General features: G+C 38.1%; 1 protein-coding gene, 1 long non-coding RNA gene, 3 other non-coding genes and 1 pseudogene across 6 annotated transcripts; 2 read left to right on the top strand and 4 right to left on the bottom strand.

Moving 5' to 3' along the window:
- Positions 1-56,583: 56,583 nt before the first annotated feature.
- Positions 56,584-279,215, top strand: Epb41l4a (erythrocyte membrane protein band 4.1 like 4A). 2 transcript variants are annotated; one of them, XM_026401242.2, is made up of 23 exons: positions 56,584-56,996; positions 148,566-148,670; positions 171,035-171,086; positions 175,167-175,245; positions 183,419-183,516; positions 184,655-184,775; positions 186,771-186,858; positions 189,196-189,284; positions 190,189-190,252; positions 204,412-204,503; positions 205,889-205,966; positions 211,562-211,683; positions 238,989-239,079; positions 242,354-242,437; positions 243,009-243,122; positions 248,554-248,601; positions 249,619-249,696; positions 262,224-262,343; positions 270,687-270,734; positions 271,296-271,364; positions 273,358-273,468; positions 273,640-273,721; positions 277,582-279,215. In XM_026401242.2, the coding sequence occupies exons 1-23, from the start codon at positions 56,898-56,900 to the stop codon at positions 277,708-277,710; spliced, it is 2,061 nt and encodes a 686-aa protein (XP_026257027.2). In that variant the 5' UTR covers positions 56,584-56,897; the 3' UTR covers positions 277,711-279,215. The 2 variants fall into 2 exon arrangements, with proteins under 2 accessions (XP_026257027.2, XP_077656792.1); XM_077800666.1 differs by lacking the exon at positions 262,224-262,343 and having other exon boundaries at positions 56,895-56,996.
- On the bottom strand, positions 88,242-88,590 carry LOC113191483 (transcription elongation factor A protein-like 8; annotated as a pseudogene).
- On the bottom strand, positions 94,100-94,171 carry Trnaa-ugc (transfer RNA alanine (anticodon UGC)). The gene has a single exon. It is a non-coding gene; the product is annotated as a tRNA-Ala (tRNA).
- Positions 137,608-137,683, top strand: Trnav-cac (transfer RNA valine (anticodon CAC)). Its single transcript has one exon. It is a non-coding gene; the product is annotated as a tRNA-Val (tRNA).
- Positions 279,216-279,515: 300 nt separating the features above from the next.
- On the bottom strand, positions 279,516-281,098 carry LOC113191485 (uncharacterized). Its single transcript, XR_003301887.2, has 3 exons — positions 280,620-281,098; positions 280,147-280,211; positions 279,516-279,865 (listed from the first exon to the last, which is right to left on the bottom strand). It is a non-coding gene; the product is annotated as an uncharacterized LOC113191485 (long non-coding RNA).
- On the bottom strand, positions 280,300-280,432 carry LOC113191519 (small nucleolar RNA SNORA13). The gene has a single exon (XR_003301894.1). It is a non-coding gene; the product is annotated as a small nucleolar RNA SNORA13 (small nucleolar RNA).
- Positions 281,099-288,358: the final 7,260 nt, after the last annotated feature.

The following is a 288,358-nucleotide window of genomic DNA, read 5'->3' as shown; positions in this document are numbered from 1 at the left end:
GGCCTCTAAGACAATTCAAACTTACAGGGTTTGATTCATGATACCTAATGACCATTTGGTTGGGGTGGGGGAGGGAAGGCTGCATATAGTGAGAACTTTCCAGGAAGAAACTTCTCCTTACTGTTCATTTCAGATGTGGCCACAGAGGCAGTTCACACAGAATGTTCCCCTTCACAATGTATAACCAGGAGACAAAGGAAAATGAACAAAGAGCATGTCCCTGAAGGGCAGAGCCAGGGTCTAAAGAGCCTGAGCAGAGAAGCTTCATTCTTACTGTTCAGCAGGAGGTATTATGGGCTGTTTTGGGGAGTTTTTATGGCAATCCTCTACCTCCTTCCCCCATTATTGTATACTGAGTGTACTTAGAGAAAATATCTTTTAAACTTAAATTTGCAAGGTCACATGGACTAGAAATCTGGCCTGTGATTTGAAGGTAGTAAGTAGATGAGAGTTTGGGGTTGTATTCTTTGGAAGAAGGAAGGAATGAGTGTGTTGTATATGAAATGAAAATAAGGAAATGTGTGATTCGGGGATGGGGGAGGGCTGAGGGGCACACATGGATGGCCATGCACAAATCCTTCACATACCCTTTCCTTTGCCTTTCTCTACTCAAGAGTCAGAAAAGCTAAAGCACGCCTTCCCAGATTCTGTGTTATTCCCATATAACACAGTTGTGGATATTCAAATGTGGGAAGAGGACTCTAAGGATAGGCACACTATTTCCTCCTTTCTCCCTATAATATAAATATGATGTCTAAAGTTGAGCAGCCATCTCCTGACCATGATAAATAATTCTGCATATAAAGAAAATTAAGAAAAAGAAGATGAAACCTGCTTTTCTGATTGTTATATAGCAAGATTTTCAGCCAATGTAATCATAATTTATACAGATTCATGATACCTAATGACCATTTGGTTGGCAACTTTTGTCATAATAGCTCTTTAAAACTTATACCACTTCTTGGACACTGGATTCCTTCTGCTGGTTTGTTGTCTTCGTGACTTTTTCATCCCAAAACACACTAAGTAGATGTAACATGAGAAGTGACATTTTGACATTACACTTCTAGGCAAAGACACACTCAGAAAAATCCTGACCAAAAGTTGTTAGAGAATAACATATAGGCCAAATATGAATTGCACACCATGTTGAAAAGGTTCTGTGCTGGGTTTAATGTTCTACTGTACCATCTTGAAATTCTTAATAGTTTTATCTTTGAATTTTGTGTTTTTATATTATTTATAATTAAAAGTTTTAGAAATGTTTTAGTAGGGAATGTGCCTGATTTCCATTTGAAGCCTAGGTTATTTCAGGTAAGAACTATTTATTTTTTGACGTGCTGGGATATGAACTCAGGGCTTCCATATGCCAGGTAAGTGCTCTACCACTGAGCTACATTTTCAGTCCAGAATTGGTGTATTTTAAATAGACTCTGATGGAACAATAGAGCATGCATGTGAGTGGAGATACATGCAATGTGTGTGTGTGCTGTTTCTTTTTGTCTTGTTTGCATGCAGCATCTGCTGTGCCCCATGAGCACAGAGTTCTAGTGAAGGGGTCGAGCAAGAGTCAAAGCCAGAACAAGGTAAGCATGTTATGAAAACAACTGAGTAAATGGTGATATAGATAAGGGGCCATGCTTTCTGTTTTAACCAAAGTTACTTTGATTGCAGAAAGAAGGTAATGACATTCTAAGAAATAAGAACAACTGGAACAGTAGCTCAGAGCTATCTGAATCTGTGTCTCTCAAATACCAATCCCTAACACCCCAAATAAAGTCCTTTTTGCTTTTTAGAAAGAAAGAAACGAAAGATGAACAACCAAGAAACCCTATCATATCTCTTTTATTTGTGTACACTTAAATTGAAGGTGGGAAAACAGTTTTTTTCCTTCATAAATAAGGCAGAAGTAGAGAATGTTGATGGAACATGCATATATAAAAAGCAAAAGAAAAATAGTTGAGTTAGTTTTGTGCAGTATTTCTACTGTTTTAGTAAAAACAAAATACATATGCATATATGAATTATGAAATACAAATTGTGTAGGATCAGTGAGATTACACACAAATTAAATATTCATCTATTTGCATTTCAAACTGACATTGCACAATATAAGAATGAATGGTAAATGTTGGGCCTGGTGGATCACACCTATAGTTCCTTTACTCAGAAGTCTGAGGCAGGAGGATCCCTTGAGCCCAGGAGTTTGAGACCAGCTTAGGCAGCCTAGGCATCTCAAAACAAAACAAACACAAAAATAAATTGATGATTCAGGCGGGGGTTGTGGCTCAGTGGTAGAGTGCTTGCCTAACAAGTGTGAGGCACTGGGTTTGATCCCTGGCACCACATAAAAAAATAAACAAATAAAATAAAAGTATTGTGTCCATATACAACTAAAAAAAGTATTTTAGAAAAAATGATGACTCATGTTAATAGTTTAAATTTTTCATTTTTATTTGCCTAGAATGATATTAAACAGAAAATTTAAAACACAGAACAAGTTGGGAGAGATACCATAGCAGAAAGCAAGAAAGCTTCATATTTTAGTATCTTTTATATTTTTAAATATTTTATTTGTTGTTGATGGACCTTTATTTATTTATATGTGTTGCTGAGAATTGAACCCAATGCCTCACACATGCTAGGCAAGCGCTCCACTGAGCCACAACCCCAGCCCCCATATTTTAGTATCTTTAACAGCATTTATTTCTTTTCTTTGAACAAGGAGCCCTGAGTTTTGCACTGGACTCTATAAATAATGTAGTTGGCCCTGAGCATGATGTGTATTTATACATAGCACATAAATTATAACTATAAACTACTTATGATAATACTAATTAGACATCTAACTAACAATAATGCCCCAATAAACAGTCCTTTATTGAGAGGAGAAGAAAATACAACTTTGCTAAGAGAGCTTATTCTGGGTACAGTGCATAGTTAATCAAAGATTCAGATTCTGTAATATCTGGAGAAAAAAAATTCTCCTAATCTAATGTTGGTGCAAGTAAAAGCAGTGGTAAGAGCCATAATTGGAGATATTATGGGACCTGGGAGGAACTTGGTTCCCTGAGCCTTCCTTAGGAACCTCCACCCAGTCCTCCTGTCCTGTTGTTCTTTCTGAGCAGCAGAATTATGAATGTCAGCTTGGCTGTGGCTGCAGAGAAAGAGCAGATTAAGGGATGCTGGCTTATAGTAGTCTATTGTTTAAGGTTGCCCTGAGGCAGGGGGCAAGCAAGTACCAGGCACCCAGGCCTGCTGGTAGGATAAAGAAGGCAAGACTCTATGCACAAAGTCTATGACTTGAGTGAATTTAAGGCATTAATTCAGAGACCATAAAATTGAAGCCTACTAAATTTGTTAGGGAATTATGCTTTCAAAGAATCCCTAAGCATGTATCTCAACAGTCTCCATGGCTCAACCTCATTAAGGCCCTAGAATTCATATCAGCAGAGAGTGGTCTCAGAGACACTACCACCATTAAAACAGCCCCAATCTCTACTGTGGTTACAGGTATCAAAGGAGACCTTCAGAAAGCAGAATCAGTAATCATGGAAATCAGTGTGCAAAGAAAGTTCCTCCCCCACCCAAAGGGCAGAAGCTGGAGCAGCTGGCACATAGACCAAGGACTGCCAAAGCACAGAGTCCTTGCTATTTCTGTCCTGTGGGAGAGAATATATGTATGGTCAGGGACTACTGTGTTTCTCTTTTCCTAAATGGGAGTTGGTATTGAAGCTGTTCTGCCATCTCTCCACTGTTTATACAGAGTTCTTGGACTTGGTTAAACATGAATAGCTGTATTTGGAGAGGGCTTGGCAAAAGTGGACTGAGAGCTGCTTGAAACACAGAAAAGATACTTGAATGAACTTCCTCTGGGGCGTTTGCTGGGAACCAGCTTGTTGATATCCTCTGCCACAATCATGGAGGACGTCTGAGATTCTCCTGATGTCCTGGCCACAGGTGCTGCCCTCTTAGCCCCTAAAGCTGCAATGATCAGCTGTGCTACTTTTTTCTTTTCTTTTTGAGTTCTTAACATCCTGAAGACACACTGTACCCTGTGCTTAGCTGGGGAGGAGTCCCCTTCTCCTTACATGGGCACAGAGCAGTACTACCTATGTCCTTATGTCTCACAGTGCCACAGAGTCACCTGTGAAAACAGCTCTTTTGGTGTGTGCCCGCAGCCACTAACTCCATAGGACTCTCTAACCCAAGACCTGGGGCTGGCCAAGGGGACCATCTCTGAGCTCTGCCATGTTCCCTCATAACATACCTTTCCCTCCAGGATGTGGGCACCCTGCCTCTTTTTCTTTGTCAACCACCAAAACAAAGTAAACCCTCCTGGCAGGCCAGCCCTACCAGTTTAGCAGACAAGCCTGGTCCTGTCTAAATCTCAGCTGTGAATCATTGCAGAAATAGATTGATGTGAGCATTCCTGTAGTCTATTAAAAAAAAAAAAAAAAAACAACCTCTATGATCTCAGACTGATTGAGTGGAAAATCAAAAGTGCTTAAAACTGACTTGTAATTTGATTTTTAGGTTAGCCCATTGGAACTGGGCAGAGGTGATGGAGGCAAACTATTTTATTAATGTGAAAGGGGTAACATGAATAACAGGAAAAGAGGATTTTTCTTAATCTTGGTGGATCCAAAAAGTTGAGAATAATAGGTGGCAAGTACCCCCACATTCTAAAGAGAGATCCTAAGCCATCTCAATAGGACTTGCTAAGAGATGACTCCCAACTAGCTGTTGTTATGTCTTCTAGGTTTAGTGAAGAACTGAGCATAAAGATTTTGGAAATCTGGTGGGCACTACGTTCTGTGTCATGGTCCTTATTTTCCCAGTGGGAGAGGAAGGAGGGTGTTGCCTTCTTTCACCTGAAGCCCAGTGAGGACGTGGGGAAGCAGTGGCACTGGAGTGGAGGCTGGTAAGAGCTCGATGGAGATTTTGACTCGTGATTCCCAGAGTTTGGAGGATGTGGGGCTTGACTGTTGCTTACAGACTTCTAAGGTGTGACGCAAGGCAATGAGGGAGTGTAGTGGAGGCTGTGCTGGCTGTACTTTCCTTGAGGGGGTGGGGAGCAAATTGCCCACATCAAAGTACATACAGTGATGGATGGATCTTAGGGTACAGTCCCCAAAGAACCACAAAGATAAAGCTAGCTTCAATGCATCGGCCACGCAGTGGGTCAGACCTATTTGTTTCCTTACCTAACTTGCTCAGGGTATACAGTGAGTGGGAGAGGAAATGTGGAGGAGCCGAATCAGGGAGCTGTGGAGATGTAGAGAACAGTACTCCCCTTCCTCACTGACGGGCTGTGGCTGGTGGCAGCGAAAGCTGGAGAGATCAAAGTCTTCACTTTTATCACACAGGACTCATTAATATTGTGCCTGAAAATAAGACCTTTTAATATCTGAAAGGGACTGGAAATCTATGGGATTTGCTGAGACTATCATCCAGGGGCAGAGAAGGGAGATCTGACAAAAGATATCTGAAGATCAAAGTGGGAGAAAAATGAAGGTGCTTTGTGCATGTATCCCACCGAGCCCAGCTCATTCAACAAAGCTGTCCTATCTAGGATCTGGGGAGAAACTGGAAGGAGAAGTAGTTAACACTGATTTCAAGTAAATGCCTCAATGGAGAAAATTTAAATTCTGTTTACAATGTTTACAATGCTATATTATTTTCACTATTAAAATTACAGCATTATACAGGAGGCATCAAATGTGGGTCTTTCTTGAAGTTTCCATCAAATGTAATCAAAATTGTTTCCCAGATTGAAAATGTAGCTCAGTGGTAGAGAACTTAAGTCTTTGGGTTCAATCCCCAGCACTACAAAAAAACAAACAAAAAATTGCTATCCCACCTCCATGAGTCATTCCTTTGGGAGAAAAACAACTAATGACTTGCCTTTTTATTTAACATTCTATCATAACTATTTTCCATCTTATTTCATATTCTTTTGAGTTCAGTGTTTAATGACTTTATAATCATACCCTATAAAATGGTAGATTGTAACAGTTTTTCCTTCACTTATAAGTAATAAAATATGTAGATGGAAACTTGAAAAGTGTTTTAAAGCTTGTTTTAGTTATATTCCAAGAACTAGTTGAAATTACTAAGGACTCATGATTATTTCATTTTGAATTTGTGATAATTTGAGGTACAGTAGATTTTTATTAATGACAACTTAAAGTAATTTTTTGCTCTATTAATTTCCAAGTTGTAGTGGTTAGAAAAAATAATAGTCTAAATCAGATCACTTAAAAAAAAAGCTCATCAATTAATAATTTAGTCTATGAGGAACAACTTCTGGATTGAGCAATAAATTAATTTGCATTAAATATGATAATTGTTCATTTTACTCCTTATTTCTGTACATACTATATTAATAGTGAATTGCATTTAAAATTATTTTAAATTAAGAATCCTCATGTAGAATAGTCATTTCATTATTGTTTTTGCTTTGTTATATTTTATCATAACACGCTTGTATTATCTGACTCAGAGTTATTTTAAGAATTCATAGTAATTTTAATCCATTGGCTAGATAGTTCTATGGAACTAAATTAGTTTATAAACATAGGAGAAAGTTTGAGTGACAAAATTTCATTTTTATTAAAAGTTCTCAAATACTAACTAATGAATTAGTATTAAATAAATTATATGAGCAGAATGAAGCATGTTCCAAAATGTTTTGCTTATACATGTAGCTTTATAGAACAAAGCAAGTTTCAATTGCCAGAGAAGAGAGACAGCAGAAATAATAAATAATGCCTGATCTAACTTAATGATGTATAAATATTGAATAATATTCAAGCATAAGGCTGGACTTTAAGGACTTGTTTTGGCACTGTTGTTTTTAATATGTACAGGATAACATGGAGAAAGGTATCATAATTTTAAAATTTAATTTGAATTTTTGGCAATATGTCTTTGAGCAAAGAAACCTGGACTGGCTTCTCAGTTGCCTTTGGTAATAAACCTCATAGTGACTGATCTTCATGACCTCATCCTGGAATTTGGCTTGAGTGACCAGTTTTAATCAACCTGAAAATAATGCCTCTTTGTCTATTGGAAAACAAATGGCGACAGATTGGCTCATTCTGCTATAACCATAGCTCATCTGACTAGCTTTGCTCGTGAAAGTCTTAGAAAAGTATGAAATACAATTTGAGGAGTTAGTTGTGTGTGAAAATCTTAATAAACTCAGTCACCTTGTAATTTAATGGCCAACAAGCAGCTGTCTGAACAGATTAGCCATGAAATCTCAGATGTGGGGTTGTTTGACCTCAATTTGCATATTTTAAAAACCAAATTCTGTTAGAAGGGCTTTCTGAGTGGAGGAAAGAACTGGCTTGGTTCTGTCTGGTTACAAAGCTACAGAGCAGGAGCTGAGCCAGTCAACACAGAAAGCCACTGCTTTCCTTTGTCTTTTAATAGTTTTATTAAATTAAAACTGCTTTAGATGATTAGTTTTAGCTCACTGGTCACTTTTGTTCTCTGAGAAGCTAAATCAATATTCACTTATATATACTTGGAAGGCCTGTGGTGGACCACGAAATGAATCATTTATGTTCCTTTTTATAATTATTTCTGAATACAGAGATGATGGTGGTGCTGGGATCTAGAAAACTGTAAATGAAATAATGATGACACTAAAACAGTTTTGCCAAAGGAAGAAGGGGACAGGTAAAAAGTTGGAGGACATGACTAATGGAATTTGCATAGTAATAGAATCCTGCTCTGAATGTACATTATGCTCCCCAGGCTTCTTTGCAATTAGGAGAGGCAATGTTCTAGCCAATGAAATATTTGCAGAAATGACGTGTGTAAGTTCTGGGTTGTGCCATTAAGGGAATGCACATACCTTCCCCTACGGTCTCTCTCATCAGCTGCAATCTGTTTGTGGTGGAAGTGAGCTATCCTGGACCACTCAGATGAGGACAATGTCTTAGAGATAGTTAAGCGACAACATAGAAAGGGCCTGAATCCCTCCCACCATGGACTTATACTCAGATGGTTACATAACAGAACACAAGCTTCTCTTTTATTTAAGTCATAGTTACTTTGGGTCTTTGTCTTAATAGCACAATCTACTTCTCAACGAACACAATGTATAATAATAATAATGAGTGGTGAGTAGAGTCCTAAAAGCAATCAAATCCAAACTTTAGAAAACAATGTGTGGGCAAAACAAAAGTAAACCAATAATATATCTCAAGGATGAATTCATTTGTGATTTGTGGCCTCCAACTATCAGCCTCTTTTCTAAAGCCAGGACTCAAGAATTATTGGAATATGTCAAATTACATTCTACTGTCATGTATTACTAAAAAAATAAATAAATAAAAATTAAAAAAATAAATAAACTTGCATAATGGATAAAAAGAATTATTGGAAAGCTGCCACATGCTACATATTCCTTCTTCTGTGTTCCAGTTTGTTAAAGCACCCCTCTCACATAGTCCAATAAAGGTAACCCTGCCTGCCAGACCTTTATCAGGCCTAGACCTGGAATGGGGGGAGGGGGAGGACATAGTTCAGGTTCTTTGTTATCAAATGGGTGATGAACTGTGAAAACAGGAAGCCATGGGTTCATGAGGTGTCAAAAGAGAAGCAATTTAAGGATGGAATGGAAAGTAAGTGCCTTTGGAAGGGGTGGGCATGGGGCCATTCCTTGTCATTTTGTAGGCTGTGTATTGTACAACTCCCAGGAAATCCATTCTTGACAGAGTTGGAGATGTGTATATGTTAACTCTCCCAGCCACTGTTAGTGGAGAGTCAAGAGATCCTTCTCCTAAACTGTACACAATGTTGGTATGGGCCAATATTAGTGCTACACTGGTGGAAAACTCTGGCTAGGGCTCAAAACCAAGAATGGGAGGCATCCTTGGGCAAAATTCAGGAAAAGGAAAGAGTTATTTTCTCTTTATAAAAATTATTGAGGATTTGCAGTGCTAGATTGACCTGAGTTTTAGATTAAGTAAAGGGACAACATCTAGGTCTAGCACAGTCCTGCCAACAACAATAATAAAAAGAACAATGAGAGCTGGAGATAAAGCTAAGTGATAGAGCATTTGTCCAGCATACAGAAGAAGACCTAGGATTCCATCTCCAGCTTGGGGGGGGGGGGCGTGGGTGGGAGAGATTGATATGTAGTTAGTAAGAGCACATGATCAGAAAGATTCTTAAAATTTCAGTCATTGCTTAGGAAATCTTAGACACTTGAAATGGTGGTGGGGGAATGGGGAGGGAGAGATTTCCAGTATTATATTTCAACCCTTTTAAAAAGCTTTTATTATAGCAAATATATTTTAAGAGTAACTATCCAATATTTCAGATATTTCCAAAAATTGAGTGGAGAAAGGAAGGGAAATGCAGATACTATGAAATTCATTAAACACTGTGTAATGTTCTATGCCAGAGATTATAAACTGCTGTTCAGGTCAAATTTGATCTTGCAGTCATGTTTTGCTTTGCTGATATAGTATTATTTAAAAATTGACATTGGTTGTTAGTGTTTAAAAAGAAGTAATTTCATGATGTAATTGGGATTGAAGCCTCATTTTTGGAAACTAGAAAATGCTCTCTACTGAGCTTGCTACGTTCTCTATGGAAATAGAGTAGCACCTCTTTGCTGTGGTTTTATTTTCTGAGATTTTAGTTACCTACAGTCAATGGAGCTCTGAAAGTATTAAAAATTCCCAAAGTTAATAATTCGTTTTAAATTGTGCAATGTTCTGAGTAGTATGATGAAATCTTGCACCATTCTTTTCTGTCCTCTCTAGGATATGAATCATTCCTTTGTCCAAAGTATCCACATGGTATATGCTATCTGCCTATCCACATGGTAGCTCCTCAGTTATCAGATCAATGCTCATTGTATGGCAATACTTGTGCTCAAGCAACCTTTATTTTACTTAATAATGGCCCCAAAGTGCAAGAGCAGTGATTCTGGCAATTTGGATTTGCCAAAGAGAATCCATAAAGTACTTCCTTTAAGTGAAAAGATTAAAGTACTACAAAATATTTTGGGAGAGAGAGAAAAAGAGAAAGTCTTTATTCACATAATTTATTATGGTATATTTAAAAAATTATTTCATTTTAGTATTTTTTGTTGTTAATCTCTTACTTACCTAATTTATAAGTTAAACTTTATCACAGATATGTATATACAACATGGGAAAAATCGTATGCATATGATTTGATACTAATCTTGATTTGGGGCATCCATGAGGGGTCTTGTAACATACCCCCTCCTTGGATAAGGGGGAATACTGTAGTCAGTGGTTCTGAATAAAGTCAGCATTGCTTAGATGGCGCCTCTACTCTTCAGTACACCACAGTTCCCAGTTCCCACCTGTCCTGCCACCTTTGTGTTACCTACCTCGTAGATATTTGAGTCTGCTACTGCAGCTAGATTTGGAACAGGTACTATTTTCCCTCACAAGGACCTAGTGTTTGCTGGTAAAGTATAAACATCATAAATATTTATTGAAGAATGAATGAATGAATAAGAACCGTTCCTGCCTAAGTTTCACCAAAGCTGATGTCCATGATCACCCTTAGGCTAAAGTAAGTTAAGGCCATTGGTTTGATCATCTTCCTTGTAGTTCTGCTTACAGCCAGGGGACAGGCAAACTGTCTAAGCCAGATATTGTGACTCCGTCTCTAGGGGTACAACTTTTGCAGTTATTCCTGATGAATTTGCTAAACTTGGTCATGCTCTTTATTTTTTATTAGAAATCTTTCTTTTCCCATTGCCCACAGTCTGGTATTTCATGCTCAACTGAGGTGATTTCTGGGACTCTGCCCACCTTTCTTTGTGAAGCCTGCGTTAGATGCTTTGTTCAAGAAAAGATGACGTTTTTCTGGTGACCTGATTTTGCTTATCAGCTTTTTCAACAATTTTGTGATTTCAGTCATTTCCTCAGGAAACTGTGCTTGATTCCAAATGAAACGCTTAAGTGTTTATCTGCAAGTAACATATGAAGTGTCCCAAATGCATTGACTTTATGAGTCATTTAAGAGAAAGGATGATTAAAGGAAAATGGAGAATGAGAGTGAGAAACAGCTACCAAGAAAGGAAAGATTGTTTTGTGGCCTCAGCAGAAGGAATAGGGTAGGGATCTTAATCTAATCTTGAATGAATAATCTAATCTTGAATTACACTGGCATAGTATAGTATAACGCCAAATGTAAAGCTCTTCTAAATTAAAAGTAAATCATCCAACCCATGTTTTGGGGAAGAGACCTCTGTAATTCTGGTTTAATATGTTTCTACTATTTTCTTTGCCCTGTTGTGATTCTGCTCTTTTATTGTGGAAGCTGGAACAGCCAAGAATATCTCCTTAGGTTTCTGCAGGTTATTTGGTGTTTTGTAACTAAGCCAGAAAGGATTTTAAAGCCCTCTCAGAAGGATACAGTATATTAAAAAAAATAGTACTAAATTTTTAGTTGCCTCATTACCAAGATCTTTAAGTCCCTGGTGCTACCAATATTGTTTTAAGGTAACTAATAACTGTTCCCCTAAGACAATTCATGAAAACATTTCGTGATTTCATCTTAGTGCTTTCTGAGCCCTCTTTCCAAAGCCTAACACTTGAGGGAGACAGAGGCAACCTCCTCTTTCTGGAACATCTATTTTTTTTAAAATAATACACAAATATATTTACTTAATTACATTACAAAATAAAGAAAAATTTACATGTTAATAAAGTCCATGTGGAAAGATTACCTCCCCCCCATGATTAATGTATTTATTTTTATAAGGAATATTGATAAACAGTTTTTCTTTTTTTAAAAAAATTAAAATTTTAATTTGTTATATATGACAACAGAATGAATTATAATTCATATTACATATATAGAGCACATTTTTTCATATCTCTGGTTGTACACAAAGTAGAGTCACATCCTTTGTGTCTCCATACATGTACTTAGGGTAATAATGACCATCAAATTCCACTGTCTTTCCTACTCCTATGCATCCTCCCTTCCCCTTCTTCTCTTTTGCCCTACTAGAGTTCATTTAATCCTCCCATTCTCCCCCAACACAGCATATTATGAATCAGCATCCTTAAATCAGAGAAATCATTTGGCATTTGTTTTTTTTGGAATTGCCTAATTTTGCTTAGCATTATATTCTCCAGCTCCATCCATTTACCTGCAAATTCCATGATTTTATTCTTTTAATTTTTTTTATTCCATTGTGTATATATACACCACATTTTCTTTATCCATTCATTTATTGGAGGGCATTTAGGTTGGTTCCACGGTTTAGCTATTGTGAATTGTGCTGCTATAAACATTGATGTGCCTGTGTCCCTTTAGTAGTGTGCTGTTTTTAAGACCTTTGGGTATACTGAGGAGTGGGATAGCTGGATCAAATAGTGGTTCCATTCCCAGTTTTCCACGGATTCTCCATACTGCTTTCCATATTGGCTGCACCAATTTTCAGTCACACCAGCAATGTATGAGTGTACCTTTACCCCCACATCCTTGCCAACACTTATTGTTGTCTGTATTCATAATAGCTGCCATTCTGACTGGCATGAGATGAAATCTTAGAGTAGTTTTGATTTGCATTTCTCTAATTGCTAGATATGTTGAACATTTTTTCATATATTTGTTGATTGATTGTATATCTTCTTCTGAGAAGTGTCTTTTCAGTTCCTTGGGCCATTTATTGATGGGTTATTTGTTTTTTTGGTGTTAAGATTTTTGAATTCTTTATATATCCTAGAGATTAGTGTTCTATCTGATGTGTGGTTGGTAAAAATTTGTTCCCAATTAGTAGGCTCTCTATTCACCTCACTGATTGTTTCTTTTGCTGAGAAGAAGCTTTTTAGTTTGAATCCATTCCATTTATTGATTCTTGATATTAATTCTTGCACTATAAGAGTCTTTTTAAAGGAAGTTAGGGCCTAATCTGACATGATGAAGATTTGTGCCTACTTTTTCTTCTAATAGATGCAGTGTCTCTGGTTTAATTTCTAGGTCCTTGATTTGAGTTTTGTGCACGGTAAGAGATAGGGGTTTAATTTCATTTTGTTGCATGTGGATTTCCAGTTTTCCCAGCAACATTTGTTGAAGAGGCTATCTTTTTTCCAATGTATATTTTTGGTGCCTTTGTCAAATATAAGATAACTGTAATTATGTGGGTTAGTCTCTGTGTCCTGTATTCTGTCCCATTGGTCTACAAATCTATTTTGGTGCCAATACCATGCTGTTTTTTGTTACTATTGCTCTGAAGTATACTTTAAGTTCTGATATAGTGATGCCACCTGCTTTACTTTTCTTGCTAAGGATTGTTTTAGCTATTCTGGGTTTCTTATTTTTCCAGATTAATTTCATGGCTGCTTTTTCTTTTTAAAAATATTTTTAGTTTTAGATGGACACAATACCTTTATTTTGTTTATTTAGTTTTATGTGGTGCTGGGGATAGAACCCAGAGTCTCACACATGCTAGGCAAGCACTCTACCACTAAGCTACAACCCCAGCCCCTGCTTTTTCTATTTCTATGAGGAATGTCATTGGGATTTTGATTGGAATTACATGAAATCTGTATAGTGCATAGTATATTGGTAGTATGGTCATTTTGACAATATTAATTCTGCCTATCCAAGAACAAGGTAGATGGTTCCATCTTCTAAGGTCGTCTTTAATTTCTTTCTTTAGCATTACAAAAGAGGTGAAAGACCTCTACAACACAAACTACAGAACGCTAAAGAAAGAAATTAAAGAAGACCTTAGAAGATGGAACATCTATTAAATGTGCCTGACATACTCTACCTTGCCAAACAAGAGGTAGAGAGTGGTGGCTGGAAGGAGTATTCTAAACACCTTGGAGATAAAGTGGTACAAGAGAATAGAGATAATTCATATGATGAAATAGCCCCTGATCAAATAGTCAGTCATTGAAGGAGATAAATTTACATAGTTCATCTATTCAGTTCATTTCCTCTTTCATTTATCCATTAATTCATAAAGCATGTATTAATTTATATTTAGAAAAATATAACATGAAAAAATCAAAAGGCTAGAGAAAAGAGTATGTAAGATGTAAAAGCACTCAATGTTTGATAATTATGTTTATTAGAAAATAAAATACTATCACAAAGAACACCTATGAATTAATAAGAAAGAAAAAACTGATAGAAGATTATGAACAGGCAATCTTATAGAAGAGACATCCTAATTTCAATAAACATGTAAAAAATTATGTTCATCCTCACTAGAAGTCAGGAAAAAACATCATTTAAATGATGAGATACTATGTTTCACACATTGGGTTGGCAGAACTAAAAAGAGCTAGTGAGGAGTGAGAGAAATAGTTGCCATAACTTTGGGGAAAGAAATCTGGTCAACATATTAAAAATAAAATCATACCTATTCTCTTTGGGCATGTGGTACCTTTTGGCTAGAACTCACAGGGACTCTGCAGCTCTGGAAAAGGCATGTGACTATTCAAAGTCTCTGTCTGCTTGCTGCATGATGAGAGAGGGAAGGTAGAAGTAGAGAAAAAACTTCATTGCAAAAAACCTGCAGATCAGATGATGGCCAGGATTCTTGTCCTAAACAGCCATCTTGCCCAAAAGCCACTTAGGAACAGTTTCCATAGGCGATGGGAGCCTTCTTAGGTGGAGGTTTGTGACCAAATGACATGTATTTGATCCTAATTGCCTGGTCTGGAGATGCTTTAAAGTTCTGTAAATCTCAAGAACAAAGGTTATTATTTCACTGGGCCATTCTTGTCACTGAGTGGTTTGCTCACATGCAGTTCCTAGCATATTGCACAATGGACAGGTTAGAGGGACCCCTTTGCTGATCACCAAACTCACAGTAATGAAAGAAAACATACTTCACCTGATTGTTGTGAAAGACAGGGTCAACTCAGTGTCTAGCTTCAGGTACCCAGGGTATATGCTGGGAAGATTTTATGTGCACGGGAAAGCTGGTAGGGTTTTAGTCAATCAGAATTAGGTGCCAAAGATCAGATTTAATGTTTGAGAAGGATGCTCTGGCTGCAGTGTTGAGAAGGTGGTGGATAGTCACAGGGCTGGAGGCATGAAGATGAGGTCATTTTTATGTGGCTGTGAAGAGAAGACCAGATGCAAGGAGATGAGGATATGTTGTTGGGGCAACAGGCCTGAGAGGAGAGGATACTATTAAAACACTCGAAAGGGCAAATTAACAGGACACCTAAGTGAATACTCAAGATTGGGATGGTATAGTGCCAATGTCTTAGGAAACAGGTATGATTCCAAACCTCTTAAAAGTCCAGGAAACAAGGCTACCCTGCATCAAATTTTGAAATAGTTAAATTCACATTAAGCTCTTCCTTTTACCATTTTGTTCATTAAATACCAAGGCGCTCATGCCCTCCTAGATTTGCCAGAACTCTCTGCCACAGAGCCCCAGCAAATCATCTCCCACCAGTAATGCTGCAGCCTTATGAAGTTTCATCCTTCCCAGGCAGTAAGTAAACTGTGAGCCACTGGAGGGCAGGGATTGTCCTGTTCATTACTGTTTAGTCCCAACCTCCAGCCTGTGTTTGTTACACAATACCTGCTAAATGAATATTTGCTGATTCTGTACTTTCATCTCATTGTTAAGATAATTAACTAGATTGCACCAAAATATACAATGTGTGTCTTTCCAGAAGTCACTTGTTAACCCAAAGGAATGTATTAATGATGGAGAATCCTCTGGGAGATGAAGAGCTTTTAGAAAACTGTCTTCTAGGCCTGTCAAATCCTACAATGCATGCAGCCATCTAGCCAAACTGTATTAAACTGGCTTGACAAAACAAAATAAAACAAACAAAAAAAGAAGTCCTGAGTGCTATGTTTGGTTATGAGAATCTGATGAAATAAATAAAACTCTACATGAAGCATTTAGAAGAGTATAAATAAAATCAGTCACTCAAGTTCTGTGACAATCCTATTCCTGTCCTACAAAAAAAAAAAAAAAAAGTCATTGTATGGAGCCCAGAACCTATACGCATCAGAGGGCTTTATTTAATGATATTAATTAATGGTATGCAAACATGTGAAATTTACATTAAGAGTTCTTTAGCCTAGTCCACAATCTCAGTCTTTCATACTGTATCTATTCTGGACTTTCCACCACCCAAATTTGCTCACCTCATTTTGCTGATTGATACTTCTCCTCACCCTTTTTGTGTTCCCAGGCCTACCAGGGCCAACAATGACCTCCTTTGCAATATGCACTGTGTGTGTGTGTGTGTGTGTGTGTGTGTGTGTGTGTGTGTTGATAATAAGGGACTCCTTTCCTTTCAAGAACTAGAACCAAACTCTAGAGGGCAAAGGCCTGGCCTTCTCTTTACTCTGTCCTCTATGAGTCTCTGTATTTGGTGCATAGTGGGGTCTCAGTGAATATCTATTGAGTTGAATTAGAATAAATCATAGAAAAAGGAAAGACTCTCAGGGTTCTCTGACTGGGACAAAAAGAAGCTGTGTCTAGAGGTGGAAAGCAGATTCTGAAAATAACAAATGTATTACTGGTCCCCAGAAAGGCCAGGCTATTGCCTGCAAGGCATTCTACTCTTTCAGCCCTCATTTATATCATGGGCTCAGAAACAAGGGATTCTTTGCTGGTCAGTAATTATAACAATCTCAGAAAGGCAACAATTATTTACTATTTATTTTTCAGGCAATGTTTTTCATATTTTAATTCTTTTTATATTTCTTTTCTATATTTTGTTCTAAAATGCAGAAATGCTTCCTATATTTTAATTCTCCTCTTAACAACCTACAAAGAGAAATTATTCTTGTTTGATCATTGACATAAAACCAGAGAGTCAACAGGCTTGCCCAAGGTCATTGGGCTAATAAGTGACGGAGTCTTCTGGTCTCTGAACTTGCATCACTTCCTCCTACCTCATCCCCTTTTATGGATTTTTGTGGCAGGTACTTCCTCACCTCCCCTACTGCAAATGTAAGGAAGACTAAGAGAGCCATTTATAGTAAAGAGGAGTAAGTGTTCTGATAAGGGTTAGTAGAAAGGACTACAGAAAACACAGGGAGAGATATTAAGTCAGACTGGGCTCCAGAGTAAGCCAGTCTTCTCAAAGGAAGGGATCCATGGATATAGTTTTGAAAATAGCAGGGGTGTCATAGGCAGAGAAGGGAGAAAATTTGTCTGGGGAGTTGAACTGCTAAAGCACTTGGGTTTAAATCCTGGTTTATCTGTGCAGTAGCTGGATGGTCATGGTTACTTAACCTCTTTGAGCTTCGGCTTACTCATCTTAAAATGAGTAATGATTTGTATTATTCAGGGCTCTGATGAAAAGCAGATGGGATAATGTAGGGAAAGCCTTAAGCTCATTGCCTGGTGTGAAGAAGGGGTTGGTAAACGGCAGTGGTGGTGGATGGTGGCTGTGGGGTGGTGGTTCTTATCACGATTGAAAGTGGTGGCTTGGGTAGAGCCCCTGGAACAGGCAAGACTGGTGAGGAGGCCACTGAGTAAACTGAGGAAAGAAGAATGGAAAAGCCCAAACTCAGGCAATAGCAGTGGGAGTGGAGAGAAGGAGAAGATATGGGAGAGATTTCAAAGGTTATAGATGAAGGAGAATCTGGCGTTTGGGTAGATTTGGATAGATTATGAATTAAAGTGAGGTGGTGGGAACTTTCCTTCAGGTTTCTGGCTCAGGTGCCATTGCTGGAGTAGGGAGGAGGGAAGAAGAACATATGTTAGCACATGTGCTGTCTAGAGTCTGAAAACTATCTTTGGCTCCTGTAGTGTCAGGAGAAACTTAAATCCTGTCTCTTGGAACTGACATAATGGGTATGGAGGGTTCAGTCTGACAATAAAGATGAGGAGGAAAATGGTCAGCATATCTTTAACCCAACTTCATGTGCTCATTAATATTTTTGGTCTTGATGAATGCCGGAACAGTGATCCCCAAAATATTTAGGATGACATTTTTGGTACTGGGGACTGAATCCAGGGACACTTAACCACTAAGCCAAATCCTCAGCCCTTTTTATATTTTGAGACAGGATCTTGCTAAATTGTGTAGGGCCATGCTAAGTTGCTGAGGCTGGTTTTGAACTTGCAGTACTACTGCCTCAGCCTCCTGAGCCAGTGGGATTACAGGCATGCACCACTGCACCTGGCTTCGTTTCCCTAGTTTTTAAACATTTTTCATCTCAGGAAGATTTTGAGTTAAGGAATAGAAACAAACCCAGGGAACCCAATAGTTTTTGTTTTAAGGGACCTGTGAACATTTGGTACTTTAAGTATTTTAAAATATTTTTTTATTTTTAATATTTAAGGAAATTAAGCCTATTAGAATAAACAAGTAATCTGTTCTCAATATAGATTTAGAATTTAATAATTAAATTAAGCTTGTGATTATAAATCAGAAAATATAAAAATATTTTACTAGGTTTAAAAAAAGGATTAGAAAGTTTAAAAAAATGAAAAAAATATCCTTAGATGTTTAACATCTGTATAAATTTATTTTTTCTTAAGGTTTTTAGAATAATTTTAAACTGAAAAAGAAATTGCATATATTTATCATGTAACAGGAAGACTTTGTGTCCCTTTAGATAACTGAAATATTTAAGAAGGAAATTAAATATAAAAATGAAGTTTAAAATGCTTAAAGTTATATTATTATGTAAGACTATTAATTTAATACATCAATCAAATCTTAAAATCATTTGTTAAACCCAATGACTCAAGAAGTTGAAGCAGGAAGATCACAGGTTTGGGGCCAGCCTCAGCAATTCAGCAAGGCCCTGTTTCAAAAAACAAAACAAAACAGTATTAGGGATGTAGCTCTGTGGTAGAGTATCTCTGGGTTCAATCCTCAGTACCAAAAAACAAAGCAATTGTTAAAATTTGTTAGTTTAGAGATTAACATATGATATATAAGTGAACCAAAAGTTCAAGAAAGACCTAAAGTTTTTGTTTTAACATATAACTTATTTAAAACACACACACACACACACACACACACACATCTGAATAGTTTCTGTTCCCAAAAGTCACTCAAAGGCATAAAAACATCACTTTGATATAGGTATGTAAATTAAAAAGAATACTGTTTCCTAAATAATATACATATATACTTTAATAATGTATTCTCATATAAACATATCATATGTTGCATGTTATTTATAATAACAATACATTCTCAGTGTTCATATGTGCATATTCCAGTTTCCTTGCATAGGAGAAGTGACTGTAGGCAAACACTGCACACTAAGGGTTGGATAGGCTGTCTGAAAGCTGTTTTCATGGCTTTGATATTCAGTAACCCATGTAGAGAACAAAGGGATTTTACTCCACAAAGCCTAATTGCCTGCTGAATAAATAAATAAATAAATAGATGAAGTACTGCATGCATTAAAGGAAGGTAAATATTGATCCTGACACCATATGTTTGCTGGATGCCAGCTGAAGTGAGCTAGCAGGTTCCATCAGTCAGGGGGCCACTAGCCCAGCAAACCTGAGTCTCTACCATCCAGGCACACATTCTGGGGAGAGACAAAAATGTCAATAAGGGCCTCCTGCTTGTGCCTTAATCTCTCTCAAGTCCCCCTCCCTACCAAAGTCTTCCACTAGAGGCAGCTTACAAAATAAAAAAAAAAATCCCAAAAGGGAAGAAAAGGTTGGATATTGATTGTCTAGAAAAAGATGTTCCTGAGAGAGCCTTTGTTAACTCAGACTGAGGAGGATATGCAGAGCTGGGTGTCACATGCCTATAATTCCAGCAGTTTGAGAGGCTGAGGCAGAAGGATTCCATGTTCAAAGCCAGCCTTAGCACCTTAGTGAGACCCTGTCTTGAGTTAAAAAAAAAAAACAAGAAAAAGAAATTATATTGGGTCAAACCAGAATGTACAGGCCCTGCTGTATGCCCTAGTCGGGGAATGCACCCACTCTCAACCCTCACCTCTCCGAGCCTGGATTTACCGATCCTTATGGTGAGGGTGACAATACTGGCCCTGCCTTGGTCACAGATTTCAGAAGTTCATGAGAGGTTTATTATAGAATACAGGCCTGGAGAAAAGGACTGTGGATATAATAAATTAACTATGACAACTTCTGAGTAGCATCAAGTTACTCTGGAATATCCCCTCACTCCTCCTTTGCTTTCTGCCCTGCCCTATTTTGCAAGCCCAAAGCAAGTTCAAGCAAGAAATTCCTTCTTTCCTCCTTGTTCAAGTTCCCAGTGCAGCATCCAAAGCACCCTGGAAACGTTTACCCTGATTTTCATTACTTTTAAAATTTCTTTAAAAAGACTAATCCAAGAAGATTGAGAAAGACTTGTGTAATCATTCTAGAAGTTTGTAATACTGGAGTATTATTATTATTATTATTTGTATTTCTATTCTGTTTTATGTGATAGTTGCAATGATTTCAGATTTGTTCCATAAGTGTTCACTTCTGCATTTGTTTTTGATAAACAGACCTAAAATAATGTCTTTAAAAATATCTTTTAGTTACTGACTCCTATGGATGTAAAAGTAATATAAATCTATAAAAGACTTTCATGGGAAAAATAGAAAAGCAGACACAAGATGTTAAAGGTATCACCTATTACATTATCATATGTATTACATTAAAAGATAATTTATTGAGGTTAAATTCACATAACATATAATTAACCATTTTAAAGTGAATGATTCAGTCACATTTAGTACATGCCCAGTTTTATGCCATCACCACCTCTATCTGACTTCAAAATACTTCCATTACTGCAAAGTATTCTTATTCATTAAACAATTTCTCATTTCTCTCCATCACCCACTCCTCACCCTCCCTCCCCAACTTCACTTCTGGCAATCACCAATATATGTTCTGTCTCTTCGGATTTATTTACTTGGGATATTTCATATGAATGGAATCATATGACAGGTGACATTTTATATTTGACTTCCTTTATGTAGCAATATTTTGGAGATTCATTTATGTATATAATATATATGAAGACTTCATCTTTTATGGCCCAATTATACTCCATTGTATATATAGTTCACAATTTGTTTATCCAGTCATCCTTTAAGAAGCATGTGAGTCGTTTCTATCTTTTAGTTATTGTGAATAAGTGCTGCTGTGAATGTGAGATTATTGTACTTGTTTGGTAACTGTTTTAAATTCTTTGGGGTATATACTTAGCAGTGGAATTGCAAGACCATATGGTTACTCTATGTTTAAATTTTTGAGGCATCATTAATTATTTCCCATAGCAGCTGAATGATTTTAAAATTCTCACCAAGTGTAGGAAGATTCCATTTTAATGGATCCTCATCAACATATAATGTCTTTTTTTTTTTTTTGGTCTCTCAAAACAGTTTTTGACTTACAGTCTATTTGGTCTGATGTTAGGATAGCCTCCCCTGCTCTCTGTTGGTTACCTTTTGCATGGAATATGGTTTCCATCCTCTTTTGTGTTTTTGGATCTAAAGAGAATCTCTTGTAGATAGCATATAGCCAGATCATGCTATTCATCCATTCTGCCAAACTCTGCCTTTTGAGAGCAGTTGAATATACATACATACATACATACATATATATAATATATATATATATATAATATATGTAATATAATTGTAATTCCAATAGTGAAGGGCTTACTGCTACTAAGTTATTGCTTGTTTTCTGTATGTCTTATACAGTTTTGACCCTCAGTTCCTTCTATTACTGCCCGATTTCATGTTTATATTTTTATATTGTTCTACTTTGAGCACATTCTCATTACAGTTGTGTATATTTCAGATATTCCTCAGTTAACTTGGGGATTATAATTAACATCCTCAATTTACATTGGATTAATAACAACAACTTCAATAGCATATAAAAGCTCTGCTCCTACACTGCTCTATCCCACCTTTATGTTATTGTCACAGTTCATTTTTATATATCTTGTACCCTATAACAGATTTAAAATTATTTTTAATGCATATGTCTTTAAAATCACATAGGGAAGAAAAAGTGGAGTATAAACCAAAAATACAGTAATACTTGCTTCTGTATTTGCCCACAATTACATTGAGTAGAGATCTTTATTTCTTCATTAAGTTTCCATTTATCATTGAGCATCCTTTCATTTCAAACTGAAGGGCTCCCTTTTGCATTTCTTTGTAGGGCAAAACTGATGAGATATAACACTTATCTGGTAATATCCTCATTTCTCCATTTTTGAAAGATAGTTTTGCCTGATCTACAATTATTGTTTAACAGTTTTTTTTCCTTCAGCATTTAAAAGTCAGCTTTTAAGCTGGTTAAAGATCACTTGCCTGTGAGAACTCACTTCTTTCTTTCTTTCTTTCTTTCTTTCTTTCTTTCTTTCTTTCTTTCTTTCTTTCTTTCTTTCTTTCTTTCTTTTTTTTTTCAGGCAGTGCTTGGATTGAACCCAGGACCTTGTGCATGCAAGGCAAGCACTTTACCAACTAAGCTATATCTCCTGCCCCTTACTTCTTTCTTGATACCTTAAAGATTCTCCCTTTTTGACAGTTTGATGATAATGTGTTTCAGTGTGGAAGTTTGTCATAGTTATAGTTCACTGAGTTTGTTGGATGTGAAAATTCATGTCTTTCATCAAACTTGGAAAGTTTGGGGCCATTACTTTTCTTTTTCCAGATAAAATATTATAGGCTTATTTTAAAATTATTCTCACCTTGAGTATACAAAATGAGAACTCCACAAAATGTGCATTTTTTTACTTTGCAGCTAATAAATATATAAAATAGAAGTTTGATTAAATTTATAGTATTTATGTATTAAAGAAAGATGTTATATTAGAAAAAAACACATTAGTTTTGCTTACATTATACCATTGTACAAATCATTGAATACTGAAGCCACAATGCATAACAGACTGTTTGCATAAAATTGTTAAAGAAATAAATTAGGTGTATTTACCTGACTTAGGTCTTCAATGTAGTTTATAAATCAAAAATAGATTTTCCTTGGCAAAGTATGTAACAGCTTGAGAACTTTGGCTTCCTCATTTGGTATCTTTAGAACCAAGATTCACCAAGCATCATCATGTAAGCTATCAAAACACATTTTCTGTATCTGAACTTCTTCCTCTTCTTCTAACAGCATAACATATCTCTTAGAAGATAAAGAAAATACAAGATGACCTTTATACCTATATTGGCTCAAAACAAAATTCAAAGGAGGAGACAGGGGAAGAATAGAAGTTTAGTAGATTAGACAAAGGGAAATGAAGGGAAGGGCAGGGGGATAGGAAAAGGAAAAACAGTGGAATGAATTTGACATAATTTTCCTATGTACCTATATGAATACACCACAGTGAATCTCACCACCACATACATCCACAAGAACAGGATCCTAATTAGAGTAAGATATATTCCATGCCTGTACAATTATATCAAAATGGATTCTAGGGCTGGGGCTATAGCTTAGTGGCAGAGCGGTTGCCTAGCATGCATGAGGCACTGGGTTCAATCCTTAGCAAAACATAAAAATTAACAAATAAAATAAAGGCATTCTGTCCATCCACAACTACAAAAAAAATTTTTTTAAATGAATTCTATTGTCATTTATAACTAAAAAGAACCAATTAAAAAAATTCAAGGGAATTCTGATATTCCCTCCCCTCCAACTCTCCCCTTGGTGTTTTCTAAGTCCATGTTCAAGTTCGATTTAGAATTGGAATGACTGGTCAAGTAACAAACGACACCTGTTCTTTGCTCTTTTCCTTTGGATTCCTTCTTTCCTTTGCTTATCCATTCACAAGCTGACTGGATGGGAACCTGACCGTGATTGTAATGCTGTGCTCTTCCCCACAGGAAGACTGTGAAAGGTAAAGAAATATGGAATTCTCTTCTGGTGGGGTGGGTCATAGGCACTGTTTGGGATTTATTTATTTATTTATTTATTTTTTATTGGTTGTTCACAACATTACAAAGCTCTTGACATATCATATTTCATACATTAGATTCAAGTGGTTTATGAACTCCCAATTTTTACCCCAAATACAGATTGCAGAATCATATCGGTTACACACCCACAATTTTACATAATGCCCTATTAGTAACTCTTGTATTCTGCTACCTTTCCTATCCTCTACTATCCCCCCTCCCCTCCCTTTCCATCTTCTCTCTCTACCCCATCGACTGTAATTCATTTCTCTCCTTGTTTATTTTCCCATTCCCCTCACAACCTCTTATATGTAATTTTGTATAGCAATGAGGGTCTCCCTCCATTTACATGCAATTTCCCTTTTCTCTCCCTTTCCCTCCCACCTCATGTCTCTGTTTAATGTTAATCTTTTCTTCCTGCTCTTCCTCCCTGCTCTGTTCTTAGTTGCTCTCATTATATCAAAGAAGATATTTGGTATTTGTTTTTTAGGGATTGGCTAGCTTCACTAAGCATAATCTGCTCTAGTGCCATCCATTTCCCTGCAAATTCCATGATTTTGTCATTTTTTAGTGCTGCATAATACTCCATGGTGTATAAATGCCACATTTTTTTATCCATTCATCTATTGAAGGGTATCTGGGTTGGTTCCACAGTCTAGCTATTGTGAATTGTGCTGCTATGAACATCGATGTGGCAGTATCCCTGTAGTACGCTCTTTTAAGGTCTTCGGGGAATAGTCTGAGAAGGGCAATAGCTGGGTCAAATGGTGGTTCCATTCCCAGCTTTCCCAGGAATCTCCATACTGCTTTCCAAATTGGCCGCACCAATTTGCAGTCCCACCAGCAATGTACAAGAGTACCCTTTTCCCCACATCCTCACCAGCATTTGTTGTTGTTTGACTTCATAGTGGCTGCCAATCTTACTGGAGTGAGATGGTATCTTAGGGTGGTTTTGATTTGCATTTCTCTGACTGCTAGAGATGGTGACCATTTTTTCATGTACTTGTTGATTGATTGTATGTCCTCCTCTGAGAAGTGTCTGTTCAGGTCCTTGGCCCATTTGTTTATTGGGTTATTTGTTATCTTATTATCTAATTTTTTGAGTTCTTTGTATACTCTGGATATTAGGGCTCTATCTGAAGTGTGAGGAGTAAAAATTTGTTCCCAGGATGTAGGCTCCCTATTTACCTCTCTTATTGTTTCTCTTGCTGAGAAAAAACTTTTTAGTTTAAGTAAGTCCCATTTGTTGATTCTTGTTATTAACTCTTGTGCTATGGGTGTCCTATTAAGGAATTTGGAGCCCGACTCCACAATATGTAGATCGGAGCCAACTTTTTCTTCTATCAGATGCAGAGTCTCTGATTTGATATCAAGCTCCTTGATCCATTTTGAGTTAACTTTTGTGCATGGCGAGAGGAGGGGATTCAGTTTCATTTTGTTGCATATGATTTCCAGTTTTCCCAACACCATTTGTTGAAGATGCTATCCTTCCTCCATTGCATGCTTTTAGCCCCTTTATCAAATATAAGATAGTTGTAACTTTGTGGATTAGTCTCTGTGTCCTCTATTCTATACCTTTGGTCCACCTGCCTGTTTTGGTATCAGTACCATGCTGTTTTTGTTATTATTGCTCTGTAATATAGTTTGATATCTGTATCCCTATACCACCTGATTCACACTTCCTGCTTAGAATTGCTTTTGTTATTCTGGGTCTTTTATTTTTCCATATGAATTTCATGATTGCTTTATCTATTTCTACAATAAATGCCGTTGGGATTTTGATTGGCATTGCATTAAACCTATAGAGAACTTTTGGTAATATCGCCATTTTGATGATGTTAGTTCTGCCTATCCGTGAACAGGGTATATTTTTCCATCTTCTAAGATCTTCTTCTACTTCTCTCTTTAGGGTTCTGTAGTTTTCATTGTATAAATCTTTCACCTCTTTTGTTAGGTTGATTCCCAAGTATTTTATTTTTTTTGAGGATATTGTGAATGGAGTGTTTTTCCTCTTTTCCATTTCAAGAAGTTTTGTCGCTGATATACAGAAATGCCTTTGATTTATGTGTGTTGATTTTATATCCTGCCACTTTGCTGAATTCATTTATTAGTTCTAGTAGTTTCTTTGTAGACACTTTTGGGTCTTCTAGGTATAGAATCATGACATCCGCAAATAGTGATAATTTAAGTTCTTCTTTTCCTATTTTTATGCCTTTAATTTCTTTCGTCTGTCTAATTGCTCTGGCCAGTGTTTCAAGAACTATATTGAATAGAAGTGATGATAGAGGGCATCCTGTCTTGTTCCAGATTTCAGAGGGAATGCCTTCAATTTTTCTCCATTCAGAATGATGCTAGCCTAAGGCTTAGCATAGATAGCTTTTTCAATGTCGAGGTAAGTTCCTGTTATCCCTAGTTTTTCTAATGTTTTGAAGATAAAGCGATGCTGTACTTTGTCAAATGCTTTTTCTGCATCTATCGAGATGATCATATGGTTCTTATCTTTAAGTTTATTGATGTGGTGAATAACATTTATTGATTTCCATATATTGAACCATCCTTGCATCCCAGGGATAAATCCCACTTGATCATGGTGCACAATTTTTTTGATGTGCCTTTGTATCCGATTCACCAGAATTTTATTCAGGATTTTTGCATCTAGGTTCATCAGAGATATTGGTCTGTAGTTTTCTTTCTTCGAGGTGTCTTTGTCTGGTTTCGGAATCAGGGTGATGTTGGCCTCATAGAATGAATTTGGAAGAGCTCCCTCTTTTTCTATTTCCTGAAATAACTTGAAAAGTATTGGTATTAATTCTTCTTTAAAGATTTTGTAAAACTCTGCTGTATACCCATCCGGTCCTGGGCTTTTCTTGGTTGGTAGTCTTTTGATTGCTTCTTCTATTTCATCCATTGATATTGGTCTGTTCAAATTGTGTGTATCCTCCTGACTCAGTCTGGGCAAATCATATGACTTAAGAAATTTATCTATGTCTTTACTAACTTCTATTTTATTGGAATATAGGTTTTCAAAATAATTTCTAATTGTCTTCTGTATTTCTGTAGCATCTGTTGTGATATTGCCTTTTTCATCCCCTATGTTAGTAATTTGAGTTCTCTCTCGTCTTCTCTTCATTAGCATGGCTAAGGGTCTGTCGATTTTATTTATTTTTTCGAAGAACCAACTTTTAGTTTTGTTAATTTTTTCAATAGTTTCTTTTGTTTCAATTTCATTGATTTCCGCTCTGATTTTAATTATTTCTTGCCTTCTGCTACATTTGCCATTGTTTTGCTCTTCCTTTTCTAGGGCTTTGAGATGAAGTGTGAGCTCATTTATTTGTTGGTTTTTCCTTTTTTTGAGGAATGACCTCCAGGCGATGAATTTTCCTCTTAAAACTACTTTCATTGTGTCCCATAGATTCCGATATGTTGTGTCTGTATTTTCATTTATCTCTAAGAATTTTTTTATTTCCTCCTTTATGTCTTCTGTAACCCATTGATCATTCAGTAACATATTGTTCATTTTCCATGTGATGTAGGATTTTTCCTTCCTTCTTTTATCATTGATTTCCAGTTTCATTCCATTATGATCAGATAAAATGCATGGTATTATCTCCACCCCTTTATATTTACTGAGGGTTGCCCTATGGCATAATATATGGTCTATTTTTGAGAAGGATCCATGTGCTGCTGGGAAAAAAGTATATCCACTTGATGATGGTTGATATATTCTATATATGTCAGTTAAGTCTAGGTTATTGATTGTGATATTGAGTTCTATAATTTCTTTATTCAACTTTTGTTTGGAGGATCTGTCCAATGGTGAGAGAGGTGTGTTGAAGTCACCCATAATTATTGTGTTGTGGTCTATTTGATTCTTGAACTTGAGGAGAATTTGTTTTATGTACGTCTCAGCACCATTATTTGGTGCATAAATATTGATAATTGTTATGTCTTGTTGGTGAATGGTTTCTTTTAACAGTATATAATGTCCTTCCTTATCCCTTTGGATTAACTTAGTCTTGAAGTTGATTTTATTCGATATGAGGATGGCCACCCCTGCTTGCTTATGAGGACCGTGTGCGTGGCATATTTTTTCCCAACCTTTCACCTTCAGCTTGTGTATGTCTTTTCCAATCAGATGTGTCTCCTGGAGGCAGCATATTGTTGGATTTTTTTTTTAATCCATGTTACCAGCCTATGTTGCTTCATTGGAGAGTTTAAGCCATTAACGTTTAGAGTTACTATTGATATATGGTTTGTACTTCCTGCCATGTTTGATTATTTATCTTTTTTTTTCTAATTTAGTTTGTTTCTTCATGATTATCTTTCCCCCCACCCTCTGTCTTTACCAAGGCACTTCCCACTGATGGTTTGGTTATTGTTTTTCATTTCTTCCTCATGTAGTGTTTTGCTCAAGACGCTTTGCAATGCTGGTTTTCTGGCTGCAAATTCTTTTAGCTTTTGTTTATCATGAAAGATTTTTATGTCGTTGTCTTGCCTGAAGCTTAATTTTGCTGGATACAGAATTCTTGGTTGGCATACATTGTCTTTCAGTGTTTGAAATACGTTGTTCTAGGATCTTCTTGCTTTCAGCGTCTGTGATGAAAAATCTGCTGTTAACCTTATTGGTTTACCTCTGAATGTAATCTGCCTCCTTTCTCTTGTAACTTTTAATATTCTCTCTTTGTTCTGTATATTGGCTATCTTCATAACAATGTGTCTTGGAATTGGTCTACTGTTATTTTGTGTGCTCGGTGTCCTGTATGCATCTACAATTTGTATATTCGTTTCCTTTTTTATTTCTGGAAAGTTTTCTGTAATTATTTCATTCAGCAGGTTACTCATTCCCTTGGTTTGAATCTCTATACCTTCCTCTATCCCAATGACTCTTAAATTTGCTTTTTTTTTATGTTATCCCATATCTCTTGGATGTTTTTCTCATGATTTTTAACCAGCCTTTCTGAGTTGGCTAAACTCTTTTCAAGATGATATATTTTGTCTTCATTATCTGATGTTCTGGCTTCTACTTGCTCCACTCTGTTAGTGATACTCTCATTTGAGTTTTTAATTTGGTTTATAGTTTCTTTCATTTCTAGAATTATTGTTTGATTTTTTTATAATCTCTATCTCCTGATAAAGATGCTTAACTTCTTCTTTTATCTGTTTATGTAATTCATTCTCAATGTGTTCTTTCACTGTTTGAATTTGCTGTCTCGTATCCTCTTTAAGGTTCCATTCCATCTGTCTAAGGTATTCCTTGAGTTCCTTATATGACCATTTTTCTGATGGCTCTAGGTCCTCCTGAATATTTAGGCTGTCCTGCATTTTTTGTACTCCTTTTCTTCCTTGCTTTTTCATGCTGCTCATGTTACTTCTTGTTCTGTTTGACTGCTGAGTTACTGTTTACTCCTATAAATTTATTTGATGCTTGGGAGGAAAGGTATTAGAAGGGAAGGGAAGAAGTCACTAAAGAGAATGAGAGTAAGCAGGTAGAATTCAAGGAAGGGGGAATAAGAGAATTGAGAAGAAATGAAAAGACAAAAGAAAAAAATAGAAAATAAAAAAAGAAAAAAATTAAAAAAATAATAAGAATAATAAATTTTAAAAAATGAAAATTTAAAAAAAATTAAAAAACTTAAAAAAATTTTTTAAAAAATAACAACAAAAAATGAAAATGAAAACAAAAAAACCAAAAAACCCAAAATTAAAAAAAAATTAATAAATGCAGTCTTAGAGTTTGATTAACTTCTCTTCCAGTAGGTGGATCTGTGCCCACCAGGCCAAGCTTCTCCTCTCAATAGGCGGGAACCAATCACTGTGCAGCAGCTCTTCCTCCCAGACTGGGCGGGTCTCCAATCCTGGGTGCCTAGGGCCTTCTCTTGTGTCTAGTCACTTTCTCACTTTTCCTCAAGCCAGGCCCCGCTCACTGGTGACGCTCATCACAATACTAGCTACACGCCAGGTCTGCTGCTCCTGGGAGCTCTGTTTTCATGAAGGCCTGGGCACACTCTCCCTCTTTGCCATTCCCTCAGACCCTAAGTTTGTAGAGCTTGGGGCTGAGAACCCCCAGCGAATTTGCATGCCCTCCAGTAGCCACGCCCCCGGTAGCTGGTGCAAGAGACCTCAGTTGTCAGCACTGGTGGGAGCGGTAGCCGGGAGTTCCAAGCCGTTAGTCCTGCGCCACTCCTGATTCCCTCCATCTGGCTATCGCGCTCACGGGAGAGCTGGGAGGGGCCCTTATAGGAGAGCTGGGAGGGGCCCTTAAGGTTTCCCTGTTGTGTGGAGAGGGATGGCTAAGGGATTATGTTGAGAGCCACAGCCAAAGGGGCCCCAGCAAACTTCCAGCTGCCAGCAAGCTTCCAGCTGCCAGCTGATGATTGGCTCACAGTGGCCCCAGCAACATCTAGCTGATTGGCTCCTCTGCGGTGATGTTCATTGGGCTGTTTCCCTGCCCTTCAAGCTGCCAGCTGATGATTGGCTCACAGTGGCCCCAGCAACATCTAGCTGATTGGCTCCTCTGCGGTGATGTTCATTGGGCTGTTTCCCTGCCCTTCAAGCTGCCAGCTGATGATTGGCTCACAGTGGCCCCAGCAACATCTAGCTGATTGGCTCCTCTGCAGTCATGTTCATTGGGCTGTTTCCCTGCCCTTCAAGCTGCCAGCTGATGATTGGCTCACAGTGGCCCCAGCAACATCTAGCTGATTGGCTCCTCTGCGGTCATGTTCATTGGGCTGTTTCCCTGCCCTTCAGACTACGGAACTGCTCATTGGGGGACTTCTTTGGCTCCGCCCACGCGACCTAGCCAATCAGCCTCAAGAGCAGGAGGATTGTGGGAGGTGGTGGTTGGTGTGTGGAGAGGCTTGTGGAAGCCGGTGGTGGCAGTTGGGCTCTGAGGGTTTTTCCTGAGGAGCTGTTTTGTTTGGCGTTTGTAGTTTTAAAAATAAAGTTTGTTTCTTTTGACAAGTAGCTCCTGAATTGTGCCCAGCCAGAATGGCATTTGGTGGCTCGCACGGGGAGCGACTGAGGGTAAGTAAACTGCTCGCCCCTGAGGGCAGGGCGAGAGGATGGGTAGCCATTCTAAGTTTACTCTTTTGTTTTGCTTCATTTTTGTTTTAAGTTGCCTGTCCCTGGAGATGAGTGAGACGGAAGAAAAACCGCTCACATCTGAGGAAAAACTATTTGCGTCTGAGGAACAGATAGGGAGAAAGGAAGGATGGACATTTCAGTCCCTGGAGATGAGTGAGACGGAAGAAAAACCGCTCACATCTGAGGAAAAACTATTTGCGTCTGAGGAACAGATAGGGAGAAGGGACGGATGCACACGTCAGGAGGATAGAAAGGCTGATATAATGATTTTGTGTGGTTCCAACTTTATTTCATTCTGTCTCGGTTTGGTTTGGTGTTATCTTGCTGGGTTGTATTATAGTAGAAATACGGGATCAGCAATTAGTAAAAAACAAACCGAAAGAGTGTTAAGTAAATTGTTAGACGAAGGAGGCATCTCAGTAAAATCAAGAATACTCAGGGCATACGTTGATACAATACAAAAATATAGCCCATGGCTTTTTAAGGAGGAGTTGTTAGATATATCACAATGGAACCATCATGGTGAAGATTTAAAAAGAATAGAAAAGTACAACCCAGGGACTCTGCCAGTTGGCACATTGACATTGTGGGCGAACGTATCTGGTTTGCTTAGTCCAAAGCCTTCAGTTCAGACAAAGTTAGAGGAAGGAAGTTTAGAGCAGCAAAAGCCATCAGGGGAAAAGTTACAACAGGAGACTGTTAATAACATCTTTCTATTAGAGAGTGAAAGTCTCCAACCAACAGCACCACCTCCATATGCTAGGAGGCTCCCAACCCCCGCAGTTGATAGTTGGGATCCTGAGACAGGATCTCAAGTATGCCCTGTATTTGAGGTAGGAGGGCAGCGAATTCACCAGGGTTTATTTTACAAAACAGTGAAGGAGCTAAAAGAGGCTGTAACAACCTATGGTCCTCAAGCACCCTTCACTGTAAGCTTGATCGAATCCATTACCAACTTAAACATGACGCCAGCAGATTGGGCTAATATGTGTAAAGCTGTGCTAACTGGAGGACAATACCTGTTATGGAAGGTTGCTAATGAGGAATTTTGCAAGGAGACGGCTCTGGGAAATGCAGCAGCTGGTTATCCTCAGAGAAATCTAGATATGTTGTTAGGAAAGGGACCTTATGAGGATCGGCAGCAACAACTTGCATATGATCCTGGTGTATACGCACAAATTGCTGTAGATGCACTTAAGGCATGGAAGACTTTACAAGGACATGGAGGTTTACAAGGTCAATTATCTAAGATAATACAAGGAGCTAATGAACCTTATGCTGAATTTGTAGATAGGCTTATTCAAACAGCTATCAGAGTTTTTGGGAATACAGAACAAGCAATGCCATTAATAAAACAACTGGCTTATGACCAAGCGTATCGTTGGTGCAGAGATATCATTAGACCATGGAAACAGGAAGATTTAAACAAATATATTAAATTGTGTAGAGACATTAATGAACAAGAGCAAGTCATGGCAGCTGCAGTAAAACAGGCTTTAGATGCCAGAGACATTAATGAACAAGGGCAAATTGTGGCAGCTGCAGTAAAACAGGCTTTAGATGCCAGAGACATTAATGAACAAGGGCAAATTGTGGCAGCTGCAGTAAAACAGGCTTTAGATGCCAGAGACATTAATGAACAAGGGCAAATTGTGGCAGCTGCAGTAAAACAGGCTTTAGATGCCGGGCCAAGAACATGCTACAATTGTCAACAAGCAGGACATTTTAAAAGGAATTGCCCCATAGGAGGAGGGTTTAACAATACTAGGTATCAAAGGAATAGAATACCGGGTATTTGCCCACGATGCCGTAGAGGGAGACATTGGGCTAATGAATGCCGTTCTCAAACCACCATAGAGGGTACTCCATTATCAAAAAACGAGCAAGGACAAGGTTTTTATCCACAATATCGTGGACAAAGGCATCGGGCTCCGTTGCCAAAAAACGGACAGGGGGCCCCAATGCTCCGGGGCCCCAAACCACAAATATACGGAGCTCTGGAGGAACCCAGCAACCCCAGCAACCCCATCAGGGTAGTGCCCAGGGCATCAGATCCCTCGTCAGACAGACTAGAGGGAGCGCAGGGTTGGACATCTGCGCCTCCGCCAAATCAGTACTAACTCCAGAGATGGGAGTTCAAATCATTCCCACAGGGGTGAAAGGACCTCTTCCCAAAGGAACAGTAGGCTTATTATTGGGACGCAGCTCTTCTACTCTAAAAGGACTTTTGATAAGTCCTGGGGTAATTGATCCCGATTATGAAGGTGAAATAAAAATTATAGCCAGTTCTCCAAAAGGTATATCAGTAATTTCACCAGGAGATAGAATAGCACAGTTACTAATAATACCATGCCTACATGATAAATTTTCCAGTCATGCTGTAGAAAGAGGTTCCAAGGGATTAGGCTCCACAGGTGTAGATTGGGCTATGCTTTCTTTAAATTTAGATTCTCGCCCCATGCTAAAACTAAATATTCAAGGACATGAATTTAATGGGTTAATGGATACAGGTGCAGACCTTAGCATTATCTCTCGTCAAGAATGGCCAAAACATTGGCCATTACAACAAGCCACTCAAACACTTCGAGGCCTAGGAGTGGCGAATAATCCCGATAAAAGTGCAATGGTATTAGATTGGAAGGATCCTGAAGGATGTGAAGGAACTATACAGCCATATGTATTGGATCATCTTCCTGTAAATTTATGGGGACGAGATGTCTTAGATCAATTAGGTTTAACATTAACAAATAATATCAATCAAAATGCACCCACTATTATGGCTAGACAAGGTTTTAGGAAAGGAAAAAGATTAGAAAAACAAGAACAAGGTATAGCAGCACCAATACAAATAAATCAAGGAACAGACAGACATGGGTTGAATTTTCACAAAGGGCCACTGAGACAATAAAAATTACCTGGAAATCAGAAAGACCAGTATGGGTTCCTCAGTGGCCCTTGACTAAAGAAAAGATACAAGTAGCCCATGATCTGGTCAAACAACAATTAGTGGAAGGACATATGCAACCTTCTGTATCTCCCCATAATACTCCCATTTTTGTCATCAAAAAGAAATCTGGTAAATGGAGATTATTGCAAGATTTAAGAGCCATTAATAATGAAATGGTCATTATGGGACCTGCTCAATCGGGGATTCCTCAATTGTCTGCTTTGCCAAAAACTTGGTATGTTTTAGTTATAGATATTAAAGATTGTTTTTTTTCAATTCCAATTCATCCTGAGGATAGTCCACGTTTTGCATTTACTATCCCTGCACTAAATCATGAAGGTCCTGATCAGAGATATGAATGGAAAGTACTCCCTCAAGGGATGGCTAACAGCCCAACTATGTGTCAAATTTATGTTAACAAAGTAATCCAGCCACTTAGAAATCAAAATCCTGAGCTACAAATATTTCACTATATGGATGACATATTATTAGCACACAAAGCTAAAAACACATTGCTAGAATGTTATGCCACACTTACAAACTTATTAAAAAATTATAATCTGGAGATAGCAATAGATAAAGTACAATTAAATTTTCCAATTAATTATTTGGGAGTTCTATTATCCTCAACCATGGTCCGTCCACCAAAAATTCAAATACGAGTAGATCAACTCAAATCACTTAATGACTTTCAAAAGTTATTAGGAGACATAAATTGGATAAGGCCTTATCTAGGTATTCCAACAGGAGAATTGGGACCTTTATTTGATATCCTAAAAGGTCCATCAGATCCAAATTCACCCCGAATGTTGACGCCTGAAGCAAGAAAGGCATTAAAAATCATTGAAACATATATGGAAAATATGCATTTGGATAGAATTGATATAAGTTTGCCTTTATTATTTATTGTACTATCAACAAAAAATATTCCTACAGGAGTATTTTGGCAAGAAGGTCCATTATTATGGATACATTTATCTTATTCTCCTAACACTATTCTTACTAGGTATCCTGAGGCTGTAAGACAATTAATACTCAAAGGAATAAAAACAGCAAAGGCAGTGTTTGGAATTTCTCCTAATAAAATTATTACTCCATATACTATGAATCAAATTGATGAATTAGCTAATGAGTTAAATACTTGGGCAATAATCATGTGCAAATCTAATGTTTCATTTGATAACCACTTACCATCTAATCCTTTATTGTCTTTTTGGTCATTGCATCCTGTAATTTTTCCAAAAATGACAAGAAAAACACCTATCATGAATGCTCCAAATATATTCACTGATGGGTCAAATAATGGTATAGCAGCAATAGTTACACCTGATCGAACTTTTACATTTTTAGTACCCAAACAATCAGCTCAAAAGGTAGAGCTTAATGCAGTATTACAAACTTTTGTGATGTTTAAAGATTCTGTATTTAATTTATTTTCTGATAGTCAGTATATAGTTAATGCTATAGTATCCCTTGAAGATGCTGGTAGGATTTCCCCTTTTTCTACTGTTTTTTCTTTGTTTTCCACTATACAAAGTTTAATCTGGGACAGAAAAGATCCATTCTTTATAGGACATATCAGGGCACATACAGGATTGCCTGGAGCCCTTAGTTTGGGCAATGATTTAGCAGATAAAACTACACATGACGTACATATTTTCTCTATACTAGAAGAAGCTATAAATTTTCATAAAAGGTTCCATGTCAATGCTAATACTTTACAAAAGCGTTTTAAAATAACTAAGGAACAAGCTAGACAAATAATAAAACAATGTCAAAATTGTGTGACCTTTTTACCACAAGTTAATCTTGGAATCAATCCTAGAGGATTGATACCTAACCATATTTGGCAGATGGACGTCACACACTTGCCAGAATTTGGAAAATTAAAATATTTGCATGTTACAGTTGATACTTCTTCTGGATTTTTGATGGGCTCCCTTCATGCTGGAGAAAAAACTAAAGATGTTATAGCTCATTGCTTACAAAATTTTGCCACTGTGGGCATTCCAAAACAGTTAAAAACAGATAATGCCCCTGGTTATACGTCTACTTCTTTTAAACAATTTTGTTCATCATTTGGCATTACTCATATAACAGGAATCCCATACAATCCACAGGGACAAGGCATAGTTGAAAGAGCTCATCAAACTATTAAAATGTACTTATTAAAGCAAAAAGACGGAATTGGGAAGGGGTATATATTCCCCAAAGATAAACTTAAAATAACCCTTTTTACTCTAAACTTTTAAAATTTGGATTCATCAGGACTTAGTGCTGCAGAAAGGCATATGTGTCCAAAAAATGTACATAAGCCCAAGGTACTTTGGAAAGATATTCTAACAGGACAATGGAAAAGTCCTGACCCAGTAATTGTCTGGAGTCGGGGGTCTGTTTGTGTGTTTCCACAGGAAGAACAGCAGCCGATTTGGATTCCAGAGAGATTAACCAAGGTCCTGACCCAGTGATTGTCTGGAGTCGGGGGCCTGTTTATATGTTTCCACAGGAAGAACAGCATCCGATTTGGATTCCGGAGAGATTAACTAAAATCCTGACCCAGTGATTGTCTGGAGTCGGGGGTCTGTTTGTGTGTTTCCACAGGGAGAACAGCAGCCAATTTGGATTCCAGAGAGATTAACTAAAGCGAATTCTACAGACCAAAAAGAAGATGATTTGGCTCAAATCAATAATAGCTGATATCCAAAACTCCAATTTGGCTATCCTTACATCTGCGACAGAACCAGGATGCTTTTTTCAATATCTGTTTTATTATTGCCCTTTCCCATATCATGAAGTTCTATTTTGTTTTTTGAGCTCATACAGACCTAGGTTAATGTTTTGCTGATCAGTTCTATTTGTTTTCTTTTTTGACTATTGAGTTTTTAAACATTGCAATGGAGATTTCACCTGTAAAAAGTTATAAGGCCTTTACTATTATGTTATGTGTTGTATGTATTATATTATGTGTGCACACTTGTGTTTTGTGTTATATGTTTGAATGTACATATGTCCATATATCATATATGATTGAGCGCTCATAAAAAAAAAATGGATCCAAAAATTTTTTTTTATTCACGTGATTTAAATGGTTTAATTTAAATTGGGTAAATAACTGTTAAGAAGGTTAACAGATCTGTTTGTTTACTTTCACCTATTCTTTTCATTATATTTAATAATTCTTTTCAAAATAATGTAAATTGTTAAGAAAATTGTTTTCTTTTAGTGCCTTCTAGAATGTTACACAATTATTAATATTAACCATTATTGCCAAAATTCCTATCTTCATCCCAGTGCCAGTGAAGATAATGTAAATTGTTAAGAAAATTGTTTTCTTTTAGTGCCTTCTGGAATGTTACACAATGTTTTCTTTAGCCATTATTGCCAGAATTTCTATCTTCATCCCAGTGCCAGTGAAGAATTGTTAAGAAAATTGTTTTCTTTTAGTACCTTCTAGAATGTTATATAATTTTTTCTTTAGCCATTATTGCCAGAATTCCTATCTTCATCCCTGTGCCGGTGAAGACAAAGATAAAACTAATCTACAGTTTCTGCAATAGCCATCACTGAACCGCTTACAGAACTTGCCTAAACTATGTGTCACTTGTATGCATTGTAAACTCACTTGTATGCATTGTGAACTATCTGTTGGTGCAGCGACTTGTGGTAGTGTTGGAGTATTGATTTGGTATATCTTCCTCCCTTCTGCTTGTAATGATCGTTCAGCTATTTGGGGGCCAACAGAGGTGAGGCAAAGAACCTCACCCCCCCGCTGGTACCTCTCCACAGGTGTGGCTGTATACTGGACCGGTAGTCAATGACGGGTAAGATCCAATTACAATGGTACCAACCTAAGACAGGAGGCTGACGCCCTGAGGTCAGCTCATCCGAAGACGGGTAAGGACCATATGTAGTATTGGACAACCTAAGGCAGGCACGGTCCCTAAGCCACATGCTTGTTGTTTAAACAGAGAGGGGGAGATGTTGAGAGCCACAGCCAAAGGGGCCCCAGCAAACTTCCAGCTGCCAGCAAACTTCCAGCTGCCGGCTGATGATTGGCTCACAGTGGCCCCAGCAACATCTAGCTGATTGGCTCCTCTGCGGTGATGTTCATTGGGCTGTTTCCCTGCCCTTCAAGCTGCCAGCTGATGATTGGCTCACAGTGGCCCCAGCAACATCTAGCTGATTGGCTCCTCTGCGGTGATGTTCATTGGGCTGTTTCCCTGCCCTTCAAGCTGCCAGCTGATGATTGGCTCACAGTGGCCCCAGCAACATCTAGCTGATTGGCTCCTCTGCAGTCATGTTCATTGGGCTGTTTCCCTGCCCTTCAAGCTGCCAGCTGATGATTGGCTCACAGTGGCCCCAGCAACATCTAGCTGATTGGCTCCTCTGCGGTCATGTTCATTGGGCTGTTTCCCTGCCCTTCAGACTACGGAACTGCTCATTGGGGGACTTCTTTGGCTCCGCCCACGCGACCTAGCCAATCGGCCTCAAGAGCAGGAGGATTGTGGGAGGTGGTGGTTGGTGTGTGGAGAGGCTTGTGGAAGCCGGTGGTGGCAGTTGGGCTCTGAGGGTTTTTCCTGAGGAGCTGTTTTGTTTGGCGTTTGTAGTTTTAAAAATAAAGTTTGTTTCTTTTGACAAGTAGCTCCTGAATTGTGCCCAGCCAGACTGCGGCAGGATTACACACCTGTCACTGCTGGTTTCAATGAATTTATCTCCTCCGCCTCGTTTTGGTGACGTCAGTTCTCAGCCATGGTGGTATCCCACGCAAATGGTGACGAAAATGGTGATTGGTCCCTTTGCCGGGTGACCAATTCAATGGGTGGGTCCTGACTGTCTCTCCCAAGCCACGTTTCAACTCTGTGGCCACTTCCTATGAGGGCTTGGTTGGCATTTTCACTGTTTGGGATTTAAAAGAGCCTTTTCATGTGTAAGCTGAGGTGTCCAACCTGGAAAGTTGGCCATTATCTTTTCAAGTTCAGTTTCTGTTTCTTTTTTTTTGTCTCTTTTGAAGCTTTTACATTGTTTCTATTGGTCCACTTGATGGTATTCCACAAGATTTTTAGGCTCTGTTCACTTCTCTTCATTTACTTTCTGTCCCTTGGACTTGATAATGTCCATTGTCCTCTGAGTTTCCCCATCCTTACTTCTGCCTGTTCAAATCTGCTGTTGGACTCCTTTAGCGAATTTTTTATTTCCTATAGTTACTATACTTTTTAGCTCCAGAATTTCCATGTGGTTCCTTTTTAAAATCCCTATGCCTTTATTGATAGACTTGTTTTGTCATTATCATTCGTCATTGTTTTGTCATACATCATTTTTCTAGTTTCTTTTAGTTCTTTGCCAATGTTATCCTTTTGCATTTTGAATATACTTAAGACAACTGATTTAAGGTTTTTGCTTCATAAGCCAAATGTCTAGGTTTCTTTGGGGATAGTTTTTTTTTCTTTTCAATAGGTTGTATTTCTCTGTTACTTTTTTAAAAAAAATATTTTTTAGTTATAGAGGAACACGATATCTTTATTTTGTTAATTTATTTTTTATGTGGTGCTGAGAATTGAACCCAGTGCCTGAGGATTGAACATGTGCAAAGGCAGGCACTCTGCCACTGTCTCAGCCCCAGCCTCTTTTTCTTTTCTTTTTTTTTTTTTTAACTTATGAAATTGTGATCCTCCTGCTTCAGCCTCCTGAGTAGCTGGGATTACAGGTGTGTAACGCCATACCCCATTATATTTCCTGTATCTTTGTAAATTTTTTGTTGAAAAAAAAATTAAGTGACTTTTTATCAAAAACTGGACATTTTACTATTATAATGTGTAACTCCAAAAAGTGGATTCTCTCCTTCCCCCAGAATCTGTTGTTCTTTATTGTAGAAGGTACAAGCTATTTTTTTTTTTGCAAAGACTGAATTTCTTGAGATATGTTATATCTGAAATATCTGTTCCTTTCCTTGTATTCAGCTAGAGTTTTTTTTTAAGAGAGAGAGAGAGAGAGAGAGAATTTTTTAATATTTATTTTTTTAGTTTTCGGCGGACACAACATCTTTGTTTGTATGTGGTGCTGAGGATCAAACCCAGGCTGCATGCATGCCAGGCGAGTGCACTACCGCTTGAGCCACATCCTCAGCCCTCAGCTAGAGTTTCGACAGGGATTTCTTTGAATGCCAGGAGCTGAAAATAAAATCAACAAAATAAAAGCTACCTCTCTCAGTCTTTGTGGATTGGCCCTATGTTGAGGGTAAGACACTCCTTCAACATTTTACCAGACTATTTACAACTCTGCCTTGGGCTTCACTTCTTGCTGGCACTGGGTTGGGGATTAGCCAAAGGCAAAAGCCGAGGACCTTCCCTTATTAGTTATAATCAGTTATACATGAGAGTAGAAAATTCTTCGATTCATTGTACACAAATGGAGCAGAAATTTTCACTTCTCTGGTTGTGCATGAAGTACAGTCACACCATTTGTGCGATCATACGTGTACATAGGGTAATGATGTGTGTCTCATTCCCCTGTCTTTCCCACCCTTTTGTCTCCTCCCCACCTCCTCTTTGCCCCATCCAAAATTCCTCCACTTATCCCATCACCTGCCCCATTATGGATTAGTATCCATTTATCAGAGAAAACATTCAGCCCCTGGTTTTTTGAGATTGGCTTATTTCACTTAGCGTGATATTCTCCAATTCCATCCATTTACCTGAAAATGCCATAATTCTCTTTTAATGCTGAGTAATATTCCATTGTGTATAGGTACCACAGTTTCTTTATCCATTTGGTTGCTTCCACAGTTTAGCTATTGTGAATCATGCTGCTATAAACCTTGAAGTGGCTGCATTAAGGTAGTATAATGTTTTTAAGTCTTTAGGGTATAGACCAAGGAGTGGGATAGCTGGGTCAAATGGTGGTTCCATTCCATGTTTTCTAAGGAATCTGCATACTGCTTTCCATATTGAATTGCACCAGTTTGTAGTCCCACCAGCAATGTGTGAGTGTGTCTTTTCCTCCACATCCTCGTCAACACCTATTGTTGTTTATATTCATGATAACTGCCTTCTGACGGGCATGAGATGAAATCTTAAAGAGTAGTTTTCATTTGCATTTCTCTAATTACTAGAGATGTTGAACATTTTTTAATATATTTGTTGATTGATTGTGTTTCTTCTTCTGATAAGTGTCTGTTCAGCTCCTTAGCCCATTTATTGATTGGGTTGGTTGTTTTTGGTGTTATGTTTTTTGAGTTCTTTATATATCCTTCCCCAGCTCACTTCTGAGCATGTATCCTGTTCTGATATGCATGTGGTTTTCTAAAGTTTCCATTACATGAGTTTAAAAAGAATATTTTTTTAGTTGTAGATAGAAACAATACCTTTAATTAATTAATTAATTTATTATGTAGTGCTGAGGCTTGAACCCAGTGTCTCACATGTGCTAGTCAAGTGCTTTACCACTTAGCCACAATCCCAGCCCCCACATGAGGTTTTTTAAATTCCCTTACTTCCCAAAGAGACTTCCAGTTTTGCTTCCCAGATTTTAGGTTGTCTACTGTAAGTCTTAACTACAACATTTTGCCCCAAGTGTCTGCAGGTTTTTCCATTCACCTTACAATGTTTTAAATCAATATCTGTTGCTTTTATGTCCTGAATGTATTCTGAGGTAGGTGGAACAGGGACAGGTGCCTTGTATTAGTCCTTCAGATAGCATAGACAGGTTAGAACAGCCAAACAGTATAATTTGTGATAAACTTTGCCCTGTTTTCTCTGGGCTCCATCTTTAAGATGGGAACATGGGCTGCCATCTTTAAGACCACCTGAACTTCCCTTCCTGTTTTCATGTCTCTCTTCATCCTTCTTCTCTCCCCTTAATTATTAAACATTTTGAGAGTGCATAGTATGTCTGAGAGCCTGTGCTTAAAATATTATTATTATTATTATTATTATTATTATTATTACTAGTAGTAGTAGTAGTAGTTGTAATAGTAGTAATGTTCCTGGACTCACCTACCTGAAGACAAGTAAGGTAAAAGTTTCAGCTGAGTAAATCAAGTGATGTGATAGTGGTGCCAGCAGGACACTATGCCCTTTAGGAGCAGGAACTGGGCAACAAATAAACTGAACCATTAGGTGATAGAGCCTGCTGAAACCAAGTTTAATGACATTTATTCAGTATTTTTGATGTTTTTCTACATATGCTCACCTATCTTGCATGAGGCACTGGATTTGATCCTCAGCACCACATAAAAATAAAAAATAAAGGTATTGTGTCCACCTAAAACTAAAACATAAGTTTTAAAAAAGCAAATTTTTTACAAATTTATTCCCAAGATCACCCAGTATATTGCAGGGCCCTACAAATCTGATAAAAATACTCATGGAACACAAATACATTATTGGTCATGAAAAGCAGGATTAAATATTCAAAGACAAACGTTTTACATAAAAATAATGCAATATATTTCAAAGTTAAAGAAAAGTTAATTTTGTAACCCCTTCAATATTTTGAATTAAACTTTAATTATTATATATAATATAGAATTGACTCCTCTTACAAACAATATAGCAAGTATCTTATTGTCACACAATATGAGAAGTGTTGTTCTGACTTGATATGTATTGAAGTTTCTTCAAATGGTCTTTCTTACTTAAAAAGAGAAACATGACTTTTTGCTTTCAAAGAATCAAATCAAAATATAGCAACCAATTAATAGAAAAAAAACAATAAAAAGAAATGATTAATTGAAATATTAAGCTGATTTGACAGAATCTCAGTCTTTCGGCCCATTGAGTTTTGGCCAAAATCCATGTTTTAAAATGTTTTAGTCTGAAGATTGATGTAAGCATTGTGTTTCATTCTATTGTTTTTGTTATGTGAAGCAGAGTGTGGTTTAAGATCATAAATATTAAATGATTAGTTATTTGGAATACTGGATGAGAAAAACTCATTTAAAATTCAAGTTTCTGGCACTCACTACAAATAATCTCTGTAACTTTCTCTTTTTCTTCCATAAAAATAGAAATCCCCAAGCTAAAATAATAACAATTATTTAGAAGTATTCGAGATTATAAAATTATTTCATAACCATGGAGTCGTAACCTATAAAACTTAAGATCCAATCAAGAATAGATTCTTTAAGGGCTGGGGATATGGCTTAGTGGTGGGATACTTGACAAGCATAATAGATTCTTTAAATGTGAAGGAAAAGATAAATCAATAAAATGAAAAACCTGAGGATTTTTGAAAATTCAATTTATTTCACTATTTTTTCAATAGCCTTTGAATCCAACATATAATCAAACCAAGTGGCTATAAATCTGGATAGATAAAAAACACAATTTATAAAATAAAATATATGATAAGTACATTAAGATGGTGAACTATTATTCTGTGCTAAAAAGAAATGAGTTATTAAGCCATGAAAACACATGGAAAAAACTTAAATGCTAGCTACTGAATGAAGGAAGCCAGACTGAAAGGGCTACAATACTATATGATTCTAACTGTATGACATTCTGGAAAAGCCAAAGCTATGGAGGTAGTAAAAAGATAAGCAGTTGCCAGGAGTTGGGGGAAGTGAGGGATGAACATGCAGTGCACAGAGAATTTAAGGGTAATGAGACTACTTTGTATGGTTCTACAATGACATGTCGATGCCATTATACATTTGTCCAAACCCATAATGTACCACACCAAGAGTGAATTCTAATTCCTTCATTTTGAGGATTTTTGCTTGATTTTATTTTCAGAATCTCTCTCTCTTTATTGAAGTGATCTTTTACTTCCTATATTTTCTCTCTGATTGAGAGTGAACCCTAATTTAAACTATGAACTTGGGATGATAATGATTTGCCAGTGTAGGTTCATCAATGCTTTGGTGGGGCATATTGATAAGGGGAGAGGCTGTGCCTATGGGGCAGGAGTATATGGAAAGTCTCTGTGCCTTCTACTCAATTTTGCTGTGAAATTAAACTGCTCTGAAAACTAAGGTCTATTTAAAAATACCATACCTATAACAAGCATATTAAATTTAATGAATGCACTTATATTATTTTTAAATTAACAATGATAATAATTTTGAATATGTAAAATTAACATTAATTTTAATTTGATTAAAATAAAGCCATTAAAATAAAAAAACTATTAAATTCATTAAAATTTTTAAAGTGAAAAGTATTAGTACATTATATGCAATAGTATTACTATAAATATTAAATAAAGTAAAAGACCTTGATTTAACTCAGGTCTTTTTTTTTTTTTTTTTTTTTGAGCAAGGTGTTCAGTATCTTGCTATATTTTACAGGAATGTCACCTCAAACTCCTGGGCTTAAGCAATCCTCCTGCCTCAACCTCTGGAGTGGCTGGCATACAGGTACACATTTCCAGGCCTGGTTCTGACTCTGCTTTTGTAAACAGCAGCACTAAAAATGTTTTGAACCAAGCTGAGCACTGTAGTATGTTTAGCAGCATTCCTGACATCTAACCATTTGTTATAAGTAGGACATCCTTGTTTGTTACAACCCCAAATTTCTCCAGACATTTTCAAAGGTACGCTGGGGCACAGGGCGTAGGATCACTGCTTTAATTGAAGCAGCAGAAATATCAAGTGATTACATTAACAAAATTATTTTCTTTCACATTTTACTTCGTTATGTTACCAGAGTGAAAGGCCCCATACCAGATAAATTGTGCCATAAGCAACAACAGTGATGTCATAAGGTTTGTGGTGGCTAGAAAAGCAGCCAACTCAAAATATAAATATGCAAATCTAAAATTGAGTGCAGCTGTGAAGGGCAATGATCACTTTTCTTCATTCTGCCCTCTCTTCTCTCTGCACATAGTCAAGGAAAGGACCTTCTTTTTGAACACTAGTTTTCACCAGCATAATCATTCCATGCCATGTACTGCCTAGCCATGTCAACAATATGCTAATGAAGAAATGCAGTGGAGTGGTTTGAAACTCTGCAATTTCCATGTTGTTGCATGATGGCAGATTACCCGGGAAGAGTAGGTGGTAAGTCCACACCACTTAGTGGCCTTTGTCCATCCTTGAAGATAGTCTGGCTCTGATTTCTTTGAGCAGAATACAAAAAGCCTCAGAGGAATAGTTTTAGCTTAAAACACTTGCCCAAATTCCCTATAAAATTTGTCCAGTCATACAACCAAAAAAAAAAAAAAATCTTACAGCATAGAAAACTGAGAGTGATGGCCAACTTCAATTACAACATATGGAGTGAATTTCCATTGAGAATAAGATCTGGGAAGTTGGCCTCTGTATGATGCCATGGAGACAGGGAGCATGGTGTGGAGGTCTCCTTCCACGAGTGATGTTCTGATGGCAACCCTTGGTGTCAAGTTGCTGAAAATCAAACGTAGGCATGCATTAGTGGAAAAGAATGTACCTGGACTTTTTCAACTGGTTATGAGGGTTACCTCAGCTAAGAGACATGCATTAAACTTTTTCAGTGGCTTGCCTTCACCTACATATTTATATCTGAAGGATTAAGCTTGCTGCTTAAATCCCAATACAATTGAGTTTCAGCTTAGGCTATAGTTAAACTGACTAGGGACATTCTGACACTTATTGTGATAGGCGGATGTGTCCAGTTTGACCCTTGAAATAGGCTTACTTGTGTGGATGTAGCCGTCAAAGATGTAAGACAGTGGCTCCTCAATTGGTGTTCATGTCTTTTCATGTGGAATTTCCATACAGATACAAGAAAGGAACATTTCTCACAGCAGTAAATCTTCAAAGAGAGAAAACAATGTGGTTATGAAAAGCCCTCCCCTCAACAGTGACTTTATAGTGGCTCATCTCCTAAACTTTTTCCAATCTGCTTGCATGGGTATAGCCTCCTGGCTTGTTCTCCTGCCCTTGTCTTAGGTGACCATTTGCATTCCAGTCATCACACACAAATTCCAGCTGCTGGGAAGGAGGACAGAGATTCTCGTCTCTTCTTTTTTGTAGAGACTCTCAGAAAGATGTTTAAAAGATTCTCAGGAAGTACCATTTAATATTTAACATTTAAATCGCTTTGGCCAGGTTGGATCATAGGGCTGTAGCTTCCTGCAAGGGAAACTGAGAAATATGCCCAGCTAACACATTAGGCTTTAGTTGCAGGGGTGGATTATTTGACACATTTTGCTTTAATGTGTAGATATTGAGAAAGTAAACTTGAATCTCAAGTTCTCATAAATTGATCTTTCAGATAATTATTCAGGCACTCTCTCACCTCATTCTTAATCAACTTTGCCATGCATGGTACATTTTGGAGTTTGGAGTAAATTAACTAGTTAAAAGCTGTGCCATGCATTATCATTAGTCATTAGTCGTTGTCATTAGACATTAGTTGTTGCAGAGGGGCTTCCTCTGCACTCAAGCAGCTTGTAATCTTGTCTGGAGACAGACACATAAAACGCACTTAGTAATACAATACTATAGGCAGGAAACAATCAATTCAACAAGAAAAAAAATGTGGTGGTTTCCTAGGCTCCTGTTTTGCACTTTGATTTTATATAACAGTGATCAGTTGAAGTAAGATTAATACTTGCTAAGAACTATAGTTCTATAAGACTGCACACTATGAAAGCACAAACAGTGTTTGTCTGACACACAGTGAATCACCAATGAGTGCTGATTGAGTAGTAAAGTGAATGGAAGTAGGTGAGTGAAAGAAAAGTCTGAGTAGCATTTGTAAAATGTATAATTCATACATGAAAATTTGTTATCTGAAAATATATAGTTGTGAAAGATACCAGGCATAGAATGATTATTTTCCATGAACATGTGATCTTCATTTTGAACTATGACTTATCAAACAATCCTGTACATTTAAACTGTGATTTGTGTAGAAGACATTTGTTGGTTGACCCTGCCTACATTCTATGCTTCAATTGCCTAGTTATTTCTTCTGGCTTGTATTTGGAGGCTCACATGGTTCCGGAGACACCAGTTATGTCTATTGCTCTGGAAGCATGTTTTGATCTAGGCTAAGTCATTCATTCAGCACAGTCTCCTTTTAGCCATGGTGACCATTCCTGAAATCAATGTTGATCATTCCTGAAATAAAATCTCCTATCACCAACACTTTCATAGCTTTTACTAATTTACTAGGTGCATGGTTCTAAATGCTGCATTAACCCATGTAGTTCCTTACATCAACTCCATAAGATAGGTGCTATTTCAGTCCCCTCTGTGCTGCTCTGAGGCACAGAGAGGGTAAACAGTGTGTTGGGATGAATTCTGAACTTAGGCTTTGGAATCTGTGCTCCTAATGACTTCATTGTATTGCTTGTGACTCAAACTGGTCCATGAGAATGAACCTCAGGCTTCAGCTAAGAAAGTCAGGATGGGTGGCTCACTGCACTGTGTGTGGTGGGGTAAGCAGATGTGAGTCCTGGAACTGCTCCAGCATCTGATTGCTTTAGGGGAGGTGAGGCTCAGTTCAAGGCTAACTCATGGAAGGGAGAGAGGTGAAAGGACACAGAAAAGTGGAATCGGTGCCTGGATGATACTGTGAACTATATAATCGGTGAGGCAATAAACTCTATTTAAAAGGTTGGTTTGAATTGGGTTTCCAAAGGCATTTTGACATCTCTTGATTTATAAACCAATGATAAACATGTACTCTTTCTTATATACATCTGCTTTCTTATATACAAAAATACATGAAAATATTTGTATCTGTGTCCCTTCTTACATTTACTGATGAACATAGTATAAATACAGACATTAGTAACATTAAATAAGCCGTTTCAGAAGAGAAGAATAACATAAACATGAGCCTACTTCATACCATATTTCTTCAATTATCAAAGTGATTATTTTCACATTTTAACATTTCTGAAGTTAGGGTATATCCTATAATTGATGGGGTCTTTAATTAATTGACAGTGTTTTTATTTCTTTCCCAGTGGTAAATAAAAGAATAGTTGTGAATATAATTGATGGAAGCTTAGGTTCAATGAGATACAGTAATTTGATTATAATTAGATGTATTCCCCCTCCTAAGTATTGTTTTATCCTATCTACAACCTGGAGTAAGTGTATTTAGATAGACACTCCAAATCAAGTTATGTCAAGATGCTCTTGGAAACCCAATTAAGCCTATTACTAAGGGCAGGAGTCTCATGGTCAAAGCCTATTCTGCCAAAAATGAGATACTTTATCTTTTTGTGTCTCAATAACTTCATCTGTAATATCATTAAGAAATGAGATTAGGTTTTATTAACTTTCTTCTAGCTATTAGATGCTATGGGTCCCCTGAAATTGTATTACTTATAACTGTTCTACAATATCACCAGCACTACCAACTACAGTCATAATATCAATAAAGCATGCTCTAAACAAAGGCTAAATTAATTATTAAACATAACTTCTCACTTTGGGCAACTTAACCAACACTTCTAAAGAACCTCTTTTTGGTATTATCTTGGACATCTCTTTAAGTGCTATATCTAATAGCAAACAACTTTTATTTAATACCTCTTGAGTGTGAATTCTGGTCTGTCAGTTTGCACAAGGAAGGTCTGAATTGTTTACCATTGCCCTGGTTGCTTGTCTGAGTTAATTTTTAAAGAAAATAAGTGAACATCTCATAAAACTTATGAGATTCAAGGGCAAATCACAGAATCCACTATTACTTAGGACCAAGAGAATTTTCAAGAGAAAAGTGCAGATTTCAATACACAGCCATGGTTTCTCCAACTCTTTATTACTACAGCAAATGAAATTGCTTTTCTTGTTTTTTTTTTTTTCTGGTTGTATTGGGGATCACAACCAAGGCCTCTTCATGCTAGGCAAACATTCTACCACTGTATTCATATCCTCCAAAGTTGCTTTAAAAGATAGATAGCTGAAAAAGTAAGAGTTTGTTAGAGGGGAATGAAGCTAGAGTCTAGTTGAGGATGCGCAAAGGAAATTTGCATGTATCATGATGGAGAAAAGGCTTGTACGAATCATCTCATTCATCACGTGAATCTCTCCAGCCTACTATCATCCATCAAGCTCTGTGCCAGGCTCGTGGAATACAACAGTGGATGGACATGGCCCTAACTTTATGGAACTACAGTCTAGTGAGGGGGTAACTATACAGATTGATTACACATGTGACCCCACCTAGAGCTGGGAGTCAGAAGAGTTTCCTGGAAAAGGGAGAATAAAGCAGATACCCAAGTAGCCAGTGGGATCCACCGAGATGCAAATGGGACAGTAGGTGGAGGTTTGGGGAAGAGAAGTGTTTCAGCTGAGAAAATAGCTCATAAAATGAGAGGATATAAGGATTCAGGGACTAAATTCAGTCATTCGTAGACCAACCACTGAGCACCAGGTGACAATGTTTTCAGAAGAGGTTTTATAGACAATACCCCCCTTTCCTATGTTTACCTGCTCATTTTTCTTTTTAATGTTCTTTATTTTCATTTTTTTATTTTATAAGATTAATGCTTGAGCTGGGCACGGTGATGCATGCCTATAATCCCAGCTGCTCTGGAGGCTGAGGCAGGAGGATCACGAGTTCAACAACAGCGAAGTGCTAAGCAACTCAGTGAGACCCTATCTCTAAATAAAATACAAAATAGGGATGAGGATGTGGCTCAGTGGTTGAGTACCCCTGAGTTCAGTCCCCGGACCCCTCCCCACCAAAAGATTAATGCTTAAAATTAAAAATATTTATCTGGCCACAGGAATGATAGTCAAGGAAGAAAATTTATAAAAATAAATAAAATCAAATGCTTTTTCTGCAGGCACTGAGATAATCATATGATTCTTGTCTTTATTGATGTGATGAATTACTACCAAGTATAACTAATAAGAACAAATTAAAAGAAAAAAAGTAAATAAAATCACAGAAAACAGAGTTCACTCACTAGGCACAGTGGTACATGCCTGTAATCCCAGTGGCATGGAAGGCTGAGGCAGGAGGAATGCAAGTTCAAAACCAGCTTCAGCAATTTAGCAAGGCCCTAAGCAACTTAGTCAGACCCTGTCTCAAAAAAGGGTGGGGGAGGGGGATTTAGGGGATGTAGCACAGTAGAAAAGTGTCTCTGGGTTCAATCCTCAGTACCATAATAAATAAACAAATGAATAATAAAATGAAATTCACTCACAGTTCTGCTATAGAGATAATCACTGTTGATATTTTCCCATATATAATTCCAGCATGCATTCCCATTTAAAATGATGATATCATAAATTAAACTTCATCTTTTTCAAGATGATTTTAAATATGTAGTACATGTATGAATAACAGGTTACAAAATTCTGTAAAAGAATACAGTAAATGTCTCCAATCCAGCTTGTCCACCAATAATTCAAATACCATCTCTAAACAATCATTTTAGTTTTTCTTGTCAACTTCTTAATTAGAAAGCTAGATATGAGTTCAGATGTTTCCTTGCCAGATGTTACACTGGGTTGCTCCTTTCCTGGACACCGCCTTTAAGGAAGAGCCATGTGTTGTTACCAGAAGACAGACATGGAAAATCAGCAGGTTGGATAAGAGAGTCCAGAGAGCATGGTGAGGCAGAAAGAAGATGGGGCTACTGCAAGGTTTCTGGTAGAACTTAAAATAAAAATGATTGCAAGATAACTAAAAGCTAATTTTCCTATCCTTTCTCTCAAACTTTTATGAAGAGACTAATACCCATATCACCAACCTGTTGTTATATTAAGTTGATAAACCTTATGTAGGGAGAAAATCAGAACATATTGAAGAAGTAAAATAGTTAATATGTTAGGATTTAGGTTTCAGCCTACTAAAGGAATCCCATTCTAAATGGAGGCCAGTTTCATTAACTAGCAATTTGACAACATTCTTTTTTTTTAATATAAGAATCTATTTTCAGTTTAAGTTATTCAATGTGCCTTTTTTTTGTGTGTGTGTTACTAGGGATTGGACCCAGGGGTATAGGTACTTTACCTCTGAACTACATCCTCACTCCTTTTTATTTTTCAGTTTGATATAGTGGCTTGCTAAGTTGTCCAGGCTGGCCTTGAATTTGCAATCCTTCTGCCTCAGGCTCCTGAGTTACTAGGATTACAGTTGTGTGCCATTGCACCCAGCTTAGTCAAGGCTCTTTGTAAAACATTCAAATTTTCTTTTAAAAACAAAGAAAATTGGACCTTCCTATTTTGCATTATTATGTAAGCTACTGTTTTTCACCTTTTCTTTTTTTAACCTTAAGACTTACCTCAGCTAATTTTCCATGTCCATGAATCTATTTAATCTTTTGGGGGTATTCTATTATATGCATACACTATAACTAATTTAATAATTCCCTAGTATTGGGCTGTTAGATTGTTCAAAAAGTTCTAATATTACAAATATGCTATAGTTAGTATCTTTTTACATATATCCATTCTCATTATTTGATAAAGATAAATTCCTTGGTGTTGAATTTCTGGATCAAAGTGTATGCATATTTCAATTATTGAATTTATGACAGATTACATTCCAGAAAACCTGAATCAATTTACAGTTGTACCAACAATGTTTCAAAGTACCCATTTCACCATACTCTTGTCAATCTTTGAAATCTCTTTTAATTGAATAGAAAAAAGATTTGAATCTGTTGTTTAAGGAACTTAAAAAATGCCCCTAAAAGACTAGACTTATCAACGAGTGCCTCCCACGCCTGTGTTTTGCTAGCTTGCATTTGAACAGAGAAGGGAGACTAGGGTTTTTCAATGTCAAAATTCTAAACCACTTATGTTGAATGTAAATAATTTTAATGCATTCATCAACAAAGGTTAATAACTGTGTCAATTAAGAATATCAGTAACCCCAAAAAACATTTATCTGGAGATCACCTGGATGAAGAAATAGCTTAGATGGCAGGGAAGTCTTGGGAGATGATTTCCCTTGCAACGTGGGTAATACCTTGAGGCATTTTAATAAATGGGTTCTTCTAAATACTTAGTTCTTAGAAGAGAAAATAGCTGGTTAATGACATGTATATGAAGTGAGTCAGAAGGTAGAATGGTCTTAAAAACTGGATGTGCCTGGGCACATACTATATTAGAAATAAAAGTGAGTATTTTCAATTAGACTAGGCAGCAGTATGATGAGACCAAAATGGGGATAGATCCTTTCCCCAAAAACTGTTCTTTCTGATATTATCTACTTGATAGGGTCTTCAATACTTTTCTGTGACAGGCATTAATTTGATGGATGAGATAGAAATAGCAGGGAGGCAACTGGTTAAGAATGAACCATCCCTCAAATTACTCATAGGTAATTAGAAATAATTTTTATTATTATTTTTAAAGCTAACCTCGAGAGCATTGGTTTTCAAAGTGTCCTTGCCAACCAGCAGAATAAAGATCACCTGAGAATGTACTAGAAATGCACATTCCCAGGCCCCACTCCAGAACATGAGTCAGAAATTCTGAGGGTGGACCAGAAATCTGGGGATGCCCTAAAAATAACAAGTCTTTCAACAAGTCTTCCTGGTGATTATGCTATATTGCCCTCAGATTTTAAGTAATTATTTTCTTATATCATCAATATTTTCAAGATTTTTTTTCTTTTTCAACTAATGTTTGAAAGTTCAGAAAACATAAAATGACGAAAAGGTGACAGGAGACCATGGGTTGTTTAAATATTTCTTCCTAAGAGTGCTTTAAGAAGAATTCTGTGTTTGGCATTTTGAAGTGGGGGCTGTAAGTGAAATCTCTTCTTCCAGGATGAGGATTCCTAAATCCTTTCACAAATGGCTGCCATATTTCCAAAGAAATATATTTATTCTGAATTTTTGTGTCATTTGGTTCATCTATATTAGCCTTATTGTGACAAAATATCATCTTGACCAAAGGAAATATTATTTTTAAAAAGTCTCTGAAAAGAGATCAAAGTCTTTGACACAAAGCTTTTTAAAAAATAAGTTTATAAAATTTTCTTTCTACCTTTTTTATCTGTGCATCATAGTTGTAGATACAATGTTTTAAATAGAGTGTATTAAGTTGTGCACATGTTGAAAAACTGTGATTTTCCTGGAAAACAGTTTGAATAGTATCTTGTTTTTCTGGATAGGCAGAGAAAGTCTCCCTAGGAAATCATGTGGAAGGTGTATGTTCACCTTTAAGGAAACCGCCAAATTGTTATCCAAAGTTGTTGTACCATCCTACATGCATACCCGTAGTGTATGAGAATTCAAATTGCTCCATGACCTCAGTGACCTGTGGAATTGTAGTAGGTAGCTTGGTATGACAGACATTTCATTACATATGTAGTTATATCTTATAGTGATTTTCATTTGCATTTCATTGATGACTAATGATGGTAAATATCTTTCTATGTGCTTATTTGCCATTTGAAGATATTCTGATCCAGCCATTACATTTTTAACCTAAAAATAAAAGCATAAATCCATATAAAAACATGGATTCTTACTGTTGATTCAGTTGTGTCTCCTCAAAATTCTTATTGAAGCCCTAATCCAATAAATTTATGTAGAAATGAGGCTATAAAGGAGAAATTAAGATTAAATGAGATCATAAGGGTGGTGCCCTAATGCTAAAGAATTAGTGTCATTATAAGAATAGAACTTAGATTGTTTGCTCTAGGAGAGAGCTCTGTCATTCTTTCTTTCTCTTTTTGGCTAGGTGAACACACAAAGAAGAGGTCATGTGAGTACAGGAAAAGGTCATGCTGGAGCAATGATCTTGACTTCCAGCCTCTAGAACTGTGAGAAGATAAAGGTCCATTGTTTAAGTCTGAGTCTATGGTGTTTTGTTATGGTAGCTGGAACTGACTAATATGATCTACATAGAAACTTTATTTGTAATAGTCAAAAACTGGAACCCACCCATATGAATGGGAAAACAATTTGTTGTACATACAATTGAATATCACTAAGCAATAAAATTGAATAAACAATTTATAAACATGGATAAATCTCAAAAAGATCGTGTTAAGTGAAACAACTAGACAATAGTGATACTGTGTGACTCTACCTATGTAAACTCTAGAAAGAGTAGATAATCTATAGTGACAGGATACAGATCTTTGGTTGCCTGGGGGCAGAGACGTGGTGAAGAATGGAAGGGAAGGATTATAAAGGTACAGGAAGAAACTTTAGGGGGTGATAGATATCACTAGCTTTACTGTGGTGATGATTTTATGGGTATCTTCATATATCAAAACTTAGTAAATTAGCTGGGTGCACATGCCTATAATCCCAGTGACTCAAGAGGATAAGGCAGGAGGATTTAGAGTTTGGGGCCAGGCTGGTCAATTTATTGAGAACTTATCTCAAAATAAAAAGGGTTGGGGATGTAGCTCAGTGGTGGAGGCGCCTCCATTCAATCTCCAGTATTGTAAACAAAACAAACAAAAACAAAAAATATTATTTTTAAAAGATATATACAGTTTATTGGCAATTGTACTTGATAATATTGTTTTTTAAAAAAACCTGTGGTCTTCTTATCTCTAGGAAGCCCTAATTTTGTGTTAAACAGACTTTTAATTTTACTTTCTTTAGATATTGACAAAGAAATGGAAAAGAAGATGTCTGAATCAGAAAAGGCTATTATATGTATGGCATGTCATGGCTTTGTACCTTCTCCTATGAGGAGCCTGGAACAGAATTTCTGCTCCACTCCAAACCTTGCCATTACCATTGAAGGTCAAAACCAAATCAGGACAGATCAAAGGGCTGAGGTTTTGGCTTAGAAGTAGAGAGCTCGCCTGGCATGTGTGGGGCACTGGGTTCAATCCTCAGCAACACATAGTAATATAATAAAGGTATTGTGTCCAAGTACAACATATATATACAGATCAAAGGACCATAAAAGAGGTAGAAGCAAAACTCAAACCTGGAATACAAAAGATTAAATGTAGACCTTTTTGATTTTTGTAAGGTTACAAAATTGGATACCATAAAGAGTGAAAATTCATTAATCTTTCAATTACTTTTAGTAGTTGGTATTTAAAAAAACCCCTATATTACAAAACAAAATCAAAACCAAAACACCCTCCTCAAGTAGTGAGGCTAAAATCCAGAGGTGTCAGCAACTGTGCAAAATTTTGACATTAAATCCCAAAGTTGAAACAAAATTTTATTAGAAGTTCAAGACCTGCATCACTTTCACAGGAAGCTTGGAAGGTAAGTAGGCTTTTATTCATCCGTTATGTAAAGTTCACCCCAAATATAACTATCGTATTTTGAGGGGGTGTGCTGATACACTATTTATACTAAACTGTAATAACATGGAAGGACAAAATTTTCGTGGCATATCAGTATGGAAGGAAACCCCTCAACGCTGGAAATTGTTTATTTTTACTGTGCTGTTGCGATAATCGGGTTTTTTTTTTTTTTTTTTTTTTTTTTTTTTTTTTTTTTTTTTTAGCTCTAACGTCCTAGGTTTTAAGCAAATTCTTTGAGCTTTGGCTACCCAAGCTCAAGTGGTAGAGAGGGAATTCAAGACTATATGAAAAGAGAAGTTGTCTGGAGAGCCTCCTATCCACACAGCTCCGCCGTTCCCCTCCACGACTTGCATTAACTTGCTGCTGCTTCCCAGCTGGGGAACACAGATTGCACCTGCTCCGAAGGCCAACGGGGTCCTGCGGGGTCCGCAACTCAGCCTCCGTTGCTGGTGCACAGACGCGAGGACCCACCAGGGGTCACTGTAGCCTCAGAGCTATTGTGCCCGCCAATCCTGGACGCGGCCAGCCGCGCGGAGGGCGTGGGACTAAGATCGCTGAACGCTAGGGTCGAAGCAGAACTGCGCCTTGTCCTCCCGAGCCAGCCTCCCGGTCTCCTAGGGAAACCGAAACAGCGAGTCCCCAGACAGCAGCTCGGCTTGGGTGCAGCGCACAGCTTTCTCGTGCCCACCTGCCGGCACCTAGCCATTTGGACCACCTCCACTCCGCCCTCCGCACCCAGCGAGATCCCGCCCAGAAGGGGCGCCCCTGCCACGGTCTAGGGGATCAAGCTAGGGCTTTTCGAAGGCATCTGGGCTGGGCCCAGCTGCACCTGGACTGCTTCCGCCCGGGACGCCACCCCCAGCAACGCCCAAATAACTTTCCCCGGAGCCCCCGCGGCCTGGCGCGCCCGGGGCACACCCCCACCCTCCCACCACTTTTCCAGCCAGGGCGCCGGCTTCTCAGCGCCATCGCCCGCGGATCCTCGACTCCCGGCTTTTCTAGCTGTCCTGCAAAAGCAGGACTCCCCCGCGGCTGCAGGACGTTCCCCGAAGGAGAGCTTGAACTTGGCCACACACGAACCCCGGTAATGAGTTCGGGAGCCCCCAGACCGGACCCTTGTCCCGCGACGAGCTGACGCCCCCTCGCTGGTCTCGGTAAGGAGCCCACTGTCCTTCATCGGGTCTCTGGATGCCCACGGGATGGAGTGTTGTGGGTAGCGGTCTGAGTGACGACTCTCGCCACTGCCTGTGAGCCCTTGGTTGAGATGTCGTGGGTACCCCTGACACAAAAGAGAAGCCGAGAGCTCCCCTTTTGGCCGACCGGTCGGGCGTGTGGGGCGGGGTCGGTGGTGCAAGTCCGCTCCTGCTGGGGACTCCACAGGCTGACGAGCCGCGGGTGCGTCGCGGCCACGCTGGAATTGGTGCTGCTGGAGGGAGCTGTAGAGCTTCAAGGGGGCCCTTCCTAGTCCGAGGAGGGCCTCGGGCAGCCGTATCTCCTTTTCTTGTCTGACCCCCATTGCCAGGAGACTTTTGTCGTCCCCAGGTCTGTGGAGGGGCCGCGTCACAGCCGCCTTCAGAAGAGTCACAGCCGGAGCCGCAGGATGCACGGGGACGCGCCGCCCTCCGCGCCCAGTTCCGCCGGCGCTTCCCCGGCGGCTCCCGGGCGCTGACTCTCCCAGCCTTCTCCGCCCTCCTTGCTTCTCGCGGCGCCAGGAGGCTCCGCAGCTCGGCTCCGGACTCCACCGGGAGCAGCTTCTCTCGCTTTCGCCACGGCGAGGACAGTAAATTAATGCTTCGTGTTTGAGGGGAGGGGGCGGCTTGGCGCTCGGTCACAGCTTTCTCGCCTGGCTGGAGACGGTCACAGTCGACATGGGCTGTTTCTGCGCTGTTCCGGAAGAATTTTACTGCGAAGTTTTGCTCTTGGATGAATCCAAGTTAACTCTCACCACCCAGCAGCAGGGCATCAAGGTAGGCATGATCGGGGGGCGCGTTCCCGGGTCGACAGCAGGGCGGGCGCAGGGGTCCGCGGCTTTGTCTGAGGGCTGTCACGGGTCGAGGCTGGCGGCCGCGTCTCTGCGCTGTGGGAAGGAGAGGCAGATGCCCCCTGCGCTCAGACACAGGGTGGACGTGTTACGGTGGGTTAACTTTCAGTTCCTGCATCAAGTACTTCGACGTCGCAGAGGTTACTCCATGCACCAATCCAGCCGCAGCCCACCGTCCTGCAATGGAGACCACAAGTGTGTCCACCACCGATTTTCTCCCAAAGCTTTAAGGCCCCTCGCAGCTCCGAAAGAGATGCAAAATTGAGTGTACAGGCTGCACTTTACCCCAGGGTTGAAGGCATGATTGTCCTTGGTTTTGTTGATTTTTTTTTTTCTTGATAGCGTTCTTGGAGAAGTAAACTAAACTGGTTTGACTCCTTGAAACACATTAACCGGGTTGTTGTGATTGTGTTGTAACTGGGTAAGGCTACATTTGTACTGAAAATAATTTCCCTTTCCGCGAACGAACCGGTTTAAGTAAACGTCTCACAGTTAAGTAAACGTCTCTCAAAGCTACTCGATAATAACTTTGCTTTTAGTTATTAAAAATGCGATTACTGCTATTTACCTACAAAACCCGAACAAACAGGCTGCAGACCTTTCACAGATCCACTTCCTTAATTTTGAAGAGTACCTGACAACCTGAGGATGCGCCTGCGCGCTTGTTTCGCCTATTGCAACAATTGAACTACCTAGAGGAGACCCGAATCCGGAGCTTTTTATTGTTTTGCTTCCCTTTCCCTTCAGTTTAAATCACTGAGGTTTTTTAGATAACGCGGCAGCTGAGTCTGGTGAAGGGAAACCTCCCTCCCAACCCCCAATAGAGCCGGCTGGCTGGCTGAAAAATCTAGTTCAGGCTGCCAAGAGCCCTCTCCTCTCAGAAGTTAATCCTGATGGGGTAGGCCTGGGCATTTCCTTTTGCGAATCCGTTTTAACACAGCTGGATGCGTACTGAAGTAACTGTTCCTGGCTAAAAGTCTCAGCGTTGATGATGCCATTTTTGGTGTACAGCGTTTTCATATCACACACAGGTGAACTTCTTTTGCAGGAGAAAAGGGTGAAGTGATCTATTAAAGCTATGAGGTTGTTAACCCTTTCTTTAGGAAATTGTTTTGAATATTGTTTCCACAGTAATTAAAATAAGCAAAATGTAGTCAGGTCTCATTTGATATTTTCTTTCAGGACCAATAAAACAGGATCTTTTGGGGGAGAGTGTTCATTTTGTATTTTTAACTTGTATGTTCCCAAACATCCCCCTCGGATGCCCACAGAAATCAGGAAAAGAATTTACAAAATGATGTAACATTCTGTGGTGTGCTATGTGAATAAAATAGGCCAAAAAAATCATAAAACATCCTAAATTCTTGATAATACATAGATTCTCTGGTGTGGGAGTGGAAACAATTAGAAAAAGATAAGTGATGATCTGATGCAGAAACAACAAAGAAATCTTTCTGAAGTGCAAAGTCTCAGTTCATCTGGAGTCTAGTCATCTGCAGTGTGAGCTTCCTATTTAATCATAAAAGCCGTGCCCCTGTCAGTGGTGGAGCATGTACATTTTTCTGTCAAGAGGGCAGCCAAGACTTGGGATCAAATGGAATAATTTTGTCAAAGAAACATGAATCAAACGTCCTGATCCATAATTATTTTTAATAACCCAGTGGTGCTTATCTTGTTTTACAAATGGGTTGAAAATTGGTGAGTGATGCAAGGGCAACAGCAACTTTATAATACTGTTATCTTGGCTGTATGCCATATAACTAAACAATAATTTAAGTGAGCTTTTGTTGTAAGTAATCATTTCCCAACAGGCTTGGTCTCTTTCAGTGTCACAGAAGCATACTATGTTATTTTGATGGCCATGTGTGTAACATAGATATTGTCTGCTAAAGTTAACCACATTATCAGTAACTACCATGCAACCATAAAAATGTATGTTAAGCACCTTGTGGTATGTACTAAATTAAACATTTGGGTATTTATAAGTGGCATAAGGTATGAAAAAGCAACCTTTTATGTAAACGATGCTCATACCTTGAATATGTGTATGTCTTTCTGCACATATCTGACTTTAAAAATTTTTTCCTAACCTTCCTATATCATAGATATTAATATTCCATTGTATTAATCAGATAAAATCAGCTCCTACTTTAGTTCATAAATGAAAAAGTAAATAATTACTTCAAAATTAACCAATAGTTACTATTGTGGTGTTTTACTGTGAGATAATACATTCAATAATTTTGATTATCACTTCATTAAAAACAAAGTTAAGCAGGCAGCATCAATTAGCTAATATTCCCTGAAGTGAACATAGAAAAACAAAAAAAAAAAGAATTTGCTTGTATTGCTGCTATAATAATGCATTATGGGTTGGAAGATTAATTGGAATAAAGTACAATAATTATGAGAGAAGCTTTGTAAAACATTTTTTTTCTGTGTGCCATTTTGAAAAACACCTTTTGAATCAAAGTACCAGATTACAAATTGAAAAGTTATGAAGTAATTTTCTACAACTTAAAATTTTTCATTGACTTTGGAGAAAAAATGCAGTTTCTATAGAAAGCATTTTAGCCTGAAGACAATAGTTATATTTTGTATGTTCAGGTGAGTATCATTTAAATGGAAAATGATTTTGTTTTAAAAAATAAGACACAATATTTTTGTAACCATATTAATGGGTTTTTACATTCTTAACTTGCTTTAGAGGTAACCTCACTTGGCAAGCAGGAAATCTTTTTCATGCAGTTCATAGATTGAGTCCTATCCAAGATTTAACTACCCAAGTTTGTATAAACTGAAAACTATTGGTTGTGTGTTGAGCCCCACAATAGCTTTTAGCTGTTTGTTCTCTGCTGCTATCTCTATTGTTTATTCAAGTAAGAATTTCTGCTATGGTTGGTCTCAGTTTTTTGAGTAATGTTTGGTTTGGGAAACTTTTGTTAGGTCTTTTGTTTTGTGTGCTAGGGGAGGTAGAGATCTTTCTTTCTTTTAGAAAGTAGACTTGAATGTGGCTTAAACTAATTTTTGGATTAATTGGTTAGCAAAAGATTTTTCAGGGGGAAAAGTCACAGGTTTGTTTCTAAATTTAGCCCTCAGAATTGCTTGCTGTTGCAAATATAAATAGATTAATATTTTCATTTCAAAAAATTTGATCCTCTGAAATGAATACCAAGGTACTCATGATTCCTTTTAGTGTTGACTAAGTTAATGAAACCTAAGATGACAGAGAAATTGGAACCCCATTAGCTTTTTAAAGGAATTTATGGAGATATGCAACACAATTTACCCAGTTAAAACATACAATTCACTCATTAACTGTTAAAAAATGTTACCTCTTAAATATCCTGAGATTTCTGAAGGAATACTATAAGTCAGTTTTAATGTTTTGATGAGAAACTTCCTAATAAACCAGAAAAACAATTATAAGGTGAGAATTTAAAGTATATGTGTCTTACCAAGAATTGTAATTTTCATTTCATTTGAATGGTAATGAAAATGTCTTATAAGATTGGGGAAGAAAGTGAAAAGCAACAGTTTTTCATAAATTATATTAAGCATCTATGTGAATACCTGTATCTTTTATTGTTTTTTTTTTTTTGCTGTTTCTATAGAAACACATATCTTATAGACTTGGGGACCTTATAAACATTAGTTGAGGCAAGAAATCATATAGTAACATTTCTGGTAATGTAAGCTGACTGGGGTCTGGAATGGTCAGTACATTAGATGGGACTAGGATAGAAAATTCCCTTCTCTACACTGTATCCAGCTTTTTTTGTTTGTTTGTTTTAGTTGTAGATGGACACAATACCTTATTTATTTATTATGTGGTGTCAGGGATCAAACCCAGTGCCTCATGCATGCTAGGCAAGCGCTCCATCAGTGAGCTTCAACCCTGGCCCCACATCCAGCTTTGTAAGATTCAGATGTGAGATCCGTGTTGTGGTTGCATAAGATGAACTAATATATAACCTGCCATTATAAGCAGTTTATTTTTATTGGTAAAATACTTTTATCAGCCATAACTTAAATATGATTTAAAAACTAAGAGGGAGGACATTGTTTTGTTACCTCTAGCAGCTGATGGCCTACCTTCTCCAGGGGCTTATAATGTTCTTGGCTAATGGTGGACCACATTCTTTTGCAGCCCAGTTACCATGTCTGTCTGTTCTCGAATTCTATAATGTGAAGCTTGAACTGAGTTTGAACTGAACTTGAATGAATGCAGTGTTTTTGTTGCTTTTGAGCATGGGTGGTAAGGTTAAATCTAAATTGTAGGAATAAAAGTCCAGGCTCTACTTCTTATTGGCTCTGTGGACAGTGGTTTGTTATTTTTATTAGGACACTTACACTCAAGATGGGAATGTAATTTGTTTGGTCAGATTTTATTTGAGACTGTAGGGCCAGGCAGTTCTTTCCTGTGGTAGGTTGTCCTTTCCATTGTGTGATACATGGCTGCATTCTTAGCTACTACCCAGGAGATGCCAGTTGCACCTCTTCCCTAGCCATGACAACCAAAAAATGTCCCCATGTGTTGTCCAGTGTCCACTGATGGTCAGTATAACCGTTGGCTGAGAACCAGTGCCAGAGAGCATGTGGCTTCCTTTATTCTTAACATTTTTGGTACTTAATTTCCTGCAGGATGCAGGGTAACCTTGAGATGTCTCCTGTTCCCTCCCTCTCCTTGGGAGTGGTGAGTTTCTTTTATTCAGTGAAAACAATATGATTTTCTGTGTCTTTTAATGTGCTTATTTTTATAGTGGGAGCAATATAATGGGAAAAAATAAAAGCCTGTGTCCTGAAATCAGACCTCCTGGTTTTAAATTTTGTCTCCACTAATACTAGCTGTGGGGCCATCATGAAAGATACTTATCTTTTCTGAGTCTCAGTTTCACCATGTGTAAAATGGGTACAAATCAGAGTACTCACTTCACACATCCACAGTGACTTCCATGTGGTGAGCACCTGGAAAATGTTATCTATTCTTTTCCTCCTCTCCTCTCCCCTTTTTTTTAAAAAATATTTTTTAGTTGTAAATGGATCTTTCATTTCATTTATTTATTTATATGGGGTGCTGAGGATCCAACCCAGGGCCTCATACATGCCAGGCAAGTGCTGTACCAATGAGCCATAACTTCAACTCTTCTCCTACTCTTTTTTGAAATGACTTATTCTTGTCTAAAATTGGGACGTTATTGTTTGACTCAGCACCCTACCTGATTGATTTAGCCCTGCCTGACTAAATGACTTGCTCTCTTGTCAGGCAGAACCGCTCAGTCTCCCAAACATTCCATACTTCCTTGAGACTTTGTGCATGGGATTTCTGCTGATTGGTATACCCTTTTGCCTTTCCTTGAACACATCCTCACTCATCTGAACCATCCTTTAAGACTTGAATAAAGTGCCTCATCTGCTCAGAGGTCTTCAGCTGAGCTTGTGACCAGGCAGAATTAAGTGCTCATCCATGTCTCTCACACATCCCTCACACAGCACCTGTCATGACATGAGCATTATTTCTGGGCTCTGTCTCCACCAGCAGCTGATGAGCCCCTAGCTGTGATTCCAGCAGCTTGAGCCACATGCCTCATGTAATAGATGCTTGTTAACTACAATTCAAATAGAGGAATGAATGGAGTGTTACAGTTGGAATAGGCCACATTGAAAATCTTTAATATGGATAATGAGGTTCCTTTGCCACTTTATTTTTACTAGAAAAGACCTCCCAAAAAGTGATTCTCACTGAAAAATATATGTTGCCAAAATATTTGAATTTTATGTTGATAACATATAGAAAATTAGATGGTGCCGTGGACTGACTACATGCAGCACACTGAAGAGCTAACTAGCAGCTGTTTTAGAAAACAGACACTGTTTTTGTCTTGTAGGGGTAACTTCAAGTCTTTTTCTTTTTAATGTAACTTTCTCCTTTCAATTTGAGTCTTTGGGAAGAAGTGCACATTTCATGAATAGGTAATAGAGCCTCATACTTTAATTATCTTTCCCCCCCCTGATCTCCTGTTCTTTAAATTTTGAGAACAGTGTTAGTTGGGCTCTCACAATCTGGAGCCACTGCAGTAATTTTATTTTTTATTTATTTTTGTGGTGCTATCCAGGGCTTGGCACACTAAGCAATCACTCTACCACTGAGTTATGTCTCCAGCCCCACTGCTATAATTTTTAATGTTCCTATTTTATCTATTTTACTTTTGAAACTGCATAAACGAATCTGACATTCATCTAAGGCTTAATAGAAAAGGCAGAGTGATAAGTTAAATATTGGGGTTTTTATGAAAAATTATGTTTTCCATTCCAACAGGAAGTGCATTTGTCTGCAGGCCTGTTACAAACATGACTGTGCGCTTCATACCTCTCTGAGATTGACTGCTTTGGCTGAGCCCTCTGACATTTAGCCCCATGTAAGGCTTATACACTTCACTCCAGGTCAGCCTGCTTTGGTTGCAGTGACTTGCCCTTTGCTTCTGCCCCATGAATTTTGTTCTTAAGTCTTGTATATTAAGATTAAGCAGGCACCTGTTATCACATGTGGTAGGCCATAGACTAGGTGTGCTAAGTTTAGGAACCAGTCAGTTTACTGTGTGACTCAAAGAGCTTGTAACTACAATTTGGAGAGTGTACCATTCTTAAAAATGTGGATCACATTCCTGTGCCTCCTGAGCCCTGTGTGTATTTCCTGTTTGTTTTCTTTTTTAAGCGAACCAGCATTCTTCTTAAGTGCTGCTGCCTATTGTTAGTCCCTTTCTCTGTTACTAAACATTCTTGGGGAAAAAAATCCCCAAGGGCTGAAATGGCTTCTCTGGGGGATCTCCTAAGAATCAGCTCAAGACTTGAAAGGGCTGGTTATGCTTCCAAAGGGGTGAGAAGTTTGTTTCCTAGCAGAGGAGATTGACAGGCCCAGAGGAAATTAGAACAAGAGAGATGGGGCAGGCAGGGAGAACCAGGGAGTGCCTTGTGGGACTGCTGAGTGTTAGCCTATAGGGACAATAGCAGAAAGGTCAGATGGCAAGGGAGGGATCAGCAGGCCCCCTAAAACCAAACACTGCAGTATATTGTTTAGAAATGACACATTTTGAGCTCTGGAATGGCTCTGAGTTTCCAGCTTTGTGGGGATGGTGCTTCAGAAGGTGGCTAGGAAGTGCTTTGTTTAGAGTACAGCTTTCCACAGTGACTGGCAGGAACAAGGCTCAGGTTTCTGAGCTAGCCACAGAGGCCATTTGCATGGATAAACTATTCAGTTCCCATCTTGTCCTTCATTCAGATCTGAATTTGAGAAGCAGTTTTGAGCCTCTGCTGTCTTAAATGTCACTTGTCAGATTTGGTTTTTCTCCCCCATCCTCACTGCTTCCAACAGCATCTTATGGCCTTCACTTCACACATGATACCAGAACAAGCCCCCTAATTGGGGTGCTGTGTGGTCTCCTTCAACCCCTCCCCCACTGTGTTCAAGTCCTGGTCTACCACATAATTACTGGCTTTGTGATTGATTGGACAAATGATTTTTCTTGAGCCAACCTCAGTTTCCTCATCTGTAAGTTGAGGGACATGATATCTTTCCCAGGATGAGGTGTGAGAATTTGAAAAAAGGTTTTTGGGATAAAAGATGCTCAATAAATGGTCACTGCTAATATACATGATCTATTATTTTCAAGTATAATTGGTTTTCAGTTACAATTTGGAAATTCTAATCCCCCCAACTCTGCCCAAGTACTTTCTGAGGGGCGTGAGTGGTTGACTGGATAATCATAGGTACTAATGACTTGTCAGATCTCAGTGTTTCAAGGAGAAACAGTGTCATCTTCTAGCTGTACATGTATTCACGTTGCTTTAGCAACGACTGGAGTATGGAAACTGCATTTCTACTCTTACACATCTAAGGCCATATCCTTAGCCCCATTGCCTTCTTATTATCTGGCCTGTATTTTTAACTCCCTCCTAGGCACCACAGTGGATGGCCCCCTTCAGACCACCTCCTCTTCCTGTGCTCCTGACTTGGGTGAATGATACCATATTCTGTCCTTATCAGTTAAGATGCTTTAGATTCCACTGCCAGCTGCTTCAACGTGATGAAGTTTATTAGCTCACCTATAGGAATCTGGGGGCAAGGAGAGAAGGCTCGGGGTAGGTCAGTGACACTGTGGTCCCTGCTTCTCCTCATCTCTTCTTTCCTCTGTATCTGGGGAGTCAGTGCTGTCACAGGCTGTAGCAGATGGTTCAGTGGTTCTTTAGATGAGGAGATGATGTTTGTATACAGTGATGTTCTAGTTAGGAATATAGACTAATGGCTTTCTCCATGAGTTCTGCAACAGACTTTCCCATGTGTCTTTTAGTCAGAATGAGTCTTGTGACCATTCTTGAGTCAAGATGGCAAAGAATCTTCCTGGGAACTGGGTAGAGCTGGGATTGGTGGCTGAGGCTAGTGGCTGCACAGGAGAGGAACTGAGTCAGGAAGGAAGAAGAGGAATTGTGGATGCTGTGGCCACCAACGGTGTGCTTTCTACTTCTTGGGCCAGGATTCTTAAATTTCTACATCCTTCCAGGTCTTGGAGTTCCTGTTTCAAATATCTTCCAAATTTATTGCCTCTCCCCTTTTCTCATTACTATTGCCTTGATTCAGGTCCTTCTGGGTTCTGAAAAGTTCAGAACTGAACAGTTCACAGTACCCTTCTAATCCCTGCCCCTGCTACTGTTGTTAATTCCATGTGACTGCATCTAGGGTGGTCTTGCTGGCCCCCTGTGTAGAATACTGCAAAGGCTAGTCTGTGTCTTAAGTTTAAATTCCTAGCAAACCAGCAGCTCTTGGGGCCCTTCATATTCAGGCACCCTCATCCTTTCTGTTCTTTCTTGCCACCACTTCCTCATGCCTGGCTGGCTGTCCTGCCAAACTCAGCTTCCACGTCTTTGCATTCTCGACATTCCTTCTCACTCCCGTCTTTTCTGCGTGGAAAGCCCCAACCCACCTCATCTTGTCTGAGTGAGGTACTAGCCCTCTCCAAGCAGTGTAGTGCTTAGGTGTCATATTTTCTGCAGACTTCTTCATGGTGGAGAGCTGGAGATGCCCTCTTCTGACCCTGCATCTCACTGCAGAGGTGTCTGTACTTTCCTGACCATCTCTCCCTGGAAGGAACATAAGTTGGGTGAAGAAGGCATAGACTTTAGCTGTGGATAGATCTGGCTTTTAATGCGGTCCATTTGTTAGTGCTGTCATCATGACCAGGTCACCTTCTTTAAGTGTGCTTCTTCATCTGTAAAATTAGGATAATGTTCTCCACCTTATCCTGAGATGCTATACATGAAAACTTTAGTTCTGTGCCTACTGTGTGGTAGCTGGTGTTATTAGGAATGGAAAGCCTGGGTTGGGGGGAAACTAGATCTTTTCTATGGGATTCCCAATCAAGTTCAGTTCCTAAGGAGTAGTAGACATCAATGAATTGATGTTGAGTGGATGACTTAATAAATGCACCTCTTTGTGGACATAAGTTAGTATATCTGTGAAAAGAAAAAAAAACCTTTTTTCACTGTTTAGTTTTTCTGGTACAAATATTATACCTGTTTGGCTCCTTAATTTCTTATTTAATTTTTAAAAGCAGCTTTATTGGGATGTAAATCACATACCACACAATTCACCCATTTTTAGTGTACAATTTGATGTTTTTTCCATATATTTGGAGCTAGCAACCATCACAATAAATTTTCACACATTTTTGTCTCTGAAAAGAAATATTATACCCATTACTCTCTGTCTTTCCAACCCCCCACCTCTACTATTGCTAGGCTACTACTAATCTTTGTCTATAGATTTGCATGTTTTGGATATTTCATATAAATGGATTCACATAATACATGGTCTTTTGTGACTAGCTTTCACTTAACATAATGTTTTCAAGATACATTCACTGTATATCAGGTGTCAGTACTTTGTGTCTTTTTATTGCTGAGTAGAATTCCATTGTATGTATATATGCACTGTGAAGATTCACTGTTGCTGTGAAGATTCATGTACAGGTTTTGGTGAGGATGTATGTCTTAATTTCTCTTGTGTATATACCCAGGTGTGGAGGTTTATTATTATATGGAAGTGCCAAACTGTTTTCCACAGTAGCTGCATCATTTACCATTCTTTCCAGCAATGTAAGGGTTCTGCTTTCTCCATGTTTTTCGACAACCCTTTTTGTAATTTTCTTTTTCCAGTGGGATTCTGTGGGATGTAAAGTAGTATCTCAGTGCTGTTTTGATTTGCATTTCCCCTTGATGACTAATGAGTTGAGCTTTTTATGTCCTTATTGGCTATTTATATATCTTTAGAGTAGTGTTGATTGAGATTTGTTGCCAATATTTTTTTCCTGGTGCTGGGGATCAAAGTGAGGGCCTTATGTATACTAGGCAAGCCCTCTCCCTCTGAGCTACACCCTCAACCCTCTTTGCCAATTTTTAAAATTGGGTTATTTGTTTTCTACTCATTGAATTTCTTACAATATATTCTGTATACAAGTCTCTCATCAGATATTTGATTTGCAAATATTTTGTCCCATTCTGTGAGTTGTCTTTTTACTTTCTTGATGGTATTGTTTTCAAGTATAAAGAATTTTAATTTTGGTGAAAGTACAGTTTATGTTTTCTTTTGTTACTTTTGCTGTTGGTATTATAGTTGAGAAACCATTGCTTAACTCAAAGCATGAAGATCTCAAAGCATGAAGATTTATTCCTGTGCTTTCTTTTTAAAAAATATTTTTTTTGGTTGTAGATGGACATAATATGTATATTTTATTTTTATGTGGTGCTGAGGATCCAACCCAGTGTTTCACACAGGCAAGTTGAACGCTCTACCACTGAGCTATAACCCTAGCCCCTGTGTTTTCTTTTAATAGTTTTGTAGCCTAAGGTCTTACATTTAGGTTTATGATCCATTCTTTTTTACTTTTGTATAAGGTTATCCAGTTGTCCTAGCACCATTGTTGAAAAAACTTTTTTTTTTTTCCCCAGTGAGTTGTCTAGGCACCTTTAGGAAAAAAAAATCAATTCACAATAAATGTGAGATTTACTTTTTATACTTTCAATTCTGTTCATTAGTCTATATGACTCTATATGGATCTTGTTAATTTTTACTAATTCCTTGGTAAGTTTAGTAATTGAGCAGAGAAAACACTCCTAGTTAAAAACATTTAATATTTTGAGAAATTTTTCCTTAAACTTCCTGGGTATGGTGACATTGTTTTACTCACTGTTAAATCCCCAAGAACCTAGAAGAATGCTAGGCACATAGTGGTGCTCAGTATGTATTTGTCAGAGGACTGATTGAAGGATTGTTTTAGTCATACTGCTGCTATTGCTTTTGTAACTTGAAACTGTGATTGAATATTTAGATTTCTAAAACTTTCCTGTACAAGCTTTGAGTGTTGCTATTCATGTTCTGCAAGGGATCTGCCTTTGATTCTTTCTGTAAATCACTTGGTGGAGGACTGAAAAAGGGTATTTGCATATGTTTTGTGAATAACTTTTCTTTGGTAGTTTTGATAGGTGAAGATGCTAGAAAGTTAATATCACTTAAATATGTATGTGGTTTGTCTCTATTACCTTGAAATACATTGAGAAATTGTTCTGAGCAGGGTGATGTGTGCTGTTTTTCTCCTCCCTAGAAAAAAATAATACAGGTGGCTAGAAGACCACTTTTGAACATACACACCCTCCCCCATCACTTTCAACCCCAAACTTCAGGGATTTCTAGCAGGATTGTAGGTTAATGTCTTGGGAGCAGCTGTGGCTTTATGGAATTGGACTAAGATCCCCTATGACTGAGGGAAATTGTAGCAAATCTGAGTGGTATTGAAACTGGCATAATGTAAGCTTTTCAGTCTTGTCTGGATTGCACACTTTCAAAGTCCGTAGTATTCAAACCCTTGAAAAATCCCAATAGATATGCAAGATACAGCAGCTCTCTTTGTGAAGAGAATTTTAAGCATCTAGTGTAGATAATGCCATAGCATCACAAAATCTTTCACACAAATTCGTTTCCTCTCATCACTGCTTTTTTCTGTGAGCCATTCATTCTTTTGGCCAATAGGGCAAGGGTTTGTTTGGTCCTTGGTACTAAACCTGTGCGTGGTCACATACCCTCAGTTAATTTAGCCCCATGATGCTCCCTCAAAAAGCAGCAGACGGCTGGGGTGAGAGTGTGGAAGAGGTGATGTAAATTACAGCTGGCTGGCTGGATTTCACTTACAGTGGAAAGTTCGATCTGTCATAGGCATTAAAATTATCTAATTCAGCAAACCCCACCCCTACCCCCTACCCACCCAATTCTGCACTTGGGCCTAGAGATCCTTGTCTCCACCCAGTTCTTTTTGTTTCTTTGTTCCTTCCTTGCTTCCCCAAGGATTGAACTTGGGGGTGCTTAACCACTGAGCAATAGCTCCAGCCTTTTTTTTTTTTTTTTTTTTTTTTTTTGAGACAGGACCTCACTAGGTTGCTCACAGTCTTGCTAAATTGCTGAGGTTTCCTTTGAACTTGTGATCCTCCTACCTCCGCCTCCCCAAACCCTCCCAAACCTCTGGGATTACAGGTGTGCACCACTGCACTTGACTTGCCCCCAAATTTTCTCATGGCTGACCCACCCACACTTTCTTTTCTTCTTCATAACTTGGAAGGAAGGCAAGGGAAGGAAGAAAGGATTGAGAGTTGGTTGTGGTGGCAGAGTTCCTATCTTCTCCCATGCTCCCAGCCACTCCCTGAGGTTTGTTTTGTTCCCTCTCTGCCACTTCTCTAAATCTAAGTCTTTCTGTGGTTTATCCTGATTATCTTCTGCTGTCTGGGCATTTGCATTTGTGGAACTCTTCCTGGATAGGACATTTAAAAATAAAATACAAGATTGCTTATGTGGAATTTCTTTTCAGAATGATAGTTATTGCAATTTTTTTGGCTATTTTGAAAATGTTTATATAAAAGGTCTAGGATAACTAATGTAATGGCATGGTTTTAGGACTTGGATCACTCAGACTTTTTCCTTGGTCTTTATTTTGTAAATTTTTTACTCTGGGTTCCTGCAGCTTTGTGCTGACTCTCTCTTCAGGAAAGAAAATTAAAAACTGATTAGTGACCCATTTTATTGTCTGGAGGAGGGTGAAGAAAAGAGAGGGGAAGGTAAAATTGTTCTTTCATTGAAAGGTTCAGATGGGCCAATCATCAGGAGGCTAATAGATCTTTTCCCCTGATAAAGATTATTTCATGCTTCTGCTGCTGTTTACAAGGGCACTTGGAGGATATGCAAATTTTCCAGAATTCCTCAGAGAGCCTGCTTCTTTTTGCTTTCTGACACTGTTCTTACATCATGTTCTGAAATAATTTTTTGAAGGTAATAGATTTTGAGTGTGAAGGTATATAGGGATGTGAACCAGTGCTGTGTGTCTGTGATTGTAGGTATGCATTTATGAGCTCAATTGCATAAGAATTTATTCAGAGCTTATTGTATACCAGCTAGCATCAGGATTTCTGGGTGGGAATAATGAAATAGAAGGAGGGCTCTTGTCCATTGGTTTAACATATAGGTAGACAAATGTTTGCTTATAAAACAACAAAGGATGATATATACTCAAGTATTGGGTGATGTGATAGAGATTCTATTATGTACAGGAATTCCTATAGGAAATTGTTTCTGATATACCAAGATAAGGATAACCAAGAAAGTTGTATTATAAAAAATGAAAATAGGTTCACAGTGTCTTCTCTGAAACCCTTGGGGCCAATGTGTTTCAAGAGCCAACATTTTTCAGGTTCTAGTAAGGTATCTGGTATATATTTTATGTAACCTTTCCAGCCAGGTCTACAGCAGTACCTCATAAACCCAAAATATTAATATTTTTCAATCCAACATCTATATATTTATAATAAGTGGAGGCAAGTGAGACTATAAGAAGCTTTATTGCAATTTATAACAGATAATAACTATCAATTATCTGTTGCTATGTAGCAAATTATGGCTATGTGGCAAATTATAAAGAATCAGTGTTTATCAACTACAGTTTCTGTGAGTCAGGAATCCAGGAGCAACTTAGCTGGATGATCTGGTTCATATATTGGCAGGCCTCAGTTTCCCAGTGGCCATCAATGGAAAGTCTCTGTTCCTCGTTACATGAGCCTCCCTGTAGGCTTCTGAGCATCCTTGCAGCATGGCAGCTATCTTCCTTCAAAAAAGGGGTGGGGCAGGAGGAGACAGACAAACAGCGAGACAGAGTCTCAAGCCTTAACATGGAAACTACAGTCTTTTTATCCTGTTACTTGTGATAGGTTTTGCTGGTCTTGTCAACCAACCTCATGTAGGTGGGAACTATAAAAGGATTTGAAGACTAGGAAGCCGGGTATCACTGAGCACCATCTTGATAATGGATTACTGTAGTCCTCAAATAAGTCTGGCATTAAATTTAAGATAAAGCTTTCAGTTTTCTTATCTTCTTGGATTTTAGATTGTGGAGAAGTGATTGTGGATATATATAGACTTTGGTTTCCTGAAAATGGTGACATGTGAGATTGGTCTGTGTCTCTGAAGGCTGTCCAAGATGGAGAGGCAATGGGAACATAAGAGAAATGGGTTTGATCTGGGCAATGTGCAGACTAGTCATCTCCTGTGTGCCAGGCCTTGCATATGGTGCTGGGGATAGATAATTTTTAATGTCCTGGAGTTTAAATTTAAAATTATGCTTCAAGTAATAATCAGTGTATGATGAAAATATTTTTACTGAGTGTCTACAGTAGAAAAGGCAGCCTATACAGTGGGAGAAGAAGAAAATCTAGACTCTGGATTTCTCTTCCAGTGCCTTCATTTCCTACCTTGAGAAAGTCATTTAGTGTGTTGAAATCTTAGCTATTCCATTTGTAAAATTAAATGGACGTTAATAGTATCCCAGTATTATCATAGGCATAGGGAAACTCAAAGGAGATAATGGCCGAAAAACTATTTAAAAAATTTCAAGTGCTGTAGAGTGTTAATAATTACCTTGTGGGGCTGTCATTTTCTCACTAGTGACCTTTGGCAAGTTATTTAACTCTGCCTGAGTTTCTATCAGCGAAATGAGGTTAATAATAACATCTACCTCATATGTTGTTATGAGGGTTGAATGAAATAATTCATGTAAGAACTCAGTATAGTGGCTAGCACATGATGGTATGATAATTACCAAAATAATAAAAGTTAGCTGCTATTGTTTTGCAGACATATAGTGCTAAACCTAAAGGGATTTTTAAAAAAGTGAAATCATGACTTGGAATGTCTTTGACAGTTCTAAGCAATGAGGAAAGTACAGTTAAAAGGCATTTTATTATTTGCATCTGCATTTGCTGATTAGACAACTGATTTCTTACTTAGGTGCAGTGATATATGCCTATAATCCCAGCCATGTTGGAGGCTGAGGCAGGAGGATCTTAAGTTTGAGGCCAGGGTTACTTAGTGAGATGCCTAGTGTCTCAAAATAAAAATAGAGCTAGGAGTGTAGCTTAGAGATACAGTGCAATGCCCAGTACCTCAGGTGCAGGGTGGGGGAAGAAGAGAATGATTTATTGGGATGAACAGAATTTAAAACTGCTACCAGCTTCTTCCCTCTTTTTTTTTTTCCTCTTTGATATTGACCTTTATGTACAGCTTTTCAAATGTTTGACGGTCATAGCTGAAAGTAAATCTCTTTGTATCTCTGATAGGATAGTATTGGAGAATGGATGGGTCAGCTTGCCTGCTCAAACACAAAATTATCAGTGTAGATAACTGTGATCACTTGATAAAGATGTGTTTCAAAAAATGAAGCTTAGATTTGAGAACCTATCAGGCTTTACTAGTGAATATTCCTTGTAGAAATAAATTATCAGTCAAAAAAGAAGACACAGTTTTTGATTATTTTGTTAATGATTTAGCCTTTGTCTTAATTTGAACTCTGTCCTTTTTTTGGGGGGGAACATTTAAAAACGTTGATAAGTCATTGTTTTCTAGAACTTTTGTCTAAAAAACCCTAGATAATTTGGACTTCCCTCAAGCTATTACATGAACCCAGGAGAACAGGTTGTGACAAGGTCATAGAAATATCTGTATTGACACAGGCATGATGGCCACTTCTAAGGAACAGCTATAAAGGGAGCCAGACCCTAGACTGGCAGATCAATCCCTAATCCCCTAGGTCATACATTTCCTTTGTGAATGGTGGTGAGGAAGCTTGGAGCCCACTGTATAATTTCAGGTTAAAAAAACGAGTTGTTTTCCCACTAGAAAGTGCCCCCCCCCAATGAGCCAGAGGGAAAAAGATAAGTGACCCAACATTTAAATGCCATATTTAATATTTGGGTCAGTTGTGTTTAAGAGTAAACATTATGACTAACTCCTCTCTAGGAAACCCTTTGTCTTCCTCTTAAATATTGTCTTCAACAGATGAGTGGTATTTATGTCATGAAACATTTAAGGTATGAAAACCAGAGCTACTGAAAACAGGTGTGTATATTCAACACAATGTACTTTGCTTTACTAAAACAAACAAAACCCTTGTATTTTTGAAAACTTTCATTATAAATTAATTTAGCTTAAAATGCTTCCCATCTGGTGTCATAGAAAAGTTGAAAAGTACGCAGGGATGTTTTTCTTCCCCTCCTGGGGTGGGGTAGTGATTTTATGTGATAAATTGCTTGCAGTTTGCAGAGCCTTCCATGTGCTTTCCCCAGCTTTTTCACTTGTTGCAGTAACTGCTGAATCCACCACAGCCATGATCCTGACCAGGGCCACTGTGGGTTCTCAGCACAAAGCAGAAGATAGGCACATCTCTGCTTTGGTTCTACCTCATCCACAAGTGATTAGATAATTTTGTGACTTTTGCATGAAGTTAGGGTAACGAAGTCACAACAAAATGCACCCTGGGCCCCTACACTGGACAAATTCTGTTGCTCTGAGTTGAATCCATGGCTTTTTAGACATGCCAAGTTACTAGTTTTCTAAACATGCTCAGCCAAAAATGGTGAGCAAAAAACGCTTAGGGAAGGACTGGAAGTTCATGAAGGGGTATGTGACCTGGTGTGGGAAAGGTCATAGTAGAGGAGAGCCCAGGTAGTATTTAGGAAATTAAGTGGGCAGTCACTGACTGCAGACTGGACTGGAGCTTGGGGAGACTGGAATCTGTGGGATGATGAGAGCTGGGGTTCCCCATTGGCAGGGGATAGAGTAAAAAAGATAGTAAGGAGGCCTTGGACCATCATTCATTGAACAAATATATTTTGAGACCCTTAAGCTGCCAGGTACTGGGCTGGGCTCTGGATGCAGCTGAGAAGCAGAGTAACATAGTCTATGCTGGTGTGGAGTATGCAGCTCACTGAGTGACCCCGGTGATGATCTCACAGGTCTAAGAAGGAAATATTGACAGTGACATTAGAGTGTACACCAGGGATCTGATGGAGTGAAGTGTTGCTCATGAAATGGTACTTGGGATGAGTGACAGTGCCGTGGAGGCAGAAGTGCCAGGGAGTGGAAACAGCCTGTGCAAAGGCCCTGAAACAGAAACAGAAACAGACTCCATTGTAACTGGGGGGTGTAGTCAGGGGAAGAAATGAAAAAGCTGGTGATATATGTGACCATTGTGAGGGTGGGTGTACAGAGAGGAGGATCGACAGGAACTGGGTAGTTTGATTTGTGTGGGAATGATGGATTTGGAATTCAATTCCTGTTTATTGCTTTTCTCTTCATACCTCTATACCGGTTTGTCCCTGGAGTTCCACCTACATGCTAAGACTCATTCCCAAGGATGGCTTATTTGCCTAATTATAACTCTCTGTGCAGCTGGAGATTGTTTAATGCGACCTATCTGAGATCAAAGCCACAGCAGTTTCATTTAGGTGTACTCATTAAAGTGTGTCCATTTTTTTAGAGAAATGTGCCCTAAAAACAGAATTTTCTGTTTTGGACAACTGCTTTATGCATTAAAAACTTTGGGTTTCGGGCCTGGGGTTGTGGCTCAGTTGGTAGAGCACTCGCCTAGCATGTGTGAGGCCCTGGGTTCAATCCTCAGCACCACATATAAATAAATAAAACAAAGATATTGTGTCTAACTACAACTAAAAAAAAAAATTAAATAAATAAACATTAAAAAAACCAAAACTTTGGGTTTATTTTAAAAGATAATTTTTAAGAGACAATGAAATTTTTAATTATAACATAAGTACTCTGAATTCTAAAGCTTAAGATTAGTGAAGTTGTCGGGAATCAGGTTTTTTTTTTCTCAAACATATACTTATTTCTACTGTGGAGCTTTAGCTGTTCCGTCTTCCCAGAGTTCTGCATGGCTTACCCTCACCTCCTTGAATGTGCTCATGTCTCTTCTATTGAGGTCTTCTTTGACCTTCTGCACCCTGGGCTTGTAACACATACTTAATGAATACCTCTTTTTAACATGGGTTACACTTGTATTTTTCTGACTGGCTCTAATCAGGTGTTACTGTCATGCATTTTTTTTTTTTTTTTTTTTTAAGCATAGGCTTCTGTTAGCTTCTTTCTTCTGGAAAACACCTGACAGGGAGTGAAAGAAAGTCTCTAAGATACTTGGGTGTACCACCTTGAAGTCCATGTTTTGAAGCCCATATATTACTCAAAGCCTGTGAAATTAAATTGGCAATCTTTTTTTGTTAATATTTACATAGGATAGTTGAACTGATTTTTTTTTAGAGAGAGAAAGAGAGAGGGAGAGAATTTTTTTTAATATTTATTTTTTAGTTTTCGGCGGACACAACATCTTTTTTGTATGTGGTGCTGAGGATCGAACCCAGGCCGCACGCCTGCCAGGCAAGCACGCTACCGCTTGAGCCACATCCCCAGCCCAGTTGAACTGATTTTTGAATCTCTAGCAAACATAGGCCTATTGGAAGAATCTTACGTGAAAGAAAACCTCAAGTTCTAAAGAAACACTTATTAGGGGACTATTTATTACATAAGGGACTGGTAGCTTTCTCTTTCTCATTAACTACTAAGTACAGAGAGTGGACAAGCTTAGAAAAAAGAAAGGGAATGTGAATTTTTTAAACAAAAGAATTATCTTTGTGTTTCCCTACCTTGAAAAATAAATCTTTTACTTCAAATGATTATTACTATACAATGAATAGATTGGACTAAGTTATCGATAAGACCAATTTCCATCTTGAAAGCTCTATGTTATTCTTGTCTAAATATTCTGCTTTGGCCAGTTAGTTTTATGCATCATTGTATGAATATGCCACATGCATCCCTTAGCTGATTGACTTAGCATGTAATTTTCTTCATCCTGAGTCCTCTAGAAAGGGAATTTCTGAACTTAAATGCACAGAGGTTCTTTTTAAGACTCTGAACTCATAGGGCCAAATGTTTTCTAGGTAGGCTGCACTGTAGATTAATGGTTGATGGTTAGATTACTGAGGTAGGAAAGTTGTAGTCAAATCCTGGATCTGCCACTGACTAGCCAAATGATTGAGGATTTATTTAATTCCTGTTCCTTCAGTTCTTCATCTGGAAAATGGAGAATAATGACTATACATTCCACATAAGGTTGTTTTAAAGATGAACTGGAATGCCCTCTAACTGCTATTATTTTATTGTACTCCCAGATTTTCATGAGCATAGAACATTAGTATATAAAATGTCCTTGTCAATTTGCTAAGGAAAATACAAAGTTTTTTTTTTAAATTACTGTTGAGGTTGCATATTTTTCTTTCTTTTTTTGAGGTTGCATATTTTCATGTTGACTACTTGATTTTTCTGTAAATTCTTTTTTAATGTTTCAAACTACTTCATCATACTAATGGTTCTTTCCTTAAAATGTATAGCCTTATGGCATCCTTCACTCACACGACATGCACTTGGTATCCTTAACAGCACCAAATACAGCACTAAGGCTGCACAGTTTGTTCAGAAGGTCCTCTATAAATTTTTAGACATATAAATTTATAATATGTGAATACTTTTGGTAAAAATCATTGTTTCTGATTTTATTTTTATACTTCTGTTTTAGTTTACCTGGTTTTAGATAAAGTCTGTGAGTGGTTTATAAAATAAGTATTTTACTTGTCAAAGCAAATCTCAGAGTTGATTCCTTGGGAATTCTTAAAATATGAAAATTCTCATATCATACTTACAACATGTTGGTCAGAAGTTGGAAATGAATCCACCTGCCCTTGAATATGGGAAAGACCCGGTAGCTTTCTCTTCTATCCTTCTCTGTATGTTTGTCCATCACTTGTTCTGTGGAAAGCCAGCTGACTTCTCTCCTTAGGCCTTTGAGGTGAGGAGCTGAAGCCTCTTGCCAATAGCCAACAGGTGATTGAGCCATTTGGAATTCAGTCCTTCAGCCCCAGGCACATCTTCATTTGACTGCAGCCCTGGCTAATACTTGACTGTAATCTCAGGAGGGACAAGGAGCCAGAACCACTTGGCTTAATTTAGCTGCTCCTGGATCCCCTACTTTCAGATACTGTGTGAGATAATGTTTTAAGTCATTAAGTTTTGGAGTAATGTGCTACACTGCAGTATTATCTTATACTATTATCTTATAGTAGTGTCCTGTAGATGTCTGGTATTATTTAAAACTAAAATAAAAACTCAATATGACACTCTAAAACACTGATTATGCATCTGGAAGAAACTGCTTATTGAAGTAATGTAGACAAAGCCTTTGTTTTAAAAGTGTGAAATGGTTTTCTTGCAGTGGCATTCTTTCATATTGTTTAAGTATTGAGAGATACAGAATTTGCTGGGCAGGTGTGGTGGTGTGCACCTGTGCACCTGTAATCGCAGTGGCTTGGGAGGCTGAGATAAGAGGATCACTAGTTCAAAGCCAGCCTCAGCAAAAGTGAGTCACTAAGCAACTCAGTGAGACCCTGTCTCTGAATAAAATACAAAATAGGGCTGGGGATGTGGCTCAGTGGCTGAGTGTCCCGTCCGGAGTTCAATCCCTGGTACGAGAGAGAGAGAGAGAGAGAGAGAGAGAGAGAGAGAGAGAGAGAGAGAGAGATGCTGTTTATCTGTTAGAACTTGTTTATTGAAAGTTTAGAATCAGTTAGACTTGGTTCTGTGCCTTGGCCCCATCCCTTCTTTATTGGGTGAAATTGAACTGGTTGCTTAGCCTCTGTGCTTCCTTCAGGATCCTCCCTTGTAAATAGGTAAGGTCACTGCTGCTACTAATTCTAGCATTGTTGTGAGGATCAAGTGAGAGAATGCATATTATACCAAGTTCTTATTAGTACAGTCTTGGTATATTATAAAGCCATTATATATTTAAATTTTTAAAAATACCAATACAAATATTTTCTAATATAGGGAAATGAAAATTTTGAATGAAATAATTTTCTCATATTTGAAAATGTTAGATATTTGTTTTTTAAATGATTGTAATTCATGTATTTCTACTCTTGTTCCCTGAACTTACTGCTAAGCTCCAGACATTTTATCTTATTTTTTTTTGTGCCCATCAGTTCTTCTTCTGGGATAAGAAATTACTTTAGTATAAGTTCACAGCTCATTAAGTTAACTTAAGAGCCAACTGCTTCAGAGGTCCTCAAACCAATAATTTACTCTTAAGTGTGTGTTTACATCTGGGAACTCATAGCAGGGGGTTAAAGGGGAGAGTAATGGGCATGGAAACTCCCTTGCCAGCGCTGAGGCTGTCCCCTGCCTAGCTGGCTCCCAAGACTAGTTACCCAACCAAGATGCTATTTTGAAGACTAAAGAGAGCTGTTGTGCATACCACATAATGACACAGAGAATGGAGCAGCAGAAGCTCCTGAGCTGCCCCTCACATGGTAATTGAGCAGGAAGATAAGAAGCTGTGGCCAGATCTGCTGCTGAGGTGGGTGGGGTGCAGAGCCCTGTTTTATGTCAAGGCAGTCCATGGACTTGGGGTTTTTCATACACAGCTTATCTGTTCCAACCAACCCACAAATCTGATTCAAGTGATTTGGGGGTGTCTTGAGTTTAGATAAAATTAAAAACTTCCCCCAAGTGACTCAGATGCACAGAGGGACTTGAGAGCCAGGGACAAGTGCCTCCTCCCCTCCACCTCACCCATATGTGTGTGCTTTAAAAGCTCACTCTGGCTGGTGTCAACTCTGCATTGCCCTTTTAAATGGTGGGAAGGAAGGATATTTATTTTTGTGAAAAATCACAGGCTGTAACCAGATACTGTAGAAGGGTAAATTGTTTGCTATCCTCTTGGGTTTTGATTAATTTAATGATTTGTGAATTTCTGGTGAAGCAACTTGCATTTCTGAGTCTTTGTGCTGCAGCCCTTTCAGAGAAACTTTTGGGATTTCGTACCTTAAAAATTTTCTTTGCCAGTCCTTGTGCAGTGGTATAAGATTGGGATGCTTTACTTTTTTATTTCTTTATTGTTAATGGTGTTGTGAAAAATTAGGTGGATAACCTTTACTTTCCTTTTTAAATGGGGAAGGTGGAAGATTAATAATTCTCCTAAGGCTAATCTGATTTTTTTTTTCTCTTTACTATAATTGTATGATAGTGCTTTATTTATTTATCAGTTCTTTCTTTCCTTTCTCAGTACTGGGTCTTGAACCCAGGGGTGTATACCACTGAGCTACTTCCCCAGTCTTAATTAATTAATTAATTAATTTTTTATTTTGAGACAGAGTCTTGCTAAGTTGCTGAGTCTGTCCTCATACTTGGGAAACTTGAGATTTGCCTGCCTCGGCCTCCGAAGTTGCTGAGATTAGTGGCTGATAGTACTTTAGTGCTTTAATAAAATGTACAATATATGAAGTTGTTTCATATATAATGTCATTTATAGATAATGTTTATTTGAGAATATAGAGTTTCCCAGACTGTACTTTGGAAGTCTTGTGATAAATGTAAAAATTATTTCACAACTCTAAGGAAACTTGGAAATCATGAAATGCAGTTACTTTGAAATATTGTCACCTGGGACTGAGATGTAGCTTGTAGCTCAGCGGTAGAGCATTTGTCCAGCATGCCTGAGGGCTTGGGCTTGATCCCCAGTACCTAGCCAAAAAAAGGAAAACAACAACAACAACAAAAAACAAAAAAACCCAAACCTATTACTGATCTTTTCCAGGCAGTTCTTAACCTTGGAGATGCTAAAAGTTATGGGAAGGGTTTGGAGCCCTGGGAGTGGGACATCGTGCTTGGTGGTATGATGCGGAGAGCACCTGGGTTGGACCGGGTCCAGGCACTATACATGTGCGTACCAGCCTTAATCCCTGGTTGAAGCTGAATCTGGCCAAATTGGAGATGGAGGCATCATCAGCAAGCATCAAAGGCTGCCGAGAGACTTTGTGAGCACAGTTATCAGGCTGAATTCCAGTGTCGAGGCCAGAACGGGTGTCGGCTCCTTGATTCAGAGTAAAACAGCGCAGGTCCCTAACAGTTCTCTAGGGCGGGGCGCTTACTTACTGATAGAGAGGAGGCAGCCTTCAGGCTTCCCTCTCCTGCTCTGGCTTCTCCCAGTGCCTGCAGGGCTGTGATTATGCTGATTAGTCTCAGTGGGAGGGAAGCGCACCCTTCCCTCTGGGCTTCCAGGTTTTGTATTAGACGCCAGGCTGAGGCCCCTCACAGGCACTCTGGGTATCCAGGTGGCAGTTTTCTCTGGTAGAATTTTTGTTGTTGTTGTTAAAGCAGGGACCCATGGGTAGGAACTTTTAATGGTGAGGTCAGTGTGGGAAGAAGGTAACAGAAAGGAAAGAATCTATCATCATCATTGCTTTTGCTTCCTTGCAGGTGATGGCTTTCCATCCCCACTGAGCTTCTACTCAGTGCCCAGCATCATGTCTGCAGTGTTTTCCTTGATGCTATGGAATCAATAACCTGCTTTGAGATGTGTCCCGTATTTATGATCCTTACATGCAGATTTTTTTAAAAAGTTGGTACAAGAAACTTATTTAAAAACTCTATTTTGATAGTATGTCCTAAAGTGAATGCTCATTGAGATCTTTTACATCTGAGACAGACCAGAGCCTGACAGCTGAATACAGCCTTCTGCTATATTGAATTACCCAGGGAATTCCTTTCCCCAGAATCCTTTTTAATCAATATTAGGTCATACAAATACGATCAGAAGTCTCTGTCTTCCATAAAATAAAATATCAAAATCAATATTAATTTTTATGCTAATAAAATCAATTGCTGAAGGTTTGATGTTCCATTGGAAGTTATTTAGAATCAGAAGTAATTTGATGTGAAGATATGTATGTAAGATTTGAGTAATTTTATGGGCTGGGTTTACAGGGCGAATGCTTCAGAGGCTGTTTCTTTGTACATTTTCAGGCTTTAAGGTATGATGCCCCTCAGTGGGTGACGGTGCCTTCCTTGTGTCTTAGTGCAAACAGCTGTGCTTATTAAAGGAATGACTAACAGGCTGAGAGGATGTAGTACATCCTTTCATCCATTATGCCTTTGAAAAATATAAGACACCAGGGTTGAGTTCTTTATTAAAGTAGCTAGAAACACGTGTAATTGAAAGGGCTAATTAAGCCATATTAAAAAATTAATTACTTGTCTCGAGATGAGCTTACACTTTTGTTGCTGAAACAGTTAAGCTAGAAGGAGAAAGGAGTAGTGTCCAATTTTCAGAGAATTCAGAACACTTTGCCCACATTATTTCAGAAATGTTCTATTCATCTGAACACCCACCAGGAGCTGGTGAGGACAAAACCTCATTATCTCTGAGTGATACATATTTGAAAATTTGAGAGATAAAAATTTCACCAAAAAATACATGGATAAAATTGGATGTGATGATTTTTGTTTTCTCCTTTTGAATTTTGTGTTCTTTGGCCTATTGGAATCTCTTAAGATGTTTATGGGTTAGGGGTTGGGGTAAAGCTCAGTGGTAGACTTTGGCCTAGCATGTATGAAGTCCTGGGTTTGAATCCCAGCACTGACCCCCCCCACACACACAAAAGGATGTCTCCTCTCTGACTTAAGATTTTAATTTTAATTCTTTTAATTCCAGTAAGTAGATAATTTCAGTGGGCTAAAAGATGACTTTTTCACTTGATTATGTTTTTTGCTTTTGGTAATGCAATGTATTTTTTTCTCATAAATTAACTAGTCCAGCAGTTGGTGGTTCAGAGGATTAACAATATAGAGCTCTAGCTTGGCTTTTCTGTGAGTTTCTTAGCCTTTTTCAAGTGGTTTCTAGAGTTGATAAGAGCTTGGTACTAACTGGGATTCTGCTCTCTGTACTGGTTTTCTGTATCAAGCCCAGACTTTCCTGTACCTTCATTAGACTTTCTCCAGATTGCCCATCTCTCATGTTTTTCTTCCAGGTGTCCTGATTGGTACAGTATGTTTCTGTCAGAGGGAAGCATTTTTTCCTGGAAGTACCCCTTCTTCATCAGACCTCCTTTCCCTTGGTCCCACTAGCCAGAACTATAGGCTGTGGAGGAAGCACCTGGCAGGCTCAGGTGGGAGGCTGCCTCTGCAGGCAGGCACTTTACCTGCTTTATAAAAAGGTAGAGCTGAGATCATATCCAGGGATCCTCTGTGCTACTTCAGTCTCTTTCTCAACATGTCATGGGCCTCTTGAGCTGGCACTGCTTAGCTGTGATCAGAACTGAGCAGCCCAGCAATTGAATGAAATTCTCAGTTTTTAATATCACCATTCTCAGCAAATATTGGGGCCTAGGGGAACACTTATTTACTGCCCATGCTGAAATGTCTCCAAACCAAGGCAAAATCCATGACTCTTCCTTCATCTGTTTATTTATTTATTTATTTATTTATTTATGCAGGGGATTGAACCCAGGGCTTTGTGCTTGCTAGGCTAGTGTTCTACTACTGGGCTCCATTTCAGCCCTTTTAAAGTAAATCTTATTTTGAGACAGGGTCTTGCTAAGTTGCTCAGGCTGCTCTTGAACTTGTGATCCTCCTTGATCTCTGGGTTTACAGGTGTGTAACATTGTGCCCAGCTGTTTTTCCTTTAAATTTTGCCTTTAAATAATTTTTTTTTATCATTAAAAAATTCCCACTGAGATTTCAGTCTTATGGTGCTATGCCTGTATTTCATTTCGGAAAAACTAAAAATTCAGACCTTGCATATAACAACTTGTTCTTTTGCTTTCCATTTATTCAAGCTTTCCTGTCTTTCGGTTAAGTTTTAGTTTTTTTGTCATTGAAATATTACATCTTTCTTTTTAAGGCTATTCCTAAATGTCATATTTTTGGTTGTATTTTGAATGTAGTTTTTTATTGCATTCCATGTTTTTTAAGAAAAGAAAATTGTTGGTTTATAGGAAAGTTGATGAGAATTGTTTATCTTGTATTTTTTTATTTTACCAAACTTTACTATTGACTCCACTTAGTTTTAGTTGGAATGCTTTGGGATTTCTTGAATAGTTCAAGTTTTTCAAGTTGTTCTTTGGGAATCATCCCTTCCTTACATATCTAAATGTCATTACAATGAAAACAAATTCTGTATGACTGAGGAGTGTCACTTATCTTCTCACACACTAATTTCTGAGAATCCTCTGTGGACAGCACTGACTCATCTTGGTTGGTGTTTATCACCTCTTATCTGAGACTTTTCTTTCCAGCTCCTCCGGGTCACTTCTGACTTCTTATTACTGCTTTGCCGTGTTTCCACTGGACTTGGCTTTACCCCAAAGCATAGTTTTTCCTATTCAAATGTGGATTGGGTATAATGAGATTTATTTATTTCTTCAGGTTTGAGAATAACATGAATAAAATAGATGTCAAAGCAGGACACGGTTCTCCTTTAATCCCAGCTACCTGGGAGGCTGAGGAAGGAGGATGGCAAGTTTGAGGCCAGCCTGGGCAACTTGGCAAGACCCTGTCTCAACATAAAAAATGAAAAGGGCAGGAGATGTAGCTCAGTGGTAGAGTACTTGCCTAACATGCAAAAGGCCCTGAGTTCAATCCTTAGGACTAGGAAAGGAAATTTGACACTTGGACGTCAGACACGTCTGCTCCCAACACATTACATCTTTTAGCTACTTTCCTTTCTGCTGCCCAGTTACCAGGCCTGTTCCTTCACTCTCCACCCTAGGTCCTTTTTGGCTGGGTTCCTAGGACCAGACAAGTCTCTGACCTGGAAAGGACCCTGGAAGAGATACTTCTGCTTTATAAGTATTTAACACCCCAATCTGAATAACTTGACTTGAATTACTCCACTGGGTCAGAATTTTTTCCAATCTAAAATGCAAGTTCACCAAAGGGCTACTCAAAGGATAGATTACAACAATATGATAATAGGGTCTTTCCCACTTTCTGGTAGTTGTATCTCTTCTAACTACCACAGGTTAGAGGTTTTTTTTTTTTCTTTTGGTACTCATGATTCAATCCAGTGACACTTTACCACTGAGCTACATTCCAAGTCTTTTTTTGGTAGCAGGGATTGAACTCAGGGGCACTCAACCACTGAGCCACACCCCTGGCCCTATTTTGTATATTAATTAGAGACAGGGTCTCACTGAGTTGCTAAGTGCCTCTTCAGTTGCTGAGGCTGGCTTTGAATTCAGGATCCTCCTATTTCAGCCTCCTAAGCCGCTGGGATTACAGGCCTGCACACTGTGCCTGGCCCAAATCCTTTCTATTTTTTGAGATAGGATCTTGCTAAATTGCTCAGGTCCTTGCTTAACTGCTGAGGCTGACCATGAACTTAGAGTCTTCCTGCCTCAGTCTCCCTGACTGGTTGATTAGAGTTTTTGAATGATGTGCAGAAATGGTGTTGACTAATTGAAATGGCTTATGTGTTGCTCTTTTAATATGACTAGATTCAGGTGAAGAGTGTTAGGTTAAAGAAAGAACTTTCTCCTCTTAATTTACCAAGAATTTAAAAACATTTAGAATGGGTGTTAAATTATATCAAGTATCTTTTAATTTTTTTATTTTTTAAGAGAGAATGAGGAGGGGGGGAGGGAGAGAGAGAGAGAATTTTAATATTTTATTTCTTAGTTTTCGGCAGACACAACATCTTTGTTTGTATGTGGTGCTGAGGATCAAACCCGGGCCGCACGCATGCCAGACGGGCACGCTACCGCTTGAGCCACATCCCCAGCCCCTCAAGTATCTTTTTAAATACTGAGTTGTTCTTCCTTTTTTAAAAATTAGTCTTTGTGTGTGTGTGTGTGTTGCTGGGGATTGAACCCAGGGCCTTATGCATGTGAGGCAAGCCCTCTACCAACTGAGCTATATTCCCAGCCCCTAAACACTGATTTTTAAGATTTGGCTAATTGATATAAAATACATATTCTAAATATCTTTTAAAAATACTTCTATTCCTGAAGAAATACTACTTTATGGCATGCCATTGGATGTAATTTGTAAGCATATCATTTAGAATGGCTGTAGTAGCTTTTTGTCACTCTCCTTTTAAGGGAGATTGCCCAGTCTGCTGACATTCCTTCACTTTGGAGGATGCCTTTTTCACAATGTGGAAGTACATGGGTGAGTAGCTGAGGCTTAACTTTCCAGGCCTTTGAATATTAGTGTTTGGAAAGTTTTCAGGCTGAGTTTGGTTATAGCAGTACTGAGTCCGGCAGCGGTACTGAGGCATGTGCTGCCTTTGCAGTGCCAAGGCAGCATCCTAACTTCAGGACTCAACCTTGGTCACTGCTTCTTTAACTTGACCTTCTTTGGCCTTTGCTTGTTTTGCAAACCTGTTTTTTCAGTTCATTCTGGAAGTTGTCAGTATGCTTCCAGAAAGTGGCTTCTCCGCTTAGGTTTGCTAGAACCTGACTGGTATAAAAGCATAGTGGGATGGAATATGAACAGATCTTGGTTCAAATTCTGGTGTTTTCAGTGACTTTGGGTAAACCACAACCTTTCTGAACCTCATTTAATAAACCTTTGAGAGGAGTAGGAAGGGTAGAGATAATGTTAGCTAAACATCATTTCTCACAGCAAGCAGTCAGTGAACTATCAGTAATTACCATTACTTACAAAAATTCTATAATAAATCAATAATGCTTTATCTACAATTCTGAAATCCACGCTGTTTTGAGAACTTAGACTTTTTTCCCCCATAACTTTTGATTCTAAAACTTGACCTAAAGTGGGTATATTTGAGGGAAAGACCTGTCTCTGATGTGAGGCAATTCATAGTCTTTATTGATTGTATTTAGTGTAAATAATCATGAGTTTTTGCAGCAGAAATGTCATAGCTACCTCAGACTCCCTGAGGATATGTGAAATATCTTGGAAATGCCCAGAAGGTACCTTTTTGAAGTTAAAAGTTCTCAAATCACTTTTTTTTTTTATACTGCAGATTGAACTCAGGGACACTTTGCCACTGAGTTACATCCTCCAGTTTTTTTTAAATTTTTTGAGATTGGTTCTTGTTAAGTTGCTTAGGGCCTTGCTAAGTTGCTGAGGCTAGCCTTGAGCTTTCTCCTTCCTCAGCCTCCTGAGTTCCTGTAATTACAGGTGTGTGCCCTGTGCCTGGCTCAAAAGTTCTCAAATCTTTCTTTTAATTTTTTTTTGTTGTTGTAGATGAACACAATACCTTTATTTTATTTTTATGTGGTGTTGAGAATGGAACCCAGTGCCCTCCGCGTGTGAGGTAAGCACTCTACCCCAGCCCAAAAGTTCTCAAATCTTGAACCACATCTGGCTCCATGAATTCTGGGTAAGAGATTTGTGAAGGATTGATAATGTATACTGTCCCTCTGACACAAGGAATTTCAATATGGTCTGGGGGATGATCTCAATGCATCTGGGTCCTCTGGGTGAATGAGATACATGCTTCTTCTCTTTTCCATTTGGTTGAGGTGTGTGTGGGTATAGTGGTTTTTCTGACTGTTGTGGGAACCAAGTTTATGCCAGCATCATAAAATTAATTGGAGATGTTTCAGGTTTTTTTTTTTTTTTTCCTGTGCCTTGTGGTAGATTTTGTAAGTAGAGATGGACTGCTCTTTGACACTTTCATAGAGTACATGTTCAAGACTATCTGAAACTACTCTTTTGCTTTTCCTTTCTTTGATATTAGTCTCTCAGTACTTAAAAAAATCTCCCTTGATAATGTATTTCTACATAGATTCAAATATTTCTACATAAATTCTTCCATTGGCCAAATAATTTTCAAGAGTTATTATTATGGATAAGAAAATGCAAGCATCTGCCTTATTTCTCAATGATTATTTTAAATTATTTTATAGACTACCATGAATAGTTATAACAATGTCTTGTTTTATGAAACCATTTTAATAAAATCTTATTGAACAAGCAGGGGTAGAGGGAGCAGTGTCTTTAACTATAGGTAAATATATACCATTGATGTTTTTCTTTTTGGTTCTGGGGATTGAACCCATGGTGCTTGGCCACTGAGCTACATCCCCAGTCCTTTTTACTTTTTTTTTATTTTGAGACAGGGTCTTGCTAAGTTGCTTAGGTTCTTGCTAATTTGCTGAGGCTAGTTTCAAATTCTCAATCCTCCTGCCTCAGCCTCCCAAATCACTGCCCTTGGATACTTTTCTTACTGATCCTTAATTGTTTTCAGCCTCCTTCTCCTCCTCCTCCTCCTCCTCCTCCTCCTCCTCCTCCTCCTCCTCCTCCTCCTCCTCTTCTTCTTCTTCTTCTTTTTTTTTTTTTTTTGTAATGATTGCCAGTTTTATTTCTCTGGCAAAGAAATCCAGAGGTAACTTGAGGTTTACATTTCTTTTTTTATAGTTATTTCTTCAAGAGTTTAGGTGCCCCATTGCCCTTACAAGCTAGTTGCAAACTAGTTTTGATCAACTATTACTTATTTAAAAAATCTTCACTTCTTTGTGTGTGTGAAAGGTATTCATTAAAAAATACACATAAGCAAAAAGCAAAACAAAAACAAAACTTCACACCACACAGAAATAAGCACAGTTAAATCTGAGATATGTATGTATGTATACACACGCACAATTTGGAATTGTATCCTACATATGTGAGCTGATACTAAATATGCTGCTCTGTAACCTGTTATGTTTTTACTGTACATATAAAATGAACTATCTCCATGCATATGTGTGAAACTTTCCAATTGAAAAATAAACCTGGAAAGTAGGTCAAAATCCAAAATCCAATAAAATGCTGATAACAAACTACCTAAAACAATACTGCCATGTAATTAAAAGTAAAATGAAAGTTAAAGATACATCAGAAAATGCTAACATAAAGAAAGCAGGGGCTCGATTTTAATATCAGACAAAAAGGAATTCAAGGCCTGAAACACACAGGATAAGGGCAGCTGCGTGAATTCTTTGCTTCCAATGCATCATCATGAACTTATTTCTTACTCTTTTGATATCTTCCCTAAGCCTTTCCAGCTCATCTACTCCTCTAATCATTTCTTCAGGGTCCAAATGCCTTCAGGTGTGTCCTCTTTAAATCCTTGGCCAGGTTGGGCAAGCCCTCCTCCAAGATTTCCTTCGGCTTCCTGGCTTACACCTTCTTGGGAAGGTTGAGGATTTCTTTCTGGTTCCTGTGGTACATCTTCTGAAGGATGATCTTCTTCTGCCTTTGGCATGTTCTGTTTTCCTTCATTTTCTTCATATGACTTTGGCATGCCGATTTTTTTTTTATTATTTCCTTTTGGAATAAATTAATCCTGCAGGGATCCAGGAGATTTTCCTTCCTCTTCCCTCACCTCGATTTCTGTCGTGCCCCAAAGACAAAGAATCCTGAAAGGATCCTGGGTACTTTTCTCCTTCTCCAGCAGAATCGAGCTGCTTTGGAGAAACAGGGCCTGGACTGTAAGGACTTCTGCACATGTCGACTCTCTGTCAGTCATTTCTAACTAATCTAACTCTGGTCTTAGCCTTTTGCTGAGTCTGAGATCATGGTCTCTCTGAGATCATGGTACAGCTGACCACAGCTTTTCAGAATGACTGGGATTTCAGGTAAGAGCTGAGCATCTTTCCATGCAGTTTGCCATTAGTGAGATTTCTTTTTCCCTCAGAAAGCAGGATTAATTAGGCATGTGAGCATTTCATGTTTCTCCTTTCCTTGCTCCATTAGCACCAAACTCCCAGGCTGCTCAGAGTGTTGTCCCAGACCCGCCTTTTCTGCTAGTAACCTGTATCCTCTTCTGTTGCATTTCTTTAGCCTTGGCCTTTGTGTTTCTGTTTGTTTAACCCAAACTGGACTTTATGAAGGATGAGTTTAGACTGTCATCCTCTTCTCAAAAGTACTGAATGTTATGCTGTAGCTTTATTGGTGGCATATAGGATCTTATTTTGTGATAAAGGAATTCTAGATGTTTAGTAGATATGGGGAAACTAAGGAAGCATTTAGTAAAGTTCTAATGATTTTAAGATAAAATGCTAAATGTTTGAAGGGAGATTCATCTATTCTTTGCTTTTCTCTTGATACTGAACGTCAGTGGGCTGGTTTAGTCCTCCTGCCCCAATTACCCAACATGTACGTGTCCCATAGATAATGAGTATCTACAAAGAGTAGTAGGGAGTTCTGATCTGGTGCTTGCCCGCTGTGCTTTGTCAGCTGTGTGAAGGTGTTTATATATGTGCACTCCTGTGCATACCTTCTCACACCTGTATACTCCTTCATATCTCTACCCACCTACAGACTACCTAATCTATGGGAGAAACGGTATAGACTAATGGAGAACACACCACAGTGGAATGACTTCCAAATTCAGCCCCTGATGTCAAATTTGTGCTGGTTAAAATTAGACTTAAACCTACTAAAACACTTAAACCAGTGTCTTCCATGATGAAAGCTGCTCTTCCAGACCTTTTTTTTTTAAAAAATTAATTAATATATTTTAATTAGGTATATATGTATGACAGCAGAGTGCATTTTGATTCATTGTACACAATTGCAGCACAACTTTTCATATCTCTGGTTGTACAGGAAATAGCATCACACCATATGTGCAGTCATACATATACCTAGGGTAATGATGTCCATCTCATTCCACCATCTTTCCTGCCCCTGGGCCCCTCCCCCCACCTCCCTCCCAGGTTTCCTGTTACATTGGAGCAATTACATTACTGTGTTCAGCTGAGCATCATTGAAGAAGGAAGCTCATTGCTAGAGAACATGTACAAAAAAAAAAAATGGTCTCAAACCACTGGGCACAGATTCAATGTTTCAGGGTTCACTTCAGAGGCATCCAGGATCTGAGAGGAGAGACCAGGAGTAGCCTCTGTACATTCTTTATCTTCTCTCTCCCCCACTTCCTCAAATGGATCTACCTCTGGAAAAATAGTGATACTGGGCAGAGGGATATTTGAGCATCTTTATCATCATTGTTTCCTGAAGAGGTGCAAGAAAACAGAGTAGCCATGGAGAAAGTAGTTCATTCTAGGTGTGGTGTGCTGTTCGTTTATGTTAATAATATGTTGAGTGTCACCATGGAAATAACTGGTCTCAGCAAGGCTAAAGGGCCCCCTTCCTATGGAATAAAATTAGATTGCTGAATCTTATGAATCATGAATGAAATGCTAGAGCTAAAAATGACCATAAAGAAAATATTTGGAACACACATAAAGGTCACTTCCAAGTACTTGTTATTTGCTGTATGTTGCAGTCAGAATTCAGTGATTTAGTAACCTTTTATTTTTAAGTATACTTTTTATTTTGAGGTAATTCATATGTAGTTTTAAGAAATAGAGATCTCTTGTCTTTTTACCCATGATCCCCCAGGAGTAACTTCTTGCAAAATTTTAATAGTGTCACAACCAGGATATTGATACTGATAGTCAAGTGATAGAACATTTCCTCAAAGATTCCTTATATTGCTCTTCTACAGCCACATCCTTTCCTCTGCATCTTTTGCCTCTTCTTAAATTCTGTAAACCATTATTTTGCTTTCTATTTTTGTGATTTAATCATTTCATGGATGTTGTATCAATGAAATTATGCCTTTTGGGTTGGTTGGTTTTTCTTCATTAACATAATTCTCAGGAGATTCCTCCAGGTTTTTGAATGTGTCAATAGTTTTTTCTTACTTTTTTAATTCTACAGTGTTGTGCCAAAGTCTATTTAATCATTCACCTGCTGAAGGATGTCTATATTGTTTACAGTTTTTGACAGATAAAGCTGCTGTAAACATTCATGTATAGGTTTTATGCATAAAAGTAAAATTTTATTTCTCTTGTTTAAATGCCAAAGAATGCAGTTATTGGATCATATATATGGCAACTGTATGTTAAGTATTTAAAGAAATTGCCAACTTGTTTTCCAAAGTGGTTTTATCATTTTACAACCCTACCAACAGTGTATGAGTTCTTTACATCCCCATCAGAGCTTGGTATTATCACCTTTTGAAAATTTTAGCCACCCTGTTAGGTGTGTAGAGATAGCTCATTGTAGTTTTCACGTGCAATTCCTTAATGGCTGATTGTGTGCAGCATGTTTTTATGTGCTCATTTGCTGTCTGTGTAGCCTCTTTGATGAAGTGTTTCCTTATGTTTTTGCTGATGTTCCAAATGGATTATTTTTCTACTGTTGAGTTTCGCAAGTTCTTTACATACTCTAGATGCGTCCTTTGTTTGAATATATAGTTTGTAAACATTTTCTGTCTGGAGCTTTTCTTTTCATCTACTTTCCAGAGTATTTAGTGGAACAGAAATTATACTTTTGATGTAGTTGAGTTTATCGGTTTTCCTCTGATGATTTATGCTTCTGGTGTCAAGTGAAATAAACCACTGAGGATAGTCATGAAGCCTCATTTTCCTAACCCAACCCTTTGGAGAGACAGATGCTTTCAGTCATTCAGTCCCTGGGGATGTAGCTCCCCTTGAGGGATTCTTGTCTTTGACTCATTCGATAATCTCATTTGGAAAGTCATTCTAGATCCATCAAGCCAAAGACAAATTACGGTGAACAGGTACCAGGTTTCTGTAGGCCAGTATATGGCTGAACTAAGGTCCAACGGGTTCCTCCATCAAAACAAACATCTGTATGTTCCCATGAACAATCCTTACCCAGCAGTGAATCTACTTCAAGGGCCTGAGCAACATGATGGTATTTTCCCCAGATCGTTTAGCATGCTTTTAATTGCTCATTGAAGAATTATTATTATTATTATTATTTTTGACCATGGCTACGTGAAAATCTCTGTCAGGTAATTCTAACATCTGTCATCTTGGTGTTGGAATCTGTTGGTTGCCATTTCTCATTCAGTTTGAGCTCTTTCTGGTTCTTGGTATGATGAGTGACACTTTCATTGAAACCTAGACATTTTTGTATTATTTTTGGAACTTTAAATTCCATTCAAACCTTCTGTTTTAGGTGTTTTTTATAACACTAGTCTAGTAGAGAAGGAGTGTGTGTTTTGTCTTATTTTACTATCTGTTATCTCCTAGAGAATTGAATGTAGAAGAAGGAGCAAGATGAGTATTTTCAAGGGTTGACTTTGCTGTTCCTACATCCTTCTGGGGCTTTAATTTTGCTTAAAGATCCTCTGAACAGGATCACAAGTTCAAAGCCAGACTCAGCAAATTAGTGAGACCTTGAACAACTTAGCAAGACCCTATTTCAAAAAATTAAAAAAGGGCTTGTGGTTAAGTGCCTCTGTGTTCAATCCCCAGTACCCCTCACCATCTGCCAAAAAGAAAAAAAAATCCTCTGAGAAGTGATTCTCAACCCTTTCTGTCCTTTAAAATTATCCAGTGGAGCTAAAAACAATAATATCAGAACACAGTGGTCTCTTCCTATATCCTGAGACTGATTTGGTTGGTTTGGTGGAGGTTAGGCACTGGTATTTTTAAAAAGGTTTCCAGATGATTGTCACGTGCAGCTGGAATTGAAAGCTACTGATAAAGAGAACTTGAATGTTAAACATCACACTATGGTTTCTTACATTTTAAAAAAGCCTGGTCTCAAACTCAAGAGATTTTTTAATTCATTCTTAGTGGTGGTGATGAGATGTGAAAGGCCACAAGATATGTTTGGCCCATCATCCTGGTGTGGCAGTTTTGTCTGATAATAATGTTTGAAGTTACCTTATCTCCCATCCAAGGCAAAAATCAAAACAGATATTTTACAGAGCAGAACATGAAACTTGCATGCATTTTTAAAGAAAAATTCAGGTAGGATGCTAGAGAAAGCTCACTTTTGTGGGGAAAAGTGCCGGAGGTGTTTATGGAGTTCTCCTACTTGGGGGAGACTTTGGAGCTATTTGAAGATGAGCTCTGAAGACCTAGGAGGCAAAATAAAGTTGAGCAATGTTTATAATTTATTGTTATGTAACTGAGGCAACTGGACCAACCTTATGTTTTATAGTATGAATCATTTTTATTTAGAAGATTTTACCCCTTTTCATCATCTTTAACTGTAAAAGTATTTGTTCCCCCCGAACAAAGATATTTCTTAGTACAGTGCTGCTCTGGGTGATGAGAGTCCCATGGCTCTGAGTTCTGAACTTAGGAAATGCTTCTGTTCACTCTTAGAAGGTTAAACCAGGAAGCTGTTGGATAATGAGGACATTCTCAGCCTTTTTGTTTCCGTTCCCAATCACTGTCAGCAGAGATGAACTCCTTTCTTCCTGGCTACTGTTTGTAACATCAGCTTAATAGTCTAGTTGGGGACCTGAGTTATTCTGTTGGGGATGCTTCTGACATTTGAAGAATGCCATTTATTTCGGAGTTGAGTGCTCGTTCAGCACTAATAATTCTTATGGTGGAAAGTTCTCACCGAAGATGGGTGCTTCCTACCCTGCAGGCTCACACTCTGGCAGAACTGACAAGTATGTACAAGAGTTGCTCTTTTACTACATAGTGAGTGAAAAAAGATGAATGTTTTTCCCTTCTTCACATATTAATCTGATTTTTTGGGGAGTGATCTCAAACTTGATGAAAATGAATTCAGTTTCAGCACTATAGAAACCATGTAAACATTCACCTGGATGTTTCTCCATCAAAATATAAGTTGGATACTCTTACTAAATTGCATCTTGGACCTTCCTGCGATTGATGACTGCAGTTGTCTGATCCTTATTTCTGAACAGCATGACTTTGGAGCCAGACTCCAGTAGGCAATCAAGAACATGGGGCCAGCAGCCAGACAGCCTGGGTTCTTTTTTTTTTTTTTTTTTTTTGTGATGGTGATGGTGGTGCTGGGAATTGAACCCAGGGCCTTGTGCATGCAAGGCAAGCACTCTACCAACTGAGTTACATCCCTAGCCCCGCCTGGGTTCTAATCCTGCCTCAGCCACTTGCCAACTAGGCAAGTTACTTTTTTATATCTCAGTTTCCCCTTCTATAAAATGGGGATAGGATTTTGATGAGGATGATACATGCTAATACATTGAAAACTCTAATACATGGCATCTAATAATAAATAAATTGGCTATTGTTTTAATGGAAATAAAATTGGCTTCCAGTTTCAGCACCCCTATATGTGAAAATGAATTCAGTTCCCAGGTTGGGCTACAGGGAAGAAGAAATCACACCAGAGCAGATGGGGGTGGGAAGAGGAGAGGAGCATGTTGCCAGGGAGCTGGCCTAAGGGGACCCAAGGCTGGACATTCCACCCTTCTGGTGTCCCACCTCTCCCCTTACTGTTCATGACCTGTATAATTTTTAGCCTCAGGTTAAGGGAACCATAGACAGGGGACTGGAAGTGGGGTATCCCCACTTCCCCTTTTCTTGTGGAGAACCAGGATGGAGCATGGGTTCCTAGTCAGTCTTCAGAGTATTCTTGGGTCCCAAGTCTATACCTGAACATGTTTTATTTTTTTCCCCAGAAGAGACATTGTTAATCCTAGTTATTAAATTATTTAGTGATTGCTCTTAAAAAGAACAGTATAGACATACTGTTATATATTGCATTGTATGTCAGGTATTTTGAGAGGATATCTATCCGCCTCTCTGTATTTACCTCTAGTCTATAGGTACCATCATCTCTGGCCCAAGGTTCTGTAACAATCTCCTGTTTCCACTGCTTGGTTCCTTGACTGCTTATTTTTCTATGTAGTAACTGTACTGAGTCAGCTTCTTAAAATTATTCAGTGGCTTCCAATACATTTTGAATAAAATCCTAGCTCTTTTCATGACCTACCAAGACCCATGACACCTGTAAGATGTGATCTGGCTCTCATCTTGGATAGCTCTCCCTTTTGCACACTATCCTTAGCCATGTAATTCTTTTATTTCTGAATTGCACTTACTGGTACCAATCTAGCTTTTAGCATTGTTGGATTCTTTCTGTTCAATATGGGTAGCCTCCAGAATCTAGAAATAGGAGGGTGCTATATCCATCCCTTCCCTTTGTAGTCTCTTGCTTCTTTCTGGTAAATTACAATGAAAACAATTTCTGGTCTTAATTCTGGCAGGACTAATTACAAGTACAGCAAGGAAGTATCATAAAGAGCCACTTTGGATAATTGAACTCTGTCCTTGGGCACTCTGACTAGCACCTACATGAATGGGTTCCTTCAGTATAAGGTACAGTGACAATGTCTGACAGTGAGACCGGCCAACTGTGGCTTAAATTAGCACCAGAGTCCGCTGAGGAGTGGACAGCAGCAGTATCCAGGGCTCTCATCTTGAGTCCCCTACTGGAGATGTTAGATTTTTGGCTTTGCTAAGTTTTTGTATTTTGTTGCAGAAATGGTGGGGTCTGTTCAGTTTTATAACCAACTACATGTGTTGGTCATCACTTATTTCACAAATGAAAATGATTTCCAATAGCCCCTTTGTTAATTAACAATGCTTTTGTTGAGTTTTTAAATAATGATATTTGAAGTGCTAAGCCAGGAGTGCTGGAGCCTGATAACAGTACTTGAAATGCCAGCTAACAGCTGCGAGGGTGTTGAAGTCATGAAATGTAGATACACGGACATATAAGAGTATATATGTACTGTGAGTTGGCTATCCCAAAGTTTTCCTATATTAAATTACCAAAATTATAATAGGTGGAGACCTTGTCTGTTATATTTACTATAGTATCTTTCTCACTTCACGTGGTGCTTAGTGTAAGATAGGTGTTGCATGAGTGAATAAAATTAATTCCTTGTTATCTAAACCAGTTTACAGACTTGTGGAGTAAAACGGAAGTTGGTGATCTGTAATTAAAAAATTTACCTTTTCTAAAAATCTCAACATTTAAAAATTCAACTAAATGAAGTTTATATCTGGCATCGGTCAAAAATGATTAGTAGAACATTTTATGTGGTACATTGAACATATCCTTACCATTCATATGCTTAAAAATGTTATCTAGTCAGAATGACAGGAAAAAATTTTAGGAAAAACATCCTTGAAAATTCAGGAAAGAGATGGAATGCCATCAAAAGATTGAAACATGAGTAATTCAGGGAAGAAGGAAAAATTACTAGCGTGGTAAAGAAATAAAAGTGAATATAAGTGAAAGCAGAGTATTGCTGCAGAGGGGGAAGCAGCGCTGGGGACCTATCACTCAGTGCCAGAGGCACTGGAGGCACGTGAGGGCTGAGGACACTCATCCAAGGTTCATGCAGGACTTAGAGGCCAGTGGACCTTCCCCTTGGGCCTTCATTCTAGGAGGCTAAAGGGAACTCTGCTCAGGTGTCATCTTGTCCCACTAGGCAGGGTGGGGGCTGCTAGACAATAAGCTGCCCATCTCCCTCACTGCATTCCTGCTGCTTCCCAGCAACAGCCTGGCCATTTTTCAACATGTCTTTAGTTGTACAATGGAGATAAGACAGCTATATTTTTTAAAGCACCCCTGGTTCAGTTCCCACAAGGGTTTTAAATAGGCTAGTAATAGATATTTGTATTTTTAGTAGATTTCCCTGGGTTGTGTCAGGAAAGTGAAATAAAGGGATTTGGACTATCATCAGGAAGCTCTGATAGGAGACTTTATAGACTTCAATATCCCCAGGTAATAGAGATTAAGAACTTCAATGAGTACTGAGAAAATCAGGGTGGAAAGGAAAGAATTGATTTTAAAACTATTTAGAAGATAAAACATGCAGGAATTGGTAATGGATAGATGTTGGAAATGAGGGTAGAAGAGTTTAGGATGGCTGTCTCTGGTGTGAGACACTAATGATCTCATCATTGATGGCTGGGGCAACCTTGGGGGCATTTGTGTCGAGTTACTACTGCTTCAGGCACCAAACAACTGTCTAAATATAATGTCATAGCTGGTGAAAGGACTCTGGAGCCTATGTGAGAGGTGAGAGTTGCACCCATGGAAGTGGATAAGATGGTCAGCTCCAGGGAGAGCTTGGAGAGGGCAAGAACAGGGTCCGGAGGTTTGTGGGGATGAAAGAGGATTGGAGATAGAGGAGTGTGAAGGCAGAGTGCGACAAAAGGTTGAAACACTAGGGAAACAATAGTTAAGAAGTGAGCAGAAAAAGAAAAACCAAGAAAAGACAATGAGCAAGGTAAGTCGGAGATCCAGAAGAGCCAGAAAAATTAAGGAACATCATAGTAGTTGTGGGAAGGAGAGGTCAGAGATAGCAAATGTGACAGAGGCTTCCAGGAAGACACAGGCTGCAAGGTGTGCAGTGGATATGGCAATACAAGAAACCAGCCTTGGGAGAGCAGGTGCAGTTGAAGCAGAGGTATCAGAACTGGGCTCAAGAAAAGGAGGGTCTGGGAAGAGATGGAGAGGTCACACACCCACAGTCTTCTTCAAGTGAGAAGCAGGGAAGCAGTGGATGGTGTCTGGAGGGACTTACTGGATGTCAGAGAGGATTGTATTTTTTTAAAGGAGTGACCAAGGCATATACATTGGGGACAAGGTGGTGACCCACTGAGGAGAGGAGACAACAAACGAGGCAGGTACTAGAGGAGGTGGGAGGGAGTGATGTCAATCACACAGTGGAAGGATGGCCTCATAGAAGAGCATTCATGCTTTAAGACATAAGGGGAAGAGGAAATGTTTTACATGCAGGGATGGAGAAATGAGGTGGCTATGAAGGCTTTGCATTAAAAGGCTGTGTGTGTGTGTGTGTGTGTACATACACACGTACACATTGGGGATTGAACCCAGGGCTGATAACCACTGAGCTACATCTGCAGCCCTTTTTAATTTGTATTTTGAGAAAGGATCTCACTAATTTTTTAAAAATTGCTTTTATTTTTTAAATACATGACAGTGGAATGCATCACAATTCTTACTATACATATAGAACACAATTTTCATATCTCTGTATATAGAGTATGTTCACACCAATTTATGTCTTCATACTATCATTGCTAACCCCTGCCCCCTCCTTTCTCCTCCCAACCCTCTGCCGTATCTAGAGTTCGTCTATTCCTTCTATGCTCCCTCTCTCTACCCCACTATGAGTAAGTTTCCTTATATCAGAGAAAACATTAACCATTTGTTTTTTTGTGATTGGCTAACTTCACTTATCATTATCTTCTCCAACTCCATCCATTTACCTGCAAATACCATGATTTTATTCTCTTTTATTGCTGAGTAATATTCCATTGTGTATATATGCCACAATTTAATCCATTCATCCCCTGAAGGGCATCTAGGCTGGTTCTACAGTTTAGCTATTGTGAATTTTGCTGCTATAAACATTGATGTGGCTGTGTTCCTGTAGTATGCTGTTTTTAAGTCCTTTGGGTATAGACTGAGGAGAGGGATAGCTGGGTCAAATGGTGGTTTGGTTCCCAATTTTCCAAGAAATCTCCATACTGCTTTCCATATTGGCTGCACCAATTTTCAGTCCCACCAGCAGTGTATGAATGTAGCTTTCCATCCACATCCTTGCCAACACTTATTGTTGTTTGTCTTCATAGAGCTGCCATTCCGACTGGAGTGAGTCAGAGTAGTTTTGATTTGCATTTCTCTAATTGCTAGATATAATGAGCATTTTTTCATATATTTGTTGATTGATTGAATATCCTCTTCTGGGGATCTCACTAAATTTCTTGGGGACTCACTGAGCTGCTGAGGCTGGCCTTGAACTTGTGATACTTCTGCCTCACTCTCCTGGGTCACAGCATTATAGGTGTGTGCCACCATGCCTGGCAAGGCAGTCAATTTGTTCAGGTTTACTTCTTGTATCTTTAAAGGTAATACTAAATTGAGAAAGAAGATTAACAAAAGGCTCAAAGCCTATGGGGGGAAAATTCATTATTTTCTTTGCTGCTTTTAAATTATTTTGTACCATAAGCTTTTTAAACTATTTTCCCCTCAAAGTTATCTCATAATACAAACTCATTTCACTCAATTAAATACAGTTGTGGACCATCTTTTCTAAATAACAATATGAAGTCATCTGCTTTGTGTTTCTGGTGAACACAGTAGCTCATTGCCACACCACTGGCTTATGGTATTTGGTGTTCTTTATTTTATGAAGCAAGCGGTTTACGATTTGTTAAGCTAGGTACTTGGGAAATTATTGACAGCACAATCATAATGGAATGTAAATGTCATCCCTGTGATCTTTCAGCCTTTCATATTTTCATTGTATTTCTGAAAAGAGAAATGGATGTTTTTATTAAATGCAGAGGCATCTGCACACAGCATGTTCAACTCATGAATTTATGAAGCACTTACAATGTTGCTCAGGATGGTGTTGTTTGGGGGGGGGCATCTCCTTGTCCTGAAAGGATTTGGTCATGAACCTTGCTGAGTGGGGGACCTGGAGTGGTGAGTTCCATAGAAAAAGATGGCAGATACCAAGACAGAAAAGGAGAGGAGAAAAGGCCCACATAGAATGTTTACCAGGGAAGCTTACATAAGAGTGGGTGATGGGGAAGATGGGCAGTGTTTTCATGAACACTGAAACATTTGTGCCTCATCAGAGATCTTAGAAACAGGAGGTTTGATAGGCTTTTAAGCAAGAAAAATTATTTGAAGAAGTGGAGTGAAACAACCATGAAGTTTTATTTTGCTCTAAATCTTTAGAACAGATCTGAGGTCTAGCACTGGAGCTCATGAAGTATTGGGTGGGATGATCCAATGATTAGGCTCTTATGTGTTTAAACACAGGCTCTTTAATTTGGCCCTTGGTGCAAATTTTGTCCTGCATGGACATGAGGTATTAAGCAGAGCTGAGTGATTTGGTCAGGCTGTTGAAAGAGATCTTGAAGTCTCTTGCTAGTTTTGGAGCAAGTAAGATAGACCCTCTTTTTAATGTGGAAAGGATTAGCCTCACCTGCCTCCATTTCATGAGGCTTGGTCAGGCTCAGGCTCAAGGCCTGAGCCTGTGTGTGTTGTCCTGGCAGCAGAATCATGCTGTGTTGGACCCAAGTGCTGCCCTGACTAATGGCTGAGATGAGCATATTCCATCTCGTCTTTCACATAGATCCCAAGTGCCTACTATAAGGTTTATGTGGGACCTAAGGGTTTCCCCAACCCCTGCAAACTGCTCTCTCTGTCTTGAAGGGGAGTCCATAGTATCTCAGGATAAGACATAAATATAAAAATGCAAATATCCTCATATAAGGTCCTTTCTGAACTGCATCTTTTGTCACTGTAGATCCGTTTCCATCCTGATCCACTTTGCTCTGTTCTTGGGATACTGATCCATGTGGGCAACATTAAGTCCCTTTGCCTTTTGGCCTTTCTGGTTCCAGCCAATGGAAGGCACTAGCAGGGTGAGAGGGCAGAAGGAAAGTGAGGTCACAGCGTTTGTTCCCAGTGTCTTCCTGCAGGTGGATGTTTCTCTGCAGAGGTCCAGATTCCCGTTTCCTAATCACTGTTCTCTCTGGGTTCGGACAATGCCTTGAACCTCTTGTTCTTCCAAGCCTGGCACTGGGAACAGCTCCCTGTTGTTGCCAGCCCCAGAGACTGTGCCATCTCTTGTTGTTTCTCTGCCCATGCGGGTAGATAGCGCCCTGTCAGACTCTCCTCAGTTACTCTGCCAGTGATGCTGTTTCCTGCTGGGATCCCACAGAACACTTTCTTTTTTCTCTTTCTAAGGATGAATAGAGACAACTTACAAAGAAGGGCAGATACACTGCAATGAATAAAACTAGGAATGAAGAAGGCGAAAACAGAGTGTGGCAGAGGTAGGGGGTGGTGGGGACACAGTCACTACAGATTCTGTTTCACTCTGACTGCACAGTGATGCCTGGGGTGTAATAGATGCCTCATTAATTTTCTCCCGTCTTTTCTAAACTTTCCCTTGTCCCTCAGTGAGTCTTTCTTCAGCTCACTTTACCTGGGGGCCTTTTGATCTGTGCCCCCCCACCAAGTCGGTCCGCTTTAGTTTCCCATTGCTTAAATCCTTTATCAGCAGTGTGGATTCAAAACCTCTGGTTTACTCTCTTCCCATTGTAGTGCATGTTTCCTTAAATAAATGGGGAGATCAAGGCCACAGATTTTACTTTGTACTTTGTTCTATATGAGAAATCCTTGAGCTGAACGTTTTGAAATCTGATGTATTCAAAATTTAAGTCTTTTGAGAAAAATATGACAGGTTCAAATTGAGGAATGTTCTTCTACCCAGTTCTTCTCAAAACTCAGTCATCAAACTCAAGGAAAGCCTGAGAAAATGTCACAGACCAGAGACGGTTAAGGAAATGGGATGACTAAATGTGAATATGGTCTCGGACATTAGGAGAAAACTAGTGAAATCTTAATAAAGTGTGGAGATCAGTTAATAGTAATGTACTAATGTTATCTCCTTAATTGTAGCAAATGTATGGTGGCAATGTAAGATGTTAAGGTAAGAGGAATCTGGTACCATACAGGAACTCAGCATGTATATATTTGTGATTTTTCTGTAACTAGAATTGTTCTAAAATATAAAGGTTATTTATAAAATCAATATCTTTAATGTCTAGGTGAGTTGATATTAAATCAAACAGTTTGTTAAACACATAATTTTTCTATGCTCAGTATTTGAGGATGATAAAAATATTTGGACTCAAAGCAAAGTATGAAATTCATGATATTTTCTGCATAATTTTGGCCTGTTAAGATCCTCAATTTTTGTCTGGAATTTTTAGTCATAATTTAACAAGCATTTATTTGGTACTTGCTTTTTGCCAGGAATTAATCTAGTACTAAAAATACAGCAATAAATAAGACAGACCAGTTTCTTTGTAGTCAGGAAATAGATATTTTTAGTTTTTCTGGATATTAATCTGGAAAAATTCTTTCTCAGACTTTTTTTCACTGCAGTGCCCAGTCCTATATGCAGGCTCTAGGTACTAAAAGTTCTATGAATGAAAGTATATAAGGAAGGGGTGGGGGAGAATAGAAGTTCACTGGATTAGACAAGGGGGAATGAAGGGAAGGGAGGGGGGATGGGAATGGGAAAGACAGTGGAATGAATGGGACATAACTTTCCTGTGTTCACAACCAGTGAAACTCCACAGTACATTTAACTGCAAGAATGGGATCCTAATTAGAATAAGTTATACTCCGTGTATGTATGTCAAAATATATTCTACTGTCATGTATATCTACAGAGAACAAATAAAAAATATTTTTAAAAGAATAAGAATATATGTTATAAATTCCACTTAGATCTATTATGCATTTGTTCATAGTTAAAATTATAGTTTATATTCTATTTGAGAAATGAGCCTAGACTTAGGGACTATTCTTAACAATTAAGCAGAGATGGAATTATGAATTGGAAAGCATTTGTGTTATAAATTTACTGGGGTGTTGGGCATGGTGTCAAAAAACCCAAATCCCAATGACTTGGAGGCTGAAAACAAGAGGATCACAAGTTTCAGCAACTTAGTGAGACTCTCAGCAACCTGTCGAGACTCAATCTCAGAGTGTGTGTGTGTTTGTGTAAATCGCTGGGGATGTAGCTCAGTGGTAAAGCAACCCTGGGTTCAGTCACTAGTACCAAAAAGAAACAACAACAACAACAGATTTATTACATATAGTTGTTAGTACAAAAAAGTACTTAAGTTATGAAAGAGGTTTTAGGTTTTTCTCAGTCAGGATTTAGAGAGAAATCCTTTGTGCAAAATCAGGTTTCATCAGACATATTAATTTGATAAGGAGAAAGTGATGCTAGGTATGTGATTTTCTTTTAAGTGTAGTATTCATGAAAATAGAAAATTGCTCCTCCCTTATTGAGTTTCTCAATAGACTACGTGTTTTACCTTGGTGAGAATGTGTTCATATCATGGTGTCTATCATCTAGGAATTTGGCAATAATACAGATGTTGCTGGTGGGAAATTAAATAATCTTAGTAGTAACTCTAGAATAAGAAAATAAAAACAAATTTAAACATTGTAATTGTAGTGTGAACTTTGATTACTGCCTTACAAATAATATATGCCTGAAAATATTGGCATATACTTGTTATTATTTTTCCTAGAATATATGCTGGATATATTGCTTTTTTGAAAAGTAAACTTCATTATTGAATAACTTTTTTAAGTTTCACTCTGCAATCTTACATGAAAATGAGGCCAGTGTTTGGTTGAAGTTGGGGAAAACTAACATGCATTTATTTACTTTTAGTTTTTATTTGTTCTTTTTAGATATATATGACAGTATATTTTGACATATTTATACAAACATGGAGTATGTGTTATTCTAATTGGGATCCCAGTCTTGTGGTTGTACATCATATGGAGATTCATTGTGGTGTACTCATATACATACATAGGATAGTTATGTTGGATTCATTGCACTGTCTTTCCTATTCCCCCCATCTCCCTTACCTTCATTTCCCTTTGTCTAATCCACTGAACGTCTACTCTTTGCCTCCCCTTTCCTTGTGTGTTAGCATCCACACATCAGAGAGAACTTTTGACCTTTGATTTTTTGGGTTTGACCTATTTCACTTAGCATGATAGACTCCAGATCCACCCATTTACTGGCAAATGGCATAAAGTTGCTCTTTTTTATGGCTGAGGCATAGTCCATTGTGCATTTATACCACATTTTCTTTATCCATTCACCTATTGAAGGGCACCTAGATTGGTTCCATAGCCTAGCTATTATGAATTGTGCTGCTATAAATATCCATGTGGCGGTGTCACTGTAATATGCTGATTTTCAAGATGGTGGAATAAAGGAAGTTGCTTTCCAGGCTGTTCTGTGGCATGAAACAAGAAGGCGGGTAACATGTAGTTTTACTAGAACTGCTGACTGCTGCACTATGGAACTGCTTAATCTAAAACTGTAAGTTTAGTATCTAGAATTTTGAACTATAAGAATATTCAAAGATAAGGATAAAGCCATTTTCTACTTTTAGAAAATATTGCAAGCCATTTAATCAGATGTGGGATGACTTGTCATATTTGATATCATTTATGCAGTGTTATTGTTTTAAAAATGATGTTTTATTTTAAAGATGGTTATGTATTTAAGGGAGGGGTAAAGACCATTTTTAATTATTACTTTAGAGAACTTAAGTTGAGCCAAAGACTTGTTGTTTTCCAAGATTCAACTTTGTGCAGTATTGATATTAACCTTTATGGAACTGATATGAATGGTGAAATGAGGTCCGTGTTTTCATCAACTTTTAAAATTAGTGCTGTTTGTCTTATTAACTTAAAATAGGATCTAATGGTAGACAGCCAAATTTGCTGGTATTGCCAACAGGCCCAAGAATTCAAAATAGTTTACCTTGAAGGCTTGGTTTATGAAGAAATGAGAAAATGTCAACATAAAACATTTTTAAGGATGAAATTCCTTTATTATCAGTGGAGTACAGGAAGGAGATTGGAGGTGGGAGGAGGGTGTGGGAAAGGGAAGAAGGGTGGAATGAATCTGACCTAACTTTGTTGTGAACACGGATGAATACATCACACTGAATCTCATCTTCATGTATATCACAAGGCACTAAGTAAAGAAAACAAAACTATAGATAAGTAGAGGAAAGATCAATAGAATAGAGGGAAGGGAACAGGGGAGGGAGAAGAGAAAGAGAAGGAGAAGTACTGGAGACTGCATTAGAGCAAATTATTCTATGCTTATCTGATTATGTCAAAATGACCCTAATATTATGTATGACTAAAATTAAATAATAAGAACTTCTCTGGAGAAAAAAAGAAACTCTCTATTTTGTTAGGTAACTACTTTTACAAATGTATTAGATCTGTAGCCAGGACAAAATAAAAGTTTTTGTTGTTAAATATCAGTACCTACAGAATTCTTGCGGATATTCAAGTTTTGAAGCATGGTTTGCTGAGATAGAAAGTGATAATTTATATAATTAAGGATAACTTTAACATATAACAACTGTATAATCATAACTTTTTAATCATTAAGGATAACTTTAATATATGACTTACATGTAAAATAAACTCCTCAAGGTTTTCAGGGACATTTTTCTAATTTATTCTTGAATGTGAAGCAGGAAATAAGTTGTTTCAAAACCAAAACTCAGTAATTTTTATTCCATCCATGTTAAGATTATAGAACATTAGGAGAAAAGCTTTTGAAATCAGCTATATTAGATAATTGGGTGCCTCTGGCTAGATAGAAAAATAGAAGTTTCTCTAAGTAAGCACTCAACTGAAAGTTTAATGAATTACTTATTGCTTTTTTTTTTTTTTTTTGGTACTAGGGATTAAAGCCAGGGGCACTCAACGACTGAATTACATCCTCAGCACTTCCTTTTTTAAAATTATTTTTGAGACAGGTTCTCACTAAGTTGCCAAGGCTGGCCTCAAACTTGCGATCCTCCTGCCTCAGCTTCCCAAGTTGCTGGGATTACAGGTGTGCACCACCATGCCCGGCTCTGTTGGTGTTCTTTACCTTATTGGATCACAGACCCATTAGATTGCCAGAGAGTCGGGTGAGGAGAGACTCTACCTCTGGATTCTTTTTTTAAGAAATGTGAACAACCATGTAAATCTTCCAAAAACAATTTCATTGAAGTATAACCTGCAATAAAATGCACTATCTTAAATGTGCAGCTGAATGAACTTTTACATAGAGATACAATTGTATGAACACCCCTGAAATCAAGTCACAGTATCCAGGAATGCTTTCTATATACTTCAACCAGTACTCCACCCAGAGATAAACCACCGTTCTGACTTTTAGCACTGCTAGTTAATTTTCATGTTTTTGACATTGTATAGATGGAAGAATATAATGACATACTCTTCTGTGTCAGTTTTCTTTCACCTAGCATCATACTTTGGAATTCTTTCACGTTATTGCCAGTAGCAAGTTTTTTATATAAAAAAATTTCTGTGTGAATATAGTACAGTTTATTCTGTTTATGGGCATTGTTTAGCTGTTAAAAATAAAACTGCCTTGAACATTCTTGTACATGTCATTTGTTGAATGTATACATTTCTCTTTGTATATCCCTAGAAGTAGAATTGCTGGGTTTAGGGTAGGTATATATTTAGCCTGAGAAGATACTGATATGTGGATATCACAATTTACACTCCCATGAACATTCTATAAGAATTCTAGTTGCTCCATATTTCTTGCTGACACTCAGTATTATCTTTTAAATTTTTGCTGTTCTATTGGGTAATCTTTTTTATGGGAGTATAAGGGGATTATAGTTCTAATGATCAACCATGAACACATATCAGGGTCTTGGATCAAGAAATTCATGACTGTATGACAGTTATGTTCTCTGTCTCTGGGTGGAGTTTTTCATTTACTCTTAATTTGTTCAGTTCTGGGAGAATATTCTGTAATCTATAAACTAAACTCTGAAGTTCATCACAGCTAAACCTTCTTGAAAAGGAGGGAGTAAGCTAGAGGGTAAAAAACTGAATGACGTGTGTGTATGTAATACACATGTATGTGTGTGTGAGCTCACAGTTGGACATACAGAGTGAGGACAAATCATTACCAACTCCTGGATGGAAAGGATCCCATGTAATCAGTCTGCCACCAAGAGGTCGTCTGATTTGGGGGGGTATTTCCTTCTTGAGCACTGGGGAGTGGTTTCTGCTGTTGGTGGTAGTGTGTTGTTGGCAAGGGCTAGGTTTGTTTTCATGAAAAGTCTTGTTGAGTCCCTCCCAGAGGCTCTGCTCTTGCCACTATGGTCACTTGTATTTGGTCTGTTGATGAAGCACTCGTGTGGCTGGTTGGAGAAGCAAACTGAAATCCACAGGCTTGAAATTTTGTCTACTTGATTATTAGGAGGCCCTTCTCTAAATGAATGCTCTTTAGTGTACATTCATATGGGACAAAAATATTTTTCAGACAATGTGCTCATTCTCAGAGGCCCATCTTCTTCCCTTGACATCCTAATTCTTTCTTCCAACACTCTGCTTTTCTCCCCCAAGTCTGACCATCCAGGTTATATTAATCTTTGCCTGTGACTCAGTGTAGATCCATATTTCTGGCTATTTCTCATTGTAGGTAAAAATGGACAACAGGTGCTGATCACAGTTGTCTTCTGGGATGATTTCTATTTGAAGTCTTTTAGGGACACTCACTACTGGAGATGTAAGACTATAGCAGTCTGGGTTTGCTTGGTGCCAGATATCATGCAAACCTTTATAAACCAGATGCATGTTTCCTTCTCAGTCAGCAGATCATAAGGAAATCTCCATGAAGCCTTTAAGTGTGGTGAGGAGTAGGTGTAGGTGCTAGATGTATCTGAGACATGTGCTAATGCTGCTTGAGCCTGATCTCTTTTATACCTTCTAGAGATTGCTTCCGTATCAGGCCCAACATAATGGCTTGGTGGGTAAGACAATATTCAAATTATTGTGAGCAGCTTAGGTCACATGGTTACTTCATGGCCTTTAATCAGGTTTTGATACAAGCTAGCAGCCATTGCTAAAGTTGTTCTCTGCAGAAGAGGGTATGACTTTGTTTTAGAATCTCAGCAGATTGGGCTGATTCTCTGTATCTTAATGGATTCAAATGATGGAATTTGATGCATCACAAGACCCAAGTGGCCTAGTAGTTTGTGCTGTAGTACAGCCTTGAGGCAGAACCATCTCTTGCTTTGGGTCCCATTCAACACTGGCAGACTTGTAGGTTGCCATTAAGTGTATTTAGATTTGGTATGTATTGCCTTTAAGATGCAAAGTAGCCTGTGAAGTATTGTACCTTTTTTTTTTTGTACTAGTAATAAGCCATTAAGGATGTCGCACCTTATATTTTACTTTGTTGGGTATATTCTGTCCTGTTTCATACCACTGGATCTCTAGAAACATTAAAAGGTTGTAGCCCTTAAATTCTCATCTTTTCCCCACTATTGAGCTTGCATGTATCTTGCCAAGATATTCTAAATGATTTATTACTTCTTATTTATCAGGTCCTGTAGGCATGTTGTAATGCATGCTAATGATTCAGTATGATGGTCTGTAGGATGTTGGGACAGTCAATATCTCTATAGACTAGATCATGGCAGAAAGGATAGTTTTTATAGCTCTGGAACAAGAATAAAAAGTATGTTCTTTTTCTTCCCCCAGTACTGGGATTGAACCTGGAGATGGCCTACACTAAACTGTATCCTTATCTCTCTCTCTCTCTCTCTCTCTCTTTTTTTTTAGACAGGGTCTTCCTAAGTTTCTGAGGCTGATCTTGAACTTGCACTCCTCCTGACTCAGCCTCCAGAGTAGATGGAATTACAGGTGTGCACCACTGAAGCTAGCTTAAAAGTATATTTTTGACCTTTTGAAAAAAAAAACAAAAACAATAACAAAATCAAATGACTTCTTGAGTTCTTTCCATGTTGATAAAACATTTCCCACTTCAATATCTTTATATTCAGTGCCATATTTGCTCCAGGAAAGGGACTTCATTTGGTAAATTAGCTATATTGGAGTCATTGCCTGAAAGGGTTTACAATAGCCCATTCTCCAAGATCTGTGTGCTGTGTAGACCAAAGAGGTATGTTAAGCAGGGATGGGAAAGGAATTACTAGCCTTGAAAATTTCAAGTTTTGATGGTGATGTATTCATCTCTACACTTTTCCTGTGGATGTGGTTTTTCTTTTGCCTTATCATCCTGATAGGAAAAAGAAATACAGTCTTTTACTTAGTCTTTTTTGTCATGATAGCCTATACTTCATGGCTGGGGAGCCATTATGGTACTCTTACCTGTGCTTTAGTATGTTTACTCCAACAATACATTCAGAAAACTGCAAAATAACCATAAGGTGGCTCCATGGATTTATGAAGCCCATAGTGAAGTTGAAGAGGCCAAAACTTCATGAATTACTTGACCACAAATAGCTATTGGACAGTGGCAATTCAGGCTCCCAGAATTTAGGGGAACTCAGTCTTTTGAAAAGTAGGAAGGTAAGGATTGCTCTCTGAGGGAAGCAAAGTAAATAGAATGTGTATTTTGTACTTTTGTTCCCAGCTCTGAGATCTCTTATTATACTCCAAAAGGAGCATCACCTGGGGGTAATTAAAGGACAACAGGTGAAGGGCTGAAATTATCCAGGGGTGGTATTCATTTGCAGGCAGTAGTTCTGCAGAGGTTAAAGTTGTGTTAGGAGAGGGTTTGGAAGAGTACTCCTTTTTTCACACATCCTTAATGGTATTCTGGCTCCTAAGGAGGAGTGTCAGCATAGTGGAAATTGTGTTTCAGCTGTGAGATTCAGCTTCTGCTGATACCTAAACACATTTAGCACTCCCCAAACATGTGAAACATCATTTTGAAGTGTGAAACATACTTGTGGAAAAGAGGTTGTAGGTGTTTCTTTTTCTCAGAAGAATAATTTGTCTCAAGAAATTTTAGAGTTAATTTTTTAATTATTTATGTCAAAATGCGAACATATTGAACACTTGATCTGCATGTACTGCATTAATTTCAAACATTTTCGTTGCATAGTAACTATCTTGAAATAGTTTTTGGCTCCTAGCATCTTACTAGTTTTGAATAAGGAAGAATATCAACTTATTTTCTTTTGCAAGTTAATGAAGTAGATTATCTGGTAGTGACAAATGAAATATGAATATAAATCTGTGTTTTTGCGTCTTTATGTGGAATTCTAGGAAACAGAATAAAACTGAAACCAAAGGCATTTATTGGCCAAATTTCCCGGCCTTCTCCTTTTTCTCTGGGGCTATTTTAAGTTTCCTCTTCTTTTATTTATTTATTAATTTGTTTGTTTCTTTGTTTTTGTTTTGGTATTAAATTAAAGCCAGCCTCAGCAATTTAGTGAGGCCCTAAGCAACTTAGCAAGACTCTGTCTCAACATTAGAGAGGGGACATAGTTCAGTGGTTAAGCATCCCTGAGTTCAATCCCCAATCCTGGGGATGGGGGAAGGGGGAAGAATTGGCAAGGCTCAAGGTAAGGAGAAAGTAAAAGAAAATAATAAATAAAGGAAAAATAAATAAGGGGCAGTGATAAGCCATGAAAATATGGACCCAGTTTCCTGGCTAAACAATGTACTACAGATGAAATATGAATATAAATTATTCTTAAATTTAAAAAAATATTCTTTCCAGAATCATAACTTGTAATCATTTTTCTTATTTGAAGCAAATATGCTATTGTTATTAAATGACATTAGTGTTTTCTGACTAGATAAGAATGCATATAAAGCAAGTTTTCTAATAGTGCCTTAGCATATCATTTGCTAAGCCCTCAATATCAATTAAATTGTTTGAACTATATCAGCTATGAATGATAAAATGTATACCATTAATCTGTGGAAGATGAATGTTTATTATCAGGAATCTTTTCTGGATGGTTTTCATGAATGCAGAACTACATGGCAGGGAAAAACAACACAAAAATAATTGCTTGTCTAGTATTTAGCTTATGTTAAATTTGGTGGGGAAAGGGAAGAAACTGAGTACAACTGAATTGAATGTTTCCTCCACATCTACCCTACCTAAAATTTGACTTGCTCCTGACCATGTGGCCCCTCCTTCTTGTGTACCCATCTGTAGTACATTGTTTAGCCAGGAAACTGGGTCCATATTTTCATGGCTTATCACTGCCCCTTATTTATCTTTTATATATTTATTTATTTATCTTTATTTTTTACTTTCTCCTTACCTTGAGCCTTGTCAATTCTCTCCCCCCCTCCCAGTATTGGGGGATTGAACTCAGGGGTGCTTAACCACTGAACTATATCCCCTTCTTAATTTTGAGACAGAGTCTTGCTAAGTTGCTTAGGGCCTCACTAAATTGCTGAGGCTGGCTATGAACTCTCCGTCCTTCTTCTTCAGCTTCCTGAGCTGCTGGGATTACAGGTGTGTACCACCATGCCCAGCAGCCTTGCCAATTCTTGACTTCTAGTTCCTCCTCAACACATATTTAGGCCTTTGGCAATTCATACCCACTGTTTTCCCCTGCAGCTATAAGAAATCTTAGTAATTCTAACATCATTTGGCACAATGATAACTAACTTTTAATGAGCTCTTCTTAGGTTGCAGGCACTTTTTAGTTTTGGGTACTAGGGATTGAACCCAGGAGTGCTTTACCACTAAGCCACCTCCCCAGTACTTTTTGTTTATTTTTGAGACAGAGCTTTGGTAAGTTGCTGAGGCTGGCCTCAAATTTATAATCCTCCTGCCTCAGATTCCCAAGTCCCTGGGATTACAGCCACTAATGTGAATCACTTTTGTGTACTGTTAAATCATTTAATCTTCGGAGTAGCCCAATGAACTAGACTTAGTTATTACAACCATTTTGCACATGAGATTATTTGCTCAAGGTTACCCTACTCAAAATTGACAGGTCTGGGTTTTGAACTCATTTGGCTCTAGTGTCTTTGTTTTTCTTCTTTCTTTTTTAAAAATTTTTAATTTTTCCTTTTAATTGATGGGATTTTATTTCTTTTTTCTTCTTTTGTTGCAGTTTTTATAACTTTATTTTACTTACTTATTTATTTGTTTTCTGTGGTGCTGAGGATCAAACCTAGTACCTCACATGTGAGGCAAGGGTTCTACCACTAAGTTACAACGCCAGCCCTAGACTCCATGTTCTTTGTTCTTTTTAAATTTTTCTTAGTAAATGGAGACAATATCTTTATATTGTTTATTAATTTTTATGTGGTGCTGAGCATTGAACCCAATGCCTCACATGTGCCAATCAAGCGCTCTGTCACTGAGCCACAACCCCAGCCCAGACTCCATGTTCTTAGTTCTACACCAGTGGTTTTTCAAACCTGGTTTCATCTGGGAACTTTGAAAAAATGCTGATTCCAACTAAACAAGAATTCTCTGGAGAATGGGATCCAACTTTTAAAAGACTTTTTGAGTGTGATTCCATTACACAAAATTAAGAACCGTTTGCACATTTAATATGGCAGCTTCATAAGCTTCCATATTACATGTACTTATTTAAGTAAATGAATTGAAACCAACATAAAAAATTCAGTCCCTCAGTCATACTGGCCACAGTTCCAGGGCTCCATAGTCTCATGTGGCCAGAAGTTTCTGTTTTGGACCATATAGATTCAGAATATTTTTGTCCTTGTAGAAGTTCTATTGTACAGCGCTACTCTGTGCCATGCCCCCTCCTGGCTGTCATACTGTCTTCCTCGGTCTCGTGTTATTTACAACAGCCCTCTGACATGGCTAAACCATGGGCCTTTTCATCACCTGGAACTTGTCAACTCTGCAAAAATCTTTTAACTCATCAATCCTTCTTTGACCAGATCCTCCTATCTTGTCCTCTCTCCAGCAAACTCAGTTAGCCAGCCCCTCCATCAATCTATATGTTTCCTCATTGTCCATTTCCTCCAGGCTTCATTTCTCTTTACCATTTATTTATTTTTTTTAAAGAGAGAGAGAATTTTTTTATTATTTATTTTTAAATAATTTTTTTTTAGTTTTCGGCGGACACAACATCTTTATTTGTATGTGGTGCCGAGGATCGAACCCGGACGGACCGCACGCATGCCAGGCAAGTGCGCTCCGCTTGAGCCACATCCCCAGCCTTCTCTTTACCATTTAATTTTGGACTTCATGGTGTCCTGGCCATTTCTTCTGATGTCTTCCTTCTCTCTTTCTTCCTGCCACATCCACAACTTTCTTGATGGGTACCAAGCCATTCACATTTTCTGCTTTTTCCCATCGCTGCTAGAGGAAAGTCTTCCATCTTCTAATAGATGTCATTAACTTTTCAGTCTCATTTGGAAACTCAAATTTGCTTAGTGATTCTTTTTTTTTGGGGGGGGAATTTACCAGGGATTGAACTCAGGGGCACTTAACCACTGAGCCACATTCCCAGCCCTTTTTTGTATATTATTTAGTGACAGGGTCTCACTGAGTTGTTTAACACCTCACTGTTGCTGCGGATGGCTTTGAACTCATGGTCCTCCTGTCTCAGCCTCCTGAGCTGCTAGGATTATAGGCATGTACTGGCTGCATGGTGATTCTTTTTTTTTTTAATGTGAGAATATTTTTATTGGTTGTTCAAAACATTACATAACTCGTGACATATCATCTTTCATACATTTGATTCAAGTGGGTTATGAACTCCCATTTTTACCCCAAATACAAGTTGCAGAATCACTTCGGTTACACACTCACATTTTTACATAATGCCATATTAGTGACTGTTGTGTTCTGCTACCTTTCCTATCCCCTACTATCCCCCCTCCCCTTCCCTCCCATCTTCCCTCCCATCTTCCCTCTTTACCCCATCAGCTGTTGTTCAATTCTCTCCCTTGTTTTTTTTTTCCCTTTTCCCCTCACCATCTCTTATATGTAATTCTGTGTAACAATGAGGGTCTCCTTCCATTTCCATACAGTTTCCCTTCTCTCTCCCTTTCCCTCCCACCACTCGTCTCTGTTTAATGTTAGTCTTTTCCTCATGCTCTTCCTCCCTGCTCTGTTCTTAGTTGGTCTCCTTATATCAAAGAAGACATTTGGCATTTGTTTTTTAAAGATTGGCTAGCTTCACTTAGCATAATCTGCTCTAAATGCCCTTCAATAGATGAATGCATGGTGATTCTTATACTTGTTTTTATGTAGCTCCTTTCCCCCCACCCCATAGCAACCGTTACAGACCTTTCATTGCCTGGTGTCTGGTCTGCCCACCCTACTCAGGCTCAGATGAATGACCTGGAGGGCATGCAGCATCACATCCTTTGTCTGAGTGGAACTGCCCTACTCCTTATCAAGGTTCACCTCTCCACATGGTTATCTGAGCCCCATCTTCCTGGTACCAGAACTTTGCTCAGGTCTTTCCCATTCTAAAGAAGTGTATTCTTGACTGCCTCCCTCTAAAGTGATGCCATTATCCCCCTCTTTTCCTGTTCTGACAAACTTCTGCATTTTTCAACTCTGTCTGCCACCCACACCAGGCAGTCTGCATACTGAAACTGTTCCTTCTGTATCATCCCTGACCTCCAGATGCCGGATGTGTGCTCTGTAGTGATATTTGAAGTTGTTGCCATTCCTCCTTTGCTGAGACTGTCTTCTCTGTTGGGGTCCCTGGCACTTTGCTGTCTGCATTCTCCTTTTTGCTCTCCAGCTGCTTCCCAGAATCCTCTTCATGCTCTGTCTCCCAAGGCCTTTGTTACATGAACTGCACTTGATTTGTGAGGATTTTGAACCTGTCTTGATCACATATTTTTCATTTAAACCTCATCAGCCTCAGTACTGGTGCTTGGTGTGAATATTGTGCATAAGTAATATTATTTAATGAGATAAGGTTCTAGCAAGATTTTGTAGAGGAATAAATAGCTTGTTTGGGAATGCCTTGAAATTCATTTTTGATCTTCACATATGTGATTCTGAATAGACAGATGGAATCCCTAATAGATGTTTGGGAGTTCACTGAGGTTTATTTTCTCTCTCCACAAAACACCTGAATGCTTCGTCAGTATCACTGTCATGTTACCTATCAAGTAGTGTTTTTGCAGATTTGCTCTGAACTTGCACCCTACCCTGCTGCTCTTGCTGGCTCTTGCTTTTCCCTGTAGAGTGATGCTTGGGACTTCCCAGCTGCTCCATATTTTGTCTGCAGCCAGGAAACACTTAGAATTAACATGTTTATAAGTTACAGTTTTTCTTTTAACAAAATGGCTTTTCGTAAATTAGGTTTTGGCCATATTATTATTTGTCATATCTGCAAATGATTAATTTATTTAGAAATTTATGAGGACTATGTTCTTGGAGATACCAAGATACATAAAACACAAAAGCCATGCTTTTGAGGAATGTACAGGCTACCAGAAAAAGACCATGTATACTTTTAGATTCTAACACAGTCTTGATGCAACAAATGGACAAAGGTGGGAGGTTTCACAGAAGGGAATGAGGAAGTGTTTGAAGGATGCAAAAGGATTTCCATTGGCAGAGCCTAAAGCGAGGATGGGTAGTTCAGGTGGAGGCCGAGGCCAGGATAAAGTATAATATGTGGCACATGTTGGCTTTCACTAAGTGTGTGAATTTGACTGGTGGAAGGGCATTTTGGGAGTTAAACATGGAAGGGGGAATTGAACCACATAATAGAGAACCTGAAATGCTAATCTAACCAGTGTAGATGCTATAAGTAGTAGGGAGCCTTGGAAAGTTTTTGTTAGAGGAGGGGTGAGAAGATCGGGTTTGGGGAAGATGCACTGGGAAGTGAGCTGTAAGCTAGGTGTGCTGGAGGGTTTGAGGCAGGGCTCCTGTGGCTGATGGCTAGATGTGGGAGGGGGTGATGAGGTGCTGGGTGGTCAGGGATGCTGAGCTTCCCCTTTACTATGCTCTGCTCTGAGCCAAGACTCTGATTGTGTCTTTGGCTGCTCAGCTTCTTCAACTTAAGCTTTTTTTTTTTTTTTTTTTTGATTTCTTCTAGTTCTAGTTATCCTCTCACTGCTCTATTCTACTATTCAATTGTGTTCTAAAATATGCCCAGAGGTCAGGAATTGAAGGCAGGGAAGAAGAAGTGAAGGCAAGGAAGAAGAGAAGTAAGTAAATCTTTAGTGGGAATATCCACAGTGTAAGAGGCAAAAGATGTCTTGGAATGATACAAACACAGTTTGGGCCTCATGAGTCCTCTTAATGAATCACACTGGTGTGTGTTTATGTATAGGACAAAATGTCATCACGTAAGTCAATCTATGATATATTTTCAGCTATCATCTCAGAAAGTAAAATAGACATTTGTTAATTTGTTGTTATGTTTGGAACAGTTTAAGAACTCTAAAAAATGTATAGAAATCTTGTTTAAAGAAAATATACAAAGAAGTAAAAAATTTTAAAAAACCATGAAAAATGTCATTTGTTCTGGTAAAGATGCAATATATACTATATAATTTTGTATATTATATATAATATATACACACACACACATATATATATATAAATCACATACACATACACACACACACACACACACACACACACGCCACATGATCCCAATAGGAAAATCCCAAGAATCAATAAAACAAAATTTTCAGTGATCCTTTAATCCACAAGTATTTAAAAATTACATAAATTTCAACTTCCATCAACATTTTAGGAATGAAAAAGCCAGGCATGGTGGGTGCACACCTGTTATACCAGCAACTTGGGAGCCTGAGGTAAGAGGATTGCAAGTTTGAGACCTGCCTCAGTAACTCGAGTGTTACTCTTATCTCATTTTAATTAACTCGAGTAACCACAGGTGGTCAGTGGCACAGTTTCATTTTTTTTAAAAGGCATATCCATAATCTTATTATTTAGCCAAAAGTCTTAGAGTAATTCATTAATATTATTAAATAGCTAGTAAACATTAACCCTTCTAGTTGCTTAATAAGTCTAATAAATTATTATGTATTTTAAAATAGTTTGTTTGAATTAGGATTTAATTAAGAGTTTTACACTGTAGTTGGTTGATCTGTCTTCAAAAACAATAGGTTCTCTCTGTTTTGTTTTTATTTATTGAAAAAATTGAGCTATTTGTTCTTGCTAGGTACTATACCTTACTTATTTTATAGATGATTTGGTGATGATTTACTCTCTGGCTGCTGAACCTAGCTTATTAACATTTTCCTGAAATGATGGTGGTAGTGGTTGCTGTGGTGGTGATGGTGGCACTGATGATGATGGGGAGGGTGGTTGTGATGACAGTGACATAGCTGTACCACAGCACTAGTTCTGTCTTGTGCACTGTAAGTATTTTACATATATCCACCCATTTCTTCTTCACAACAGCCCTACAACATTGATGATGTTGATATTCCCATCTTCTAGGTTGTTCAAGTGACTTCCCCAATGGTCATGTGGCTAGTATCAGAATTCAGATTCAAATCTAGGCAATCTGGATCCAGAATCTGGATTTATTTTTTCTTTTTAAGTAGCTAAATAGTCTTATTGACTTTTTTTTGTGAAATAAAAAACATAAAAGAAATCACCATGGATGAAGGCCCATAATCAGCATCCATCAGATGCGCCAGCCACTTGGCTCTTGGAGCTGATAACACAAGTGTATGAACGCTCAAAGTGTGAATCCTTAACCATCCTATGTTGGCTCCATATTCTCTTTCCTCTTAAACACATGGGATAAGAAATTCATTTTTAATTTTAGGAACTTGGACATGCTTGACATTATGAAGCTAAATTTGACCAAGTATTTTTCCAGGGCTGATGGGAGAATGGAATCAATTAATGCTTCAAAGCACTTAAGAACCTTTAATGTAAAGACTTGATGGAAAGTGTTTACTCGTCTGTAAAGTCAACTGCCTGCTATTTCCAGATTCTTATTTGTGCTTTGTATGTCAGTTGCTTTCAAATGGAATCTATTCCTATAGGCTACGTTCTGAGTGTGACACTTTTATTTAAAGCCACATATGCGTTATAGAACGCCTCTAAGAAACCTGTTTAGAAACTCTTCTGTCTGAAGCATTTTGCGTAGTTTGTAGATTATATTTCACTTCTGAGTTATGAGAGATTTGTTTGTGCTGACAAGATTGCTTGCTGAAATGTGCTCTTGGGAGTGAATGCCTCAGAAACGTAGCAACTCACTATAAAACCTGAGGATCTGCATGCTGGAGTCTTTCTGCTTTGTATGCTGATCTGCTCACTGGGAGCATAAAAGCAAACCTGCTCAGGTATACTTCTTTGGATCTACCGTCCTCACTTCCTTAACCCAGCTGGCCATCCCTGCTGGCTGTTGCTGCTCAACATGCAAAGGAAGAATGGATACCTCCAGTTCTAGTTTGTTTCACATGTATTAGATTAAACTGGTAATTAACACTATGCTTAGAAAAATGGCCTGACTGATAAAAGGGCTTGGAAAACGTGCCTGGTGCTATTGGAACTTCATACAGTGCCCTGCTGGCCCACCCACTGGTCAGGACTGCCTGTCATCCCAAGCACACTGTGTGCGTTGTGCTGAGCAGCTTCTGTGACTGCATACTGGTCAATGCTTTAAAAATGCTATCAGGAAAGGCCAGTGACAGATAAGGTGTGCTTCATATTTCTACAGTTCAATTGGAAAAGAGAAAAAGGAGAAAGCATAGGGAAAGAAATGTAGAGGGAAAGAAGGAAATTGAGCAACTAGTTGGATACAATGTATCACATCCATTAATCACAATCACCTTATCTCATATCACATGTGACCTTTCTTTGTTAATATCTGTTTTTCATGAACATAGTTACTTATTAACTTATTTTTTTAAAGTGAAGTTTTAAATGGTTTTTAGGTTAAATATCTAAGCAGTTCTTTAACAGTTTTATGGGGTCTAGTTGTTTAGCCTTTCATGAATTATCTTGATCCAGTCTATGGGTTCAAATAGTTTTATTTAGATTTTTAGATAGATATTTGAAGAAAATGTCCTCACTTTTGATTTGCTTTCTTGATACTGTTATACTGTCTTCACATAAGCTAAAATTATATACAGAATTTTGGATTATTGTGCAAAAAAGTTTTTCAGTTTTTTTTTTATTTAAACATAGGGCTGTATATAAGGTATCTAGTTTTTTAAGGAATGTAGTTAAAGGTAAAACAAGGTAAAAAAAGTTTTTAACATTTTAAATTACTTCCTTTTGGGATTGCTGGATGTTAGCCATAAGCGAAGATGTTTTTAATGGTTTATCTTGATCATTTGTAAGGTTATAAAATTGGCTTTAGCAAAGTCCTATTATTTTGATATCCTAGTTGATAATTACAATATCAGATACTTTAAAGCTATATTTGATGATTAGACTCTCACCCTTTGACCAAGGAACATGGCCACATCCGAAATGCTCCCTCAAAGTGATTCTTCCTCTTGTCACTCAATCACCAGGCCTGTTGATTTTTCCCTCCAGCATCTCTTCCATCCATTTTCTCCTTGCCCTTCTCTCTCCCCTGTCTTGACACTTTCATTCAGCAAATGTTCTCTGAGTGCCCCTGCCTATTAGGAAATGCATTAAGATGGTCTGGAGGTGGAATGTGAGCCCAGCATGAAAGGCAGCGGGGTTGAACTGACATTCTGGCAGGGATTGGCAAACCTTTTCTGTAAGGATTAGGCAGTGCATATTTTAGGCTTTGTAGGCCATAAGGTCTCTGTGGCGACTATTTGACTTTGCCTCTGACAATATGTAAAACAGTAGCATACCTGTGTTCCAGTAAAAGCTTGGCCAGTGGCCATATTTGGCCCCTGCACTGTAGTTTCTCGGTCCTGTTCTAGAGGCAGGTCATACACAGGTACCCAAACAGTGTGTGTGTGAGGTCGTGGAAATGGCAGTGAAGAAGCAAGGCAGGGAGAGGCCGTGAATAAGCCTGAGGTGTAGACTTGGATATTTTCTTTTGTACATCAGCTGATAGAGGAAGCCTGTCTGTTCTGAAGAAGTTAGGAAAACAAACCGTGGGGCATGTGGTGCCTTGAAGGGCCTTCTTGGCCTGGACCACAGGTACTGTGACCAGGTGTGGCCATGTTGGGCTTGTTCAGGGAGCAGCAGGGAGGCCAGACTGGCTGTGGGGAGCCAGGGCAGAGCACGCAGGCAGACTGTGGTGGTGCCAAGAGAAGAGTTGGTAGAGTTCACCAGCAGCTGGGGAAGAAACACTTTCCAGAGAGAAGTCAGCCTGTATAGGGAGAAGTGGGAGGCATTGTGGGCCTGGGGGAGGAAGCTTTGGTTTGACTGGAGGACAGATCAGAAAGGAGTCTCAGGAGCATGAGGACCTGAAGTCGGTGAAGTTGGCCCTGAAGGTTAGGCCTGGGAGTTTTGACTATGCATTGACAGATTTTTAGGGGGCGGAACTGTCTGCTTGTGCTTTAGAAATACAAAGTGACAGATGGTACCGAGGAGGGCAAGGGGCCAGGTGTGGGTGTTTGGGGGCTGAGGCCTGACCTGAGGCTGGGCTAGGAGACCCTCTCACTGGGCCAAGCAGAGTCTTTTCGCGTGCATGTGCCATCTCTGCAGCAACTTGTTTGTCTTCTTCAAGGAATGCCTGCTCCCATCTTCACTCCCAAGGAATGGCCTAGAGCTGCTTCTCCCAGGAACCTTGGCTGATCATTCCAATCGAAAGCGTTGGCTTTCTCCTCCCAGATTTCATAGCTCTTTCTTCCTGGCTCTTCTCTTCCCATATGGGTCAGACCAGGCCATGCCACTTGCTCTTAACACTTCTTAATAGTCTTGAGGGCAAGGGATAAGTCAGTGAGAGTGGGATCAGGAAAATGAACTTAGGTTAGCTATTCCACACCTAACCTGTGACCTCAGGTAAGTGACTTTGCTTCTCTACAGCTCTGTTTCCGTATCTGTGGAAGGAGATAGGAGCATTACCAACTTCACAGGGCTCTGACAGTGACTGAGATATGCATGGCAGCACTTCAGGTAGAGTCTGCATGTTTTAAGTGTTTGGTAAACATTAGCAGGTATTAGTAGCATCACTGTTACATTATAACAGTGCTTAATACATACCTGGATTATAGTAAATGCTCAGCAAACATTGGTTGACAGGAGGAATGTGGGATTTCATTGTAGATAGATGCAGACTAGCCTGAATTGTGGTAACACTGACAGCAACAGATGGCTTTGGACTCTGTAAGGATCAAATTGTGGAATTTCAGAGGAACTTCTGTGTAGCTAGATACCTTGGAAAGATATTAAATATAAAGCGAAAGCTGATAAAATGTTCTTTTACGTGAGTTAAAAAAAATCTCAGTATACATGCATTATCAATATTTATGATCAAATGTTTTTGCATCTTATAAAATTTGTACATGACAGGCTCAAAAGACAAACACTGAATAATAATGATATCCACAATGTGTTTTGCTTCCAGACCAAGAGGTAGCTTCATTGTTTGGGTTCTCCATGACCCTGTGAAATAACTACAGACAGGTGGTCTTGTCTTTTGAGCAAGGTATGTGAGCGCACTCTAAACCTCTAATAAAAAGATGCTGTTTTTTGCTCTAGAGAGATAAGAAATAGTTTTTAGATATGACCTTGAAAAATGTGAAAGTTATATAATTAATCCCAGATACTTCTAGAATACTATTTACTCATTATTCCTACAAGTAAAGTTTTTTCTGTCTGACCTTTGCTAATGAGAGGTTGTGCTATTGGTACCCTAGTGTTCCAGCTGCCAAGTCTTTGGACATTGTGGTCATCTCCTTTCTGTACTTTTTTCTTTCCCTATCTTGCCAAATTTTCTGATATTGCATTGGATAAATTCATGGTAAGCCCAATTACAAGGCCCCACCTAACCACAGGGGACCTTACCACTAGAATATTTGGAGAAAAACTTTAATAGCCACTACAGTTATTTATTTACATATATGTATATATGTTAATATGCACGTGTTTGCATACAGACACATAAATACACCATCACACACTTGCAGTAAAGAGCATCACACCACTTTGGAGCATTTTGGAGGGGAGGAGTGGAGGAGTGGAAGGGATGAAGAAATCAGCTTTTGTTCTGGTAAAATTGTGAAGATGATGTTGCAGGCCTCATATCTCACACCCTGCAAATCAACTTACCTGCCAAGTAACATGCAGAGAAATTGAGAATGGCAGGGGAGAGTGTCTCACTCCACCCAACACTAAACAGCTTACTTTGAAGCTTTTTAACAGTGTTTTCTAAAAGACAGTCTGTCCATTTCCAGTTCCCTAGGAAATTGACAACCGTGCCCTTCAGTTTGTGTTTTGGTTACTTTTTGGTGCATTACTGTTGTTGAGGAAATTCTAGCCTTAACTCTACTTCTTCTAGGGTTATGTAGGGTTTGCCACTACCCCATCTTTATCTAGTTTTGGTCTTAAAATTAACTTAGAATTTGTGCTGTTGGTCTATGAATTTGCCATGGTTTCTTAAACTGCCAAATGTCTGTCTGCCCTCTAATCCTCCTTTGTATCTTTGTTCATGTTTTCCTTTTATCTGGTAGGCCCTTCCCTTTTCTTCCCACTTATCCAAATCCTTACTTATTTAACTTATTTCCTCCAGGAAACCATTCCTTCCCTAGTAGAGGGAGTCGTGAAGTACAACTATATGGACATGTAGGGGTGGCATCAGATGGATTAAAAAGACTGGGAAGTGGTACTGTTTCTAGACAAGGAAATCCAGTTGCAAAGTCTCCCTGGACAGAAGTCCTGAGTGGCCAGACCCTGGGAAGAGAAGAGAGAAACACCACCTGTGATGGGTTGGGACATTGTGAAGGAAGGGCTTGGATATCAAAGTACAGGAATTTAGTTTTTGTCTTCATTATATTGGAACTCCATTGAAGAAGTTTAATCAAGAAGGTGTTAAAGTGAAGTTTGCGTGCTAAAACACTGTGGTGGCTTTGTGGGGACAGGAGTGAATGTGAATGTGAGGTAACAATCTGAAGGCAGTTGGAGTTGTCTAATGGCTTGCACAGGGCGTTGGTGGTGGAGATGGAGCATTGAGGACAGACCTATCTTGTCATAGTAATCAGAATGTCTGGCTGGTGTCATTGGGTGAGAAGAACCACCTGGAGAATGCCAGTTGGAGGGCCTGGATGAATGGAGTTGAATATCCAGAAGTATTCAAACCGAAACAGAAGTGGTCAGTTGTATTTTCTGCTTACATTACTTTTACACTTTCCTCTTAAAACACACTGTGTTATTTATTTTTTTTTAAGCATAAAAGTTTCTGACTGTTCAAGGAAGGTCCTTAATACTGAGCCCCTCAGTGAGTCTGGTGCTTGGGGATTCAGACTCTAGTGCTGATGCCTTGGTTTTGTGCCTCTGAGAGATTGAAATCTCTCCCCTGTCCTCCTGTGTTCTGGCTGAGCTGTGGCTGCATCCTAAGCAGGTGTCCTTTGTGCCCAATCAATGCAAAGCCTTCTGTCTCTTTATTCTGATAGAGTGGTTATGCTTGGACCACATTATTTTCATAGAAATGAAAATAATTTAGGGGGTGAAATTTTACCCAAATCTAGGCCAGCGTTTGGTGAAACATTTCCTGAAGCTGTTTTCTCTGCAGAAAGTGTGTGTTTGGTTTTGCCCAGTAGGATGTCTGTGGACACATAACCTGTCCCCTCATTTTCTTAAACTCACAATTGCTGGTATGTTGCAGGCCTTGAGGTGACCTGGAGTGGGTGCTGAGCTCGTGGTTTCTGTACATTCACAGGGGAAACTGATGGTAACAACATCCAGTCTGAGCAGAGAATAATTCAATGTGATATTCCTCCTGGCTAATCAGAGGCCTTGCAGACAGCTGGGTTGCCAGAGAAGCATTTATGTAAAAAGAGAGCAGTGACATGTGTCTTTGGAAAAGTGGCATCAGATCTGTTGTCAGTATATAGCACTGGGGGTGGGGATTGAGACTCCTGTGTGAGTGGAGGAGGGTGTGTGTGGAGGGGAAGAGAACCAGAGAAAGTCAGGCAATATTGGAAAGACACATTCTGCTCCCATGGCCAAGCTATCTATTTCTGAGAACTAGGGTTGCAGACATAGCTCCCTCATCTCTGCTTTCTCTGTCAGGGTGTGATTTTTAATATTCATCTACATCCCATCTCCTGGGGCTTGGTGTCACAACCATTATCCTTCTGTGGTGAGCTGGCTGCAGCTTCCCATGGAGACCAGCAGTGTGTCTCCTTAATTGGCTGGAGGGTCAGTGTGCATTGACATGCACATTCCTGCTGTTTCCCTTCCCCCTCTTCTTGACATCTCTTCCCTCCCCTGTGCCCAGTATATTTCCTAGAGGGGAAGGCCCAGCAGAAGCAGGAGGAGTTTGGAGTCTTGTTGATAAGTGCAGGGTGCAGCTTCTCAGCTATAAACTTGTTCCCAAACTGGGATCCCCTCTAAGCCTTTTGAGGGGGCACCTCCATTTAACTGATGGAGAAAAAACATAGTCTTGCGGTTAGGGAGCCATTGGTCAGCAGAGCAGCTACTAATGATTTCAATATTCTAAGTGTTTACAGGCTTTGAGGACTCTACAGTATCTTACAAAATGTGAGTTACACTTCAGTCAGTACATCCCATTTCTATCTCCCACATGCTGTATGCCATCTGAGTCTCTGAAGAATCTTTCTTCAAACCTGGGACACTGATCTCTTTACAATTAGTTGCTTTTAAACAATAGAGAAAGAAAGGCTTTTAACATTTACAAATAGCCACTAAGTATATAAGCAATTCTGCAAAAACAACAATGTACTTTTTGGGGAAAAAAGTTGGTAGATTAAAATGTTTCATCATATTTGTGCATAATTTCATTTGCTATTTTGTTTTCTTTGTACATTCTTTTATCCTGAGAACTATTAATAGGACATAAAATATGACTTTCTGTCAGTCAAATTTAAGACTTAGGAAAGAAAGTACACTTAGGAAAAAGATGGTCAGGAGTGGAGAAAGTGTGTCTAGGTGGAGGAGTGGAAGAGGTCCTCAGGAGAGGGTCTGGGTGTCGTTCAGCATCAGTGCCATGCATCTCTCTTTACCCAGAGTTTTATTATAGTTTTTTAAAAATAAAAACCGACAAGCAGTTATTTCATGGCAGACCTTTACACTCTCTGAAATGCCCCCAACAATAACACAGGCAGTGACATAAAAGAGGATCAAGGTTTTGGGTGGTCTCCAAGCCAGACTGTTAGGTTAAATAATAGAAGAAGTACTACTCCAACTAAGGCTGTGTTTCAGCAAGAATGGTTGAAAAAGTAGAAAGAGTAGAATAAGAGAAAAACAAGACAAACCTTGGGAGAGAGAACTAAAAAACAATATGCTTTCCTCTCACTCTCCTTCTTAGGGTTTCTGGAATGGGAACTTGAGAGGCTGGACTTCACAGTAATGTTGGAACTGCTTCCTTGAGGGTAGAGGCAGAGGATGAGAATAACCTTTTCTCTCCTTGTCTTGATTTTCCCTTCCACAAGATCCTTGTATACTCCTTCAGTCTCTGTTCCTGGTTCCTCTGGTTTTGAGGGGGGAGCTCTTTGGTGGCATTCCTGTTTCTTAATAAGACATGATTTTTTGTGATTCTGACTCCTGGCTGCCCTTGGCAATCACCTGGACACTACTGGGTAGGAGGAGAGAGATTAGGACTTGAAAATGGTGCAGGCAGTTCTCACATGCTCAAGAAATGTCTCCTGTTGAGTTGGTAGCTCCCCAAGCTGCTGCTGTCCATGTGGGTTGGGGAGCTGGTGTTTACCCCCTTGCCCTCAACCTCGCCAGCTGTCTTGTGAGGATATAACATCCTGTTGGTGCTGTGCAAGGGTGGGGGCCAAGGACTTTGCTCAGACACTTCGTGGGGTGCACAGTAGTACCCAGAAGTCTCTACTTTGGTGGCCCATGTCTGGTATCCTCAGCTGCTCTGACCTGAGACACAGAATTGTCTGTGATTCAGGGTCCAAGAGATTCAGCACTCTCACTCACCAGCCTTCTGAAACCCCAGCATATCTGCCTTCTGTGTTGTGGGATGCCTGGGGGGGTGGGGTGTTGCAGTTACAATACGGAACACAAAAGGAGAGTTTAACCTCCCCTTTGGCGCTGTTTGGCAGTACAGGGTCAACACTCTGCACTGGCTATGTGTCTGTCCAGCAGATCTGAGTAGTTGCATATGCGTGGTGGTGGGGGAGGGTGTGGAGGAGTAATATTTTTGAGCAATGACAAGGCACCCATTTAAGGGTCCATTGTTGGTCTGTGTCAGTCTTTCCAAGAAGCCTGTGAAGGAAGTGAGTACAGAGGAACTTTTCCAAGTTCATATGAGTATTAAGTAGTGGGAACTAGAATTTGAACTTGGGTTTGCTTGACAGAGTCTAGAGTCCTTGGCTTCTCTGCCATGCTGTTTTAGGATTTATAAGACTAGAAAGGTGGTTCCTTAGCATGTTGAAAAGGTGACTTCCTGTTCTTGAAATGGCCTTCTGACCTAAACAAGATGCACAAGGTCAGGAATCAAAATAATACAGAAGTGTGTAGATAAAAGAGTGAAGTCCCTCACTCTGTTCATACCCTTTCCTGCTAACTTCTGTCTTCAAAGTCCATTACTATTGATCATCTTCTAAATATGTGCCAAAATATTCTTATGTTAACATATGTTGATACACAGACCCAAAAGTATGATCCTCTTTTGTTTATACTAAGGAGAGAATACTTTGCATACTGGAGACAAGATGCATGGTTGTAAGCATGGGTTCCATGGCCACACAGCCTGTATTCAAACCTTGTCTACTTACTATGTTTAAGGCACTAAGTAATATACTCTCTGTGCCTCAGTTTCCTCATTTGCAACATGATTTTTCTGTTTGGATCTGATAATGTTCAGAATTTAGAGCAATGCCTGTTGCTTAACAAATACAGAATGAATGTAAGCTGTTAAAATACTGCACCTTGCTGGGTTTTTTCCTTAATTTTTAAAAATGTGAATGCTTCATCAACACTTTTATTTTCTTAAAAATAATTTAGGAAATTATCAAAATTTACCCTATTATCATCTTTCAGTTCTGCAGAGCCTGTTTAGCACAAATAGAGGCTATGATTGTGTGTCTCTAACATTTTGTGTTGGGGATGAAACCTTAACCATCTATGTGAGGCTTTGTGCTTTTAAAGAGAACTTTAAGAGATGGATGTTTTATTTGATCTTTCAAGCCAGCCTGTGATGTGGATTGAGCAGGTGTTATTAATTCATTTTGCAAATAAGGACATTGAGTTTGAAAGTGATTCAGCAGACTTGCTGAAGGTCACATACCCTTGCCTAGACCTGTGAAGATACCCCAGTATTTAACTTCCGGGCCACCTGCCTCCAGAGGGCCTTGTTACCATCAGCTGAGGAGAGGTGGGGGGCCGAAGCTGCTTTCCTCATGGTGGGATAGGTTGCTCACATTCATCCATACTCTCCTTTTCCTGTATAGAGTGATGCAGAGTTCATTTGCAGGACAGTCCTTGGGATTAGAGATGTATTATCCTGCCACTAAACAGATAAAATCAGAAGGGGGCTAGTGGTAATGTTGCAGTTGTGCAGCGGAAGGAGCAATGAACCAGAAGGCAGGAGACGCGGGCATTCAGCCCCTGCATTGTCTAAAGTGATGACTTAGTCTTAGATCCCCTCCAGGGTTACAGATGAGGATTTAGGGCTGGAGAGCACAGTGGCAGTTCCAGTTCACCCAACTGGTTAACAGCAGAGCCAGGGCTAAATAGGGAGGGTTTGTAATGAATGGACTAGTAGTAATCAGCATCCTTTTCCTAACTCAGCAGTTTGCTATCTGTAGTTGCATTTCTTTAGCGAGAAAAGCTTTGCTCTAATGCTGTCCAATAAAAATATAATATGAACCACATCCCTTTTTAAATGTCTAGCCACATTTAGACAGTTTAAAAAAGGAAATTAATTTTAATAACATTTTGTTTTACCCAACATATCTAAAACATGTCATCAGTGCAAAAATTATTGTTTTTCATGTGGTCTTAAAAATGTATTTTATATTTGTCTCAAGGTAGAGCAGCCACATTTTGAGGACTCAACAGCCACATGAAGCTGGTGGCTACTGCATTGGACTATACAGGTTGGGGCTAATAATGCATACGTTGTTCAGGTAGCTTTGAAACAAAGCCTATGCTTTTTTGCCAGCATTTCACTGTGTATCTTGGTTAAATTCCCTTAGAATGGAGAAACTGGAGGTAGTTTAAGAAATGCCACAGAAGAATCTTAAGTTTTCAAATCTGTGATTTTGGAATTGATCATTCACAGTTTAAAATAATTCATTGTGTAGACTTTAATGCTTTCAGTGCATTTATGTTTTCTTCCAGTTATTAACTATTGAACCAAACATTGTGAGAAATGGAGAAGTTTTGTCATGTGCTTGGCCACTTGAGGATTAATGAGTAAGTTCAAACATTTCAGACGTAAAAGTAATAAGTTAAACTGGGTGTGGTGGCACAGGCCTGCAATTCTAGTGGCTCAGAAGGCTAAGGCAGGAAGGTTGCAAATTGAAGCCAGCCTCAGTAACTTATTGAGACCCTGTCTCAAAAAATAAATAAAAAGAGGCTGGAAATGTAGTTCAATGGTAAAGTGCTCCTGGGTTCAATCCCCAGTCCAAAAAAAAAAAAAAAAAATAAGTCAATGATATAATATAGTTGAAATGATATAAATTTGATTTCCTCATAGCTTTTTAGATGAGTGTTGGTTGTTTATGGGGCATTGACCTGAATGAAGTTTTTTCTTACTGGATTTCTTTTTTCCTTAATAAATAGTCAAGTTATATATAATAAATTCCTAATCATTACCAGTTTCATCCAGTTAAATTCCACTTTTCTCTCTTTCTTCTTTGTCTCTTGATATCTCTTGTTTATCTAGACCATATCCTCAGAGATTTCCTAAGATTAGGGTCATTGGTTAAGTAGCTTCTTAGTTCTTACAAGTCCAAAACCAGTCTTTTGTTTGCCCTGACCAGTGAATGACATCTGGGCTGGGAATTTTCCCTCAGTAGTCATTGTTTAATTGTGTGTTCATTTCCAGTGTTGCAGCTGAGAAATCTGATGCTAATCTGCTTCTTTTTCCTCTATAAATCTTCTGTTCAGTTTGTTTGACTGATTATATGATTTCCTTTTAATCTTTAGAGTCTCTGCTGACTCCCTGAAAAGACTGCTGAATAACCTATAGATAAGCAAAGTCAGGCTTACTGTGTATAGCAATTAAAAAAAAAAATGGTCACAGTGAGCATTTTGGAGGAGGGAGGGCAAAGATGAGGAAGATGAGGATTTTTACAGTTTAGTATAAGGCAACTTGTTTGGTGCAGGAGCATGGAATTAGTCAGTTTTTGATGAAATAATTGAAAACTTGTGAGGCTGAGTAGGGAATATTTAATAAGGAATAACTGAATTCTCTAGATAAAGTGTTTTTTTTTTTTTTAATGTTCTGAAACAGAGTTAATGTAACTTCCTATTCCTGGGTACGTTTTCTCAAGTAGTGAAGTCATGTTAATGTAGACAGTTGAATAGAGAAGTCAAGCTAATAGCAGACAGTAAAGTGTGTGGCTGCAGATTATTTGGATTCTTGCTTTAAATCTTTTACCAAATCAAGACATGAGTCTTTTTTTTTTTTTTTTCCTCAGCAGTGTTGCCTGAGCTTGTAAGGAGCCCTGTTAATCTGGAAAATCACTCCTCCTCTCAGCTCAGGGAGGTTTTCTTTTTTTCTGAAATTCTTCCATCTCTCTCCTAGTTATGTCTTCTTTTGTTCTTGTTTCTCCCCCAGGAAACACTGTTATCCGTGTGTTCTGGCTTTGGTTACATCTTCTGTACATGTGATATTTTCACTTATGACATCCAATCCATCTCTCAGAGCTGAATTGGTTCTTAGGGGTGACTGTGCCCTTTTTCATTTTGTCAGTTGAAATTTTCTTTTTAATATGTTTATTTGTTTTTATGTGGTGCTGAGGATCGAACCCATGCTAGGCAAGCGCTCTACCACTGAGCCACAACCCCAGCCTGTCAACTGAAATTTTAATTTCAGAAATCAGGTTATTTTTTTTTATAGTTTTGGAAAGCCTCCATGTGTGTTCTGATTATTTCTTCTGGACAGTCACTGTTACCTTTCCCCTTTATTTTCTTTTGTCTTTTTCAGAGTTGCTGTTTGTTCTGGTTGCAAGTAGATTGTAATTTTTCTTTATCTTTTGATGGCTGCCAGTTCCTCAGGCTGACTGTAGCACTCTTGGGTAGTGGCAGATCATCAAGTGCTGAAAGGAGCGTGTGTGGTGTGTTTTGTGGTAGATGGTTTAAGCCTTCAAACTGGGACCTGCCAGTCGAGGTCTGAGGAGGGGGCTGCTTGGTTCTGGAGAGCAGTTTAGCTCCTCATTGCAGTGACCTTTGAAGTCTCCTGGGGTCAGTTGGATTAGAAATCTCTTCAATTGACTAACCAGTGTCTTCCTAAGTAGAACCAACTTAGGTTTCTGGCTAGATTGCTTCAGGGAACTTTATAGTCTGGAGTTACCCAAGTGAGTCCTTTGGCTGTGATAGATTTTAAGTGCTCTCTCTGGGAATTTGTGAGAGCTCCAGCCTCAGATGCTTGCTCCAGCTTTCCCAGTGTAGGTTGAGTACTCAGGTTCTAGAATAGGAAGTCTAGGCTTTACTCTAGGTGCCCATGGTTTCCAGTGATCTCTCACCCTCCCTTTGTCCTGCCTTTCCTTTCTTCCTTCCTCTTCATGAGGTCTTACTGTGTTGTGCAGGCTAGCCTCAACTCCTGGGTTCTGGTGATCCTTCTGCCTCAGCCTACCAATTAGCTGGGGCTGCAGGTGCATGCCATCACACTTGGCTTGTTTCCTTTCTAAAATGAGGAAAATAATACCTATTTCCTAGAGTTGATATGAGGATTATATGAATTTCATACTTATGAAAAGATGCTGTGCTAATCGTTATTATTATTTCTTAATGCATAGGGTTACTGTGCAAATTAAATGAGCTCATATGTGTACAATACTAGCATGTGCCCAAAAGGTTAGTGTTATAGATTTTATTATTTTACATGATTATCATGACTTATGTGACTTGGAATATTACAACATAAAAAATATTTTAAAAGCCTCATCTTGTCTTTTAAATTTGGAATCTTCCTCCAAATCAAGAAATCTTATTAAAAAAATCACATGATTTTAAAGTTGGAAGGAAAGACTAAGTGAATTGTAAACTGTCAATGCTATAGCCACCTCATGGGGCTGCTTTAGCTGGCAAAAGAAAATAACCCTGTGTGCTGGAACTTGTGCAGGAAAGTTTAGTCACTACTGTGCCATTATTTTAACATTTGCTATTATTTTTTTAAAGCCCTTTTTATTTGGGAAATATAGTCTCCAAGTGTTTCTTTAGTTGTGGTGTACTAGGGCCAAGGCAGAAGTGCACCCCAAATCAGTAACTCAAAGTAGAAGTTAGATGTTGTAAACATCAAAATAGTTGAACCACAGCACTGGTAAACTGTGCTATTAATTTAGGAAAGAGCATTTTGCCAAACAATATAGATAATAATGCAGTGCTGTTTTCATAAGATAAAGCAGTAAGGCATTTATAGATTTGTGTACACTATGAAGGTACTTTCCTGCTTCTCCGTTATTCTCATAAGGAAATGTTTTAGACTATGAAATGCCTAAGGAAGGCGTCTTTTGACCAAAATACTCATATTTAGTCATTATGTTACTGCAGAGAGGTGGGAAGAAAAGGAGGTTGGGAATATACCTCATGGAGTCACTTGCTCATGGCCCTTTCTCTTCCAGCTTATTTCTAACTGCCCAGCATCCATCCCTCTTTCTGCCCAGACCTGGGAGCATCTCTTCCTTATTGGTTCTGATTCTTCTTGTCATGTTATCTCATCTGTCATCCCAGGCTTTTTAACTTTCCATTTAGCACCCTGACTTAAACTAGCATATAATTATGAGTTTCATAGGTATCCGTCTTGGTATCAGGCAAGACTCTCAACATCCAGGAGTTTCTATGACCTGAAATCTCCATGATCCTTTATCTCAAAGCCTTTCAGGAAACTCAAGGTCATTTACCTTTGGCTCTTCAGTTAGCATTATTGTGACTGCTAATTCACAGGCCGACGTGGGCCAGGCAGGTCCCTTAGGTGAGTGAGGTGGCAAGGTGGGAGACCACAAGGTGTGGAGGGGACTTGCAAAGTGGAAAGCATGTTCCCACACAACAGAGCGGCTGCAGGGATACCTTGGCTAATTTTTGCCACCTGCCTCGGACTGCTGGAGAAGGCAGAAAGTAACAGTCCCTGCTTTCCCCCGTGGCTCTATGAAACATGGGCTTCTATTTGTCTTAAATACATCAATGGAAATAAAGACTGAGAAAGCAGCTTGCATGTCCATACTCAAGGACCCTGTGCTCAGTTATCTCCTCCAGCCTTGCTGTCTCTGGGGCTCTTCTCTCTCCTTCAAGACAACCTAACTTCTCAGGCTTTTCTTAGGGAATTGCTCAGGCGGAAAACAGACTTCTAACAGGAGAGTAGCCAACCCCAGCTCCACTACTGCTTCAGATTTAAAGAATGGCACTTTTAATATTAAAAAAGAGTAAGAATAGCTAATAAATATTAAAATTACTTTAGTGAAATGTTGGGTCACTTTAGGGGGAAAGTTTTAAGGAAACATTATAATGTTTCATAAAACCATAATTTCAGTGGAATCTTATGTTATGTTGTAGGATTGATGTTGTAGATGACCAATGTGAGGGTTGCACAACCTCCTCTTCCCACTTTTCCCACACAGCTTTCTCCCCTCACTGATGCCCGGGAGGACACAACAGAAGGGCTGAAAGTCAGGCATGGGTGGGAAGAAGGGATGATGTGGGAACAACATCAGGATGACCAAGAGAGTTCTCTTGGATGGAAAGGTAGGCAAGGTTTGGAACTTTTGAGGTGCCTCAGATAAGAGAGGAGTGGAGATTTTGTTTAACTTTTTATCTTGAAATAATTCCAATCTTATAGAAGAGCTCTAAGAACAATACAAAAAACTCTGTACCATTGATTGAGTCATTTATAAATACAATGGCAGTTTTCTATTCTGACCTTCTACATGTATTAGTTTGCATTTTATTGTCTGGAAGTACTTTCCCTTTTCTTGATGTATCTACTAATATATGTATTTATATTCACCTGAGTTCCTGGATTCCTCTTAAGGGGGCTATAATCTGATGCTAGCATTTATTTTTATGAACAAATTTTTATCATATTTGGCCAATAGGAGTCCCTTCAAACTAGGGCCTATCTTCTTTTGAAATGGCCCCATTGTTATTTGAATTCTTTCCTTTTTGATGCAGTAAACTGTTTCAGGCCTTATCCTTTTCTGGCTTGGACTTGGAATCATCTATTCTCCAAGGAGTGAAGAATGGTACTTAGAAGCCAAAGATCTGGGCATTAGGTGTGGTCATTGTTTTTGAGGTGTTATACCTTCCATTCCTTCTCAGTGAGCAAACCTAGAGGGTTGTTCACATATACATATTTATTTCTGTATTTATGAACACATATTAATCATGTATTTACAATGGATTCCTCTGTTTCCACAGGGTTCTATATAAAGTTTTCTCCTTTGCTATATTTGTAGCTCCTTTCTCTAACAGAAGAAACCTGGCTTTTCTTATTCTCAGTAGATTTGCTATGGTGGTTAATTTTATGAGTTGACTGAGCCACAGGGTGCCCAGATACTTGGATAAACATTATTCTGGGTGTGTCTATGAGGGTGTTTCGGATGAGATCAACACTTGAATCAGCAGACTGAGTAAAGCAGATTCTCCTGCCCAGTGTGGCTGGGCCTCATCCAGTCTGTTGAAGGTCTGAGTAGATCAAAAGGTTGAGTGAGGCAGAACTCGTTCTCTGCCCGCCTATCTTGCAGCTGAGACATTGGTCTTCTCCTATCTTCAGGTTTAGACTAAAACTTATACCATCATTTCTTCTTGTTCTCAGGCCTTTGAACTCCAAATGAAACTTACACTCTTGGCTCTCCAATTTGGCAACCGCACATCATGGGATTTCTTAGCCTCCACAACTGCAAAATCCAGTTTCTTATCATGAGTCTCTTTATTCATGTATACACACATGTACACACCCCTGTATCTATACCTGTATATGTATATCTATAGCAATCTGTCTATATACACACATGCTTATCTTTATTATCCTATTGGATGGGTGTGAGTGTACATATAAACATATGTAATGGTTCTGTTTCTCTGGAGAACCCAGACTAACACATTTAATTATTGCTTAATTCCTCTTCATGTAGCCAGTCTCCAACCCTTCCTGCCTTGTTGAGCCACCATCCTTACACAAATACCCTTTATAGCTTCACTTCTGACCCTACCATGCCACCATCATGCTTAGCCCTGAGCTTGCTGTCTATCTGTAACAACTGTTGAGAAGGGGGAAGGGGTACTACTGGCTTTTCAATAGAAATTTTCAGCACTTAAGGAAGGAAGGAGGAGAGAGAGGGAATGATTTATTTGGCTTATTATCTTTGTGTTTTTGAAATATGAAAGTAAAAATCATTATTTGTCTTGTGGCCCTGTGTGTTAAATCTGACACTACTCTCTGACTGTGCTATTGAAAAGCCTAACATATGTGACTCAGTCACTGTAGAATTGTCTGACAGAAAAAGGGGGACTTGTTCTCTGAATTTATACTGTGTTGTGTGAGAGAGTTTATACTTAATTGGGATTTATTGGCTTTTTTAATAATTCCATTGGTGTTCTTAAACGTGCTTTTGTACTGTATTGGTGAGTGTTGTATAAGACAAATGCCCTTTCTCAATTCTGAAAAGAATTCTAGAAAAATAAAGGCTTGATCATGATAATATGTTGAAACAATACGGGAGTTTGGGAATATGTGCTGTGTTTTCCCCAGTAGGAGTATTGTTCAGGGGAAGATGTGTGCACCAAGGAGGGATATCCAGTTAATGAAACAAAATATTTATTCTGCTGACAATGGAGACAACAAGCCAGTGCCACAATGCACAGGGAAAAGCCTCGAAGTAGCCTTGAAACAGGGGCTGAAGAGAGGGGAGGAGGGTTGGGAGACTGAGGTGGGTTTGGAAATACCTTTGAACTGGGAACTTTTCAGCTTCCTTATCTAAAATGCATGTTTTACTTGTTTAACTGATAACAGGAAGACAGGAATTTCTGATGTTCAGTGTTAGCTTTGACTCTTTTTTTTTTTTTGTAGGGACCTACCTTTTGAAGCTGAGAACATTTGCATTTGACTATTAATCTTGTTAACTATGGTTGTGTAGTTGTGTATCCAAAATGTAGTGGCTTGTACCAATAGTCATTATCTCATGAGTTGTAGGCCAGGACATTGAGTGAGGCTTCGCTGGCCATTTTTTTTCTCCGTGGGGTGTTGAACACTTGTTGATACTGAGCAGGCAGTTGATGTGGTCTGAGGTTGTAAAATGTCTTCATTCAAGACTGGGTGCTTGGGGCAGGGCATCTCTGAAAGGCTGGCTCAGAAGAACTCCATTTCTCTAGTGTATTCCTGTCTTCCCATGTGCTCCCTCTGGGAAGGTAATTAGATGGCACAGGGCTCCATGACACCAAGGGAGCAGCCAGTTGCTTCAAAAACAAATCTGGAAGTGTCAGCTTACTGTCACTCCTGTGCTATTCCATGTGTGAGAACAGTCAGAGGCTAGCCCAGAGTCAAGGAGAGGGGAATTAGACCCCATCTCTTGATGGGAAGAGAGAAAATAAGTTTGCAACAATCTTAACTGTATCACACTTGAAAGAATGATGAGAAGATGAATGGATTATGACTTTTTCTTAAACCTTCTATATCAAATAACTGTTAGCTGTTTTTCATATGAATTTATAATAGTTAATATTAAACAGTACCAGGGAGGGAATGTGTTTAGAAAACAGATTCTTGGCTTAACCCATGCTGGACAGCTCAGTAAGACATGTGAGTTTAGAACCAACTGAATGTCCTGGATAAAATAAGGTTATTAATGAATTCTGAGATTTTTCATAATAGAGTCATAGAACCCATTTTCTTTTCCCTTATAAAGCCCCAAAATGGGGCTGGGGCTGGGGCTTAGTGGTAGGGCACCCACCGTGCGCGTGTGGGGCCCTGGGTTTGATCCTCAGCACCACATAAAAATAAATAAAGATATTGTGTCCATCTATAACTAAAAAAAGTTTAAAATAAAGCAAAAAAAGGGTGTGATATGAAAACACCCCTTTTGTTTAATATTCTAGTATGGATTTTGCACTCTGACTTATAAAACATAGAATAGACCAGTAGGGTTTCTTTTAACTTTATGCTCTGTTATTACCTATGAAACATTTTTTGGCTAAAAGGTTAATTTCTAAAAACTTTCTATTTTGAAATAAAATAAAAACATATTTAAAAAAGAGTTGCTAAGGCTAAGTTTCCTGGATTCACTCAGATTTGCCTTGTGTTAATATCTTATAGCATCATGTTGAATTTGTCAAAACCAGGGAATTAACATTGATACCATGGTAGTAACTAAACTATAGATTGATTCTGAATTTTAGAATCCTATTCTGAAATCCAATTCAGGAAACCACAATTCATTTAGAAAAATCAATTTTTTTCTTTTAAGGTGCTTTTTAAATTAATTATGCAAACTTAAAAAAATTCTTCTTGTATATACATAACAGTAGATTGAATTTTGATATATTTTATATATGCAAAGTATAACTTATTCTAATTAGAATCCCGTTCTTGTAGTTGTACATGATGTGGAGTTACAAAGATTAATTTTGGAGGTTCATATCATTTGAAACATTTCAAGGATGTCCAAGATAGAGATGAAAATTTGACTCGCACTTTGGGCATTTATATTTATCGTGATTTAATTTGATGCAAACTTGATAAAACCAGACTATGCCTTAAACTAATCTTGGAAATAGCACCCCACTCTGGGGATTCTGATTTCCGTTATCAAAGAATGGTGCTATCAATCTCTGAGTTAATTTGTGGAACTGCTTTTATGGTTTTTTTTTTACATTATGTTATCAATAAGATTTTTCTTTGGGTAAACTCCTATTCTAAGAAGATTTGTAAGAAATTGGGAGAGGAAAATGCTTGTTTAATGGCAGTTTGCTGCATTGATTTTATTCCTGGACATTTACTTAGCTAGCCTTCTGCCTGTGGGCAAGTCACCTGTCTCTTGGGTCTTAGTTTCCTCATCTAAAAAGAGGAAAGGCTGGCTTATCAACATATAAAGAATATTGCCTATTTTGTAATATTTATCATTAAGAACATACTTTTGTATTTAGTATAATGGAGCAATTCTAAAGCTTCTTAGTTTCAGGGTCCCCACATTCTTTGAAATTATGAAGGACCTCAAAGAACTTTGGTTTATGTGGGTTATCTCTATGTTCACCATTATTATAGATTGAAACTGAGAAATCTTAAAAAATGAATTTATTAAATAAAACCCATTATAAAAATTACATGACATCAAACATATTTTTTAAAAATACTTGTTATTTTTCAAATGCAAAACAATTTTAGTGAGAAGTGTGGCATTGTTGTTACATTTTTGCAAATCTCTTTAATATCAGACTTAATAGAAGACAGCTGGATTCTTATTGCTGTTGTCATATCATATACTGTGAAACCTCTGGAAAACTGTATATGTGTAAGAGGAGAGAAAATAACAAGTATTATATCAGAAATATTGTTCTAACTTCATGGACTACCCCAAATTCTCTTGTTCCCCCATGCTGGAGAAGTTTTAGTGTAATGGAATGAGCTTGGGCTTTCAGTCGGATACTTCTGGGTTGGAATCTTGCATTTACTACTACTTTCTGTGTTGCTGCAGCCATACTATTTATTCTTTCCCAACCTGTAAACTTAATTGTAAAATGAAAATCAAAATGTCATGTTTGCATACCTCTGTGGAGATTAAATGAAATAAAGTAAATAAAAGCATCTAGCATATGTCCTTAAGTATAGATGACCAAAATATTTTCATTTGTTCTGTTTTTGTTTTGTTGCAGTTTGAAATTTTACAGAGGGTAAATTGGGTAGAGGAAAATATCCTAAAGAATAGAACAGGGGCTGGGGATATAGCTCAGTTGGTAGAGTGTTTGCCTCACATGCACAAGGCCCTGAGTTCAATTCCCAGCAGCAGCACCACCACCAAAAAAATCAAAAACAAAACAAAACAAAACAAAAACAGATTTATACAACTATAATGCATCAATAAAAATGTGGGGGGAAAACAGAACAGGTATAAAGAGAAAAAAAATTGAGCTGAGGTAGTTGGTCTACAAATATGGCCACCTTTGATTCTTCCAGTCACTTACTAGAGGTTCATGTCATCCTCCTGTCAAGAGATGGAATGTTTCCCCTCCCTTCCCACCTGGATGATCTTATGACTTGCTTTTGTCAGTAGAGCTAGCAAGAATAATGCTATGCAGCTTCCACTCTTGCTTTCTCCAAGCCCTAAGTCACAAAGGAATGAAGTCTTGCTAGAGAGAGACCATATAGGAATGGAGGCTGAAAGGAGGGAGAGACCCCATCATCTCAGCCCTTCAGTCCACTACCGGAGGCATGCCAGTGTGTGAATGAGGTCATATTGGATTCTTAAGAGTCCAGGTGAACCTTTCTAGCCAAAACCAATTGTCCTTCTAAGTCCTGGCCAAATTTTCAAATCATGAATCAATTATTGTTGTTTTAAGTCACTAACTTTTGAGGTTGTTACATAGCAATAAATGGTTGAAAACTAGAAAAAATTTATGAAGGTGAACAGGCTTCTGTATGTGAGAAACATAAATAGCACCTTGAAAAATTAACAACTTTACTAATTTTTTTCATGACAAAGTGAGGATTATCTTTACCAATGAGAATGAGGGTAACTCAAAAAAAACACCCAAAGATGCTACCATGCTTGCCTGAAAAGGGAGCTCCATGGTGCCTGAGGAAGATCTTCTCCACACACCTACTTTACTTTACCCAAATGGGCCTACGCTAAAAAAATGTAATGTGATTTGTGCTTTCTGTGAGAACTTGCAATCTCTTACGTTCAAAATACTAAATAAAGATGGGATGAATTTCTGAGGGCATGACATTAAAGAAATTTTTGCAGGGTTCATTCTGTCTTTGTGAAGAAGTAAGCTGTTTGTCTCCAATGCAAAAGTTATTCTGTGCAGCTGGCAAAAACCTGCCTTTCTGGTTTGTAATGTCATGTTAATCAGCAAAGGTGTTATTACTCATTTGAAGTATTCTTTGTTCTGGTTAAAAGCCCCACGGATGGTATTTTCAAATAAACTTGTCCTTCTTTGGAGTTTTTCTTAAGATTATAAGTCTCTGGTAGCTCTGTTCTTTCCAGAATGTTGCTAGTGTGAACATAATCTATCTCTGTTTGCTAAGTTAAATTGTATAATTCATAATCCAGAAATATGTCAAGGCAGTTGTTTACTCTAACTTAAAAAGTAAATTAATGTGTTCTAACATTTAATGAAGTTTTTCTGAATATAATTATAAAGGGTCAGATACTTTATTTTCTTCTTACCTATCTTATTTCTTCCTAAGAGACAGAGAAAGAGGTTTATATCTAGTCTTTTTTGTTTTTCTTAATGATGGAAAAAAATTCTTATCAGATTTATTTCATTGAATAAAAATTATACATCTTTATATAGAGTTTCATATGTAAAACTCAATACCAGGCCCCTTTATTTTTAAGTATCTTACAAATTTCAAATAGAACACACCAATTCCTTATAGCATTAGCCACTAACAAGGTGAACATTGTGAGGGGCAAACTCCTACTCTTACAGGAGAGGAAGCTGCTGCCCCTATAAAAGACTATTAACATACCTTTCACAGTATTTTTGTTTGTTTGTTTCAGGTAAAACTCTTTGAAGAAACTTACGAGGAGCCAGCCAAGATCAGTAGTCACTCTGGCTCATTCTTTTAGGTGACCTAGACTAAACTTGGCTCACCATACCACTAAATTGAGCATGCCCAGAAATGTTCATGTCTACCATCTTTCGTTTATGAACATGTGCTCTGTGACCTTGAACTGAGCATGTGCAGAAATGTGCTTGACCCTATATGAATAGGGTGCTTTTTTATATGAATACTTAAGAGGATCCTAGAATAAAATCTCCATGTTTCTTTGATTGGAGGAGAGCCTTTGCAAATAATCCCAGTATTGTTGTTGTTTTTAAGATTTTTTAGTTGTCAGTAGACCTTTATTGTATTTATTTATTTTTACGTCATGCTGAAAGTCAAACCCAGAGTGTCACACATGCTAAGCAAGTGCTCTATCACTGAGCCACAACCCCAACCCTCGGTGTTGTTCTTTCTTGCAGCAAGTCAACAAGTCTTTCTCTATTCTTTAATTGTTGGCTTCACACTCACAGAGAAGAGAACCCAGTGAGTTCAGTTACTATTACCTTTAGAACATGCTGAGTCTATTGGAATTATGTATCTGAAACAAATGTGCATTTTATTTAAAACCGAACTGAATAGTTTTGAATCGGGCTGATATAACAAGACAAATTAATCCATCCTTTTTCTCTTTACTTTCATAAGTTTGATTGATCAAGAAAAATAAAAATCTTCCTAAGAGATAGGGAGAGAGGTTTAATGTTTTTAGGATTGCATCTCTGTTCTTCCATTGTTTATTGTCCTTTGCATTAGTTCAATGAACTTTTAAGGAGTTCTAACTGGGTATAAATTATTGAACTATATGTAAAGGAAGTGATATGTAATACTTAGTACCTGCCCTCAGAATGTCTGAACATTAGTAGAAAACTTAAGAGAAGTAATAAATGACTTTAATAAAAGAAGAATGGCTTAAGTATCAGAGACAGGCAGAAGTAAGAAACTTCGTAGGTTTAATGGATAGAGAGGTTATAATGAGGTTAGGATGATAAGGACAAGCTTTATGCAGAAGGTGGCCTTTGAACTGGATCTTGAAAGATAAGCGGGGTTTTGGTCATGACAGAGATCAGAGAAGTTATTCCAGATGAAGGGAACAGTATCATCAGGCCAAAATCCAGAGACCTCATGAAACCTGAAATGTTTCATAAGAAGAAGCATGAAGAATTCTTTTCCTGATATAGGTGTTGATATTCATGTCAAAAAGATATTCTCTCAAAAGTCTCATTCATGGAGGTCCATTATCTTTGATAAAATTTTAATTTATTTGTTTCAGAAAATTCTTAAGCATGTTGCTAAGTGCTGCAATCGTATCTCATTTTGTGATGTCTTAATGATTTCCCCATTTGGTCAGAAATTTCTTCCAGTAATGGGCAGAAAAAAACCTGGAATGTTTCTAAGTAGAGTCACCATGTCTTTTCTTTGCCAAGGACTGAAAGAAGTAAAGAATCAAGTTTTCCTTGAGTTTCAAATGAAACTAACCATCTGACTTGGAAGTGAAACCTTTATCTCAGGGTATTAAGGGTGGGGGCCCATACCTTCCATCATGGTATATAATCGTTTGTAATAGTTTTACCTGCCCAAGGGGCTCGGGAAAAACTCAGATAAAAAGTCCTGATGTAACTTTTTTGGGGAATGTATAAATGTGGTTAGTACATTGACAGCTTACCACCATACTCCAATCTAGTCTCCATGCATTTCTTAACACCTCTGGGTACATGACCCAAATCCACAAGACTACTGCCTCCATAAGCAAAATGAGGTAATGGTGAATTCTTACTGGTATGATATATATTTTTAAAAATATTTTTATACAAGTAATATATATATCCCATAAGAAGTCAAACATACAAAAGAGCTTCTCATGGAAATCCAAATCTCTCCTCATCTCACTTTTCAGAGGCCACTTTTAGAAGTTTCTTAGTCACTCTCTAGCCCTGGGGTTTCTCTAGTGTTCTGATAGGCCAATAAAGGACTGCTCCCATCATAGCTCATGGTATCCTATCCTGGATGCCCTTCCTCTCCTCTGGAATTGATTAGTGTGCTTTTTCCATCTTCTAGAGGATAATAATTTGCTGATATGTAATGAGGACTTAAAAAATATTTGAGCCATGGACATGGTGGTACACACTTGTAATCTCAGTGAATCTGGAAGCTGAGGCAAGGGAATCACATGTTCAAGGACAACCTGGGCAACTTAGCAAGACCCTGTCTCAAAAATAAAAAAGAGCTACTTGAGTTCTATATTTTTTCTATAATTCTGCAACAAGAATAGTGTTGCACTGTAATCTATATTTTTTCTATAATTCTGCAACAAGAATAGTGTTGCACTGTAATCTATCTTATAGACTATATGTATGAATGATTCTAATCTGTTTTTTAAGAGATGTTTGCAAAGGCCCAATAAAGTTTTATCTTACAGGTTATAGGCAGTAAAGCTAACAATAAACCCAACTTAACACATACCATACTCATTCTCTGTTCATTTGATTTTGGAAAAAGTTGAGCATATTTAATAGTTTCAGGGATTTCATTTAACTTAGAAAATTGTGATATATTTGGGCTGGGGATGTGGCTCAAGTGGTAGCGCGCTCGCCTGGCATGCGTGCTGCCCAGGTTCGATCCTCAGCACCACATACCAACAAAGATGTTGTGTCTGCCGAAAACTAAAAAAATTTAAATAAATAAATATTAAAATTCTCTCTCTCTCTCTTTCTCTTTTTTTAAAAAAATTGTGATATATTTAATTTATAAATTTCAGACTGATACAATAGAGTTTTAGAAAACTATAAGAAATGCTTTGTTGATATGTGTATTCCTATGTAAAACACATGGCTTCTCCTGTGTATATTTTTTAAAATTAAAGAAATTCACATTTAAAAAAATAAAAATAGAACTATTTGTAGCCCAGTGGTAGAGCAACCCTAGGGTTAATCCCCAGTACTGAAAAAAAAAAACTTTTTTTTTTTAATGGTCATGTGTTTTTTTCACAATATCCTTGATGATACTTACTTATTCTCTCTTTCAGTAATAAATCCTGGAACTGGCCCACTACACTTTAGTTCCTGCTCTGTCTCTCATGTTAGTTCTCTGTGAATTCTTAATTTCTTCATTCAAAGATGATTTCTTAGGGACATGAAGACTTTATACCTCAACTGCAAAATATAGACCCACCAGCAATCTCTATGAATAACCCACAAGAAGAATGAAATTATCCATAAGAGCAGCAGGCATAACAATGGAGTAGAAACTGGGAGAAGGATCATGGAAGAGGTCAGTTAGGGTAGGCCTGGCAGAAATGTGAGCTGGTGATGTGCACCCACACTAGGAGCAAATCTTCTACTGGCATCCATGCCTTCTGAGTTTTGTCTTATTACAGTATGACAGATGAGAAGTTAAGAGGTTTTCATGTGCATATTTCTTTGAAGTGGTGACAGAAATATAGTACTTCTGATGTTTGGCTCTGCTCCCAGTGCATGTGGAGACATACCCGCACTGCATAGAATGCTACAGCAGGAACCATGAAACATCACGTTTCTTCTTAGGTCAGCACTAGATTCACTGCATAACACTGGATGCTTTCCTTGTGGTTTCTCTGTAGAGGATAACAAGATATGCTAAAAAGAATAATATTTGTAAAGTGTTTGCACCACCAGTTTCTATACAAATGCAAAACTGTCACAGAGGTTTGACAGACTATATTCTGGTATTTTTGGAATGATAGTTTTAGAAAATGGTGATTTCCTTCTATACATGAATTTTTTTTACAGTTTCCATATACATTTTAAACTATTGAGTTGGTTTTCTAAGCTTGCTTTTGTGTATATTCTTCATGAGTACAGTGTTAGATCTTTTTTAAGTAGTATATTATGAAAAAAAACCCTAGTAGTTCTGGTGGACATGGGAATATGAAAGTCATTTTCAAAAAGAAGGCTTCACTTACATATTTTAAAAAATCTGTACCATTTCATTGCCATAATTTAATGCATAAATCTTTCCTTTTTTAATTCATGAACCACTTATTTTTAAAAATTAATTAATTAATTAATTTTATTTATTTCTTACATACATGACAATAGTGGAATGCATCACATTCATAATTATCCACTCACAGCACAATTTTTCTTAACTCATAACATGCCAAATTATGCCATTATACATGAGCTCTCTTATTTATTTATTTATTTTTGCATTACAATTCTTAATATACCTTTATACCACAGTTTATCATATCTCTGTATATAAGATATGTTGACACCAAATTCACATCTTCATACATGTATTTTGTATCATGAATCTTATTTACTTGCTTGGGATAGAAAATTAGGTAGAGTTGTGTGGCTGAACCTGCTCTAGTTATTTCACCTGTTCTGTCTGTGCTTGGATAGGGGAAAGGACCCATAGGAGAGATGAGATCAAGATGGAAGATTAGCCTTCTGTCCCAACCTTCCAGAAATATTTTGAGTAATAGGAAAGATGTATAATAGAAAATTTGATTTCACTTGGCTAGAAATTATAAGTATTCCTGAAAGTCAGTAGAAGAGAATTGAAGGTGGAAATCATTGCTCAAAATGTGGGCAGGAGGACCACGCAGGAGGTAATGATGGATTCGGGAGCACTCCAAGCTTAGTGGATGTGGTTACACAAGATCAGGGAAAGCCTGGGTAGCCATCGTGGTGAGGTCTGGAGTCTGTGAAATATATAGTGTCTTTCCCATAAAATCTTCTTAAAGTGGACATTAGCCAGAATCAGCTTTAAGAACTGTGCCTGATGCACTTAACATTTATAGGATAAACTATTTGTATTCATGGTGATATTTTTTATACTCCATTAGACCCAATTTTTTATGTTCCTACTCAATATTTTTCTTGAGACACTGGCATGGCTCTTGGACTAAATATCACTGCTCCCAAGGGAAGGTAGGTGCTGGATTGCTTGGCTATTCCTACTGACTGTCTCCAGAATGCTGGACATGGTAGTGCATGCCTGCAATCCCAGCAACTTGAGAGACTGAGGCAGGAGGATCATTAGTTTGAGGTCAAACTTAGCAAAGCTCTAAGCAACTTTGTGAAATCCTGTCTCAAAGCAAAAAGTTAAAAAAAAAAAAGGTTCTAGAGATATAGCTCAGTGGCAAATGCCCCTGAATTCAAGCTTCAATATTCAAACATACAAACAAACAAAAAAAAACTGGAAAATATGGTTCAGAAGTCAGTCACTACTCCTGCTTTACACAGCTGATTCCACAGCTAGAAGTCTGTATTGCTGTGCTCTATCTACTATTGGACACTCCTCTGCCCTTGGGAGCTGCTGCCATGAATAAATTCTAAACTCTTTCTGTATCTTTGCATCACTTGTTGAGAAGCCAGAGTCCTTGGCTGAAACTAGGTCATGCACCGTGGTCTACTTTCAGGTCTTGAGGAGTCTGGTTCCAGCCTCTACCAAGACTCATACAGTGGGGGATTCTCTCCAAGTAGGGAGGAGAATTGATATTATATACCCAGAACAAAATAAACTAAAATGAGACCTTCTCTGTTGAGAATATTTGAACTCAGAAGCTCTTTTAATGTAACTCATAGATGAAAAGACAAAAATCATATAATGTTTTCACATTTCTGAGAATAATTTGCTAGAATTATCCCCCATTTTTGATTAAAAACCAGAAGAAGGAGGAGAGGAGGAGGAGGAGGAAGAGGGAACTTCTGTTTGATAGAGTATACGTAAGGGCCATGCAACAGCCAGTTAACTTAGTGATGAAATTTTAGAAGCCGTTCATTAAAACTGGGAAGAAGAGAAGCGTGCCTATCCTCACAACTACCATCTATCCTTCAGCTGAGATACTAGCTAATGAAGGAAGAAAAGGGAAATAAATATGGGGAGGCATTTGAAAAGGAAGAACCATAACTCTTATTTGTAGAAATGTGATTATCTGAAAAGATACCATAGAGAAACCATTATAACTGTTGAGAGTTTAGCAAGATGGCTGGGAATAAGACTAATGTGGAAAAATTAGTTGCTTTCCAACACATTAGAAATAGCCAGTCAGAAAGTATAACAACAACGGAATTATAAAATACTTAGGAGTGGGCTGTGGCTGTGGCTCAGTGGTAGTGCACTTGCCTGGCATGAGTGAGGCACTGGATTCCATTCTCAGCACTTCATGTAAATAAAAAAATAAAGGTCTATCAACAACTAAAAATGCTATTAAAAATTCTTAGGAATAAGCATATATGAGTTTTCCATCACTGTGTAACAGATTGCCACGTGCACAGCGGCTTAAGCATACCCCTGTTTATTATCTTTCTGTTCTGTAGGTTAGAGGTCCAGACTAACAAGGCTGGATTCTCTGCTCAAGGTCCCACAAAGACAAAGAAAAGAGTGTTGGTCTGCTGGTCTCTTATCTGAAGACTATGGGGAAGAATCTTCTCGCCCCTTTCAAGTTGTGGGCAGAATCCCATTTTGGTGATGGTGGTACTGAGTTCCCCTTTCCTTGTTGGCTGCTAGCTGCAGGCTACCCCTGCTACTTGGGACTGCTCAGATCATTTCTCAGATGTCCCCTTTCAATTTTAAGTGGCAAAGACTTTTGGCTCCTTCTCAAGCTTTGAATATTCTTGACTTTTCTTCTGCCTTCCCCTTCTGCCGGAGAAAGTGATTTATATTTTGGAGCCTATGTGATTAGATTAGGTACACTCTGGTAATCTATTTTAAGGGTTGCTGTGCAGTCATTCAGTGATAGCTAATCATATTCACAGGTTTCCAGAAATTGAGACAGGACATCTTTGGAGGGGAGTGGGCATTTGTAAATTTTGCCCGCCATGAAGTCTAAATAAAATTATATGAGACCTACATATAAAAAAAAGTATAAAATTTTCTTGAAACATATAAAAGAAAACCATGTTGGATTTACTTGGTAAATATTGTATCATTCCCCTCTTCCAGCATTCATCCATTCTGTCAATCCAATTTAATTCCAGATTCCCAGCAGAATTGTTTATTAAATTGGCAAGCTGATTCTAAACTTCTAGTAGAGAAAAATGTCTAAGAACTGGCAAAGGCAATTTTGTAACAGAACAATGGATGTCAAATGAATGATATTAAACTAAATTCATTAAAATATTGGGGATGTTGTTCCGAATCTATGAGAGAGAATTGAGATTTAGTAAATGACAAAGTTGTTTTAAATCAAAAAATGGAAATGGTGGCCTTTTTAGTGAATGGTGGTACAGTTATCTATCCATTTGGAAATAAAGTTAGGCCCAGATCCCAAGCACAGAAATAATTTCCAGATGGGGTAAAGAGCTAAATATACCAAGTAAAATTGTGCAAGTATTAGAGGAACCAGGAGAATTTGCTCATAAACTTTGGAAATGCAATTGGCTACTAGTAAGTACACGAAAGAGCACTTACATTTATTAGAGTCAGGAAAATATAAATAAAAATACCCCCCATCTTTTTCTCAGATTGGAAAACAATTGTTCCATGCAAGTTTTGGCAAGGGAGGGGTAACATCTATTCTCACTGTGTGAATTATAATGGTCTTCTTGGCAATGCCTGTCATAATTTTAAATATGTATATTCTTCAAATGAGTGATTTCACTTCCAGATTTTTACCTCAGAGAAATACACGTCCAAGAGCGCAAAGAGACATTTGCTAGATGTGGAATTGTTATTGTAGCAGAAGATGTCCAACCACCTGTCAAGAAAGGGCTTTTTGTTTTTAAATAAATTGTTTAGTGGATTTTGAAAAAGGGACCAATTAAATATAACCAGCATAATTTAGAGGAACACAAAATACCTAAGGAATTTTGTAACAAGAACTGTCTTCTTCAAGTATGTACTATTGTTACTTCATATCACTCATTTTATAATACATTTAATCAAAACATTTCCCTTCGGTTAACAATCCATTTTCTAAAAGCAGTATAGTATCGAGTGCTCACCCTGGGTGCATGAGCATGTAATGGTAATCAAAAGCCCCTACTTTATTGTCACAAAGCATGACTTGGAGGTTTTTCTTGCTACCCTGCTAGTGGTGGGGCACAAGAAAGGGAAGTTCTGACTGATCTGTGCCTGGGCAAAAGTGGATCATTTTCAAGATCAGTGTGGTGTGTGGAATAGTACTTGATGGTTAAGTGTTTCTTATATGTGTGAAAAACTGTTATTTAACATATAATAACAGTTTTTCACACATATAAAACTGTTTTGGTGCTGGGGATTGAACCCAGGTTCATGCATATGCAAGAACCTTGAAGCATCAGTGTGTGTATCAGGAGGGGAGAGAAGATGGTTAACGTTTTAGGTAGGTGTCAGCATTTAAAAAGCAGCCAGAAGAGCTGGCACAGTGGCACACACCTGTAATCCCAGTGGCTTGGGAGGCTGAGGCAGGAGGATTGCAAGTTCAAAGCCAGCCTCAGCAAAAACAAGGTGCTAAGCAACTCAGGGAAACCCTGTCTCTAAATAAAATGCAAAATAGGGCTGGGGATGTGGCTTAGTGGTCAGAGTGCTTCTGAGTTCAATCTCCAGTATACCCCCCCCCCCACAAAAAAAAGCAGCCAGAAGAAATATTTACTTTATGTCTCTGCTTATGTGAAAGAGATCAAGTAAAATATTTTCACAAGGGCTTTTCAGAACATTAACTTTAGCAGCTTTAATCTAAGGGTTTATTATTGAGGATTCAAAAATAAAAGCTCTGGCTATTATTATTTCAATTTTATATATCTTCTGTATTTGATGCTTATGAGAGTAATGGTGAAAACTGCTTTTAAAAATGAAAAAAAATGTATGTTTTTTTAACCAAAGTGTTCTTTGATGAATTTATTAGATGTTCTTCATATCTTTATATTTAAATAATTTTGTCCAAAGATACTTTGTAATCCCACAAGAAAGAAGCTTATACTAATTTAACAGTCACTACTATGTAAGAATTATTTTCTAAAGCAGCTTCTTTAATAAACTTTAAATTACATTTGTCTTTGTAATTGAGGTAAAACCTAAAGAGATACTGTGGTCTAATAAAATAGGTTCCATTGTGAAGGAAGCTCATAAAAGATGAGAACTGTGATTGTATCCTACTAAAACACAAGACAAGATACCTTGTGAAAAAAAATTGAACTGTGAATTATTTTTGCAGAAGTCAACAAAAGGTTCCATTGTCTTGGACCATGTCTTCCGTCACATAAACCTTGTGGAGATAGATTATTTTGGACTGCGTTATTGTGACAGAAGCCATCAGACGGTGAGTACAATGACTTCATATTAAATTTGTCTGCTTATGAATTGTGCTCTCTCTGGCCTTTTGGATGTGGCCCTAGATGGTTAGGTTCTTTGTAACGGAAAATGACTGATAACCACAAAACTGTTTTCCCTGGTAATTTCTTTACATTCTCCCACCCTTTTGGGCAAAAGTCTGAAGAGTTGCTGGACTCGTAGTTTCTTTGTGTGCAGTCCTCTTTGTAAATGGTTTATGTGGCTTCCATTTTTGCAACCATATTGAAGTGAAGTGCTTTCCATTTGTGCTATTAGGGGTATTATATAGGAAAAAAAACTGTCTAATCTCTTGAAGGGACAGGTCTTTGAAGAAAGGAAATGGTTTAAGAAATACATACAGTACACAAGTGTTAAAAAGGTGCCTATCTAAGTTTTAAAAGTGGTTTGAACTGTTATAGAATAAAAAAAGTAGGGGTTTTCATTCATGAGTTTGACAGAGGAATAGCTTTCTAGAAGTAAGAGTAATAAAGGCAATCTGGCTTTTGATTCAATGTCAGTTGTTCACATGGTTGACTTGGAAGATCTTCCTGTTTGGTCAGATGGTAGAGAGTTAGAAATTTGCCACAATGGAAAGATTTTAGAGGTGATGATTTTGGAGGATGAAAGGATATTCACTAATATGACTTTTGGTTTAGTCTAAGGAAAAATCTTAGCCTGAGATAGACACACTAGGATTATGCAAAATGCTCCTATGCTTACCTTAAAAATACCCGATTTGACTTGCCTTCTGTTTTTCGCCCTGTGCAACTATTGTTGGACTAAAGATTTCCTCCTCTTTCTTCATCAGTTTTCCCAGTCTCCACTAGGCCATTTGAGATGCATTCAGTGAAGAACCTGATTTTTTGAGTGGTATTTCTGTGCCCTACTCCAGGAATGTCCTAGGGTAAAAGGCAGGCAAATAGAATGCTGTTGATGGTGATAACTTGTGGTTTCTCATGAGCTAGTCTATTCCATGTCACAGGAGGATTTAACAAAATAGGAGTAAAAAATGGGCATGTTGGGTAGAATGGTGTAGAAAGGAATAGCTTTCTAGAGGCAAGTGGTCATTAATGTGTACTTCAAAGAAAGGCAACAGACATGTTTAGAAGTTCACTGAATTCTGTCTCTGTAGCAGAGCTATAAATCTATACTGAAAGATTAAATTGAAGCCAATAGAATGTACATTAAATTATATTCATATTTCATAAATAATATTTTCCCAGCAGAGAAAAAAGAGAAAAATACATTTTTCCTGATCTTAATCTAGTATGTCAGAACTTGCCTGGGAGGGTTAACTGCCTTGCTAAAATTGTATAGAACTTATTACCCTCTTTTTTTTCCCCAAAGAAAAACTGAAAAGTAAAGAGAATTGCAAACAATGGCTCTTACTGTTTCAAAAGAATTAATAGTGTTGATAGTTTATTGAAAGTTTTGTAGGGTTTATATTAAGTCCATTTTTTTTTCTGTTACCTTAACTCCTAAGGTTTGGCATCTGTGATAGTGTTTGTAATACAGGTTTTAGGAGAAAATGAAATTATATGCTTAGAAGGAGAAAATTATTAAGTCATGTTTTGATGTGATTAGAACATTGGCTATATAAATGACATGAAAAAGTACTCTTTGCTTTCTGAATTTGCATTTTCTATAGTGAACTTAGATAAAATAAAGGTAAACAAAAGGAAAATGATTTATAAGCATTGTTTAGTCTTGACATGTTCAAATGCATTGTCTGATTGCCTTATAGTACCTTGTAGGAGACTTTCAGAATACTGTCATGAAATTTTGTAAGTATTTCAGTATATTAGTAGGAGCAGCACTACATATACCATAGTTACTTAAAGCAAATAAAAAAATTTTAAGAATATCCTTATGTTAGAAGAGTTGGGATATAATGAAACATACTTGTCTTAAAAACCAAGTAATGGTTTCCTGAATGTTGCTTGAATTACTGTGCATTAGATTTTTTTTTATATTGCTTTTCTTTTCTTATGCCCCAAGATTTATTTTTAAAGGGTAATGGGTATGTAATAATGCTCAGTAAAATGAATATCTCCATTAAGATCTACTTAGAGAAGACTTTGAGACCTGAAGATAGACCACTTAGGTCAATTCTGGGGGCACATAAAAGGAGAGAAAGTGGGAGAACCATGGATCAAAGGGAAGGAAGATAACTAGGAATGAAGAGTGCTTACATCAGTGAAAAACCCTGGGATCTTTCTCCTTTCCCTCTCCTGCCATTGGCAATGGATTGTGACTTGGAGCCATGTTGAAGTCCGACTTGGATTGAGGCCAGTGTCATCACAAGTGCCTTTACGTGTGAAAGAAGGCTGGAAAAGTAGAGAGGATGTAACAGTGGAAGCAGAGGTTGGAGCGGTGTAATTACTGCAGGGCACTTGAGCCAAGGAATGCAAGCAGCCTCTGGAAGCTGGAAAAGGGGAAGAAATGGATTCTACCCTAGAGCCTCTGGAGGATAGGCAGCCCTTACCTGCATTTTGATTTTAGCCTGTGGGTTTCATTGTGGACTTTTGACATCTAGATTGTAAGATAATTTCTGTTGTTTTAAGCCATCAAATTTATGATAATTTGTTATAGCAATGGGAAGAAACTAATACTCATGGATACAGTAGGGGAGAATCTTATCTTGCTTGCTCAGTGGGAATATAAAGCTGTATTATTTCAGAAAGAAACCTGAAACACTATTACTCTTCCTGAGTGATAATATTTCATGTCCTCTGATACAGATGATTAGGATTTCCTTGTGATTATAGCTGTGTGTGCTTCCCCAGATGTATGTGAGCAATATTAGTGGCTGCTTCAAGAGTATTTAGGTACCTTATTATGGGAGATGGATGGTGAGTTGAGTTGATGATAGGCAGAGAATTTAAATTGTAGCATAGACTCCTTCATTTTAAATAATTGGAAGAAACTTGAACCACCTTTTGGGTTTTCAGATTTTATTAGAAGTGGAAAGGCAGGAGAATCACAAGTCTGAGACCTGGGCAACTTAGTGAGACCCTGTTTCCAAATTAAAAGTTAAAAAAACGGGGCTAGAGATATAGCTCAGTGGTAGATTACCCCTGGCTCAATAACTAGTACAGAGAGAGGGGGAGAGAGCAAGCGCATGAGAGAATGTGATATGGTGGAACAGATTGCTGCCTTTAGAGTCACAAGGTAGATGTGAATCCTGTGTCTGCTCCTAATAAATGATCAAGTCACTTAATTTTTCTAAATCTCAATATCTCTATTAGTCATTTGTTTACCCACAGGTTTGGAGGTCCAAGAGGGTAGTGCTGGCATTGAATCAGCTATGGTGAGGGCCTCATAGCAGATAACTTTATAGTGGCAGGAGTATGTGTACAAGAGGGAAAAATCACATGGGTAGACGAAAAGTAGGAGAGACTGTAGTGGGACAGAGCTGGCTCTTCTATAACAGTCCTCTTGAGAGAACTAACCAGGCTGCTGTGAGAGGAGCATCAATTCCTTCTGAGAGGAGTGCCCTCAGCAATCTAACTTGTTTTCACTAGATGCCACTTTTTAAAGGTTCTACACCACTTCCCAACACCACCACACTGAGAACCAAGCTCCCAACACATGAGCCTTTGAGGGACACATTCAGACCATATTCAAACCGTAGCAACCCATAGCAGCATCCTTATCTGTAAATTGAGAATAAAATGCCTATTTTCCCTAACTTTCAGAATTGATGTAAGACCAAATCAGAATGCATGAAAGCTTTGTAGATTATGAGGTGTTAAACATGTAAATGGTCTTTCTTTTTGACACTAGCCTAGGAGAAGATATTGCTGGTGATTTTTTTAAAAAGTACAATAGGGAGAGGAAGGAAACAGTCTGGAGGAGAAAAGAAAAAAAAAGCAAATAAACCCCAGAGTCTTGAGATCACTTTTGGAAAATTTTAAAAATGAGTTTTGATGATTATTGGAAGCAATAGTAAGGATAAATGGGATATTCCAAAACTGCTTCTGGTTTTATAGTAGTAGGCATAATCATGTCTTACTTTAATATTAGCACTTGAGGCTCCTTTACAAATTACTCCTTCAAAGGCAGAAGTCATGTATAATTAGAGGTTTTCTCAGAAAATGGAACTCAGCATGGCTTTGAGAATCAGGCTGTGGCAACTGCTGCCCTTTGACTTCAGAAGTTAAAGAAGGTGGAATGCATGAAGCACACAGCTAAAGGCAGTATGTAATATCCTCTTTCCCCAGTGAACTCTTCCTTTGCTTCTCCAAGACAGTAAAAGCAATCAGAAGGGAACTTTACCTTCTGGACCAGCCTCCACCCCAAACATACTTAGTTGCTTCTTTCCATCTTTCTCTCTCTGGTCACAAGAGAAGAGTCCCAGGGCTTCTGACCTGGACCTTGTCACTCCTTGCTTTTTCTCTCTGGTAGCTCTAACTTCCCCTTCCTACCCACTTGTTGCCATCAGTGTTTGGGCATGTTCAAGTCTTTGCATTTAGATTCCTCTCCCTCTACTCCCGTGCCTTTCTCTTTTTATTGCCATTAGTTGACTCTGTCACACCTGAGCTCCAGAATGCTTTGTCTAAATTCATTGCCCCTGTTTCTTAGATCTCACTCATTCCTAAATTTCTCACAGTTTAGTTTTGAATCTTATTGTGTAATTGAAACTGCCACCTACCCCTTGCCTGAGAGACACTCTAGTCCTCATCTCACCTGACCTTTCTGTTACAGCATTGACACTAAAGAATCTTCTCATTTGTTCTTATGACACCACATTCTCCTTGCTTTGCTCTTTTCAAATTTTCTTCTACTCATTTCTGTTCAATCTCTTTCATAATCATATTCCCTCTGTCTATTCCACAAAATGGTAACGATTTACCAGGATTTTGTCTTATTCTCTTATGTTCTAACTCTGTATAGGCTCACATACTTAATGCTACCTCTTCTGGTACTACTATCTTTGAAATAGTCAATATCTTTTAAAAATATAAATTAAACTGTATATTTGTATTTTCCCCACTGCTCCCAAATGCTTTGAGTGTTACTGAACAGAAACAATCGTCATCCACTGAGCACTAGCAGGCAGCCCAGCTCTGTACTCTCTGTCCTGAGTAATGGTGCTGTCCTTTGTATCCTGGTATCATATTTTGCCGTATGTGAAAATATCACTGTCATCGTTGTATGTTCTGGCAAATACCCAAAATGACTGTTAAACCATATGTAAGTGATAATGTTAGTCCTGTTGCAAAGAAAGAATGGAAGATTGTCATGTTACATTATTACAAATCAGAACTTTTCCTTTCTGGGGTATCTTCAAGCACCTGGTAGTAGAACAGAGGGTAAAGATGAAGAAGCAGAAGAGTGTTCTTTGACTTTATGAAGAGCATCATAAATCGCACAGTGGCTGGGAGGACTGATGACAATGTATGAAGGATACTTGGGGGCCAGGGGGAAACATGCAAGAAAAGTATGACTGAAGAGTTTTCATGAGTAAGGGGCTTAGAAGGGAATTCTAGAAGCATCCTCATAGGAACTCAAAGTACCGAAATGCTAATTTTCCTGTGGATTGATACACATTACTCTCCCTGTGTAGCCTCCTCTGCTCTGTGGTTTAAATTTTTGTCTAAAGATGAGTGACCCCCAGAGCTAACTCTGATATCTCTAGAGGCATTACACCCTGTAAGGAACACAGACTGGGTTCAAATCAGGCTGTACTACCTGGGAGAGCTCTGTGGCATTGGGGGGGGGGGTCTCCCTAACTTCTCTATTTCTCAGATTCCATTTATAAAGTGGGATAGTAATAGAGTAACAGCCTCATAGGGTGGTTGTGAAGATGGAAGGAAATACCCAGAGAGTTGCTTTAAACCTGTGGCCAGTGTATAGCTCTTTCTTACTGCTTGAATGCCCCTCGGGTACCTCAAATGCAGTGTCTTCAAAACTGAAGCCATCCCAGGGCGTGGTGACACATGCTTGCAATTCCAGTTATTTAGGAAGCTGAGGAAGAGGATTACACATTTGAGGCCTCCGTAGTATACTGGGACTCTGTCTCAAAATTAAAAAAAAAAAAAAAAGAGTGGTGGTGGTGGTGGCTGGAGACTTAACTCAGGGGTAAAGTGCCCCTGGGTTCAATCCCCAGTTCTGCAGTAAAAACAAACAAAACTGAAGGCATCATCTTTCCTTCTAAGTCTGCCTTTTTTTTTTTTTAATATTCCTGAGAGGGTGATTTTTTTTCAATCACTTTTTACAAATCATGTATGTATATGTAGTTTTAGATTGAGATTAAAAATTTTACCATAAGTTATAGTACATGTGAATCTTCAGTTTATCATAAACATTGGAATTGTAAAATCCATCCCATTACTATTAAATGTACCCAATCACTTTATATATCATATTAACTTGGACTTCATTATCTGCCTTTAAAAAGAATACATGAATCAGCTCTTCATTAAAAATCAGAAATTTTCCTTTATTTTATCCGTAAACTTGTATTTTTGATTCCATGTTCTCCATAAAATTTTCTCTTATATTTTTATTAATAAATTATGTTTCCCCGTAAAAATATTATACATATAAATAGAAATTTTACAAGTTTATTTCCAGAGACCTTAAGGCCCTAATTGATATTGTTGCCTGTGGGTAGTTATCACCATGATTGTCACTGTGTAATTAATTAAAACAGCAAAGTATTATGCATTTTAATAATTATTAAACATAAAAGTATTTATTGGAAATGTATCTTTAATTATACAAATGGGCCTTTTTTTTCAGTGAATCCATATACCCCAGGCCGATTATAATATGTTCTTGGAGTGAGATAAGGCTCAGCCATAATTTTATGCCTATTTTTGTTTTTTATAGATATTAGCACTGAGTAACCTTTTTATTTTAGAAGAAAAAGGAGTTTCAATAAGGGGAAGATCACTCAATTTCTTGAACTTCTTCTGTATTATATGTCAAAAATTGCAGAGTGATCTGTCATCTAAAATTATTTTTGGTAATCTCTCAGGTACCTCAAACACAAGGTAGTCATCTTCTTTCCTCCAAAGCTACTGTTTGTTATGTTCCTGAGAGTAGAGATTTTTTTCAGACCACCCAGTTGGGGTGTCCTTCAATTTACTTGAAAGCAATGAATTAAAAACCACCTGGTTTAATTTGTTAATCATTATCATAATCAACTCCGTGATTTATGGGAAATGTGTTTAAAAATGTTTATTAAGAATTATCAAAATATTATTAAGTATGTTGTTTTCTCTTTTATGTAGAGGCACCTGATTTTATCCCAGTATAGTTATTAGTAATTAGGAAAATTAAAAATTGTTAGTTTCAGAGATGGGTGTATTGCTATCTCGAGTGTGTGTCTAAAAATTGTTAGTTTCAACCTACATTTGCCAATACAAGATTTTTGATAAGATGCATTTATCAAAATCATATACTTTATGCAATTATGTACTTTATGTATGCTTTAGAATCTTGGAGCTGCAGACTTAGTTAATTTGGTTTATGGAAAATGTCCAACATTCAACTCTTTGGCAAAGTCAATCATCATTAAACCCCTCAGCTAAATCAGCTTGCTTTCTGTCATTTGTCTATTTAAATAAAAATGTTAACTTGGTTCTGTGAGAAGTATTGCACTTGGAGCTCTTTTCCTAAGATGGATAGATAGATAAGGCAAAGGCTTTTGTCACCTAGAGGAGACAGATCTGCCTTCAGTGAAGTCTTTCCGAGGCTTTGATTTGTTTTATTCTTATGGGACTCTTCCTCACGAGCCAGGCATATTTTTATCATAGCAAGAGGATGAAAGTTGAAAAATCATTAAACCAACATCATCACTCCTTCTGCTGCTGTACTCTAATAAATCTGATTTCAGAACACCCAAGCTATGTGCCAAAATACCAGGCATCTAACACTTTGCCTTATCTTTGCCAGAAATATGTATAAAGTGGGGAATGATATAAAGCTGTCTCTTCTGGCTTATGGAGTCTTTATTAAAGCCATCTTTGTTAACCCCAATACTTACAAGTGTGCCTATGATTTTCCTCGCAGTGGGGTGATGGGCCATGGCAGATGGTCTGCCATTTTATTAAATGGGAAAGAAGGCCTTTGAAAAGGTAGTGCAATGGGAAAAGAGGACTAATAAAAGAAAATTATTTTTGGTAATCTCCCAGGTGCCTCAAACACAAGGTAGTCATCTTCTTTCCTCCAAATTTCAGGTCTATTCTTGATAGACCAGTTTTAGTAAGTAGTATGTATATAGGGAAGCTGAGGATCTGGGAATTAAGCTCTTTGAAACTCTCTGTTGCCTGGATATTTCCTGGGAAGTCCTCATGTATGCATTCTTAAGGTGTCCATACCTTTGTTTGAACAGCTTAGTGAATGCCACCACCATCCACCTAATGGCAGGAGCTAGTTCATTTCCAGCTGATGAGCTCCTCTCCCCTCATGACTCACCTGCCACCAAATGATACTTTAGGGAGTGGAAATGGATACTGTCAATAGCTAAACTGGCATGACTGGTTGTAAACACAATTTAGGGTTCTTATGGTCTCCTGCCAACCTCTCCAGAATCAGTCTACAAACTTCAATTTTAGTTAAGGTACTAGCAGATTAGCTTGGATTTCTGTAAAAGCTTTTGACAGGACTTCTCGTCTTTGATCTTGCTACCTCCAGTAGGTTTTCCTTACCTCCTTTGCAGTTTTCTCTCAGAAAGGCATCCTTGATGGTGTCTCCTCTGTGGCTTAAAATTCTTTAAAGGCTCCCTTGCAGGAAAATACAAACTCCAAAACATGGTTTACAAGGTCCTTCAAGATATAGAGCCCTTGGTTATCTTGAGCTCTTTTTCTTCCAATGTGATTCTGCAGTCCTCCACCTAAAACCCCCACTTCAGGTACCTTGTAGCTACCCTGCACCACCTGCAGGTTCTGATCTGTACTGTTACATCTCAGAGTGTTGCATCTGCTGCTTCTGTGATGAAACACTCTTGTTCTCTTTCTCTCTCAATTTTGCCTGGTTGAATCCTGTTTCTCTTACCATCCATGTGTATCTCTAATGTCTCCTCCTCAAAGCTTTCTTCCACCACCCCCAGAAATGCTTTGGGCCCTCTTCTTTCACTTGCAAATACCACCTTGTATTTGCCTGTTAAATAATATCACTGCATAGTAAATGATCTATACTGTTATTGAAGGAAAGAACTTCCCTGGACTGTGTGGGCAGGCTGGTTGGTGGTGAGGGCCTTGACAACAGCGCTCCCTGCCTCCATGTCCGTGCTCCCTCCTTTTCTGCAGTTGAAGTTGTCACCTTATTATGAAAGACCTCTTCTATTGTTTACTTTCAGTAATGAACAGTTGTTCACTGCACACTTTGAAGAGCCTTGTAACCATGTTTTGGAATTTGTTCACTTTCAGCAGATTTCACCTGTTGTTTTTTTTTTTTTTTTTTTTTTTAAAGAGGGGCTGGGGCTGTAGCTTAGTGGCAGAGTGCTTGCCTTGCACGTGTGAGGCACTGGGTTTGATTCTCAGCACCATATAAAATAAATAAAATAAAGCTTTAAAAAATTAAAAAAAAAATTAGAAAAAGAATAGAAGAAGCATTACTGAGATGTTGAGAAGTTAGCTAAGAAGTTGATGGGATCATAAGGAATTATATGTGGTATTATAATATTCTGGCAGCTACTGGGTGCTGTTAAGAGCATTTTTGTCTAGAAAGAGGTAGGGTAGCATAGTGTGTAATAGAAAACGTTATATGAGGATTTGAGTCCAGGAAATGTCACCAGTAGCTGTATGGTTGTAGAGCCTATGCTTTATTGATTAATTAATTGATTGATTGTACTGGACATTGAACCCTGGGGTGCTTTACCACTGAGCTACAACCCCAGTTCTTTTTTTAAATTTTTTTTTTAAATTCTTTTTTGAGACAGGATCTTGCTAAGTTGCTGAGGGTGTCACTAACATGCTGAGGCTGGCCTCGAACTTGGGATCCACCTACCTAAGATTCTGAAATCACTGGGATTACATGCATGAGTCACTATGCTGGGCATCCATGATTTTTAAAATTTGCTTATAATAAATAGTGCTTGTAATAAAAGGGTAAATGTTTCTATTTCTCTAGACTAGACAAATAGTGTCTGGTAAGAAAGAAAGAGATGGTGTTTTTCTGGAACGTTTCTATTTAGAAAAGGTCTTCTCTATCCTGAGCACAGTCAGGTGAAGTGTCATGAGAAGTTAGGAGCTCACATGCTTGAAAGAATACTGGGGGACCCTGCCAAGCAGCACCTGCAAAACTGAGCCCCTAGGTGCATTGCCTACTTTCCTCACTGTAGCACCTGGGAAAAGGAGAGCATGCTTTGACTGATTTTTAGTTTCTTTATTGTATATGATAATTTTGACATGGATTCAGAAATGCTCTTGAAAAACCTAGAATTGTCAAGAGAACTGTACGAATTACCTTGAGCTTAGTCTTTTTATAGTTTTTTTTTTCCCTTTCCCTTCTCAGATGTTTGATCACAGGCACTGGTGCGTCTTCCATGGATTTTTTATAATAAAATATTTTATCCTATAGTTTTTATAAATGTGTTGCTTTCCAGATTAAGGAGTGTGAAGAACTGAATTCTATCTTAAGTAGAAAGTTCCTTCTTCATTAATGGTACCCAGGGCCTTTTTTCACCAAAGCTAGATTTAATAGATGAACACTTGAAAATGATAAAGGTACAAAATTCTTTAAAACAGAACTATCAGGATTGGTGGAAAAATCAATATGTATGCATACGTTAATATATTTATATATAAAACATGGTGTGCAAGAATTATAAGTATTTTTCTTGTCAATAAAATAGGTGCTTGAGAAATTCCTGTGACTGGCTTCTTCTTCTTTGTATAAATATATGAAAGGAATATGCCTGAGTTATTTTTATTTTTATTTTTAGTTGGACACAATATCTTTATTTATTTATTTTTATGTGGTGCTGAGGATCGAACCCAGGGCCTTGCACATGCTAGGCAAGTGCTCTACCACTGAGCCACAACCCCAGCCCAATGTCTGAGTTCTTTATTATTAACATTTTGTAAATTGGACTGTCCTTCCTGATTAAATCAGAATGAACTATAAAGGATAGAATTTCAGACAGTTGATTGATGGATAGCTTATGAGAAAGCAATGGTTTTAGAGTTAATGATTCTCAGTGTTTTTTTGATTATTATAGGAGCACATTTCATGGGCCCAGCAGCCTATTTATATGGAATCTGTTGGAAATTTTAAGTATGAAAGGTTAAGATTGCACTGAGGAGCCGTTTTTTGGAACTGGGAGTCAACAGTTCTGAATATGTTAAAATCCATTGAAGTGGAGAGGCAAGATGAATAGTTGGACTCTCAGAAGGCAAGAGTCACAGTAGTAGTCCCTTGGTTTTTGAAGTCCTGAAACTAGACAGTCACTGAGGGAGAAAGACCCATGTAAATACAGAAGAAAAGGGGTGAGACTTCCATGTGCCCCTGTTCTAACCATCTAATTTGTGCACTCTGGAGTTTGGCACAACCCTGTGGTGTGGTGCTGAGGAGGAGGAGGTCTAGGCCCTACTGGCTTTATAATCCTGAGGGTTGGCCTGGCTCCTCTGAGTCAAGTTACTTGGCTAGCTACAACTGCATTCACTTTCAGTACTAGAACACGTATTTAATTTCTACAGTTTCGGGACGTGTGGACTTCCCATGTTGTTGCTTGGCTTCCTCACAACATACTGGTGGGTTTTCAAGGGCAAGCATCCAGAAGAAGAGGGAATGAAGGATGGATAGCAGGACAAAAGCTGTATTGTGGTAGAGCAAGGCTATCCACAGAGCTGGAGCAACTGCAGATGTCCTGGGCACCAGTTTTTGTGACCATGGAAGAAAGATTTCAAGAGAAGGTACATATAATAGCAGGCATAAGTTTATTAGAAGAGAAGCGGAAAGGAGACACTCTCAGAAGAGAGAATGGGTCCTCTCAGAGAGTAAAGGGATAGTGCGTGCCTATCTGGCCCTCTAGTTTTATTGAGGGTCCCAGGGAAGATTCCAGAGTGTCCCACCACATCCATCTCTTCTGACTGATAGCAGGATTGCATTAGACTTTCAAGTTCTGGCTGCTATGGTCTTACCCCATGGAGGGGAGATTTTACTGTTATAATGACATGCTGAAGATCCTCTGGGTCACCTTGGCCTACACTGACAGGTTCTAATTGGAATTGTTCCTACATATTTTATGGTTAGGGGACTTTGCTTCTAATTATCCTATCTCCCTGCATCCTGGAATCTGTGTAAAGGTCACGAAAGTACCCCCTTTCAGGGTGACTTGTGTTCTTATCGACAGGTAGGAGTCTTTGGGTCTACATTTCTCCTGCAGATAATAGGTTGCTTGCTGAGAAGTGTAGCATATCCTATTGACTTAAGCCAGGCAGGGTCAGAATGGTCTCCAGTAAATTGCTTTTTAAAAGAAAGCGTGTAGGGGTGAGCACAGTAATCTCAGTTTGTAGAATTATCCCTTAACCTCATGTTCCCACTACTCAAGTCTGTTACCTATCAGTATCACCTTTTATGAATCAAGTCTCAAGAGTCAGACAGTGTTACTTCTGTTGCTTTGAAATAGGTCAGCCCGCATGTAATGAGAGGAAATATTACATTACACCTTTTGATAGGAGTAATATCAACAGTTATGAAGACATGTTTTAAAGCATGAGAGTCTTTTCTCTGGTCAAAAAATATTTGTATTCTTCTGACACATAAAATGCACTCATGCCGCCCATCATCTTCTTTATTATGACATTGGATTCACACTTGAAGTCTAGAATCTCATCAAATAAGACTCTGGGTACTTTTAAGTTCAACTCCAACTCCTTGAGTACAGTTCCTCTTGAATTGTGAATTAAGATAGTGAGAAAGCTATATGGCTCTACTTCACAAGCAGCAATACTGGTGATATGCATAGGATACCTGGCACAAACATTTCTAACTAACTAATGGAGTTGTTTAGTTTTTTTATTGTTTAGGTTTTTTAAGTTGACAAATAATATTTGCATAATTTGAGTTTGGAAATTTATCCAGACTCATGTAGCCATTTCTTTGATTAGGGCTTGGTCTTACTGGCTAGAATTTGTTTCATTGTGATGCCTGGCCCTGCACGTGGGCCTCTTGGTTTTATTTACTGACTTTTCTTTATTTTTCATTCTGCTTTTTGCCAATGAAGATTGGGGAGTTCAGAGGTTTCTCGCTTCTTTTCAGTCTGTAATGTCTGTTTTTTTTCCCTCCCAGCCCAAGCTGGAAAATTCTCTTAAAAAACTGTGGATTTCTTATGAATCAATTTTTAATCTACTTTGTTAACAAAGGAAATACAAATTGCTTTGAAATAAACTCTTTTATATACCTTGGATTCCCTATAAGACTATTGAGGAAAAAAGCTCTTAGGATTTTTAGGGGAACTTTTTTGTTATTCTGAAAGGGTCTATGAGACATCATTTTAAATCTTTTTGAGCATTTCAAAAAGTTTTTTTTTTTAACCATTGCCTCAAGTTTTGCTGACAGCATACTGGATTCAATCTTTGCCTGGAAGCCATGTCTTAATTATTATAACACCATTTGCCTTCTGATAAAACAAAGAATGAGAAAGTTTATTTCCAAACCCAGTATGTCCTGGCTTTTTTATATTTTAACATTTTTTTAAGCTTATCTCTCTCTTGCATTTCATTATAGGCAGCAAAATGAAGCCAATCGGCACATTCACCAGTCTGCTTGGAAATCTCCTTATCTGGATCATCCAGTCCATTAGGTACATTTTTTATTTTCCATGTTGCCACTGGCAACAGCATCTCTAAACTTTCTGCCCCTCCATAAGGTTCCCTTTCTTCCTGCTTCCAGTAGCTTTCTCTTTGCTTTTCTTTAAGCCTTTGCAGAGAGCCTCCTTCAGAGCCCTCCGGCTTCTGCTGATACTCTCCTTAAGGTCCTTCTTGGTGCCTCATCCAAAAAACATTGAGTGGAAAGTGAAGGGAGTGGGGTCAAATCACAGGCCTTTTGGATCAACAAAGGGAATTTGACCATAAGGAAACTAATAGAGGATATTGGCCTGAAAAGTGAACAGATCTGATTCATGTTTTAAAAGAATTCCTCTAACAGAAAAGGTAGAAACAAGGATACCATTAAAGGAGTTTAAGAAATATAGGTGAAGGCAATGGCTGCTTGACACGGGATCTGAGAGAATTTTTCAGATTGTTTCTGTTTTGAACATAGAGCCAACAGGATTTGCAGATGGATGCTCAGAGCTAAAAGAAGAGTTTTGTACCATTTACTTGGATGGGGAAGATGGCAGGAGAACAAGGTTTTTTTTTTTTTTTTCATTGATTTGTTTTTGGGGGAAGTGGAATCATCCATACCCTTTTGGACATACAAGATTTAAGATTCTAATTTACATCTAAGTGGAGATGTCAAATAAATAGTTGGATTTAGGGGATATTCTGGTTTGGCTATAAATCTGGTAGTTGTAGTATATAACTGGTGTTCACAGCTTTGGGCTTCAGTGTGAAGTGTGAGCCTGGGTAGTCTGGCCTTTCCTGGTTAGGAGATGAAGAACAACTAGCTAAGGTGGTGGTGAAAGTATGGGCAGTGAAGTAAGAGGGAGAAGCAAGGGGAAGGGCTGCCTTGAAGCATGTAACAAACATTTAGGTAAGTGGGTAAAGACTCTGTTTCTGTCATTAAACAACAAGAGGGTCATTGTAGTATTCTGGTGATGCTCCTGTGCTGTTTGGTTACCACGAACACATTAATTTTTCACTCTATTAATGAAGTGCAATATTGTTGGCTGTGAATTATTTATAAATAAGTGTGAGAAATGATTGTTTATTGATAGCATATAAATTCAGGGTGGGGAATGATGGAGATGCCAGACATCCAAGGGTTGTTCACATGGGTGGTGAAGGTGCACATATTCTGTTAAGTGCACAAAACTAAACTATTGTATTAAATTATCTATATGTATATAAAATGTGTATAAAACATAAATGGATTTTATGTTTAGACCTGGGTCCCATTCTCAAGATCTTTCATTATCTTTATGGAGCATTAGAAAACCTGAAAAAATGCATTGTGGATAAGGGATACTCAACCTGTGTTAAAGTGAATTTAGGAGAAGATGAGAGATAGATAATATAAAACAACTTTTGTTTTCCATATATTCCTTTTAAATGTGGAAATAAAATGGGAAGATATAGCAATCAGAAAGCTTTTGCTTTTTATTTTGACCAGGTGCCATGGCCCATGTAGTTATCCCAGCAACTTGGGAGGTTGAGGCTAGAGGATCACAAGATCAAGGCCAGCCTCAGCAACTTAGTAAAACCCTTTCTCCAAATTAAAGGGTTGGGGGTGTGATTCAGTAGAAGCCCCTCTGGGTTCAATCCCCAGTACTAAAAAAAAAAAAAAAAAAAAAAAAAAAAAAAGTTTTTTTATTTTGAAAAAGGCATGAATTCAGCCAGGAATGATTTTTCAGAAAGGGAAACGGTGGTAGTACGGGAATGAGCAGATAATTGGATGCACTTAAGTGGAGCATGGACTGTTCCTCCACAGTAGTGTGAGAGAGGACAGGACACAGCACAGAGGCAGGCAGATTGGTGTGTGGCTGAGAATGCATAGGCCTGTCCTCAGTGAAATATCTGAGATCTTCAGCTGAGAATGAGATGCTGGAGGTTTAAGAACAGAGAAAGTGTCAAGGAGTTATTTAGGCATGTAAGATGGTACAACATAGTAGAATTCTGGGTGATTCCAAGGGTTCCCTTGGATTACTGATGAGTGAATGATTGAGCTTTCAGTTGTGTGTAGCCCTTGGGTTCCTGCACAGGAAAGGGAAGGAGTTTAAGTTAACCATGTGTGGTCTCTCCCTGTCCCCATGGACATTGTGGAGGGAAGGATGTGCCAGGGAAATGAGGACAACTGCAAGTGAATGATTACAATGGATAAATGAGGGAGGTCATGGTGTGGGTGGGGGGCAACTGGAGGAACAATGAAACACTAGTAAGATCACTGAATCGGGTGTCCTCGAGGAGTTAGAATACTAGAGGAAAGAAGCTGGGAAAGAAGAATTGGTAGTTGAGAATGATAATTTGAAATTAAAGTTATGCATTGTGGTTCAGATAGTAATCTAGAGTACCTTGGCCTGGGCATAAGTTGAAAGGAATTCAGTTCTGTGGATGTTTTTCTATACTTTGGGGCAAATTGTTTACTCAGTGTTTATTTCTTCATTTTAAGTGGTAATTTAATAGTTTCTGCATCATCAAGATATTAAGAGGATTAAACAAGAAATAAATGTGAAATCTTCAATAGTGCCTGGCACAGGTAATTTAATATTAGTCATTGCTCTTGTTATTTCTTTAGCCCTAAGAGTGGTGCCACAGTCCAGAGGCCTATGGTGACTCATTGCAATTCACTTTTGCTGAAAAATGGTGCCCAGTTACAATTTCCTCTGCTTCCAACAACAGGCCCTTGGTTTTTTTCTCTGCTGAGAGAGTTTGGTTATGGTGGTTTTACTGGCGGTCCTTAGGCTTTTGTGATTCATAGCATGGAGCAAATTAAGACCACATCCTGTTAATGTTGCTTAGAGGACCTGGGAGCTCTTTACAGGAGGGCTGGGAAAAGCACAAATAGCTATCATCACAATCCTGGATTTCTTGGAACATACGTGTGAATTATATGAAGTCTTTAAACTCCCAAGAGAGACCTGTTTTGTCATTTTTTTGAAATCTTTGTGCTCTAGTCCCTGACAACTGACCATCTCTATTTTTACTCCCCAGATCAAGAGGTTGTTTTGCTCTATTGAAAAAACAAAACAAAAAAACCAAACAAACAAACAAAAAAACCTACAGTGTGTTTTAAGGCCTTTTCTTTGGCTTACAGAAAATATTATTAAATATAAATGTAGCATTCTTAGATTTTCTAAAGGAGAATCAGTATTATACCCAGTGTGAAATAAGATGCAGCAAGGCTTTTATTATTTTATTCTGTTTTCTACTTAAGACTTTGGAGGATTTATTCTAGTTTTAGAACTCTAGGAAACTCTAAAAGAACAGTTGGAAAATAGGAGGTTGTACCCTGGATTTAATACATATCTTTTCAAGGTTAGGCTATTGATTTACTGGACAGCATTAGTGTTTAAAGATCTAATTCTGAGACTGTTACCTAGGAAATTGATGAAATTGAGACATTATCAGCTAAGGTGAATAAAGGAAGCCCAGGGCAGTTTAGCCAAGACTGTCATTGTCCGAAGGGCCTGTCATTTCTCTCCAGGTTACATCAGTGCTGTTATTAAAATTGACAGGACTGATGCAGTAAGGTTACCTAACTACTTGCCTCTCCCATATGGGGAAAGAATAAGAGCCAGAGAGGATTGTGGTCCTGACTCCTTAGTGACTGAGTGTTTGGGAGATGGTGTATTAACTCTCTCCTATGTTGGTAGCAGACTGTATGAAGTACGCATGAGAGACCCGGGTCTGTCTTGGTAGATTGTTATCTTCCTACAAAATAGATTCTCATGCAATGTGTGAACTACAAACAACAGGATGTAAGTTTCAGATGGAGAGCAGTGTCAAGCGGAAAAGTGACTTTCCTAGAAAATGAACAGGTTGAATGTTGAGAGAGACAATATGAATACATGTGTTTCTCCTCATATTCACCTGGGCAGATAAGACAGCTGTGCACCCAAGTACCATTCAGAAAAGCCACACAGGAGTGTGGCTAGTACCACATTTTTACAGCTGGATTGATGTTTCTCTTTCCTTTAACCGTGGGCAGGTGGAAAGTATGGATAGGTGATTTTTCTTTCTGGAAGTTCTCTTAGTCTATTTTTGTTGCTATAACTGAATACCTGAGACTGGGTAATTTATAAAGGATAGAGGTTTATTTTGGCTCATACTTCTAGAAACTAAAAGTCCAAAATTGGGCAGCTACATCTGGTGAGGGCCTTGTGTATGTTAAAACATGGTGGGCAGGTGGACGTGAGAAGAAAAGACAAAGCAGAAGGGATGGTCTTAACAACCCACTCTTGTGGTAAATAATCCAGTCCCTGGAGAACAGCATTAATCCATTTTTGAGGACAGTGCCCCCTGTGACCTAATCACCTCTTAAAGAATCCATCCCTTCTCAGTATCATTACATTGGGAACCAAGTTGCAATATGAATTTTGGAGGAGACAAATCATAGTCAAACCGCAGCATTCTCCATGAATGTTGATTTTTTTTTTTTAAGCTGAGTATTTGGGCAGCACTGATTTTGTTTGCAGAGGATGTGGAGTATTACATTTAGATGTTGTCACTTAAAAAATGGACCCATTTGCTTTAAGAGCAGTTGAGCTGATAGACACATTTCTTACAAAATAAGGTTATTTTCTCCCCTATTTATTTTGAGGAAGGGTTTTTTTTTTTCCTCCACAAACACACTATTTAGTAGTTTTCTGTTCAGCAAAGCCTTCGTACACCCACCCTGCCGAGTTGATTTTCTTTGTATATTATTTTATTATCTTGCATTATATGTCATATACACATTATTATCTCACTTAACTACCTTATTTTATAATTATATGTCTATGCATCTCCCGCTATGCTATAAGTGCCGTGATATTAGGGACGGGTATTGTTCATCTTTTTGTGTTCTTGTGCTCCCTAGGACAGTGTCTGACGTGATGTATAAAGAACAAGTATAGGGAATGTCTATATATGTTAAATGAATAAATAAAGGAAACCCCAGGATTAGAGCCTGCCTCTAGAATATTGGCACTTTGTGCCCAGTATTCTGGATGTAGCTCTTAAAAGTGGGGTGCTGTTTTCATTGGCAAATTCTTGAGCCCTTTTTCCTCTTAGATTACAGAGCAGCATCCCGATGTGTCTCATTGTGATCTGACATGTGCTATGTTTGATTGCTTGTTGATAATGAGTGGTGACAAGTGCTGTCATAGTGTGGCCGCTTTGGTTCCAAGGTCATATCTTTCCCTTGGTTGAACATACTTGGGTTTTGCATTTCAAGATGTTGGTTTATGAAACCTGGTAGGTTGTGTTTATTATTTGTGTTCTGGAGCATTTATCATTGTCTGACCTCTGTAACCCCTGGTTTCCATTTTGATCAAATACCATTTGTGCATGGCAAGCTCTGGATTAATGCTTAGCATATCTAATGTGCAGTGAGTTGATTGAATGACCTTTGAATCTTGTCTCTTCTTTTTCTTGCTGCAGAATTATGATTTCTAACTCATCTCAGGATCTTCATTACATTTTTTTTGCTTTGTGAATTATTTTCCATATTTCTTATTGGTGCATTATAATTATACACAATGGTGGGATTCATTGTTACATATTCATATAGCCACACAATTTAAGAATATAATTTGGTCAATATCATTCCCTAGAATTTCCCCTTTCTCTCTCACTGGTCCCTTTCCTCTACTGGTCTCCTTTGGATTTTTATAAGATACCTTCCCCCACTTTTCTAGCCTTTCAAATACCAGAGAAAACATGCAAACCTTGATTTTTCTGAATTTGGCTTATTTTGCTTAATATGATGTTTACCTCATAAATTTAATCATTCTCATGGAGAGTGATTTATTTTAGAATTGTATGGATCATTACTAATGTGACATTTAAAAACAATTTTTTTTAGTTGTAGATGGACACAGTGTCTTTACTGTATTTTTTATGTAGTGCTCAGGATCAAACCCTGTGCCCTCCACATGCGAGGTGAGCACTCTACCACTGAGCTACAACCCAGCCCCATTAATGTGACATTTTAAAGATATGTTATTGAGTCTTTGTTATTCCACTTAAAGAGCTTCCTTTCTGTTTTCTTTAGCTGAATTTTGATTGGCAAACACTCTGGAGACAGGAAAATAAAACAAACAAATGACAAAAACATGATAGAATGTATACACATTTTAAGACATCATATATTACCCCACTTATATGTACAGTTTTTGTTTTGATGAACCCGTTTAGATTTAATTACAAATTAAAAAAAATTATTACCAAAGACAAATGCATAAAAAAATTTGTAAAGTTTGTCACGTTGGAGTGATGATATTAGAGAAATTAAAAAGCTTTCCTCCAATTTGTTCATTACTAATTTCAAGACAAGATTAGACAGAGACAAGGTTGGAGCAGAGGCCCCGCCCCCCTTTCCTCCTTTTTTGCTGTGGCACTTATTGAGTCCTCATATAGAAGTGATGTGTAAGACCAAAAATTGAGATCGATATTCTAAGTGCTTTGACATCTGGGCTTCTCTTGTGGAAAAGTCCCCCAGCTCAATAACCATCTCAGACCCCAGCCCACTGGGGTTTTGATCTCAGCCTTGTGAAACCCGGAGCAAACACTGACTTACAGAACTCAGAGATGATAAATGGGTGTTGTTTTAAGCCTCTAACTTTGCAGTCATTTATTATGCAGCAATAGAAGCTTAATGCAAGTGTTGGTGGGAATTTATGTTTGTTTTCTTTGGTTTCTCCCTCTTTGAGAAATATAGCATTAATCAAATCATTTTATTTAACATGAATAACAAGAAACAGTCCATCTACCTAATGTTTCCATTTTGTGGGAAGAATTCTTACACAGAGGAATGGGTGTGCTCTGTGTCCAACACATAGCTTAACATTTGGATTGGTTTTAGTCTACTTGGATGAGCCACGGTTTCCCTATGAATCACTACTTTAACATCAAAGTCACATCTTCAGTTATCGTGGGATCCAGAAGCACTTCACTGATTACAGCCTCTGCCTCGAATCTTTTCTGTTTGAAAAAATGAATGCTTGTAGACCTCTAAAGAAATGAGAAATGATCAATACCAGAATAATGAGAATTGTATTTTAAGTTGTTCCACTTGTGTATGTTGGTTACTTTCCTTTGTAAAATACTTGGAAACTTGAAGCTACCATAGGAGTGACAGATAGTGAAGACATTGTATGCACAAATAGAGTTTAGTATGTAATCAAATGAGTATGACACACACTTAGTGTGGAGATAAAAGGCAAGGGGGGTTGTATGAAATATTATAACTATTACTTATAATTACTCTGCCTGTTATATAAGGCATTTCTTCCCTCAGCCAAGGGGAAGGAAACTGGCAGGCGGGCTCTCTTGGACTTCGCTTGCAGCCCCTGATTCCTGCTCCAGGAGTGACGGGGGAGATGTGAATGCTCTCAGCAGGGCAAGCCCAAGAGTGCTGGGGACGAGATAGCTCAGGTGGGCCAGCTCCTGCCTCCTTTCTTCGTTCAGGAACATGAGGAAACGGAATGGGGCAGCTTGGCCTTAGGGCCTCTTGGATTTGTCTAGGACTGTGTGTGTGTGTGTGGGGGGGGGGAGCTCCATCTCTGCTTCCCTGTAGGTCCTCCAGGGCAGCCCTCGGCATCTTTCCCTCTGTGCTTATGTGAGATCTCCTGGTGCCTTATCTGTGCTTCTGTGGCTTCTCCCTGCAGACGGAGAGATGAGGCTAGAGGCTTGAATCTTCTTTCAGTGATCTTATATCACAAAGGTGAAATTTAAAGGAAAGCCTTTTCCCAGGACCCAGAATTTTCCCACTCCTGCTTGAAATTCAATTCATTAAAGATTAATTTGAATTAATAAGCAAGTACCTTAAACCAGCTAATAGCAATTATTAAAAATGACCCTATACCTTAATAATAATCATCCCTAGCATGTGATACATATACTTAGTGTGAGCCCCGGGCTGTTCTAAAGGCTTTCCGTGAAGTAACTTATTGAATCAGTGTAGAAACTCTGTAAGGAAGGTTCAGAATGTCCAGTCACTTGTCCCTGCTACATAGTGATGATGAGGATATCCTGAATGGTATCCCCATGTTCCTGCTCTGGGATTCAGGTCCTCAGCCACTGTACAGAGCTGCTCTCCTGCATCTTTAAGGACGGTTTGTTTAATTTGCTTTTTCTTAACATGTAGAGCAGTACGTGCAGGGGATAGGACTGGAAGTGAAGAGGTTGGGGGCATTTTGGGAGGAGGATGACTCTAAGGGGATTGCAATGGGGACTTTGGAAAGACACTTGGAAGGCATTCTGCATGGCTTTTGTTTCCCCACGAATAGTAGTAAGAAACCCACCTGCAAGCATCTTGGTTTACTGGCTTTATAATTAAGATAATAATTCAGCCAAGGGCCCAGCGAGCTCTACCTCTCTCCTGTGCCTCTCCTTTGACCTCAGCATCATTTTTCTTTTCCTTTAATGTTTCAGTTGCAGAAAGCCCTCATGTATGTTCATGTACATATATGATAAATGAAGTGTTTTATTTAGCAAGTATTTAAATGTCACTTAAATGGCATTTTGCAAATATTCTTGAAGTAAAGGCCAATGAAAAGCAACTAATTCTATAATTACCCTTTTCTACCTCACACAGTATTGGCTGGATCCTGCAAAAACCCTTGCCGAACACAAAGAACTGATCAACAGTAGGTATTTAATTTTAACTTTGTTGAGGGGGTGGCTTGATGTAAGGTCTGTGGTTTGTTGGGTGCAGAAATGGGTGTAAGTCCTGTTGAGGTGAGTACTAGTGCTCAAGTACCAGAGTATAGAAATGGGGTATTCCCATGTTGCATTGCTAAGCTGTCTGCAATTTTAGTTTAATCAGACTCTGAGTAGATCCTAATGCTGTATTGGATTTCTCCTAGGGGTACATCTTCCCTCGATTTTTTTTCTGCGATTTTTCTATATGCTTGTCGTTAAAATTTGGCCTTAGTATAGAAAAGGCAGAGAGGCATTGATTTTGAAAGCAAGATGAGAGGTTATGGAGTGGTTTTAATTAAGGGTGTCCTTGTGACCTGAAAAATTATTGTGGCTTCAGAGAGACACAATCCATTTTCAGGGGTTAGCTTTTGGATTTATCAATGTGGATATTACTAGGATACTCAGTACAATTAAGTATATATATTCTTTAATCTTAATATAATTTCAATAGCTCATTTTGTATTTATAAACACACACAGATTGTTTAAGTATACAACAGAATAGCCCTTTAAAATTTTTTTAAATTGTAAAATAGACATAACAAAATATACAATTTTGACCATTTTTTATGTACAATGCAGTGGCAGTAAGTGCATTCACATTGTTGTGCAGCCGTCAGCGCTGTCTCTCTGTCTTCATCTTCCCATGCTGAAGCTCTGTACCCATTGGAACATTTGGTTTAAATGTGTGAATTGTTGCCCCTCAGAACCTACTGGTTTTTTTGGCTTATTACCCCATTCCAAGTCTGTACTTTTCATCTGTACTCTTTCCCCATTGGTTGCATATGGCTCACTGATCCCAGTAGGAACACAGATAGGCCTTGGAGATGAATTGGATGCCAGGAACTGCAGACCTCCACCCCCCCCCACCAAAAAAAAAAATAAGTCCTGATTCTCTCAACATCAGCATCATTTTTGTTTCTCTACTTTTCCGCTATCGTAGAAGGAGCCACCAGAGTTTACAAATTATAGCTCCAGCCCATTTGAACCAATTTTTAAAATTCCAATTGGAAAATTAGAAAAATTTCAGGAATGATTATTTGAAAATAAACATGCAGATTTCTTTTATAAGGAGGAGGTTGAGATTTTCATTGAGGTTATAAAGAAAAACATTGAAATTATTTTAAGTTTCACTATTAAGTGTTCTTTGGCACATTGTAAATGTCCATTTACATGATAGAAAATATTTCTTTAACTATCACAGTAAAAAGTAATTTTTGTCCTAAAGATATTAATACTGTTAAAAGTTGGATAAGCAGTAAGAATGAAACTCTGTTACAATTGAAGAAATATGATATCACTGAAGAATACTTACATATAATTCCATGAAACTACTTTGATACTTATTGAAGGAAAATGGCTCTCAAATCTCCAATAGGATAGTTAGGAGGAACATCCATAAAAATAACAGAACATTAGCTAGTCACCAAGATTCTTGTGGGTAAGTCATAAAAAGCCTTGAAATTAGTCTTTATGAATTTTAGGTTAGGGGATTCCAGTTTCTGGCTCCTGACTTTTTGGCTAAAGAAAACTAATATTCATTTCAGATTGCAGAGTTTCTTTAATGTTGAGTGTATGGAATGACATTTATTTAAGATAATAATTAAGCTGTTTGCTTCACTAGCACCTGATTTTTGCAGTTAGTCTTAGAATAGGAAGCCAAAAAATATATGGCTAGCCATAGTCTTGTTCCAAAATGAACATTTCCTTACCCTTTAATTGCTCTACCAAACAGTGATGTATATGAGAATATTTTCTCACACTAAAGGATTTAGAAGTTTGGTTTCCCTGAGAGGCTGCGTAGAACAGTGCCGAAACAGCACTGAATACTGAATACTTGCAAACTGTGGTGGAAGGCAAATTGCTGAACTCCTCAGCATCTGTTACCAGGTGGTTGTGGAGAATGAAGTGTTTATGAAACATTTTTGTACATTACCAAATTCAATTCAAAGTAATGATGCCTTAATTTAGAACACAAGGCACTTCATGTGGGGCTTTTTGAGTGGGGAATGGTGGGCTTATTTGGGCCAAAAGTCCTTTAAGAATATTAAGTCAAACTGGTTTTTGTTGTGTATTTTTCCAAGTTCTGCTTAACTGCTCATTATTGAACACATTTCAAATAGCTGTGCTTGGTGAATAGAGGGTAATCTGTCATGTGCCACAGAATGAAAGCAGCTCTGTGGTGTGGAGAAGGCCTCTTCCCTTTGTGCGCTGTCTCGGCAGCATCTGTGCGCCTCCCCGCCCCCTAGGTGCCAACCCCAGCTGCCTGTGGGCACAAGCAGGCCCATCTGCTCAGGAACACAGAGCTTGATTGACATAGACAGAGCAGCCAAGGGTGGACTTCCTGGTTCTTCTAAATATTTAATAGTCTTGCCTCCCTGACATCTATGTTTAGGGGTAGAGGTGTTATTTGTCAGAAATACATAGTGCTTAAGTAAACATTAAAACATATAAACATCAGTAATTTTAAGAACTTATAATCAACTCTAAGGATAAAAAATTAGAGCAAAGTTTTAAAAATTTTGCTTTCAAAAAATATCACCATAAAAAGTACCTTCCTCAGGAAGACACAGATGAGGGGAGAAACCCTGGCCTTGATTGTCATCTGTAGACTTGAACAGGCCTATGGGTTATTACAAACATAAACATGCGTGTGTGTAATAATAATAATAAATAACATAGTTTGCATATTATAAACATGTCTTTGTTACTTGTTCTGATTGATTTTTTGCCAGTTTCTAAATTTGTCATTTTATTTACACAGTTAAAAATGAAAATAGAAAGACTAGGCTTATTGTCAGTTATTCAGAATGACAGCCTTACTGGGATGTATGCTTGACATCTTTTCTTATTTGTTTGTGTGGGAGCCCTTTTGTTGAAGAAAAAGATTGCAACTGTGACCATCAGTTGGTGCACCAAGCAAAAAAACCTTTCTTAAAATAAAGCACATTAGATTTAGTTAGAGAACAGCTTGAAAATATTCAGTTTTGAAAATAGTGCACATTCGATTTATACCTTATGACACAGAAATATTTCTAGTAAAAACATAATATATTGTGGTTGGCACCCAAGGGACCTTGGTCCTTCTGCACAATGTGAGTGTTTGATTACTTATTTTATATTTGCATGTGTATGTACAATTCCAGGCTTTGTTTCTGATTATTTTTTATTGTTTGTAGACTTAATTTTTCTGTGTGTGTTAAATGCATGAGACAAGAAAAGTCTCTTACACATGTAAGAATATATTTTTACATTCACAAGAATTTAAGAATTAAACAATTATTGTCCTGAATCCTATGACGTAGCCCCCACTGATAATTAAGAAAATTCTAACTAATCAGTTTAAAAGTAGAAAGTTTCTAATCTCATCTTCCAAAATTTGCCACTGATTATAATTTCTTATGTATTTTCCCAGGGGAAAAAAACCCACATGTATTAACTAATACTTTACTTTTCCTCAAAAAGGACCATATTTTTGCACCCAGGAATGTAGATTGGTGATCTTTTCCACATCAGCATGTAAAGAACTCCCTGTCAGTTTGAGTAGTTGCTTGAGATCATGTGTATGTGCTGTGGCTGGGTTGACTTAAATTGTCCGCCTACTGCTGAGAGTTTGTTTCCAGTTTTTTGTAGAGAAGTTGAAAAAAAATTTTGGATGGTTTTCTAAATAATTAATTTTGTTTATCAATATCCTTTTTTGTTATGAAAAACTATATATATTAGAAATTATGAATAATGAGAAAATAGAAATAATAAAAATTGTGTACAACCTTGTTAACCAGATAAAAGAAACAGTGACATTCTTGTGTATTTGACCCAGCATGTTGTCTATGTTTGCTTGTGGACACATACACACATGTATATATATATACGCATTCATGCATAGTTGAGCTCCTACTGTTGATAGTTCTGAACTCTGCTTTTTCCATTTTGTTTTCTTATGTCAAATTCTTAGTAGCTATGTAAAATTATAATGCTACTTTGGCTATAAAATGAACCGTAGTTAATTTCTATTTCTTATTTTAGCTGGACCTCCATATACTTTGTATTTTGGTATTAAGTTCTATGCTGAAGATCCATGTAAACTGAAAGAAGAAATAACCAGGTACAGTACTGACTTTGTTTTTGAACAGATACATGTAGGGTATATACAAAAGGCTTTATTGGAAACAAATAAAATTGGGGTCGAGCCTTTGGATAGTGTCTACATGGTTTTGTAATTTATTTCCTGTGAGGATTAAATTTATACTAGCATTGTGTGAGGCAAATCAGTGTCTGATGACAGATGTGTTTGAAAAATGACACGAACCTGGGTGACATGATGATAGATTTTGTATCTGCTGTGTTGGGAGATTCTGTATTATTACTGCTAAGCATGCATTCAGCCTTTGTATCCATATAGAAATAGCCATTTGAACTTCGTAGTGGAAGGCTATTTTGATGCTTGGTTTACATATGTAAATATACATTTGAAGAGTCAGTTGTTTCTCTTTTATTAGTTATTCAGGTGTTTCATTTATCTCTAACAATAAAATAATAAAATATCAGTTATTCGAGTGTTTAATTTATCTCTACAGGAAAAGAAAATTACTTTTACTATTAAGAAAGGAGAGAAAACACTTGTGGTTTCATTTATTACTTTACCTTGGTCATCAAATATTTTATTTCTGTAAAGGCAGAATTTCTAGTTGGTATTAATTAGGTGATCAAAATAGTCATGCCAACATTCAACAATGATTTATAAAGAGCAGACAATAGTGTGTTTAACTTATTTGACCAGTGACTTGGCTGCATGTGGCACCAAAAACAAAAGCTTTTTCCCTAACTTAAGTGACCAATTTTCCAGGGGTTCAAATAGAGCCTCATACGGTATTTTAAAAATTAGAAATCATATCTTTGAGAACTAAGGCAGCCTGTGGTTTTATTTTATTTCATCCTTTCATCTTAGACTTCTCTTTTGTCTTTATTTTGGACTGCACACAGAAGAGTGAGAAGAGGGCAGGCTAATCAAACCTTTTCCATCCCACTCTGAAGTGCCGCATTTAGGCCTCATTTTCGGAACACGTGGATGCCTGCACTCCTGTCTTTCATTGTCACGTTGTTACTGAGCACATTGAAAACTTTCCCAGTGTACATCTCTCTGGGAGAAGGGCCATTGGAGCAGGAGGAGATGTTCACACAGGGGTGGTATTTACATTAGAGTTTCAGGGGGGAAACAGAGTCCTAGTGATATAAAAATATCTCAATACCAGTAATCATTAGGGAATTGCAATGGAACAACATTTTATTAAAATACAGTGAAAGTTCCACGTTTTGAAGTTGTCCCTATGTCTCAGTTTCTTCAATGGTTAATTGGAGATGCAACTGTCTCACAAAATTTTATGAACTTTAGACAGAATGATGTATTTGAAGCTCCTATAGTTGTGTTTGGCTCATAGTAAGTGTTGAATAGATGTTAATATTTATTATTTCATTCTTTGTCCTAAAAATACAGTGAAATTGGATTTTAATTGGGGTTAGGTTCCAAATATGTCTGATTTAGTGTTATCTGACCTCTGTTAACCACATATTGAGTAGTCAGAAATTTCCCTTCAGGATCAACTAATGACTTGTTAACAGAACACAAGGATTTGTGTATAATGTCTATTTCTAGTGTAACCTGTTTTTTTTCCTCAAGTATTAGATCAAATCATATAGCTAAGAACCAGGGATGGAGTTGATTACAAATGGTGGTTATGCCCCTCCCTCCCTCTCTCCCTTCCTTCCTTCCAAAATATGTTTTTGAATTTAGGTAAGTCAAATGTGCATTTAATGTGATATCACTATATACTGACTATTAAAATGTGCTGAAGAGAAAGACATTGATTTGCATGAATATGTTAACTTAAAGGGACAAGACCTGAAAAAGTGAGTCAATTGCAAGATATAATTTTGGCAAAAGTAAAAACTGAAACAGAAAAGGCCAATACCCCAACTTATTTATTTATTAGTTTACTGCTTGAGATCAAACCTAGGGGTGCTTTACCAATGAGCTACATCCCCAGTCTTTTTATTTTTTTATTTTGGGCCAGGCTTTTGCTAATTTACCGAACCTGGCCTTGAACTTGCCATCCTCCTGTCTTAGCCACCTGATTTACAGGGTTTACATGTGTGCACCACTCCCTGGCCCAACATATGCTATTAAAGGAAAAGGGTACTTAGGCCAGCATTTTCAAGTTGTTTATTTTGATTCAGTTTATTAAAAAATTGTTCCAACCTAATTTGTGTTGCATACAAAATACAATGCTGTATAGTAAACTTGCTTATATGTAATCTACAGAATTTTGTTTGAAAATCATATATTATATGGATCTTTTCACCATCTGACCTGTTCTTTTTATTCCCACATAGTGTTCCATAATTTATTTAACCATGCCTTTGTAAATGGCCATTGAGATTATTTTCTTTTTCTTTTTTTTTTTAAAAAAGATTATAAATAATGCTGCAGTGAATCTTCTCATGCACATACAGGATCATACTAGATGCAATATTTCAAAAGGATAGTGTACTTAGGGGAAAAGGACTAGAAGTGAATGGACTAGAATGGGAAAAGACTAGGGTTCTTCTATAGCATGCATGAGGCCATAGGTTCAATTCTGGAAAAAACAAAAACAAAACAAAAGTAGGCAACAAAATTCAATTAGGATCCCTTTTATCATTTGTACTATGTTTTCTTTCTGGGTCTATACAGAATAAATCTAATCTCTCTTCTTTAGTCCTTCAAATAATTTGTGTCCTTATGAGATCTGTTAAGCTTATTTATAATTCTAACTAAAATATTTTAATATTCTTCCATGCATAAAATGTCATTTATACTTTTGCATCCTATGCAAATTTGATGTATGTATAACGCACACATTGGTGAATAAGACAGGCTTGGGCTCAGACCAGTAGAGGTTCATTTTCTTAAAACTTACTAGTTGTATATTTCTGAGAAGATTATGTAATCTTTCAAAGTCTCACTTTTCTCATTTGTCTAAGGGAATTATAGTATTTCTTCAAGAGGATGACTGAAGGAATATATAAATTAATCTATGAGAAATATTTTAAATGATACAAAAATTTTAAGTGTTCAATAGATAATAAGGGTAGCTAAAATGGAAATAATGATGGCTATTTTATATTTTTCAAATAGATTGAAAAATTAGGAAAAGATCAGTGTGGAGCCCTGAGCTAACTCTTCCAGGTTTAAATCAATCCTTTAATCAGAACTCTTTGGGTGTAGGTGTTCATTTAACTATATAATCATCCTGCTTCTCTCTCTGGCCTGCTTTTCTAGAATTTGTTGGTCAAGACAGACTTCCCTCACTCCCTCATTCTTCATTCAGTACCTACAGGGAGCTCAGTATTCCAATGCTGAGTGAAAGGGAACTCAGCAGTGACCAGGGGAAGCTCTGGTTTCAATCTACCTGGAGAGAGAATTCCCCGATGCCTAGCTATGATGCCATTGCCATTTCCCTGAACTTCTACACATCTAGCAACTTAAAAAAAAAAAAAAGTTATGTCCAAATGATTCACTTATAACAGATTTTTTTTTTAGCTTATAAAAATGGATGTTTGATTTGTTATTATCATTCTCTCCCCACCCACCTTGAACTGTGGATTGAACTCAGGGACACTTAACCAGTGAGCTACATCCCCAGCCCTTGCTTTAGTTTTTTATTTTGAGGCAGGGACTCACTAAGTTGAGGATGCTGGTCTTGAACTTGCGATCCCCCTGCCTCTGCCTTGAGTATTGGATTACTGGTGTGTGCCACAATGACTGGCTGCTATTATTTCTCTTTTGTAATCCATAATCTCTTCTGTGTGAAGATCAGCTGATTTTAGTTGCTTTGGTCAACAGCTCAGCCATATGTTTACGTCCTGAATCCCTGCCACCTCCTTTCATTATAAATAATAGTCCTTATCTCCCTCAGAGCCAAGGTGTAAGGCTCATATTCCATTATGGATACAAATGGCATTTATGAACTTTAAAGGGCTGTGCAAAAATGTAAGGTGATAATATTGCTATTTGTTCCCATATCATTCATCGGTTTTAAACTTCAAAGTAAGATTGTTATTCCTGATCTTTATTTTCTCTTGAAAATCACTAGATGTTTCCCTTGTTTTACGTCTCTAAGCCATGCCTGCCATATCTACTCACTATTTAACTTCATGATGTTATAAACATTTTCTATACCCCTCACATTTAAGTTTTATTAATACTGATTAGACTGCTATCAAATTCTGTGTTCCTGCTTTTTGTGGGATGAAGAAAACAGTCCTGCTCAGTCCTGCTCATCATCTCCTGTGTAGATAGGTTCTCCTCCTATAGTCTTGTACTCATATTCAGCTGGAGTGAGAGATCAAATTTCTACCTGCCCCATATCTTTTGGTTTCTGCACCAGGATCTCAAGTCCTTGGAAGGTTCTCTTCAGATGACGACTCCTCCTCCTCCTCCTCCTCCTCCATTTTTTTAGTTGTCAATGGACCTTTATTTTTCATTTATTTTATTTATTATATCTAATGCTAAGAATTGAAGCCAATGCCTCACATGTGCTAGGCAAGCACTCTACCACTGAGCTACAGCTGCAGTCCTCTCTTTAGGCTTCTTGGTGTGAGCATTCATGATGTTTTTTGATAACAAAGTCTCATGGAGAAAGGGTGTGGGGGGGTCATTTTCCATTTGGGGCTCCCGTAGAAGGGATCTTTCTGCCCCTTCTTTAATAGCATGTCTTCTCCTTTGTCCATTCTTCTTAATAATTGCTCCGATAATTTCTAAATTGTGTATGGTCCTCCGTGACTTACACATCCTTGGTTTCAGTTCATCTCCTTTCAGCAAACATCAGATGCGTGGACAGCTGTGAGGCTAATGCTTCCAGACCCTCACTTGGGTAGTGCTGGTTGTAGTGCAGTCTTACATGTGAGAGCGGGGAAGGTCATCCCTGCTCCCCCAGGACTCATGATCTAGTTTTCGAGACAGTGCATATGCATCAATATATTAATTTCCATAAGCAAGTAACTAGAAATTGCTTTATGGAGCCTTATGCTTTGTAATATACTATGTTCTGGAAACTTCCTTGTTAAGCACATCATTTTTAATCAGCATTTTTTTCCAATAAGGTACAGTATAACTAGGTTCATAATATAATTTCCTGCCCAAAGCCTGACACTTTAAAGAATGGTAAGCATAATTATTAATAATCATACCACTCTAATAGGCTTAAAAAGGATAGAACCATCCTAGGCCAACTAGGGTATAGGTTCGCCCTAATTAAAACCAGAGACAAACAAGGACTCAAGCATTTCTTCTTAGTTTGAATCAGAATGACACAGAAGGAAAAGACCAAGCAACTTTAAATCTTTTTCGTTTAAATAAAGTAATAAATTGTACTCTGACTCCCATTAAATAGACAAAATAAGTTATATGTAATTAAAATAGGCTCTGAGAAGACTATGAAGTGTTTAGCATATGAAAACATGATCATCATCATAAATTTGTCTTATATGCATCTAATTATGTAGCAAAATTAATAAAATTTTTAATTAAAAATAGTTCTCTTGCCTTCTTTGATTTTGGTGGGTTTTTAAAACTCAGTAACTTAAAGATATCTGGTATCTTTAAAAGGCAGGCTGCCCAGGGAAATTAGAACAGATGTCCTTTTTTCTTCTTAAATTTCTCAGAAACAGCAAATAGCATTCATGGTTTTCCCTCACTTCCTTCCATCCATCCATCCATCCATCCATACGTCTGTCCATCTATCTGTTCATCAGTATTCCCATCTATCATAGCTGTTTATTGAACAGTTATTATGTGTGGATCCCTAGATAGCTGGAATGCCTCATCAATATGATATGGTTTCTTTTTCTTTGTGTGTGCTTGTTTATGTTTCAGCTTTGCTTTGTTTTCTCATCTCCCTATTTCTCTTCCTTTATGTCTTCAAAGCAAGTTCTTGCGGTATTAAGCCTCTTTCTGTATTTGGCAAGGTACTTGACTATTTAGTCAGATGTTATAAAAAATCTTCATGAATATGCATCTTTGACTTTTTTTTAAATGCTCCAGGAAAAGAAATTCAAAGGTACTAATAAAGAAGGAGGATCTAATAAATGCAAGTTTCCAGCAAGCAGAAGTAATTCCAGCAAATGTCTCTAGTTTATAAACTGTTTCATTTAAATTCTTCTATTATTCTACTCGATATTTCTCCTCTGTAAGAGGAGTACAAGTGGTCATTACAAAGTGGATTTGGTATTCCAGGGAAGGGAAAGTAGTTTAGTGGGGTTCAAAAAATGAATGTAAATCAGGAAGTAGTAGTGGTCTGTGGCAAGAGATTTGGCTTGAGAAGTAAACTATTGAGCTGGGCTTAGTGGCACATCCCTGTAATCCCAGTGGCTTGGGAGACTGAGGCAGAAGAATCATGAGTTCAAAGCCAGTCTCAGCAACAGTGGGATGTTAAGCAACTCGGTGAGACCCTGTCTCTAAAAAAAAAAAAAAAAATACAAAATAAGGCTGGGGATGTGACTCAGTGGTCAAGTGCCCCAGAGTTCAATCCCTGGTGCCAAAAAAAAAAAAAAAAAAAAAAAAAAGTAAAGCAGAGATCTTATAAACTATCTTAGGAGCTTGAACTTTATCCTGAAAGCAGAGAGAAGTCTTTAAAGGCTTTTTAAGTCAAAGAAGTTACATACTGCTGTTTACCCCTAGGGAAGGTTGGAAGGAAGGTAAGTATGGATGATGGCAAACCAGTTAAGAGGTTTTAGAAATCCAAGGCATAGTGACCTGAACTAAGGGGTGGAGAGAAGTTATCACTTTCCAAACCAGCATATTTAGTGATTCAGTGTGGGAGCTTGGGGTTATTACAAAGTGTTCCCAGATTGCTCCTTGCAGGCATCTGAGAATGGTGGTGCCACTTACTGAAATAGGCAGTGGGGAAGCATGGGGCTTGAGCAGGTTTTCGCTCAAGCCTGTGCTTGCCATCAAAGTTGCCACCTGCTTTTTGGTAGTCCTCAGTGCAGTGTCTTACAATTGGATTCCCCCTCTAAGGGCTTTGTTGTGAGCCGTTGAAGATGCTGTTAATCTCAGCTGATTTTTCTACTTCATTTCTTTCACTTTCTCTGCCTCTCCCAATGACGTCAAAAGTCACCTTGCAAGTTAAACAAGGCCACAAAAGGATAGTCTGGGGTGTGTGAGTGTGTGTGTGCACACATGTGTAAGTGACAGTGTCAAGCCTGGTGTTGCTTTGTTAGTTTGGCTCATAAATCTCTGCCCAGTGGCAGAAAGACTGAATAAGAAATGACAAAAATGAGAGAGTTCCACTGTCAGACTGCTTAGGTTCTTGGTGAGATCTTAGACAAGTTATTTTCATCCCTATCAATTTCCTCAATTGTAGGATGGAGATAATAGGATTGGCCTCATTTTTAAAGTGTTACCTAATGTTATTGTATGTAAAAATCCTTAGAATGAGGGCTGGGGCTGTAGCTCAGTGGCAGAGTGCTTGCCTAGCATGCATGAGGCGCTAGGTTTGATCCTCAGCACCACATAAAAATAAATAAATAAAATTAAAGGTATTGTGTCCAACTGCAACTAAAAATATATACATTAAAAAAATCCTTAGAATGAGATGTAGTGTTTACAATGTTTAGAGTAGTTTTTAGCACTGTAATTTAAATAGGTTTTCTTTTGGCAACGTGAAATGAGCAAAGCCACAGATAATGGACAGGGTCTTAGAAAGTGGGAGAATTGATGGAATTAAACCTCATGATCTTTTTGTCTTGGACACATAATTTTGGGCCTTGTAAATAACACTGTAGTGGAGGTGGGATCCTTGTGAGTTATTCCTCCTGGTAAGAGCCTTCTGTGGTGGTAGTGGTGGCAGGGGCAGTAATGAAAAAGGCGAAGTACCTTCTATTCAACCTTCACATCCACCTATAGGGTGGGTACTGTCACTCTCCAGTCTTGCAGGTAAAGAGACTGTTAGGGTAAGCAGCAGCCCCAGATCCCAGAGCACTGAGCAGTGGAGCTGGGATGCAAGCCAGGCAGTTACCTTAAGAGCCTGAGCTGCTTAGCCCCAACACCACCAAGTTGCTTCTGTAAGGTGTGTTCTGCTGGTCTGATCCTCAATTATTTCATAGCGCTCTAACAGAAGAATGGAGGGTGACTTAATTTTCACTAACATGATTAGTTTTGATTTTGATGTTCAGGGCCTGAGACTTCAGATTCGAGTCGTGTAAGAGATTGTAATCTCTTTTTTCCATTTCTCTTTTAGATATCAGTTTTTCTTGCAGGTGAAACAAGATGTGCTTCAGGGCCGGCTGCCCTGCCCCGTCAACATTGCTGCTCAGCTGGGAGCCTACGCCATCCAGTGTATGTTCCACTTCAGCGTATTTGCTTCAGAAATGTCTGGGGGAAATATTTGAAGTTTTCTTTGTATGCAAGTTGATATCCTAAAACTCTTCTTATCAAATGACAGTTGGAAAAAAAAACAAACCAAATTTAGTCAGAATTCAGGTTTTGACCAGTGTCCTTCAGAAGAGGTAAAACTGGAGTCAATTACATTTCCCTTGTAGTAGGTTGCATGGAGTTTTAGTTGCAGAAATAGCATTCATTCTTGTTTTAGTGGAGGGCCTAAAGATCTGCTCTACTCTACATCCCACTTGATTTCAGTGCCTCTACACCCTGCCCCCTCCCTGACAAACTGTTGTATCTCAAAGATAACGTTGCTTCTGGGCAGTTGTTGTACAGACTTCACATGGTCAGGTGCCAGCACCAAGTTCAGTGTGGCACACGGCTCTTGACATCAGTGTGGCAGCCATATGGGATGGCTCTGGGTTCTTCTGTCTTTTTAGAGACTAAGGCTGAGACTATTTCTACTAATGACTATTGAACACCTTTTAAGAATCAAGCTAGGGAAACAAGACTGCATGATTCTTGGCCCTGTGAAACTTGTAGACTGGAAATTATGTAGAAATAATATCCCAGGAAAGCTGTGGAATAGATGAACTGGGTTGGGGCTTGGGAGGTAAGTTAACATAGGGAGGAGAATTTTTGTAAGAGCAATATAGTGAGCTTCCTGGTTTCACTTTGTTTCTTTGTTAAACAGACGGAGTATGTACAGCATTGTATTATGTTTCCGTCACCATTATTTGAGGCATAGATATTTGAATCACATGTTCTCTCTCTCTCTGTGTCATTGAGAGGATATACGGGGGTAACCTCCAGCTTTTCTACCATATGTACCCTAAAGTCTGTTTATAACATTTTATTTCATATAAACTGATAAGAATAATTGAAAGGAAAATCTCAGGAAAAGCAGAAATACAAAATTTATATTTTCAAGTCAAGATTTTATGTCATCCATATATGCTCATCATATTTTAGTAAAATGTTTAGTAGTTATACAGGTATTTTTATGTTTAAGAAAAATGTTCACACATGATAGGAATATTTTTAGAAATGTTTTTCTAAAATAGCATAAAATTATAATTTCTTCCCCCGCCCCCAGCTGAACTTGGAGATTATGACCCATACAAGCATACTGCAGGATATGTGTCAGAGTACCGGTTTGTTCCTGATCAGAAGGAAGAACTTGAAGAAGCCATAGAAAGGATTCATAAAACTCTAATGTAAGAATCATGTCGTATGTTTCATCAGCCATCAGTGGTCACTGCAGGTTAATGACAATCATAAGAAAAGTTTTTAGAACCATAAAGTTTTCACCTGTGCCTTGAACATTCTAGCTTGATTTCTCTTGTAATAACTTTTACTGATTGCAACACTAAAATGCTCATCAGAAGCTCAAGAGATTTTAAAAGTACAATGAAGAAAGTCAATTCTAAAAGCCAAAGTCACCCTATATTTGGTCAGTGATACTGCAGGCCTGTCTCTGTGCATAACTTCCCACAGACAAAATTTATTTTGCATAAATTTATGTATTATGATCTTATGTAAGTGAATTCATTCTATAAGTACTGTGTTTTACAATCTTTTTTTCGGTCACTAGTGTCTTATGAAAAATTTTTAACTGTAAATATTATTTTTAACTATAAAAAATAACCACAAATGCCTTAATGTATTCTAGATTTGCTCTGGGTTAAGTATGTAAATTCTTTGCAATTAGAAACAAAGTCCTATTCAGGCTATCACAGTGAATCTGGAAATCACGATGACATGTGTGCAGCCTCTGAGGGCGTTGTGTTAACACCACATGCACTTCTGACAGTAGATGCGCTCCCCTAGTAGGATTTTCAATTAATAGCCTGGAGCATTGAAGTTATAATTTAATTATACTTATTTTGGTTAAATCCTCTATACTGATTAACTTTGCTTTTTTTGCTTCTTATGTAACATTCCCCCTTGAATATACTTGGTTTCAGATCTATTATAGTCAAGGAAAAAAAATGTAGAATTTATCTGCTCAACAAAAAAATATTTGCCTAAAGGATCTGTTTCCGTGAGTAGATGCAGAAGTCAGTTGCTGAATGGTAATCAGAGAAACCTGGCTCTGCATGTTGTATTAGCCTGTGCTAGAAGGCTCTCCAGCCTGGTTATAGAGTCCTTCATTTTAAGGTTTTACTAAAGTGGATGCTAAGAGAGTGCTTGTTATAACATCATAAAGGGCAGTGTGTTTGGTACATTTTGAGAATATTAATTCTACCAGGAGTTTCCAAGCACAATTGTGTTTAGACATTATCATGGAGCTTTAAATAAAGGCCCTCAGACATGTTTTATGTGATGGTGTGGATAGTGTGACTGTTTTACTGGGAATTAACCATGATCAAGGCCTGGTAGCTTTCTTGTGTCTAACTTGTGATGAATATTCTTCACAGATTTCACAAGTATGCTACATTGTGAGTTTTTCAGCATGCCTGGCTGACATGAGGGAATGTATCAAAGCAAATTAAATTTCTAAGTTTTTAGAAATTCATAGGTTCTTTTGTTAACCATTCCAGTGTCTCTCTCTCTCATACACACATATACATACACACTCTTAATTTATCCATGGAGATTCCTGGCAGATGCTTGCTCTCATTAGGAATCGGTGCTATTTTCTGTATTTATCACCAGTGAACATTTCTCTGTTCTCTGTTGAGAAAATAATAGGTACTGTTACAATTTCTGTATGTTAACTAATGTATTTCTAAACTTCATTGTGCTCAGAAGATGTTGCTATGACCCCACTAAGAGGTGGGGACCCCATTCTCCTCTCCTTTCCACCCCTGTGCTAGCTCCTTTCTCTTCTGATGCAGAGCTGCTGGTGCAGGGAGACATTTTGCTCTTTGTGAAGTGGAGGCTTTTAAATTTGCGTGCTTATGTCCTCAAAAACCTCTTTGGGGGTTTTTGAAATTGAGAATTTTTAATATATGTTGGGACATTAGGGATAGACTATAATGAGCAAGGATCTATTTATTTAGTAAATGAAATTAACTTAATATGTATCACCTCGAAACATACAATTTTGTCACTAGCAAGGTGAAGTCCTTCTTGAAATACAAAAACTTTTGTTCACATTAATACAAAGGGTTATTTTTTCAGTGAATACAATGAAACTGGTTTGCAACCCGTGTAAGCGCAATAGCTAAGGGTAAAGTAAGGCTCTTTGTTTTTTTTGCTGGGTACAGGGGTCAGGCTCCTTCTGAAGCTGAACTGAATTACTTGAGGACAGCCAAATCCCTGGAGATGTATGGTGTTGACCTCCATCCTGTCTATGTGAGTAACATTTAATTAACACAAAATATTTTAAGCTGATGACATTTTTCTTAAAAAGTCACCAAGACTCCCAAAGGAAAACGGTAGTCCTGTTGTTCAGCAAGCAGATGATACCTTTTCATTTGTGTTTTTTGAACAGAAAGCAGCTCTTGCATGGATTAAACTCTAATGAATTTTGCATAAAAGTCTGTGATTATATTACCATGTGTAGAAAACAATTAACTGGACTTGAAAACACAATCTGGATAACAGTTCCAAAGGTTTAGCTAAACATCAAAACAACTTAAAATTGGTCTATATTTGATTGTATTAGAAAACAGGAAGATTTTTCCCAAAATAGATTTGATGGCTTAAAAACACAATTCAGGTTTCTAACCAGGTAAAGCAAGGGTTAGGTAGTGGTCTGGGTGCACCAACGGGTGGTTCTATGTTGACTGTGCAGGTCTGTCGCTGTAGGTATCACTGCCTTCATAAAAATATTTGTTTTCTTCAGTGCCTGATGAAAACTTGCTAAGTATAGTCAGCAATTAACACTGGATCTGTATTGAGTGTTCTGAATCCAGGTCTTACGTCTGAGACATTTCTCTTATACTGCCAATTGATTATTCTATGCCAGTGAGATTGAAATGCCATTGCCTTTGATTTTTGTTCAAGTGTACTTAGCTGTACTTAGCAATAATAACATTTGATTATTTGAGAAAATGAGCAAAGTTCTTAATTCTCTATAGGAAATTGCTGAAGAGTATATTTAGGCTTACTTTTCATCAGTTGGATCATGAAACTCAATTTTTAAGGAACCCTGATAAATCTTTCTCTCATGCAAATAACCCACTCATGCATTCATTATATAATATGTCTTTTTCTCATCAGCATTTTTTGAAAACAAAAAAACTCTCTCATATTATTTTTAGAGAATGAAATGCATTCCTGGGTACACAGTCAGTGTGGCAGTAAAAGTTACAGATTTGGGAAGAACAGTAATTCTTTGATATATTAGATTCCAATCTCATGAGATCATTAAATGCTTCATAGTTCCCTCCTTTAAGAATACTCTTAACAGCCTGTGATCCCAGTGACCCGGGAGGTTGAGACAGAAGGATTGCAAAGGCCAGCCTCAGCGATTTGATGAGGCATTAAGAAATTTAGTGAGACCCTGTCACAAAAATAAAAAGGGCTAGATATGTAGCTCAGTGGTATAGCACTCCTGGATTAAATCCCCAGTCCCCTCTGCCCCCCAAAAGAATAAGATTTCATGGAGTGGTTATTTTTCCCCATCTAGTCATATTAATCTTGTTAGGCTTTTAGTTTTGTTGTTTTAATCTACTAGAAATTTATTGAGAAAGTCTTCTGCAAAATGCTTCTGTTTCTGTCATCTTTATCCTAGTTAACCATCAGACTTTTTCATTGTTAGTTGGAATTCATGGGAAATGAACTTGATATGTTAGAATCTTCCATACATTTAAGATTGAATTTCTAGGGCTGCAAGTGGGTAACAGCTGGTATTCTCCCAAAACGTATTGTTACCTTGTGTTCCTGTGACTATAACTTTGCAGGCTGTTTGACAGTTCTGTACATGTTCTTGGTATCCACTCTGTGACTTTTAAAATTTCAGGATCTTGAAAATAATCATAGCCCAGAAATAAATTTTATCCAGTCTTTACCAGAAGAGATTGTATTTTTTAAATTTTAAGTAGTCTTAAAGTTAGGGCAGGAGGGAACACGATAAACCTCAGAAAGTTCAAGTGTGTGTCTGTTGATGGCTGCTGGGACTTTCTGATGAAGGTTGTGGTGTAGTAACCTGGGCCTCATGATTATCCATATCAGAGTAAAATTAAGACAAGGCATTGGAAAGCACCCTTGGTAGAAGCTAGTGGATCTCAACTTTGGCTATTCAGAGAATCACTTGGGACACCTATGTTGTTTTGATACTCTGGCCCCTTCTCTAGAGATTCTGATTTAACTGGTTTCTGTAGCACTCAGTCATTAGCATTTTAAGATGCCTGGGGGATTCCAGTTAATGTGCAGCTTGAGTTAAACACTACTGTGGAAGCAACACTGGATAAGTCAATCAGTGGCCTGAGAGGTAGTCCAAATTCCTTTTAGTAAATTGAAGTTGCAAGTGTGAATTAACATGGAGGTAGAGAAGTTCTCTTAGGGAACTTTGGGGGAAAAAAAAAGAGCATCAAGTTAGTCACTGTCATAACTTAGCTGGATTTTTAGGCAGATGTCTTTTAAAAAGTAAATCCAACAAATTATATTTATATGGCCAATTGTAGTTTTATAAAGAGCTTTTATGTGAATAAACTCATGGTTTTAAGTTTGTGTTTGTTTTTGCAGGGAGAAAACAAGTCTGAGTATTTCTTAGGATTAACTCCTGTTGGTGTTGTTGTCTACAAGAATAAAAAGCAAGTGGGGAAGTACTTCTGGTAGGTATAACTCCAGGACAGAGTTGGTATAAAAGCTATACACTGCAGAGCCGGCATGATGGTGCATGCCTGTAATCCCACGGCTTGGGAGGCTGAAGCAGGAGGATCAACAGTTCAAAGCCAGCCTCAGTAACTTAGCAAGGCCCTAAGCAAAGCAACTCAATGAGACCCTGTCTCTAAATAAAATGCAAAATAGGGCTGGAGATGTGGCTTAGTGGTTAAATGCCCCTATGTTCCATCCTTGGTACAAAAGAAAAAAAACAAACAGACTATACACTTACTAGACTTGTATGTTAGTGAAAGTGTTGGGGAAAAGGAAACAAGTACGTTTTCCATAGTTCATAAATAAATGAGTGCTATTGGATATAATTTCCTCTCAATGTACCTTAGTGTGTGTGTGTGTGTGTGTGTGTGTGTGTGTGTGCATATATATATATATATATATATATATATATATATATATATATATATATATATTTAATCTGTAAATTTCAAGCACTGTGGGTCTGGACTCTCTTATCCATGGAGAGAGTATGTAGTAGGACTTCCCACCCATTCCAATGTATGGTATGAGCTGGAGGCCCAGCACCACTCTAAGTTTTAGCTCTAACTAGGGAAGGGTTGGAGGAATTGGGGAGCCTGTGCTCCTGCATATGTCTGGGGAGGTGGTACTGTCAGGGCCAGTGGATTCCAAGCTTATTTTTGTAGTTAGTGGAAAAGTATAGGATAATAAGAATGGAAGATGTCCAGAGCAAACGACCCAGAGGGGATTCTGCAGTCACCTCAGCAGTATATAAAAGAGCCAATATTCACTAGTCTTTTCTCACTGTATACGTCTCTGAATTTCTAAAAGACTAATTCTTCAAAAAGCAGTGACTACACCACCATCTGCTTTGTTTTTCAGGCCTCGGATTACAAAGGTTCACTTTAAGGAGACTCAGTTTGAACTCAGAGTGTTGGGAAAAGATGTAAGTTTTTGTGAGCACTTAGCATAAATGAGAAGGGGGAGGGTCTTATCTGCTCATTTTTATAACTTAGAATACATTGTGAAATAAAAAGGCATGTTTTCTTCGGCTGCAGCCACGTGGAACCAGGTTAATTAACTGACATGCACAACTTCTCAAGGAAGGGAAAAGGAAATGAGTAGAAATGAATGAGAGGCTAATGGAAAAATGTCATTTTGGTTTTAGCAAGGGAAAGCAAAACATTTCCAGGACTGAAGAGAGAAAAAGAGGTGATTATCGTTATTACTGTAATTTGCTTTTCTGAACTGCCCGTGAAGGTAGGATTCATGTAATCTAAAAGGTGTAGCCTGCATACAGGACTACAAAAATGGGTCCTAATTTTGGTCTAAAATCAATTAAACAACCTGTTGAGAGTTACACTTCTGCTCTTTCCTCACCCAGTGTGATAGACAACCCAGATGAAAATTGTGGGTACTTTCAAGGGAGAATGTAAGGTGAAAGCCCAGAAATGCTGACCTTCACTGCCCGTTGGATGTGTTTGGTAATGGACATGGGTCAGCACCTGGCTGTGCTTTAGCATGCCTTGGCAGGTACTTTTAGGAAACTGGTCAAAAGAAAGCATGGTGTGAAAGCTTCCTTTTGATCTACCTGTGAAAATAAAGCACTCTGGAAGTGCTATTAGTAGAATCCTTATAGGATAAATGAATGGAAATATAGTGTAGGAAAATTTATCCTTATTTCTTTTTTGGTTCTAACCTTATGTGGGAAAAAAGCTAAGTGTAAATGGAATTGAATTGACTTTTTTGATGTTAAAAAGATCTTAAAAATAAATCAGTGCTCACATGTCCACATGTGAAGGTATAGCATCAGTTCAGCTGCCGTGATAGTTGGGACTTGGTATTTGGCACATCATCTCACCTGTAGTTGGTACTCAGTAAGTACCTGTCAAATGATCAATGAACTGATTATTGTGAATACAAGAATATGTACTGTCAGTTCAGAAAACCTAGTACTACCTTTGTTATCTTTTATAAAACAAAACAAAACAAAATAATTATCTCACACTGAACTATATGGCAAGTTGGCATTTATTGATAAAATTATATTGAAAGAAATGTTTCAAGGTGTTTTTTATAGCAGAAGATTAATAAAGTGATAAGATCTCTCAAGAAAGCCTTACTATTACTCAAAGTATTCTTTTCCCTTATACCTAAGTATTTTTGTGAAATATTGGTGAACTCCTTTTATGTTGTTATTACAGTGCTTTAAAATATCTTCTACAACCTCACGACAAATATTTGGTAAAGTCAAAGATAACCTTGCCATACCTGGTGGCATATGCCTGTAATCTCAGGGACTTGGAAGACTGAGGCAGGAGGACAAGTTCAAGGCCAGTCTGGGTAACTAAGCAAGACCCTGTCTCAAAAAATAAAAAGATCTGGAGATATAGTTCAGTAGTAGAGTACCCTGGGGTTCAATCCAGTACTGAAAAAGAATTAAAAAACAATAACAACAATAAAGCTAACCTGAATTTTCAGCTGTTTAGATTTCTTCAACATAATGCAAAACTAACAGCAGCAACACAATGAACATCATTGTGAATTTTTCCTTCTGTCTTTCTCCCTCTCTTTTGAGGCCAGGGGCCCTTTATTACTGAGCTACCTCCCTACTCCTTTTTATTTTTGAGACAGGGTCTCATTGTGTTGAGGGTGGCCTTGAACTTGCATTTTTCCTGCCTTGGCTTCCTAAGTCTTGGAGATTACAGGCATGCACCAACACACATGGATCACTGATTATATTTCAATATCAATCTCTATGATATGACCTGGTTTTCTAGATACTTTGTTCAGTCCTTGTCCCTTCCAGCTTTGAGATGGTTTGTGGCCTTTTTTTTTTTTTGGTACCAGGGGTGCTTAACCACTGAGATACATCCCCAGTCCAGGACAGTGAGGTGGGGATTTATATATTTTATTTTGATACAGGGTCTCACTAAGTTGCTTAGGGCCTTGCTAAATTGCTGAAGCTGGCTTTGAACTTGTGATTCTCCTGCCTCAACCTTCTGAGCTTCTGGGATTACAAGCATGAACCACCATGCCTGGCTCAGCTTTGAGGTAGAAAAAGGATGTTTGAGAAGCCTGAGGCACGATGCACTCCTGGGTGGTCAAGCCTAGTGTCAGTGATCTTTAGTAGGGTGACAAAACAGGTCACTTAATGCAGGGGCTTGCATCAAAGGAATTTTTAAAATTGTTATTAAATAACACATTAATTAACCTAACCATTCTATTTCCTGAGCATTCTCGCTTGCAGAGTTTTTTCTCTCTCCACCAGGTACCTTTCTGGGAGGCAGTGATTTACATAATGGTAGAATTAAGTTGATTATTATGGAGGCCTAACTGTAATCACAGATTGAATTAAAAAGCCCCTTAAAACCTATCACCTGGAACAGAAATCACATTCAGCTTGAAAAATGGTTGAAATGCTTATTCTGCTGGTTTTCTGGTCTGCTGGTATGGTCAGAGAGACTTAACTCAGTGTGTCCAGTGCTTTTAGGCTAAATTCAGAGACACTTTTATGCATTATTTATATTTCAAAATAGGCTTTGTGGTTTAAATAACACCTCACAGAAAATAAAACTTTTGGTATGAAGATTTTTTACATGATGATGGTATCAAATCTGAGAAAGACACAAAGAAGAAAATTACTGTTTCTTATTATCCTAAAATCCAGAGGTAATGATTATTAACATTTTGATATATTTGCTCCTAGATTTTGCCCTACTAGTGTGAATGTATGTATATAAATATATATGTATTCATGTCATTCCCTATATGATTTCATACATGCTTTTTACTTAATATTGTATAATAAGACTTTCCCTTCTTTTCTTATATTTATTCATATGTACTTGCTAGGTGTTAGATAAGTTTCATTTTTATGTGTTTTGCTCCTTTTCTTGCTATTGCAGGTTTCATATTTTCCTCCTATTTTCTTAACTGATTTTTGCTAGATGTGAAAGCTATGGGATTTTATGTGTTTATCTCAGATGGGGCCATTTTACCCAATTCTTGTGTTTTAGCCAAGAGTTCTTCATTTGATTCTCATAAAATTTTATAGCTATATGTCATTTTTCAAGTGAAAATTATTTATTACTCCATTTCTGCTGTTTTTCATATTTAAAGTGTTGTTGGACTTCTGGAAGTTTTAAAAGCTATCACCACTGAGGCCTCCTTGCTGGCCTTAGTGATTCTACCTCTAACCTATCTTTAATGAAATCCAGAGATGACAGTGGTTCTGTCTCAGCAGAGCAGCATGGCAGCAGCTGAAAAACTGAGAAACTGTTGGATTCCAGACTTAACCTCCAGGGCTTCCTGATATGGGGAGATATGAGAGAGGATTCCTGGTGATTTAAAGGTGTTTGGTTTCAGAGGAAGGATGAGCAGGACTGAGAATTGACTACTAGATTTAGAATGTAGAAGGCCATTGACAAAACTTGTCTCAGTGGATTGGAAGAATGAGCTTCAACGCAGTCATTCCCCTCTTAGAAATAAATGCTGGAGAGAAACACAACACAGTTGTGCTCTGTGCAGTACTTAAGTAAAAGTTAAAACAATGAAAAGAGCCATAAGTCCATAAATAGGAGAATGAACGAATAAATTGGCACACATCCATTGAGGAAAAAGAAGGGGAAGAATAGAAGAGGACTTGGAGATGGTGAGATAGACAACTCTCCTGGGGAGTTTTGGCACAAAGGGATTAAATAGGGATGCAGGAGCATCAGGATGTGAGGGGATCACAGCCACCATGAGGGACTGCAGGTGGTATAAGATAGGAGATTTAGGGGAAGGAGAGAGCATGCTCTGAAGCAGTACTGGCAGCAGTAGGACCCTTCCCTGCTTTAGGCCCTGTGATGTAAGAACAGTAGGGGACAAAAAGCACACCAATTGGGAAGGCAGCAGTGGCAGCTATGTCCTCAGGGGAGCACCAGCTTTCTCGTAGTGCAGGAGGGTGAAGGAAATGTGAGAGAACAGACTGAGAGGGGTTTGGGATTTTGCTGATGAGAACCCATGAATTCCAGAGGGCATAAAAGGGAGGGATTCAGGAGTTGGGTATGGTGGAGATGGAAACAGATCAGGAGAATGAGTACAGATAATGTGCTGAGCATTATTTGGAGATAACTGATACCAACAGTGGTAAGAAGCATGAGGAGCATTGGTCTAGTGGGTTCAGGGGCTGTGACTGTTGGTAGAGATTTTCTGGCTGCTCACCTTGATGATGGGATAGAAGGCCTAAGGAAAGGGGATGGTCCCAGTAGCTAGTTCAGTCTGACAGTTTTTGGGAAGGGCCTCTCTTTCTTGTGTACATGTGTTGACACTTGACATTTACTGGTGGACTTGAGGATTTGGGGAAATTGGGTGTTGCAGTAAAACTCTGGGCTTCAACCTCCATGACCAGATGTGCATTTTGGAAAGGGTGAAACCCTACACAGATGTGAAAACAAAGGTGGTCAGGTTAGGAGATAGCATCAATCAAGGGCAGATGAGGACTGACCAAAAGAGTGGAGAGAAGTGGGCAGATGTGGGGGGCGTTTAGGAAGTAAATTAGGAAGTTGCTTCTACTTGGTAGCAGATTCAATGTTTTTGTAGAAAATGGGGAAGAATTTAGGATCATACTCAAATTTCCTGGTTTTAACCACAGGGAGAGGGTGCCATTCCTAGCACCAGTCCCAGAACTTGGTATGTAGTAAGCACATTTGAGGAGGAAATGAAAGGATGAGAAAATGATGCTGTGATTACTCTTATATGCAGTGCATCATGAAATAAACCTCAGCTAAACTTGCTCAGCGTGACAGGATGTAGGACCAAAAAGTTCCTGGCAACTCTGGTCATGAGAAATTAGACCCACTTGGCAGAACTCTTGGTTGGATCTGCTCTGGGGAGAGCACACAGGAAGTGATGATGACCAGGAGCTGTCATTGTTGGTCAACAAACCCAAGAGGTCTGCTTATGTAAGTGGGGTGTCCTTCACAGTTTAAAAGACCCTACAGGTTTAAAAATGCACTTTTTTTTAAAAAAAATTCAAACTTATAAAAGTGGCTAAGAATGAAAATATTACAAAGAACATGCTTATTTTTTGTTATTCAGATTAAACTGCTAACATTTTACTCCATTTCCTTGGTACTTGTGCTTTCTCTCTCTCTACTCACACAAGATTCTTTTCTGAACAATGTGAGAATAAGTTGTATGTGTCACAGACTCTAAAGACTTTGAGGGGTATTTCCCCCAAATAAATATATCCCTAATGTAACCTCAGTACAGTTACCAACTTAATAAATTTATATTGTTCTCCTACTTTTATCATCTACTTTCTATACTCCAATTTTGGTGGTTGACCTACGAATATCCTTTATGGTATTTCCCCCTAACAGAAGAGAGTCCAGTTAACCTCCATCAATCTGGAACATTTTTATATCACTGACATTTTTTAAGAATACAATTCTATCCCACTATTGTAAAACAGAAAGCTTCTTGTTTGGTGTTTTTCTGCTGTTTCCTGAGGTAATGTATTCTCAGCTGTAAGGCTGACTTGAAGTTGTGTCCATGTCATGGTGGCACATCTGGAGACACACGATGACCATCTGTTCTTTGTTGGCTCTTAAGTTTGATCACCCAGTCATGGTATTGCCCAATTTCTGTACTCTATAATTCTTGTTTGGATCTTGTTTTCCCTGACCCTGAAGCTGGTAATCAGTCTGTAGGGAGATAAATCAATGCAAATACCCTGGTACTCCTTAAAATTTCTCTGTATACTTAGCATTCAGTAAGGATTCTTGATAGCAAAGTCCTGATTTTCTAGCCCTCCCACTCTCTCAACATTTATCAGTCAGCTCTCAGCATTCCATTATAAGCAAGAGTTCCACCTTCTCTTTTTATTTATTTATCTGTTATTGGCATGGACATATTAATCCTCTTCTTTTCCCCAGTAATTTATAATTCATTACTGTATTTAACCATTTTGAGGTTCAGATTGCCTAGATTTGATCAGTAGGAGTCCCTTCAGCCTGGTTCCTATGCCCTTTGGACCCATCCCCAACATTTATTAGGTACTTTTTTCCTTTTTGGTCTACTATGATATTGTAGGTGTATCTCATATATATCCTGGTAACAGGCATTTCCCCAAGGAACTCTGGTTTCTTTCAATGGGAAATGGTAAGATCTTGGTGCTAGGTGTGGTCATTGCTACTAGGACAACTTTGTAGTGGACAATCTATGCATGCATATCCTCATAGGTAGAACATAGTACATATACAAATATAAATACATACATATATAATCATACACATACTCAATTGTATTTTAGAAATCATGAGGTCACATCATACCTCCCCAAACCCACAAGGGTTCCTTTTTGCCATCTTCCATTTCATATTTTCATGTCCTGTCTTTGTCTGTGAGAACTTTGGCTTCCAACAGCAGCAACACATTTACTCATTTGCTCAGTTCTAAAATACATATCAAATAGTCAGGATTGCTTTGGCCAAACCGCTAAAATTGTTTGCAATTCTTTCACCCACACACACTACCTTGCCAAGATGGAGGGCCTGTGCTATGCTGTGTTCAAAATTTACTGGGTGGGTCCTGGGTCCTCCCTCCCACCCTCCCTCCCTTCATTCCTTTCTTTCTTCCTCATTACTGTGGTTGTGTATTCACTTGAAATCTAATTAGGTTTGTTTCAGTTTGTTTTCAGTTATGGTTCCCTCCCCTTCACATTCTTGCTCATTTAATTTTATGTTTTGAATATGTAGAAGATTAACATGCTTCCAAAAATCAAAGATATACAAAAAGGCTCAGAGAAGTTTAACAGCCTCCCAGATTCTTTCAGACCCATTTCTTCACTCTTCTCTGCATATATCCAACTTCACCATTCTCTGATTAATCCTCTTTATGTCTATTTTTGTAAAGATAGGCAGTTATATATTTTTTCCTTATTTTTCTTCTTTCTTACTCAGAAGGTAGCCTACTATATAGGCTCTTGCTCCTTTGTTTTGTTTTGTTTTCTTCCTAGAAATTACTCTATATCATCTGTTCATTGAGAGCTTTCTTGGCTCCTTTTTTGTACAAAACATTCCATTGAGTATATTTCCTATAGTTTATTCAAGCAGTTACTTATACTAGAATATTGAGGTAGTTTTCAATATTTTGCACTTAGACATTTTCTTTCCTTCAATAACTTTTTGCATATGTATTTTTGGAGTGGTATCTGTTGAGAGCCACAGCCAAAGGGGCCCCAGAAAACTTCCAGCTGCCAGCAAACTCCCAGCTGCCGGCTGATGATTGGCTCACAGTGGCCCCAGCAACATCTAGCTGATTGGCTCCTCTGCTGCGATGTTCATTGGGCTGTTTCCCTGCCCTTCAAGCTGCCAGCTGATGATTGGCTCACAGTGACCCCAGCAACATCTAGCTGATTGGCTCCTCTGCAGTCATGTTCATTGGGCTGTTTCCCTGCCCTTCAGACTACGGAACTGCTCATTGGGGGACTTCTTTGGCTCCGCCCACGCGACCCAGCCAATCGGCCTCAAGAGCAGGAGGATTGTGGGAGGTGGGGTGGTTGGTGTGGGGAGAGGCTTCTGGAAGCCGGTGGTGGCAGTTGGGCTCTGAGGGTTTTCCTGAGGAGCTGTTTTGTTTGGCGTTTGTAGTTTTAAAAATAAAGTTTGTTTCTTTTGATAAGTGGCTCCTGAATTGTGCCCAGTCAGACTGCGGCAGGTATCTGTGAGGTAAATGCCTGGGAATGGAATTGGTTGGTCAAAGGTAAGTGCCTGTGTATTTTGTTTGGTATTGCCATCTCTCTCTCTATCTCTGCATCTTTGTACATAGGTTGATTTCATCTCTTCCCACAGCTATTCCTGAGTATGGCTCTTCAGTAGTATTTGGACCCTGATACCATATGATTGTTTGGTGGGAGTCTTTCAGAATGGTTTAGGTCCAGGGCTCCCATTTACTCTCTATTCCCTGGGTTCCATCTACCTACATTTTCTTATCTGTAGAGGAAGGATGATACTATCTGTCTGAAAGAGATGTCATGAGGCTAAAAGTTCCCTAGTCCAAAGTTAGACAAGTCACAGGCATCCAGTGTAAGACTGAGTTGAAATTGCCTTTGTGTTTTGCTGCTTAGGGCTATTGAAGTCTCCAACAGGAAGGGACTCAGGGTCACCTTGTTCTTGTCAGTCTTGTCTGGTGAATAGCTTGTGCCAGGGCAGGAAGGAAAGTCCTTTGCTTCATTTGTTGTTGTTTTTTGTTTTACTTTTCCCATAATTAAAATGCATAGGTCATTTGTTCAAAAGGAGTAAAATTTTTCCTGTGAAAAATTAAAGTTACACCAATAAATTTAAAGAGCATCAGTAGATCTTATAAAATATACCTTCATCTTAATAGCATAACAATATTTGTTACTGAATTGTTTTAACATTTGTAAGATTAGGGACAAAAATTGTCATTAAAACAAAAGTTAAGTCAATATGCACATAGAAGAGAGAAATGTTGATATTTTGGAAATAGTACAGGTTCCCTAAAGAGCAGTTGAAGAAGAAAGAGAGTCGGAACAATAACAGAAGTAAACCATATGGACTTCAAAGTTTGCATCGGTGAATTCCTCCAAGTGGGAAGCAGAATGACCTCAGATGGGCTCTTTGCTCACATTAATTAGGAAAACACTCCCCATGTCACCAGCTAGTGGGATTCTCAGTGCACATTAGCACACCAAGAGGTCTGAGTGCTTACCCCAGTATTCCCCATCTTTACTTGACAGTATAATCCTTTTATGCCAATATCTTGACAGTATTGTTTTGAGAAACATTCTTTGGTGGCCTTTATATAAAGACAAAGCTTCAAAGAATAAGGTAATGTATATACTTCATCTTTTAAAATTTCCTTCTGACTTCCCTTTCCACATAATAACAAAATTGGATTTTTTAAAAAAGAGCTCACTCCAAATTCATTAGCCAGGTTTGAATCCAGGATTTCTAGAAGAGAGGGTAATTAAAAATATGAGGAAAGCCATTAAAACAAAATTGTTTTCAGGGAACAGTGGTTGCACACCTATAATCCCTGTGACTTGGGAAACTGAGACAGGAGGATCACAAGTTCAATTTAAGGAAAACCTGTCTTAAAATAAAAAACAAAAAGGACTGGAATGTAGCTCAATGGCAGAGCACCCCTGGGTTCAATCCCTGGTACAAAAAAAAATTGTATCTAGTATCTCATATATACCAGCATAATTAAAATTTTAAAACTGTAGTAATTTAACTTCACCATTTAGAAAGATAAAATTTCTCAAAACATATAGGTTTTATAATAACTCTTGGTACATATTTCCAGTTGAAGAATAAATTTGTTTTACCACTTTCCTTCCTTTGCTTTATCAATTATTAAGAAAGTTATTTTAGTCATTTGTTATCAGTCTCTATTTAGTTATTTCCCCTTGTGCCTAAAGTAGTTAATGATTGCCAACTAAATATATAACCAATTAAATCTGTAAATTTGTACAGATTGCATGTAAAAACTAAAAAAACTAAAACAAAACAAAAATCCCACAATACGTTAGACTTGTCATCTTCACATTTTAGCCTCTGCCCTATCTTGATAGAATGTTGTTAGAAGCTTCTCTGCTGTAGGTCTTCAAAGTATGTATGTAATGGTGGCATCTTTCCAGTGTTAGAAGTACTAACCTCTCTTACTCTTAAATAATGGCTCACATCTTATATCTTGAATTGCTTCTTGCAACCTTGGATGTGGGACAAGTGTATTATAATGAAATGAAGAAGTTCATCCTTGTACTTCTAGGGAGGCTGGGTAAGGCATTGACCACTTGTGTGGCTGCTTCCCCAAACAGAAAGAGGGAGAAAACAGAGTACAGACCATGTGTGTAATGAGGATCTGTGTTAAGGACACAGGCTTGTGGGAGGCAATGGAGCTGGAGTGGGCCCAGGGAGGATAAGTGGCTGTGCTACTTGAAGTGTTGAGTCCTTCACTGATACTGTCAGTAATCTCAACATGTGTAAGAGAAGCCAAGCAAAGTAGATTTATTTCTCTAAGCTTGACAAAGAAGATGGATAAAGAGTCTGAAAGGACCAGAGGGACTTAGGTTGGGAATTTGTACAGGGCCTGAATACTTGCATATGATGAAATTGGGAATTTGAAGCAAGTTTACATAGAGACCCAAGGTACAAGGCCAGGCACTATGGCACATGCCTGTAATCCCAGAAGCTTGGGAGGCTGAGGCAGGAGGATTGCAAGTTCAAAGCAAGCCTCAGCAACTTAGTGAGACCCTGCCTCGAATAATAAAAAGGGCTGGGGTTGTGCCTCAGTAGTTAAGGCCCCTATGTTCAATTTCTAGTATCAAAAAAAAAAAAAAAAGAAAGAAAAAGAGAGACTCAAGGAACAATGATAGGCACATGATATAGTATCTGAGTATAAAAGTGACCTAAACTTGAATAGTTCATAAAATAAAAAGAAATAGATTCGGACAATATCTTTGCTTTGGCATGAAATGACTAACACTATAACGGTATTTAAGTAATTTTGCAAAAGCAAATGTTGGATTCTTGGACAGTATCTTTAGCAGAATCTTAAAATGAAGTGCTTCAATTAGGAAGCTGCTGCTCTTTGTATGGATGAGTGAAAATGTGCTAACTGACCATTTGGAAAAGATTTAATAGATAGAAGAGTGATGGAAAGAGACATTTGAAACACCATGCCAGTTCATTCAGGCTAACAGTTACTGCATGTAGCAAAAGTACATAGAATGTATTTAGAATACCTAGTTCCTATTTTGTTGTGTTAACCTTCCTTTTAGTATTTAGATCATTTTGCCAACACTAGGATAAAAAGTAGGCAGCTTGTCTTAAAGCCCTCTAAAAATGGAGAATGAGCCCCTACTTGATTTGTTTGTGACAGAAGTAATTAGGAGGTCTGTAGGGAAACTCTTTTGTTCCTTTTAATATATTCATACCCAAGGAAACTTGAGAAAAACCTAATTCTGGCTGGATTTTATATGCTTTTTGTTCTTTGATTAAGAAACAGTAGATTAAAAAGTATATTAAGAATTAGGTATTCCATGATGAGATCTGTTCTTAAAAAAGTAAAAGAATGGAGATATGATGGTGAAGAATGAAACAAAAACTAGTCTAAGAAAAGTTTGAGATTTGAAGGAGATGTATTTTATTTCACTTAAACGCTTAATACTTTTTAATTTCTTTCTAGTTTTGAAAATTGGATTATACGTAACTAAGTTTTTGAAAATTTGATTTTGGTACATAAATTAGGCCTTATTTATAGATGCTTTGGCCAAAATGTGAAAGTGTCTTGTGTCTCAGTTTTCCTGGCCAACACTTCTAGGTAGTAAGGCCTAGCACCTTCTGCCACACCCAGTGTTTCTGTTGTTGAAAGGCACAGGGAGATGGCCAGGTTTCCATGTACTGAGGGAGGTAAGCTGGGAAGGCAAGGACAGCCTGTCCTGGTGTCCCCTTTGTCTTAACCACTTATCCTGTCAGAATGCAATCACAAGCAAATTTATTTTTAACTTATTGACCTGTTCATTTCATTTTAGGATAATCCAGTTCCCTTAAAAGCACTCATTCCTTGTAATAGAAATAGTGGTATACTCAGGGAAGGGGAAGCGTGGCCAGTGGTAAGAGGGAGATTGAGTTTTGGTTACTTTTGGCTTTTGTACAGTTTATATGTCTCTTTTATTTATATTTTTCTCTGTCTCTGGGGTTAAACACAGAGGCTGGCACATGCTGGGTAAGTGCAGTACCACTGAGCTACGTCCTCAGCTCTTATTTTATCTTTGAGATAGGGTCTTGCTAAGTTATTCAGTTAGTCCTACCTCAGACTCCCAAGTAACTGGCTTACAGGCATGAACTGCTTCACTTGGCTATGTTTTATATTTTTTAAAAGAAAAATTAAAAAACCAAAAAAGAGTCCCCCTTAAAAACTCCCATCTCCTGATAGGAGCCTGGGCTTTCCCATCTTACCCTCAAGAAACTTGGGTGATCTCCTTTGCACCCATTCCTGTTTTCACCCCCAGTTTCTTTTGCTATTGAGGAAAGCATTTTCTGAATTCATTGACTTGTTTCCCCCCCTCAGCTCTAATTTTATAATCTCTACCTCTTTCATAGAAGTCACCAAAGATTTTTTTCACTGAGAAATGAGTAAACTCCTTTGAAACCCAGTTTGACCTTTCTGGGTCATTTGAGATTTGTGCTGTCTCTTCCCAGCCTTTCTGAAACCATCATCTCCTGGTTCATTTTGACCCCCCCAGTCCACCTTCACACAGTCTGCATCTTTCCTGTCATCCCATTCTGCGTTCTCTTCCTGAGCCATCTCATTTCCTCTCAGGCAAGATTGCCTGTGTCAGTGGCTGTGACCTCTCTCCTGAGCTCTGCACCTGTGTGCTCATACTGGCCCACTTGGCATTCCATGGGCACCTCAGGATCCAAGTATCTCCTCCTGAACTTATTATCCATTCCCTTGTCATCCAAATCCCTTTTTTTCCCCACTTGCTATATTTTAATACTAGTATTCAAGCCAGAAACCTGAGACTCATCCTAAATTTTTCCTTCTGCCTCATAGAAGTTTGGAATTGTAGCTAGCCTTTGTGTAACACAGAGAGGTTGGCTTTGTTTCATTTTACAAATAGAATGCTAATTTAGGTAGCATCATTCCATTTGGACTTGGGAAGAATTTCACAGGTATGAATATTCTGTCCTTGTTAAAAGTGGGAGACAAATCATTTCAATTATTTCTCCGTGTTCTACAGTTCTGTTTTTGAGTCTGTAAGAACCTCTTTCAGAGGCATTGCTGCATTTGAGATTCATGTTTGGTTTTTAAATTTGAAACTAAATCATCAATTATATAATTTTGCAGAGCTTGTATTTTATTATTATAGCATTTATATTGTATTTTGTTTGTTTTTTTTCCATTCAGTCACTTAAACTAATAGTATTTTTTTTTTAAAAAAAATATATTTTGTAGATGGACGCAATACCTTTATTTTATTTATTTATTTTTATGTGGTGCTAAGGATCGAACCCAGTGCCTCACACATGCTAGGCAAGTGCTCTACCACTGAGCCACAACCCCAGCCCTAAACAATAGTATCTAGAGTATGGTGCTATACATCTGTAATTCCAGCTGCTCAGGAGGCTGAGGGAGGAGGATTACAAGTTGAAGGCCAGTCTGGGCAATTTAACAAGACCTTGTTTCTAAAATATGAAAAAGGCTGGGGGTTGTAGTTCAGTGGTAAAGAACCCCTTGGTTCTGTCTCTAGTATTGCCCCAAAATAAGTATCTCATACAAAAATTAGAATTACCTTTAATGTTGCCTTAGTTTCTTTTGTATTAAGTATATTAAAGAATCAAATAACTACTAGATTAAAATGATTAAAATTTATACCTGTTATGTGATATTTTATATCTACCATATCATTTAATTCAATAAATCCAATAACTTGGTATAGAATGGGGAAGAACTCAAAATCAGAGATGTTACTTCATTTGCCCAGATTACATTGCACTGGTGGCTGCTCCTCTCAGTGATTCCTTCTGAAATTTTTAATCTTTTTTTTTTTTTTTTTTTGGTGTGTGTGTGTGGTACTGGCCATTGGCCAGGACCTTACACATGCCAGGCAAGGGCTGTACCACTGAGTACCACCCCTGGCCCCTGAGGTTCTTTAGACATCAATTTGAGTGTGACCTGTGCATCCCTTAATTATACTTAAAGACTGGATTTATGGGCCTCTGTTTTTTATTGGGAAATGATTTCCACACAGTCAGTGTTTTTTGCTTGTCAGTCAGTGGCAATTTATGATGGGAGATTTGGCAGTAATTCAGTGCCATCACCTGGATTATGCATAGCTGTGAGGTGATGTAGAAGTAGATAATGAAGTTGATTACAGTACGATTTAAACAGAATTTATGTTTTGTAATTTTAATTAGTGGAAAGTGATTTTAATACAGCCTTCCAAAAATAATTACTAAGAGACAATTACTCATTGTTTTATGGGTTAATAATCTCTCTGCCTACTTTGTTTTATATTACCTAAAAGAGGGACTATCTGAAGAGTGTTATGGCCAGTAATTCAATTCTCTCTCTCTTTCTCTCTCTCAGTGCAATGAAACCTCATTCTTTTTTGAAGCTCGAAGTAAAACCGCTTGCAAGCATCTCTGGAAGTGCAGTGTAGAACATCATACATTTTTTAGGTATGTTAATTGGATAGTTTTGTTCATCATTTCTAATAAATGAAAATGGCATTTGTTTTTATAACAGGAATTGTGTCTGCAAACAGAAATTTTGAACTTTTCTCTTTTTAAATTTATTTTGGCTCAGTTCCCTGGATGGCATCATATACACATGTGTGCACATATGTACATGTTTGTATACATACATATATATATACATAACACAATGTAGACAGTACTTTTACTGTAAGAAAGGATCAATGGTAATTTCTTAAAGTTTATGTAGAAAATGCAGATTTGGCTAGTACCTGTGTGGCATTGGTGGAAATCAAGTATTCTGCTGTGGACATAGTAAATTTGAAAAGCCTATGAGCCATCCATGTGGTAAGGCAATTGGGTATACAGGGCCCGGTGGAAAGGTGAAGGTTGATGGTGTAACTTTAGTAGATATTTAATAACAGAAGGGATTGGTTGAGATCAACTATGGAGAAAACAAAGAGAGGGAAACTCAGAAATCTAAGAACTGAGCTTTGGAGACAAGAAGAGCCAGCTGAGGGACATGAGAAGGAACAACCAGGAGAGGATATCATGTACTGGGAAATCAGGAATAGGGGCCAGCAACTATGTGCAGCCTTCCGGGGAGGGCAAGTAAGATGAGGACAGAGAACTGACTACTAGATTATGGGGACACTTTTTCCTTATTTCACATCCTTGTGTCATAAAGATCAGACAAAATTTTAGCAGGTAATGCTTTAAACTTTATTGCTTTATTTTTGTGTGTAAAAAAAATTAAAACAGGAATGAATTCTCCCCCTTATTCTGGGAGAATTTTGATTTGTATGGAACAATTTAGCTGAATTGCATAGTGTTGGAGAAGTATTTTTGTAAAATGACTAAAGTCCTCTTTATGGTTTGTGTCAGGGGAGGAACATGGCCCAGGAAGCCTAAGACTTTGCCTGCAGGTCAGTGGGACAGGGCTGGGAGCCATGGCATTGTCTGTTGAAAGTGCCCTGGAATGGGAAGTCCTGGAACACATTATACAAACAAGAGCAAACCATCATATCTGTCATGAATGACTTATGAGAATCTTAGGAAGAGTAAATCAGCATAGTGACAAAATTCCCAAGATAACTTAAACAGAGAAAGTTAATTCACAACTAAAACCTCCTAGGACAATAATGTGTATGATAATTTTTAGAAAGTATGAGTATTTGGTATCAGACATATGTAACATCCTAAGGTGTGGATGAGTGTCACATACGAACTTACAATAGCCAATTCCTGATTCTTTCACTAGCTTTGTTAAACTGTAATGCACTGTTAAGTTTTCAATACAGCTTTTTGTTCAAATTTTGTACAAGTATCTGCATTTATGAGTCTTTGGTTTTCTTTTTAAAATTAATTAGAATGCCAGAAACAGAATCAAATTCATTGTCAAGAAAACTCAGCAAGTTTGGATCCATTGGTTATAAGCATCGGTACAGGTAAATGGTATTTTTTTTCTTGGGGTGTGTGCCTGTAAATAAGTATTTAATTCAGCTGCCCACATACATGCATAAGGAAGTGTGCGATTTAATTTTTTTCTTATTTTACCCACAGTCCAGTGTGTTTTGTAAGCATAACAACTTATTAAAACTTTCTTGACAAAAATGATTTTTCAGAATTAATTATACTTAATGTCTGCATTAGCTATGTCAAGTTTAGGACTTTTAGAATATAGTATAACTTATTGTCTTCGGAATTTAATTTTGATTCAATTATCACTTATTTCTAATTTTATTCTATGATGATGAAACAAAATAGATATTCTGAATATTAACTGATGGATTGTGTTCTTAAGATCTTCAGTTGATCCCTTATTATAACACAACATATACTTAATACTATATATCAAACACACTGTTGATGTGCAAAATTATTGTATGTATATAGTAATGAAACAATTAACATATTATATCTTGACTTTATCTGAGCAGCTACTAAATGCCATTGTTGTGCTGTTTTCCATTTATTGCTTCATTTGGTCATTATAATCTTCTGTAATATTCTCTTTATTAATATACGAGGAAACTGAGGCTCAGAGAGGCCAAGTAGCTTCTTACAGTAACACAGCTAAGAAGCAGTGAGATGGGATTCACACTCTAGCAGTCTAACTCCACAGCCTGTCCTTTTAACCATTAGACAGATTAGCTTGTTGGAGAAAAAGCCTGACTGTCATGCAGCCAGGTAGGTGTTTGTGTCTTTTTCTAATACCAGCATTAAAAGTGAAAGTGAGTTCTATATGGAAAAAGGATTTGTTTTAATTCATTCTGTTCAGTGGAGAGCCTGTGGTGTGCAGGGTATGGTATCAGGAGTCCAGAGACACAAAGAATCAGATCTAACCACCTCTGCCTTCAAAGAGCTATAGTGTTCTTCAGGTGGCGCTGCACGACCCCAGGTCTTGAAAACCCATGCAGGGTGCAGAAATGCCACACAGCTGGTGGGACGCTGTTCTGTTGGTTCCATTAGTGATGTCACTGAAAGAAATGATTGCACAGGAGATTTGAAAATAAAGCCCACTCAAGTGTTTATAGGACAGCACCGTGCCAGGTTTTAATTCTTCTCTTTTAATAACTTGCTTTTTGAGTCTTAAGTTTGAGACCAAAGACAATAAAGGAGTGACTAGTAATGAATTCGTTTGTACACAATATTCAGTTGAATGTTTGCTTATTTGATGACTAAAAATAAAAATGTTAATTGTATTATAGATATTCCTGGTTTTTAATATGAAGGTATTTATTGATGTTTCAATATTTAACCTGCAGCTTTTCAAGGTTCTGCATAGAAAGTGAAATAATTACAAGTAGTTTAAGGAAAAGATTCTTTACTTTTATACTGAGAAGAGTAGCCAGTAGCCAGTATGTAGGCTATTCTTCCAGTTGTGTCATAAAACGCTGCCAGGGTTATAAAGAAAATGTGTAAAGCTATCTCCTTGTCACCAAAATGGAGCTAGTGAACAGACATCTGCCTTAATGTTTATACTATTAAAATTATAATTAGGGTGTTTAACATATGCTGTAGTTGGCTTCCACAAATTTAGCCACACCTGATTTCTCAAATTTATTGAAATGCAAATGTTGTGGCTACTGGGAATTATTATTAGAAAGTTATTGGATTTTGCATATTTAATATGATTTCTTCCAAGAATGTAATTAAAGGTAACCTTTGCAGAATTGGAGGTTCTGCTAAATCTGTTCTAATTTCTTGGCTAATGTTAACTGCCAAGTAAATCTTAATGAAACGCAAATCAACACATCCATACATAGGAAGCACTAACCTAACACAACCCTTGGAAGAAAGCTGTTCTATCCTTGTAGACAGAGCTTAGGCAGGGATGGGTCTCTGACTTCTTAATGGTCATTAGCACATAGATTGTTTAATGTCGAAAGATAACACACAACCCACCTTTATCCACCATCATATGCCTGTCTCTATTTTGAGACAGTCAGGCAATATCCTCACCTGCAAGCAGAGCTCTGAAACACAGACAGCTCCCTGCTTCACCTTGCAGGCTTTAGAGTGTTGGGGGAAAAATAGCAGCCTATGAAATGGCTGCAGTGTGTGAATGTGAGTCTCTGTGCACATAAGGGTGTGTGTTTATATTAGTATGTATGAATATTTTGAGGGGTGTGCATGTACACGTATGTGGTATGTACATGTATGTGATGGAGGAAGACAAGTGTTCTAGTCTTTATTCTCTCTTCCATTTTAGGGCTTTCAGAATGCCAAGGAGATTACTATATCTTTTGGGAAATCTAGTCATTACTTAATGGAAAAAAACAGATATTTTAAAATTTAACAATTTTTAAATTAAAAAAAAGACATTTTTAGTGATATAGGATAATCAGATTTCGAAATTAAATTGGAGGACAATGACTGAGGTGAAATCAGGTGGTGTTCTAATTTTCTCTCTCTCTTTTTTGGTACTGGGAATTAAACCCAGGGGTGCTTAACCACTGAGCAACATCTCCAGCACCCCTTCCCCTTTTTTTCCTTTAATTTTTAAATTTTGAGACAGGGTCTTGCTAAGTTGCTTAGGGCCTTGCTAAGTTGCTGAGGCTAACTTTGAACTTGTTATCCTCCTACTTCAGCCTCCTGAGCCACTGGGATTGGAGGTGTGTATCATTGTGCCTGGCCCTATTTTTTTTTTTTAATTATCAGGGACCAACAATCTGAAATGGAGATTGATTAAATATTTGATGGATTAAATGTCTTATTATACATTGCTATTTCCTTTTCTAAGTCCCTTAAAAATTAACTTTGCTCTCATCTGATGTTAAGTGTATAGGAGACTCCTGGTTTTGATGAATGAATAAGTTGTGTGGGATTAGTACTCCAGAAGTGAGAATGAGGCCTGAGAAACCCCACTCCCCAGAAACCCAGATGTTCTTCTCCTAGGACTTAAATCACAGGCGCCCTCACGGGATCTCACATTTCATGAAGCAGAGAAGAGACAAAGTTCTCATGAGAACCTCCTTAGTCAGGTGCTTGCTTTCACATGGGCTACTTTATTCAATCTATATGGTGACCTGCCAAAAGAGGTATCAGATCCCCAATTATACAGATGAGAAATTTGAGCACCTAAAATAAGGTAACTGAACTAAGGACCCTTAACCACTAAATAGCAAATCTGGAACTTGAACCCAAGTGCCTCTCCTCTCCTTCTTTTCTCTCTTGCTCCCTGTGAGGCTGAAGGACTTCTGATAGTGTCACTTAGCATAGAAGGGGGTGTATGCCAGAGTGTGAGAGGGCAGGGAAGTGGGTGATCGTGGAAATAGAACTCTGCCCTGTCACAATAGAGAGTCTCCAGACATACAGAGAGACCCTATAACCATACACTGTCAGTTTCTATATGTACTTTCTCATCACTTTCTACTACAAAGAAATAGAACACTACATAAAACTATTTCTGTTAGGATATAATAAGAACAAATAGAATTATATATAAGAAAAATGAGACTGCAGAGATTTTTAGAAATAAAAATCTGCTGAGGACCAGATAGCTAGAGAAAGGCGTAGCTATGTTTTCAATAGGGCTTGTTGCTTCAAACCAAAGGCTAATTGTTCTGTCCCTTCTCCCATGCCACAAGGCTGTGCCATTATGACCATCTGAGGGCAGAAAAATTGGTGTAGTACTGGGACCTGTGCAAACTGTGGCAGATCAGTTTGTTTCTAGACCTTAGCCTTAGTAATCTTGTGATGTGATTTTCTCATTTCTCCTCTGTTCCCAAGAGAGAAACCAAGAGGTAAAATTGAATAATAAAGTACAATCTCATTATAAAATGTCTCAGTGGTTCACATATTGGATTATATTTTCACAGCAAATATTTTTTTTCTCTGTGTAATGAGGTACTCAGTGCCCAAGTCTTTCTAAAAACAGAGAAAGTCTTGTGTCAGTAGATCTGATTTTCATACTCCAGTCATTTTTAATAATGAAATTCTGCTATATCTGTGGAATTTTTTTTTAACTTTTTCAGAAATTTATGTTCCCTTATATACCCTTGAAAAAAAACTAGGTGTCCTTTCACTTGAAATTTAACTATCACAGCTTGTTCCCCTCCACTCCATTTCTCATGAACTGTTAAACATGAAGTACTGTCACGGATGGAATTTGGCACCTTAATTCTCAGAGTAGCTCATTCCTGGTAATGTCCCAAATAGCCTGATGAGAAGTTACTTTTTTTTTTTTTTTAATGAATGTTGTTGTACTTCTCTCTCTCTCTTTTTTTTTTTCTTTATTTTTTCTTTTTTGGTGGTACTGGGTTTGAAGCCAGGTGCACTCTACCACTGAGCTGCATCCCCAGCCCTTTATGTCTTATGTTAAGACAGGATCTGGTAAGTTTCCCAAGCTGGCCTCAAACTTGGAATCTTCCTGAGTAGCTGAGTTTACAGGCATGCACCACCTCACCTCTTCACCTGGCTACAGTCATCTTTATTTCTAATAAAAGTAGATAGTGAGAAGGGGAAATATTCAAAGAAGCATATAAGATGAATTTCACATTGTTGTTGTTTAACCACCTTTTGGGAGATATTTACCAATCTTTATTCTGTAAATGTAGCACAAATAGAATTGGGGGCCAGTAAAAGACTTTTTTTTTCCCTCCCAAGATGGCGCTCCTTATAGTGAAACAAAATAAACATATAGAAATGCATTTTTTTTTCTGTACCTAAACAATGTTTTCCATTATGAAAACTAGGGTCATTCACTGGCTCAAATTCACCAGTTGTGGAATTAATTTTTAGTAAAATAGCTGTTCACTGAAATCTAACAAATGAAATTATACAATTCTCTGGGAAAATTACTTAAGAAGCCTTGTCCAGCCCAGGGAAAGCTCGCCCTCTTGAACCCTCATGGAATCTTTAGAGAATATTCTAGGCCTGCTTCCAATCTCCCATGTGACCCATTAGGTGAGGTAGGCACAATAAATGGCTAATTGTGCCATGGTGGGTTTCAGAATAAAACAACACAAAGTGGTCCTGCAGGGATGCTTCACAGCTTGCCCTGTAAGGAAAATAGGGGACTTCCCTGTGGGATTGTTGTTCTTGTGTAATTTCACCTGACATGATTTATCATTGAGTTGTAGAGGTCAAGAAATCAGAAACCTTTATTTCTAGCCCATCATTCTTCTTCTTTTTTTTAATATTTATTTTTTTAGTTGTTGCTGGACACAATACCTTTATTTTACTTATTTATATTTATGTGATGCTGAGGATCGAACCCAGGGCCCCACACGTGCTAGGCGAGTGCTCTACCGCTGAGCCACAACCCCAGCCCCCCTACGAATCTAACTCCTTCTTTAATAAACCCTTTCTTCCTGTTTCTCTCTCATAAAGATCTTCCTCCTAATATAAATTCCCATCTAAAATTTAATGTACTTCCTTAGCCAATATTACAATGAATAATATTAGAAACCTCTATATGTGGATGACCAGTCGAGTCTTTGTGTTTCTTCTTCTTTACAGCTATTCTGAATGAGCTGTTGTTTAATTTTGTAGCTGTGTGATTTTACCTTTGCTAATCAAAATGTTGCATTTTCAAGTGGCAGGACAGCTTCACAAATGAGCCGAGACCTTTCTATTCAACTTCCCCGGCCTGATCAGAATGTGTTAAGAAGTCGAAGCAAAACTTACCCTAAGAGAATAGCACAGACACAGCCAGTTGGTAAGTCATGATGCCTTAAGTCATCTGTGTAACTTTGCATTTTCTTTTAGGCTCATGGTACAAGACATGCTCAGGTAGTGACTATAATCCTGTATGTAGTCTCTTTATTCCTTTTTTTTCTTTTTTGGTACTGCAGATTGAATCCAAGGACACTTTACTATTGAGCTGCATCCCTAGTTCTTCTTTATTTTTGACAGAGGACCTCACTAATTTGCTGAGGGGAAGAGTCTTGCTAAGTTGCTGAGGCTGTCCTAGAACTTGTGATCTGCCTGCCTCAGCCTCCCAAGTCATGTACCACTGCACCTGGCTTTTTTTTTTTTTTTTTTCTTTTTGAGACAGAGTTTGCTAAGTTACCACGGCTGGTATTGAACTTGAGAACATACTTCCTTAGCTTCCCAAGTCACTGAGATTACAGGTGTGCACCATCCCACCGGGCTTATAGTCTTCTCGTTCTTACTAGTAGAATATTTAGTTTGACCTTGGTAATATTCAATCAGTAATTATTCATTTGTAGATAAGTAGTCACTTGTAGATAAGTAGTCATCCTGACTTGCTTAAGGATTATAGTTTATTTTTGAAAGGGTTTTATTTTATAAATAAAATCTCAGTTTAGTAATTTCTTTGGTTATTTGACATTGAATTGAAACAAACTTTTTTTAAAAGTCTCCTAAAACCAAAACAAACAAATAAACAAAAGAAACACTGGTGATGTAACTTAATTTGTACAAAATTTGTTTGGGTTTTTGTTATTGTTTGTAATTCAGTATGAAATATAATACAGAAAGTGCATGAAATACAAACATGCATATGTGTATATGGGCATATACACATGTGTCCGTGGGTGTGTTGTGTACACTAAGTTTAATATAACTAGTACCCCCACCTCAAGTCCCTCATGGCATTTCTTTGATCATATTCTCATCATCCAGTCTCTCCAGTTAGAAGAAATCCTGTCTAACTTGTGATCATTATTTTCTTACTTTCCATTATTATTTACTTCTGATAGAGCCTTTGCCTGTTCTTAATCAGGCATGTGCATCTTCTTTTGCATCTTATTTTTTGTATCAACATGACATGTAGTGGGTACTAAAGTGTATTTATTTTTCTTGCTGTGAGTATTCCAGAGGTTTTCAATTTTATCTATTCTATTGTTGGTAGACATTTGGGTTTCTTGAATTTTTTGTTTCTGATGTAGATTATTTCTTTAATAAATTAATCAGTTTTAATTTATATGTTTAGTGCTCAAAGCCCTCAGAATTTTACTGTAAAATAATGTTGCTGACTTGGGTCTGTGGCTTGCTTATAGATTACCCTTGTCTAACTCTCTCCAGATTCATTTCACATATAACATCTCATTTTAGTCTCACAATAACTTTGTTTGGTAGAATGAGGCAAGTATATTCACATTTTATAAGTGAGGGAGACACAACCCCAGCAGCTATACAGAGGTAGGGTTAGGGAAGGAACCCAAGGTCTCCTGGGTCTTTCTGCCAGATTATGTGAAGTCAATAGAATTTTTTAAAATATCTTTATTTTATTTTTATGTGGTGCTGAGGATCGAACCTAGTGCCTCATGCATGCTAGGCAAGCTCTCTACCACTTGAGCCACAATCCCAGCCCCTGAATAGAATTTTTAATGATAGTAGTTAAATCTGAGCATCATATGAAAATTTGCAAAGCATTATGACATCTACTGTTTCATTTAATCCTCATTAAATGTCAAGCCTCTGAAGTGTATGAGTTTGTTCCACCATTTCTGGGTGTGAAGATGGCATCTGACTTATCATTTCTAAAGCCAGATTAAATCCAAGAAGGTCCCCTTCTTTCATTGAACTGGGAGGAAACAATCCTTTTCTGGTGGTTCTATAGGGGCAGAAATAAAACATGATTTAAATTTGTAATAGATTACCTTGCCACATCACTGGTACGGTTATTCCTCACTTAGCTGATGAGGAAACTGAAGATTTCAGACAGTTGGTCAGTATTAGTATGGAGCAAGTTCAATTAGTTACCAATTAGTCTGGTTACCTATTAGTCTGAGTACAAGGAGACAGAACACATTCAAGTGTAACAAGTTACATGGAGTAGATTTATTACTTACAGTTAGGTAGCATGGGACAAAAGAAGACTAGAATCTCTTGTGAGTTGGTCCTCCAGAGCTCAGTAAAGCTTCCTGGGACAGAGTCTTATGCTTTACTTCCACTACATCTTAAAGGACCCTAAAAGGCAGCTCACTCTGGATTACATACCTAAGTGGTCATGTGGCTCACTAGACTTTAAAGCTTTGGTGGACATCTTGCTTCTAGAGAAGAGAGGAACAAAGCTCAGGCTGTCCTCAGCAGTTTCTTCCTAACTCAAGATGTTACAGTCCCTAGGAGAGACAGGAATAAGGGCTGGGCTAATCAGGGTAGTTCCTCTCTATCTTAGGATATCACATTCCTAGCATGTTTTACAGTTATTCTTGAGATCCATAGGCAAAAAGCCTGGGTTGGGCCAAGGCCACCCAGAGAACTTTCTTCCAATTATATAATAGTCCCAGGGCAAAAATTCTAGTCTTCTAATGCCTAGTTTTGTGCTTTATCTTAATACTTTGTATTACTCTTATATGAGCAGTCTGAAGTCCCATTTGGATCAATTATACTATAGCTATAGTTAATAAGAAAACCTTCAAATCCTATGCTATTTCTGAAACACCATGAATGCCTTATAAAATTATTCTGAGACCAACTGAGAATATTAAAAACATTCACTGCCTCAAGTCAACATTTCATTCCACTTGTGATGTTGGAATCACATATGCTATCTCTATAAACCTGTTGCAATTTGCTTTTTTTTTTTTTTGTCTCCTGTGCTTTTATGAAATATCTGCATATAGTCTACTGGCTGGAACACTTTTTCTTTGTGCTTTCCATAGAATCCTAAATACTAGAAGCTGGATTGAGGGACAAATCTTTTTTTTTTTTTTTTTCCTGGCTTTTGTAGATTCAGCCAAATACAGTTTTCACAGAGCAACTTGGAACTGTATTGCGCTGTCAAATCCATGCTAACAAGGTCACGTCTCATTCTGTTCTGCTGTGAAAGAGCCCCCCTGTAGCATGGTCTGTTGGTTGAGCATATTGGAACAGATTCCTTCTTCATTAGGGGATGAGGGTACAGGTGGGGCATGACATGGAATAGGTGTCCTTCTCTGAGGACAGCCTTCTAGCATCAAGTGGGTCTTTAAAGAATGTGACATGTGGTATGCCTTTACTAATATCAAAATATATAGTTATTTTATAAGATTTAGAAAACTTAGAACTTTCCCTCACAAAAAAGAAAAAATAAAGCTTTCATATTCAGTTCTGTCTTCTAGTACTAGCTATGTATTATTATAGCCTGTTAATTGTTCATATATCTTTCCTAGAAAAATGGAATGATAATGTTTTACAACAGAATTGTCTTTTTTAATATATCATGAAAATGTCCTACATCTTTACATGTTCTTATGCAGCACCAGTTTAATGTCTGGACGATGTTCTGCTTTATAGATTTTTATATAAATGTGACAATTTATTCAACCAATCCTTAATTATCGGATACTTAAGCTGTTTTAATATTTGAAAACTATAACTATAGCAAATATCCCTCTAGTAATGTCTTTAAGCATTCATGATTATTTATTATATATTTTAAACAATGATATATACCCATCATTTTTATTCTAAAAAGTACTGTATATAATCTAGTGTTTAAGACTGCTAAAAGCACATTCCACTTTGAATTTTTTTTAGTAGCTTATGCTCTACAGTACAGTGATCTGTTCTATGAATCCCTAGATGACCCTCCCTATGACAGTATGATTGTCCTGAGTGAAGAAGTACCGCTTAGCAAATGCCAGTGATCCAGAGTTGCAGTTGCTATCATGCTATGTAGGAAGAATATTGTCAGGGATAATTTTCTTCCATTTTTAAAATATTGCATTTTCTTGTTTTTCTATTTCAAATGTACTCTGCATTTTGTCCTAATTGACCCTGGCTGATAGAAAGGCAGTCCCTCACTCCTAATGCTGTGGTGGGCTTCTGATTCAGAGCAGAGGTTTGAAGAGGCCCTCTAGTCTTCATTGCACCAGCGTGGCTGTGCTTGTTGTATGCATGCTCCTTTTCCAAGCCCTGCAGGCCCCACAAAGGTGGGCAGTCTGTGTAAAGCCAGTCTGAGTGAGAGTAAGAGGGGAGGGGTCTGTGATCAGTTTGGGACCCTCTTGGGCCTAGGGTCCAGCCTACCTAAAGAGATCTTCCTGTCACTCTGCTTTTTCCCATCTTCCTCCTGCTCTGCTGCTTCAGAATAGCCCCTCACTCAGAAGCTTCCTTTCTCTGGAACTTATTCATGGGTAGTTGGGTGAGAATGAACAATGGCTCTCTCATTTTTTTTTATTCAAAAAATTTTTTTAATTGGACTGGAATTGGAGCTCAGTGGTAGAGCTTTTGCCTAACATGCAAAAGACCCAGCCCTGAGTTGGCTCCCCAGTACCTCTCTAAAAAAAATTAAAAAAAATTTTTTTTACTAGTTAGAGGAAAACAAAAGTGTTACCTTAGTAAATTAATTTGCCATAGTTACTTTCCTTATTATTTAAAAACACAGAAAAAGTTTTTTTGTGATAGTATACTATATTTGGCAGAAATAAAATTATAGTTTAAATAAGGAGATTTATTTTTACCTTAATCAGGCCAGATATTAATTTTTGTAGAAGGAATTCTGTTGGAATTCTCTTTTTAATATTTTTTTTAGTTGTAGATGGACACACAATGTCTTTATTTATTTTTATGTGGTGCGGAGGACTGAACCCAGTGCTTCACACATGCAAGTAAGTGCTTTACCACTGAGCTACAGCCCCAGCCCCAGCCCTCGGTATTCTCTTTAAATGAAATTTTAGAATTACAGTTTTTGGATTATCAGTACACATTCTCACCTCTCATTTAACATTTATGTATCATAAAAAACAAGTTGTGATAGAAAGGAGATTTTTACTTTTTGTTAGTTTGTATCATTAATTTATAGTAATGACTTTTGTTTTAGAAGACAGTCTCTTATTTCTTCTGAAGTTACAGTAATTCAACTAGATGACTATTCCCCTTAACCGTATCCCAGTTCTCTATAAGTTTAAAAAGCTTTTTATTCACCCCTCAGTAAGGAACAATAAATGCCTGGTAGATAAAAAGCTATTGTGTTTAGAATCTGCCAAGTGTAGGTCTTGGCACCTCTATGAGGAAGTACATTCCAGAGTCAGGAGTTCTGCACCCCGCAGCCTGCTGCCCCACCCAGAGTTCAGCGCCAGGGCAGGCAGCCAGCATTCCTTGCAAATCAGAAATGCTTAGGTGGAGTTTGGGGTAAATCAGGAAGAGAGTTGCAGATGGGAAAAGTGTATATTTGTATAGCCCTTTCTCTGATAAGGTCTTGTCAACTCATGCAGGTAGGCTTGTCAGAAGAGTCTCTGCTATAGGTAATCAATAAAGACAGAATATTTAGATATAATCCATAATTACCTGTAAGGAAAATATTGGGTGAAACCAACCACAGTGGATGAACAATGGTAGGATTCTCTGATGCAGCATTTTAAGGTCATAAATGTATCCCACTGATGGACACAGAAGCAAGCGATCACAGCAGCATCTTCAGACTGAAAAGCACAATAGGATGATATATATCATAGCACATAACTAATGATTCACCTGGGGGTAGCTGGCCAGGATTTCTGTTTGTGAACTGAGGTGGGTGCACCAGAGCAGGAGAGACAGAGAAATGCTTTGATATAGTACAGTTTCACTTGGGTCAATGTAGCTGGGCTTTTGAGAAATAGTTAAGAAAGTAACCATTGAATGTTCAAATTCCACACATTTCACTAAGATTTTGCACTAAAATGTCACAAGGTGATTTGTTCAGTGACATTACTCTTTGCCCAACATATTTTGAATAAGGAATGCTTTAAATACCAAAGCTATAGCATGAAGATCCATTGGTGCTATTAAGCAGCTTGTGTATTTTATGTAATACAAACATTTCTTTCCTGGAACAAAAAAGAAAGTAATTATCATATATTGGGCACTTCCTCTGGTTGGCATATTGTGTCAGATGTGAGAGTCAGCAGAAGCTCAGCTTGGCTTTTGGCATTTAGGTCTTTTTTTGTTAAAGTCAAGGAAAGGCTACTGTGTGAAGAGACCAGTGTGTCAGATAGAAGTGGTGTGGATCTGGTAAATCTGTGTTCAGCTTCAGTAGTACATGTGTCAAATGGGTAGCATTATAAAGGCACTTAGCCAACCAGAGCTTCCATCTGTGAAATGGGGATATTGCCCCCTGCCTCAGAATCATCAACATGGAAATGGTGTTTGAAATGAGCTGAACGTCCTGCCAGACTTTGGTAGGAGCTTGGTACGTATACTTTAGTTTCCTTCTCCTAAAATAGAAGGATTTCTTTCTATATACAACATGAAAAGGTCTGCAAATCCACCTGTTAGTGTTTGAATTATATTTACAATAATAGTGTCCACTTTATATACAAAGGATAGTAGGATTATGTTACGGAGCTGTGGGCTTGAGAGTGAGGGATGGGGAGAGACCATTCAAGTATAGTGAGTGGAGCTTGGGAAGGAAATTGGGGAGTTTCATTTTATTCTAGTGGATTCAGTATAAATAGGGAGTGGAGGAAGTAGGCAAGCCCAAGCACACTCTGCCTGCAGGTTCTTTTGCCCTGCTCACCTGCAGATCTTAGCAGCCAGGCATATTGTGAGCACCTTTAGGGGTTTTCTTCCTTACTGGGTTTCTACTTTTCAGCGCAGCCTTTAGTTCAAGCTATTTTTAAAAATCATGGTAAAATAATTAAGTTCACTGTGTCCACCATTTTAAGGGTAAAGTCAGCAGTGTTAAAGATATTCACATTGGCCTACAACAGATCACTAGAATGTTTTCCTCTGTAACACTGAAACTCAAAACCCACTGAACACTGACTCCCCTCCCCTCTTGGTAACTGCCTTTCTACTTTCTGTCACCACTTTCCCCTCCTCCTCACTCCAAATGCTCATTGCTCTCCAGCCCCATTGGGGTTTTCTGTGACTATGAATTGGAAACAGCAAACTTCTCATGGTGCATTCTTAATAGTGAAGAGACTGTGGTAATTTTAAAGTTCACATAATTACCCATTACATCTTCTGTGTAAGGTAGTGGTATCCCCCACCCTACTCTTCTCCCCCCCCCCCCTGTTATTGAGGGTTGAACTCAGGGTCTCACATGCTGGGCAAGTGCTCTCCCACTGAGCTGTATACCTAGACCCCATTCTTTCCTACTTAAAGTAATTAGTTGCTAGCCCCACCTGAGTGCATTTTTCAAGCAGACAAGAGAAGTAAAAAACACACAAAAAAAGGGCAAAGCCTGCAGAGCTCAGAGAGGGGAAGCAAAGTTATTGAATGAGGAACACACAGAAGCCAGGGCTGTGTATCAGGGATTTCAAAAGTAAGCCCCAACCTCTCAGTTGGTCCAGAAAGTTATTAGATCAACAAGGTTACTTCTATAGTATGAGCTGAACTTTGGCTAAGTTGTCATCACAGAGACTTGATATTGCCTAAATATTCAATAGTAGGAAACTGACTTTAATAAAAGAATATGTTTCCCATCTCTATGGAACACCATGTCTCTGTTAAAAGAATCTGAGAGTGGGATTTGAACTTGTGTTGGTTTGATTCCATAGTTCCACAGTGTGGGCCATGAAAAGCCAGGCTCCACTAGGAGCCCACCAGGGGGCAGGAAGATTAGTGACTCAATGATCATGGAACATCCCTGTATGCCTGGCTCTATGTGGACACTGTACAGATAGTATCTCACTCCTAACTTTTAGAAGGTGCCTTGACTCTGAGTGTTCAGGTAAAATAGCAGAAGATGAGACTTCTTCAAGACCACACAGCTGGGGTCTGTACCCTAGTCAGTTAGTGTTTGTAATGTAGGAAAAAAACACCAAACAAACAAAATGTATTAAATTTGTAGAAGCTGATATGGAATGATCTTCAGGATATAGTGTTAGTAAGGTGGTGGAGAAGACAAAAAAGCATGGATTCTGGTATTGTATAATATGTTCCCATTATATAAAAAGAAAAAAATTGAGAGGTAGGGGGAGGATGCATGCAAAATTACTTGCAGGCAGAATGTGTTACAAACTGGTAATAGTAGTGGCCTTTGGGAAGTGTTCTGAGAGAATACGGATTGGAAGTGGGAGTGAGATTTATTTTCATTTGAATTTTTTTCCATGTTGTAATTTTTAAAAGCCCTATAGATAATTGTCAGGAATGCATTAAATTTGCAAAAGGGTTTCAAATGTACATTCATTTCCAACAGATATAGTCTCAAAAGGCTCAGAGTTAAGGACACTGATAGTGTACTAGGAAGCATGCAGTGTCATTTACAGAAAAAGTAATGAAACAATTCCAGACTGCTCATACAAAATTCAAGTGTCAAAATTTCTCCCATGATGTAACAGATAAAGCCTGAGTCTTTGAAGAGAGGGCCATAAGACACATTTATACATGAACATGTTAATTCAGGGTAATATACAGAGGGCTGCAGATCACTCCTTTTTCAAAGGAGGAAGACTTGGACAGTGGAAGAAGAAGATAATCAATTTGTGTTTTAGACGAGGAAGTAGAGGCTGGAAGAGGTGATTTGCAAGTGTACTTGGTTCTGCAGCTTGGAGGGTGTCTGGGTAAGGCTTTGAGGAATGGAAAAAGTGAGGATAAGGTGCCTGGGAAAAGATGGTGACATAAGAGCTCTCATACCTATTGGGCCTTTGATGTTGATTGTGAAGTTTGTGTTTATTTATTCTTCTGGGTCATCTCAAGATGAAAAAGAAAAAAATTACTTTTAATTTTCATCCAAGAGAATTAGAACAAAGCATTCTAACCAAGAACTGTTGAGTAGGTGTTTAGAGAAGATTTCTAGAAAATTTAACACTTAGTTTTGGAGAGTGTGATTGTGGCTGTCCTTTTTCATGGTGACAGATCAGAATTAGATAAGCTACTGAGATGTGGTTGAAATCTGTGTTCCCACTCTCTCTTCACCCTGACTATAAGAGTGTCTGCTCTGAGGGAGATTTAGGTTGCTCTTGTCTGATTATTTAAACCTTTGCATTGAGAAGGCCTCTGGTGAAAAAAAGAAGAACATAAAGTTGAACTTGATTTCAATAGACCAGAATTCCAGATCTAGCTTGGCTATGACCTGTTGTAACATGTCACTTAGCATTTTGAACTATCCTTAAAATAAAACAATGGGTACATAAACTTTAAAGATTCCTATTCTTCCTTAACTTCTGGTTTACCTGTCATAGCGTTGGAAGGACTGAAAAAATATATACATATAAATATAAAAGAATTTTAGAAATCTTTTTTTCTTCCAATTCTATTGTTTTTTAATTTAGCTGTCAAAGCAAAGCTGTCAGAGTTTAGATCGCAAGCCTTTTTCTTTTTGTCAGTATTGTGGTTTTCTCAAGTAAACTTTTAAAGACATCTTTTGAAAAATATAATTATTAAGACATATTAATTGTATAAATTAATCTGATGCACTGATATTTCCATACAGGCATGGATCATGTCCACCCACACATTTACCTTCATCTCCCTGTCCCCAGCCCTCTTCCCAGCCTCTAATAGTTCCTCTTGTACTTTCAGGTCATCCTTCTTTTTTGTTTCAACAATTGAGGGAAAATGTGATACTTGTCTTTCTGTGACTGGCTTATTTTGCTGAACATGATGTCCTCTAGTTACATCCATTTTCCTACAAATGGCATGATTTCATTCTTATTTATGGATGGATAAAATATATACACACACACACACATACACACACATATTTGTACATATCATTCTGTATGAATATCTTATTTTCTTTATCCATTTATCTGTTGATGGGCACCTAAGTTGATTCCATATCTTGGCTATTGTGAATAGTACTGCAATAAACACAGGCATACAAGTATCTCTTGTATGTTGACTTCATTTCCTTTGACTCTATACCCAGGAGTGGGATAGCTACATCATTTGTTCTAATTTTAATTTTTTGAGGAACTTCCATACTGTTTTCCATAGTGACTGTTCTAATTCACATTCTCTCCAATAGTATTCTAATTCATATTCTCTTTTTTATACACAGCCTCACCAATTGTATTATTTTTTTATTTTTTTCCTTTTTTGGTAATAGCTATTCATGGAGTGATATGGAATCTTATTATAGTTCCAGTATGCATACCTGTTATGGCTAAAGATCTTGAGGCATTTTTTCATAAATTTATTAGCTACTTGTATTTATTGTTTTGTTTTGGTACTAGGGATTGAACAGAGGGGTACTTTACCACTAAGCTTCATCCACGGCCTTTTTTATTATTTTATTTTGAAGCAGAATCTTCAGTTGCTTAGGGTCTTCTCTGAGTTGCTGAGTTGTCCTTGAACCTGTGCTCCTCCAGCCTCAGCCTCTGAGTCATTGGGATTACAGGCATGCGCCACCATACCTAGCTGTATTTCTTCTTTTGAGAAGTATTTATTTAGATCATTTGTCTATCTTTAAATGGGATTATTTATATATTTTTTATGTCTTTATGTATTCTGGATATTAATCAGGTCAGATGAATACCTGGCAAAGCTTTTCTCCCATTCTATAGGTCGTCTCTTCCTTTGTTGATTGCTTTGCTATGGTATAATTCCATTTGTCTGTTTTGGTTTCCTGTACTTTGGGACTCCTAGCCAGGAAATCATTGCCTGTGCCAATACCTTTAAGTGTTTCCCCTATGTCTTTCTCTAGTAGTTTCATAATTTCAGGTCTTATATTAAGGTCTTTTATCCATTTTGAGTTGATTTTGGCTGGTAGGGTGGGGGGTGTTTACCAGGAATTGAACCCAGGGGCATTTAATTTGTGAGCCACATCCCCAGTCCCGTTTTTTATTTTTTATTTTTTATTTTTTATTTTGAGACAAGGTCTCATTAAGTCGCTGAGGCTGACTTTGAGCTGTGATCCTCCTGCCTCAGCTTCCCAATCCATTGGGATTGCCAGTATGCACCTTTGTTCCCCGCTTTGAGTTGACTTTTTGACAGGGTAAGAGATAGAAATCAAGTTTGTGTTTTCTATGTGTGGATATTCCGTTTTCCAAGCACCATTTGTTGAAGAGTCTGTCCTTTCTCCTGTGTATAATTTTGGCACCTTTGTCAAGAGTCAGTTGGCTGAAGATGTATGAATTTATTTCTGGGTTTCTCTCTTCTGTTCCACTGGCCTACGTCTGTTTTTATGCAAAGCAATGCTGTTTTTGTTACTATGGATCTGTGGTATGTCTCAAAATCAGGTATTATAATGCTTCCAGCTTCATCCTTTAAGCTCAAGATTGCTTTGGCCACTTAGATTCTTTTGTGCTTTCATGTGAATTTTAGGACTAAAACCACATTTTATTTTATTTTATTGCAGTACTTAAGATTGAACCCAGGGCCTTATGCATGCCAGGCAAACACTCTACCACTGAGCTACATCCCTCCTTTTAAAAATTTTATCCTGAGACAGGATCTTACTGAATTGCTGAGGCTGGTCTTGAACTTGGGTCTTCCTTTCTCAGTCTCTCAAGTAGCTGGGATTACAGGTGTGCACCACAACATCCTGCTGAATTTTTTTTTTTTTTAATGTATGGTCTTTACCACTACCACCTCAGAAGTTTCACAGACTTGTGAAAAATATCTTCCCAGATTACAAAACTTATTTTTCTCATTGGAAATGTATAACATTATTATATTTGCGAAACCTTTTAGCTGATTCTTTAAAACAGAGTTCAAATGAGAATCTTATGGATAAATTGAATAAAATTAGTTGTAAAAGCCTTTGCTTTACTACAGTTTTTAAATTATTCTTTTAGTATAAAATGACCATATGAACCTGAGATTTTTATCTCTTTGCTTAATTCATGGTTAAAAGTTAGTTCGTTCTAGAAAGGCTTGCATAGCTTTGTCTTTGCCTTTTACTTCTTTCTTTGTGAACATAACTCTATAGACTAGTCCTTTCTTGAACTTGCTTGTACTTTTGGAAGTCAGCAATGGGACTGGCTCCACCTTGGTCATTGTTTTTCTCACAGTTCTTGATGCTCTGTTTTGATTTTACTAACTTGTTAGGCAAACATCCCTGTTAAGAATTCTTACCCCGCTTTCTTCTACTCAGGCAGGGGTTGGAAGGTTTGCCTTTCAGCCGTTCAGATTCTGTTTTGGGGGTAGATATTCCTGGGCAGATGGCGTCTGAGATTCCACACCTTTGTTTTCCTATCAGATTCAGGATTCCTTGTGGTGGTTCCTATTGCCAGCCTTTTCTTCAGACTTTGAGAAATCTGGGATGTATTTCTCTGACTCTTTCTGCCTTACTTATTGATATCAATACGGACAATGTTTTGGGTTCCCAAAGTTCAGGGTTATTTTGGTAGGTGTAGGGACAGGAGGTGTGAGGCAAGGGTGAAGGGAACTACTTTCCCTGCAGAGGGAGGAAGTGCCCATTTGGCACTTTGAACACTGCACTGTACAAATCCTGAGGCCAAGAGTACAGAAGGGCATGTGAGGGTGCTCTGTAACTCTGGCCTTGCCTGGGGTAACAGTGGGGCTTCTGAGGAAAACTGGAATCATAGACCTTTTCCACAGAGGCTGAACTGGAATGCAGCAGATGAGTCACTCAGCTGGGTGGAGCTGAGTCTTGTGCAGCTTCTTTTATAGCCCAGGTACCAGGTGCACCCCTGAACAGAGAAGCTGTTTTGCAGAGAAAAGAGAGTGGAATTGACTCATTGTGAGAGCACTGAGAGATCATGCAGCGTTGCTAGGAGTGAGGAAGGGAGACTGTGTCAGGAATTCTAGTCTGTGAAGTCCTGAGGTGTATTTACCACCAATTCCTTTTAAGCTGTTTTTTTTTACTACATAATCCTTTTAGTAACCTTGTGAGGAAGGTGGAGTGGGGTTGTGTTTTGCTTTAAAAAAAAAAAAAACAGTGAAGAAGCTGAAGCTTAGAAACATGAATTAATTGTTCAGGGTTACAAGAGTAGTTAAGCTGGGGGTGTAGCTCAGCGGTGGAGTGCTTGCTTAGCCTGGGCAAGCCCTGGGCTTGATCCTCAACATGCGCACAAGAAAAAAAAGTCCTGATCACAGATAGTAAGAGCAATGTCAGGATTTGCACCTAGGTTCCTAGAAGACTCAGGTGCAAGATTGCAAAACAAATGGAAAACAAAAAAGGGTGTTGCCGCAGTCTGGCTGGGCACAATTCAGGAGCCACTTGTCAAAAGAAACAAACTTTATTTTTAAAACTACAAACGCCAAACAAAACAGCTCCTCAGGAAAAACCCTCAGAGCCCAACTGCCACCACCGGCTTCCACAAGCCTCTCCACACACCAACCACCACCTCCCACCATCCTCCTGCTCTTGAGGCCGATTGGCTAGGTTGCATGGGCGGAGCCAAAGAAGTCCCCCAATGAGCAGTTCCGTAGTCTGAAGGGCAGGGAAACAGCCCAATGAACATGACCGCAGAGGAGCCAATCAGCTAGATGTTGCTGGGGCCACTGTGAGCCAATCATCAGCTGGCAGTCTGAAGGGCAGGGAAACAGCCCAATGAACATGACTGCAGAGGAGCCAATCAGCTAGATGTTGCTGGGGCCACTGTGAGCCAATCATCAGCTGGCAGCTTGAAGGGCAGGGAAACAGCCCAATGAACATCACCGCAGAGGAGCCAATCAGCTAGATGTTGCTGGGGCCACTGTGAGCCAATCATCAGCCGGCAGCTGGAAGTTTGCTGGGGCCCCTTTGGCTGTGGCTCTCAACAGGGTGTGAAAATACACATCCTGTTTTTCCCCTATGATGCAATTTCTTCCCTGACTTGTTTCAGCAGATGTTCTTAAGAAGACACGACATTCTGTTCACTTACAATGAGAAAGTGAGCCTGCTTAAAATCCAGTTTAAAAAAGAAGTGTCTAAGTTTCCTGGGACATTTTACCTAGCAAAGGGGGGAAAGGCAGTAATGGTGTTAATTACAGTGAGCTTTAGGCAGATCACATAGTCAGGTGCATATACTGTTCAAGGCTGTTTTCCTTTGTTGATACCCTGTTCTATTCTGCCTTAAAGTCTTATTTTCATCCTGTAAAGGATTTATTAATATATGTCAAGTCTGGTTAGCTTTTCTCTACAAAGTTAATGTTTCTACTCTTCTTAGGAGTGTTTAGCATTCCAAGCATAGCTGGCAAAATTAGAAAAAGCAAGGAGAACTAAGGGCCTATTATATGTTCAGGTTAAGGTCATAGTTTCAGAGAATTGCCATGAATGACATCTTTTTTCTTTCCTTTCTTATTCACCAAGAATTTATTGAGCATCTCTTTGGCACAAGACCCTATTCTGTGAGGCATAGAAGGTTGAATAAAACTTGGCCCTTTATCTATAGAAGCTTAGTCAGATAGAGATAACAGGGTACTCATTTATTTAGCACTTATTAAATATTATGCACTATGCTAAGGAATTTCTATAAGTTTTATAATTTAATCTTCCTGTTCATGATATAACCCCATTTTGTAGATGAAAGAACTGAGGCCCACAGGAGTTTAGTATCTTGCCCAAGATCACAAGATCAATTGACAGAGGTAAATGGGCAGAACTGAGAAACAAATGTAGGTTTGTGGAACTTTCAACTTTGTATGCCTAACCGCTTTGCAAGACTAGAGAAAAAGAGAATACCTGGTTCAGGGGGGCAGGATATGTCAAGTGTTGCAGAGTGATGTCCTGAAAGAGTGGCAAGTGTTCAGAAGGATAATTTGCTGTGGCTAGAGGCAATCCATGATCCTGTTGTATAGTTTTTGAAGGCCAGATAAATTAGGGAAGTAGATTTTAAGCTGGGGTATGCAGCTACTAGGGTGGAGTGTATGTAGGGGAAAAAATTAATAATTTTTTCTTAGCCATTTCTGGATTCATGATTGGGGCCTGTATAACACATGGCAGATTAACAAGAGAAACAGAAATCTGTTTAATTGAAACTTTGTATGACACAAGAGCCTTCAGAACTGAATAACCAAAGAAATGGGAGAGCTCTATGAAAGTCACACAGAGTGTGATTAGGGGATAAATGGGTATGGTATAAAGGGGAGGAAGAGGCAAAAAGATGAATGAGTGAGTTTCCTACGTTTTATGACCTGCTTCAGGGGAGAAGGGTGTGTGTGTGTGTATTAGCTGGGTCCAGTGGCATGCCTATAATTCTAATAACTTGGGAGGCTGAGGCAGGAGGATCACAAATTTGAGGCCAGTCTCAGCAATTTAGCAAGGTCCTAAGCAATATAGTAAGACCCTGCCTCTAAATAAAAAATAAGAAGGACTGGGGATATAGCTTAGTGGTAAAGCAGCCCATCTCTAGTACCCACCCCCTAAAAAAAGTGTATGTGGAAGTGGGACTTCTTCTACTGTTTTCTCAAATGCCAAGGTACCATATTTTAGGGTGACATATCCTGAACTCAATCAAGAACAGATGGAGATAAAGAGGAATCAGTTTTGACTGACTCAATGCTATATTCTCTTTCCTGTAAGAAGTCTAGCATGGTAATAGGCATGCTGATTCTTCTCTCCAACCTGCCTTTTTGAAGTAGTTTGACCTCCATTCTGCCAAAGAAAGAAGTTCTTTCCCCCATCCTAAATCTATTAAACTGCTTTGTCTTTAAGTGTTAAACCCCCTGGGTTGGTGTTGAAAAAGTAAATGTTTCTTGTTGTCAAGCAACATATGCATTTCTAAGTCATTTTCTCATTTTGAATTAGAACAAAATTGAAGGAGGATGCAATGGATTTGTTACCTGATAGAATATTCAAAATTATTTTGGATAATATGTCAAAACTAGACATATAAAACTCTTAGAAGTCCTTTGGGACAGTGGTGGTGTCCACATGACAGGTTACCTTAGATATACCTCTACTTTGAACAAGTTTTCTCAACATAGAAAATCTATCAAAAGTAGAAATAGGGCTGCAGTGTAGCTCGGTATAAAGTAAGCAGTCCTGGGTTTGATCCCCAGAGCCAAAAAAGACAAATAAAATAAATAAAGGGGTAGATTTTTTGCTATACTGTTTAAATCTAGCACAAAAAGAAAATTTTAAATAGATATGATATACATAATTATTAGGGATAATTTATCTCATTAAGAATTTCTAGTAAAAATTTACTTTTTATATTTAGCAATTATTTTATTGACATTTATATGGTATACTATTAATACTACTAAATATAATAACTGGTTCAGAAATTATTTGTAGTACTTCGAGTTCTCACCAAAGAAAATCCCAGGACCCCCCCAACACACACACACAAAAGCTCCATTGTTGCATTCTGCCAACATTTAAAGAAGAACTAATATTAGTTCTCCCTAAGTTATTCTAAAGAATAAGAAAGAATTTTTCCGAACATATTTTATAAGGCCAACATTACCTTGAAATCAAAACCAGACAAGAATGTAATAAAAAAACAGAAACTATAAACCAATATCCTTGATGGACATCAATGCTAAAATTCTCAACGAAATACTAGTAAGTGAAATCCAGCAGCACATTACAAAGATTATTCACCACCGTCAAGTGGGATTTATCTCAGGGATACAAGGATCTCAGGGATATAAGGATTGTTCATTGTATGCACATCAATGAGCATAATGTATCACATCAGCAGGACAAAGGATAAAACTTCTGAGCATCTCAAAAAATGTAGAAAGATGTTTGACAAAATTCAACACCCTTTTATTATAAAAATTTGGAACAAATAAGATATCGAAGATATGTTCCTCAATATAATAAAGCCCATTTCTAATAAACCAACACCAACATTAGTTATGCTGAACCAGGGAAAAACTGAAAACTTTCTCAGATCTGAAATAGGACAAAGAGGCCTACTTTCATCACTTTTTTATTTGACATAATACTGGAAATCTTAGCCAGGGTCACCAGGCAAGGGAAAGAAATACAGCATCCAAATTGGGAAAGAAGTCAAATTGTCACTGTTTGCAGATGACATGATCTGATATGTAGATAACCCCAAAAACTCCACCAAAAACAACAACAACAACAACAACTATTAGAGCTAATAAATCAACTTAGCAAAGTTATAGGAGAGACAAAAATCAATATACAAATATCAATGTATGCTAACAATGAATTGTCTGACTAGAAAATAATTCCATTTACAATAGCTACCAAATCCCCCAAAAAACTAGGAATAAATTTAAACAGAGAGGTGAAAGAGCTCTACAGTGAAAATTATAAAATGTTGATGGAAAAAAATGGAAGTGAACAGAAAAAGTGAAAAATATCTTGTGGTCATGGGTTAGAAGAATGTTAACATGTCGGTGCAACAACCTAAGTGTCCATCAGCTGATGAATGGACAAATAAAATATACCCAAAGCAGTTTATAGATTGAGTGCAATCTCTATCAAAATGCTGATAGCGTAGGGCTGATGGTAGAGGACTTGCCTAGCGTTCTTCAGGCCCTGGGTTCAATTCCTAGTACTGAAAAAATAAAAAATGGTGTTCTTCACAGAACTACAAAAAAATTATGAAGTTTATATGGCACCACAAAAAAGCCTGAATAGGCAAATCTGTCTTGAGCAAAAAGAACAAAACAGGAGAAATTATATCACTTGACTTCAAAACATACTGTGGAGCAGCATGAGCAAGGCTCTGATCTGGGTTTAGTCCCCAGCATTGGGGGCGGGAGGGAATATATATATATATATATGTGTGTGTGTGTGTGTGTGTGTATGTGTGTATGAAACTATGAAACCCATACTTCTACAGCCAATTGATTTTTAAACAAACATGTTAAGAATACCCACTAGAGAAAGGGCAGTCTTTTCAAAAGTGGTCCTTGGAAATTGAATATCTGTCTACATGCTAAAAAATGAAACTAAACCTAGACACCTTTCACCTTTAAAAAAACATCAACTCAGAATGTACTAAAGACTTAACTATAAGACCTGAAACTACAAAACAACTAGAAAAAACAGGAGAAATTCTTCAGGACATTGGAATGGGCAAGAGATTTTTTTTGGACAAAACTCTGAAAGTGCGGGAAACAAAAGCGTAAAACAGACAAATGTTATTTGCTTGAACTAAAAAGTAAAGGAAACAGTCAACAAAGTAAAGAGAGAGAATGGGAGAAAATCTTGGAAACTGTACTTCTGAGAAGGGGTTGATATCCAGAATCAAGGAACTCCACTGAAAAACACAACTAATCTGATTTAAAAATAGGCAATAGACCTCAATAGACATTTCTCAAAAGAAGACATATAAATGGCCAGCAGGAAAATGCAAAAGTGTTCAATACCACTAATCATCAGGAAAATGCAAATCAGAACCACAGTAAGATATCACCTCACCCCAGCAAATATGGCTATGATTATAAAACTAAGATAATCAATGCTGGTGAGGAAGTGGACACTCTTGATGGGATGTAAATTTGTACAACCATGGTGGAAAACCATATGAATGGTCCCCCAGAACTGAAAATAGAGCTGCTGTGTGATCCAGCAGTTTCATCCCTGGGTATGTATCCAAAAGAAATCAGTGTGTCCAAGAGACATCTACACTCCCATGTTTATTGCAGCAGTATTCACAGCTAAAAGTGAAAACAACCTAAGTGTCCATCAGCTGATGAATGGACAAATAAAATATACATACTCAGCATGAAATATGATTTGATTATAAAAAAAAAAGAATGAAATCCTGTCATTTGCAGCAGTATAGATGGTAATGAAGTGAAATAAGCCATCCATAGAATGACAAGTACTGCGTGATCTTGCTCCTATGTGGGATGTAAAAAAGTTCATCTCATAGAAGTTGAGAGTAGAAAGGCAGTTAACAGAGGCTTGGCAGAGTAGAGTACAGGGAAAGGGATACATGGAGAAAGGTTGATTAATGGGTGCTAAGTTGCAGTCAGATGGAAGTAAGAAGTTCTGGTGTACTACTATAGTAGGCTGACTATAGATAATTATGTGTAATATTTTAATATTAGTGTAGTATGTACAATATTATAATGCCATACCTTTTAAAAGTTGGAAGGATTTTGAAAGTTTTAACCATATATAATGATAAATGTTTAAGGAGATAAATGTTTAAGCTGAGTTAAATATTGCACAATACAGGCCTGTATTGAAGCATGACATGTTAACCCATTAATTATGTATGTAATTTTTATGGTTTTTGTGTGTCATTTAAAACTGGGATAGTATTTTATTACATTAGATACATTCAACTAAGTCATGAAACAGTTTCATTTTAAAACATCAATTTTTATGCTCCGAATTATATCCTTTGGTACTCTTTAAACTCTTGATGAAAAATGTTAGTTATCATCTTAGATATATACTCCCAAGTGCATAGTTTTAAAAATTCTTTTATAGTAATAACTTGTGTGGAAAAGTTAAGGATCTCTGAATTACAGACACCTAGAGATAAGCTTAAATGTGAAAGTAGACAGAATAAAATATTTCCAGTTTTTCCTTAACCAATAAGCCTTTTAATAGCAATCTTTATATACAATTATGTATACTCTATGTTTGTATTTACTTTATATATTATTATAGTTTTATCATATAAAAATTTCTAAAGCAGTGAGTCATCCACCACTCTACACTGAAACAGAACCAACTTTACTTCTGGTCTGGAATGATCCCCCTACCCTAGACCAAGAGGACATATATTGTGCAGTTTGGGAGTACGTGGCAGGGGAAGGTTTGGGGTATGTTGCTGAGAAATTGGGAGGAGTTACTGTCAGGATTGGATGTGAACATTTATTTAACTCTGTTCCCTTGAATTGTATCCTCTTGTCATGGGAAGTGCCTCCTGACGCCTTTTGAGGCCAGCCAACTATTCCCAGATAGGTGTTGTCTTTAGAGAGTCCAAGAGAGCTAGAAGGAAGGACAGCTGCCTTCTGCTTGACCACATCTGGCAGTCCCTCAATGTTGGACATTCTGTTCCTCTGAGGGCCTAGGGCCTTCACAGTCCCAAAAGTGCCCTTTTTGTTCTGAACCTGGCTTCGGGACCCATAAGCAATAGTGTCAGTAGTGCCCTCTCCCTTGGTACATGCACCTCTGTAGTTTGACGGAGGGGCAAGGAAGGAGTGCCTTCATGTTCACCCAACTCACACCTTCAAATTGATGGAGCAGAGGAACTGGGAGCGTGCCGGGTTAGGGAAGAGGAAATCTGAAGCAGACCAACTTGAGAGGGCAGCTATGAAGCACAGACATGTTTTCCTCCCATCTTTCCTGTCAACACCCATCTTTATAAGCTGTCTCCCAGCTTGTTAGTGGAATGCCTTGTTCAATCTTGCAATTGGCATGTAGCAGACAGTGTCTTAAATCTGTATACTTGTGGTAAAGAAGTAACTGTGCTTAAATGGCACTCTTGGGGCTTTGAAGGCAGAAATGCTTTACCAAAGCAGGGCTCTGGAAACTCTTTTGAGATGAATGAGCCAATGTCAGGCATTTAACTTCAAATAATTAGTCATGGGACACAGGAACATTTAATTATCCAAATTTTGTGTCTAGAATTTTTTAAAAATAATTTAATGAGTGTGTGCTCTGCCAAATATAAAATCTTCCATGATGATTGGGGAAAAGATATGTAAATTTTCCTCTTGGCCATTTCTCTGTTTGACCATAATTTGTGGCATTAAAATAATGTTGTATTTGTGCTAATTTGCTACTCTCTCTGCCATTTCTTCTTCCACAGTACCCAGTCTAAAGTTGGTGAGACCAAGGCAAACTGACTTTGTATTGTGACTGAGAAAAAAAGCTGAAGTATTATTTCCAATTACTAGTTTATTCTTAATTCATGAATATCATATTTCTTCAGATAAGTTGTAATGGGTTAGATAATATAAATCAGATAGCTTTTATTGAAACCTGACAGTGTATTATGTTAGGAATAGTTATCATCTGTCCTGATTATTTGTCTTAAGCATGAGATGTAAATTTTTGTTTGTTTTGTTTTCTAAAGTTGGGGAAGAAATAAATTGATTAAGTAAGATAAAATTTAACCTAAAGGTTTACAATTTTATATTTGAGGGGCTTTAAAGAAATTATAATATGTTACAAACCCATTTTATTCATTAGCAATGTACCCTTTTCCCATATATCAGAATAAGGTATCCTCACTATCTAAATATATGGGTTTATTTATTTTTTCATTTTACGGCCACCATTCACCTTCTACTTCTACTCTGAATTAAAAACTGTGCCAACATTTAAGTAACATCCAAGATTTGATTTAGATTGACAGGTATCCAATTGAGTTATGAATTTCGTACAACTTATATTGCTATTTAAATGCAAAGTATTTTTATAATCGAAAATACATGTCTATTCATCACCCAGTCTGTACATCACAGGATGACTTTTAGGAATTACCCTCCAATCAAATAGCTGAATAGATTCTGGGAAAACTGCTTCTGTTTCTGGCGGTCACTCTTCCTGAACTGAAGGCAAGGGTCACTTAACATGAAGGCACTCAAACGTGAACAGAATTAACCACACAAAAGCCTGGTAGTGGTTCAGTGAACACAGGCTGGAAGCATTTGGAGATAGTGTGTTAAAAGTGAACAAATGAGACCCTGGGGCTCTGGACACTGGCATTGTAGTGCTGTCTAAACTGCAAGAAAGAAACTGGGTGGGCCCACTGTCAGCCATAGTATCTTCTAGTCCAGAAATAAATATCATAGGCTTGAACTCGATTTGGTTCATTAACAAACTGTAGCTGCCCCCTGATAAACTTGTGTTTCAAATATGACCTACTTCTTGAAACAAGGACTTTGTCTTTTTAACATGAACAATATGCTATGTAAGATGAATTGGCACTCTTGACAAATCTCAGTGGTTTCACTAGAGCTAATATTATATTACCTAACATAGAATACATAGACTTATTTAGAAGCCTTAATAACCATATGTCAATAACTGATCTTTAATATAGGTATTATGTGGCTTTGATTTAAAAGAACACTGTGCTATAGCAGAAGGCTGCTTTTAAAGCTCTAAGCAGTAGTCTTGCCCTGCAGGATTTTGGCTGTGGGTCCGCTTGAGACCCATCTCATATGCTACCATATCCAGGAAGTTGTTGTCATTGTTTTTTGCTGTTGTTTGTTTTGATTTTGATACTTGTCAAACATAGTATTGTTATTCTGAGTTTTCCTTGCTAGTGGAAAACAGAAACAGAAACAGCTTTGCTTAATAAGAGACCTTGGTTGAACACCTCCCATGGGCAAAACCCTGTACTGCAACACAAGGGGACACAGGGATGCATCCTTCATTTTCTCTCTCTCTCTCTCTCTCTCTCTCTCTCTCTCTCTATATATATATATATATATATATATATATATATATATATATATTCAGTTGTAGGTGGACACAATACGTTTATTTTATTTTTATGTGGTGCTGAGGATCAAACCCAGTATATCTCACGTGTGTCAGGTGAATGCTGTACCACTGAGCCCCAGCCTCAGTCCTGTATCCTTCATTTTAATAAGCTCTTAAGGCCTATTTATTTATTAAGATCTTAGGGCCTTATTATATATAATTATGTTATATAGTCTTTCTTGTATGTGTTATAAATATTTTTAAAATATGTGTGGAATAATCCTTGTTTCTAGATAGTTTAAGGATGGGGAATGGGGAAAAACTATTGAGCTTTATCTAAAAGATAAAGAATTACTCCAAATGGGTTGGTTTATGATGTGTAGGAAATTTGTTTCAATTCTTTTTTTTTTTTTTTTTTTTTTGGCACCAGGGATTAAACCCAGGGTACTTAACCATTAAGCCACATCCACAGCCCTTTTTTAAAAAAAATTTTTATTTGTTTTAATTAGTTACACCTGACAGTACAATGATCTTGACATATCATACATTTGAATTAGATGGGATATAACTTCTCATTTTTCTGAGTGTACAGGTTGCAGAATCACATTGGTCATGCAGTCACGTATATACACACAGCAATAATAATGTCTATTTCATTCTACTGTCCTTCCTTTCCTCACTTCCTCTCCCCTCCCCTCCCATCACTTCCGCAGCCCTTTAAAAAAAAAAAAATTGAGACAAGGTCTCATTAAGTTGCTGAGTCTGGTCTTGAACTTACAATCCTCCTGCCTCAGCCTCCCAGGTCCCTGGGTTACAGGTATGTGCCTCAACATCTGGCTCAGCGTTTTAATTCTTTAAGTGGATGGTAGTTAAATTATTTACTTTGTCATTACCCATTAAGTTGTTTATATTTGTGTTTTACTCTTTTCTTTAAGTCTTATTATAATTTATAACTCGTATAAATGAAAACATGAATCCTTCAGAGGAATGAGTTGGTCAGATCATACTTCTCTGTAACCCAAATTCTCACCTAATATAGAAGATTGTTTCTGGAAGGTGGTCTGATGAGGGGGAAAAAAAGTTTAGAGAAAGAAAACAGAGTTAGTAGTGCATGTTGGTAAAATGAAAAATCAGTAAACCTAAATAATGTATCACCTAAATTTCTCTGCAAACTTCAGTAACCAAATGTCCTAGCATTACTGAATTGATTTACTTTCTCCTTAAATGGTGGTATGGCAAAATCTCACTAATTTTAACTGATTAGGAGGATAGGTACTACTTTTAAGGGCATATTTAGTGACCTTAAAGAAAGCTAATTGTTGAATTGGGGTTAAGGTTAGCGTATAAATGGATACTTCAGAAATGCTTCCAGTAAGTTAATGCTTTTAAGTGTAGTTCTGTTATTGTATGGATCACATAGCTGTGAAGCAGGAGAAGACATATAAATGGACTTTTAGTACAGAAAAAAACAGACCATGCATATAAGTGATGAATAGTTTATAAATTTTAATATAAAAGAACCATGAATTAGATTGTTTTACTGATAGCAACGTATCTCATTTGTGCTGTATGGATGAGAGTTATGTTAGTAAATTAGTCCTGACGGTTGAATAATTTATTTTCAAGTCTTGCCATACTGCTTCTGAGTGTCTGTGACAAGAGCATGCTTGTAAATTCTTTTGGAAAATCGTGTGTGTGTGTGTGTGTGTGTGTGTGTGTGTTTGTGTGTGTGTATTTTTTGGTACTAGGGATTGAACCTAAGAGCATTTAATCACTGAGCCACACACCCCTAGCCTGTTTTTTATGTTTTATTTAGAGACAGGGTTTTGCCAAGTTGCTTAGGGCCTCACTACAAGTTCCTGAGGCTGGCTTTGAACTCACAATCTTCCTGTCTCAGCCTCCTGAGCCCCTAGAATTATAGGCATGCACCATCATATCTGACAAAAGCTTGTATTTCATTTTAAAAATTATGATTAGGATTCTGCAAATAATCAAATATTAATTTCTTTAAGAGTACATATAAACATAGCATGCAATTTTTCTATGTGAAGGTATTCTTCAGTTTTAGTTTTAGCTTATTCATTAATTTTGGAAAATTTGATTGGAAGTAGACTAAGTGTGCTTAAACAACTTCACTTTCCTTAAAGTGAGTGATTGTGAGACTAAGAAAAGACTAGTCAGTCTAGAGGGATGATAGTTTAGTCTTAAGCTAGTTACACAGGGCTTTGGCTGACATAATGTTCACCTTTACTCTGCTCTTTTGCGATTGATATCAGTGGCACTGGGAATTGGTCTCTCTGATGTATCCTCCTTTCCCTAGCCTGTGTAAACAGCCCTATTACATGAAGGTTTCTTTCATTAATATTGTAAATCAGTAATACCTGTTGAAAACAATACCACATTTAAACAAAGCTCATTAGTAACAATTAAAAATATTAATGTTAGGCCACACCTACTGTCTGGTACACAAATGAATTAACCTCTCCTGCCCTGGCTCCAGGGCAGTAAGTACCACATGGGGTTCCACAGGTGAAAAGCAGCTCCATCCCAGGTCTGCATCTGCAATTTTGAGAGTTAGCCCTTGCGATTTTAATGGTGATGTGGCCATGGCAAAAGTGACTTAGACAATGACACTGTCCACATTCAATACACATGGAGTAGTTCAAGGGATTGGGTTGTGTCCCATTTATTATATCTTGCAAAATTTACCCCATGGCTACTCTTTATAACATTGAATTTGGAATGTTGTTCAGTTATTCTTACTGGCTGCATCATAAACTCACCTTTTAGTTCTGGATATATCAGACTCACCTGTTCCATATCCAGATTCCAAAACAGGAACAAAGTTCAGATATTGAATCCCCGTTGGATTCCTTAGAATAATAGTTTTAAGAACTCTTATTTGAAATTTGTTTTCTGTGTAAAAGCATATTTATTAATGCCTCTGTTTCCAGGTGGGTAACCAGACATGCTTCCAAACTCCTCTGGAAGGAAGTTGCCAATTTCGGGAGTGCTCAGATGTTCTTCTTGTCTTTCAGTCTTGGTTGTCCGTGAGAGAAGGAATTCTTCTCTTAGTTGTTTATCAAATGCTCTCTTCACTGGATGTGCCTTTCACTTGTCCTCTGAAGGATCTCTCTCTTATTGTTGCCCCATAATGTAAACTGACTTTTGGACTGTTCTTAGGTGGGGCCTACATGGTAGATGGACAGCAGTGTATTGTGGTGGGTGATAGGAAAGTCTCTTGAGTCAGTCTGCTCAGTTTCAAAGCTATGTGGCCTTAGGATATGGGACCTATCTTTGAAAATGGGATAATATTAGTATGTACTTCATAGGATTTTGGGGGGGATTATCTGAGTAAATATGTATAAAGCGCTTGAAACAATACCTGATGCATAGTAAGTGCTCAATAAATACTAGTGCTTTCTTAATATTGCCAACTCATCTTCAGAACTCAAACCCTCAGAGGTTAGTGATGAGTATGCTTTGTGTTCAAGTGTTCTATGGACATATACCTGCAAGAGCAACCCTGAGGAAGAAGTTCCTGAGTGCCACATAAACTTATTTGAGGCATATGGGCATCCTCAATGGCTGTTTCCCCTACTCATCAGAATTGCCTCTTCCCAAGTCATGGACACTGGAGAAAAGTTGTCACCAGAGCCCATGCATCTCAGTCCTAAAGGCTTTTCAGCCTCTGCCCTGAGAACAGGATCCAGAGCTTCAAAACTAGTGTCTCACTTATCTTTATTTTGACCATGATTTCCAACATCGCATCTGCTGTGGGCTCCCTCTGCTGGTCCATCTAGCATGTATGCAAATCTGTGAAATAACTGCTTTTAAAAATTCAGTTTTAGGTTTTTAGAAATGTTTGCATAAAAAAACACATTTGGAAAATTTGTTTTGTATGTGAGTGATACACATAACATCTATCTTACTCTGTTTTGCTATTCAGATTATGAATAGGGATATTTTCAGGTTTGGTTTTTTTCCTTCTTTTTGGTTTGATTTCAGACAGGGGCTATCATGTCATGCTGAGAATTTCTTCACAATATAGTTACCAAGAACTATTTTGTTTTATATTCCAACATATGGTATTAAATATCCTAGAATCTTATATAATATAACAAAGTAAATAATGTCTGTTATATGGGAACTTAATTTACTCTGAAAGTATCAAAAAGTCACTGCCTAGACTTCTGGAATATGGTTGAGTGGTTAGTACATGTCCAAAACTAGTACCTCATATCTGGGCACTGTCTTGCACACTTGTGATCCCAACAACTTGGGAGGTAAGGCAGGAGGATTGAAGGTTTGAGACTTGGTTCAGCAACTTAGATACTATCTCATAGTAGAAAAACAGGACTATCAATGTGGCTCAGTGGTAAAGTACCCCTGGTTCAATATCCAGTACCAAAAAGGAAAATAAAAAGGTGGTGGGGGGAGGGAAGAAAGAAAATAGTACCTCACATTTTTTGGATGGTTCATTATTTATTGGGAGTTATAACCTATGAGTAGAATGTGCCACAGTGTCCCTAAAATTGCATTTTAAAGTAATAATTCTGCTAGGCATGGTGGGATACACCTGTAATTCTAACAACTTGGGAAGCTGAGGCAGGAGAATCACAAATATAAGGCCAGCCTGAACAATTTAGTGAGGCCCCAAGCAATTTAGCAAGAGCCTGTCTCAAAATAACAATAAAAGGGATTAGGGATGTAGCTTGTTGTTTAGGCACCCCTGGGTTAAATCCCCAGTAAAAAAGAAAAAAAAATAAATAAAGGGTGGAGGATGAAGCTCCATGATAGAGTAAAACTGGGTTCAATCCCTATTACCTAAATAAATAAATAAAAATAATTCTTCTGTTTCTTTATTTTCTTTATCTCTGTCTCCTTTCTCTCCTTCGTGTTTTCTTCCTTACCTTTCCTAATAGGATCAAACAGCATAAACCGGATAACTGCAAACCTGGAAAATGGAGAAACTGAAGGAACAACTAAAATTATTGCACCTTCACCAATAAAAAGGTCAGTAGTTACTAAAGAAATATGCAACCATACGCTGTCATATGTCCTTGTTGGCAAGGTTAAGAATTTTTTCACTTTGATAATTAACTGATTTTGATCCATGGGTCCTGTAGATAGTCTCTGGGTCAAGGACTATTTTAAAATGCCAGTGAAATATTAAACATCAAGGCCTGCCTCTCTTATTGGAGAAAATGCTTTTACTGTCAGTGTGATGAACTCACAGATCATCCGTGGTCTGCATTCGCAACAGCAAAGTGAAAATTCCATGTTGATTTTTTTGGTGTGATATAATGGACTAACTCACAGGGACTTGTGAAATAAAGTAGATGATATTTATGTGTAATGTACTGTGTTCATTACAGTAGGGCACGGAACTGTGGCCCCGGAAAGAGAGTTTATAGCATGTAGAAGCATCAGAGCCTCAGAAGTCAGCAATTGCATATGTATGAAGAGTTGTTACGGTCTTCTGCATCAGTTTTCCCAGAGGCATTCCCCAGTGGAAAAACCTTCTCTTAATATATTACATGGATTGTTTTCCTGAAAGATCTGCCTTGTTCTCCTTTCAGACACTGTTTCAGGGTCATTTTTTTTTTTCCTATCTCCAATTATGTTCATGGAGTAGCATTAGAAACATACAATGAGCTGCTTTCATAGGCTGGCTTTCTCTTTAGAGGTTGCCCCCATACATCATGGAGAAGTTCAGGCACTCATAGATACGTGACCTGCAGAGATTTCTTACATCATTGACTCCATCTTTTGTTAGTAAATGTTGGTGTCTTCCTTTAGCTAGAGTGTGGCTACTTTGAGGAATCTAGTTTATAATTCCTGCACAATAATAATTTCTGCACAATATTATATTTTTAAAATTTATTTATTCAAATTTGTTATATATGACAGCGGAATGCATTTCAATTCACAGTACATATAGAGATCACAATTTTTCATGTCTCTGGTTGTACACAAAGTAGACTTACACCATTTGTGTTTTCATACATGTACTTGGGGTAATGATGTCCATCTCATTCCACTGTCTTTCCTACCCTGCTGTCCCTTCCTTTCTCTTCCCTCTCCGTTGCCCTATCTAAAGATCCTCCATTTCTCCCATGCCTCCTGTTATGGATCAGTATCCTCATAACAGAGAAAACATTCGGCATTTGTTTTTTTGGGGGATTGGCTTAATTCACTTAGCATAATATTCTCCAACTCAATCTATTTACCTGAAAATGCCATGATTTTGTTCTCTTTTAATGCTGAGTAATATTCCATTGTGTATATATACCACATTTTCTTTATCCATTCATCTACTGAAAGGCATCTAGGTTGGTTCCACAGTTTAACCATAGTGAATTATGCTACTGTAAACATTGATGTGGCTGTGTCCCTGTAGTATGCTGTTAAGTCCTTTGGGTATAATAAACGAGGAGTGGGATAGCTGGGTCAAATGGTGATTCCATTCCAAGTTTTCCAAGGAATCTCCATACTGCTTTCCATATTAGTTGCACTTCACAAGATTATTTTAAGATATGAAGATTCTCAGAGTTTTGCAGTTTCTCGCAGGGTTTTGCCTACCTACATGAACTTTTTTTTCAGTTCCAAGATATTACAGATTTCCTTTTTGGAATGACACATTCTTTTTTAAAATTGTTAAATTAAAAAATATATATATATGTTGTAAATGAACCTTTATTTTATTTATATGTGTTGCTGAGACTCAAACCCAGGATCTCACACATGCTAAGCAAGTGTTCTACCACTGAGCTACAACCCCAACCCCAGCATCTGGAATGACAGATTCTTTGAATGATACACTTCCATCTACTGTCTCTGCTGGTTGACCTCACACTTACGAACAGGGAGTCAATGTCTTCTGCACATATAGGGTATGCTTAAAGTGGGTCCAGCATCAGAACAGTAATCTTCCTTGAAGATCAGATTCTGGGTCTTTTAGAGCATACATAAAGGAATTCAATCCCCTTTGCGACTGCATTCCTGCTTAGGGGTAGTACTGACACCTGAGGGCTCCAAGTTACCACTGAAGCTCTAGGTGTGAAACAGCTTAGGGAAAACATGGAATTAACCTGCGATTTCATTATTATTATTAATGTCGGTCTACTCTCAATTCCTCTTTCATCTCCCTTTTTTTCCTACTCCCCACCTCTTGCTTTTTCTTTCTTATTTATTAAATGCACACACAGTTTCTACTATTGTATTCAATCGTCACCATATTTTCTAATTTTTCTCATTTCAAAAGATAAACTTTTACTTTGGGAATTTGAACTTTAGATTTTTTTTAAACCTTTATAAAAATAATATATTGTTCCTATATAAAATGTACCTGCTACCTACCAAGACTATGGCATATATGCCTTTGTTGGATGTATTATTTCATAGGTGTCTATTAATTCCTGTATGGATATAGTATGCTAGGGTACCAGTTCATTTCTTTTCCTTTTGAAATGACCTTGTCAGAATTATGAACTCTGCTATATTCCTATTCTAGGATCTCTCAAAAAGCCAGGGTTAAAAGTAGTTAGGAGTTAAGAAGCTTTACCTTTTTCTGGAGCTTAGACTCCTGATGAAGGGAGAAGTGACACCCCTCCACCCCAACTGGTGACCTCTGAAGAGTCGCCTTCCTATGTGTTTCTAAAACAATTTGTTGGGATTGAATAACAACTCAGTTATATTTACCTTCTTAGGGCAGAAAGATGATACTAAGTCAGGAAATAGCATTTGAAAGTAATTCTGATCTGGAAGGATGAAGCCAAGATTTAGCGGAAGCTGAGGAAAGGTCATTTTTGGCCGCCTGAGCCTGCCTAGGGCTGACTGACCTCCACAGATTCAGACCTGAGTCCAGAGCCAGGGAGTCTGCACCAGTGTTGCCCAGAGGGCGCCAGTCACATAATCCTGGGGGCCCAGGTCTCCTTCCTCCTCTGCTGGCTTCTCTCCTTGATTTTGTTGTTATCCTTGCTTCCTTCCTGTCCTGAGGTGGACACTTGAAAGTTTATTAACAAATGATAGACCTGCCTTCTGTTGACCTAAAGCAGTAAAACTAGAAGCAAGGAGGAAGCCCAGTGGAACTTGATGGAGAAATATATTTTTTCAGGCAGGTACCTCATGTTCTTTTTGGAATGAGTCACAGGTATGAACAAGCAAACACACATACACACACTCCTTAGCACTTGTTGAGTAATTTTACTAAAGAAATCAGTATGTGGATTTACTTCCCTTTGTTTTCTAGTTAATTTATTTTCTATTCTTTTTTTTTTAATTAAAGCTTTAAGAAAGTAAAGAATGAAAACAGCCCTGATACCCAAAGAAACAAATCTCAAGCACCATGGGAAGAAAATGGCCCCCAGAGGTAAAGGGACTCATTCTTTTTCTAAAGAACAGTAACAAAAGGAGATAGCAATCTCAGCTCACTGACTAAAGGAATCCCACCACTATGTGATTGCTCACTTGGGGAGATTTCTAAGTTAGCATGATTGGTGGGAATTTCTGAAGTGGAAATCAATAGTATGGTTTGTTTGTGGGGAGCAGGGGTGGGTAGTGGGGATTGACCACATGGGGGCTCTACCATTGAGCTACATTCCCAGGCCTTCTTAAAATTTTAATTCTGAGACAGAGTTTTGCTAAGTTACCCAGTCTGGCCTTGAACTTGGGATCCTCCCACTTCAGCCTCCCAAGTCACTGGGATTGCAGGTGTGTGCCACCACACATGACAATAGTATGTCTCTTCATGTGAAACATTTTTCCTGAAAAGACAGAAGGGAAAACTAATTTAAGAAATCATCTGAAAGTTCATTAGGATGGTTTAGAGTAAGATAACGTTCTGCAAACTCTAAATGACACCTTAATGATAATGTCCCCTGCTGTGTAGATCTTGTAAGAACTTCCAAGTAGACATGCTGACCATTCCTCTTTCACTCCAGTGGGCTCTACAACTCTCCCAGTGACCGCACTAAATCACCAAAGTTCCCCTATGGGCGGCGTCGAAACCCCTCTTGTGGAAGTGACAATGACTCTCTGCAGCCAATGAGGAGAAGGTAAGCTGAGCACAGCTCCTCTGTTTGCAGTTTTCAGCAAACGCTTTGGGTCCCAGGTGTGCTATTATAACAGGTGATTCTCAGAATGCCATTACTGGTCATCTTCTCAAGGTAACAGGAAGTTCATTCTTTTTTGAGATAAAGCAAATTAGGGATGGTGAAGCATTTATCTGAAACAGTCAGAATTTTAGAGAAATAATGATGAAATATCAATGGGAACTTGCTTTCTGTATTTTAATTAATATATTTTTAAAAATATGTCTTATATGTACTATGCTAATGATATGTGTAACATGTATATTATATAGTATAAATAATATATATTAAATATTTCTACCTGGGAGGACAAAGCCACAGTTATCATGTTTCTTAGCCAAGCCCGGCTGCTAAGCACAGCAGACTTACAGCATTACATAAATACCAGTGAAACCCTTTCAAAGCACGGAGAAAATGAATCCTGTTATCTTTGCCATAGCAGCTCAGAACGTTCGTGTGATTTTTCTTGTGTATGTATACCTAACCTTTATACATTTGTAAGTTTTGGACTCTGCAAAGCAGGCAGAGTAATGTGACAGGTACAAGAGAGGAAGCCCTAGAAATGACATACCAATGGAATTTCTTTCACTTCTCAGGGGAAATTACTTTGGCCACCCCACATAAAGTCACATAAGTGGCTTTTATAATTATTAAAAGTTCAGGTCATAATGTCAGATAACCATCAAGACTCTTTTTATGCACATTGTGGGTTTAGAAGCCTACTCCTCCTCTCTCCTGTGCCCTTGTTCAGGCTTGTTCATCCTCCCCTTTGATATCTTTTACTGTCAATTTCCCATTCTTGCTCCCCAGCTTTCCCAAGTTAAGTCCAACTTCTCTCAAACCCTTTGATGGTGAAGAAGAGTCTACATGCCCTTCACCGAGTAGGATTGAGAAGAGGGAGCTAGATCAGGCCAACAGTGAGGGGTTAGAACACTGGGTAATGGCTGGTGTCTGTTCAGTGTCTATTACATTCCAAGTACTGTGCAAAGTGTTTGCTGTGTATCTCACTTGATTCTGAGAATAGCTGTCTGGGAACTGGCATTTTGATACAGTCATGAGGTATTTCTAGTAGAGAGGGATTATTCAGGGAATTGGTACAAAGATGTGAGTAGGATTTGAGGCACAAAAGGTGGAGAATGGTATAACCCAGCTATCTTTCCCTGGACTGGTGGAATACAAGGAGAGAAGGGGTTGTTATTGTCCAGAAACCAGAGCTGTTTCTGCCTTTGAGCTGGCTTCCTGAATCTGCACTGCTGCTGACATTGCTGGAGGCACCACCACTCTAGGGAAAGCTCTGGAACCCACTTTTCAGGAATGTAGGAGTGGATGCCACGGTTTCTGCCAGAAGCAAAATCACTTCCCCTTTTTTTCCTACCTTCAAATCTTGCCTGAGTGCCTCTCTAACTAGAACCCAGCTGGCAAGGGAGTCCAGGAAAATATAACTTCTTAGTTTCCAGTCTTACCAAAAAAGGGGAGATTATTGGTGGGTCAGTATGGTGATGATTACCAATGAAAAATACCTGGCCAGCATTATCGTCTCCTTTCCATAGATGAGAAAACAGGCTGAGGGAAATGGCAGTAGCTTGTCTTTTGTGGCACATATGGAATTTGAATCCAGGTCTGTAGGTCAGAAAAAGATGGGGATAATGAATCATTTAAATAAGGCTCCATCCTGCCCTTTACTAAACTTTCTCCTTGAGACACCAAGAGTTTGTTCAACTTGTACAACTCTTAAAACCAAAGCAACGTCACTACAAAACATTTTAAAGCCCAATTTGTGTTTGTGTGTTTTTAGGGCATTAAGTGGTGGAAAGGACTACATGTATTAAGGACTTGACGTTGTATTATTATTGTCCAGTGGGTAGATTTTTATAGCTTTTCATCTGTAATTATTAGCACAATTTGTCAGCACTCCCTAAATAAAATTATTACAGATGCTAAATAATCATTTTGATTTTACTGCATTTGAAAATAAATTTACCAAGATTTGCTTAGGAATATAAAAATTCAAATTGTTTGAAATTATATGGACTATATACACTCCCAAGTCCAAACTTAATGACTTCTGTACTGAGATATGTTTTCTGCTGGCTTCCTGTGAAATACAGAGAAGCATTTGAAGAAAGTGGTTACAGAATCCTTTCACTGGCATATATTCCTGGGAAAGGACCATTTAAATTTATTGAGAAGAGAATCTTTTTGCCTAAGTATCCATAGAGATTTCTATCTGTTATGCATGCCACTTAAAGATCTCTTGATGGGCATGTTCATTTTGAGAAGACCAGACATTGCTGCATGTTGGCATAGAAGAGCTAAAGTGCATTGTTTTCTGTTTCTTTCCACTATAAATGACCTATAAATGTCCCTGTCCTTGTTAGTCTTGTTTTATCTTCATACAAATTTACCTTGCTCCTGGGCACAAATCCCTTCATTGCTGGATTAACTCTGACATTTAAAACTGAGATTTGTCATCAGCATGGAAGAATCTCAAGAATTTACAGTTAATAATAGGAAGTTCTATTTTGCTTTGGATACCAGGATAAATATGTTTTGCAAAAGATACCAAAATTTCTTATTTGTCACTTGTTTGTCATGAGTTGGATGTAGGCTATCAAATTTTGGCCAAGTCTACTTTAGTGGTCCTTAACTTTTTGGGGGCCACAGAACCCTCTGAGAATCTGATAAAGCATTGTGTTCAGTCCCTAGGGGAAAAAGGTACATATAAACATTTTCATATAGTTTTCAGGGTTTATGGAGATCCTGAGACCTGCTTGTTTTAACATTTCTGTTCTAGGAAAAGATAACCAGCACATGTTCTGGAAGTACAATGTATTTACACAGCTTCCATCTTTACATTAAAAATCTTTATTGAGTGCCATTAGTCTGCCGGGTAGTATGCTAAACAACACTGACAAAATTCTTGACTTTGAGAGCTTACCAGATGTTACAGGATAAATTTATGTATTATACAAAAAAAGTGCAATGGTGACTTTAATAAGTTATGTGAAGATACATTATCTTTTGCTTAGAGGAATTAAAAGAAAATCTTGTTGAAACCTAGCATACATACAGAAAAGCATATATATCATAAGCATAACTGCTTGGTAGATTTTAACAAATCAAACACCTGTACAACTATTACTATTAAGAGAAGTTTGCTGGATCAAGCAAGGATTTCCTGAAGCTAGGCATGTGAACCAGGAACTGAGATAAAAGCAAAAGGAAAGGAAAGATCATGCCAGCCAGAGGTAGTAGAAGGGAACAGAAAGCATTCATGAGAAGGAAAGAAGACAGGGTTGTTCAAATTCTGAGAGTGAATAAAAATATAGATGAGTCCAGAGAGAAAGATGGGGACAGACTTTATAGCCCATCTGGGCTTGTTCAGGAATTTGATTCTTAGACTAGTAGTTGTTATAAGGGAGTATGATAGCATGATTGCATTTGTGATTGTAAAGTTACTGTCCTGTGGAGAAACAGTGAAAGAGGCTAGTTTTGGAAATGGAGAGACCACGCAGCAGGCTGTATTTCTGACCCTTCTTTCTTCACTCCTAGAATGCTAGAAGCTAGGCTTTTATCTCCCAAGCATGAGATGAGAAAATTCTACTGTAAAAAAGAGACAGGTACAAGAGAAATACCTACAGATCCTGACTTTGAAAGGATCCCCAATGAAGTGGTAGAGGCTGCCTCACATTACAGCAAAAGTATCAGTTAACATGCTTGGCACATCTAGATGGCTGTGGTCTCTTGATTGCTTAGTGCTGAGATAGGAAGAGAAAGCCATTATGAACTGCGTATGAGGGTGGCTTCTGTCTTAAAAGGCCGACTGAAACAAACAAATGAGATGCAGAGAGAGAGAGAAAGAGAGAGTGGGGGGAGGGAGGGAGGGAGGGAGGAAGGAATGCAGTGAAGGGGAACTCACAGGAAATAGATGATATAAGAAATAAAGAAAAAATTTTAAAACTATTACCTTTAGAAAAAGAAAAATATTGTATCAATGAGTTGCCACAAGAAGGTGGAAGGACTAATCTTAGTTGTCAGGATAGATTCATAAATAACTGAAATATTTTGGTAAGTTTTGAGATTTGGTAGCAGGAAGAAGAAAGAGTCCCATGGACACTTTTTCCTTTGGAAGGAGAAAGAAAAGTCATATGCTGAAGCAGAGGTACCATGGGCCAGGAGTCCAAGAGAAGGAATTAATACTGCTTTTCAGAAACATAGTCCTTGGGTCTGAAAATGGTGGTGAGATTGCTGGACCATGTTGTGGCCCCCCTGGAGGTTTATGAATTAGATTTCTGTTGTAGTAAGATGCTTTCTTGTGAACTCCCTCCAGCACTTCTCAGCTCACTATTTGGAGAGAACCTGGGTAGTTGGATTTACCCATGTGTGATGTTTTGCAAAAAGATGCAGTGAAAGGCACGTTATTGAAATGGGGGACTAGGAAATCTAAGTTGGATAAGGAGGACAGTGAAGAAAAGTGAAAGTGGAAAGTGGTAAGGTCAATAGGAAGCCTTACTGGGATCAAAGAAAGGGCATAATGAAAATCATTGAGTAAACAGTAATGATCGCGGCTTACATTTATAGAGTGCTTATAATGGCCCAGGTCCTGCTGTGCATTTAATTCATTTGCTCCTCATAACAACCTTTTATGGGAGGTTTATTAAAAGTGAGGTACTAAGTAGAGAAGTAACTTGTTTAAATCACACAACTTGGCAGTGGAGGAGATGGGATTCACATTCAGGTTGTTTTGACTTTGGAGCCTGCACTTGAACCAGGATGCCCCATTGGAGCTGCTTGAAGGTCAGTGGGAAGTGGTGAACAAGAAGAAGAGGATATTGTGGTCAGGGAGCAAAGTGTTTGGAGGTGGTTATAGATGATGTGGCCCAATGTATAACCATACTATACGTTGCTGAGTTGTGGTGGGAGAGTTTTAGAGAAGCAGTAGAAGGACTTGAAGGACAGGATGTTGAATAAGGTCATCCAAATAAGAGTTCATACCCCATTTGAATCAAATGTATGATATGTCAAGATCATTGTATTGTCTCAAGCAATTAATAAAAAATAAAAATTAAAAAAAAAAGAGTTGATATCAGTTAGGCCATGGCAGAAATTGGTTTAGAGGATTGCAGGCCTATAAACTGCAGACTTACACCACCATTGGCTGAATGGAACTTAACAGATAGCTACTTGTTGCTATTTGTAGACTGCAGCCCCCTCTAGAGTTCTGGCTTCCTGAGGCCAGAGGGTGGTATGTTGTGTTTCTGAGACATAACTGTGTGGTAAGTCAACAGACACATAACAGACATGAATTAACTGCAGTGAAGCCTGTCTTGATATGCTTTCCTTAGCCAATTGATAATGTTCTGTTTTCTTTAATGTCTTCTTTTGTTTTCCATAGGAAAGCCCATAACAGTGGTGAAGACTCAGATCTAAAGCAAAGAAGGAGGTAAAATACCAAAAATGGGCAAAAATGGAAGAGTCGGGGAGAGCAGGGAAGGGCTAGCAGATTAGCTCAGAGTTGAGGAAAGAATGGGATTTTTTTTTTTTAAAACTTTCCCACTGACTGGTTTCAGCTGGTTCTCAGTCTTCCATTCTGTTCTATCCTTAGACATTTCTCTTTTTCTTCCTGCTCCTTTGTGTTTCAGAGGAGCTATCAGTTAAATATTGCTAGTTTATAAATCATTCCAAAACTTGGTGTGGTTTAAAGCAACAACAGCCATATCTTTATGTGTGTACTATATGCACACATATATATTTATTTATATATTTATGTATAGTTTAATTCTGTCCAGTGAAAGGCAGTTCTTTAGTTGGTCTTGCTCAGGGTCTCATGAGGCTGTGATTGATGGTGGCAGAGGCTGGGTTGTCTAGCAGCTCTTTCTGTCTCATGTTGAAACTTTGGCAGAAGGATTGAGGCCTAAGACCTCTCTATCTGATCTGTCTGCATGGCTGGCCTGGACCTCTTTATATGGTGGCTGGGAGGGAGCAGAAGCAGTTAGTCCTTTTAAGGGATAGTTCTGGAATTGGCAGAGTATCTTTCACACCTCATTAATCAGTCACAGAACCTATAGAAATTCAAGGGCAGAAGAAATAAACCCAGGCTCTTTGTATAGGGGTAGGGAGGGGTGAGACTCTTCCTCCATATTTAGTCACCACAGGACTCACAGCTTTGCCATGGCAGAGTTTTGTTAGTTTTTGTGGTCCTTTCTGGAAACATGATGACATTTGCCTTAATCTGTTTCCATCTTTCCCCTGTCTTGCTGTTTCCCTGGGCTGTAGTCTTGTTCTGATGTCTGACTGAGGTCGGAAGCACTGACTGGGAGAGGGATAAGATAGCTCTTTATGTTTGGATTAGTAACTTGACTGCAAAATTAGTTCGGAAGAACCAAATGAACCTTTCTGAAACTTTTCATTTGTCTTACACCTGGGTTTTCTCCTTTGCTCTTCTCATTTTTGTCTTCAGGTCTCGATCACGCTGTAACACAAGCAGTGGTAGTGAATCCGAAAATTCCAATAGAGAACACCGGAAAAAGAGAAACAGGTAATGTCTAAACAACATAACTAACGGGAACTCTGAAATCAGAGGCTGCTGTTGGTACTAGAATCTGTGTGTCCCACTTATTCATGAACCTGGTTTTCTCATCTGTGTTACCAGGAATCTGACCCACTAGTTTAGGAAACCTCAGCTCTTTCAACTGAGTATTCAGTCCTTACAATAAGATGATTAAACAGTTTGATAGTGAGGTCCCTTTTGGTTTCTATTTTTTAAAAAGATGATTCCCTATTTAGATACAATGTGTAGTGAATTTGCCTAAGTCTGACAGCAAAGTTTACCATTTGTAGAGTGACTTCTCCTTGTGGTATATTTAATGTGACATTACTGTACCTTACCCAACCCCAAGATTCCATAGTTTTGGCCTTTTGTAGATCTCTATGCTATACATGTTTACATTCATCTCCTCTGTCTGTCTGTGTCACTCTCTCACTCTCTGTTGGTACTGGGGATAGAACCAAGGGCCCTGTGCATGTTAGGCTACTGTTCTATCACTGAGCTACATCCCCAGTCCTTGTGTTGACATTCATGTCAGGCACACACAGGTTAATAAATACTGTCAGTTCACATTTCTAAGATTCATTTTTAAGAGGTCATTAATACACTACTTGGCATGTAATCAGCATTAGCATTGGCTTAATGCATTAATCTCTTCTCTGTAGTTTCAAAATATATATTTGCAAACAAGTATTCATGGTGTTAAGGAAAAGAGCACCAGGTTGGGAGGCAGAAGAAATTAGTTACCGGTCATACCAGTTTCAACCCAGTAGTTTTCAACCGGGAGAGTTTTGTCCTCTCTGCCTCCTCTCCAAGGCCATTTGGCAACATCTGGAGACTTTCTTTCTTTCTTTTTTTTTTTTTTTATCAGTATTGAGCAAGGAGATTGCTATTGACCAGAGATGTAGCTATACATCCCACAATACAAAGGACAGCTCCCCACCACAAAGAAGTGTCTCGTAGTAAAATAAATCAGTAGTGCCACTGTAGAGAAACCTGTTTTCATCAAGTGTGGAACTTTGGCCTGGTTCCTTTGCTTTTCTAGGTCATTTTTTCCCCCCTTCAGACTAGATAATCTCCAAGGTTCTTCTTGAGTACTTGGAGCCCTGTGCCTGGCACAAACTGAATCTGCCCTAACTACAAAGCCTGCATCACAATAGCCCAGACAGCATTGTGAGAGTGGACCACTTTCTTAGGAAGAGCTTTCGATGTGGAGCCTTCTTAGGGACTGGAGTTGCGCCAGATAGATGTGAGATCACAGCGTGCTGCAATACTTTTCTCAAGGAAATGATCTGTTTCTTTACCTGTAGAAACCCAGTGTAGGAGGTGGCTTTCCCTCAGGAAAGAAAACCAGGTTCTAAAAATCAGTATTTCTGTATAGACAACAAAAACCAAAGCAACCCCCCACCCTTCTTTTTTCCTACTCAAAACTTGTATGTATTGATCAAAACAGAATTTTAACATGTCTTTGTTTTGCTTAGTATATTCCAAATTGTGCTCATACTGCTCCATTCTCAACTGCTCAGAAGAGAGCCTGTTTAAAAACAATGCTTTGTAGGGCTAAATGTACTCATGTCGACATTTGCTATTAAAAATGAAACACTATTGAAAGGTTGCCACCAAATCCTTAAATTGCTTACTGATCTGGCATCACTAGCTTCAGTGTTCCTCCTAGGTGTTTCCTCTTTGGGGAGCTTTCTCCTCTCTCCTCTGGGGATATTATTTGTTTAATTAATTTTTTAAAAAAGACATCCTCTAGCTTATTTTTTTAATGTTATTCATTTTTCCAAATTTAAAATTTTTCAATTTATTTATTTTAATTAGGTATAAATGACAGCAGAATGCATTTTGATTCATCGTACACAATTGCAGCAAAACTTTTCATTTCTATGATTGTACATGATGTAGCGTCAAACCATATGTGCAGTCAGATATGTACCTAATGATGTCCATCTCTTTCCACCATCTTTCCTGCCCTCATGCACTTCCCCACCCTCCCTCCCCTTTGTTCAATCAAAGTTCTTCCATTTTTCCAATGCCTCCCCCTTCCCTGTTATGGATCAGCATCCACTTATCAGAGAGAACAAAAATCAGGAATTAATAAATAGGATGGATTAAAACTAAAAAGCTTCTTCTCAGCAAAAGAAACAATCAATGAGGTGAATAGAGAGCCTACATTTTGGGAGCAAATTTTTGCCACACACAGATCAGATAGAGCACTAATCTCCAGGATATATAAAGAACTCAAAAAACGTAATACCAAAAAACCAAACAACCCAATCAACAAATGGGCTAAGGAGCTGAACACTTCTCAGAAGAAGATATACATTTGACCAAATAATATTTGAAAAATGTTCAATATCTCTAGTAATTAGAGAAATGCAAATCAAAACTACTCTAAGATTTTATCTCATGCCAGTCAGAATGGCAGTTATCAAGAATACAGATAAAAATAAATGTTGGCGAGGATGTGGGGGAAAAGGCACACTCATACATTGCTGGTGGGACTGCAAATTGATGCAACCATTCTGGAAAGCAGTATGGAGATTCCTTGGAAAACTTGGAATGGAACCACCATTTGACCCAGCTATCCCACTCCTCAGTCTATATCCAAAGGACTTAAAACACAGCCACATCAATGTTTATAGCATCTCAATTCATAGTAGCTAAACTGTGGAACCAACCTAGATGCCCTTTAATAGATGAATGGATAAAGAAACTGTGGAATATATACACAATGGAATATTACTCAGCATTGAAAGAGAATAAAATTATGACATTTGTAGGTAAATGGATGGAGTTGGAGAATATCATGCTAAGTGAAGTAAGCCAATCCCTGGGGACATTTTTTAGATTGGCTTTCTTGGTGCTAGGTAGGAAGTGTGTTTTAGAATGGAAGTGGTTCTGAATATTTAAATGTCAGTGTGCTTTATAGCTTTCACAACACATTCACACATTTCAAATGAAGGATCCAGAAGGCTTTCACACTCATTTATTCTACCTGGAGAAATATTGTGCTACTGCCAGGCCCTCCCTCTCATTATGAGCCTTTTATATTTTGCCAGAATGCACTCGTTCTTCATGATGCATGGGCCTGAACATGTAAACACTAGCCTTGCTTCTGTCCCAGTATGTCTTTTGTTCACAATGAAAGGTTGTTTCCCAATGTCTGACTTCCTACTTGTGCAGAAGACTTCTTTGGGGGAGAGGTTGAATCTCTTTGACCCCATCTGCATTTCCTTTTCCTGGCTGCTGGTGGGACCTTGCATATCCTCAGCACCGACTCCGGAGCCCTTAGGATGGGGTCCAGCAAGTCTCTAGATGCAGCAGCTCTGCTTGCATCATCATCTTCACCCTCATCAGCCCACTCCTGACGCCAGCTTTCCTGTCTTCACTTGGGAGGCTGTAGCCTAGGGAGGACAGCTACTGGACGGATCTTCTTTTCAAAAATCTCTTTTGAAACCTGTGATGTGTCCAATAGAACTAGAGAGTCAGCTTTACTTTCAGAGGTTCGGTGTGATCTTTGTGTGTTCCTTTTGCCTTTCCTTGCTGGATTTTTTTTTTTTTTTAATGGGAAGTCTTTCCTGTTCAGCTTGAGTATACTCTGTGCGAAGGTTGTTTTTCTCAGAAAATCAACCCACTGGGGCTTAACCTGCTTTACCGATTCCATGCTTAACAATTTAAACATCTCTCCATTTGTGTGAAGAGAAACAAAATTAATAAAATAATGTTTACAAATCAACTTAAAAGCAGGCTTTTAACACCATTAAAAGAAAAAAGTAGGGCTAGCTTAGTTGGTAGAGTGCTTTCTTTGCATTCACAAAACCCTGGGTTCAATCCCCAGCACCACCACCAAAAAAACCAAAAAAAACCCAAAAAAAACCCTGGAAATCCACTCCAACAGTGGAGCATTAATACTAGAAGCAAGAGGTGTTGTTTTGAGTTTAATTTTTGAAAACTATAATTGTAAATAATCCCCTCCACCCCCCTCCGCCACCACTTTTGGGTCCAGAACTAATGAAGCCAGGTGTGTGAAGATTCTCCTAGTTGTGCATTAACTGTCAGGTGTCATTCCACAGTGCTTCCTACAACTCCAGTAGGTCACTCTCTTCTCTTTGGGATGTCATTTATGTCCTCCCTTACCCCTTTCCATTTCAGTTACTCTTCTACTGTATTCATAATCCTGTGGGCATCCTGCCATCTTCTAGGTTTTGACGTTTGAGAAGATGATTTTTTGCTTCTTTTTTGTAAAGCAGCTGGGGGTTGGAGCAGAATTTCCTGCCACATTATCTAATGTGATGGTCACTGTTTCCACTAGTTTTTCTACTTGTATCCTCATCTCCCTCTCCACTCTGCCTCCTGTTTCACTCTTTGTATCTTGTTATTTTCCTCAATAGTTTTCTTCTTTTTCTTTCCTACTCTTCCTTCCTTTTTTTCTGCTTAAGAGCCAGTGATTTGTCAGAGTATAATCCCAGGTTTAGCTCAGGGTGTTGGTTCTGCCATATGCTGATAATTGTCTTGGAGTAACTATTTTAACCAATTCAAATTTGTTTTTTTTTTTAAATTGTTTTTTACACAAATGGAACACAACTTTTCATTTCTCTGTTTGTACATGATGCAGAGTCACACCATTCATGCTATCATACAAGTACCTAGGATAATTATGTCCATCTCATTCCACTGTCTTTTCTACACCCATACCTCCTCCCCTCTTCTCACTCCCCTCTGCCCAATCCAAAGTTCCTCCACTCTTCCGTTGACCTCCCCATTATGGATCAGCACCCACTTATTACAAAAAAAATTTGGCTGTTGGTCTTTTGGGATTGGCTTGCTTCACTTAGCACTATATTCTCCAACTCCTTTCATTTACCTGCAAATGCCATAATTTCATTCTTTTAAGTCTGAGTAATATTCTACTGTATAGATATACCACAGTTTCTTTATCCATTCGTCTATTGAAGGGCACCTAGGTTGGTGTTACAGTTTAGCTATTGTGAATTGAGCTGCTATAAGCATTGATGTGGCTGCATCACTGTAGTATGCTGATTTTAAATTCTTTGGGTATAGACTGAGGAGTGGGATAGCTGGGTCAAATGGTAGTTCCATTTTAAGTTTTCTAAGGAATTTCCACACTGCTTTCCAGAGTGGTTGTACCAATTTGGATGAGTGTACCTTTTCCCCCACATCCTCTCCAACACACATTATTGCTTAAATTCTTGAAAATTGCCATTCTGATTGGAATAAGATGATATCTTAGAGTAGATTTGATTTACATTTCTCTAATTGCTAGAGATGTTGAACATTTTTTCATATGTTTGTTGATCAACTCTATATCTTCTTCTATGAAGTGTCTGCTCAGTTTCTTAACCCAATCAATAAATGGGTTATCAAATTTGAGTTTTTGGTCCTTAAAGTATATGTTTGGTGGGAGAGAAGGGGGGCATAACAATTTACCTGTTTTGTTGAATGAGTTACTGTAAAGATCAAATGAAATCCACAAGGTAAGGGTGCTGTATGGTGTAGAACCACACAGTCCTGTACTAATTCCAGAACCACTGTTTCTTCTCCACCTTCCTGTCCTCTACCTCTCTCCCAACCTTTACTTTTGTTGGTCCTATTTTCCATTCTTTCACCTTTTCTATTTTTACATATTTGGTTGCTTTTATACCAACTCTCTTAACCTATGGTTTATGGGTGAATTTTTGGGGTCTCATAACCCCATGGAATTGTATGTACAGTTGTGTGTGCTTAAGATGCACAGCTTTCTGGAGATCACATCTGTAGCTGTTATCAGTTTCTTAAGAGGTTTGTATGTGATACCTCCTCCCAAAAATTATAAAGTGTTCACTGTGATCTAAATTGTGAAGGGTAAATTGGTATTGGGAAATGAAATTGGTATTTCAATTCACTGATAGAATTAAAAGCTAAAATGTTTAAACTTTCTTTAGAGATTACTTTCTTTGGTATATTGACTTGTGAAACAATTGTTTTAATTAAACTCATCAAATTGAGAACCTATAAAGCACAGGCACTTTGAAGTTAATGACCCATGTGAATAGTAGAGTGTGGTAGTTTTTGCTAGTTAGAGTTTTGAATCCTGTCCCTGAGATGAGAAGGATCTCTGTAGGCCTGAGCCCTGGGGACCATGCCCTGGATTACCCAGGGTTTATGCAGAAAGAGGACCCAGAAAGTAGATTTATCAAAGGGAAACCTCTCCCAAATCAGCTTGAGCTTAACAAAATATTCTTCACATTCGAAGAAACTGGTCTGAAAAATATCTTTTGTACTCATGATGGAAATCAACACTCCTCTGGGCACCACTGGAGAGACTCTTTGCATTTTGCAGTCATTCATTAGCTTTGATGTGTTGCTGGGCTTTTAGAGTTTTAAGTGGGAGATTTGGAGGGTGACACAGAAAAGTAGTCTGGTGGGTTTTTTTTTTTTTTTTTTTGCATAAGTGAAAAAGTGAGAGTAACTCTGGAGCTTGGTGAGGATTAAAAGAGTAAGAGAAATGAAAGAAGCTCAGGGAAAGAGCAGGACTAAAGGATATTGGCAACAGGAGACCATCTGAACCTTTCTCTAAATACGAGTCATATATGTGAGGCTATGTGTGTGTGCAAATTAGGGAGCTTGTGTTGAGAGCCTGACCCTGCTTTGAAAAGTTCTGTGGTTTTGAGGAGGTTACTTTACCTGTGAATCTTAATTCTTCACATGCAAATTGGAATAATGCCTACCCTGCCCACCTCCAGGAGGTAATGGATATATGTGAAAAGTGGAAAATGCCCTGCCTCGGTAGTTGTTATTAAATTAATGAGAACACTCAGCAGTGCTCTGGGTTATCTGAAGTCCCTGTGTTATATGTGAATCTAGGCTCAGCTCCCTTGAACAAAAAAAAAAAAAGAAGTCAGTGTTTTGAACCTGAATTCCTGAATTATTTCTGGTATGAATGTTGTAGAGTTTATTCCTATCTTTTAGATGTCTTTTAGGATCCATTAGTCTATTAGATGTCTAGTACTATCTGAATAGTGGATTAAGAATTTTATGTTAAAGCTTAACAAATTTTATTTGTTAAGCTCAAGGTATTTTCAGGGAAAGCTGATTTGGGAGAGGTTTCCCTTTGATAAATCTACTTCCTGGGTCCTCTTTCTGCATATGCTCTGGGTAGTCCAGGGCATGTTCCTTTAGGCCTTTTATATTATTTTTCTAACAAAACAACAACCCCCCCCCTATATATCTGTGGCAGAAATTCTGTACTATAACTAATGGGGACAGTATATTTGAGTAGGGTGAATCCAGAAGCTCATGATTTTGGTAGGATTTTGTGCAAGTGGTTAAAAAAGAAAAAAAAACAAAAAGAACTTTATTAGTATCCATACCCTAGGAATAAATGGTTTTGGATGTTAGCAAACTTAAACCAGTGGGCTTTCTTCCACATAACCTGAAAACAAGGACCTGTTTCCTTGCAAGCATTCCATACTGTCCTGTCCCTGATTGATGTAAAGATAAAAATTGGTGATGGTGAATGTTGTGGTTATGGAGAGGTCAGTTCAGACAAAGCCAGTGGCAGCTGATGCTGGTCACCATGCCATAGATGCAAGCTTCTGATTTGTACTTTAATTGGACCAAGATTTAGACCTATAACATGGGTGATATAGGGCTTCCAGAACATCATCCAAGTTGACAGAAATGACTGTAGAAATGCACAGCCACAGCAATGGAGGAATGCTGTTGTATTACTGAGTGGGAGCAAAACAGGATAAAAAATATTGAAAATAGGAGAGTTTGAAAGGGAAATTGCACCATAGGTAGCTCATCTTGGTAACAGGAGCACGAGGAATAAATGGAAGAGACTGAAGCAACTTTAAGAGCAAATAAGAATAATTTATTGGTGATAGGGGAAAGTGGGAAAAGCAAATGGATTTATTTGCTTGCTAGTCTCAAGGGAGGATGTTGACAGATGCCTGGAACCAACTTAAATTTCCCTAGGGAAGAAAAACTACTACTAAAAAAAAATGAAGATTGCTTTAGAGCAGGTGATCCAAAAATGAGTGCAGTTGATGAGAACACAAGTTCATGATCAGTTGGGACCTGCTGATTTAATTTTAACAATGGAGTGGCCACATGGAGCAATTGTCTGGAGCATTATGCTATAGTTGAAGAGTAGAAATTTGCTTCATTGTGTCTGATTGGCCTGAAAATAAAATAGAAATAGAGAAATATTGAGTCTTAAAATTAGAAAAGATTGGCTGGGCCCGGTGGCACATGCCTGTAATCCAAGCAGCTGGGGGGGCTGAGGCAGGAAGATCGCAATTTCAAAGCCAACCTCAGCAAAAGTGAGGTGCTAAGCAACTCAGTGAGACCCTGTCTCTAAATAAAGTACAAAATAGGGCTGGGGATATGGCTCAGTGATTGAGTGCCCCTGAGTTCAATTCCTAATACAAAAAAAAAAAAAATTTAGAAACGATCTCTGTAATAATTTTGTATATGAAGAGATTGAAACCCTACCAAAGCAGACAAGTGATTTGCCCAAGATGTGAGAGCCAGATTGGCAGAGGTGTGGAAATAGATAAAACCCAAGAGCAAAATGGGCTGCTCACATCAGCTTGAAGTTTCCTTTTACATTGAACTCCAAAAAATTCTCAGGTTCAACATTAATCATGGCCATTATTTCAGTGAATTAGAAGTAAATTAAGAATTGATGTAAAGGAAGGTCCTATTAGGAACAAAACTGATAAAGGGAGAGGACAAAGTAAAACCCAGGGAGATTTGTATAAGACTTAATTTGGTAATGTGAAGAATTTTGCAGAAGAGGCAGAAATATAATAGAGAAGAAGAGACTAGGAATAGTTATTATCTTCATTATTGTTATGAAGTGATTATATGGCATTTCATCTTCTAAACCTTTTCAAACTTTAATTAAGTGTCAAATGCAGTTAAGATCTACATTGCCCATGTACTCTAGGAAAGTAGAACATTAAGGTTTGGTGAGAAATTGAGAAAATATATTAGAACTCTCCTATTATGAAACATTGCTTGAAGTTGCTGTGTTTGGAAACAACCTTCACCTTGGACATTAATTAAAAATCAAAAGCCTTGTTACTATGTACTTCCTACTCTTGCTGTTCACTCTCTGTACTTGTTTGATGGGGAAATATATGAAGTGGGATGCATGTAGATTATCATTTGGATTAGAGAGTACAAGAAAGAAACATTTCTTGGTTTTTTTGTGGCTCATTGTTACAACATTTGAAATAATCAGATCTGTAATATAAATGACAATCAACTCTTTGCCCCCTTGATCATTTCATAATTATGATGTAAAAGCATTTTGATTTTTTAAAAAGTTTCTATGTCAATATAAAGTTTTCAGTTTTTTATGCTTTATAATGTTTAAATCTTTATATCAAAATTGTAATATAGCAGAAAAGGAGGGGAACAAAAAGAAAAGAAAATACTTGTGTACCTACACTTAAGAATAAATGAGACTTAAAAGTAAGAATCATTAGAGGAGATATGCTTTTTCATTTAAAGATTTCTTTATTACTCATGCATAAACAAAATAGATAGCTTCTGTCTTGTAAGTACTGTGTGCTACAATAGTCTTGCTTTTAAAGGCTAAGATTTTTTTTTTTTTCTTTCCAAGTAGCACCTGTGTTTTCTGGAGCAGTTCAGCAATAGAAGAAATGACACTTTCATTCTTGTAATGAGGCACCATTAACCAGAGGCTTTTTGTAAGGGTGTAATTTCAAACTTCATTACAGACTGAGGCTGCCGTACCACCATTACTCAGGAAAATGTGCTTCTGTTGTGACTCTCCAAAGGACCTTACATTTTTAATGCATCTTGTTAGAATATTTATGAAACAGGATCACCAATAGAGGGCATCTGTCTTTAAAGCATGTGGGTCACAAGGATATTAACTGACAGGGAGTCACTGCCCTCACTTGAGACTTTTCAATTAGAAAAACAGAAGTTAAAGGGACAAGCTGTCATCCAAAGTTTATTCTGATTCAGTCCTTATTATAGCAAGGAAAAAGGAAGTATGTATGTGTCTGGAATTTTATTTTTTTTTCACCATTATCCAAGTATAAAAGTCACCTGCAAAATTCACAATGGATGAGAATGAGCTCACAATAATTGTGCTTCTTTGAAAAGTCTGTACTCTGGGGAAAGTTTGTGTTTGCCTAAGTCATGCCTCAGTCTTGCTTTAGTAGGTTTAACCTCTCAAAAATATGTAAAGATCCCGACTTCCTGATAAAAAAACATTTCACATTGTAAAATTTAATTCTGCCATTGAGCTGTGCAGCAATTTCATTCAGAATGGAAGCCACTGGCTAATAGACTCCAGGGATAGGAGCAAGAGACCTGGATTTGTGTCTAATCCTCAGCCCAGAATTTGAGGTATGGGTTCCTGTGGGAGGGAAGGTTCCAACTTACCAGCTTGACACCTTCCCTTCTCTCTTCCTGAGCCTGATCCCTCAGCTCCGGAAGTGTTCAGGGCTGCTTATACCAGCTGGCCTGGCAGGAACTGTCATGTGATCCATGGAAGGCTTGTAAATGTAGGTTCTGGCATGAAGTATGTATGTATACAGGTACACAAGTACCTGTATGGCATTGTCAAATGGGAATGTTTGTTTCAAAGTATGATTAGTGATTATGACCACAGCAGTGTACCTTCTCATGTTTTTCTTCAGATATTTCTGATGTTAATATCCATAGCAGTATATGTCCAATTTTAATTTCCTCTGTACCTGCCATGAGAAGAAGGAACTATGTTCTTAAATTTCTGAAAAGTACCATGACTGTGTCCTGTTAATCTTCAAATAATAGCCTATTAGCAATGAAAACTTTGGAGAGGAAATGTACACACTTCAAAGCCTTGGATAATTTTTTACTTAATACAGTTCCCCTTTAATCTAGAGATTTTAAATTGTTTCTTCCTCATAAGGTGCTGTTCTTTTCAACTTGAATTTGCTTTATGTGATCTCCATTTAAATTCTATGTGGAATGAATATTTGCCACCATTTGCTGATTTACACTTAGAAGCAAAGCCAGTTATGCAGCCCATAGTCTAAGTGCCAGAACAGAGGAACCAAGAGCCATCTGTTCAGACAGAAAGGACTCAAACTTGCCTGCGCTTCCTGCTTGGTCTCCTGCAGTTGTGCTCTTGCAGTTTCAGTACCAGGTTGGGATCCTGACAGTTCCCAGCTGTTCTCCACAATGGGGAGGTGCTCACTCAGGGCAGCTTCCTGCTGAGCTTACATAAATTAAAAGTTAAATGCTCACATAACAGGTGTTTGATATTTGCTGGGAATAGTCACAGCTTCACAGCATCATTGCCATGCATTCCAGACAGCATCCACACGTTAATGAAGCACTTACTTCAATTAAGTACTTGTTTCTTTCTTCTCCCTCCTCCAATACCCCACCTCATTATTACTAAGACTTGATATATTGATATCCAAAAGCGGCTGCAGACTGAGTGTGGCCCATGGATAGGGTTAGAGTCAGACAATGCCTTGAAATTCAGACTTGTTTGTCAATATGTGAACATTGGAAATGTTCACCATAGAAATTCAGTTTTGTGGATTATCTTTTTTAAAAGTAGAGGATTTGCTAACACTATTCTGTGATCTCACATGGCGACGGCCTGTGCCCCACAGAACCCTTCCCTATTTTTCTTTCCCTGCCTGGTCCCTGGCCACATCAGGTGTACACCCTTCATTGCCTATTCCACAAGAGAGCAGCTGCATCAGAGTAGTGTATGCACACATGTGCAGCCGCTGGTGCCTTATGCCAGCCAGCATGTTTGACTTCACACTTCTAGTTTGCTATCTTAAAAAGGGCATTATACCTTCCACCTATTGTCCTCGATAACATGGATGATTAACGTGAATTTTTAAAAGCATTGCAAGATAAGATTATTCATTGCTATTTAAGTAGCATATTTGAAAAATGATTTTGTGCCTGTAATCCCAGCAACAGCAGAGGCTGGGGTAGGAGGATTGCAAGTTCAAGGCCAGTCTCAGCAACTTAGTGAGGCCTCAACAACTGAGTGAGACCCTGTCTCAAAATTATAAAAATAAAAAAGGCTAGGGATGTGGTTCAGTGGTTAAGCTTTTCTAAGGTTCAATTCCTGGTATCAAAAAAAAAAAAAAAAAAGATTGTGTTTCACATTGGCACTCTATGCTACACCATTCTTTGTTTAGTCAGAATTTAAATGTGTTTTGAATGAGTTTTTATTTGATACATCTTTTCTTAGAAAATTTAAAGTCAAAGAAGCCTGGAAAAAATTAACATATTTATATATTTATTTATGTCTCTGTGTATATATTTGTACATATGTACACACACACACTTATCTACTTTAGAATATGTTAATCCTGTTAATACTTTCTTAGCTTTCAGTGGTTATAATAAAATTTCTGTTGTTTAAGTGAAAAGCAAGTTTAGGATGAACGGAGAAACAAGGCACCATGTATGGGTGTTAACTTTAGATGAATGATTTTTCTTTTCAGAATAAGGCAGGAGAACGATATGGTTGATTCAGCGCCTCAGTGGGAAGCCGTGTTAAGGAGACAAAAGGAAAAAAACCAAGCAGACCCCAACAACAGGCGATCCAGACACAGATCTCGCTCGTATGTTGGCTCTTTTTATACCTTGATTCAAAAACACTGAGCTTCAAGTAGCAGGCAGATGCCCGAGGCTTTTAATGTGGTGTAGCCCAGCCACAATTCCCTGTGCTTATTTGTCAAATTTACCTTTATTTGTGACTTTCATTAAATCTATTTGAAGCTATAGAAGATGGAACACAGCCAAAACAAAATGTCATAGAAACTCAAGGCTATCAAAACTATATTTCTGTTTTGTTTGTGCTGTTTTTAAACAAATGCATATATCCAGCTGGATAAATAGAAATAGTCTCCTTTGTTCTGAAGCCTGGCCTTGGTGAAGTACCTGCTGCTTCTCTCAATTTGAGTCTGCAGAATTGTCTGAAGTCTTGCTCCAGACCGAACCAGATGTGAATGTCTTCCCATCAAATTACCATTTGTGAGCAGTAGTCAGCGATTCATTACACTCCTGTGTTGGGGTTTGTGCACTCCTGTTGCTAGGCAATGCCATGTGTGAGCACAATTACCCCTTAGTGGTGAGATTGTCAGTCCCTCAAATTAATTTTCTTCAAGCTGATAAAGTTTATGTGTGTTTGTGTGCAGTGTGTGTATGTGTGTGTGTGTGTGTGTGTGTGTGTGTGTGTATCTATGCATCAAGATTTAGACCGCCCATTTCCCAAAGCATATCTTTTTCAAGTGAGCTGGGGCTACCTATAGATCCCTTCGGTCTTGGATGGTTTGTATGGTGTCATCTACACGTGGGAGGAAGGATTAATGTCTGAGGTAAGGCAGTGGAAAGATGTTGAGAAGTTGATACAGAAAAAAAAAAAATCTGGGTAGGTATGTGGGAGCTTTGAGGGAGACAGGTCAGAGTGTGCCTGAGGACAGCTGTGAGCTCTAGGTCAGGTTAGCAGGCCACGAGAGGACATGAAGGGACACTTCTAGTCTGAGTGACTAGTCTTAGATGCTGATGTTTTGATTAAAACTTAACCCAGAGTGTTTTTTGTTTTTTGTTTTTAAGTTGGTAGTACATCACAATCAAAGATTCTGTTCTTTTGTAACAGAAAACCTTTTAGGTTTAGTTGTCACTGAGCAGTATACACATTATATATTTATTCATTGCTTTATGTTTTTGTTTGGAAACCTAATTAAACTGTCGTTCTTAAAGCAGAAGTCAGAAGTTCCTTTGTCATTTTTAAAAACCATTATTTATTTCTAGGGTTCTTTATATATTCTAGATATAAGTCCTTTTTCAGGTATGTGTATGGTGAATACTTTTTCCCAGCCTGTCATTTGTCTTATGGTCTGAACATTCTTTTTGATGACCAGACATTTTAAATTTGTTATGTTGTTTATAGTTAATTTTTTGCCTACCCCAATATTACAAAGAATCTTTCATATGTTTTTCTTTTTGCTTCATGGATTTTGTTTTTATATTTAGGTCTGTGGTCCATCCAGGATTAATTGTTGCATATGTATTAAGTAGAGATTGAGACATACATCCAGTTATTTCAGTACCATTTGTAGCAAAGACTATTGTCATTGAAATGCCTTAGAGCTTGTGTCTAAAATAAATTACTATATGTAGGTCAATTTTACTTCATTGATCTATTTATTTGTTGCTAAATGACCATCCTGTCTTGGTTACTATAATTTTATACTAAAACTTGAATAAACAGTGTAAATTCTCCAACTTTGTTCTTTTTCTTTTTCCCAAGATTGTTTTACCTTTGCTTTTTATGTAAATTTTTGAGTCAGCTTTTCAGTTTTTACTACTCACCCAAAAAAGACTGTAGGCTTTAAATTAGGATTATATTTGTAGATCAATTTTGACAAAATTAATATCTTCCCTACCCATTTATCTGTCTTTAACTTCTTTCAGTAACATTTTACAATTTTAATCGTTGCTATATTTATAGTATTTTTGTTAAGATTAATCATAAATATTTAATATTTTAATGATATTGACTTGTATATTCTTAAAAGTTGTCTTAATTATTTGCCAGTCTATTGAAAAACATGATTGTAAAAAAAAATACATATAGTATCTTGCTCTCCTAGAGCTTTTTAAAATTCTCTTATTAATTCTGGAAGCTTGCCCCTTTTGGGGCAATTTCTTGGAAATTTCTATAGACACAATCATATTGTTTATAAATTCAGGCAGTTTTCCTTTATTTCTAATCCTCTTGCCTTCTTTTTCAATTTCTTCCCTTATTGTGCTGGCTAGCTCCTCCAGTACAGTGTTGAATCCCATGCTGAGCAGGAGTGGGAAGAAACTAGATATTGTTGGCTTGTTCTTTCTAGGGGGAGGCATTAGACACATCACATTAAGTGTGATGCTAGCTCTGAGACTGAGGAAGATCCCTTCTGTCCCTAGGTGCTAAGAGTTATTGAAGAGTTTTCATTGTGAATGATTTTTGAAGTGTGTTATGTGCTTTTTCTGCATCTCTTGAGATGATTGTTATATGGGTTTTTCTTCTTTATTTTTTTTTTAGTGTAGGAATTGTATTGATTCAGTTTTGAATGACATATTCCAAGGTTCAGTCCCTTGTAGTCATGATATAGTATCCTTTTAGTACATTGCTAGATTCCATTGGATATTATTTTGTTAAGATTTCTCTATGTTTTTGAGAAATATTGGCACATAATTTTTTTTGTAATACCTTTGAGTTTTTGGTAGCAGAGTTATAGTGGATATGCAAAATGGCTTGGGAAGTCTTCCTTCTTTGTTTTCTGAAAGTAAACAAATTGAAATCAGCATTATTTACATTTTAAATACTTGATACAATTTACCAGTGGAATTCTCTCTGCCCGGGATTTCTTTGTGGGAAGTTTTGAATTGCAGACTCAAGTTCTTTAACACATGTGGTGCCATTCGTATTTTCTACTTGTTATTAGGTCTCTATAATTTGCGTTCTTAAAAGAGTTCACATAACCACATATAGTCCTTCTCAAAGTCTGTGTCTCTATTGACTGCTCTTGTTTGTTTGTTTCTTTTCCTAGAGTATGGTTATAATTCCCTGACTCATGTCTAGTAATTTTTTATTATATGCTGGAAATTTTAGAAGGCACATTGTAGGAGGTCTGGATTATGTAGTCTTCTTTTAAACAGGGTCAAATTTTGTTGTCAGGCAGTTCAATTTCTGTCCCATTCTCTTGATATTATCAAACTTGTTTAATACGTCATAAAATGGGGCTTTTGTCATCAGCCTGAGATGTTTGTTCTCTACTTTAGGTTTGGTCTCTGCTCCCACAGCCTGGCCTTTCTAGGGTCTTAGTTGAATGCACACAGTCCTCAGCATGGGTTCTGCACTGTGACAGCAGGACTTCACCCTGCCTGGTGCTTCTGTTTGCACTTAGCCTTTCATCAGCTGTGCTATGTTAGGTCTCTTGGGGTCTCACTAGCGTATGTGGAGACTGTGTTTCGTGACCAGACCCCATCAATGTTTTAAGAAAAATCCTCATACAAACTTCTAGTCTCTAGAGCTGCCTTTTTTTTTTCTTTCATCCTGCACTTGAGTTTCAGCCTGGTCAACAGCTTCAGTCTCTGATCTCTGCCACCTCAGCAGTGTGAGACTGAGACTGTTGCTTCCTGAGTTGCACACTGAAATTGAAATTTCATTGAAATTTTACCTCTATGATCAAATTATCAGATCATATAGAGGATTTTCTCAGAACAGTGCAGCTGTATGAAACAGACCCATTAAGAGTTAGGTGTGTATCTTTCTGAAATTTATAAGCAAACTATAAAAAGATCTAGCAAATATTTGAGATGATTGTATGGCTGAGCTTGATTAATTAACTTGATAACTTATATGGCCAAAGTACAGATAAGATAGAAAAAAAATGTTTCACTCAGAAGTTGCTCTGATCCGGTAAAAGCAGATTGACAAAGAGTAAACAAGCAAAAAGGCCAATTAGAGTTTGCAGTCATCCAGGTGAGAAATGATCATAGCCCAGAAAAGATGATGGTGATGGAAATAGAGACCAGTGGATTTTGAAAGTAGAGCTCGCATATTTGTAGTATGAGAGGAATTATGGATGTTGTTTAGTTTTTGAGCTGATCAACTGAGTGGGTGACCATGCCGTTTTACTGAGAAACCAAGGAATGGGCTGAGGATATGAAAGCCAAACTTTCTGTTTTGTTAGGTTTGAGTTGCTAAACAGGCAGTCAAATGGAAACTCTCTGCAAGATGACAAATTACTTTATATAGGACAAACTGGGCTGTCTTTTATTTGCGTTAAAAGCATTGAACTGAAATATAAGGATCTTGTCTGGTAAATCATTAAGTACAGTGCCACTTAATATATTTTCTAGCTACATTGCTATGACATTCATGTTTACTATCATTAGAAACAAGTCGGTCTCAGTGAAAGCACATTCAACCTGAGCAAGCTTTTACTCATTGCGATATGGGGAAAAGCACTGAAGCTCAAACAATAGTTTTGAAAGGTTCGACTTGTGTGCACAAGTAGGCACGGGCTCCCTCTGGTGGTGATACTGTCTTACTGTTGTCCTTGAAAAGTAATTGATAATGTGGAAGATGGGTTTGTCAGGGCGAACCAGTGTTCTCAGTTAAAAACAAAACAGAAGTTTGGTATAGTTGTTCAAGATTTAATGTGAAGTTTCTGGAAGGGATTCCTGAGCAGTCTTTAAAAGCTAGGTTGCTAGGCTCCAAGGCTTCCCAATATTTCTTTAATTTGGAGAGGAATTGAGGGAGAAGAGTAAGCTATCTCCTAACTTGGTTATTCTGACCACGCAGAAATAAGATGAAAAATTACCAAGAAATTTGTCAAATACTTTGAATTCTGTAACTAAAGATAATTTTGTGAATCTAACTATTTTCAATTTTAAATTTCCTATTTGAGCTATGATCAGTGTAAAGATCACAAAAGTAATACAAGTCAAATGTTGCTATATGTACTATTTTAAAATACAATATGGCATACAAATGTAGTATAGTATATACTATCATGTAATAATATATAGTATGTACTATTGTATAATGTTTCTTGGATAACTGGAGAATTTGGAGGTTATATGAAAAGACTATATGTAATAATGGAGTTTAAATCCTTTATAAATTTATAAAATGTTCTTGTTTTGGGCTTTTGAGAGAAGGGAATTGATTTGTAAATAAGGTTTCAGTCAAACTAATTTCTCTGATTAATTTGAAGTGGAATATTTGTATGAGGTGTAGATGAAGGATGCTTTTGGAAAATATTGGACTGAATGTTTATTTTTTATATATGTCTTATCTTTGGACAACTCAGTAGTCTATTTCCTGAGGGCCTTCTTTGGAGAATTTAAGTAAAACGTCTGCATAATGAAAAGTCTTTTAATTTATGAAAAACGACTGCTAATATTTCACAGCTTTCTAAATCCACAAAATGATGAGTTGCAGACAGAACATGAATTCATCCTAAATTATTGATTAAATGAGTGCAGATGTAAGCATAAAATAATATCTTCTTCATTAACATGTAGCTGATGTTCATATTTTTTTTCAATCATAGGAGCTCTAACAGCCAGAAAATTATTATTATTTTCTTTTAAAGCTTTGAACCTTTCTTTTTGTCTTTAGTTGTTTGAAAATACTGGATATTTCAGTGCTCAGTTTAGTTAAAAATATGATCTTATGGTGCTCTAGGACTTAAAGACTAAATTCCTGAATCTTTTAGGAACAATATTTATGGCTAGAAGGACTGATGATCTCATTCAGGTTAAGATAACATTTCTGCTAAGTCTTCTGAGATAGGAATGAAAGGCATTTCCTAAGGAATTACAATAGTAATAGTTTTTAAAAAAATACTTAGAAACTACCTTTTTTCCTGATAATTAATATAAGAAATTATCTTGACTTAAAATATCAGAAAAGACAGGAAATAATAAATAAGAAAATTAGTTGGGTATGGTGACATATCTACAATCCCTGCACTTAAGAAGCTGAGGCAGCAGGGTCATATGAGCCTGGGAGTTTTGAGACCAGACAGGGCAATAGCATGAGACTCTGTATCAAAAAAAAGAAAAGAAAAATAAGACACCGCTGTAATCCCAATACTCAGAAATATCCACTGTTACCAGGATTTTATATATTATTCATACTTAGGATTTCTCATCACTGGGCCTGATAGGGTGGTCCTGGGGTGTATGACCTCCTTGCCCATTATTTTTCTCATTTTCCCTCCAATCTTCTTAACAGCATTCAGCTTTAATCTTATGCCATCAAATTATACCACTTGCCACTCCTCCTTATTGTTGTCATCAACTATGCCCTGGCACTTTCCTTATTCTTGTAACATTTCGTTCCTGCCTATCATTCTCTGCAGTACTATTTCAGTAGTCACCTAATGGATCTTTATAAATAACTTTGTCTCTCAGTTTCACTACCTAATCTTAGCCACTTCTTAGGTCATACCCTTGACTAGTGGTTTTTAGTTGGGGGAAGCATTGCTCCTCACAGGACAATGTCTAGAGTCATTTTTGGTTGTCACACTGGGGAGGTGTTATTAGCATCTAGTGGGTAGAGGCCATAGGTGCCACTAATCATCTTTGAGTGCCCAGACCCTTACAACAAAGAATTCTTACCCAAAATGTCAATAATGCAGAGGGGAAGGAACCCTCCTATAATGTGCAGATAGCTAATACTGTCCTCACTATTGTACCTTTCTGAAATATGAATGATTATCAGCAAAATCAGCTTCTTATCCTAAATATTATGCAATACTCCAGACTCTTGAGTAACTTTCTATGAGAATCAGATGCTGGTATAGTTAGAACTGAATGGAAAAATAACTTGGTGCCTTTTTACCACCTTCTCAGAGATTGGCATTTACTGGTTTAGCTTAGAACCTGGTGAATCAAACCAACCTAATGTAGGAAGGCAGATTCCATTCAGGAGATTCTTCCAAAGAAGTAGTTTTTAGAAGTGTGTGTGTGTGTGTGTGTGTGTGTGTGTGTGTGTGTGTGTGTGTTTTACGTATACAATTTTATTCTTATAACAAGCAAAATCTACATTTAATAATACCGTTCTTGTTCTGAGACTAAGTCTTCATCCCATTCCCTTAACTCCTTTTTGTTTTGACTCCTTTTGAATTGATTCCTAGGTCTTCATTGACACGTTGTTCTCCCCCAAAGACAAAACTACTTCTTTAATTCAGCGACTAGAAAATAGCTTATCATATTCTGTAGGCTCAGAAAGTTCTGCAGGAACTCCTCAGTCATACCCTTATTGTTGAAAGTATTGATGATATCATATGTTGAAACAATAGTAGAGCCCCCGAAATGCTGATACAGATGATCAACATAAAATTCCACAGATCAGAGTACATCAGTGGCTTTGCTTAACTCTTGTCCTTTCAATTGTTAACGTTTGGGAACTTTCTATGGACCTATTAACTAGACCTCTTGTTCTGATGAGGGGACTGATGAAAGTTTATCATTTTCTCAATAGGAAAAAAATCATTCTGTGACAAGAATTTGGGTGATAATAGATTTTTAGTATTCACAGCTACAGTAGGAGTTAATAGTTCAAACTAGGAAGAACAGGAACACATGGACATTGATTTTAGATTTCTCATTCTGTGACATTAAAGACTATGGTATAATTTCTACTTAAGTAGTTCTTGAGGAAGGGATTTGTGGATTGACAGTTAAGGATAGAAAAGAACATATAAAGAATGGCCACATGGCCGGGTGCAGTAGCACACACCGCAATCCCAGTGGCTCAGGAGGTTGAGGCAGGAGGATCTCAGGTTCAAACCCAGCCTCAGCAACTCAGTGAGGCCACATGATTGGAAGCCAACAGATAGCTTTAGCTTTTGTGGACCTAGGTTTTGGTTGGTGCAGAAATGTTATACCAGATGTCACATGAAAGATGGATTATCTGTATATAGTCTGCCATCTGGGATGTCCCACCAGTTGCTTTTCCCTTGTGGTTATTGGCTTGTATTAAGTAATCACAGATCATGTTGGGACTCTCACCTAGTAATAGTAGTTGGATGAGTTTTTCTTTTGCCTTTACTTAGCAATAGCTAGCATGATCAGAAACCAAAGTCCCTGAATCATTATTGATTGTACAGTCACCACTGGAGGATACGTGGATTTAGCCCTGCAGTTCTAACCTCATCAAGTAAATTAAACTCTGGTTATGGGTGGTTTTTATGTGATTTTTTTCCCCCTTCAGTGGCACCATGAGATGAATTAACTGGTGTTTTTGTACTGACCATTGCTGTAGCCCTCCTTGCTCAGTCTTTGTTTGGTCTCAGCTGGCAAATAAGACCTTCACAGTCTGAAAACTATTAAAGTTAGCTATTAGATTGCAGATGAAGCATATTTTCAGAGGTGAGCATTGTTTTCTTCATTTATAGGAGAAGCCCTGATATTCAAGCAAAAGAGGAATTATGGAAGCATATACAGTGAGTATTGAGTTTTCCTCATTGTTTTTAAAACCCGGGAAGTTTGTTGTTGTTGTTGTTTTAATCCATGTAGTTTGAATATAGTTACAAGAAAGACTGTTGTAACAAAGAGGCAGCCTCCATCTGAGGCCTGGCAACTAGTCTTATCAGCATGATATGGTACAGGCAGCCCTATCACCTCCTCTCCTGGGGTCACTTAGCTTACCTGTAAATGGACTCAGGCCAATAGTTTACAAATGAATACCAAGGGGAAAAAATCCAGAAATAAATAGATCCCTACCACAGGGGAGGGAAGCAGAATTGTCATAGGAAGTGAGAGACAGTTGAAAAGTGTGGATGTGGTAAAACTGAAAGAAGGCAAAAGAGCTCCAGAAGAGGTTTCCTCCCGTATTACCTTGGGCACATTCTCACATTTTCATCTTTGCTCCCAGCTTATATCAGTCTTATTAACACTGCATTTTGTGACAAAATTTGAAAGGGAAAACTCATTTGCTGATTGTGAAAGAGAATAGTGTGTATATGAGCATGGCCACATTTATTTTCTTGCTTATTTCCCTCTAGAAAGGAACTCGTGGATCCCTCTGGAATGTCAGAAGAGCAATTGAAAGAGATCCCATACACTAAAATAGAGTATGTCTTTGAAAATCTTTTCATAAAAGTTTTATTTGTGCTTCTATTCATTCTTACCCTTTATTTGTGTTCCATAGAGTGCTTTAATTTGTCTGTATATTTTAACTAAAGTTAAAAGTGAATATAGGAAGAGAGGTAGAAAAAGGTGTATCTTACTTCTGCACTCTAGTCAATATCCTGTTAGAAGCCCCTTTTGTATGTGGTAAGTGCAAGGGGCTTTTGATGATTAATGTCTGTTTTAGAATAAATTCTTGCTGGGCACAGTGGTGCATGCCTGTAATCCCAGCAACTTGGGAGGCTAAGGCAGGAGGATTGTGAGTTCAAAGCCAGTCCCTCAGCAGATTAGCGACGCACAAAGCAATTCAGTGAGACCCTGTCTTTAATAAAATATTAAAAAGTACTGGGGATATGGCTCAGTGATTCAGCACCCCTGGGTTCCATCTCCAGTACCTGCCCCAATATATATATTTCTGAAGTATTTATTTATTGGTAACATAGTTTGCATTTATCCACTATTTTACCATCAAGAGAATTATGTTTACCACAAAACTGTCATGTAAGACCAAGATGGTCCCTGTCATAGAGCTAGCACATTCAGCTGGATAGTCTTCATGAAAGCCTGATAGGTACCCCTGGTTGCTCATCGGTGTGGCTACAGCATACCTTTTACTGTGTTTCCTGCCTTGCTATAATTGGTTCAGAGAAAGTGGGAGCCTTCTTCCTTGCTTTATTTCTCTTCTGCAACACAGGCTTCTTTCCCACTTAGAAGAATTGCTGATTGGTGGCCTCCAGCCTACCCTAACTTGTTTTTATGCCAAAGATTGAATTTTAGATATAATTGAATTAAGATATAATTGACAAAAATTATAGATACTTATGGTATATGATGTGATATTTTAATGTCTACATTGTAAAATCATTAAATCAAGCTAATTAACATATCTACCACCTGACATCATGTTTTTGTGGTCAACCACATTTAATATTAACAACTTTCAAGTGAAGATTAAATTCTTTTTTATTTATTTAATTTTTGGTACTAGGGATTGATTCCAGGGGCACTTTACACCTGGGCTACATCCCCAGTCCTTATTTATTTTTTATTTCAAGACAGGGTCATGCTAAGCTGCTTAGGGCCTCACTAAGTTACTGAGGCTGGCCTCAAACTCGCAATCCTCCTGCTTCAGCTTCCCAAGTCATTAGGATTACAGGTGTGTGCCAACATGCCTGGCTGGAAATCAAACTCTTAATGACAGTCAAGTTAGTAATTATGATAATGATCAACTTTTTCTGATAGTAGTTCCATTTGTCTGCAGTGTAGATTTTTCTTCCATACTACTGGAAAGCATTCAACTGTAAGGAGTAATTTCATTGAAAGTTTGGTGGCAAATATATACACATATGTATACACACACATATATATACACAGCCTTTATATACATGTATATATATATTTGTATATATTATGTACACATACCTTTGAATTCATACAAAGGTATGTGTACATAATAAAAGAGCTCCATATTCATGTATGGTCAAGGAAGCATTTTCCTATTGTTAACAGGTGAAATTTAAGTCACTCATGCTTTTAGAGTCCAGAAGAGACAAATTTTATTTTTTTGCACCAAGGATTAAATTTAGGGGCACTCACCACTGAGACACATCTCCAGCCCTATTTTGGGTTTTATTTAGAGACAGGGCCTCACTGAGTTGCTTAGTGCCTCGTTTTTGCTAAGGCTGGCTTTGAACTCATGATCCTCCTGCCTCAGCCTCCCGAGTCACTGGGATTATAGGCATGTACTACCATGCCTGGCTGAGACAAATTATTTGAATAATCTGTCTGATGGTAATTTTTTTCTTTATTTTTTTAGTTTCAAAATTAAAGGAAAATTCCAAATTATCCTGTTTTGACTTTTGCCATATTTGTTTGTTTTTTGTGTATGGGTGTGTGTGTATATATTTTTATTTGTTTGTTTGTGTATTTCTTGTTCAGGACTCAGGGTGACCCAGTCCGCATCAGGCATTCTCATTCACCACGAAGCTACCGCCAGTATCGAAGGTCCCAGTGTTCAGATGGAGAGCGATCTGTTCTCTCAGAAATGAAGTAAGTAGGTAGCCTGGGGATGTCACCTGCCTGGTGGCTCTGGAAAAGCAGAGTCTGGTAAAGCTCTCTGCAGTGATGGAAATGTCCTATATCTACACCATCACCCTCTTTCAAGTTAAGTTCTGATTCTAGGTGCTATTCATTCATTAATTCTGAAACTCATCTCTGCAGTTCAAAAACAGATCTTGTACCACCACTTCCAGTGACTCGTTCTTCAGATGCTCAGGGTTCTGGTGGCTCTACAGTTCATCAGGTTAGTAATAATAAAGTTCTAAGTGTTGTACTGATGGCCATTTTGAGAAGCATTTTGTGCTTTGGGGAGTTCCTTCAGATGAATCATTAACTTCCTTTTTGAGATTCTATTCAAATAGGAGAAGGAATGAGGAGGCAGCGCTCAAGACCAAGACACAGCCTGATTAAGTTAGGAATAAGAGGTAGAGGATAGTATGAGGTTTAAAATGTTCTGAACCTTGTGACCATGCCAAGTATTTTGAAGACTGAAAGATCATTTGATTAGATTAAAGAAAAAATAGCATCACTAATTAAAAAAAAAAAAGTCTTTTTAGGTATTTTTTGAGCCAGAGAAACAAAGAGTAGGTGATAGATTAACAGGTGGGGTGACAGATGTTCAATTGTCAAACAGAAGAATTAGTCCTAGTTTAGGTCTGTCCTCCCTATTAGAGAGAATGAGTTTCATGCTGGAAATGTTTTACAAATGTGTTTAAAAGGGAATTCAAGGACACAGTAGAGCACCTTGTTGTTTTAAGAAAATTAACAATCAGTGGAGGTATACAGATGTATCAGGGAAACACTGTAGCAAGTGTATTTCTATAGTGTTTGAGATCATCTCTCATGGTCTACTTTTTAGCAAAATGGGAAAAATGTGGGCTGAATAAGATATTTGGATATATAGTTGGGTAAACAATCACTCCAAAACCAAAGTTAATGTTTATGAAGGATCAGTGTCAGCCTATTTTTACAATTCTGGGGTTTTCATTCTTGTTTGGATGGTGGATTCCTTAGAAGAGCCAATTATAAATATTGTCTCTCTCCTCATCAAAAATGTGTGAAAATGCATACATCACGGACCACCTGTTAAGCCTGATCCCAGTGGTATCCATGATGTTCTACCTTTCATTTGCCCTGTTTCTTTCTTTCTTGGTGCTGGGGACCAATCCCAGGGCCTTGTGCATGCAAGGCAAGCGCTTTACCAACTGACCTATGTCCCCAGTCCTTGCCCTGTTTCTTTCTTATCAATAATTCAAACAAGGATGAAATAAGTCTGTGCTAATTTTGCTTAGATTCCCTAGTAACAGATTCTGAGATGGAGATTTACAGCAGGAAGTTTATTGAAAAGTATCCTTAGGATTAACACTTGTTGGGGAGTGAAAGAAAAGAGATTTGAGAGGAAAGAGTTGTGTGATATAGTCCCAATTAAGGCAGTAGTTGATTCTGTGGGAAGCTCCAGAGATGGCCCTTTATCCTACCTTGTAATACTACACACTCACCATTTGGCAGTTATCTGATAAGGAGTGCTTCTGGGAGAGACACAATCTTAAGTGACAAGGCTCTTTTCAGCAGAGGGTAGTTCCTGGGAAGCAGCTCAGTTTTGAGCCTTAAGTAGTTAACCCTCCTGGCAGCTGGAGGAATGAAAGTCTTTGTCTGGAATGGAGATTTAGCAGTAAACACAGCTTCTGCTCTAATCTGCTTACTGTTTGATTAGTTAAATCTGGGAGAGCTAATAAATTGTCAAAACAGATAATTTGTTTCAAGTTGAAAGTACTTTTTCAAAGTTACACTCATAACTGATAGTTTGGGCTTTGCCTTTGGAAAGCTCAAACCTCTTAGGATTATTATGATGATTATCAATAAGCACTAATAGATTTCAGAGGTTTTTTTTTTTTTTTGCCTTATATTTAAGTTGGTTTCAACAAGAACAGGAATTTTATTCTACTGAAGTTTTACTTTTCTAACTACTATAGATCCTCAACTTAATTACCATCAATGAGGAATTTCAAGAAACACAAATTGTACACAATAAATGTTGAAAAGGTAGCTCTTTGTTGCAAACAATTACTCAGGTGCATCTTCTGATCATTGGCTCTGATTGTGAGCCTGACTCTGGGATGCATTTGATTTAAAATTCAACAACTAGGTAATGAGCATTTCTAAAGCTTGACATGCACTGGTCTGAGCAATCATCAAAGTATGGCCAATTGACCAAATTTAGTCTGCTGCCTGTTTTTGTACAACCCAGAAGGTAATAACAGTGTTAAAAAAATAATATGCAAAAGAATATAGTCCACAATCTGGCCCTTTACCAAAAAAATGTTTGCTTATCCTGGCCTACTTAAAAGTAAACAGGCAAAATAATTTAAATAGTAAGCATTCTAAAGAAATAAAGATCTAGGGGCTGGAGTTGTGGCTCAACAGTAGAGCGCTTGCCTTGCAAGTGTGAGACCCTGGGTTTGATCCTCAGCACCACGTAAAAATAAATAAATAAAATAAAGGTATTGTGTCCAACTACAACTAAAATTTTATATATATATATATATATATATATATGAATGAGAGAGAGAGAGAAAGGTCTAATAGTCAATAGAGTCAATCTCACTTTAGATAGTGCCATTTAAAGTCGATATCTAGCAGGAGAGGAGCCAGCCATGTGGGTGGGTGGAAGGCTGGGGCAAGTAGGGGGAAGAGCATGGGAGAAATGCTGAAACTGGAAAGAGCCTGGTTATATGAGGAGCTAAGACCAGTGTGGCCTGAGCATAATGAATGAGGGTAAATAACAGAGGACCCTTAGAATTCAGGGGAAAAGAGTTTGGATTTTATGCCTTTCTAAGTGCCAAAAAGGAAGCCATTAATCTGGCTACCATGTAGGAAAGGGACTGGAGTGACCAGTAGAAACAGGAAAGTTGTGTTTCCTAAGCTCCTCTGTAGTGCCAGAGTTCTGACAGTGTCCTGGTCTATACCCCACCTGGTCTTTTAATGCACAAGCAATAATGGAGTGGATTAGGTAGGGACTCAATTCAATGCTAAACAAACTTACAAGGTAGTATTTCAGATCACTTCCTAGCTGTTGTACTAGTGGTTCTTCTGCTGAAGTCCTTTCTTCTCTTACATGCATTCTACTACAGCCTCTAGCTATCTAGAAATCTTCTATTTTAGATTCATAATTGTTATTCTTAGCAGAATTATTCTATCAGTCCTTCTTACAAATGAAGGCAGTCATAGGAATAAATGAAAGATAACTACTTCCTAAAGGATGATTTTTAATGTATTTTTTTTTTTTTAGTTGTAAATGGACACAATATCTTTATTTTTAATGTGGTGCTGAGGATTGAACCCAATGTCTCACATGTATGAGGCAAGAGCTCTACCACTGAACTATAGACCCAGCCCTGGATGATTTGTTTTTTAAGTCCAAATGACTCAAAATAGGAATATGGATAGTGTCACCCATATGTGTGATATACTTTCGTGGAAGAAAAAAATGCTTCCCAGTCTGATCTATAGACCATTTGGATCATTGGTAAGGGCAGGAAGGTTGAGGGAAGTAGTTTGAGGTACTGTTAGTGGCATTCTCAGGGCTTCATCCAGTTGTGGATTGTGTACAAAATTCAATTCTAGAAGTTTTGGGTATAGTGCCCAGGCTCTGGTAACTCAGCCAGCCTTTTTCTCTATGATGAAGCAAGCGCTCACATCACAAACTCTGATAAGTGAGGGGTCCCTTAAGTCATTGTGCTGTGCATATTGTTTCATTCAGTGACTTCTGAAAACAATTTATAATTATGGAAGACTTTAAGTTACTTCAAGCTGTATTTTCATCTCTCTGCCCTGCTTGGAAAAGTGGGAAGATTGAGTCTGGTTTAGGAATTATTCATAAAAAAATGACTTATTTGGGTGAATTATGCCTAAATTTCATGAATAAAATTCACCATGTACATAATTGTCAAGACTGACAAGATTACACACATTTTAAATATTTGAGGGAGTATTTGTCAAACAGCTTTTGGTATTATGAACCTGAGTAATAACCTGATGTGGTTTTAAAAATAATTGATTTGGCTGTATTTTCTTCTGACCGTATTTTTTCAAATTTTCTTTTAGAGAAGAAATGGGTCTAAAGACAGCCTGATTGAAGACAAATCTCAGACATCTACAAGCAATCTAACTGGAAAGCACACAGCAAAAACAATAAAAACTATTCAAGCTGCTCGCCTCAAGATAGAGACATGATCCTGGTGAAGGGCCAGGAATTGGAGTGGGAGGGGTGTTGTGTGCCATTGGTACTTTGAAACTGTGAATTTATTCAAACCTTGCAAGTGTTTCTTCAGCACAAGACCCTTTTAAGGGTCAACTACAGCATACCTATGCTGAAGGGCCTTTTAACTGGAAGGATGGTCTTGTAAAAACTCCAATTTTCCTTTCTGAAACAGGGTAACAAACTATCCAGCTCTATCTTATGTCTGGTCCACCACCAGATGCTTCAACTTGGAATCCTGGCCTGCAGCTGGCTTGCTGTGCAATAGTATACCAAGTGGGAGGAAAACATTATTCCCAGCTCTTGGTGGTTTTCAGCTTGTGCTGGGGTGCACAAGGACTAAGACATCACTTTCAAACTGCAATTTTTACTGATATAAAGTTCTTTGTAATATTGTATTTTGTGGCATTAAGTTCCACTGTTTATTTACAAATGTTGTAAAAAGCTTTGTTTTTAAGTGCTGCTTTTAATTTCATAAGTGCCCTAGTTGTGTTTTTCTGGAAAAAAAAATGAGAAAAAGGTTTTAAGTGTGAATTTCAGTTGTCATTCCACCTTACTTGCCTCTTTCCTTAGTGATCTTTTCAACCTATGGGGAAAATACAAATACTCATCTTCCACCCTTTCTACCTGTACTTTGAATGCCATCTCTCCTCAGGATCCTTGTCTCTGCTTTCTGTATATTCTTTTCTTTATCTTTGCCACCTGGGTTTAAACATGACTACAACCTAACAGTTCAATTTTTTTGTGACCACAAATCTCTCAAACTACAATTTTTCTTCTCTATTCTTGGCTAAATTCTTTGAAGATGATCTTCATCTTCAGTCAGTGCCCTCACTCAAGTCATCAAATGCCTATTTAAAACAATATGGATGCTTCTCCCACCACTCCAATGAATCTTCTGTCACCAAACTTTTATTCTTAAAACATGCTCTTCCTTCTGATGTAATGCAATCCTCTTTTGCTTCTACCATTCTGACCACACTTTACAGTCCTATACTCTACCTTTCTTTTCAAACCTCAGATTTAGAGGACCTTTCTCTACTCAGGTTTCATTTATTTCCATGGCCTCAAGAATCCTGTAGCTTATCCTCCAGTGTTTTGCTAAGAGGCCAGTTGGATTTTTCAAAGGCTTCAACTAGCTAAGCACTGGCCCACAACCTAGACTTAGGGCCATTGTCACAGTGTAAGCCTAACTCATTATGGACCTCTATATTATCAAATCCTGTTTATTTTGCCCTTTTTAATACAGTGGTCCAAATCAGTCATCTCTTGCCTGGACAACTGTAGTGGCATGTAATTGGGCCACTTGCTCTGCACTGTTATCTTACTGGATTTTCTTTTCTTGCTTTAATAAAACACAAGCCTTACATGATCTAGTCTATTTACTACCTCTTTAACCTCATTTTGTAACATGCCTAGCTCCTGTAATAGCCATCTCACAAGCCTCATTGAACATTCAACTCTCGTTTAAACGAGAGTACTGAGAAGGGAAAGCAGCCAAAACTGTCATATGAAGCAGACCCACATTATCTAAGGTCTCTGCACATGTCATTTGTCCATATTCACCTTGGAAAAACGGCATCTACCTTTAGTCAACTTTGCTTTCTCAGGTTTCCCAGATGTGGTCAAATCTCACTGTGGTATTCATCTCACAAAGGAAGATAAAGGGTCCCAGCAGGTGGAACTGTTTTGCTTATCATTGTGTTCCCAGATCCTAATACATTACTTTTAAATAAAATTCTGAATGCCTGAACACACTATTTGCTCTTTCCTATTAAGTAAAGGAAGAATCATTACCCAGTGTCTTAAATTCAAGAAAACCATAGTAGTTTGAGTTCATGGGAAGAAAAGTATTTATTTTTCTTCGGCCGTTGCCAGAAGCTATCATAAGACCACCAGTGGCCATGATAGCACTGATTATTGTTTTTTAATATTAAAAAAATTGTCAATAGAAATTTATTTTATTTACTTATATGCTGTGTTAAGAATCAAACCCAAACATGCCAGGTACATGTGCTACTGCTGAGCCACAGACCCAATTATTTCAATACTCCTCAGACTCCTGGAAATTTTTTAAATGATCAAGCAACTTTTGAAGACCAAACTTCCAAAATCCATACCAAGGATGTCCTGAAATAAAAGAAAATACTCAATTTGAAAAGTACATATTTACACATTACATTTTAATATATTAATAAAGAACTTAGTAATAATAAATCCTCAGTATTAAAAGTCATATCATTTCTGGATTTTATGCTTGAGATCTGTCAAGTTTTTTTTACATTTACTAGAAAGAAACAAATCTAATGATATCCAGAAGTAGAATACTATGTTTTTACTTTTTCTCTTCAATATTGCCTACTCAAGAAAAAGATAAAATCTCCACAACTTCTACTTTGATATCATCCTACCTTAAGTCACCTTTGTGCTCAAGTGTTCAGAGGTCAGTAGTCCGCTTCAGGCATCCATTATTCACCTGAACAAAAATTAGTTGAAACAGGTTACAAGAAACATACTGAACACTGTTCGACTTAAAGATGTATATACAAATTAATGTAAATGCAAACTGTCACTTATGCAGTTCCTACACCAAAAATATAAAATTTAAGGGCAGGAAAAGGCTGCAAAGTATTTATTTGTGCCTTTTTTGACACCACATTCACTAGTTTACAAAAGTGAACGGGCAACACAAAGGCTCCGTGAAAACAAAAAGTTCGGTTCTACCACGGCAGAGGCTGCTGACTGGCTGAGATGAAGTGATTACTGCTTGAAAAGAATACAACTAATCCTACCCGTTAATGAAAATTGAAACAAAACTTTATAAACGGTGGGTTACAATTCTTATCCCGAGTAAGCTGGTCAATTTGCTTACAAGAAAACTTACCTACAAAGTTGGTGATACTCATTCAGTTTCGGCCAACCTCCGCGCCAGAGTACACGTGTAGTGATCTGCATTTCAAAGGGCACTTGACCCACTTCACAGTGGGCTCGGGCAGGCACAAAGCCATTTACATCGTGGGGCCTTCCCGGGTCACGCAAAAGAATTTGAACTTACGCCCAAGGCTCCCTGGCGTACAATCGGCGATCAATAAAAGCAAATCTAGTTAATGTCCCATTTCCCGGGAAGGGAATACAGGCCCAAGTCGGCCTCAGGCCCTCAAGAGGATCCTCGGAGGATGTGGTCCATAAGGTTAGGCCGCTGCCGTGCGTATTTGAGTCCCGGACCCTTAATCGTGGCCCGGCCATCGCAGGCGCTTCATCAGGCTCAGGGCGGTCGCCCTTGCTCCTCCGAAGCCCGGCGCTCGGGCGCGGGAAGCCGCGTGGCCCGCCAATAGCCATGCCGGGACCCCAAGCACACTACAGACCGCGAGAAGAATAGGAAGAAAAAGGCAGAATGGGCCTCCCACAATGCTTTTCAACGACTGGAAGGGTCCACTGTGCTAGAGGCGCGGGGAGAACGGACTGTACCATAGGCTGCCGTACTCTCGTGTGCCGCCGTGTGGCAGGAGGGAAAAGCGCTCAGTGAGGGGCTGTGGGACTGGTTTCCTAAGGAAAGAGGAGAGGAGGGAAAGGTCCGGTTTGAGGATGGGTGACCAGTGTTTTCGGTAGGGAAGGAGGTTTTATCAAAGGTGGATATCCTACCATCCCTCCTCCCAGGGTTGAGAACGTATGGTCAGTACCGAGCAGCGGACATAACCCAAAGAACTTGGGACCCAGAGTTTTGTCCGTCGACACAAAGAACTGTCGTGTCCAACTGAGGCAGAGTAAGTCATTCATTTTTAAAGGTTTTATTGAGTACTTAGAGTGCTCTAGGCTCTGTCCTAAATGCCTGGGAATCCGGGTGTGAATGAGACCGACAAGGTTCCAATCTTACGTTCTAGTTGCACGAGGAAGACCCAAAGCCCTTAAACGCGGATACTGTAATTTCACACAGTATTAAGACCCCCCGCCCCGCCAAAAAAAAAAAAAAAAAAAAGCAAAAAAGGATAAAGCAACAGAGCAGCGCTGTCCAGTAGAAACGCAGTGTGAACATGAATGCAATTTAAAATTTTCAAATTGCCACATTGTAAAACATACGAACAGATTAAATTAAGCAGCCCAACCTATGCTAAATATTATTTCAACAAGTACTCAATATAAAATTATTAATAGGATGTTTCATATTTTAAATTCCTACTGAATCTTAAAAAAATGGTGTATGTTTTATGCTTCAATTCAGACTATGCACATTTCAGGTGCCCAATAGTTCACTGGGCTAGTGATAGAAGATCTGGAAGTGAACTTTTCTTTCCTTGTTGGGCATTGAGTCCCAGGGTGCTTTACCACTGAGCTACAGCCCCACCCCTTTTTGTTTTTTTATTTTGAGACAGGATCTCACTGATCTCACTAAGTTTAGGGCCTGGCTAAGTTGCTGAGACTGACCTGGAGCTTGCAATTCTCCTGCTTCAGACTCCTGAGTAGCTGGGATTACAGGCGTGCACAAGTGTGCCAGGCTGGAGGTGAACTTTGAGTAGAAAGTGTGGAGGTGGTCACACAACATCTGGGGATAGCTGGCCTTGGCTAATGTGATTGGAACACAGTAGGAAGTGCAGTGAAAAGACGTGGTAAAAGAGGAGGGAGCAAGTCATTCAGGGAGAGGAATGGTATTTCATGTTGAAATTTTAGAGTTAATTATCACCACAGAAATAAAGCAGAGACTGTTAATTGGCTCCCCACCACCACCACCAACCATAACTCCTTGAAGAGACAGGAAAGGCAATGAGAAAGTAATAAACAATAAAATCTTGTTTCTGTAAATCCCAGCAGAGACTTAGCCAGAGATCACAGTCTCTGTTTGAACCTTTGTTTCTTTGAAGCTTAGTGCTAAAAAAGCAAACAAACAAAAAGCTAAACGAATTTATCTCTCAACTCATCAAGTTGTATATATTAAATTCTTATAGCTTTCTGTATCTCAATCATACCTCCAAAAAGTGGTTTGAAAATAGAAAATGAAAATATAGGTACCCAGCCCAGTGGTCATCACAAAAGAACTTACCTGAGTAATAAGAAAATCAATTTGGGAATAAATGTGTAGCAATCAAAAGAAGGTAAATAAATCCAGATCTGCATTAGGAAGTCACTGTCACATCCAGGGTGAGAGAGGTTAGCTGTAGAGGAGATACCACCAAGAATGTCATTTAGACACTGAAACAGTGTGGTGATCATAGCCTTGCCTTCTCCATAGAGAGAGGATGAAGAAATTGTTTCCTTAGGTAAATGAATCACCACTCTGAGCTTGAATTTTCTCATTTACAGATAGAATTTACGCACATGTACTATATGGGTTAGTTTAAAGAACTAAGAAAAGTTTGTGGAATTGTGTAGCGCTGTGTATGGTACATAATGACATGTAATAAATTACTCAAATGAGTTAGGCTCTTCTGAGGTTTATCCCACCCCAAGTTTGGAACCTTCCTAGATTAATTTGTTAAAGAAGGGGTAGGAGGGATATTCTGCTGTTTTTCTTGTAAAGATTTTGTAGTTTTGCTCCCAACTTGTTCTCTTCTCTTTTTCCCTTTTTGTATCTCTTTCCTAGACTTTGGATGATACAAGAATAGATAGATAGAAAAAAAGTGGTTGTTACAATATTAGATTAGCATTGGGTGTCAGGAAATCAAATCTAAATTCTTAATCTTCCTGTCCGTTTTGGCCTCACATGTCCTGGTAAGCAAAACCCAGTAATTAAGTATAGATAAGCAGAAAGGATGAAGAAGATAGGGGATATGTCTTACCTAGTCTTCCTTCCATACTTGCCTATAGGGCTGAGGCACTGTGTAAGGACACACAAGCCACACACAGTGTTAGTGCAAACATAGAAAACTCAGTTTCCCTGTGTGGTAGGCAGAATGATGCTCCCCCACAAAGTTATCCATGTCCTAATCCCCAGAATCTGTGAATGTGCTTACATGAGAGCAAAAGGGGCTTTGCAGATGGGATTAATGTTAGAGACCTTGAGATGGGGCATTAAAGATGGGAGAAAGAAGCAGAAGAGTTAGAGAAAGAAGGCAGGAGAGGTGGGACATGAGAGGTGTTCCATCCTCCATTGCTGACTCTGAAGATAGAGGAAAGGGGCCACAAACCAAAGAATATGTATAGGCAATCTTTAGAACCTGGGAATGTCAGCTCATAGCCAGCAAGGAAAAAGGGAATTCATTTCTACAACTGTACAGAGTGAAGCTGAATTATTTCAAAAATTTAAATGAGCATAGAAGCAGATGTTCCTCTGGAGTCTCCAGAAAAGAACACAGCCCTGGGTAATACCCTGATTTTAGCCCAGTGAGACTCATGCCAGACTTCTGATTTACTTACAGAGCTGATAGATAGCAAATCTGTGTTAATTTGTTATGGCAGCAAGAAAAAAACCAATCATGTGAGGTGAAGAGTGGGTGAACTTTATATTTTACACCACCTTTTATTGTCTCACCCCATCATCAAGAATATAAATGAGATTTTTCAGACAAGGTATGTGTATTCCATTTTATAGTACTTACTCCATATAAAGTTGTCATGGGTGTAGGGATCCAATTAGATTTTTTTCCATATAGAGAACCAATTTTCCCAGGATCGTTTATCAAATAGCTTATCTTTGCTATACAAATCTATCATGCTGCCATAGTCATATATCAAGGTTTTGTTTGAGTAGGGCTGTTTCTTCACCATCTATTCTGTCTCTAACTAGTCAGTTTGTCTATCTTGTATCAGAATTGCACTGTCTTAATTTCTGTATTTTTATAATAAGTCTTGATAAATGGATATGTAATTTCCCTGTTCCCCATCCATATCGCCACCCAGATCCCTTGATTTTTCTCTTAGGTGTTGACTCTTTTCTCTTATAATATTTAGAATTAGCTTGTAAAGTTCAGTGAAAAGCACTGTTGGGATGTATATTGGAATTACATTGAATCTGTGATAGCCTGGGAGAAAATTGATCTTTAGGAGGATGGGATGATAGTTAAATTTTATGTGTCAGACTTGTCTGAATCACAGGGATCCCCATCTGAGTAAACATTGTTCTGGGTGCTATCAGTGAAGATGTTTCCAGAAAAGATTATCATTTTAAGTGGAAGACTGAGTAAAGTGATTTTTCCTCCCCAATATCAGTGAAAGGAGAATTCCTTTTTCCTCTGCCTGACTGACTCTGCCCTCTAGGCCCCTATTCTCAGGCCTTTGGGCCCTCCTAAAAGCTATACACCTGTTCTCTGGTTCAGGCCTTTGAACTATACCACTGGCCTTCCTGGGCCTCCAGCTTGCAGAGAGCAGATCTTGGGGCTTCTCAGACTCCTCCACAAGGGTGTATGCCAATACCTTATAATAAATTTCTCTCTCTCCCTCTCTTCCTTTCTCTGGAGAATGTTGCCTTGCACTATGCTGCTCTTTTTGTCTCTTCAACGTCTTTCAAACAAAATTCAAAATTTTCTGGCATAAAGATCTTACACATCTTAAGTTCATTCTTAGGCCTTATAATTCTGTTGCTATTGTAAATATTTTAAATTAAAAGTTCTATGTAGTTGCTCTTAACATGTAATCAATATAATTGCTTTTAAATATGGATATTAGATAATTTACATAATTTAAAATGTTTTGTAGATTCTTTTTGGGCATTCTCCTCAATCATATTCATCTCCAGAAGCTTTATTTCTTCCTTTTCCATTCTCATTCGTGTGTGTGTGTGTGTGTGTGTGTGTGTGTGTGTGTGAGAGAGAGAGAGAGAGAGAGAGAGAGAGAGAGAGAGAGAGAGAGAGAGGTGGGGAATACTCAGGGTAGGACCTCCAGGAGAGATGCTGAACAGAGTGATGTCTTAGACATCCTTATCTTGTTCATGATTTAAAGGAACGTTCTTATTGTTTCAGCCTAGGTATGTGATGTGGATGACATTTTTATGCCTTTCCTATTGGGTTGGGGAAGTTTCCTTTTCTTTCTGGTTTGCCAATAGCATTTTTGTCATAACTGAATGTTGAATTTTATGACCTGTTTTATTCTTCCTCTATGAGTATGAGCATTTTTTTTGTAACTTATTAATATGGTAAATTGTATACAATTTACATATTATATAAATGATATATGTTTTAATATATATCTCACTGGTAGCATTTGTATGGCATAGATATTCATATCAATTTTGATGTTCTGACACATGATTCTGTCATTACCAATTATGTTTGTAATATAACTTGGGCATTTCCTATACATTTTTGGGTGATGGTTTGAAAATTTTATGTGGAGTTTTAGGTCTTAAATATAGTTTTCCCTAATTAAAATTTTAGATGAAACATTGTTTTGAGGGATATATTGTTGTATGATGTGGGGACATTATATGCAATATGCCTCCAGGTAGTTCATTAGAAAGACAGACTCTCTGTAACTTTTTTTCTAATTTGTCCCAAGTAAGTAAATTTGGAGACTCCTGTTCGCAAAACCAAGGACAATATTCACCTACAATCTTTAAAAATTGTAATAACTGAGTTTTCTTTATCTGTTTTCCTTTCTGATTAATTATACTGTCTAAAATAGTCAGGTACATTTCCTTATCTGTAGAAGTTGAATTTCCCATTTTAATTAATTTAACGTCTCTTTCCTTCAATAACTCCAGGTACTTTTGTAACCCAATTTGTCACCTCTTCCTTTATCTTTATTTTTATCCTTATCTTTATAGCGCACTCCCACTCAATCTAACTAATCTAGAATGCCCCCATCGTGGGCGCCAATTCCACCATGCGGCCTGCGCAATGGTTTCATTAATGAGGTTCTAGGCATAAAGTTATTTAGAAGAGATCGAAATAAAACACACAGACTCAGTTACCTTATTTCTATTGCTAAGTCTGAGATGGCTCACCTCTCTGGTTCCCACCTCTAACCACCCAGCAGGGCAGCAGGGATTACTCAGGGCTAGCAGGAGAGAGAGAGAATGAACACGCCTGGGAGTAGCCTTTTATTGGGGAACAAGAGATTCAGGGGAGAATTCCATCCAATGAAGGTTGAGGGGGGGGCTGCACTCCAAGATCAGGGTCAGTGATTGGGCCCCCGGGGTCAGTGGTCAGGCACACCCCCACACGGATGGGCTCTCTCATCAGGAAAGGGACAGGAAAGCTTCGACACAGACAAAGCGCCTCAGACCCTTAACGGGAGCCACCCAATCACGTGTCAGAAATGGCTTCCCACAGAGGGATACATTGTTGTATGCTGTGGGGACATTATATGCAATAGATAGCATACTAGTAAAACATTAATCTGGGAGCTGTCCTAGAGTATGCTTGTATTGGCTTTTAAGTTTAGTTAGACAACTTTTCTATTTTTTCTTTTCTGTGAAAAATTTTGTATGATTTCAGAATTATAATTATTATTGAAGCTGGAGATCAAATCCAGGGCTTTATGCATGATAAGCACATATTCTACCAATGAGCCGCACCCCTGGTCTCTACATTTTCTTAATTAAGAAAAAAAAATATCCTCACTTTTAGAAGTGTCTAGGTCTAGTATTTTCTTCGTGGGAAGATTTTAAACTGCTGATTCAAATACCAAATGTCTTCTTTGATATAATGAGAGCAACTAAGAACAGAGCAGGGAGGAAGAGCAGGAAGAAAAGATTAACATTAAACAGAGACATGAGGTGGGAGGGAAAGGGAGAGAAAAGGGAAATTGCATGGAAATGGAGGAGACCCTCATTGTTATACAAAATTACATATAAGAGGTTGTGAGGGGAATGGGAAAATAAACAAGGAGAGAAATGAATTACAGTAGATGGGGTAGAGAGAGAAGATGGGAGGGGAGGGAAGATAGTAGAGGATAGGAAAGGTAGCAGAATACAACAGTTACTAATAGAGCATTATGTAAAAATGTGGATGTGTAACCGATGTGATTCTGCAATCTGTATTTGGGGTAAAAATGGGAGTTCATAACCCACTTGAATGTAATGTATGAAATATGATATGTCAAGAGCTTTGTAATGTTTTGAACAACCAATAAAAAAAAAGAAAAAAAAAGAAACAACTGCTGATTCAATTCCTTAATGGTCCTAGGATCATTCAGTTCTTCTAGTTCTTCTTCAGTTTTGGTAAGTTAAATTTCCAGAAAAAATCTACACTTTCCCTATGTTTTTAAATTTGTTTAAAGAAATCTTTTCATTATATTATCTTTTAAAATCTCTGATTTTCCTTATTTATGTTATCTTTTTCATTCCTAATGTGTGCCATGGGATTATCAATTTTATTATTAATCATTTGGTATTTTAAAAAGTATTGACACTACTTTTTCTGTTGACACAATTTATATTCCAATATTTATGTCACTTTAGCAATAATAAGTCACTCTATAAATTTTTGTTAAAGTAACCAAGTTATATATATATATATATATATTTTTTTTTTTTTAATTTTTTAACATTTAGTTTTTTGGTATTCGGCGGACACAACGTCTTTGTTTGTATGTGGTGCTGAGGATCGAACCTGGGCCGCACGCATGCCAGGCGAACACGCTACCGCTTGAGCCACATCCCCAGCCCACCAAGTTATATTTTATTTCAGATTTACACAAAGTTTGGGGAGAGTCTTTTTATGTTGGCATGGTATAAAATAAATATTCCATGTT

Source organism: Urocitellus parryii, chromosome 1 (genome assembly GCF_045843805.1).
Source record: "Urocitellus parryii isolate mUroPar1 chromosome 1, mUroPar1.hap1, whole genome shotgun sequence".
Taxonomy (NCBI): Eukaryota; Metazoa; Chordata; class Mammalia; order Rodentia; family Sciuridae; genus Urocitellus; species Urocitellus parryii.
This window is presented reverse-complemented; position numbering and strand designations above follow the sequence as displayed.

Bases quoted from the DNA above. Each gene is read 5' to 3' on its own strand.
- Epb41l4a (XM_026401242.2), top strand. From the start codon at position 56,898: ATGGGCTGTTTCTGCGCTGTTCCGGAAGAATTTTACTGCGAAGTTTTG. The intron at 271,365-273,357 runs GTATGTCTTTGA...TTTCTTGTTCAG, and splicing joins ATCCCATACACTAAAATAGA to GACTCAGGGTGACCCAGTCC. The intron at 273,469-273,639 runs GTAAGTAGGTAG...TCATCTCTGCAG, and splicing joins TCTGTTCTCTCAGAAATGAA to TTCAAAAACAGATCTTGTAC.